Source organism: Solanum verrucosum, unplaced genomic scaffold, assembly GCF_900185275.1.
Source record: "Solanum verrucosum unplaced genomic scaffold, falcon-dt-bn FXZP01000228.1, whole genome shotgun sequence".
In the NCBI taxonomy this organism is placed as follows: domain Eukaryota; kingdom Viridiplantae; phylum Streptophyta; class Magnoliopsida; order Solanales; family Solanaceae; genus Solanum; species Solanum verrucosum.
Genome location: NW_026020210.1, coordinates 1969773 through 2258130, shown reverse-complemented (window position 1 = coordinate 2258130; position 288358 = coordinate 1969773). Strand labels below are relative to the sequence as shown.

The 288358-nt window shown below is 34.3% G+C and overlaps 13 protein-coding genes and 2 pseudogenes across 16 annotated transcripts; 9 read left to right on the top strand and 6 right to left on the bottom strand.

The window, feature by feature from the left end:
* The window catches only part of LOC125830389 (probable LRR receptor-like serine/threonine-protein kinase At1g53440), a 9438-nt pseudogene extending 5408 nt beyond the window's left edge, over positions 1–4030 (top strand).
* A 27972-nt stretch (positions 4031–32002) lies between these two features.
* Positions 32003–34972, bottom strand: LOC125830359 (uncharacterized). Its single transcript, XM_049509547.1, has 2 exons — positions 33150–34972; positions 32003–33047 (listed from the first exon to the last, which is right to left on the bottom strand). The coding sequence occupies exons 1-2, from the start codon at positions 34970–34972 to the stop codon at positions 32003–32005; spliced, it is 2868 nt and encodes a 955-aa protein (XP_049365504.1).
* A 989-nt stretch (positions 34973–35961) lies between these two features.
* On the bottom strand, positions 35962–39708 carry LOC125830396 (plastidic ATP/ADP-transporter). Its single transcript, XM_049509588.1, has 5 exons — positions 38653–39708; positions 37837–38091; positions 37380–37523; positions 36923–37270; positions 35962–36629 (listed from the first exon to the last, which is right to left on the bottom strand). The coding sequence occupies exons 1-5, from the start codon at positions 39433–39435 to the stop codon at positions 36264–36266; spliced, it is 1896 nt and encodes a 631-aa protein (XP_049365545.1). The 5' UTR covers positions 39436–39708; the 3' UTR covers positions 35962–36263.
* A 73272-nt stretch (positions 39709–112980) lies between these two features.
* Positions 112981–113739, top strand: LOC125830358 (agamous-like MADS-box protein AGL80). The gene has a single exon (XM_049509545.1). It carries the CDS (start codon positions 112981–112983, stop codon positions 113737–113739), a length of 759 nt encoding a protein of 252 aa, XP_049365502.1.
* An 11981-nt stretch (positions 113740–125720) lies between these two features.
* On the top strand, positions 125721–128813 carry LOC125830419 (uncharacterized). Its single transcript, XM_049509611.1, has 3 exons — positions 125721–125808; positions 126917–127435; positions 128267–128813. The coding sequence occupies exons 1-3, from the start codon at positions 125721–125723 to the stop codon at positions 128800–128802; spliced, it is 1143 nt and encodes a 380-aa protein (XP_049365568.1). The 3' UTR covers positions 128803–128813.
* Positions 128814–129460: 647 nt separating this feature from the next.
* Positions 129461–262561, bottom strand: LOC125830424 (cytochrome c1-2, heme protein, mitochondrial-like). Of its 3 annotated transcripts, none has more exons than XM_049509619.1 (9): positions 262557–262561; positions 136309–136341; positions 136095–136192; positions 131042–131229; positions 130608–130887; positions 130468–130539; positions 130117–130233; positions 129971–130036; positions 129461–129811 (listed from the first exon to the last, which is right to left on the bottom strand). In XM_049509619.1, the coding sequence occupies exons 1-9, from the start codon at positions 262558–262560 to the stop codon at positions 129695–129697; spliced, it is 975 nt and encodes a 324-aa protein (XP_049365576.1). In that variant the 5' UTR covers position 262561; the 3' UTR covers positions 129461–129694. The 3 variants fall into 3 exon arrangements, with proteins under 3 accessions (XP_049365576.1, XP_049365577.1, XP_049365575.1); XM_049509620.1 differs by lacking the exon at positions 262557–262561 and adding an exon at positions 196125–196128; XM_049509618.1 differs by lacking the exon at positions 262557–262561 and adding an exon at positions 136470–136558.
* Positions 141306–147211, top strand: LOC125830405 ((6-4)DNA photolyase). Of its 2 annotated transcripts, XM_049509597.1 has the most exons (14): positions 141306–141781; positions 143002–143073; positions 143249–143329; positions 143499–143678; positions 143745–143816; positions 143952–144038; positions 144121–144219; positions 144296–144379; positions 145119–145205; positions 145322–145393; positions 145477–145590; positions 145833–145920; positions 146003–146098; positions 146599–147211. In XM_049509597.1, exons 1-14 carry the CDS (start codon positions 141479–141481, stop codon positions 146781–146783), a joined length of 1620 nt encoding a protein of 539 aa, XP_049365554.1. In that variant the 5' UTR covers positions 141306–141478; the 3' UTR covers positions 146784–147211. The 2 variants fall into 2 exon arrangements, with proteins under 2 accessions (XP_049365554.1, XP_049365555.1); XM_049509598.1 differs by lacking the exon at positions 143002–143073 and having other exon boundaries at positions 141311–141781; positions 146599–147064.
* Positions 147800–156905, top strand: LOC125830441 (putative cytochrome c oxidase subunit 5b-like). The gene is made up of 6 exons (XM_049509637.1): positions 147800–148158; positions 148341–148420; positions 148548–148598; positions 154479–154545; positions 154672–154751; positions 156638–156905. Exons 1-6 carry the CDS (start codon positions 147987–147989, stop codon positions 156701–156703), a joined length of 516 nt encoding a protein of 171 aa, XP_049365594.1. The 5' UTR covers positions 147800–147986; the 3' UTR covers positions 156704–156905.
* Positions 174091–177051, top strand: LOC125830431 (uncharacterized). The gene is made up of 9 exons (XM_049509626.1): positions 174091–174323; positions 174643–174757; positions 175122–175158; positions 175250–175319; positions 175395–175499; positions 175788–175938; positions 176025–176107; positions 176488–176581; positions 176668–177051. Exons 1-9 carry the CDS (start codon positions 174293–174295, stop codon positions 176753–176755), a joined length of 774 nt encoding a protein of 257 aa, XP_049365583.1. The 5' UTR covers positions 174091–174292; the 3' UTR covers positions 176756–177051.
* LOC125830426 (uncharacterized) lies at positions 177769–179077 on the bottom strand. Its single transcript, XM_049509621.1, has one exon. It carries the CDS (start codon positions 179018–179020, stop codon positions 178061–178063), a length of 960 nt encoding a protein of 319 aa, XP_049365578.1. The 5' UTR covers positions 179021–179077; the 3' UTR covers positions 177769–178060.
* Positions 223156–255160, bottom strand: LOC125830499 (uncharacterized; annotated as a pseudogene).
* Positions 228972–230628, top strand: LOC125830449 (predicted GPI-anchored protein 23). The gene is made up of 4 exons (XM_049509646.1): positions 228972–229060; positions 229380–229433; positions 230230–230413; positions 230468–230628. Exons 1-4 carry the CDS (start codon positions 229010–229012, stop codon positions 230626–230628), a joined length of 450 nt encoding a protein of 149 aa, XP_049365603.1. The 5' UTR covers positions 228972–229009.
* On the bottom strand, positions 233158–235225 carry LOC125830444 (glyoxylase I 4-like). Its single transcript, XM_049509641.1, has 3 exons — positions 235077–235225; positions 234195–234300; positions 233158–233412 (listed from the first exon to the last, which is right to left on the bottom strand). Exons 1-3 carry the CDS (start codon positions 235223–235225, stop codon positions 233158–233160), a joined length of 510 nt encoding a protein of 169 aa, XP_049365598.1.
* LOC125830434 (26.5 kDa heat shock protein, mitochondrial) lies at positions 240014–241160 on the top strand. The gene is made up of 2 exons (XM_049509629.1): positions 240014–240329; positions 240745–241160. Exons 1-2 carry the CDS (start codon positions 240014–240016, stop codon positions 241158–241160), a joined length of 732 nt encoding a protein of 243 aa, XP_049365586.1.
* A 6554-nt stretch (positions 262562–269115) lies between the features above and the next one.
* On the top strand, positions 269116–270120 carry LOC125830357 (uncharacterized). The gene has a single exon (XM_049509544.1). The coding sequence runs from the start codon at positions 269116–269118 to the stop codon at positions 270118–270120; it is 1005 nt and encodes a 334-aa protein (XP_049365501.1).
* Positions 270121–288358: the final 18238 nt, after the last annotated feature.

Here is a 288358-nt window from a genome sequence, read left to right as displayed (position 1 = left end):
GATGGAGCAAAGATTTTCACTAATTGTTTGGATACCACAGTGGTTTGCTTTGATGTCTGGTTTGATGCTAATCCTGCCTGCTTCTGATAAGAGTTATTTACTTGCAGGGACCTGAGTAACAATATGTTGAATGATACAATCCCAGATACATTTGAGCAGTTGAATTTTGATAACATGTAGGTACCTTGCAAGTGAAACTTTTACAAGTTGAAGCATAAATCTTGTACATGTTTGTTTTTTTTCTTTTCTCTCGAAGTTTTCATTCGGTTATAACAAGCAAAAGTTTTATCTGCAATGTAGGTTGCTTGGTAACAACACGTTAAGCGGAGCAATTCCCAGCTGGATGTTTAGTAAAAAAGAGAACATGTTGGTATTTGCTCAACTTGTTCCGTTTTCCTCATCTTAGTAGTAAACTTTGGTTATTATTATAGTTAGCCACACTTCAAAGTTAACAGTTTTTTTTCCCATAGCTTTTTGTTTACTGCAAGGACACATTTACAAGAATTTGATGGCGTTGACAACTATAATTTTTTGCAGTGATTTATCATACAACAATTTCACCCATACAACTACTCCAGGATGCCAGTCTTCTACCATGTGAGCATTCATATATTATTGCTTTTTTTATTAGTGAGAGTTTCGGTCCTTTAACTACATAACTTACTAACATTCTTTCTTTAATAGAAACTTAGCCGCCAGCTATTCAGATACAATGAACATGTTGAAAAAACACGTAAGTCCTCCTAAATGTTGTCTTATCCATCAGGTGCTAGTTTGTTTGATGCCTTGTATCTATTGTCGGCTTAATCTATTCGAAATTGTAGGGATGCCTGGTGTTCCATGAAACCCCTCATTTGTCCCACAGAAGCGAAATGTAAGAGTTACATCCTATTAACCTTTTTTTTTTATATACCTGAAAATTAATAAATGAAGTAGCAGTTTGTCAAAGGACCTCAGGGGTTATATCTGGATCATTTACCACTGAATCGACTCTTGGAGTGGCAGACTGTGGAGTTTGAAGTACAAAAGCATAGCCTTGGAGTTGAGAGATAATTTCACAACCCTTCCTCATGTTATGGTCTTTATGTCAATTGCAGATACTTCGCTATTCATAAACTGTGGAGGAAGAGGTAGAACTACATTTGAAGGAAATGATTATGAGGAGGACAGGATAGGGTCGGGTCCATCATTTTTTTTTTCGTCCAATGATAAATGGGCATTCAGCAGTTCAGGAGTGTACGTGGGTCGAGAAAATGCTAGCAATATTGCAACAAATACATTTTCACTGGATGTGTCCGGTCCTGACTTTTACAACACAGCACGCCTTGCCCCGAATTCTCTCAAATATTATGGGCTTTGTCTACAAGGAGGTAGCTACAGAGTGCGCCTTCACTTTGCTGAAATAATGTTTTCTAATGACTCAACATATAGCAGCCTTGGAAGGCGGATATTTGATGTAGCAATACAAGTAAGTTTGAGGCCTAACTTCTTTTGTAAATAATAAATATGTAATCTAAAATGTTGATTTATTCAGTTCTGATATGATTTGGTCACTCGATGTAGATATACTGAGTTCTGATATGATTGGCAACTTTCTGATTTAATATTGAATGTTGGAGATAATTTTGATTTCTTACACAGGGGAGAGTAGTTTTGAAGGATTTCAACATCATGGAGAAAGCTAATGGTGTTGGAAAAGGTCATACCGAGGACTTTGATGATATTACTGTTAGTAGCACTCTGGAGATTCACTTGTATTGGACCGGGAAGGGGACTAACGCCATTCCAGACAGAGGTGTATATGGACCTCTGATTTCAGCTATCACAGTGACACCAAGTCCGTTTATCTCTCTCTGCCTATAGACTTTACACTTTTCTTACCTCCCACAATCTTATCCCATTTTCTTCTTGCAGACTTTAACACAGGCAATGGGTTACCTGTCGGAGCTGTTATTGGCATTGTACTCGCTTCAATTGTGGTGGTTCTGATAGTGTTATTTGCTCTGTGGAAGAAGGGCATTTTTGGAGGGAAAAATAATGAAGAAGAATTAGGTAAACACACCTCAAAGAATTTAATCTCTCTATATTTGATATGGTGATACTTTTGTTGTGATAATCAGAATTATTTACGAGATTTCTAGCTGCGACATACAAATAATTATCTGCCTGTAATTGACCAGCATTGAGATGATTGTTCTGTTGGTGGATCGACATCATGACATATCAGCACACAACTAAATGCTCATGACTGCTTAAACTATATATCTTCGTCATACAGATTTTCATTGTTGTTCATCATACAGATGTTTTAGAAGATCTATATAAACTGACGTTTGCAATATTCTTCTCGTTTACAGAACTCAGAGCCCTTGATTTACAAACAGGTCATTTTAGACTTAAACAAATTAAAGCTGCTACAAATAACTTTGATCCTGCCAACAAAATTGGTGAAGGAGGGTTTGGACCAGTTTACAAGGTATCAAATCTCTATCTATCTCTACCCATACTGATTTTGCGTAAGGACAGCTTGTGGTTTTGTGGTGATATTTCCTACTGTGCGTAATGTTTATAGGAAAATAGCTGATATAATCCATATCCTACGTTCTTCCTTCCGTGTGTGATATGATCGTTGTGAATTAATCTTGCTATCTGTAGGGTGTACTCGCGGATGGTGCAGTGATAGCTGTTAAGCAGCTGTCTTCCAAGTCGAAGCAAGGAAATCGTGAATTTGTCAATGAGATAGGCATGATTTCAGCTCTACAACACCCAAACCTTGTCAAGCTTTACGGTTGTTGTATAGAAGGGAACCAGTTATTAGTGATATACGAATACATGGAAAATAACTGTCTTGCTCGAGCTCTCTTTGGTAATGCTTTGCAATAACATTTTGAAAATTATTAATCATGTAATGATAATTTTATGCTTATTACTCCTCGTATTCTCCTTTCTTAGGCCGTGACGACCAGAGGTTGAACCTAGACTGGGCAACCAGAAAAAGGATATGCTCAGGAATAGCAAAAGGGTTAGCTTACCTTCATGAAGAATCAAGGTTGAAAATCGTACACCGAGATATCAAGTGTACCAATGTGCTTCTTGATAAGGATCTTAACGCTAAGATTTCCGATTTTGGATTAGCTAAATTAGATGAAGAAGAGAACACTCATATTAGCACCCGAATTGCTGGAACAGTGTGAGCCTTCTTATCATAACGACTATCTCTGTACTATCATTTGAATTTGTTCATCATGGTCAGTTTAATTTGAAGTATCTTACGTTTCTTTTTCCGTTTTTGAAGAGGTTATATGGCTCCGGAGTATGCAACGAGAGGCTACTTGACAGATAAAGCTGATGTTTATAGCTTTGGAGTCGTTGCATTGGAGATTGTCAGTGGGAAAAGCAACACAAACTACAGGCCAAAAGAGGAATTTGTTTACCTTCTTGATTGGGTAAACTATCTTTCTACCAATATCTGCAACATTATATCTTTAGTTTAAGATCACAAGATGCAAATGTCTTTGTTACTTTCTTAAACTCTGTACGTGACAAACAAAGAGGGATCTTTGCATATTTAGTTTTTCTTTTCTCTAGCTAATTTCATGTTTGCTATGTATGTGAATGTTTGTTTTAGGCTTACGACCTACAAGAACAGGGAAATCTGTTAGAACTAGTGGATCCACATCTCGGTTCCAATTACTCCAAAAAAGAGGCAATTCAGATGATAAATCTTTCTCTTTTGTGCACAAATCTCTCTCCTACTCTCCGACCATCCATGTCTTCTGTGGTGAGTATGCTCGAAGGGAAACTCCCCGTGCAAGCACCAATAATCAAGCTGACTACATCAACCAACGAAATGAGATTTAAATCGTTTGAAAAAGTTTCACATGACAGCCAAACAACACTCTCTCAGGAGTCTCAAGGACAAGCACCTTGGAATGATTCGTCAGGGTCAGGGTCTCTGCCTGCTAAAGATGAAAAGTTTAGTTCCTCGAGTAGACTTCTTCCAGATCTTTATGATATAAACATAGATTGATTTTGATTTTCACAATGGATCAAATATTTATTTTCTTGTGTTGTAAATTCACTTTAATTTGCATCTCATATTGTACTTGACAATAAAACTTTGTAAACTTGCATGAAAATCTCTATTTAAAATGTAAGTAAATCATATCATATATATATATTATAAGTGGGAAGCTCCTAACCTCAAAGTTGGATTATCATTTTGTCCTTATCTTACCTCTAAAATAAATTAAATATTAAGTAATAGTTATAGTTAAATTCATGCATCAAACAAGATCTTAAGGCAATTATATATTCATGTACTAAGGGGTCGTTTGGTACAAAAATTAATAGCGCAGGGATTAGTAATGCAGGAATTAACAATACAGATAGTAATGCAGGGATTAACAATGCAGGGATTAATTTTTATCCCGTGTTTGGTTCATTGCTTCCTATCTAATCTAGTGTTTGTTTTAAAACTCTACAAAAAGCTTTTTTCCAATTATATCCTTGAATTATTATGAGATTTTCTATTTCATGTAATTGGTCAAGGTACATAACTACCGACCAATATTATTTTTTTGTGGCCTTCGAACTACCTAGGATAAGCACAATTTTGTCTCCATGTTTTCTATTTTCTCACTTGAATTATTTGAAGATAAATAATTATCATCTTAATAAATTTATCTCACAAAACATCAATTTCCAATTTTTTTAAAAATAAATAATTGTAAAACCGAATAAACCGTCTACATTTACAAAATAAAATTACAAATTATAATTTTAATATGTATAAAGTTTTATAAATTATTTAAAATACAAAGTCAATTTCAATAAAAAAAAAATTTGAATAGTTGTATCTTTATACCTTTAATATTCTTTGACACACATATATATATATATATAATAACAACATATGCTAAAGAATATATGTTGTTCTGCCATCCTATAAACATATACACACTCTTATCTATTCATACGTTGCTATGGTAGGTCTCAAATATAGCTTCTATATATCTAGTAGATTATGAAAGAAAATGTAGAAATGGTCGATGCATACATTTACGGTCTTTTAAGTGAGTTAATACAAATATCATACGGTGATATATTTATATTTTCAATTAGTAAATATTAAACAATTCGTATTTCAAATATTGTATGGACTTGTATTGGATTTTTTTTATTTATTTGTATTAGATTTATTTAGCAACAAACAACTCTCTCTAAATAATAAAATTTGTAAGCTAATTTATTTAAATAAATTTACTAGTACAAATATAAAATATAAAATATAAAATATAAAATATAAAATATAAAATCAAAAAAATAATTAAAATGATGAAAAGGATTTGAGGGATATTTTTGTCTTTATATAGACTAATCCCATGGTATTAAATCCTATGCATTACTAATACCATCAAATGGAAGGTATTAGTTATGTATCCTATAATACCATGTAGGGTGTATAACTAATCCATGGATTAGTTATACATAGGCCCAAAATTCCTACCAAACATAGTACTAAATAATATCATACCTAATACATGGACTATTTCCCCTAATACTCCCTACCAAACGACTCCTAAATGTGGGTAATGAAAAGTCTAATAACCTTCAAATTTAATTGGTAAGATAAGTGGGGTAATGAAGAGTCTATCAAAGACACTAACACAACATTACTTAAATTCCTCTTTCATCCAAATTTGTGATCATCTTGCATTCTACATTAGGTTATTCTACATCATTTGTAAAATTTTCATTACCAATTGTAATTGTAAGAATTCTTACTGATTCATTTATCTGTATTCTTTAAAATTTCATTCATATTCATCTTCTTTGTTGATAAATATGTAAATTATCATAATTACAAGATGAATATTCTCCAATATGAAGTTGTAAGTGAATTTTTATTTTTGCATATCTCCATCTTTTTGAGTTTTTAAATATAACTTCGTAATTGATTACTATATTTTTGTATTCTTCATTTCTTCCATCTTTAGGATATAAATATAATTGAGCTAATCCCAATTTGGGTACGCTAGCAATAGTTGAAATGGCCCGAAAAAGGACCTTTGTTTGTACAGAGAAGTCGACCTCAAAAACATATTTTTTTTTATTCATAATAAGAACATTTTGTAGAGAAATTCACAAAATGGTGAAGTATATTTGACGGTAGATTTAAAATAGTCTCTTAAGAATTAATTGAGTAATTTTAATATTTTAAGTTTATTGATCGTGAAAAATTTTAAATTATCAAATTTTAGTTGAAACTATGAATTTTTTTTAAAAAAAACTTTAAACACACACAAAAAAAACACCAAAAATTCGAAATTTAAAATGGTATACCAAACATAAAAAATAGACAAAAAATCTATCTCAAAAAGTTACCTTGAAATAGATTGAAAATAATACCATAAACTATTTCCAAAATGAGTTTTCCTTAATACTGTTGTTGTTTCAATTAAACTAATTAACAATATAACATATCTAGTGTGATTTCATAAGGAGAATATGAAAATGACAGGTCTCCAATCTCGCTCGGCTCAGGGCGATCACTTGTGTACTCAACCTTACGTTGTGCAAGATAAAAAAGTTATTTCCAATATGATTTGATAAAATCAAAATTCAAAATATTCACTTTTAAACTTGAATATTAATTAAGGAACTATTTTGAAATTACTATAAAAATAAGGGATCATTTTTGTAATAATTTTCTCCCTAAAAACTCATTCCTAACTCTCGAAATATGCCCCTAAACTATTCGAAAAAAGGAACTAATAATTTTTCCTATTTTTTATTAATCAATTACTCATTTTCGGGATTTATCGAAAAAAATAAAAATTTAAACAAAATTGTTGAAAATGGGTCGGGCAGTTTATTTAAAAGGGGGTTGATTTATGGGTCGGATTAGGTGTTTATGGGTTCGAATTTTTTAGGGGTATAATTGACCCCTTTCCATTTTCATATAAATGTCTTATGATAAAATCAAAATGACATGACAATTCCATGTGGCATTTAAAGAAATGAAAAATGAGCTGGATATGTCCAGCAGACCAACTAACACCCATAAGGGCATATTTAGACGAAAAGTTGGACGGCGAGGGCATGAGTGAACCAAAATTTAAACGGAGGATATATCTAGACCTTTTTGAATAGTTTAGAAACATATTTGACCCTTTACCTTTATTTTATTATTATATCCAACTATTATCTCCTCCGTTCTTCTCCATTCCCGCCTTTCATTTCAAGTGCTTCAACAACTTAACTCATTCTTCATGGTTAGTAATTTCTACCCTCTTTCATATCTTGTTTTTCATTTTCCTGTTTTATAAATTAACTAACAATATTGTTCGTCCTTTTTGTTTAGACAGCATTCGGGATTAACAACCTGTAATTGAATTTCTTCGTCTGAGCAACAATGGATACTACTTGTATCAGATTTTGTGCTTTATTTCTCTTTCTATATTTGCTTTCTACATTGAGATCTGTTGACGCTCAACTTTTGCCGGAAGATGAAGATAGTTACCATTTCCTGATCTTCTTTTACAGTTTCTACTAATTAGTGATTTTTTTCTCTCTTCCTCTTTTGATTTCATCCCCAGGTACCATTCGAATTCAATTTTCTTCAAATAAATAATAATAACTATTAGTTGAGTGATCCATAAATTAATTCCGTATTGATCTGCAATTTTATTTGTGAAGTCTGATTTTCTTCTTCTTCCTGTTCCTGGGTTTGCATAGTGTGTTTCGTTTTTTCTGATTTTGGCTTTACTTTTTGGGATCTGAAAGGTAAAACGGTTCTTCATATTTTTCTGTTGCAATGGACATCCATGAAAAACTTCAGCAAAAATCACGTCGTAATTTCGAATCACCAAAAATTTATGGATTATATCACACGAAAATTGATAAAATCGAGGGTTTACCTGCTTTGGGATCATTTGACCTTAAAAATGGGTCGGTTTGGCCGTGGAGACCGATTGACTCCATTGCTAAGGTCTTAACGGACGACCATTAAAAGTTTCAACAAAAATCACGTCAAAATTTCAGATCACCAAAATATCAATGGACTATAACACACGAAAATCGGTAAAATGTGGGGTTTACCTGCTCTGGAACTCGTTTGACCTTGAAAATTGGTCGGTTTGGCCGGGGGGACCAACTGACTCCATTGATAAGGTCTTAACGGACGTCAATGAAAATTTTTGACAAAAATCACGTCGAAATTCCGGATCACCAAAAATCAATGGACTATAGCACACGAAAATTGGCAAAATGGGGTGTTTACCTGCTTTGGAGCTCGTTTGCCTTGAAAATAGGACGATTTGGCCGTGGGGATCAACTCGCTCCATTGTTAAGGTCTTAACAGACGTCCATGAAAAATTTCGGCAAAAATCTCGTCGAAATTCTGGATCACCAAAAATTCATGGACTTTAACACACAAAAATCGACAAAATTAGGGGTTTACCTGCTTTGGGGCTCGTTTGACCTTGAAAATAGGTCAATTTAGCTGTGGGGACCAACTGACTCCATTGTTAAGGTCTTAACAAACGTTCATGAAAATTTTTGGCAAAAATCACATCAGAATTTTGGATCACCAAAAAATTCATGGACTATAGCACACGAAAATTGGTAAAATGGGGGGTTTACCTGCTCTTGGGATCGTTTGACCTTGAAATAGGCCGGTTTGCCCATGGGGACCAACTGGCTCCATTACTAAGGTCATAACGGACGTCCATAAAAAAATTCGGTAAAAATAATATCGAAATTTCGTATCACCAAAATATCCATGGATTATAGCACACGAAAATCAGCAAAATGGGGGGTTTACTTGCTCTGGGGCTTGTTTGACCTTGAAAATGAGCCGATTTGCCTGTGGGGACCAACTTGCTCCATTGTTAAGGTCTTAATAGACGTCCATGAAAAATTTCAGCAAAAATCACGTTGAGATTCCGGATCACCAAAAATTCATGGACTATAGCATACGAAAATCGGGAAATGGGGGGTTTACCTGCTCTAGAGATCGTTTGACCTTGATAATGAGTCGATTTACCCGTGGGGGCCGACTGGCTCCATTACTAAGGTCTTAACGAACGTCCATGAAAAATTTTGGCAAAAATCACGTCGAAAATTCGGATCACCAAAAAATCCATGGACTATAGCACACGAAAATTGACAAAATACTCTAGGGCTCGTTTGGCCTTGAAAATGGATCGGTTTGATCGTGGGGACCAACTAGCTCCATTGTAAGGTCTCAACAGACGTCTATGAAAAATATCTACAACAATTACGTCGGAATTCTGGATCACCAAAAATTCATGGACTATAGCAGATGAAAATCGGCAAAATGGGGGGTTTACCTACTCTGGGCTCGTTTGACCTTGAGAATGGGGTGGTTTGGTCGTGGGGACCAACTGGCTCCATTGCTAAGGTCTTAACGGACGTCCATGAAAAATTTTGGCAAAAATTACGTCGAAATTCCGGATTACCAAAAAATCTTTGGACTATAGCACACAAAAATTGATAAAATAGGGAGTTCACCTGCTCTGGGCTCGTTTTACCTTGAAAATGGGACGGTTTACCCATGAGGACCAACTGGCTCCATTGCTAAGGTCATAACGGACGTCCATGAAAAATTTTGGGAAAAATCACATCGAAATTCTGGATCACCAAAAATTCCATGGACTATAGCACACGAAAAGCGGCAAAATTGGGGGTTTACCTGCTCTGGGCTCGTTTGACCTTAAAAATGGGCCGATTTGCCCGTGGGGACCACTAGCTCCATTGGTAAGGTCTTAACAGACGTCCATGAAAAAGTTAGGCAAAAATCACATCGAAATTCTAGATCACCGAAAATTCCATGGACTAGCACACGAAAATTAGCAAAATGTGAGGTTTACCTGCTTTGGGGCTCGTTTGACCTTGAAAATAGGCCGGTTTGCCCGTGGAGACCAACTGGCTCCGTTACTAAGTTTGTAAAGGACGTCCATGAAAAATTTCGACAAAAATCACGTTGGAATTCGGATCACCAAAAAATTCATGGACTATAGAACACGAAAATCGGCAAAATAAGGGGTTTACCTGTTGTGGGGATCGTTTTACCTTGAAAATGGGTCGGTTTGACCATGGGGAACAACTGGCTCCATTGTTAAGGTCTTACCGGACGTACATGAAAAATTTCGGCAAAAATCACGTCGGAATTTTGATTCATAAAAAATCCATGGACTATAGCACACGAAAATTGACAAAATGGGGGATTTACCTGCTCTGGGGCTCATTTAACGTTGAAAAGGGGACGGTTTGTCTTTGGGGACCAACTAACTCCATTGCTAATGTCTTAATGGACATCCATGAAAAATGTTGGTAAAAATCACATCGGGATTCTGGATCACCCAAAAATCCATGGACTATAGCATACGAAAATTGGTAAAATGGGGGGTTTAGCTGCTCTAGGTCTCGTTTGACCTTGAAAATGGGCCGGTTTTCCCATGGGGATCAACTAGCTTCATTGCTAAGTTCTTAACGGACATCCATGAAAATTTTTGGCAAAAATCACGTCGGAATTTTGGATCACCAAAATATCCATAGATTATAGCGATGAAAATCGGCAAAATGGGGGTCTTACCTGCTCTGGCGCTTGTTTGACCTTGAAAATGGGCCTGTTTGTCAGTGGGGACCAACTGGCTCCATTGTTAAGGTCTTAACGGACGTCCATGAAAAGTTTCAGTAAAAATCAAATCGGAATTCCGAATCACCAAAAATCAATGGCCTATATAGAACACAAAAATTGACAAAATGGGGGGTTTACCTGCTCTGGGACTCGTTTGACCTTGAAAATCTGTAACACCCCGAAAACTAGTAGGTTAGACTAGAGCTTGACGTTAGGGTTAGAGCCTTGAATGTACCTCTTCGTACCTTAAAATAAATATTTTCGTGTTAGGAACGTCAAGGTTCAAACCCCAAGGACCAACCATAGGTCCTTGAGGAAGACCATTAGAGGTTGCATGGACAGTGTCCCACGAAGGGCACCCACGCCTCGTGGGTGAGGGGCGTAGGTCAAGACCCTGAGAGGCTAGTCTCTGAACCTAGACCATGCCTCAACAGAATGGGTCGTGGGTCCAACCATTGTCCGTTAGTGAGGGGTCGTGGGTCGAGCCTGCAAAATAGGCCCTAGAACCCCAGTTCACGGATGGACAGCACGCCACGTGAGTCCACCCACGGACCGTGATCGTGTGTCGTGGCTGAGGCCTGTAAATGCCAAAAGGCAGTTTTAGTTAGGGGCATTATAGGGTTTTCTTTTTAAAGTTAACTAGGTATATAACTCGTGCTTCGCACGGGGTTGAACTATTTTATTAAGCTTGCATATGATTATTTAGTAATATTCGTATTTTCGACACATATCAAGAACATTTATCTCAAGGCAAAGCGTTCCTCTGAAATCTTAAAGTTCTATATATTTCTAATTTTCATTTTTGTTGCACAAAAATTATGAGTTATGGAAAGATTTTAAGTATAAGAAAGAAGTCTAAGAAAATATCCATGGAAATAGTTGGTTAGATGTAATGGAAATTTATAAATTCTAGGAAGTTATAAAGAACAACATCAGACGTTAAAGAAGAGACCAAAAAGCCTAGAAAAACAATCAACATCAAACATTAAAGAAGAGACCAAAAAGCCTCGAACAACAACACTCCCCAATAAAGTAGAATATCACGTCCATACAAGAACCAAATTAACTAAATTCAAATAGAGGACCTTTGACTCCTTTCTTATGAACCTCCATCAATCTTTTTTTTATTATAGTATGTCGCATCATGCATATGTCAAAAATGACTCTAAAGTTGTTAACATCATAAAGGTTTTTCCTTATTGTCTCAGAACATTTATTACTATTGCTTAGGTTTCATATCACTGGTCCTAACTTATTTGGAATTGAACTATAATTATTGTTATGGTTATAATATGTAGTTACAAGGAATTAATGCAACGATCAACCAAATAATAGGAGACATCTGAATGGAACTGTTTACAACTAAATATTCTAAACAAAATGTTGATACATAACATATTAAAATCTCACAATATAATGTTGGTGAGCACTTGAACTCACAAGTATCCACTAATAATAATGAAGACGATCTTACTTTCCTAACAATCAAGAAGAAAAAGACATGTTGCTTAACATATTTTTCAAAAAGATAGTTTGTCGAGCTGTATGCAAGTTTACAATTCACAAATTTAATTGAAAGAAGCCAAAAAAAGAGTTATCACTACACCAAAAATGATCTTTAACGACAATTAATAACTTAATTGTCACTAAATATGTATTTTCATAGGCAATTAACACTCTCTATAATGGCCTTGAAACCTATAGCTACATTGAATCTAGTTAATGACAGTTAATTGATGTTGGTAAAGGCTCTAGAATTTTTTATTTAATGTGCATTGCCGATATAAATTGTTTTTGTTATAGTGTAGTTTGGGCATATGTTAGTTTCAAGAAAACTTGATCTCTAATTATGCCCAAAAAGATGAGAGAAAGAAATATGACAAGTTAGTTAACTTGTGATAAAAAAAAAAGTGGCCTAATTGTCTCTATACTAATATTCTAGGAAGAGTGCAATGGCCTACAAAATGTTTGTACCTAAAATAAAACAATCAGAATAATATACTAACTGTGGCAAGCAAGAGAGCAATCTGTTTGATTTTGTTTACAAACTTCACCATTGGTTCCGTGTTAGTTATAACATATTTGTTGTTGTGTGCTATCAAATATAACAAAACCAACAAGCAATTTTCTAAAAAATTATATGAAGAAACCTGTAGAAAGGGACAAAAGAGAAGATCAATTTTCAATCATCCTTTTGGACTTCCAGAAGACAAACCAAATGTGTCATTTTTTTACGAAGATGACCTTGTAGACAATAAAATTCGCATCGAGAAAATAATAATCAAGAACGAAAAAATTATCGCAACAATCATTTTTATTATTTCAAAGTGTGAGTGTTAAATCTCTATGATTCCTCGGAATTCGCCTTTTCAAATATAAATTCAAGGGCTCTTGAGCTTAATCTTGAATTTGTCTTGAACTTGATCTTGGATTTAAGGGATTTAAGGCTTGTTTTTGAATCTTTGATGAACTTGAACTTTATCTTGATCTTAACTTTTACTTGAATTTAAGGGCTTCGAGCTTGTTCTTGAATCTGATGGTCTTGATCTTGATCGTTCTTGAACTTGAATGCTTGAATTCTTAAACTTTTAGCTTATAGAGAATTTTATGGCGTTTGTACCACAAACTTTCTCTAGCTTCTTGTTTAGAATTTTCAATCCCTTTTCCGAATTATGAGACCCCTATTTATAGTTTTAGAATAGAGGAGTTGTGATTGGAATTGGATTCCCTTCGGCCAATTAGATTTAAGTGACATGACATATGAGCTTTATGAAGCGGGCTTGTCATTTTTTACACATGTCATGATCCTATTGGCATTTTTGTTTGACTTGGCATGCCACGTCATTTGCCACGTGGCACGAAAATGGGCCTCTAGGATAAGATGAGATTTAGCAAATTGGGCTCATTTATTGTAGCCCAAATCAATTAATTTGGAATTTAAACAACTTCATATTTATTGGACTTAAATAATTAACCCAATTATATTAATTCATAATATTTATTTAGATTAATATATTTATGAATTTAATATAATCTGAATCATTTTATAAATTTATATTTAATAAATTTTAAATGATTACGGACCCAACATAGGTATTTGAGGTGATTTTGCATTAACTAACCTGGTATAACTCCACCTCTCAGTTCTCACTAGTAATCAAATAGTATTAAAGGAGTTCGAAAGTTTTTTTAATTTCAAGAGGTTTAAGTGTATTACTTTATAAAATAACTAAACTAACGTATTGTAAACATTTTAAAAGAAGTTCGAAAGTTTTTTTTTTATAAAAAAAATTGATATTAAGTAAAAAAATTCATGTAAGGAAATTTTAATGAAAAAAATAATTAAATAGATAAAGTAATTTTATAAATAAAACATTTATAATTGAGTGATTTTTGAAATAAAAATCAAAGTTGAGTGACTTTGAAAATAAAATATTTATAGTTGAGTGACTTTTGAAGTAAGAATTAAAGTTGAATGAATTTATGTCATAAAACTCCTTAGTTGTGGAGTAATAACATCCCTAATTAACTTATTGTCTTTCTTTGTTTAAACTAGTATACATATCCGCGCGTTGTGCGGATATTTTAAAATATAATAATTTTTAAACTTCAAAATAATTAAGATGAATTATTATTATTGAGTAACAAAAGTGCAGGTATAATATTAGGATATAGTTTTAAAAATTTTAAGTTGATTTGATATAAATAATTAATATATTTTTTTATAATATTAATTAGAAAAATTTTAGACATTATAAACGCCACCAACATGCTATTATGAATATAACGTTAAAACATATATGGTAATTCAATTATTATCTTTAAATTGAAATACATGTGGAGAGATTTTATATGATAGAATGAAAATTTTGAAATGATAAAATAAAGTTGATCAAAATGAAAATCTAAAAATTATACTTTGCAAGTTATCATCCATTATATTGAAATCTTCCGAGCATGTTAAATTGCTAAAGAAATAATAATTACACCACAAATTAAGCTTGACTATATAAGTTCTCACTAATCTAAATCCTAACTTTCATCAACGTGAATCTCATCCATTTATTCTATTTTCAAATGTAATTTCTAGTATAGTAAGATAAGCCATTTATTTATAAAATTGTTCAAATGTCTTCTGCGTTAGCTTTAATTATTATTATTTTTATTTATAACTGATAAAAAACTATAATAATATGATTTTACATAATGAAAATTTAGTTTACACGATCATTAAAAAATATAAAGGTAATACTTCTTATTCTAAGTTAGCATATATATTAAAATTTAAAATATAATCGGGTGTTTCTTATCCTAAGTTTGCAGTTAAATTGAAATTAAAAAATATAATATGGGATGCTTCTTATCCTAAATTTGCATATATGTATTAAATATATAGTTTTGGAATATACGCATAAAGAGTATTTTGAATTTATTCTTTTTTTTAAAATGATAACTCGAATATATTTGATGACATTTTAAAAAATATAATACAAGTTTGAAATATCTAAATTTATTTTTTAAAATTCAAATTTTGATTTTTGTATGTGATGTTAAATATGGTACTTTTGTTTTTCCTATTATGTAGATAAATTATTAAATTGAGTTTTGAGAGATTAGAGCAGGTAGGTAAGTGGATAAGGAATTTTAGGTTTAGTTTCATTTTCTTCTGATTTTTATCTGCTTTATTTTTAAAAAAATTACCTACGTGTTTTTAACCATCCTTGTTAATGTTTTCTTCTTCTTCTTTTTTCGTTAATTGTTTTATTTTTTGTTATAATATTTTTAAATTTAATTTATTGTCATTGTTATCATCAATTCCAACATCCAAAATTCAAGCACTACTAAAAAATCTCATAATATGATTAGGAAAAACAACAACTAACAAATTAAAAATATTACACTAATAATATGAGATCTTTAGATATTGTGACTTTCGTTGTGAATGAAGATTTTATGAGTAACAAAATAATTATCCATAATGAAAAAGAAAAAGAGAAAAGTGGAATAGTGATAATTTTAAAGTCTTCTTCTATCAGTTTTTTTTTTTTTTTTTTGAAAATGTTGACAAAATTTACTACTTATTAAATTACGTAAACAAAGAATCAAACTGAAAATTTGAGAATTATTTTGATGATGAAATGAGATATTATTAAATAAAATCAATAATTTAATATTATTAAAAAATATATTAAAAAAGGCACATATCATTAACTAATAAAATAATACTTAACATCAATTTTAAAAATCTATATGTACATGGGAACTAAAAAATTATTTGAATAAATCAATATGAAGTACAGATGACATATTTTTAGAAAGGGTTAGGTTATATTTTATTTTCTGATCTTTATCTACTTTTAATTTAAAAAGTCTAACCTAATTTAATTGTTTTTTAAATTAAACAAAATCGTAAATGCACCCACACAAGCCATACTATATGTGTATGTGTATGTGTATTTATTTAAAAGAGAAGAGAATATTGTGCAAGTAAATCAAATGTTAAATGATCATAATAAAATGATTTAATAAAAGAATAATCAATTGTCAAATGATCATAATAATAACCAAAATGATCACGCTAAGGAATACTACTCTGCATATAAATTAACAAAAATGTAATTTGTGAACGAAGAATATGATAATTACGATGATATATATTCATCATCATCCTCATAATATTTATATTGATTTTATTGTTACAAAATGAAACACTTATTGAAATCGTTAAAAGAATATGAAAACAACATAAGTAAGAAATGTCAACCAAATTTAATTAGTGACTGACATACATGGTCCATTGATATGAAATTCTTTAGAATTCCTCCATTTATCTATCGTCAGTTTCTTCTTCTTCTTCTTCTTCTTCTTTGTTGCATTGGAGAGTATGGTGGTCCTTCTCCTTCAATTATAACAACATAATTTCAGATTAAACAATTAAGAAAAATGACATATATACACACAATACACTACTATACTTTTCCTCATTTTCTTTTATGATCTCACTTGAATGTAATACGTTTTGTGTTTGAATGTAATTTTGTTTTAAAGATGTTTGGATTTGTTTATGAAGAGTTTGATTTAAAAAGATGTGAATGATGTCATTAAGAATAATAATCTTTTTCAAAGATGTGGGTTAGGAAGTTGAGATTCTTTTTAGGGATAAGGTTAGTTATTATTTGAAATTTAAATTTTAAATTAATTATTTAGGTATTTTTTGTGGCTAATTTTGAGATTTCTTTTTTTAAAAGACGTGATATCCTTTTTCTTTTCTTTTTTTTGAATTGGAAGTCTTTTCTTTCTATTATTAGAAATAAGACATGTTATATGGATCGAATTTATAAAAAAAAAAAATTACAAAGAAAGGAAAAAAAAAACTACCCATCTCAACTAATACACCGTTTAACTTCTTTCTTTTTTTTTTTCAATAAGTTTTTTAATTTTTTTTAATGGTAATTTTTGTTTACTACAATCAGTTTTTAAATTTATTTTTTTAATAATATTTTTTTTGTGGTGCTGACATGTGGCACTTTTTACTTCTCCTATTATATATAGATAGATATTAAATGACGTCGTTTTGTATTAATTTAGACTAACTATATAATGTTTTAAAACCCCTAAATCTATTCATCTCCCTCATAATTTCCAAATTCCCAAATCAAAACCAATTTCCCCCAAAATCTTCTCTCTAGAACTCCAAGGAAGAAGAAGAAGAAGAAAATCAAGTTAGGGTTTGAAGAAGGAGGCTTTTTCACTCAATTTTGTGGGAGAATCATAACTAAGGTATGGTAGTCCTTCATCCATGGAGCCCTTAAACTCTCAATTTCAAAGTTAGAAGTTCCCTAAATGCTAGGGTTTTGACTCCAAGTCATGGATTCTTTCTAAAAATGACAAGGCATGGATTCTTTCTAAAAATGATTTTCATGATTTAATTACCTTATATTATGATTGAATTGTTGATTATTGTGGTTTTCATGATAAAATCTCCCATGAATCCATGATAATCCCCATATTCCCAATTTATGGTCTTGTGATGTGGGTGAATTGATGAAAGATGACTCTTATGAGATTATGCTTGTAGAAGTTTAGTTATTTGAATCATGTTATTATCCTTATCTAATGTAGTAATTCTATATGTGGTTGATTGAATGTGATCCTTGATCCAAGAGGAGTAAAACATGAGAATTATGCATAATTATGGGAGTGTTGTATATGCTTTATGAACATGATTATGATCTAATTGTTGTGTTGTTGAAAGGTTATTCTCATATACACATTATGCGTGAACATGAGACAATGTGAAAGGTTTTCTTACAATATGATGATTCTAAGGTTGAAAGGCTATTCTCACCTATTGAATCTATGAGTTATCTTATGAATTGTGTTGGATTGAGTGTCAAGGCATTCTTCCATGAATATAAACTTAAGTCAAGACTTAATATGTACTCCGTGGTAATTATGCTTAGCACCGAGTGGATATTGAATATGAGATGGAAGCTCCTCTGTCAGAAAGGGCGAGTTTCTAGAAGCAATCTCATGATATTGAAGCTCTTCCGTCAGAAAGGGCGAGTTTCTAGAAGCAATCTCATGATATTGAAGCTCTTCCGTCAGAAAGGGTGGGTTTCTAGTAGCAATCTCCTTGTCCCATAAACTATGTTCCCCCATAGGTCTTTAGCTAATGGATCCACCTAAACCCTAATAAGTCATGGTCTTACCTTAGGCAAGTAGGACAACTCTTTTCGGTGTGGGCAACACCGGATTCCATGTTAAGCTCACATGGTCTATGTCGTTTAAGGCTTATTCCCACCATGACAAGGATATGAACAAGAACATGAGTTATATATGAATGATGGTTACTCAATAAGCTCTACTTAGCTTGGGTAGGATTATAGGATCTTATTCATGCATTGCACAAGTAGACTTTGAGGGGGTACTTATGATATGTTTCTCATATGATGTGATGATTCATGAAATGAATATGTTTATGACTTATGCTTTCCCTTTTCCTTCAAAATTATGTTTTAACTTAATAAATTGCATGCATTCAACTAAAATGTCCTTTTTGTATGTTTTCAAGGATTTGATGCATGACTATCATAGTTAGTGCATTTTTGTACTAACCTATATTTCTCTACATTTTCCCAAGTGTAGGGTCTGGTTCTTGAGGTGGTTATCATTTGGTTGAAGCTTGGATTCGACTATTCTCCTTGCTTGCGGTGAGTCCTCATGATTCGAGGACGGGAGATTCACTTTGAGTTTCATTTCTAGTATTTCATTTTCGAACGATGTTGTATGGGTTATGCCCCTTTTTCATTGGAACTATTGTTATAGCTGGCTAATTGAGACAAATCTAGATTTCCGCTTTGCTTTTATGAAAACTTCTTAAGACTTGAAATGTGTTTTACTCTTATTGTTCTAATGCTTTATCTTATGATATACTAAGTGGCTTGCATGGTGCCTTTAGGGGTATTATGTGCCTTGTTACGTGTAGGGAGTACCCTTGGGTCGTGATAAACTTGGTAATCAGAGCACAAGGTTTAGAATGATTCTAGGATGATGGCTTATAAGCCACGTCTAGCAGAGTCTTGTTCATGAGTGTGAAGCGCGCCACATTTATGAGTGAGAGGCTATAAGATGTTTAGGAAATTTCACTTATTTCATTACTCTTAAGTCGTGCCTTAGAGTTTAACTTTATAAAAGTCCCTCTCTTAATCCTTCTTTTGTGTCTTCAGGAAGGGCTAACACTAGAAAGGTGGAAGAGGAGAATATGAATGAAGGATCTCCTCCTCAAGGTAATCAAGCTCTGATTGATCCCGTGGTTGAGAATGTGACCTAGACAGAGTTTAGGTCTTCTATCCAAATGTTGACCCAAGCCATAACCGCTCAAGCTCAAGCTGTGACAACTCAAGCCCACGCCATGACGACTCAGGCCAATAGAGATGTTGGGACTCATGCAAACCCTAATATGAATTCGGCCGCTTCAAGGGTCAGGAATTTTGCTAGAATGAACCCTCTCAAATTTCATGGCTCCAAAGTGGAAGAGGATCTCCAAAGGTTTATCGATGAGGTTTGCAAAGTGCTTGATGTTATGGGGGTGTCTTCGGAGGAGAAGGCGGAACTAGCCACCTATCAACTAAAAGATGTGGCTCAAGTTTGGTATGATCAGTGGAAGGGTGAGAGACCCGTAAGAGCGGGCTCGGTAGAATGGGAATCATTTAAATGGATGTTTCTTGATAGATTCTTTCCCCTAGAGTTAAGGGAACTATAGATGCAAGAGTTCATAAAACTTTATCAAGGAGGTATGAGTGTGAAAAAGTATGCTCTAAAGTTCACCCAACTATCCAAGTATGCTCCAACCAATAGTGGCGAATTTGAGGGTTAGGATGAATAAATTTGTGATGGGAGTGTCCGACTTGGTAGTCAATGAATGTCGTTCGGCAATGCTTATCCCAAGTATGAATATTTCACGTCTCATGGTGCATGCCGAAGAAATTAAGGAGTCAAAACTCAAGAAAATAAATAGGGAGGTGAAAAGAGCTAGAACTGGTGATGGGAACTTCTCCAATGCTAGGTCCAATGGACAAAGGCGACAAAGGTTTAAGCAAATGTTTTCCAACCAAGGTTCCTCTAGTGTTTCCCCAATGGTCAACAAGGATAGGGTGTCTAACCCTAAACCTCAAAGAGGCAATATAGTGGTGGATCTTCTATGACTAGGCCTACTTGTGTTAACTGCGGTAAGAAACAGGATGACAAGTGTCTAGCGGGTTTGGATTTGTGTTATGGTTATGGAAAGAGTGGTCATCAATTGAGGAATTGTCCAACACTTTTGGGTAAGAGAAAAAAGGACAAACAAGCTCCTCCAAACGGTCGAAATTCCAAAACCCAAAAGCAAAATTGTTTTTATGCTCTTCGATCCCGAGATGACCAAGAGAGCTCCCCGAATGTGGTGACCGGTATGTTAAAAGTCTTTTCTATTGATGTATATGCCTTGTTAGACCCCAGTGCTACTTTGTCCTTTGTGACACCTTTTGTGGCCATGAAGTTTGAAATACTCCCCGAAGTGTTAGTAGAACTTTTTTCAGCCTCTACCCCGGTTGGTGACTCGATGGTGGCTAGGAAAGTTTATAGAAGTTGTCTTATTTCCTTGTCCCATAAAGTTACTTTGGTGGATTTGGTAGAGTTAGACATGTTAGACTTTGATGTGATTTTGGGTATGGATTGGTTGCATGCATGCTATGTCTCTATCGATTATACAACTCGGGTTGTTAGATTCCAATTTCCAAATGAACCTATCTTAGAGTGGAAGGGGGCAAACTCAATACTTAGAGGTCAATTTGTTTCTTGCCTTGAAGCTGGGAAAATGATCTCCAAAGGGTGTATTTACCATCTTGTTAGGGTGAGCGATGTTGAATCTGAAACCCTTTCTCTAGAGTCGGTTTCGGTAGTGAATGAGTTCCCAGAAGTTTTCCTCAATGATTTGCCCGGTGTTCCTCCCGAGCGAGAAATAGATTTTGGTATTAACCTTTTACCAGATACACAACCTATCTATATTCCTCCTTATAGAATGGCTCCGGCCGAGTTGAAAGAGCAACTAAATGACTTATTAGATAAGGGATTCATCCGACTGAGTATCTCTCTTTGGGGGTGCTCCAGTGTTGTTTCTTAGGAAGAAGGATGGGTCTCTAAGAATGTGCATCGACTATCACCAATTGAACAAAGTGACCATTAAGAATAAATATCCCCTTCCGAGAATCGATAACTTGTTTGATTAACTTCAATGGGCCAGATATTTCTCCAAAATTGACCTTCGTTCGGGGTATCACCAATTAAGGGTGAGAGGGGATGATATACCCAAGACGGCTTTTCGAACTAGGTATAGGCTTATGAATTCTTTGTGATGTCTTTTGGCTTAACTAATGCCTCGGCGGCATTTATGAACCTAATGAATAGGGTGTTTAGACAATACCTTGATATGTTTGTGATTATGTTTATCGATGATATTTTCATCTATTCAAGGAGTGAAAATGATCATATGGACCATTTGAGAATTGTATTGCAAGTTCTTAATGACCAACAACTTTTTGCAAAATTTAGCAAGTGTGAATTTTGGTTGAGGTCTGTAGCTTTCCTTGGTCATATTGTGTCAAGCAAGGGTATTGAGGTAGATCCTAAGAAAATGGATATGGTCAAGAGTTTGCCTAGACCTCTAACTCCTTCCAACATTAGAAGTTTTTTGGGTTTGGCAGGTTACTGTAGGAGGTTTGTTAAGGGTTTTCCTCCATTGCTTCTCCATTGACGGCTTTGACTCAAAAGAAAGCTAAGTTTGAGTGGTCGGAGGCTTGTGAGAAAAGCTTCAAAGAGTTGAAAGATAAACTTACATTCGCTCCGGTGTTGACCTTACCGGAAGGTACGGATGGCTTTGTGGTATATTGTGACGCCTCTAAAGTGGGGTTGGGATGTGTCCTCGTGCAAAATGGTAAAATGATTGCCTATGCTTCAAGGCAACTTAAAGTTCATGAGAAGAATTATCTGACCCACGATCTTAAATTAGCGGCGGTAGTATTTGCCTTGAAAATATGGAGACATTACTTGTATGGAGTCCATATGGATGTTTTCACCGATCACAAGAGTCTTCAATATGTGTTTAGTCAAAAAGACTTGAATCTTCGACAAAGAAGGTGGTTAGAACTCTTAAAGGACTATGATATGAGTGTCCTTTACCACCCCGACAAAGCTAATGTTGTAGAGAATGCACTTAGTAGATTGTCCATGGGTAGTGTGGTTCATGTAGAGGAAGAAAATAAAGAATTGGTTCCTGAGATTCATAAGTTGGCCTGACTAGGTGTCCAACTAGTGGATTCCGTCAAGGGTGGTGTCATGGTCCATAATGGTTTTGAATCGTCCTTTGTGATGGATGTGAAGTCTAAACAAGGCCTTGATCCTTTATTAGTTGAGTTAAAAGAGTCGGTACTCAAGAAGTTCGTTGAGGCTTTCTCCCAAGGGGGAGATGGGGTACTTAGGTAGCAAGGTCGATTATGTGTTCCGGATGTTGATGGTTTGACAGAGCAAATTTTAGAGGAAGCTCATAGTTCTCGATATTCTATTCATCCGGGATCCACCAAACTGTACTGTGATTTATGGGAAGTCTGTTGGTGGAATAGTATGAAGAGAGATATTGCGGGATTTGTAGCCAAATGTCCTAGTTGTCAACAAGTTAAGGTTGAGCACCAAAGGTCGGGGGGCTCGTCACAAAATATTCTTATTCATACTTGGAAGTGGGAAGATGTGAACATGGATTTTGTTGTGGGTTTGCCTCGCACTCGAAGGAAACATGATTCTATTTGGGTCATTATAAATAGGATGACGAAATTAGCCCACTTTATTCCCGTCAAGGTGTCTCATTCGGCGGAAGACTATGCCAAGTTGTATATAAATGAGATAGTGAAGTTACATGGGGTTCCTTTATCTATAATTTTGGATCGGGGTACACAATTTACTTCACATTTTTGGAAGTCATTCCAAAAAGGGCTTGGTACTAAGGTGAAACTTAGCATCGCTTTCCAATCCCAAACGGATGGTCAAGCGGAATGCACCATTCAGATCTTAGAGGACATGTTGATAGCATGCGTGATAGATTTTAAAGGTAATTGGGATGACCATTTGCCATTGATAGAGTTTGCCTACAATAACAGTTATCACTCTAGTATCGGTATAGCACCTTTTGAAGCCTTGTATGGTAGGAGATGTAGGTCTCCTGTTGGTTGGTTTGAGGTAGGTGAAATTTCTCTTATTGGTCCTGAATTAGTTTATGAAGCCATTGTGAAAGTTCTGCTCATTAGAGAGAGGTTGAAAATGGCTCAAAGTAGACAAAAATCGTATGCCGATGTGAGAAGAAGGAATTAAGAAAATGAAGTTAATAATTGGGTCTATTTGAAAATCTCACTCATAAAGGGTGTCATGAGATTTGGAAAGAAAAGAAAACTTAGTCCCCAGTATGTAGGCACATATCAAATCTTGCAACGTATTGGGAAGGTGGCATATGAGTTGGATTTGCCAAATGAGTTGGCTCCAATTCATCCGATATTTCATGTTTCTATGCTTAATGAGTGTATTGGAGATCTGACATCCATTATTCCCTTAGAAGGGTTGGGAGTTGATGAAAACGTTTCCTAGGAAGAGGTTCAGGTAGAGATCCTAGATCGACAAGTCAAGAGATTGAGAAACAAGAAGATAACTTCCGTGAAGGTTTTATGGAGAAATCATTTAGTTGAGGGTGCTACTTGGAAGGCTGAGGCCGATATGAAGTACAGATATCCTCATCTCTTTCCTTCTACTCCTATTCAAGATTGAGGTAATTAGCTCCTCTTGAGTTTCTTTTTAGTGTTTTGGGAGTCATGTGAGTGGTATGCGCATTTTCATGATTTCTTTATGTTATGCATGTTCTTGATGAAATTCATGTTTAGTAAGAAAATGAGTTTTTATGATTGACTTTCCTCATGTTGTTGTGCATTTAGTATGAGTTGCCTATTTGACTTCATGAGATGAGTTGATGAACATGTTTTAGTATACTTTTGAGAGAAATTGCATATTGGCTCCATGATATTGTGGTGAGATTGATTTTAGTTTGAGAAGGTAGTTCCTTCTATGAATATGAGAAATAGTGATTTTTCATGCATATTAGGTTGTTAGAGGTAGTTCCTACTTCCTTGTATTGCATTGATTATGTTTTGAGATGGAGTTGATGTTTCCTCCTTTGAATTGTGCATTATTTTGATGTTTCATGCATGATGGGTTGCTAGTCATGAGTCTTTACTTCCGTAAGGTGTTTAGATCATCATTCAAGGATGAATGTTCCCAATATTATCACTGCGAATTGACGATTCATCATCTTATTAAAATGAAATTTCCTTGGATGAAAAGCATTCCACAACACTGGCAAGGGATGTTTGACATGTTGAAGGGGTACATATCTAAGCTTTACTATTCACTGGTAAAATGGAATTATCTTGAGGATGGCTAGGTTAAATGCAACATAGATAGTGCAAGTAAAGGAAACCCAGGGTTAAGTTCCTATAGTTTCTGCATAACAGACTATAGGGGTGACTTAATTTATGCAGAAGCACAGACTATTGGAATAGTTACAAACATGAGGGTGGAAGCTATGGCAATTTGGAAAGCGCTGAAGTATTGTCAAAATCATGATATATCTAATAATAAGTTGGAAACACATTAATTAAGTTTAAAACTTATTATTATAAGGGATTGGAAAATCCCTTGAGATATAGTAGAGAAGATTGAGAAGATTGTTGAATTAATGGAGCAGCTAAACGTTCAAATTCAACACATTTTAAGAGAGGCAAATCAACTAGCTGACTACATCGCTAGCACAACTACAAACCAAGAAAGCATACAACAATTTCACAATTTCAGTCAATTAGAAAGCATGGGAAGGAAGATATTAAACATGGATAAAAGAGGAGTACCTAACATCAGAATAAAGACAAGAAAGATATTAATAGGTAATGCAGGCATGGAGGATAAACACAGATAAGCCATAGAATCTCACAACTATTACATGTACAAAGCAAGTTGTGGCCAATTTGAAAGCAAAATAGTTGTGAGAATACTAACTAGCCTAGGCTATGTCAGCACACAAAAACGGACACCAGCAAAAAGCGAAGGTTGTGGAACCAGATCGGCAACATTGAATGAGTACACAACTGAGGAGTTAAGAATAAGAGGCCTAAGAGCATCCTGGTCATCTCCAATATCAACTAAGTTGAACATCAAGATAGGATCAGTGATAGAGAGAAAGGAGGAACTAAAATGGGGAATAAGAACACAATTACATAGATTCTCGAAGCTGAAATACAAGGTCACAACCCTCTTTCGAGCTTCAACCAAGCTCAGCGACCTCCATCGGGATTCACACCTGAAAAGAACAAAGAGTGATGCTAGGAAAGTAAGGAGAGACAGAGGGACAAGGAACTTACTTCTGCTGAGCAGGAGACAACACACCACAAGAAGATGAAGGTAGTTAGACACCCACAACGACAAGAGGCGAAAACTCAAGCTTGGAGAGAACTCAATGAACATGCTCTGTGGCGGAAACTAGGAGAGTGGAAGAGAGAAAGTGATAAGGGGAGGATTAGAAAACCCTAAATTTTAGGGATTTGTTTTGTTTTTTTATCAAATAGCCGATCATTTTGGGTTGGCTTATACGTTGTAATCCCTAATTGATTTGGGCTTATCTCTATTATTAATAAATGGACCTTGAGTGCAAAAGTTAATTTTTTCTTTAAAAAATAAAGTGGTGTATAAAAGTGGAGTTTAATGAGGGTATTTTTGTTATTTTACCTACCTAATCCCAAGATAAGTTGTACTGAAATTATTATTCCAACCCCAGGGAGGGATAACTTATCCTAGGACTAATTGTTAATCCTGGGATAAGTTATTCCACCCTTAGCAACCAAACAACATATTAAAGACCACTTAAAAATTATCCCTGGATTAAATCTTCTTGTTTATCACACCAAACGACCCCTAAGAGTCAAAGTGATTTAGGACCATTTTATCCAATCCAATCCATAATTTACCCATACTTATATAGGTGGATTGTGATCCAATTCATTTTAGCTCAATTAATTTTCAATCCATCTAAATTCGATTCAATCCGCTCATTTGTCACCACTAGTGGAGGCATTAAAATAAAGGCATAATACATATATTAGATCCTAAACTTGGCTTCAAATTTTAACTTTGACCTCCAACTTTCATAGTGCACAAACAGGCACTTTAACTATCCAACCTTTAAATAAATAAACACGCAATTTTTGGAGCCAAAGAGCGTGGAATGCAAATGCTCCCACGTGTATTAATGAGCCACTCAATGGCTGCCAGCTAATTAAATTTTTTACACATCGATTTTAGAACTAAAAAAATTAAAATTAATTTCAATTAATATACAAGGGTAAAGGGTAAAAACATTTTCATTTCACCCGATTGTGAATCAAAATCATCTCAAAGGTCAAAACCCTAGGTTATCTGGTGAATTAAAATCTGGGAATCAAAGGGAAAAATCGTTCAAGATTTCTGTTGAAGCTGATGTTCATCTTCCTTGATTTAGTTCAGGTGTGCCTCAATTTCACTCTTTTGAAAGCTTGTCTTTGATACAAGGTAGAATCTTTTTGTCACCATGAGTGTAAAATCGTTATTTTCTTACAGTTTATACATATTATAGCTATTTTCACCATGGAGGTCGCTTTTATAAAGGTTAATGTGTCAAAATTGGAAAGCATTGTATTTAGCATAGATAAGGATGACTTCTCTTTGACTGAACTGAAATCGTATGCAAAATACATTAGGTATGATGAAGTTGATGTTTTTTACAGAAGACCCTATTACCCATAATTTTGTCAAGTTAGAAAGTGACAGTCAACTATATAACTTTGTTAAAGATTTGTGGAGTGGGTTATCTTTTAAGTTGTTTTTAAAGCATGTGACTGTTAAAGAAGGGGGGTCCACTGCTACAATTACTTTGGGACCATTTTCTGTTGAAAATTATAATCAAGAACTGAGAAATTGCTCTAGGGTTTCACACATTGAGCATGGTATAAATGGGGTTGGTGAAGTTGAACAGCCATTAGAGGAAGAAAATGGTAATTCTCTTGACTTTGAAGAGGATGACTTAGATGATGTTCCAGATCAAGATGTTAATGAAGTTGATGAAGAACTGAGAGCTTTTAGAGAAAAACTTAAGGAAGAAAAAATATGAAGCTGCAAAGCAAAAAAAAAGAACTAAAAGACCCTCAAAGGATCAAGATGTTGAGCTTGGAGAAGCTGGCATAGATAAGAGATTTGAGAATATATTCACCAATAAGGCAGCCAAATATAATGAGAAATTAAGAGGTGATGAAGTGTTTATTGATTCATCAGATGAACCAAGTGAAGATAGTGATGAGGAGCTAGATGTTTTAGCACAACCAGCTGTTGATTTACCTTCAAGAAGAAAAAACAACAAACTGAGGTATGATTCTTCTTCTTCCATTTCTTTCTTTGAGTTGGATATGATATTTGAGAGTGCAACTCAATTTAGAAAAGATGTTGCTGATTATGTTGTTTAACATATGGTTTAGTTAAGGATTAAACCCAATGAACCTCATAGAGTTAGGGTAAAATGTGAAGGAAAGTGTAAATGGGAAATCTTTGCAAGCTTGGATTAAGATTCTGGAATTTTTTTTGTAAAGAAATATTATCCTGCTTATAGATGTATTTCAAAGAATAGGAATAGGTTGTGCTCAACTAAATATGTGGAAATAAAGATGAGTGGAATAATATCTCAGCCTAACATGAGAGTTCATAAGTTTCAAGAGACACTAAGAAAATAATGGGGATTAAAAGTGTGAAGATCAATATGTTACAGGACAAAAATGAATGTCATTGCCAAGTTCTTGGGTGATTGGAAGCTTGAGTTTTCAAGGTTGTTAGACTATGCTGATATGATTAAGAGTACAAATCCTGGGAGTTCTTGTTGGGTGAGAACTGCTAATGAAACAATCCCTGGCTTACACTTGTTTAAATATTTCTATGTTTGCTTTGCTACATTGAAAAATGGATGGATGAAAGGTTGTAGGAAGATTATAAGATTGGATGGATGCTTTCTAAAGGGTGCTTGTAGAGGAGAATTATTAGTGGTTGTTGGAAAAAATGGAAACAATCAAATGTACCCAATAGCTTAGGCAGTGGTTGATCAAGAAACTAAACACTCTTGGAGTTGGTTCTTAAGCTATCTCATTGAAAATTTTCAACTTGGTTATGGAAGTGGCATAACAGTCATGTTTGACATGCAAAAGGTATTTATTTTGCCTTTGTTTATTTATGTTAGTTACTGCCTTGTGTTACTGTCTTTTGGGTATTTACTGTCTTTGTTTATTAATGTTAGTTACTGCCTTATGTGGGAAATTTGTGCATGTTGTTAGTGTGTGAAGTAAGTTAAGTTGTTGAAGACTGTCAAGTTTCCTTTATACTTATGTTAAAGATGCCTTTATTTATTTATGTTAGTTACTGTCACTACCTGTGGATGTTATGTTAGTGTGTGAAGTAAGTGATGTTGTTAGTGTGTGAAGTAAGTGAAGGGTGCTAATAGATGCCTTAAAATTGTTTGTTTTTGTTAGTTGCTGCCATTGTCTATGGATGTTGTTAGTGTGTGAAGTAAGTGAAATGTGCTAATAGATGCCTAAAAATTGTTTGTGCTAATAGATATCGTAAAGATGTCTTAAAGTTATTGATTAAATATTTCTTAAGGTCTTGAGATAGCAGTTGAAGAAGACTTACTTCCTAATGCTGAAAGAAAATTGTGTGCAAGACATATTTGGGCAAACTGGCAAAAAACATGAAGGGGTGAGGAAAGGAGAAAAGCATGTTGGAGGTGTTCCAAAGCTAGTTTTGAGGTTAAATTGAGAGATGAATTGGACTATATAGCCAAATTGGGTGATAGAATATGTGAGTCAGTGCTTGGATATAACAAAGAATACTGGTGTAGAGCTTTATTTAGTGAAAGATCAAAGTGTGATGTGGTGAAACATAATATGTGTGAAAATTCAATTCATGAATTGTTGGTCCTAGACATAAATTTGTGATTAGTATGCTTGAAGATATTAGACATAAAATGATGGATAGGCATGGAGATATGATTAAGTTTGCAGATACTTGGATCAGTGACATTTCACATATGGCAAGACTGATTTTAGAAGAAAACAAAGTGATTGGCAGGACACTAAGGGTGAATTGGAATCATGACATTGGATTTGCCAAGAAAGAGAGTATAGACACATAATTGACATGACTAAAAAGGCATGTAGTTGTAGGTTGAGGCAGTTGAGGGGCATGCCTTGCCAACATGTAGTTTGTGCCTTATATCACATTGGGCAAAAACCAGAAGATTATGTGGAACATTAGTACAAAAAAGATACATTCCTAAGTGCTTATACGTACTTTTTACAACTCATCTCCAATATGGTAATGTGGTCCGACACCAATAACCCAGCAGTTGAGCCTCTTGAAGTGAAGTCAATGCATGAAAGACCAGGTAGATGTAGAAGAAAAGATAAAGATGATCCAAGAAAAAAGAAGTGGGGAAAAACATCAAAGAATGGAGTGAGGATGTCATGTTTCAAATGCCATCAAGTTGGGCATAACAAAAGAACTTGTAAATCAGTGGTAAGAATTTTTTTCTTTCTTTTAAGTTTTAATCAGTTTTATACTTCTAATTTTGTGTCTTTACAACCCTTTCAACACCCCACACAACAGCCTGCAAGGCCCTTTCAACAACCACTAGTGAGGCAACCTTCAAAACCACCAGTGAGGCAGCCTAGCACTGGACATGCCTCTTCTTTATGTGCAGATTCTTAAAAGGTTATAGGAAGGAAAAAGCAACAGTCAACTGCAAGGGCAACATCTTCTTCAACTGCAAGGGCAACATCTTCTTCAACTGTAAGACCAAAATACTCTTCAGTTGGAAGGCCACCAACTTCTTTAGTTGAAAGAAAAAGAACAAGAGATGTGGGATTTGGTGTTTACACAGATATACAATCTGAAAGACAATTGATTAACGTGTGTATATTGCCTTCTTTAATTGATTTTCTTACATATTTATTTAGGTATACTAAATAATTCCCTATGAATTATGAAGCCAGGAAGATCAAGTGAAAGAGTTATCTCAAGTGGGTCTGGGGTAGCATTTAAAGATGCATCACGAACAAATATTGATCTTGGATTCAAGCCACCTGGTTTGAAATGGAAAGGAAAAGATGCAATGACCGGAAACCAACTTCAACAATTGTCAAAGGAAAATAAGCAAATCCAAGGGCAAGTGAGTTCCATAAGAGTTTAAAGTGTCAGTGATGTGGACAAATATTGATTTAGGAGGTCTTTGTTTTTGTTTATTTTGATAACTGTTTTGTAAAGGCATACTCCAATTACTTATCATTTTGATGTATTTTGGGTTATTTTGATGCATGTTTGCATAGACAAATCTTTGGATGTTATTTATGAAGCTAGTTGCCCTAGTTTAATGGATGTTAAGTTATTTTTTGTGAAGTCTTTTGGTGTTTGTTATGATTGATGTTAGACTGCTTGATGTTAGGTGCAAAGCATGTATGAATTAGTGCATTTTCTGTGTGTGAATCATGCTAGTATATTGAAGTAATTTCCTTGTAAGTTGTAAAGTGATGACTATTGAAACTAATATTGAAAGACAAACTCTTGCCAACTCTAAAATAGTGCATTTCAATGAATTACTTTGATTGCTTACAATAGATATGGGCAGCCACTAACCCATAAAGAAAACTACATTACAAACAAAATGATTCCGACATAACTTTTTCAATCAATCTACATAACATCTACTACATAAAGAACTCTCTATAAATCCAAGATAGTATCACAATGATCAACAAAACTCGATATTTCCTCCTAATCTTTTCCTTTTCTTCATCATGTTTTTTTATCCTCTTTTGTAATCCCGAAATTGCAATTCTAGCGTGTTCAGTATAATCAAGTTCATACCACCTAAAAAACTTGCATCCAACCTATTTAAGAAGAACAAATTCACTATCAAAATTGAATCTTCAGAATTAAAATTTAAACAAAAAAAAAAGATGTCTTAAATTGAATCATACCCAACCATCTTCACATCCAAGAAACCAACGACCTGGATTGTTTGCAGACCAAGAAAAACTTCATTATAGCTCTTTTTCCACAATGACAAAAAAAATAAAAATTAGAAGCCATTTGCACTAAATATGAGCAAAAATCGTTCTAAAGAAAGGAAAAAAATCTTGGTTTGAAAGAGGAGGAACAAAAAAATGAGATTTTGATTTGGAAATATAAAGATATATATAAAAGGGATTCATTAAGGGTAGAGTTGTCATTTCAACCTTTTTTTACCGTTGTGGGCCTCGAAAATTACTCCTAACTCGCACAGAATAAGTGCACATCACGCATTTTGCCAGGTAAGACTCGCGTGTTTATTTATTTGAAGGTTGGATAGTTAAATTGTCTGTTTGTGCACTATGAAAGTTGGAGGTCAAAGTTAAAATTTGATGCCAAGCTTAGGGTCCAATATATGTATTATGCCTAAAATAAACTATGTTAAGCATGACTAAAACCTCTTAGGATAGAGACTATAAGATAGTACAGAAAAGGCTGAGTTTGACAAAACAAAATTGATACATAGGCATCTATTCAACATTCTTGAAACAACTTGGAATTGACAGTATGACCCAACATCACTGCAGAAAAACAATATTTGTTTCATTATCAAGAGCAAACAGTCAGCATTTAACTGCTAGTCTTGAAGTTCTGCTGTTGGATGTGATATATTATTGCAAGAAATGACAAGATCATCATCATCCCCACATTCTCAAATTTTGACAAAAACTGGGAACTTACAGCTCTGTCTTCAGTGTGAAAGTAGACACTGAAAACCGGATCTCTAAAGTAGTCGTAGCCACGAAGAACAAACCTAACAACTGTGAACCCAATGTAGTAAACTTTACTCAGAGGCTTAGTTTTGAACTTACATTCCATGAGACCAATTATTTGAGGAAGCAAAAAGCAATCTTGAATCATACCCCAATACTTGTTTAGTTGAGTAAGTAACTCTGTTTCCCCTGCCAACATACTATGACACACATTAAACAGTGCAAAACCGGTCACATGGATCATCGAGGCAAACAGGAGAACCTTTTTATCATTTGGCCTATGATTCAAAGATAAGGACTTTGGAGTGATCTTTCGTGAATCCCATACCTTCTGAAAGAGTTTTAGAGTAAGCACAAAAATGATCAAGAGCAGAAGTTTCATCATGAATTGGAACTGTTTATTAGTCGATCCAGTATGCAATAATCGACTCTGTGGATAAAGATATTCCTTCCATGCAAAAAGAATGGGGGTATCCATGACCAAAGGGACACCATAACCAAGAAGTTGAATACCTAACATAACAGCAGAAATGAGAGGAGTGGCATCTATGTTTCGCTCAACGTAATAGAGTTGACTCAACAAACAAGCTGCAGAAGTTAAAAGAACAAATATACGGAAACAAGCCTCGAAGTTCGGGCGAAACTTGACCTCCTTGGAGTTGTCTCTATATGGAATCAGTACTGTTTTTAAGTTGATTGGACTGAAATAAAACTGATCTTCTGGATTCCGCAGACTAGTAATGGATACACTGGCAGTAGGATTTATCAACCACCTAGTAGTCTTGGAGGAATACTGCACCTTAACTTCGATCAAGCAATCCATAAACTTTTGGCTATGAATTTCCCTGCAGCCTACTGATGCATCACCCCCCTGGATGCATCGTAAAGTCCCTCGAGGAAGACTTTTGCAACGTGACTAAAGTACTTCTCAGTAACAGTCAGTTGTGCTGAGACATTTAAAAGTATATTTTGATCATCATAAGCAAGGAAAGATGGAACTTTACCCTCTTCTTGGTAAGTATGCTCCCTTAGAAATGGCCAATGACGTCCGAACAAATGACCTAATGAGAGGACCTCGAGTGAAAGAAATGTTTTGGAGATAAGTCTTGTTCCGTATGGCATGTGGAAGAGCTTTAACCTGGAAAGAAAGCTCATCGGATAAAGAAGAAAGGAGTGTTAAGTTTCTATCGTCTTCAATGCCTGGAAATCTGTGGATTATTTTCGTAATCAGCATCCCCAAATTGTAACTGTTGTCTTTCTGCATAAAGGCCCTTAACATCTCAATTCTTGTAAACCTGTAGGATAAGTAGGATTTACTGTAATCATGATACGTGTTCCAGATGTCGAGAGGACGGAGTTCCTTTTTAAACCGTAAAGGAACGTAAGTCTCTTTTATGCTAGAGATGGTTCCAGAAAGAACATTTCGCTGAGTGATAGAAAATGTGCCTGGTAAGTACAAGCATATTCGTGAATCACATCCATCAGCATCATTCTCTAGGCCAATGCAACCAACCATGCAGAGGTTACCAGTGGAAGAATTCCATGTTCCTTCCGCAGATATTGTCATTCCAGAAAGACTGGTTCTTGATCCTGAATAGAAGCGATCTTCTGAAGGAGAGAGCGCTCTGAAGACAGCAGAAACTTTTGCAGTCTTAGGGGAATTGGTTTCTGGTAAGCAATGCAAATTTGTAATTAAGAGCTGAAACTTGTTGGACATAGCATTCTTGCCTTCAGTGATCTCCCAGTCATGCACAAATGGTCCTAGATTCTTGCAATGCTTCATGTCATGGCACTCTGAAGCCACATCAGTGTCAAATGTTTCATAACCAAATTTTTGAAGAACTTTGCAAAACTGTGACGCTTTGTGGACTCGAATTCTGTTATCAGGAAGTTCATGACATGAATATGGATTGCAAGCTCTAGATACAAGTTGCTCAGATACAAAATGATATTTCGAGTCATAGCTCAGCTGTGATGAAATTTGGACCTTGTCGAAATATTTAGGATCTGACTTCTTATTTAGACTTCTCAACTCACCAAGAATTGCTCTACTAGTCAAAGTGAAGATCTGAGGGTATCGAAGAATAAGCATTATCCTATCATCCTTCACGAATGAATACTGAAAATTTTTCTTGCAATTGTATTTTGAGGACCATTCATAAGGGTCTACAGAACTTTTGGAAAAAGGGGACACTGAAGTCCCTAATAAACACATCAGGCGGTCTCCTCCATTGGCTTCCTCAACATAGAGTCCTTCAAAGATGATTGTCAAATCAGAGTAGCCAGGGCTTGTATGGAACCAAGGAGACCATCTTTGTGGCATGTCTGAAAGAGTCCTGTTCCGCGTAATTGCGATGGATAAGATGCCACAGATACCCAATACATCATCTGCTTGCCGGTCAAAATTCATGCCCATTAACCAGAAAGAAGCTAGTTTCAGAGTGGAACCAATGTCAGAAAAGTTCTTTGGCATATCACTCTCATCAAATGGCATCAACGGTGCACTGCCAGCCTCTTGTACCCAGTCTCCATTCTGAAAAGAGAGATCTTTAGCAATACCATATATTTTATCATTTCTAAGCTTCATCTTAGATGACACTGATAAAACAGGTTTGCACTCTCTTTCAACTTCTGCGAGGCGTTTAAATTTGCAAATGTTTTTGACCTCTGAAGGTTCAAAATCTGAAAATGATTGAGCAGAAATCAGCAAAACCATTAAGACAGCCAGAACTAGGAGGAAGCGGAATGAAAGAAGAATCGCCATGTTCAAGAAGGAAATGTTTTTCTTCAGGTGGAAAACAAAAGGATCACAGAAACCATCAATCATTTCTAATTGCCATTTGAATAACTAGTGCTTTGTCTGCAACCATATAAAGTTGAGACTTGGAATCTGTCTTCATAATTACATTTATTTATGTAGTTTTCCTTTGATAATGACATATGAGAACTTTGTGTAGAACCAAGTAAACAATTATTACAAAGTTCCACAGCCTGCAGAGTAAAGAAAAGACAATACCTAAAGCCAAATGAATCAACATCAAGAAAGCAGGCTGTTTTTCAATGTCTTTTGACTCAAGGTTAACAATTCAGAATTCTGGGTGCAAATAAGTAGTATTTTCCAATGAACTTGCCTCGATTTCAACGGCAAAACATAGCAGAATATCACACAAATACAGTGCATTGGACCTTGTTAATGACGAGGCGGCACAAACCAACACCACAGTTCACGCAAGATTCTTCTTTTATATTCACATCACTTGATGTCATTGCCAATTCTGTACCAGCAAGCAACCCCGAGTATTCCACTAGAAAGGGATTCAACATCCTCACAAACAAGTTAGAGAAAAACCACTGACTCACACCACTCCTCCCACCAAACTTTTCGACAAGTTCAGAAATTTCGAACCAGTCAAATAGATGCTTTTGTTTGTGCAAAGCCAAACTTCATGAGAATGTGTAGTTATTCACAGAACCAAACAATTTTTCTTTAACCTGAACTTTTTTCACCTTTTCTTTAATATTTTGAATTATTAACTATTACTATGTTCCGGAAACAGCCTCTCTACCTCCACGAGGTAGTAGTATGGTATGTGTACACTCTACCCTCTCCAGACCCCACTTTGTGGGATTTCACTGGATATGTTGTTGAATTAACTTTGATTTTCAGATTAGAATGAAGATGCAAGAGCCAGCGAATATTTTACTCAAGTTTGAACCAAAAAAAATAAAAATTCACTAATCTTATGCACAACCTCCTTGACAAAAGTGTCATGAAACATTCTTGAGTCGGATAAAAGCATTACCAAGAGAACATAGTTTCTGGAGAAACAACACATGCTTACATTGCCAAAAGAAAGTTGTTCAACGAGAATTCGGAGCGCTACAAAACTGAGAAAAAAATGTAACTACCAGGAAATAAAATAAATATTGGGATGGCAAATTTGGTGACATGCCTCTCTTGTATCTAAATTTATTTCTCTCGATTAAAAACAAATTCCTATAACCAACAAAGATTTGACAACATCAGTTCATAGTCGGAATGCAACCAAGATACCACCTGACGCATCTTCTGTTCGCTTTTTATTCCTCTTGTTCTGCAAGTGATCTTAATAATGATATTACAGGCTCCTTGGGGAGGAGGGTTCCGATGAAGCGTTGGTAGAGTCACCTCCAGCGGGATTTAGTGATGACTCACTTGAGAGAGATCCATTTCCATTTTCATTTTGAGACACGACAGGGATCTTCAACGATGCTCTCTCCATTTCCTTCTCAAGATCTTCTTCTTGGCGTAATTGAGTGAACTGTCCATCCAAAGACTTGGCTGCTCCCAACCATGCAAGAACAATTACTAAGAGCACACCGCCAAGGTAGGGTGTCGAGCTGGCAAGTGAACCAAAAGTCAAAATCATGAACTGTTGTATCAAAGCTCCTCCAGACTTTCCCAGTGGATTGCAGACAACATCGATTGCTGCCTTCCCTTTAACCTGATACAGGAAATTACTCCATATTAATTTTCAGAGAAAACAGGTGACTTGTTAAGTGATACTATGACTTTTCTGGTCATACATAACTAAACAGATATTGTCATCAGTGACATACATCACCAAGCATGTATATGTATCGCTAACATAAAGGCTTCAGCTACACATGTTTGAAATTTCATTTCTTACATGAAGGCATGATTGCACTGATGCGAATATAATTAGCACTCCCAAGAGCTCTTTGTAGAGCACTGATACCATAAAGTTAAAAGTATATATCAAGTATATCATCATACCTTGGTGTCCTCATCCAAAGGAATGTAGGCCATTTCTTTGCAGGGGTCAAACAAACTATACTTTGCACTCTTACTGAAAATGTTCTGCATTGCACCAACATAGACAGCTGCTAGAAGAGGAGTCATTCCAAACTTCGCAAGAGTAGGTGCTAGAGGGGCACCAAACAAAAGCAGGGAGAAGAAACCAACTCCGGTTAGGAGCAAGACTGTAGGTGTTATCTTGGCTGCTGCTCCCCACCCATACTTGTCAAAAATCCACTGACTTAACAACATCATTGTGAAAGTTGCTATTCCAGTAGCAGTTGAGAAGTCACCCATGAATGAGGAGTATTCATTGGGGCTTGGGAACTGCGCATTAGTGATACAGAGAGAGAACGTATGAGATAGCATGTCAAAATGAGAAACAATCTGAATTCCAAACTTATAATTAAAAAAATAGCAGTCAGTAATAATTCACCTGAGCTTTGAGCTTTGATTTCCATGTAACTTCAACAAGGTTGATACTAATGCCATATGCTACAACCAATGTGGCAAGATCCCTGATATATTTTGAAGAGACCAAGAACTTCAAGCTCTCCATTGTGGTCATGTTAGGTTTTACCTGACAAAAGACATCAGTCAGATAATGCAGATATGTAAACATGATTCTTTAATTTAAAACTCTAGGTATAAAATCTGAAGCGAACAATTGATAAATAATTTGAAAAGATTTAACCAGAAACAAATCTTCGTTTTAGTAAAAGTGATAGACGAGGGACAAAGAGGTGCAATCTGCTTCTCAGAAACAAATTAATGTCAGACAGTGCTTTATAAGAAAAACTAAAAGATAAGTAGTTTATTCTACCATCAACTAGTTGATTTGGAAGTAACTGTTGCCTATTGCAAAGCAATGACATATGGTTTAGCGAATTTACCTTCTTCTTCTTGCTACGAGTTGGGAGAGCAACATTTCTATTCACCCACCAGTAAAAGAAACAGATTGCCCCACCCATCATCACAACAATGCTCATCATTCCTTTCAGGGAGATAGCCCAACCATCAACTCCAGGACCTAAAGAGCTTCTCAAGCTAGAAAAGTACTTCACTGTGCGACCAGAGAAAATAAGAGCAACATTCGCTCCAAGTCCAAACAAAGGATAGAATCTCTTAGCCTCATCGACAGTCGTGATCTGCAAAAAATCATCCAAAACAATCACTGGTACGTTCACTAAAAGTTACCCCCGGCCAAAGCTCAAGGGTAGTGATTACAGACATATAGATATGTTGATGATCATATTATAACTAGCCAGAACATTTGCTAGAATGGTAATAACAGCAGGGGAACAGAATGAAAGGTTTACATATTAGTATGACCAACTGCAACTAAGAAAACAGCAGACCAAAATGATGCTGCCAATATTTCAAGACTCAGTGAGCACAACTGTACCACAAACAGAACTCTTCGCTAAGTCATCCACCATTATAGCTTATATTAGAGAATTTCACCCTTATGCTATAAAAGAACACCAAGAAGGCAGGCTCTGGTACCACATGAATATCAGACTGGTCCTGCTATAAAGAGATCGTTTTTACCTCGCTAAATTGCAGCAGCAACCATCCAGAAACAAAGAGGTAATGTGCAAATACTAGATAATATCAGAATCTAACTAAACATATTATCCACACAACAAGACTATGCATCCAAAAAATGGTTATTAATGTACAAAATATATTCATGGACACAAATTTACCTGATTAGCAAATCCCCAAAAGAGTACTGAAACCACCACACTTCCCCAAAGCTCAGCCATGACATAGAACAAGCAGAAACTCCAGATCCTCAGAATAGCAATTGGTCCAAGAAATCTTGGACCAAGGGTATTGAGAAGCTTATCAGCAAAAGCTGTAGGGTGAAAGTAATTGCTAAGAGGATACAAAACAAAACCAAACGCCCCAAAGAATGCAATAAAAGGAAGTATAACAGTATAAAAAAGAGCCTCCTTTGACAACACATTAGCCAACTTTGTGTACAAAAGCATGAATCCAATAGCCATAGGCAAATTCACCCAAGTTTTCAAGAAAGGGATAATCTCAGCACTGGACCCTTTAGCTGTTACAACCAACACATCCTTAGTATCCCTAAGGATTGTATAATTAAACAGAATACAAAAGAACATCGCCCCAAGTGGTATAATTTTCTTAAGGGTCACAAGTTCAATCCCCATAAACTTAGGTTGCTCCTTTTCAACAAAAAGTGGCTGTCCATCAGCTGCACCAGCAGCAGCAGCAGCCTCAGCTTTGCATATTGGAAAACACCTCTTCTTTTGGCCAAACAACTGAGGCTTTGTGTCAAAGCCTTGAACTTTTTGAAACCCATTTGAAGATAAAGAAACCCCATTAAGAGGATTAGGCTTTAAACTACTTAAAGAATTGAATCTGTTCCTTAGACCCCCTTGAGGCAATGGGTAAAAAGCCTTGATTTTGGGTTTAAAAGGCAAAGAAAGAAGCCCTCTTGTTTGTAAAACACCTTCCATTTAGACCTCTCTCTGTATCTCTCTCTCCCTCTTTCTCTGTAAAGTCCAAGAAAATTCAAAAGATTGGAACTTTAACAGATGAACATAAGAGAAAGAGATTAGAGGGATAAGGTATGGGGAAGAAGAATGATTTTTGTGAGAGAGCTACCAAAAAAATCTGTTCTTTTCTATATATATGAATCAAGAACCAAAAACCCTGAAAAGGGTCAGAAAAGGACAAACAAAGACACTAATATAGAATTTACTAAGCTTAATCTGTTTAGCTAATCACTTAAGCCATTGTTTAAGAAAACTAATCTGAAAATCAAGAAAAGTGAAAATCTTTGTGTCAGATTTGCAGTAAGAAGGATGATAAATACCCTAATTTAACACAAGCAAATAGTGTTAAATTATAATAATATAATACTAAGCCGCCCTAAAAGGAACGGATTAGGAGTAAAGAAAGAAGGATCGTAGAAGTATACTACTAAATTTACGAGAGATCTCATCATACGAATAAATCTTCAAGGTTTTTTTCTTAAAAGAAATTAATTTCACATAACATTCAAAAGAGAAAAATATATGATTTTAAGTGTATAATAAGTTTTGTGTTTAGATATTCTATGATAGATAAAAAAAATTATTAATTGTATTGTTAAAATTTAAGAATAATAATTTATGTTTTCTCTAAAATTAACATTTGATATTTTTCTTAATATTTAGAAATTAGAACCTAGAATATTCTTGCCCGTGATCTACCCACAAAGTAATTTTTTCAGTATTTAAGATTGCTATTAGTTAGTAGTAATATAAGGGAAAACCTTATTTGATATTAAAATCATGTGAATCGGAAAAAATAATTAATTTAATTTGATCTTTAAAAAAGCAAATATTATAGCTAATTTGTCTTTTAATTAATTAAAATATTTAATCGAGATATAGTCGGAATAAACATTGACTCTGTAATAACAATTTAGATGCAAACATAATTATTAGACATATTTTAGTAGGATGAGAACTTCGTTTATATATATATATATGAAAATAGATGCTAATAAGTAATATGAACATAGATGCTAATAAGTAATATCAATTTAGATACAAACACTATTAGACATATTATGAAAACTTCTTCTATGAAAAAATAGATGCTAATATTTGTTCTAATTTATCGAAACATTTTTAAATCTTTACATATAAACACTAATTCCGCGATATTATTTTAGGTGCACATATATTAGACATATTTAGATAGTATAATCAATTCGTGTATGATACTTTTTCCCCTTACTTTTAATTGTCATGATTTTCTTTGTTAGAGCCAAATAAAAACTTTGATTAATATTTTATGATATATTATTTCATCATATTGATATGCAAAAAATTGCAGTCTATAATACTTTTCGTATATTTTTTGAATATCTAAATTCTTTGTTTAAAATATCAAATTAGTGTAATCTAATTTAACTTTGAAAATTAATTAAATTGATTTTTGAAAAACGCAACATGATAATTAAAAATAGACGGAAGGAGTAATAAATTTTGATATAAATATTGACATTATGATACTGATTAGATGCAAAAGTATCATATTGCAACTTTCAGGTTGTGCTTTTCCATAATTCTTTCTTTTATTGTTAAACTAGTGAAAGTATTCACGCTTCGCAGTTATATAAAATATTTATAAGATAATAATATGTAATATTTATATTTAGGTTAGTATCGAATATATAAATAATATTAATATTTCTCTTCATCTGTGATATCATACGTTTTTTTCATTTTTTTTAAACATATAAAATATAATGTATTTTTTTGTATATGTATATAGTAGAACAAAATATTCATCGTGGTGAAGTAAATGAAATAAGAGGTAATATGTTGAAATAACAATATATTTTATTACGTTGTAAATATTTTATATGTTTTAACTTTCTCTATCTTTTGTAGGAGTACTAATTTTCTATACAAACTCTGATTTCATAAAAACAAAATTGAAATTTTTATTATGTCTTTATTATTACATTTGTTTATTATAATATTTTAAACATTAATTAAATATTATTAAGAATTATGAAAAATGAAAAATACAATAGTTATGAATAATATTTAATATTAGAAGTTACAAGTAAGATGAAGAGACATGAGTTATAAATAATTTAAATGTATAATTTTATTAGACATTAAATGTATTACTAATTACGCATTGATTTTATTTGTAAAATAAATAAATAAAAATAAGGGGTGAAAATACAAAAAATGAACAAAGAAAATATAATAAGCGGTGACTGTATAAAAATTATAAATACATTTCAAACCAAAAAGGATGATGACGAAAATAGATTGTTACATACGCAAAAAAAATGGCATCATGAAACTAATATTTTATTTTTCAATTACTTTTTTTGCAAGTATAATAAAAATAAAATTCCTAATCATCAAAGTTTTTTGTTGCTGAAATGTGATAATTATATTAAATTTGCTTCATAACAAAGAAAAAGTAGAATAGTAAAGGATCAAATGATTAGCGTTGACAATACATTTAGCTAAATTATTTATACAAACCAAAATTTAAAAAATTCTATCAAAAGTAACTAAGTTACTAATACAAGTCAAAGTGAAAAAAAAAATCTAGCAAAATAATCTCTAATTATGCTTCATTTTTTTTTCTCCTTCTACCATCTTCCTTTGCAAGTAAATCCGCCACCATATTTTGCTCCATATGTCAAACTCTTCATTATATGCGACCAACTGAATAAAAAAATATCATATGCCAATTAAAAATAATTATATCAAAAAAAAGAAAGAAATTTAAACTATATGTAATATATTTGTATATTTTTTTTAAATAGTACTAACAATACTAAATAATAATCATTTCTTGAAATCTAACAAATATTATAATCAAGCTATATTATATCCGAAAAATTAACTATTAGAAAGAGCAATTGCTCAGCTTTCCCTTTCTATTGGACCAGGTCAAGGCTGCTGTAAGCAGTTCTGATCTCAAGCACCTATCACGGTTTTCGAGTAGCTCTGATCCACCGGAGCAGTTACAATTGCTTCAGCTAGAGCTACGACAATTGCTTTAGCGGGCGACAAGCGTAGCTGTTCTGAAGTTATAGTTAGAAAGAGGGGTTGGTAATCTAATCCCTCTTAGTGGTCTTATAGTAGAGTGAGTGATCCTCGGGTAGTCATCTATGAGTTGAAGAAGTTCAGAATCAACAAGGGTTCATAGAACGAAGGGAGTGTATAACTGGGATTTTATTCCACTTTTTTGTTTGTAACGAGGGAGAGGATTAATTCATAATCTTCGTTTGATCGTTTCCAAGAAATGGCACACATAGGAACATCACATTGTTAAGAATTATAGAGGCATTTTTTTTAATCATACTTGCTTGATGAATGATAATACAAACATAAATAAAATAAAATATTAAGAAAGCATGTCTAAGTACATAAAAATAAAGAGAAAGACTTGAGAATAAAATATATCTTACCTTCATGTACTTCTTTTTTGTTACTTGTTAGTTAATTCACAAACAAATGTGATGAAGAAGAGAAATTATAATTTTGTATGTGAATCTTCATGAAAAAAAATATGAATTTATATATACAAAATAGAGGAAATGAAAAAAATAAAGATTTGCAATGAAAATATTTCTTACCTTCATGTACTTATATTTTGTTACAAACCAAACAAATATCATGAAGAAGAGAAAAGATAATTTTGAATGTGAATCTTCATGAAACTAATATGAATTTATAGGCAAAATGGAGGAATACCATGAGACATCATAAACTTACAAATTTAAGTTTGGAGGTTATGGACATAAAAGTTATGGGAGTTATATTAAGAGTAAAAATTAAAGAGGGGCAAGTCATGGGTAATAACTCCTTGTGAATAAATTTAAAAAAATAAAGAGAAAAATACTTTTAAAAAAATATAAAAAAATATTATCATTTCATGATTAGAAGTGAGACAAACAAATAGAAAAAAGAATGTGGATAGTTTTTTTTATGTTAATGTTCCTACATTAATAAAAAATATTTATTTATAATAAATTAAGTAATTTACTTTTACAATACAATAATTAATATATATATATATATATATATATATATATATATATATATATTATAATTTAATAATAATAATTATTAATTTATTATTATTAACTCATGAGATATAATAAGATGCAATATATATATATATATATATATATATATATATAAATTTATATGGTTGTTATAAAATTTAATGAAACTTAATAAATAGGATAGAATGTGATTAGTTCTTTGATTAAAAAATAAGAAAAAATAGAGAAAAATGTCAAAAAAATGAGAAAAAAGATAAATAGCAATGGTGGCCTTAGAGAGGTGCCACATCATCCTTGCCTACATTTGGCTTTATATATATATATATATATATATATATATATATATATATATATTGTTATAAGTAGTTGTGAGAGATTATTATGCTCATATATAATGTAGCTTTATTGTTTAGAAGAAGATGTGTTTTTTTAATTTTTATCTTAAAATAATATGTTATTTATATATATATATATATATTAATTAACTGGATACATGTATGCAAATCGTGTACAATTGACTAGTGTTTATATCACTTTAAACTCATTAAGATAAATGTTGATTGAACTTTTTATCTTTTATTAAAATATTTTATAATATAATAAATTATTATTTACTATTTTCCTTAAATTATTATTTTATTATATTTATAATATTTATAATAAGGAATCCCAAAATATATGATAAAAATTATATTTAAAAAATTAAAGAGTCCTAACATATATACTAAGAGGAAAATATATTTTAAATAAGATATATCACAAAGGATAAAAGCAAAATAAAATCAAGTTATGAAAAATTAAGAATTTTGCCATCATCACTTGGCCTAAAATTTGGCATAAAAAGCCCACATTTTAGTAACTATAGCTTAATAGACTTTTTTAGGAATTTTGTGACTGCACTATAACGTGGTAAATAAAATAAATAAATAAAAGAACTAAAAATATTAAAGAAAAAGATTCACATTTCTTACATAATTTTTTAACCTTCATATGAAATTCTTTTCCTATCATTTAAATAGATGACATTTATTTTAAACCAATTGCTATTTTTTAATTATTTTGTTCTTTGTATACTTCCTCCGTCCTATATTAGATTAATATAAGTATCAACTTGAATTATTTTTATATTAAAACCAAAAACAAACTAAATATGGTCTATTTTAAAATTTTAAACCAAATCCAAGAAAATAAATTTTAATTTAATTTTTTATTTAAATTAATTTTTAATCAAATTATAATAGTGTCCACCTACCCCTACGCACTCCTGCATTAAAATGAATATCTTGACCGAATAGTTAATAGTGGAAGAGCTCTAACAGTAGGCCACATTGGACTATAAGTACTAAGGAAAATGTTTCTCTTATAAGAAGTTTTATCATTTATACTTTTTTTATTATCACAGATTCACAGATATCAGCTGAACTCAAGTTAATATATATATATATATATATATATATATATATATATATATACCTTTTTAATATTATGAATTAAACATCTATTAAGAAATAAGTATACATTAAATAACATACAAGATTTATTAGTTTTTATATAAAAAAAATAGTGTAAATAATCTCTGAGTTAACTTATCTTCCACCCAAACCACCCCAAAATAAAATCATTTTTCGTCCAAATAAACTAATTTAAGTTGGTGAGACACATCACTTTCGACCACTATAGATTCTTATGAAGTGAAGGAAAAGAAAAAGATAAAAGGTCATGTGAACAAACAAACAATATATATATATATATATATATATATATATATATATATATATATATATACACAATTTTAAAATATCATAATATCTAGAATTCTCTGCCATTTAAAAAAGTTACAAGAATTTCCTCTTGAATGCATCTCTATTTCCTCTAGGATACATCATTATCCCTTCGGATACATCATTATCCCTTCGGATACATCCCTATCTCATCTCGGATACATCCTCTCATTAACTAATGTATCATTTGCAATTTATGTGACAACCAAAAAATATATCCAAAAGCAATGCATGAAAATTTCGAGATTTTTGTAATCACAAAAACTTCTGAGATAAGATGTAATTAGCCTTTAAATATATGGAATTTCTATACTTTATGTCAAAAATTTAAATTCTAAAGTCATAGTTAATTATCAAAATTCCCCTCCCAGTAGATATTTAATTAAATATCAAAATGCCCTTCTTGAGTAGATATTTTTTCTATAGTGACTTGTTCATTTGGACACTAGTTTTGGCATATGAATAGGCGGCATACCGCATACTATAGGGTAAACATGGAACACGAAGCAACACTTTCCGCCTTTAAATGAAGATAAAATTATTTTGTTTTTTAAAACTTGTGTGAACCTTTTCTATTTTTTCAAAAAAAAAAAAAAAAAACTATTTTCTTTAATATCATGACATATTTTATGAATCTAGTAGATCGTGATATTTTGTGGATAACATGTGGAAAGCTAATAAGTTTTGTTGGATTATTCATCTTGAATATAAATGGATTAAAATTTTAGACAATGTGAGGTTTGAGACAAAAAAAAAAGAAGTAAATTTTGTATATATATTATTATTTTTCTCACATTCATATATATGGGATTTGATCCAAAAGGTTGAGTTACCATTAATGATTAATTGGCAGTAATTGTTGTAAAACAAGAATTGAAGAAGTTGAATAGGAGAAAGAAGGAAGAATCAGAGATTGAGTATGAGAGAATAGAATGTCAGAAAATCATACTCCCTCTGTTTCACAAAGAATGATCTAGTTTGACTTGACACGGAATTTAAGAAAATAAAGAAGACTTTTGAATCTTGTGGTCCTAAATTAAAGTTTGTCAAATGTACAAAATTGACCTTTAATCTTGTGACCTTAAACATGTCACGTGGAAAGTTGAAATTAAAATGTTACTAAAAAAAGAAAGAGGTCATTCTTTTTTAAACGGAGGGAGTATATTTATATAAAAGAGAACCCTAGGCCCGCCTACATGGCGCCGCCACAAACCAGGATTCCTTTTTAATTTATTTTATTTCCAAAACTAGCCTTCCTCTTTCATGAAAAATTGTGACTTTTATGAACAGTTGTGACTTTTATGAAAAATTATGACTTTTATGAAAAATTGTGACTTTTATGAAAAGTTGCGACTTTTATGAAAGGTTATAACCTTTCCAAAGGGTTGTAACTTTTCCAAAGAGTTGTGACATTTTCGATAAGGCACAATAAACATTTGTTCACACTACCCTTTGTTTTCTATAAATAGAGAAATTTCCTCTCATTTTAAAACAACGAAAATTCTGAACATCTTCTTCTTCTTCTGGACAACTAAATATTTGTTGTACTTTGCTCCTAAAATAAAAAGTTGTGACTTTTATGAAAAGTTGCGACTTTAATGAAGAGTTTTGACTTTTATGAAAAGATGTGACTTTTACGAAAGATTGAGACATTTTCGAAGGGTTGCAACTTTTTCAAATAGTTGTAACCTTTCCGATAAGACACAATAAACATTTGTTCACACAACCCTTTGTTTTCTATAATGTCACGCCCCAAACTAGAAAAGGCGTGACTGGCACTCGACACCTTAAGCAATCGAGTTAGCCACATAAACATACCAACTGACTCAATTGAGGGTTTAGAAGGTCAGGCAACATAACATCTAAAATACTATGACTGGACCCTTAAGATCATAACCTAAATATCGATAAGTCATAAAGACGAAGGTAGACAAGCCAAAGATAATAAGGCACTAGCTAGCCGACAAGGCTACAATGAAGATATACACACATACATACATATCTATACATGCCAAGCCTATGTGGTTGGAAACTGGAAGCTGCAGAGAGAAACCCAGAATACTGTGTCCACAATAGCCTCTATGAGTGACATAAGCACTAGTCGGGACAAGGCCCCGATTATATCCAAACTATACAATAAAAGTAACATCCTATGAAAGCTCCAGGAAGAAGTGGAGTTTACCAACTCACAGCTGAACCCCGAATCCTAGCAGAGGGGTTAATCAGAATCCCTACCTGGACCTGCACGCACAAAACAAAAATGCGTCCCAGGCAATGGGACGTTAGTACAAATAAAAATGTATTGGTCTGTAAGGCAGAAAATAGAATAATAAATAGTTACTGTAAAAGGGAAATAAAGATACCACCTGAAACAAAACCTCTGGTAGCCGCCATGGCTGACATCAAACCTTATATTAGATTAAATATGCATGGTATGCTCGCATAATCGTATGTTGTGAATATATATATATATATAGATGCAAATGCATGTCATACCCAACCAAGTGCTAGCAATGGTGGTGCCTTCCGGTAGCGAACCGGGATCATATTCGCCAATTTGTGGCCATCTGTGTCTCATACGTATAAATATAGGCAATAAGCCTCATACCTTCCGATTATAGCTCAGAAGTAGAATGCATAACATGTAATGTCATGGATCCGTAATGCATTTGTTACCTAAATCATGTTGCCAATCTTGGCTCATTGGTTCTTGTCCTCATAATCTCGTAATCACTTTCGTATCACATGTAAATATCTCGTGAAACTTATATACTTGTAGATTAAACTGGAACACTTAACTTGGATTTAGAAAGGCAACTTAATCCTTGAGGATGGTCATAAAGAGCTTAAAGTTCCTCACTTAGTATCTATATATGTTTCCTTTGTGGTTTGTAAAAGAAAGTATTTCAGAAAAATCCGTACTTTAGTAGTTTGACTCTACCATTTATGTTTAAGAGTTTTGGAGATCGACGTTTTATTTTAAAGTTTTCAAAAATATAAATTAGCGAGGAAGGAGGACTGATTTCAAATTCATATTGTTCATCTCTGATCTTTTTAAGTTACTACACCTAAAGAAGAATAAGAATTTGTACACATGGACCTATAGTCAAGAGAATCAACAAAATGACATAAACACGACAAATACCTTATCTAACCGAACGAGTAAAATAACAACATAATGGAGTCACAAAAATACACCAGCTGCAATATCAATGCCTTTCACCAAAGGTCTTTCGAGTAATAGAGTAGTAAAACAATATTTGACGATTTAGGATTCCAAAATTCGTGCTCAAAGGAAGTACAGTGCTTAGCCTTAACATACCTCGATTTTGGGTCTTGTTGTATCAATATGGATTGTACCCCTTCCTTACAGTATGTAATCTACATAAAATCATGTCACACAACCATTACAGGCAGAATATTAACACGGCAGGGTCAAAGTAGCAATTTATATCCTACTAGCAGAGTAATTAGCTCGCCAAACCCTTTTTAAATACATGCTTCATTACCTTTTTTTCTCCAAATTACAACCCCAAATTAATGACGTAACATACATTTTTGCAGTAGCTATTAACAAGTTGAGGCCTACACAATAGTCAACAACAACCAAATAGAGTATGCATTCACAACAATTAAAACTCGGCGTATCGCCACATCCCTCTTTTCCAACCCAAAATAACCATAACCAAATCCTAACCACGAGTCATTAAACCATTAAAGACAAAAAAAAATATATATAATACAGTCCAATAATTGTTCAATATAACCATAATAACTTGAACTCGCCGCTTCCAATCATCATCCTGTACGTTCGTCCAATAATTACATTTGGAGTTATGTCTTTCTCTTCATGTGCAATAAGAGCTTAAAAGGACAAAACCTAAACTTAAACTTGATGGAGCTTGTAGTACATTAACATGTCTTGTCAATAACAAACAGTCTCCTTAAACACAAGACGTTAAACCAAGAAGAAACAATTTGAAAATTGCAATGCAATAATAGAACCAACGTTACACTAATTTATGTTACAATTAAATATCCATCTTTACTTCTTCTTCTTCTCTTCCAGACTCATATCAACAAGAACCACACACATACAAAGCATTTCCAAAAATATTCCAGCAACAAAAATATCAGAAAATACTTCAAAACAGCCCAACATTACATAACTATCAAAATACGATTTTCCAGTTGTCTATTCGTGTTATTGCTTATATAGCATAGCTATAACTTGGAATCACTCAATAAAATGAAGGGTGATAATTATTACCACCAAACAACAGCAACACCACCTTAAAACGAGACTCCTTCACCACGAAGAATCCTTCAAATCACAACCAACGAGGAGGAAAGAAGTAACATAATCTCTATGAACATTTCGAGGGTGAAACCACATTGAAATCTTGTAGATATTTGCTTGGATGATAGGGGAACCTTTAGAGAGGATTTAGTACTGCTTCCTTCTATTTTTTGATCGAAAAAAATGAGTTAGAACGAAGGGAAACCAAATCTTATAGAGCTAAACCGACATAGGGGCGAGGGACCTACCTTCACGTGCCTACTTATGCAGTCTCACTAAAATCTGAATATCTCTCAATTCTAAAGTCGTATGGACAGATAATTTAGTGCGTTGGAAAGTAGACTCGTAGAACTTCGATTTCATATATTGGGGTTCTTCTAAAGCTTTGTAGATTGGGAGAAACGCTCCGAGACATTTAACCCAATTTTCAGAAAATTTATCAAAGAAACTTACTCTAACTTTTGCCAACTTTTTATTTCCTAACTTGCTTGACTTCAAAACTTAACTTACGATCATTGGGCGACTATATCACCTTATAAAACATCCCTATTAGCATATAAGGCACACATTGTCTTATCCCCAAAGGTACCGGTTAACTTAAGCGTTTTGAATAGGCGGGGTGTTAGAATAGACATTCTTTAACTTGAACTTGTTTAAGGGCATCCTTGACCCATAACGTTAGTCTAACTCTTTGATTTTTTTTTACCTTCCCTTTGCAATCTTATTCTCCTGAAATGATACACCAAGTCATATAAAACTCATACACTCATGCAATGATATGCATACTATGCGAAAAAACCACGGGGTCTCACATTCTCTCCTCCTTAAGAACATTCGTCCTCGAATGGATTCGACCAATCTCTTGATTGTATTTCGTGCTGCTATTGTGCTGTTTGCAAGGCTATATTTGGTACGTTCGCAAATCTTAAATTCAGTTATGAAAATCCACTTACAAGGCTTCGTATATCTAACTTGCGACAATCCATATAAACTACATTTTTTGGTATTTAAAATCCAATTAAGTTTGTGTACACGAATAATTGTCAATTATTGAAAAATAGCTCAGCTTAAGTCATCAATAGTTGGAGGTAATTCTTCCCTATTTCCTCCTCGGCTTCTCAAGTTATTTCCTCAACGTTGTTATTCCACCATAACACTTTCATAGAAACCACATCTTCAGTCCAAATCTTTCTTACCTGCCAAACCAAAATAGCCACTAACACCTTAGCATAAAACAAGTTTGTATCCTCAACGGGAATAATTCGAAGAATTTTCGATGCACTTCTATAAACTAGATACATGGAACACCGGATGAACTGCTTTAAATTCTTAAGGGAAATCAAGCTCGTAAGCCACCCTGCCAATCTTCCAAATAATATTATATGGCCCTACATTCCTTGGACTCAGCTTTCCTTTCTTGACTAATCGCATGATACCCTTCATAGGCCATACTTTGAAGAAAAACCAATCTTCTACATTAAAATCTAAGTCTCGTTGTCAAACATCTGCATAAGACTTCTGACTACTCTATGATATCTACAACCGATCTCTAATAAGCTTTACCTTCTCCATAACTTGTTAGATTAGATCATGACCTAGAAACTCTACTTCCTTGATCTTGAGCCAATAAATTGGTGACCTGCACTTCTTCTGTATAGTGCTTCATAAAGAGCTATTTGAATACTTGCTTGGAAGTTGTTATTATAAGAAAACTCAACCAGTAACACTTGATCACACCAGTTTCCATGAAATCTAGCACACATACCCATAACATGTCCTTGAGCATTTAGATTATACGTTCGACTTGGCCATCAATCTGAAGATGAAAATCCGTACTAAGATTAACTTGAGTCCCCAAACCCTTCAACAAGGATCTCTGTGTTGTGCTATAAAATGTGTCCATCTATTTGAAGTAATCTATACTGAGACATAATTGAGTATAAATAACTCTCTAATGTACATCCCAACATATTCCACCAGAAGGTAGTCCTGACTAGACAAAAATGGGCTGATTTCGTCAACTTGTGAATAATCACCCAAATAGAATTTGATCTTCCCTTGCGAATGCGGAAAACATGTGACAAAATTCACATTTATCACCTTCCACTTCCACAATGGAATAACTATATCCTGAGTTAGCAAACTAAGCTTTTGATGCTCTACCTCTCCCTATTGACAATATATCTCCTTAATACCATGACACATTTTCATGGTTCCTATGTGAACAGAGAAGCGAAAATAGTTCGCATGTCCCATATTTTTCAATAGAAGCCATGTGGCATTCAGAACATATAGCTGATCTCTGAATCTGAAGATTGTCTCTCCTGCTCTATCAAAGGTGAATTTTTTTTTTGCTGCTAAGCCTTGCCTCTGAACTGATCTAAGCTAGGATCTTCACTTTGTCACGCCTTCACCTCCACAAATAAAGATGATATTACCCAGTCCTAAATTGTGACTCTAGTGTCATTGGAGTTTTATAATATAACCCCAAACCAGCTAGCTGATGGAGCTCTTAGGCCATCTCCTGGTTCTCAGCTCCCAAAGGTGATAAATTACCCATAGAATTACGACTGAGGGCATCCGCTACTATATTTTACTTTCCTTGGATGATATAAGATATCCACATCAATAACTTTCAGCAATTCATCCCATCGGCGCTATTGTAGAATTACCTTTTTTAGTCTAAAAATATACCGGGGGCTCTTAGGATCTGTATAAATATCAACATTAAAAACATTCAAGTAATGCCTCAAAATCCTCAAGGAATGAATAATTGCAGTCAACTCTAAATCGTAGGTCGAGTAGTTCTTTTCATTCTTCATTAACTATCATGAAGCATAAGCAATTACCTTTCTTTAATGTTTCAGAACATAAACCAGCCTAATTCTTGAAGCATAATAATACATTACATTGACCTCTTGACCGTCTTGTAGGGTCGAAACTGGTGTTGAAGTCATTTTATATCTCAGCTCTTGGAATCTCCCCTCATAGGTTATTGTCCACTAAAACTTAACTTTTTTTAAGTCAACTTTGTTAGGGGTGTTGAAAGTGGACAAAAGAAAAAAAAGTCCTTCCAAAAAACTTATATAATACTCCGCTAACCTTCAGAAAGATTCAAACTTCGACCAGGTTCATAGGTCTAGGCCAAGTCTTCACGACCACAGTCTTCTGTAAGTATACCTGAATACCAGCATCTAATACAATATGGCCCCGACAAAAAAAACCATTAAATACAACCAGAACTCATACTTTGAGAATTTAGCTTACAACCTCTAACCTTGGGGTAACTGAAGCACTACTTAGTGATGATCTTTATGATTTGTCTCTGAATAAAATGTACCAGAATATCATTAACTAATACAATAATGAACAAGTATAGAATGACATGGATATACTATTCATCAGGTTCATAAATATTGTTGGGTCATTTGCCAATCTGAAAGACATTACAAGAAACTCAAAATGGCCATATCTAGTCCTGAAAGTTGTCTTTGAAACATTACTCTCTCAAACAAGTACCTAGTGGTACCCTAAATGTAAATCAATCTTTGGGAAGCATCCGACATCATATAGTTGGTCGAAAAAACCCATCAATCCTTTGTAGTGGATATTTGTTCTTTATAGTCACCTTATTCAGTTTTTTTGTGGTCTATACACTTCTACAATGATTCATCTTTCTTCCGAACAAATAACATTGGTGCACCGCTTGGTGATGCACTAGTCCTGTTAAGGCTCTTATCTAATATATCATTCAATTTTGCTGGTGCAATTCTAAATAGGGAAATTGATATCGGCAGAGCATCTCGTAATGTATCAGTAGAAAAAATTGTCGCTTGTACCAGGGAAATAGCAAGAAGCTCACCTGGAAATACACCTAGAAACTCATTTCCCACTATAATAACTGAAGAGTCGAGGTCTCAACATCAACATCTTAAACTCACTTGGAAAATATGATAAGTAGAGCCATTGGCAAACATTTCCTTGCCTAAAGATTGCAAATAAACTTGCCTTTTGGCATTGCACCATTTGCCTTCCATTCTCATCATACTTCCCCTGGGAACTGAAATCTAACAGTCTTCTCTTGGTAGTCGACATCGACATATTAAGGTTTCCACCAATCTATGCCCATATCAATAACAAAGTCAAGCATCTCTAGCCCTATCACGTATAAAAAAAATTGATAACAAACAATCTCTACTATAGAACCTCGATAAATCCTCTTGAGCGTATGAGAAACACAAAGCACGATTCAGATTTCATACGTATTTATAACTCAGCTCTATAGCACGATCTATAAATTGAAAGAAATATAACCAGTCCTAAATGCCCTATAGCTTCTTGATTAGAAGTGTGGTGCACAACACACCCATAAACAAGAATCTACAAGACACGACTTGTGGACTCTCTAAGACACGACATGCTCTGATACCAAGTTTGTCACGCCCCAAACTAGAAAAGGCGTGACTGACACTCGACACCTTAAACAATCGAGTTAGACACATAAACATACCAACGGACTCAACTGAAGGATTATAAGGTCAGGCATCATAACATCTAAAATACTATGACTGGACCCTTAAGGTCATAACCTGAATAACGATATGTCATAAAGACGAAGGTAGACAAGCCAAAGATAATAAGGTACTAGTTAGCCGACAAGGCTACAATGAAGATATACACACATACATACATATCTATACATGCCAAGCCTATGTGGCTGGAAACTGGAAGCTGCAGAGAGAAACCCAGAATACTGTGTCCACAATAGCCTCTATAAGTGACATAAGAACTAGTCGGGACAAGGCCCCGATTATACCCAAACTATACAATAAAAGTAACATCCTATGAAAGCTCCAAGAAGAAGTGGAGTTTACCAACTCACAACTGAACCCTGAATCCTAGCAGAGGGGCTAATCATAATCCCTACCTGGACCTGCACGCACAAAACAAAAATGCGTCGCAAGCAACGGGACGTCAGTACGATTAAAAATGTACTGGTATGTAAAGCAAAAAATAGAATAATAAATAGTTACTGTAAAAAGGGGAATAAAGATACCACCTGAAACGAAAACTCTGGTAGCCACCATGCCTGACATCAAACCTTATATAGATTAAATATGCATGGTATGCTCACATAATCGTATGTCGTGAATATATATATATATATATATATATATATATATGCAAATGCATGTCATACCCAACCAAGTGCTAGCAATGGTGGTGCCTTTCGATAGAGAACCGGGATCATATTCGCCAACTTGTGGCCATCTATGTCTTATACGTATAAATATAGGCAATAGGCCCCATACCTTCCGATTATAGCTCAGAAGTAGAATGCATAGCATGTAATGTCATGGATCTGTAATGCATTTGTTACCTAAATCATGTTGCCAATCTTGGCTCATTGGTACTCTTGTCCTCATAATCTCGTAATCTCTTTCGTATCACATGTAAATATCTCGTGAAACTTATATAGTTGTAGATTAAACTGGAACACTTAACTTGGGTTTAGAAAGGCAACTTAATCCGTGAGGATGGTCATAAAGAGCTTAAAGTTCCTCACTTAGTATCTATATATGTTTCCTTTGTGGTTTGTAAAAGAAAGTATTTCAGAAAAATCCGTACTTTAGTAGTTTAAACCTACGAGTTATGTTTAAGAGTTTTGGAAATCGACGTTTTATTTTAAAGTTTTCAAAAATATAAATTAGCGAGGAAGGAGGACTGATTTCAAATTCATATTGTTCATCTCTGATCTTTTTAAGTTACTACACCTAAAGAAGAATAAGAATTTGTACACATGGACCTATAGTCAAGAGAATCAACAAAATGACATAAACACGACAAATACCCTATCTAACCGAAAGAGTGGAATAACAACATAATGGAGTCACAAAAATACACCAGCTGCAATATCAATGCCTTTCACCAAAGGTCTTTCTAGTAATAGAGTAGTAAAACAATAGTTGATGATTTAGGATTCCAAAATTCGTGCTCAAAGGAAGTACAGTGCTTAGTCTTAACATACCTCGATTTTGGGTCTTGTTGTATCAATATGAATTGTACCCCTTCTTTACAGTATGTAATCTACAGAAAATCATGTCACACAACCATTACAGTCATAATATTAACACGACAGGGTCAAAGTAGCAATTTATATCCTACTAGCCGAGTAATTAGCTCGCTAGACCCTTTTTAAATACATGTTTCATTACTTTTTCTTCTCCAAATTACAAACCCAAATTAATGACGCAAAATACATTTTTGCAGCAGCTATTAACAAGTTGAGGCCTACACAATAGTCAACAACAACCAAATAGAGTATGCCTGCACAACAATTAAAACTCGACGTTTCGCCACACCCCTCTTTTCCAAACCAAAACAACCATAACCAAATCCTAACCACGAGTCTTCAAGCCATTAAAGCCATAAAAAAATGTATAATACAGTCCAATAATTGTTCAATATAACCATAATAACTTGAACTCGCCGCTTCCAATCATCATTCTTTACGTTCGTCCAATAATTACATTTGGAATTATGTCTTTCTCTTCATATGCAGTAAGAGCTTAAAAGGACAAAACCTAAAGTTAAACTTGATGGAGCTTGCAGTACATTAACATGTCTTGTCAATAACAAACAGTCTCCTTAAACACAAGACGTTGAACCAAGAAGAAACAATTTGAAAAATGCAATGCAATAATAGAACCAACGTTACACTAATTTATGTTACAATTAAATATCCATCTATACTTCTTCTTCTCTTCTAGACTCATATCAACAAAATCCACACACATACAAAGGTTTTAAGTATTATTTTAAAATTTTCATGACATTAAATTCCCGCGTGAGCCGTTGGTAATTTTACTAGTTATTTATATTTTCTCTTGTGTCCTTGATGTGTACAATGTACTGTCATTTATATAGAAGATAATAAAATATAGTTGCCAACTAATTAACTAACTTATTGAACATTAACAAGTTAATCATTGTTTTAACTAATCTAACAAAATAGAGTAAGTTCATTGATATTATTTTGTTTGTGATAGGGATGAACAAGCTAAGGAAGAACAACATTATTGAAATGAATGAATTTTTGACATGTTAGCCTGTCTAGATGGATTGCCATGTGAGCTCCAATGGCAAAGACAATGTTTCAAGGGCATTGGTGGTCCAAAACATAGACGACAAGGGTAATTTTGATCCCAAAAATAAATAAAGGATACATATGAGTTATTTCGAATAGTTCAAAGATAATTTTGATCCTTTTCCAAAAAAAAATGCTCTAAACTTTCTAAGAGTCACAGCTTAATTGTAACTGGATATTATGATTCAAATTAATTAAGGTATCAACAAAGCACTTTATATCATATTGTTCCACTGGCTTTACAGAATGAGTCCGGAATCAAAAGGGCAACAAATTTTTTCGAAAATTCCAAAAGGCCAACTCAATTAATTAGAAAACCAAAAGGGCAACAATTTGTAACGACGTCTAAATCAGGGTTTCAAAAATGAGGCGCAAAAACCATGAGCCTTACAAGGCTCAGCAACTTTTAGCCTTGTAAGGCTCAGCTGCCATGAGCCTTGTAAGGCTCAAGGCTGTCAGCGCCTTGCAGGCGATTTTTTTTAAAAAAAAAAAAATTCATTTTATTTTCTTGAGATGATATTAATTTATTTTTCCCTAGTTATTTTCATTCCCTTGCAAGCATAAGTGTAAAAATATTTAATGTAAGTTGTGGTCTACTTTTTAGAATTTTGTACACTAATTATATGATATGTTAGAAACTTCTTGCTAGATACATGAGAACAAACGAGAGAATTAACAAGAAAAATAAAAATAAAAAGAATGATAAAAAAATAGTTAATAAAAAGTAGACCACAACTTACATTAAATATTTTTCCACTTATGCTTGCAAGGGAATGAAAATAACTAGGGACAAATAAATTAATAACAACTCAAGAAAATAAAACGATTTTAAAAAAAAAATCGCCTGCAAGGCTCTGAAAGCCTTGAGCCTGTTATCTCCTATATTCAGATTAGCAAACTAGAAATAATAAAAGATGAAAAGAAAAATACAAAGAACTATCTGAGTCCACAGAACCCACGGTGTGTCCTTAAGAAATTTAATCCCCTCAAGTACCCGAGGTTGCAGATTAATTCCTCCCAAGATAAAACTGTCACGCCCCGAGCCTACACCCTGGGCGGGACTGGCACTCGAAGATCATTACTAGCCCCAAGCGAACGCTTGGTCTGGCTTACTTAACTCAATAGAAGACAATATTCATATCTATAACGATAAATGAACTTAACTGAAATAAAATAACTGAGAATGTTTTAAAGATTAATCATTCAACTTGGCCAAAAGTGGCAACCCAAGTCTTAACAATAAGATCTGCTAATGAAAAAACTCAAAGGATTAACATCTGACTATCTATGAAGCCTCGAAAACAACTGAGATGGATGTTGGGACAATCCTCATAACATCCTAACGAACTAACTAGAAAGCAATAAAAAGAGTCCTCTGGAATGCAAAGAGGATCACCGACTGACTCTGAACTGCTCACTGGATCAACGATGCGCTGGAATGCCGATCCTAGTTACCTGTGTCTGCATTATAATAAGATGCAGGCCAACTGGCATCAGTACATTGAATGTACGAGTATGCGAGTTGGAATGCTAAAACAATATAGGCTGGAAAGAAAATCTAAAAGAAACACTTACCTTGACTCTTCTCAACTCATGAATACTTAACTGAACTCCTTTCAATATAAAACAGTTTAAACAAGTGCACTATAAAGAAAAGTTATTTAAAAACATGATGTCAACTCTGTGTATGTACAAGGATACAACATAACTCTGAAATGTATATAAAAATACAATAACTTCTATGGGAGTTTCTCTAACCAACAACCATCACATAAGAGCTATAGTGATGATATAACGATCTACCTCACGCTGCCAACGCAACCTATACCCAGCCAAAGGTATAGAACCTGAACTGCCTAATGGATCCACTAGTCTATTGTGAAAAGGATTCATCTAAAAAGTATGACCCTTTTCTACCCATGATGGTTACATGGTTCTATGGTGACGTGATTTATCTAAACTCATGCTCGTCCCCAATTCGGTGCTCAATACTACTCCCAAAATATATTGGGTCTTATGTTTTAAAAACATACTTCTTCTGTGATTTGAGATTAGTGCTCAAAAACTTAGCTCAAAGGCTACCTTGGAAATCAAAGTATCCCCTCTTGCTTCATTTAGAAAGTGATTACCTTTTTCTGAAAACTAGCTCGAAGGCTCTTTGGAAATCTCAGTTTTCGTTCTTATTTAAATGTGCAAATATTTTATATCTCTTTGGAAATACTTAGTCCCCACATACTTTTGAAGAAATGAACTTCAAGCTTTACTCTTTACTCTTTACTCAACTTGAACTTTAAGTCTTAAAACCAAGTTAAAATATTTGGAAAAGACTTTTGAGAAACTCTAATAACTTATCTTGACTTGACTCTTACTTCTCTTGACTTTGATCTTAACTTTCCTTGAATTGGATTATGGATTCAAGGTTCATGATCTCATGTTTATGAATGATTTCATGATGTTTAGATGTACCTTAAAGTGTTGGAATCGACTAGGAAACATAGGTACATCACTTAGGAACAAGTACGAGAAGGTGGGGAAAGAATGGGGAGAACTGCGTCCCTGGCGCTCTGAGAGGCGCGAGGCGCCAGCCCTTAAACTTCAGAGAAGTTTCTGTGGCATACTAGCTGGCTTGACGCGCTAGAGGCCAAAGTTCAGAGGAACTTTTCTGGCGCTCTGGCAGGTGCGGCGCCCCAAGCCTTGCCCAGAAAACCTCCGACTTTTCTCTCTCGTTTTTCATCTCTAAAACTCTCTAAACTCCCATGGTTCCTTCCCTAAACACTTAGTATCAGTTGTACCCTCAATATACAACCAATATAACTCGAAAAATAACCGGGAAATCTGAATCAAATCAACCCCCAAGCATCAACAACTCAACCAACAAGAATTTTTGACAATTGTTCTTCAAGAACTTCACTTCTTAACATGTAAACAACTCCAAATCGCTGAATTGAAACAAGTTGATGTGTGGGTGAACTAACCCAACATGAAAAATCTCACATACCTTAATAGGGATCACCCTCGATGAATTCCACTCCAAACGTTTGACGTTCTTGGCGAAATCTTGGCTTTTCTCCCTTTCTTTCTTCTTTTCTCTTTTCTCCAAGCCCTAAGTGTGAATTTAATTTAACTAATCTGACCAAAAATAAGTTTTTACCCCAATAAATCCCTAAAAATGAATTAGGAAATCAATTAGAGAAAAGACTACTTTGCCCTTCCCTAACTCCAGATTGGGACTTTCCTCAATCCAATAGCCCAACTTCCGAAAGACATATCTCACTTATATGATGTCGAAATCGCACAAACTTGATGGAGTTGGAAAGATCTCTCTAAGGGATTTCCAACCATATCAAGAGTTGCTCCTAACTCATCCTGAGCTAGGAGTTATGGCCGTTTGAAAATGGCCAAAACTCACATTCTTAACTTAGACAAAATTTCCAAATTTCCTTATTCTTTCCAAAAATCAATATTTTCATATTTTACTCTTTATAGTCGTTTCTAGGTGCGAGATGTTACAAAAACGGATTAACCATTAAAGAAGTAGTGGTACCTCAAACTTCGATAATTTCAACGAACTTAAAATGACAACAACGAATCACACACAAAGACACGATCGATTGATATTATTTTGTAAGAAATGTATGCAAAAGAAGGGAAAAATTCAATGTAGAAAAATTAGAGAAAACCTCTCTATTTATAGCTAACAAAGGGTAAAGGTCACAACCCTTTGGAAAGAAGACAACCTTTCAGAAAGGTCACAACACTTTGGAAAAGGCACAACCTTTCAAACGGTCACAACCCTTTAGAAAGTACACAACCTTTCATAAAGGTCCCAACCCTTCGGCATAGTCACAACCCTTCATTTTCTGTTCACACCTTTAAAACCCAACAATCCCCTACATGAATAGGGAATGACTATTGTTAAAACATATGCATGAAAAACTGTGTGATTCGTAATTAAGGATTGATTGCCTCTGGATAAGTGGGTTTCCCTTTGAACTTTCCATAGTGAACATATATCGGATATACTCGGTCAATTGGTAGATTTGATATCTTTGAACCGTCGAGCTTTGGTGTATACCTAGACAACATAAGTCACAAAATCAACCCTTGAACTGTTTTTGGTTCTCATTGTTTTGTTCGTTTTAGCCATGAACACGTCTTGGTTTATAAGTACGTAGAGAACTGGCCTTATCGGATTCTCCTTGAAGCGGCTTACACTTCACACTTACATACATGATTTCTAAATGTGTTATCCCGTAGATACACCATTTGATATACCATGTATCAAACTTAGAAATCCTTAAAAAGTCCTAATGCCTTTATCCTTGTTACTGAACATTGTCTTATCATGAGAATGGACCATAAAAAATATTTTGACAATGTTGAACCGTCATCAATGACTTTGTTTGATCTCCTTGAACCTAGATCTTGGGATCTCCAGTCTTCTAGGTAGAGTTACCGTCACAATGACTTGTTCTCGGCCATAGTCCCATTCCCTTTGATAATCTATCAACTCCCTCTCTAGTCAAGCCTTTTATAAGTGGATCCGACACATTATCCTTTGACTTTACATAGTCAATTATGATAATTCCACTAGAGAGTAGTTCTCTAACGATATTATGTCTACGTCATATATGACAAGACTGTCCATTATACATCATGCTCCATGCCCTACCTATTGAAAATTAACTCTCACAGTGTATGCATACTGGAGCTAAAAGGTTTGGGCCAAAAATCTTTCAAGAAATTTTGGAGTCATTCAACTTCTTTATCGACCTTATCTAGAGTGATAAACTCAAATTTCATAGTAGAACGAGTGATACATTTCTGTTTGGAAGATTTCCAAGAGGCTGCTCCTCCACCAAGAGTAAATACATATCCACTCGTGGATTTTACTTCATTTGACCCGGTGATTCAATTTGCATCACTATATTCTTCCAATACTGTTGAATATTAGTTATAATGCAAAACAATAGTTTTTAAGTATGTTTTAAATACTCCAAAACTTTTTTCATTGTCATCCAATGAGTTTGGTTGAGATTACTTGTGAACCGACTCAGTTTACTAATAGCACATGCTATAATTGATCGCGTACATTTCATGATATATATCATATTTCTCAATACTCTAGCAATAATCCAATTGTGAGTCACATTTACCTTCATCTTTTGAAGTACAAAGCTCACATTTATTGGAGTCTTGACAATATTGAAATTCAAATACTTGAACTTGTCAAGTACATTTTCAATCACATCAGTAACTTCAATGTCTTTCATATCGAAGTTACTTTCTAGCATATGCTTAGTAGCATTTATGTCAGAAATGTCTCTTTTGATGATCAACATATCATCAACATAAAAACAAACAATGACCTTGTGATTTGGAGTGTCTTTAATGTAAAAACATTTATCACATTCATTAATCTTGAATTCATTTACCAACATAGTTTGGTCAAACTTCGCATGTCATTATTTGGGCGCTTGTTTTTAGTCCACAGAGTGACTTAACAAGTTTACAAACTTTATTTTCTTTACCAGAATCACAAAGCCTTTGGGTTGTTCCATGTAAATTTCTTCCTCCAATTTTCCATTTAAAAAAATCTTTTCACATCTATTTTGACGAATTTGAAGGCCATATTTTGCAACTAGCGCAATTACATCTGAATTGAAGTAATCCTAATTAGTGCTATTATCTATCAAACAATGCATTCTTATTGTCTAAAGTCTATGACAACAAGTCTGTCTTTGTATTTGTCAATAGTTTCATCAACTTTCTTTTCTTTTTGTAGATCCACATTGAACCCAAAAGTTTATTTCCTGGATTGAATCTATCTTACTATTCACAACCTTTTCTCAAAGAGAATGAGTCCACAAATAACATAACTTTTAGAATATATGAGACTCATTTTCAAAAAGAAATGTTACAAAATCAAACTCGTAGGAAGTAATTTGTCCATTGACATTTACTACGCCTCCGAATCTCTTTATTAAGTACATTCTCCTTTGGTTCTTTCCAAGGTCGTTTAGACTTTTCACTTGACTATCCTACGGTTCAGACTTATGAACCATAAATCTACATGCTTTACTATTTGTAGCATATCCAATGAACATACAATCCAAAGTCTTATGTCCTATTTTGATTCGTTTGGGAATAGTTCCCTCATTTCCATTTCTCATATGAAATAGACTGTATTGGAAATTGTTTGATCACTCTCTTGCAAAAGTTATTGCTTGTATAAACTTTAAGGGACGACAAACAATTCTCTATCATGATACAACAAAGCCTGAACAAACACAACTTTATGTTGCTCCCTTTCTTAACAAACAAAAGTTTGTTTTTTTAATTTGTTACTCCCTTTACTAACAAACAAAACTTTGTGTTTCTCTCTTTCTGAACAGACAAATTTTTTGTTGTTCTCTTTTGCTATAATGATAGCACCCCTCACAAATTTTGTGGTAAACCTGAACTTATAAATTGGACATTCAACATTTCCTTCAAAGTTCGGTTTTTTCCTGTCAAAAATTTCATTAGATAGAGGTGAGAATGTGCAGTAATTTGATGGATGATTCCATTTTCCAAATATATTTCTGCAAAAGAAGATTCATATTCTCCTCATCTACCACTTCTAATCATGACAATCTTTTTATCCAATTGATTTTCAACTTCAGTTTTATATTGCCAATATGTTTCTATTGCTTTCATCCTTACCATTCAGCAAATAAACATAACAATATCTAGTGCAATTGTCAATAAAATTATGAAACACTTTTTCCCACCACGAGATGGTGTTGACTTCATATCACAAATGTCAGTGTAAATCAATTATAAGGTATTAAACTTCCTTTCAACAACACATACTTGACATTTTGATTTATTGCACTAGAAGTTAGGCAAAACTTCTAAGTTGATCAGTTTTTGTAAGGTTTTGTAATTGACATGTCACAAGCATTTATGTCACAAACCATTTGATTCAAGCAAGTAAGAACAAACAGAAAGACTAAGTTTGAAAAGACCTTTTGTGAGGTAACCTTTTCTCACAAATATTTTGTTCTTTACTTTTTATAACTTTCTCAAATACAGACATTGTTTTAGAGTCGATACCTTGCCTTATGTCCTTTTCAGAAGGACCTTTCCATAGCATTCAATTTGTTATAGAATTACCCATGATCATAGTCTCATCGGTCCAATAAGGGCAATATGACCCAAATATTTGTTTTACAACACAAACATAACATATCACTTTTCACCAATGTTCATGTCTATACAATTTTTATTTTATTTTAATAGACATATCTTTTCATAAAAAATCACAATATTTTAAGTGAAACTTTTTCATCAAAGAATACAATTCTTTTGAACGAGTAATATAATTTTGTAGTTTTATACTAGTCATATCATATACTAGTATTGAGAGACTCAATGTCTACAATATCAAATATACTCCAAGAATTTTGTGGGTCTATTATAATACAAGAATGTCATTAAATTTCATATCTTGTACTTTCAAATTTAAATTAGATAGTAAGTCTAATTTTGTCTTTATCACAAGTAAAGAATCCCCCACATTTTAAATATGTTCTCAAAAGTATTTTTCAAGTATTTGAAATTATTTTCCACATATTTTTTCTCATGCTTACACATTGGCAACACAAAGCCTTCTTTTGGAGATTTAATCCATATAAACACCCATTGCAGGCACAAAAATCACTAATTTTATGTCACTATTGTTTATTTTTTCCCATTTTGTCACAACTAGACAAACCACTTAGTATTTAAAATACTAACAATAAAGATTCAATCTTTATATAACTTGTTTCTAGTTTAACGATGAAGTTTTTATATTCTTCTAATCGTTAACCAAATGAACCTTGAATTCTGATGAAGTTTTGATATTCTTCGAATCAGTTTCACATTCAGACAGATTAGTAAACCAAAAAGGTATTAATCTCCAGAAACCTCAAATACAACACTGTTTCGAGATAACGATGAAGATTTTATCTTTTTCAATCATTTAGCCTTAATATTTCTGACGAAGATTTTGTACTCTTCAAGTCAGAATATTCATTCAAACAAAGTATTTAACAAATTGGTGAAGTTTCTATATTCTTCAAACCAATGCACAATCTGATTTGTTCGTGAAGTTCTTATATTCTTCAAACCAAAGGAGAAAACAAAAATCTCCAAAAGTCAAACACAATCAAATTTCACATGGAGTAGAAAACTACAAAAGTTTTATTTTTCCTCCTCTAAACAAAATACATATTAATAATAATAAAGACATATTCTGAGATCATCACATAATGACCATCTATCCTAACATTTATGAAATAAATTTCATAACTTATAAAGGATAGAAAAAGAAAATAATAATCAAGGGAAATAAAGATAGAACCTGATTTTTACTCTCATTGAATCATATTCTATCTGTCAGCAATAATTCCATGCAAATATTTTTTTTCCTTTACTCAGTTTCCATCATATTCCTATTTTCCTCAAGAAGACATTTAATTTCAACAAGAAACTAAACTCATGTTCAAATATTGTTAGGAGACAACATTTGTTCATTTACTTCTTCTCATAGTTATATAAAACCAAGAATATAGGGAAAAAATTAAAGTGCTCATCTTAGCCTTTATGCACAAAATAACTTTTCTCATTGAAAAGAAAACTGAAGGGGTGCAATGCTTGAATGCACTTGGGAAGAAAATAAAAATAATCTTACCCATCTAAGGAAAACTTACTACAAAAAATATACTCGAACATATTAAAGTAGTACTAATTCATCCCAAATCTCTTTTATCATATGATAAAATAATTCTCTTTTTCTTCTTTTTCATTCCCCAATAAAAAGAACATAGACAATTGAAGTAATTTCCTTACCACAGAAAATACCAACATTAAATTTCTTAAGCTTGTTATCTCCTGTATTCAGATTAGCAAACTAGAAATAATAAAAGATGAAAAGAAAAACACAAAGAACTATCCGAGTCCACAGAACCCACTATGTGTCCTTAAGAAATTTAATCCCCTCAAGTACCCGAGGTTGCAAATTAATTCCTCCCAAGATAAAACGGATTAACCATTAAAGAAGTAGTGGTACCTCAAACTTCGATAATTTCAACGAACTCAAAATGACAGCAACGAATCACACACACAGACAGGATTGATCGATTTTGTTTTGTAAGAAATGTATGCAAAAGAAGGGAAGAATTCGATGCAGAAAAATGAGAGAAAACCTCTCTATTTATAGCCAACAAAGGGTAAAGGTCACAACCCTTTGGAAAGAAGACAACCTTTCAGAAAGTTCACAATACTTTGGAAAAGGCACAACCTTTCAAACGGTCACAACCCTTCATTTCCTGTTCACACCTTTAAAATCCAACAGAGCTTTGTAAGGCTCATGGCGGCTGAGCCTTACAAGGCTAAAAGTTGTTGAGCCTTGTAAGGCTCATGGGTTTTTGTGCCTCGTTTTTTAAACCCTGATTTAGACGCCGTTACAAATTGTTGCCCTTTTGGTTTCATAATTAATTGAGTTGCCCTTTTGGAATTTTTGAAAATTTTTGTTGGCCTTTTGGTTCCGGACTCTTACAGAATAAGGTTGTTTTCTTTCTGTACAAAAATATAATCGCTTTTTTAATTCTTTTCCTAATTAAGATTATTTTATCTCTATAAATTAGCTCTGATCTTGAGCAAATGAATAATAATATTGACAAAAAAATCCTTTTTAAGTGAAAATGATTCTATTCATTGAAGAGTATTGATAATAAAAAACACTAGTCTATTATATTTCATTATTACCTATTGAGAAAATGCTTAAACATGTCATCAATTTTTGAGAAAAAGTCTCATCTATATCATTCGTTAAAAGTTTGACTCATTTATGTCATTCTTCTTTGAGAAAAAGCATCATCTATGCCATTATTTGTTAACTAAAATGACATAGATGAGCCAATTTTTTAACAAATAACATAGAAAAGCCTTTTCTCAATGTTTGATGGCATATTTGAGTCTTTTCTCTTCAAAATGATAATTTAATTTATAAGGTGGTTGAACCATAATTGACCATGTGTAAGAAATGATTTTGCACAATTGAAACTATTTTCAGTTAACAGATAATGACATGAATAAATATTTTCTCACACAAAAATAATATAAATGAGCCAAACATTTAACGAATAATATAAACGAGGATTTTAAAAAAAATATTATATACCAAAAAGAAGAGACCTCCAATGGTGAGAACCATTTGCATTTCCAATCCGTGTATCTTGCATGTTTCATGATTTGGTAAAATTGATTGGTGATTTGAAGTGGTGGGTCTTTTGTTTGGTTTTTTGTTTTTGGAAAGAGGTAGTGACAAGTGGGGTGTTAAAATCACCTTATAAAATCATAATCTGTCTAATAATTCATTTAATTTATTAGTTGGACTCATTTTGATCCAATTATTCTATATCATTTTAAAATTGGATTGATAGACGGTCTAGATTGACCCATGAGAATTTCGTTTAAATATTTTTAATAGTTATTTTTTTATTTGATGCATTTTTTTTATAGTCGTATACAATAAAATCTCAATAAATTAATTTTGGTGGGATCATGAAATATTATTAGTTTATAGAGGTATTTAATTGATAAATTAATATTAATTAATTAAAAGAGTGTTTTGAGATTCATGTTCAAAGGTCCAGATTTAAGAGTAAATTATAGATATCATTTGAAAAAACAATGTTGATGATAAAGTTGAAAATAATACAATACCTTTGAAATCAGTTACGCGTAAAGGAACACTTATCACATCTCGAACTCTTTGCAATTTTATGGTGCTCAGTTCGAAAAGAAAACACCAAAACTTTAGGATGCAATAAGAAAGTTAGGGATAAGCTTCAATGAGATTTAGATTTTAACAAAAACACAAAAACGAAAACAATAGAATCATATTTCACTAAATTGTCTTAGATATATTTGTAATTTTAAAGAATTATTAATTTATGATATTAATGAGACCATATATTTAGATAGGGGTCTTCTGAAAATATATTATCTTATTATCTTATCGAAATGAGTAATTTTTTCCATTGGCCCAAGTTCAGACGGGAAGAAAATATTATCTTAGAGATTATTAATTTACTAAATATTAATTTAGTAAGTTTTACTGTATAAGGGGGGAGTTTTATTAGGTATTCAAACAAATTAATAAGAGTTAAACTGATTGGATTATGATCCAACCTTTAGCTCATTTAGCTCAAATACCATTTAACCGAGACAATAATTTACCTATTTATTAGTTTAATCTATTTTCATATTCTCAAATTTAATTCAACCCACATACTTAAGTAATGACCAAACATGAATAAAAGAAATAGACATGCTTATTACTGATTCCATCCCAAATTCAGTAGGTTGAACTTATTTCAAAATATTTAATGTTTCAAATAAACAAAAAATATACTAATTTAGCGAAACGTTTAAGATAGATTAATATGATTAGAATTATTGAATATCTTTCTTAAAAGGGTCCATCTATGAACGGTATGTAATAAATTACTATGTTTTGAATAAGCAATTGATTTGTCTCAATTTTGTTTTATTACTAGCATAATTGTGTGTAAGAGTTCACATGCATAGACTAGACACTACAATAATGCATATTATAAGTTGACGGTCCTTATGGCTCAACATATTTCGAGGGTTCTACATATTTTTGTTAGTTTATGTATTATTATTTTTTTGATTTTTTGTTGGTATTTGATATTCGTATTGAAATCTGATTAAAATTAAATTTGCGCAGAAAAGTTTCACATTGAGAGTAAAGCGCTCTATAACAAAGGCGACTCTATACCAGGGGGACTTGAACCCAAAACCTTTGATTAATGATGGAGAAGTATTCACGACTCTACCACAACCCTTATTGGTGTTTTCACTTGATATCTGATACTCGTTTAAAGACGATTTCGAAATTTAATCGAACTCCCATACGAAAGATAAGCTAGCTAAAATTAACTGGATTTCTTCAGTCTAGTAGGATCAAGTAATTGCTTATTATTGATATCCTAATGTGAATATAGAATGGATCTAGAATGGATGCGCATTTTTCGAAATCTAATAACTTTTCCGCATATTTTGTATTAATATTTAATAATAAATAATAAATAAAAATAATGAAATCTTATTATTATTATTTATTTATTTTTAAATATTTATACATGTGAAAAGGTTACTAATTAAATTTTCAAAAATCCGCATCTATTCTAGATCCGTTCTCTACTCACATTAGGATTTCAATTAATTAGTGCCACATAAGACCATCTAAAGGAGAAGCGCTCGCTTTGTAAAAGATTTGTTTTTATTTTTAGATTTTAAAATTGAGAGGTCTGAGTAAGAAAACTTTATTCTAATTGTATCTATAAAATTTCTTAGTATACTTAAAATATTGTATTTAATTTGCCGACAAATATTTGTCGCATCCATAAGTACTTTTCAATTAAAATTCCGTCGAAAAATATAAAAGATGAGCTTGTCTTAAATATGATTTTACAACAACAGTATTATGAAAAGAGATTTAGAACGTGTTATAATTTAATTTCATACTTTTTTTTTAACTGAGCAACATCTACTAAAGAATTATGAAGCTCGTCTAATTAGAACTGCTCCATTATCGAAATCAAATATTATAGAAGCACATAATCATTTGAAATAACACAAAATGATAATTGAAGTCACAATAATATGCGTAAACATGATAAAGGATAAGAGACAATATAATAATTCTCATGACAATAATCATCACCATCAAAGGGAGAATGAGAAGTTCTCAAAATAATTGTCATTATTGTGGCATAAAAAAAATATTAAAAAATGAATACCAAACATCTGAGCATTTATCAAGCTTTATTAGAATTAATTCAAAAATAAATAAAAATAAAGGTGATTTCTCTTCTTCTAATACTCGGATGGTGTCATACTTGACTTTTTAAAATTAATGATAAGACATGATGATAATATTCTAGTAAATTTGATTTTAGAAGATGATAATTTTGATGACGTCTATGATATTATTCATTTAGAAGTTAAAAACTTTTAAATAATTTTCATTTTCGCATACTTTCTTAAAATTTTAGAAGTCATCATCTTTATAGATAATAGAAATATTAATTAATATTAATACATATATATTTATTGTAATGTCATTTAATTATGATATATATGATTACAATTGAGCGGAGCAGGGCGGTTGAGCTTAACCCGTAATTATTTTTAATCCACCCCACATAATATAATACATATATATTTGTTTCATCGCATAGACCCCCCCACCCCACCCCCTCCGCACGAACCCGTCTTGCATAATTTTTTTAATATTTTCAATTTTTAGTTAAGTTTGATACTAACAATAAAATTCATAAAAATAAATTCATTTTTTCATTAAGTTTTATTAATTTAATGGATAATGACTTAAAGTTTTATTTTCTAGAGGTCAATTTGGAAGTATGTACTAAATTGCATTAGTTTTGATTGAACCATTTTCATTTGTAATTTCTACACAATCTCACAGTGTTAAGAGCTAATTACATTTTATCCCTATTCTTTTCTAAATTACAAAAATCCCTTAAATTTAGTGAAATTCAGATACATCCCAAAACGGCCCGATACGTCACGTTCTAGTTTCGGATATATACCCTTTAACATCATGATACATCGCGTCTTTATTTTGGATACATCAGCCAACGTCCCGATACATCGCGTAAAGTGATGTATCGGACTGATACATCGTGTAAAGTAACGTCCTGATACATCGCTTACGTTCCAATACATTGTAAAGTGATGTGTCCGACCGATACATCACGTAAAGTGATGTATTCGACAGATACATCGCGTAAATTGATGTATCCGACTGATACATCGCGTAAATTGATGTATCCGACTGATACATCACGTAAAGTAGAGATTTTTGTAATTTTTTCAAATGGTAGGAAATTTTAGAGAATATAGTAAAATAAATTGTGTATTTAGGTAATTTTTCCTTTTCATTTCTATCTTGAATATTTTAGTAACTTTAAAGAAATTATCTTAATAGATAATGCTCTATCACTCCTATAACATGTAAACATTTAAAATTAGATTAGAACTCGCATAAGCCCACTATCCGTCCCTCCCCACCCCACATTAGTTTTTAAAATAACCTCTTCAATCCATTCCACATCCTTCTCCGCCCTGCACCACCTTAAATCCGTCCACTTCACATAGCTTCAAATTTGCCCCGCTCTGCATCTGCTCCGCCCCATTGTTATTCCTAATTACTTGCCCATTTTTCCTTTTATAGTTGTGTCTAATTACTTGTCTATTTTGACAAATCAAGAAATGACAATTTTTTTTACCTATTATACCCTCAATTAAATAACTAATTACTTTGAAAAATGTAGAACTTTTCATCCACTTCATAATCAATAGGGGTAAAATGGTAAACTTACTATGTCATTAATTATTTTTTAATAGATGTGTTAATTCAAAAATAGACAAGTAATTAGGCACCGAAGGGGTATTTAAAACGTTTGAGCCATTTGGAGGAAACTAGCCAATTGGATAGTGGTTTCCAAGAGCCAAGGGGTGAAGTTTAACCACGTGGAAAGAAAAAGGCATGGCCAACTTGCCCAAAATATCAAACAAAGGTATCAACTGGGGAGTGGGGACTACACATTTTTACAACAAACGGCTCAAGATTATTGACGTGGATTGATTAAAAGTATGGGAATGCAAATAGGTCAAATATCAACCATGCTCCTTGAAACTTTCAAAAAGATATTATTAGTATACCAATAATAAATTTACTAGAAAATAATAATAATAAATTTACTAAATTTTATTTAAATAATATATTTGTGTTAATAAGATGAATTAATAAATAAATAGATTGATTATATAATATATCAAATTAAAAACAATGATAATTTCTTTGTAATATAAATTTATAGTCATTTGATATTCATATTTTATTGAGTCAATTAATTTAAATTTCTAAAGGCCTTTCTACTAAAACTTATTTCATTCAAAACGTTTGGACTTAAGACCTTTGGGAGAGTGATCATTCATCTTACCATATGATAAAAGAGTTGTTAGACTTCACGTTATGATCTTAAGATGTGTATAACACGCTTAAAATGCATAAAAACAAATTACAAAAATCTCAATATTTTATTCTTGTACTAGTAGCAGGATTTGGGGTAAATTATTGATAAGTAAATGGATTATTTTGTTATTTCTACTTATATAAACTGCAATTCTTGCCAATTGAATCATTTTACAGTTTAGTTTACATTGAAAATACAAAATGTAAGTGTATCTAGATTGAAATTTATGACAAGATAAAAAGAAATGTGATTTTATAGACAAACAATTGTCCTGTTGAAACACTTTGAGGGTTTGTTTGGTAGAAGGGATAAGGGATAATTAATTTGAGATTAATTTTAGAATGAATATTCTATATTTGGTTGAAATAAAATCATAAGATAATTTACCTCAAAATTAGTTATCCTAAGACTGCAGTCCCCTTTTTTTAAATCCCATATTAAAGATGAGATAGCAATTCTAAAATAATTAATTTTAAGATAATTAATCCAATAATAACTTATTCTCAACCGGACGACGAACCAACTTCAGAATTCGCTTATCCAATTAATTGTGACCGTTCCTTCCCCTCATATGCATTGTTGTTGTCTGTAATACTGACAGTTACATATTACCTAATCCCTTATTTTAAAAATAATTTAATGATTCAGTTTTATTTGTATTATTTTAAAAATATTATTTATTTATTTATTATTTTAACATATTAAGTAAAGATATATATTTTTATTTTATTCTCAATATTAATTACTTATTCTCCAAATTATTTCAAAATTTAAGACTGTACATAATTAATATGACATTATGATATAACATTCAGGGGCGTAGCTACACTAGGACATCCTTCGTTGAAAAATTACATCGTATATATAAGTAAAATGATATTTTAAATGGTTAAATAAGAATTTTAATACCCTTAAAACAACAAACATTTGTAGCCCATTGGATTCTGTCGCTCAAGCAAAGCTGAGGTGAACAACATCTGCGTGAGTTTGATTCCCCAAACCTACATTTTTTATTTAGACATTTTCAAAAGAGCTATTAATTAAAAAATTTCCTATTTTTTCGATAATGCAAAACTAATAATATCAATTAAAATAATCTTAAATTAGACACCTACAACTTTAAATTTTAAGGGAAAAAAAGTTTAGTAGCCAATTAAATTTTTAATGAATTTGACTTTTGATTCTTTTTCTTTTCATTAAATTTTTAAATAAAATTTAAAATTAATTATTTAATTTAAAGTTGATCAGAATTTTATTTTCTTTTTTTTCCTATAAAACTATTAAAAGTGAAAAAGGCTTCATATAAAAAAATTTTAAAACAAATCTCGTTTGATTTACTCTTTATTTTTCGATTTTTCGGTGAAATCTTTAAGTATAAATGTGATTTCATTCTAAGCTGAATTTTTTTTTCTTTTTTCTTTTTTTTTTTATCCGTTCACTTCCTATTAAATAAACATGAACATCCAAGCTAATTATTATGTAGTTTTATTTTTAAAAAATTGGTATATATTTTTTAATTAAAAATAATAATTATTTGTGTTACATAGTTTGATTTACAAAATTTTATAGCACAGATTTGTTAATTTTCTTTTTTTTACCTATACAATTCTTGAACACCCTTCATGAAATTTCTGACTCCACCACTGATAGTACTCATATTAATAAATGATTCTTAAGAATATTGACGGATCATGAATTATCAATTTGTGGGTACTCACATCTTTTAATATAAAATTACAATAAATTCCATAATATAAGTATGCATTTATTTAGATGCGATAATTCAAAATATTGATGCAAAAAATAGGATTAATACTACCATTAAAAAAAAAAAAACTTATTGAGATTTTTTTTACTTAAAGGATTTCTTAACCAAATAGCCAAAATTTCTCAAGAAAAATAAAAAAAAAGTGATTAGACATGATTTTTGTATTCAACATGTCACAAGAAATTCATAAAATGTAAAAATTTTCTTGACTAAAACTTACGTATACTAAGAAAGTAAAAAAAAGAACATAAAAGTCTATATGGGAAAAAAAAGAGGAAAATAGAAAATTTATGAACAATTGTTGTTAGTAAGGATCAAATCCTTGACATCCTCCAACAATCACACGGCCTTCAAACTAGCTTCAAACCAAAGCACCCATTGAACCGTTTACTGGGTGCTGAACGCTTAATATAGTCATGTTTTAAAGAAATTACTCTATATATAAATGTCACGATCCAGATCGTCGTGAGTGGCACCTACACTAATCCTCCGGTGGGAGAACCATTACTACAACCCAAACTAACAACTCAACCAAAATACTAAGGCATTTAAGTTACGGAAGCAAGTTAAATGTTAAGGAAAGAATTAGGGAGTTCCTATAAACTCCAAACAAAAGTCTAACAACTAAAACAAATGCCGAAAATACGCCTAGAACCTGAAAGTCAATGTACCAAAACTCTAACAATGAACCAAAAGTCTAAAGGAAAGGGGGTGCAACCCAACTAAACATAAGAATATCTAATGTACTAGTCTAAGTCTGAATAAGATGGACTAAACAGAAAGAGAACTCATGATAGCCCGGAGAACTGGCTCACTGTTGCTCCCCAATATACACGCAAGTGTACGTGGTCGCGCAAGTAATATAAATTCTTCAAGAAACGAGTTATCGTTCCCAAGGGACTTATAATCAATTTATATCTAACACTTAATTCTACAAATAAAAGCAAAAGTAACTGTTTAAGAGATTGTGATGATTGTTAACTAGTACTAATTATGCACTAACTAAAAGTAACCAATTGTGAACGACTTTAATATGATGTTTCAAGCAAGTAAGAGACAATTCCAGGGCTGCAGCATATACTGAATATCATGTATCATATTATCAGCGTAGAAATAATTTCAGTTGTCAAGTTACTGATTTATAGGGTTAATTATATGAGTCGGGTTATACACCTCTTGACGCCTACTCCAGTTAGCTATCTAACTATATCGTTGAGCGGGGATAAATAGACTAACTGACGAACATTTATATTCATTCTATTTCGTAACCAAGCAAGGTGTTTGTCTGGGTGTCACTCCTGAACACTAATCACCTCAATCTAATGGGTGGACCGAGCTCTTTATATTCTCTAGTCTATCTAACCTCTCATCTCCCGATTTTATGATTAGATAATATATTTATCTTATGGTGATCAAGCATAAAATACTAAAACAGGAATAGATAAACAACTTATAATGACAATCAAGAATTAATTCAAATAGCCTTTAATAATCAACAATCCATTCGTAGCTACAACCCCAGAACAAGGGCGTTTAGCCACTCATGCTATTAGAAAACCACAAAATACAATTGATCATGCGATTTCTGGAAAATAGAAGAGTTAGAAAATCAAAACTTATTACAAACTTGGAATCTTGCTCTTGCACACCCAATAAAAGTCGAACCTCAATTATGGAGCCCTAAGGGTCTATTTATAATGGTAGGAAAATTAGAGCCAAAGTCTATTACAATTAGGAATCCTTTTTTAACACTTTTAAGCTGAAAAAGTCGGGATCCCACTGGCGTGTCGCGCCTAGCATCGCGCTCGAACTTCACCTCTGAGGTTTCCACCCTGGCGCGTCGCGCCTCTCAGAGCGCCTGAGAAAGGCCCCAGAATGTTGGGCCTTGGCGCGTCGTGCCTCTCAGAGCGCCTGAGAGGTATCTCTGAATGTTGGCCCTTGGCGCCTCGCGCCTAGCGCCTAGCAGTGCGCCTGGCCCTGGGGCCTTCAGCCTTATCTTATTTTTAGCATATCCTTGCATCTTTTCTTTCAACTTGACTCCAATCTCCTTGAGAATTTCTGAAACTTCTAATCACATGTTTTAGTGCATAATATCGCAAGTATAACAAAATCAAGCTAATAGACTAAAGATCATTCGTTACTTCAATCAATTCATGGGCAAATATTGACAACTTAGGCATATAAATATGCCTAAGATCACCACCCCACACTTAGACTTTTGTTTGTCCTCAAACAATCTTTAGATTATCAACTCTTTTTCACAACCCTTAGACTTAACAATCCACCTTAAAATCAACCAAACATTTTTAATCATGATCTTGTAGTTCACAATGGAGGCAACATTTCACAACATTTACACCAAGTTACGACACATGCTCAAAGAATGACTATTTTAGTATTTTTCCGGGCTAATGCAAACTCATACAAACACACCAATAATGAACAATCCTATTTAGCTAAAACTAAGAATTAAAAGAACTTCCTAGATTCTACGAATTTAAACTATGCTAAAACAATAAAAATCAAAATTTCAAACACGAACTACCTATCTATTACATATTGTTCACGGGTTGCCTCCCATGTAGCGCTTGATTTAATGTCGCGGCACGACGCAACTTGGATCATTCATCATTTAGCTCAAGAGCCTCCCGATCACGATCTGAATCCTCACCAAAGTAGTGTTTCACCCTTTGCCCATTGACCAAGAACGTAAGGCTAGTCTTACCTTTAAGTTCAGCAGCCCCATGTTGTGTCATTCTGATCACTTCGAAAGGACCACTCCACTTCGACCTTAGTTTTTCGGGGAATAACCTTAGTCTAGAGTTAAAGAGTAGTACATTATCTCTCGGATTGAAAGTACGAGCTATTATGTGCTTGTCATGCGACCTCTTCGTCTTTTCTTTGTAAAACTTGGCATTCTCATAAGCGTGGAGCCTAAACTCCTCAAGTTTATGCAACTGATTCACTCTTTTTTTACCGGCCAGCTCGGGGTCCAAGTCCAACCTCTTAATTTCCCAATAAGCTTGATGTTATAATTCTGCAGGAAGATGACATGCTTTACCAAATACTATGTGATAGGGAGAAGTCCTTAATGGTGTGTTATATGCAGTCCTATATGCCCACAACACATCATCTAATTTCTTAGACTAATCTTTCCTCTGCGCATTCACCGTTTTCTGCAAAATTTTCTTCACCTCTCTATTCGAGACCTCTACTTGACCACTCGTTTGAGGATGGTAAGTTGTAGCAACCTTATGACGAATACCATACTTAGCAAGAAGGTTTTTAACAAGATGGTTAATGAAATGCTTACCTTCATCACTTATGATTGCCCTTGGAGTGCCAAAGCAGGTGAAGATGTGCTTCTTTATGAACTTTATCACCACCCTTGAATCATTCGAAGGAAGAGCGACCGCCTCAACCCATTTACTAACATAATCCACATCCACAAGAATGTATTGGTTTCCAGTAGATGGCGGGAAGGGACCCATGAAGTCAATACCCCACACATAAAAAATTTCCACTTCCAAAATGTTATTTAGCGGTATATCATGTCTTCTTGAAATAGTACCCAACCTTTGGCATTTATCACAACCCTTCACAAAAGCAATAGAATCTTTAAATAACGAGGGCCAAAAGAAACCAGATTGTAGTACCTTATGAGCAGTGCGCTCTCCTCCGTGGTGACCTCCATATGGGCTAGCATGATAACTTTCAAGCACTTTGTGAACCTCATACTCTGGAATGCATCTTCTCACTATTCGGTCCACACCTTGTTTGAACAAGAACGATTCATCCCAGATATAGAACTTAGCATCATGATTAAGCTTTTTCTTTTGTTGGGTGGTTGCACCCAGAGGATACTCTCCACTTACTATAAAAATCACAATGTCTGCATACCATGACACTTGAGAGCTATCTAATGCCATCAATTGTTCATCCGAAAAATCTTCCCGGATTTGCTCACCTTCATTCACATAGGAAAAATCCTCCAACCTAGTCAAGTGATCCACTATCTGATTTTCAGTACCTTTCCTATCTTTGATCTCAAGGTCAAATTCTTGGAGAAACAATATCCATCGAACCAGCCTTGGTTTAGCATCCTTCTTGTTGAATAGGTACCTAATAGCTGCATGGTCAGTAAAAACAATTCCTTTAGTACCTACCAAATACGATCTGAACTTGTTGAAGTCAAACACTAGAGCCAACATCTCCTTCTCAATCACTGTGTAATTAGCTTGTGTAGAGTCAAGGGTCTTGCTTGCATAATAGATCGAGTGGAACACTTTATTCTTTCTTTGTCCCAACACTGCACCTGCTGCTACGTCGCTTGCATCACACATGAGTTCAAATGGTAATTCCCAATCAGGAGCAATTAAGATGGGAGCCTCAATTAAGTTCCTCTTCAACATCTCAAAAGCTTTCAAACACATCTCATCAAAATCAAACTTCACCTCCTTCTCTAAATGACTGCACATAGGTCTTGCAATCTTGGAAAAACCCTTGATGAATCGTCGGTAAAAGCCTGCATGACCAAGAAAACTACGCACCCCTTTTATGGAGATGAAAGGGGGCAATTTTTCAATAACTTCTACCTTGGCCTTGTCAACCTCTAAACCAGCCTTAGACACCTTGTGTCCCAACACTATCCCCTTTTTAACAAAAAAATGACATTTTTCCCAGTTTAGAACTAAGTTAGTGTCCTCACATCTAGAAAATACTTTATCAAGATTCCAGAGACATACCTTAAAAGACTTCCCAAAGACAGAGAAATCATCTATGAACACCTCTATAAAGTCTTCCACCATATCATGAAAAACGACCATCATACACCTTTGAAAAGTCACCGGTGCATTGCAAAGTCCGAATGGCATGTGTTTGAAAGCATAGGTACCATAAGGACAAGTGAACGTGGTCTTTTCCTGATCCTCGGGGTAATTAAGATCTGGTTGTAACTGAAATACCCATCTAAGAAACAATAGTACTATTGCCTTGTTAGTCGGTCAAGCATCTGATCAATGAAGGTAACGGGGTAGTGATCTTTTCGGGTAGCATCATTTAGTTTCCGATAATCCATACAAATTCTCCACTCGGTCACTGTTCTAGAAGGAATCAACTCATTCTTTTCATTCCTTACTACTGTCGTACCTCCCTTTTTAGGAACACATTGTACCAGACTTACCCACTTACTATCAGAGATCAGGTACACAATTCCAGCATCTAGCCACTTTATAACTTTCTTTCTTACTACTTCTTTCATCAAAGGATTTAGCCGACGTTGATGTTGTGCCCTTGGTTTGTGATCCTCTTCTATGTAAATTATGTGCATACATAATGCCGGACTAATCTCATGAATATCAGCCATCTGCCATCCAATTGCTTTCTTCTCCTGCTTTAAGATTCTCAATGCCACATCAACCTATAATTCAAATAACTCTGCAGAAAGTATAACAGGAAAAGTTTCATTAGTACCCAAACAAGCATACCTTAGGTGAGTCGGTAGAGTTTTAGTTCCATCTTGGGAGCTTCTTCTATTGATGGCTTTGGTGGGGGTCCTAACTTAAGATCTAATGACTCCGCTTGAGGCATACGAGTGTCAACTAGTGCTAGATTCAAATATGTTTCTATCTCTTGAGCCTCAGTATCTCCTTCCACCTCATGACCTGTTAACACTCTCTCTAAGGGATCTTCAGGAACAACTACTTGTGATTCTACTATTTGATCAACCACAGTAATAGCAGACAACTCTTCATAGAAAGAAGGCAATTTTAAAGTGCGGTAAACATCGAATACCTCAACCTTATCATGCGCCCTCATAGTTAGTTGACCAGCTACTACATCAATCACTGCCCTACCCGTGGCCAAGAACGGACGTCCCAAAATGAATGGAACTTCAGAATCAGGTTCAAAATCTAAGACCACAAAATCTACAGGAAAAATCAATGAACCTACTTGAACTAACACATCTTCTACCACCCCCTCAGGCCTAACAATGGATCTATTAGCGAGTCGAAGAATAACAGTGGTTCTTTTTGGACTACCCAACCCAAGCTTTAGATACAATGATAAGGGCATCAGATTTATACTTGCCCCTAAATCACACAATCCGCGGGCATAAACACTTTCCCCAATAGTAATCTACACATTAAAACTACCCGAATCTTTTGACTTTTTGGGTAGTCTATTTTGGATCCTAAAGCTGCACTCCTCAGAAAGTGCTACAGATTCATACTCCGTGAGCCTTCTCTTGCTAGTCACAATGTCCTTCACGTATTTAGCATATTTCGGGATACCCTGCAAAATGTCAACCAAAGACAGATTAATGTGAACCTGTTTAAGGAAAGAGAGAAACTTACCGAAACATTCATTTCCATTCTGATTTTTTAACCTTTGTGGAAATGGAGGTGGTAATTTCTTTTGAGGAACGGGTACCTCAACATTGGAGCTTTTTACTACCTCTTCCACTTTCTTTTCTTTGGTGCTTACCTCAATATCTCTCTTCTTTGGAGCTAGTTCCTCTAATTGTAACCCACTTCTAGTACTTACCACATGCAATTGCTTTGGGTTGGGTTCAGTATCACCGGGTAGCCAACCTTGGGGACGCAAGTTCAGAGAATTAGCTACTTGCGCAACTTGTTTCTCTAAACTCATTTGGGACATTTGGATGTTTCTGATGTTCTCATCCTGCTTATCTATTCTAGGATTTAATTTGGTCCCTATTTCATTCAAGAGATTTTGGAGTAGCTCTTCATTGGTCATCCCCCTTTTGGTGCACTAGGATTGCGCCTTGGTTATGATTTTGGTATTGTTGCCCAGCCCCTTGAGAACGATATTGTTTTTGGTTCCCACCACATGAGAAGTTAGGATGTCCTCCGACTAGGGTTGTAAGTGTTACCATAATTTTGCTGAACTCCACCCCTTTGCGCATTCCCCACATAGTTTACAGAATCCGAATTTGCCTCACATTGATCAGTTTCATGAGTTCCACTACCACATACCTCACACCAATTGGCTGCATGTTGTACACCATTTACCGGCGCATGGTTTAGAGCTATTTGTTTAAAATGTAAGGTCATGCTATGCTGCATTGCATCTAATTTGGCATTTATGGCAGTAACTTGATCTACATCTAAGATCCCGCAGCCTTTTGGGTTGTGGTTTTAGGCAATTCCCCCTCATACCCTTGGTTCCCTTCTGAGAGTTTATCGAGTAAGTTGAACAACTCTTCACATGTTTTAGCTAGGGCATGTCCACCTGCTGAACTATTAAAAAGTGAACGAGCATTATAATCAAGACCCTCAAAGAAAGTGTCAGCAAGTCACGCGGGTGACCCGGGTTCGATCCCCGATAGCGGCGCCAAAAGCATGTTGCTCCCCGATATACAAGCAAGTGTACGCGGTCGTGCAAGTAATATAGATTCTTCAAGAAACGAGTTATCATTCCCAAGAAACTTATGATCAATTTATATCTAACACTTAATTCTACAAATAAAAGCAAAAGTAACCGTTTAAGAGATTGTAATGATTGTTAACTAATACTAATTATGCACTAACTAAAAGTATCCAATTATGAACGACTTTAATATGATGTTTCAAGCAAGTAAGAGACAATTCGAAGGCTGCAACATATACTGAATATCATGTATCATATTATCGGCTTAGAAATAATTTCAGTTGTCAAGTTATTGATTTATAGGGTTAATTATATGAGTCGGGCTATACACCTCTTGTCGCCTACTCTAGTTAGCTCTCTAACTACATCGTTGAGCGGGAATAAATAGACTAACTAGCGAGCATTTATATTCATTCTATTTCGTAACCAAGCAAGGTGTTCGTCTGGGTGTCACTCTTGAACATTAATCACCTCAATCTAATGGGTGAACCGAACTCTCTATATTCTCTGGTCTATCTAACCTCTCATCTCCCGATTTTAAGATTAGACAATATATTTATCTTATGGTGATCAAGCATAAAATACTAAAACAAGAATAGAGAAGCAACTTATAATGACAACCAAGAATTAATTCAAATAGTCTTTAATAATCAACAATCCATTTGTAGCTACAACCCAGAACAAGGGCGTTTAGCCACTCATGATATTAGAAAACCACAAAAGACAATTGTTCATGTGATTTCTGGGAAATAGAAGAGTTAGAAAATCAAAACCTATTACCAACTTGGAATCTTGCTCTTGCACACCCAATAAAAGTCGAACCTCAATTATGGAGCCCTAGGGGTCTATTTATAATGGTAGGAAAATTAGAGCCAAAGTCTATTACAATTAAAAATCCTTTTTTAAAACTTTTAAGCTAGAAAAGTCAGGATCCCACTGGCGTGTCGTACCTAGCATCGCGCCTGAACTTCACCTCTAAGGTTTCCACCCTGGCGCGTTGTGCCTCTTAAAGCGCCTGAGAGTCTTCTCTGAATGTTGGCACTTGGCGCCTCGTGCCTAGCAGTGCGCCTAGCCTTGGGGCATTCAACCTTGGCTTTTTTTCAGCATATCCTTGCATCTTTTCTTTCCATTTGACTCCTATATCCTTGAGAGTTCCTCAAACATCTAATCACATGTTTTAGTGCATAATATCGCAAGTATAACGAAATCAAGTTAATAGACTCAAGATAATTCGTTACTTCAATCAATTCATGGGCAAATATTGACAACTTAGGCATATAAATACGCTTAAGATCACTCACCCTTGAATTCGAACTATCATTGATCTTCTAAGCGAGGTCTATCAATAGGCGCCTGAAGATGCCCTGTACTCAACAAAGAAAGAGCAAGTGCAGTATCTGTACACAACCACAGTATACTGGTAGTATCACCCGACTATCCCGTTAAATGCAACATACATAAGTCAATACAATCATAATAATGACATGCATACACCGAACAAATACAATATCAATACCATTACGAATAATGATCAAGTTCACAATTCTCAATTACACAGTTATGTCAAGTCAATGGTTCTCTCATGGAACCCAAACCCAAACTGTTATCATACCGGTACGTGGTATCCGATCCAATGTTTATGCCAGGACGTGGCAACCGATCCCATGTTTATGCCGTAACGTGGAAACCGATCCAAGTTATTGTGTCGGAATGCAACACCGGATCCATTGAACAACCACAATCACAATCACAAAGTAAATTCTCACAATCATACAATCAAGTTATGATTTATGACATTCATCATTCATCTATCCTCATGTACAATTAGTGTGATCAATTGTGCAACATTCGCATACATACACGTATTATAATGAAACAAGAACAAATATATATCACACAATCATGAAATCACAACCATCACCTACCTCGAAACAAGCTAGATTCCCCTAAGAAACTTAATTCTTCCCTTTCCGAATTCGTTCCGCTTGTTATTGGTCTACAAACAATTAATTTAACACTGGAATCAATAAACAATAACTAATTACCCAAATTACTAACAATTCTATCAACCCCAGATCATAACCATGATCCCCATACCCAGATTACGACTTTATTTACCATAATTTCCAGATCGAAACCTTTCCCCATCTATAATTACCTATTAGATTACGTTCTACGGATTGAAAAATGGATTTAGGGGTTAAAATCTTACCTTTAGCCTCAAGAATGGTGAAAAACTGTCAAGAAAACCCCCGGGTTCGTTCCTTAGCTCTCAAGTTTGAAAATTGCATAATAAAACATTTTTGGGGTTTATTTTCGACTTTAAGCCACGTTTGCCCCGCCGTGGTGGAACTTACCCTACTATAGCGTCCCCACCTTGGCAGCAAAAATCCCACCTCAGTTGCTTGCACGAAAACACTGAGCAAAATTAATAATTCCAAGACCCCATTTCACAACACACCTTCAACCAAAGACACTCAAAAACTATCTTTTTACACTAAGATCAATTATGGGAGTTCTACTCGCTCGAATTCAATTTCGTAAAGTCGTACGGGTTCTTTAACGTCTAAGTTATCTACTCATGTGATCAAATTCATAATTAGATCACCCAATTGCTACCAGATTTCCTTATACCTCAGACTATGATTTCGTTTAAATCTGGACTAGGTTGGGAATCTTAAGTTACTACGAAAAAAGTTTTCGGTAAAAAAAATTTCCCTGTTGGCTTTTCTATAATGACAAAAATAGGTCATTACAATAGATACCAATTTACCCATCACTCGTCCCCGAGTGACAAAACTTATGAAAAATAGGCTAAAGAAGGAATGATGTAGTACCTGAATCGACGAATAATTGGGGATACTTGTCTCACATGTCCCTCTCGGTTTCCCAAGTAGCTTCCTCGACTGGACGATGCTTCCATTGAACTTTCACGGGCTTAATCTCCTTGGTCCTCAGTTTACGTATATCACGATAAAAATTACAATCGATTCCTCTTCATATTGGAGGTCTTTGTCTAACACAACTGAGTCCCATTTTATGATATTATCCCCATCACCATGATATCTCTTCAACCTGGACACATGAAAGACCGGATGAACTCCAGATAGATTAGGAGGTAAAGCTAATTTATAAGCCATTGGCCCCACACATTCAAGAACCTCAAAGGGACCAATGTATCGCGGACTTAGCTTGCCCTTTTTGTCAAATCTCATCACTCATTTCATGGGCGATACCTTAAAAAGGACATTCTCACCAATCTGAAATGTCATATCTCTTACCTTACGGTCTGTATACTTCTTCTGTCTACTCTGGGCTTATAAAAGTTAAGCTTGAATACTTCTCACATTATCTTGAGTATCCTTTACTAAATCAACCCCAAAGGTTTCACATCTCCAGCCTCAAACCATCCTATGGGTGATCTACATCCCCTCCCATAAAGTGCCTCAAACGGTGACATATCTATGCTGGAGTAATAACTATTATTATAGGAGAACTCACACAAAAGCAAGAACTTATCCCAATGTCCTCCAAAATCAATCACACATGTCCTCAACATGTCTTCTAACACTTGAATAGTCCTTTCTAACTGTCCGTCTATCTGTGGATGGAAGGTTGTACTAAAAGTGAGTCGTGTGCCTAATTCATCATGTAATTTCCTCCAAAACTTAGAGGTAAATTGCGTACCACGATTTGAGATGATAGAAAGAGGCACCCCATGCAACTTCACTATCTCTTTCACATAAACCCTAACCAATTGTTCAGCATTGTAATCTATTCTTACCGGAATAAAATTGGCTGACTTAATCAATCTATCAACCATTACCCAAATAGAATCAAACTTCCCCAAAGTAATGGGAAGACCAACCACAAAATCCATGGATATTCTCTCCCACTTCCATTTCGAAATTGGCATTCTCTGAAGCAAACTTGCAGGCCTTTGATGTTCATACTTCACTTCTTGGAAATTTTGATACTTAGCCACAAACTCCACTATATCCTTCTTCATGCCCGGCCACCAATAAATTCGCTTCAAATCTCGGTACATCTTGGTCACACCCGGATGAATGGAATATCGCAAACCATGAGATTCCGTCAATAATTTCTCAATCAAGTCATCAAATCGAGTAACACAAATCCTTCCTTCAAAACTGAGCACACCTTCCGCATCAAGAGTGGTCTCTGTGCCTTATCAATCACAGTCTTTTTCTTAAGTTCATTCAAATTTTCATCATCAAACTGTTTGGCCTTGATCTTCTCAATGAACGTGGGCCGTACTTCAATGCTAGATAACACCCCACTTTTTTTTAGATGCCCAACTGTATGAACTTAGACTCCAAGGTCTGAATTTTCTTAGCCAAGGGTCGCTTGAATACACTCAAGCAAGCTAAACTACCCATACTCACCGCTTTTCGACTCAAAGCGTCTGCCACTACAGTAGCCTTACCCGGATGACATTGAATGGTCACATCATAATCCTTGAGTAACTCCATCCACCTTCGTTGTCTCAAATTTTGATCCTTTTGAGTGAACACATGCTACAAACTACGATGATCAGTAAATGATAAGTCCACAATTTGGACTCATTTAGGGCTTTATTTGACTAGATTTAGTGTCCTCAAATGTATATTTTGTACCAATAACTTATGTAAATCCTTGAATTTCATGTATTTGGCTTAAGGAACAAAGCATGGACACTATTGAACAAAAATGAACAAGGCAGATAAAAGAACGAAGAAAAGAAGGTACGAGGATCGCCTAACCCATTGGGCGAGTCGCCAAACGGCCTTGGCCTCGCCTAATGTTCCAGTGTGTGAACCTTTGAAAGAGAAATTCAAGTCGGCGATAGAAAAGAGCAGTCAGCGAGTCACTGAACGGTTCCGCGATGCATTGCCATATCGCCCAAAGTTACATAACTTGAAGATGTTGAAGGCCAAAGCAAAAAGGCGATGAAATTTACTAAAGGGTAGATCACCGAATGGATAAGCAATCCTGACGTACTGCGCCGACTGGACCTTCACAACACACTCTTTGACAACTATAAATACTTGTTTAAATTTTTTGCTTACTATCTGATCTTGTATTGAAACATATTATTTTCAGTTTTTGAAGTTGAGAGCTTAGAACATAATAGAGAGACAATATTTTCTTAGCTTTGAAGACTTTCATTTCTAAGAAATTGTGAGTGGGTGTTGAAGATTCTTCAACTTAGACCTTTGTAAAGACTATATCAATCCTACTTAGTTGATGGAAACACAACTTGGTAACATTTTCTACCTTTTTACTATGTCTAGCTAAAACCCCAATTCTTGGAGTGTGATTTTGTGATTATGGGTTGATGTAACTGCTGGGTATTGTTAATTGATAGTTTTTTTTTTCTCATAAAACCTTTTTTTTCCAACCAGACCCATTGGGTCAGATTTATAAATGAAGCAATTATTTACACAAATGGGCAAGCCAAAAGTACTAAACCCATTTAAAGAAAACAACTTTAAAAAAGCTAATTAAAACAAAATCAAAAAGAGGAAAGACAAAAACAATAGAAAGGGAAAGTGAAGTTGCTTAGCAGCTTTGGAGACGTATACTCTATCCAAGCGCCGACCAAACTCCGGTGAACTATTCATGGATCTCTCTTTGTCTACCACTACAAGCCAACCTGAAGACAACAACTATTGAAGCAACATGGAGCAACTACAGATCAGGTGAACTATTAATTGATAGTTTATTTGCTGTTTAAAAGTGATTTCTTTCAGTAATTGTGGTTGAATTTAATGGGTTGTAGTTGCAAATACAATCTTAACTTCGTGTTTTTGGCTTGCTCGAGAGAGAGGTTTTAAAACTAAAATTACTGAATCGATGGTCTGTGGGTATTGAGTTGTCATGGGTTCAGCTCGAGAAAGTGAACCCTAAATCCTTTTCCACATATTCAGCTTGAGAGAGTGAATGAACTAAAGCGAAAGTTGTGCTTCATTGCTGGTTATTGGTGTTCGAGAGAAACCAATTTGATTTAGGGTAAATTGTTCGAGAGAAAGTTTACTCCCACTAAAGTCTAGCTTATTCACCAATTTATAGTTGTTTACTATTAATTACAATTACCCAGTTGTTTACCTTAGCCCATAATCCTATCATATCCCAAGAATCTCGTCTCCATATTCGTATTTTTGTGTTATTTACTATTTTAGTTGATAGTTCAAACAAACCCCCTTGATATTTGACACTTGTATCACCCCAAACTTGAATTATGTTTTTCTTCGTAAATGTTTCTAGCTATGATTGACTTGAGCATATTTATGCTTTTCTATTGATTCTTGAGTACGAACCAATCCCTACTCACTAGTTGGGTTATATTACTATTGAACGATCGTTGAAGCTTAGTATTGGATGAAGTATCTTTGATAGCATACACAGTTATCAAAATGGCGCCGCTGTCGGAGAGTGGTGATACTTGAGAATTTTTAGTTAAGTTGGAGTTTGTTCTTGTTAGTCGTAGTGATACACACTTAATTTTTAGTTTTGGTTTGTGTGTTGCTGTTTTAAGTAGAGACTCGGAGCATATTTGGTATCAACAGTAACCGAATGGATCACCCTTTTTCGAGATTGATGATGTTCAGGGACAACATCGTAAATTTCAAACAATTGGACGGTGAGTCCATGTATGAGTTGTGGCAAAGGTTTAAATTCCTATTGAAGTAATGCCCAACTCATGAGATCCCAGATAAACTACTTTTGGAATGTTTCTACCGGGGTCTTAGCCCCGAAAATAGAATAATGGTTGACCAACTCTCTTCGGGATGCTTGATGCGACACAACTACGAGACCGGATCCAAACTACTTGATTGTGTGACCAACACCAACAAGGAGATTGAGAAAGACCAGCACTTGGCCACATTGTTAGGCCAGCTGGATGCCTCGACCCAAAAGGTCAAGGACTTAGAGGTAGTAACCAAAAAGAAAGACAGGTACATCCCCCTCACGAGCGTCGAAAGATGAAGAAGCAATAGGGCGGGAAAATTGAAGAGGTCCTCTTACTCATTCTACACAAAGTCGAAGGACTCGACAGAGTGATGGAGGAGATGAGAGAAAATATCTTGATGCTGAACCAAATGGCTACCTTGCATTCCACACTCATTCAGATATTAGATTCCCAAATGGACCAAGTGTTGAATGACCTCTACCAAAACCAAAAAGGGGGTTTCTTTACGAAAATGAGAAAAACGTCACTAATGGAACTTAAGTGTGGAATTGTGTCGTGCCACGATGTTAACTAAGGCGCTGCTTGGGAAGAAACCCAAGACTCATTTATCGCCTTATTTTAGCCTTCAGAAAGAATGGTGTGTTGTTTGTGTAGGTCAAAATGGAAAATTTGTTGAAAAGTGCAGGTTGGCAAGCAAAAGCTCCAGTCGGCGGCATCACTGAAGAGGTCGGCGAGCCCGAATTGGAACGTCATTGGACTCAACACCATTTCAAAGTGGAGTCAGTAAGACTCGGCGAGCCCAGGAAATTATTGGCGAGTCACGGATCAGGTCGGCAATCGCGATCTTGTCCGCCGTTTGAACCCCCAAATCAACTGAAGGACCTGTAAAACTCGGCGAGGTGTGTAGCCGAGTTGGTCGGTGAGCACGACTAATGTCGCCGAATGGGCGAGAACTGGACGATTTTTATAAGGCCAAAGGTTTAAACTTTTAAACTCTTCACTTTCCCTCACTTTCTACCTCCACGAACTCACACCCATTTAGTATTTTCTATATTTCTTGCATATTTATTGTATTTGAGTTGTTGATTAGTGCTCGAAGTTGGATTACTTTGCCTCCTAGCATTTCAATTTTATTTATTCGGCGTAAAAGGTTCGTTTTTCAAACCTCGAGTTTATTTTATCGATTTTGTACTCTTATGCAAATGATCTTATCTTGTTGTCGTGTGCTGGGCCTCTCTAATAGGATTAGAATGTATGAATGCCTATTTTAATTTGATAATCTTGCCCGTATTGTTTTGATTGTTGAAATCCTGTATTCTTGTGCGTTGAAATGATTTAAATTTTGTGGGGTTGTGCTTGAATGTTGTTTAGTTTGGTTGGGTGAAGTCTGAATAGCCCGTATTTGTGCCAAACGACGTAATTTGCCTAATGATAGAGTGGGTGACGTTCTTCTTAAGGGTAAAAGTCGTCACTTGGCCAAATTTGGCAAAATCGAAAGAAGTTTGAGTATCCCGAGGTAATAGGTGTTATGGGTCTTGGTTTAATTTGACCAGTGCATATTTTGATTTTGTTTTTAGGGGTTGCGGAGTTGAATTCGAGATGATGGTTTGAAAGTAGGCACGTTGGGTCGTTTGGCAAGCTAGGTCGAGCTCGCCGAACCACTCGGCGATTCACCGAAGGTCCTCATTTCTCCTTTCATTTCATGTTTAATGTGTTATTGGGATCTGTAACTTTCGGTAAGAAGCCTGAGGTCGCCGAAGGCACTCGTTAACTCACCGAAAGATTTCTTGTTCGCATTTTGTTCGCACCCCTGTAGCTTTGATTGCACTGTAACTTTCGACGGGCAAACCCTTACTCGTCGAAAGCTTTCGGCGATTCGCCAATAGGTCTTTCCCCTCGCTGACTTGCCAAAATTTTAATGCCAATCCTTTTGGCGAGCCCGATCTAGCTCGCCAAATTTTAACTGAATTGTTTCTAACTTTTTCTCGATGTTTTGTAGACATGGCTATATCTAAAGTTGCAGGAATAAACATGCCACCCCAAAGGCAAGCAAAAATGATTGCACTCAATGAGGATGCAGTTGCATCTAGGGGCAAGGCTACAAAATTCCCCACAACTGGTGGGAAAGGCATACGTAAAGGCAAAGCACCTGCGTCACCGGAGGCAAGCTCCGATAGGGACGACATCTATGAAACTTACCTCACCACTTCTGAGAGTGAGGGTGAGCATCAAGAGCCTTAGACTATAGCTTCTGATGATGATGAGCTGGTAGTAGCACATAAGGCAGAGCTACGTTAAAAAAGAATGTATGATCCGTCTAGGATCAGGACTCCTCCACCTACCACTTCTTCTCCTCCAGTTTCAGAGCAGGCTATAGTTCTAGCACCTCATGTATAGGGTTCGTCTCCCAAGTCGAAGAACAGATTAAAGACTGATGGGCTAAGGACTATTATTGAGGAGAAACCTCTATCCACGGATTGGGTCAATGACAGGTACCCAGAGATTATGAGTTGTCTGAAGGCTCATAAATTCCAGATCTTCACCAAGCCCCGTGGCCCGTATATTCCAAATTAGGTCCGGGAGTTCTCTGTCTCTTATAGAACGTTGATACCACAAAGGAAGAAGCATGCAACTGCTTTCAAACCAGTTGACTATGTGGTCATTAGAGGTAAAAGAGTGAAGTGTGATGCTGATGAAATCAATGCGGTTCTGAAGTACTCAAATGACATCGACAACTGTCAGCACATGATTAGAACAAAGACTCTGGAAAACATGAAGAAGTGGTTGGTCCCGCTAATATCAAACGGTGCTCCAAAGTGGCTTGAGGTGGAGCACCTATTGAGAAGAAGGATTTGAACATCGTTGCACGGTTCTGGTTTGGCTTCATTAGCAGTACCATTATGCCATCCCAGAACAAGTCCATACTCTGCCATGCCAAGGCAGCTTGTCTGGGTTGCATCATTGATAGGACAAGACTAAATTTTGGGATGATTGTGGCACAGGAGATGGTCATGAGGGCCAAGCAGCACCAGACCTCACTTCTTTTCCCGGTATTGATCACCTAGTTGTGCAGACTAACCCGAGTTCCTAGAGATGAAAAAAAGGATGTGGAAGTGATTCCCACATCCTCTATTGATATTCAGAGGATTGAGGAAGAATATTTGAAGGATGAGGTGGAAAAGAAGAAGAAGGCAACCCCGGTGGACTCTTTCCCGGGTGTGGACACAGACTCACTACCTGCAGAGGTATCTTTACCTACTCCGGCCCCCTTCAGGTACCCCTATCGCTGTCCCTTCTGATACTCCAGGTTCTTCTGCTACTGCACTACCTCCGAGACCTGCTACTACTGCTATTTCTCGAACCCCGATCACTTAGGCTTCATTACTCCGGATAGGACAACTTTCCCATTCTGCTGATCATCGGGCTGCCAGACTCGAAGCCTCCATTCTGGGCATGATTAAGACTGTCATGTTTGATGTTATGACACCATTGAACGCTGCCATTGATGCCCTTTCGGCAAGGATAACGGTGTGTGAGTGTGGCCCAGGGTCTACCGAAGAGGTGACGGCCTTAAAGGCCGCTATTGTTGTGTTAAGGAGTGACGTGGATCAGCTGAAGTCCATCGATATGTCCATGATCTTCGGGACGGTGGAGATTCCAGATGTGCCAGATATGCCTCTGGCAACCACCGAAGATGAGATTAGAGTTGAGGAAGCAGTTGATCTTGAGTTTGAGGCAGAGACTGATGAGGAGATGGTCAAAGTGGCTAAGAAAGCTTCATATGAGGGCCTTACTGAGACTGAAGAGGCCATGGTAGATGTTGTTGTGCATGCTTCCTTAGCAGATACTCCCTTGGCTACTCCTAGTGCTATTACTGTTCCTTCTGAGGTGATTTCGATACTAATTCCCAAGTCCAGACAGATGCACCGGGAACATTCCCAGACAGATGGAGCGATTGAGTAGACAGGATCCCTTATTTACCTCCCTCTCTATCTAATTTTATTTTAACTTTTGGATATTTTTGTTTGCATTTGAGGACAAATGACTTTATTTGTGGTGGGGTGAGGCCCACATTTCGTGTGATTTTTTGTGAATATTGATGTTTTGTTAATATATTTTTTTAAGCCATAATTATGTTTTTACACTTCTTTTGTGGATGGTTTAGTTTGTGGCTCCTTGTTTTAAATGTAAATAATTTTTTACCCTTCCGAAAATTAAATATGGTTGTTCTTTTGCAAATTTGAGTATCAGTTTTGATCAATACCGATGACTTGAATAGTGCTCATAATCAAACAAAAATGAATGTGCGACTACGATGAGGCCAAATGAAGTTGCATAGACAATATGTGAACTCTTTGCATCTCGTTGTGACTAGCCAAGTATCGAATTAAGTCTCTTGTGATGAACATTGCACACTAGCAAAAGTGTGGAGTCTTGTTTGCCATTGGTGCTAATGCCTTGTGTGATGAGCTTACTGTGAATCATGTGTGATGACACCTAGAATTTGCCCCGTTGGTCCGGTTGACTAAGTGATGTCATCTCTTGATATGATCTTAGACAACTTTAAAGAGTGTCAAACAATTTGACATTATACCTCTTTTGTGGTCTACCTTGTGAGTGTGTGAACTCCTTTTGATCACCCTTTGAGCCTTAACCTTTTCTTGGAAGAAACTTGATGAAAGCATAACCTTTCTTGATCCAATATCCATAATCCTCATGATTTGTGGTTTGTTTGAATAGCCAACTGAGGTCAAAAGCCTAAGTTGAGGGTGTGGTGAAAAGAGAAGGTAAATCAAGGAGTGCAAGAAAGTCCCCTTTTACCCATGTTTTGAGAAAAATGGAACCCTTTCATACAAAAAAAGAGAGAAGAAAAGAATGAAAAGAAAAAGAAAGAAAAAGTTGCGGAATAAAGTTGTGAAAATGCAAAAAGAAATGAGGTTTCCAACAATCCATGGAAAGTGAATAATGGGATGACTTGTGAGCACAAATGAAAAATGATGAAGAAAAGGAAAGGAAGAGTTGTTCACACCACATCTCATGAGGACTATAGCCATTGAGCCTAAATGACCATACCTTTGCAAGCCTTGAAAAAACCTATTTGATCTTGAGTGAGGTGAAACAAATGTTGGTTGGAAAATACGAGCAAACCTTTGGGTGAAATTATACATTGTGTTCATCTTTGTGAGAGTGATCGTTGCATTTGATTCCGAAACTTTAAATTGTTAAACCATTGTGTGTGAATATGGAATCATTCTTTGTGTGAGTGCATTTGAATACCTTTGTTGAGCTTGAACTTGCATTTGAAACAAATATTGTGAGCTTGAGATTCTTTGATATTGGTGAGCCACAACTTGACACTTTGAGTGCACGATTGATCTTTGCATGAGTAAGTTGAGTCTTTTTGTGTGCATTCATGATTGAATCTGTGTAGCAGTATTTGAGACATTCTTTTTGAACTGCTGAACTTGAGTTTTACTTGAGGACAAGCAAAAGTTTAAGTTGGGGGTATTGATGAGTCCACGATTTGGACTCATTTAGGACTTTATTTGAATAGATTTAGTGTCCTCAAATGCATATTTTGTACCAAAACTGATGTAAATCTTTGAATTTCAGGTATTTGGATTAAGGACCAAAGGATGGACACTATTGAGCAAAAAGAAACAAAGCAGCCGAAAGAACGAAGAAAAGAAGGCATGAGGATCGCCTAACCCATTGGGAGAGTCGCCGAACGGCCTTGGCCTCGCCTAATGTTCCAGTGTGCCAAGCCCTGAAGGAGAAAATCAAGTCGACGATAGAAATGAGCAGTCAGCGAGTTGCCGAACGATTCCGCGATGCAGTGCCATATCTCCCAAAGTTACAAAACTTGAAGATATTGAAGGCCAAAACAAAAATGGCGATGGAATTTACCAAAGGGCGGATCGCCGAGTCGATCGGCGATCCCGACTTACTGCTCCGACTGGACCTTCGCATCACACTTTTTGACAACTATAATACTTGCTTAAATTTTTAGCTTAGTATTTGATCTTGTATTGAAACATTTTATATTTCAGTTTTTGAAGTTGAGAGCTTAAAACTGAATAGAGAGACAATATTTCCTTAGATTTGAAGATTTTCATTTCTAAGAAATTGGGAGTGGGTATTGAAGATTCCTTATCTTAGACTTTTATAAAGACTATATCAATCCTACCTAGTTGATAGAAACACAACTTGGTAACGATTTTTACCTTTTTACTATGTCTAGCTAAAACCCCAATTCTTGGGGTGTGATTTTGTGATTATGGGTTGATTTAACTGTTAGGTATTGTTAATTGATAGTTTATTTGTTGTTTAAAAGTGATTTCGTTCAGTAATTGTGGTTGAATTTAATGGGTTGTAGTTGCAAATACAATCTTAACTTCGTGTTTTTGGCTTGCTCGAGAGAGAGGTTTTAAAACTAAAATTACTGAATCGATGGTTTGTGGGTATTGGGTTGTCATGGATTCAGCTCGAGAGAGTGAACCCAAAATCTTTTTCCACACATTCAACTCGAGAGAGTGAATGGACTAAAGTGAAGGTTGTGCTTCATTGTTGGTTATTGGTATTAGAGAGAAACCAATTTGATTCGGGATAAATTGTTCGAGAGAAAGTTTACCCTCACTAAAGTCTAGCTTATTCACCGATTTACAGTTGTTTACTATTAGTTACAATTACCCAGGTGTTTACCTTAGCCTATAATCCTATCACATCCCAAGAATCCCGTCTCCATAGTCATATTTTCGTGTTATTTACTGTTTTAGTTGATAGTTCAAACAAACCCCCTTGATATTTGACACTTCTGTCACCCCAAACTTGAATTATGTTTTTCTTCGTAAATGTTTCTAGCTATGATTGACTTGAGCATATTTATGCTTTTCTATTGATTCTTGAGTACGAACCACTCCCTTGAGACTCAACCCCAACTCACTAGTTGGGTTATATTACTATTGAACGATCGTTGATGCTTAGTATTGGATGAAGTATCTTTGATAGCGTACACAATTATCAATAAACACCTAGTATTTAACACTATAAAGATAATGCCGCCAGATCTTAAGAGCAAACACTACCGCTGCCAACTCCAAATCATGTGTTGGATAATTTCTCTCATGCACCTTCAATTGACCCGATGCTTAAGCTATAACATTCTTATCCTGCATCAACACAACACCCAAACCAGAATGTGAAGCATCACAATAAACAATAAAATCTTTACCCTCAACCGGTAATGCTAGAATAGGTGCGGTGGTCAAAAGAGTCTTGAGTTTTTGGAAGCTCTCCTCACATTTTTCAGTCTATTCAAATGGTATCTCCTTTTCGGTCAAATTTGTCAAGTGAGTGGCAATAGAAACAGAGTTCTTCACAAATCGACGATAGTAGCTAGCGAGCCCCACAAAGCTCCTAACTCTCGTCACAGAGCTAGGCCAAGCCCAATTCTTAACCGCTTCAATCTTTTAAGGATCTACCATTACCCCTTCTTTAGAAACTACATGCACCAAAAATGCAACCGAAATCAACCAAAATTCACACTTAGAGAATTTGGCATATAACCTTTGTTTCTCAAGAACACCCAGAATAATACGAAGATGGTCGGCTTGATCTTCCTCACTTTTCGAATAGACCAAAATGTCATCAATAAAGACTATGACAAATGAATCAAGGAAGGGTTTGAACACCCCGTTCATCAAACTCATGAAAGTTGCAGACACATTAGTCAAACCAAAAGACATAACTAGAAACTCATAGTGTCCATAGCGGGTTCTAAACTCCATCTTGGGCACATCTCCAGGCATAATTTTCAAATGATGGTAGCCAGACCTTAGATCAATCTTTAGAGAAAACTGATGCACCTTGCAATTGGTCAAAAAGATCATATATTCTAGGTAACGGGTACTTGTTTCGAATGGTGACCTTATTCAATTGCCGGCAATTTATACACATCCTCATACTATCATCATTTTTCTTAACAAACAAAACTGGAGCACCCCATGGGGAAACACTAGGACGAATGAATCTTTTATCAAGAAGTTCTTGGATTTGAGTCTTAAGCTCTCTTTATTCTGTCGGAGCCATGCGATATGGAGGAATAGAAATGAGATGAGTACCAGGTTTTAAATCAATGCAGAAATCTATATCTCTATCCGGAGGCATACCAAACAAATCATTATGAAACACTTCTCTAAATTCTAACACCACATGAATAGACTTAATAAATGGAGACTCAACCTCCATATCCCGAATATGAGCCAAGTAAGCCAAACAACCCTGCCCTACCAGTTTCCTAGCCCGAATGAAGGATATGATCTTAGCTTGCTTAGGCTTGTACACCCCTTCCCACTCTAAGTTTTCCCTTCCCAAAATTTCTAGAGTTACAGACTTAGTATTACAATTAAGAAAATCATAATAGGGGGACAACCAAGTCATGCCTAAGATTATATCAAAGTCAGTCATATCCAAAATCACCAAATCAACCCAAGTCTGAAAACCAATAAACAAAATAGGACAAACACGATAGACATGGGTGACTATGATAGAACATGGATGGGGGCGTCAAGTATATCACAAATCACAGCAAATTATGAGGCAAATCGCACGGATACATAAGAACAAGTAGAATCCGGATCAAATAACACATTAGCCATCCGGTCACATATAACAATAGTACATGTGATCGATGCGTCAGAAGCTCTGTCTCGTTCTTGCCCAAAAAGGCATAACACTGAGCCCTGTCATCTTGATGGGCGACTTTCCTTTTTGGCTGCACTGCACCTCTACCTGTATTACTATTCCCCTACCTCCGCGGCCTCGCTGATTTCCTTCTCACCTACCTTGTGGACGCCCTCGACCATTATTACCATTTCCCGCGGGTACCACTACTCTAGTCTGCTGCTGCGTGAAATACAATAAGCGCGGGTGGGGACAATCTCTCCTCATATGCCCATGTTCACCACAGTTGTATCATGTACGATCAAAGACTACATGCTGCCCGCCGAATCAGCGGCTCCCTAGCTATCCTGAATCAAATTATGAGGTGGAGTTCCCGAGTAATGACCTGTAGAGGCGGGCATAACAGACTGAATTGGCATGGCTGCAAGTGTTGGTCTCCCTGACCCCTTGGAGTAAAAACCTTGAAAGTTACCCGAGTTTTTGGCCCTTTTAGCCAATGCCTTAGCTTGACCATCTCGCCTCACCCCTTCCTCTTTCTTCACAAATTATGTTACCTCATTAAAGCTCCTCCCTACAGAGGTCATATGAACAGATAATTCCTGCAACTCAGAACTTAATCCCCAAATAAATAAACGGATCATCTCCTCCTCAGTAGTCACCAATTGAGTAGCAAATCTAGACAAGGCATGGAACTTGGCCTCATAAGCAGCCATAGACATACCACCTTGCTTTAAAGCCATGAACTCATCCTTCTTGCGATCTCTCAAAGTCCTAGGCACATATTTCTCTAAAAACAGAGCATGAAATTGGATCCAAGTAAGTGGAGGTAAAACTGAAGATATGTATTCCACATAAGCTTTACACCACTGCTTAACCTCACCTTGAAGTTGAAAAGTCTCAAACTCAACCCCATGTTGATGGACAATTCCCAACTTATGAAGCCTCTCATAACAATCTAGGATGAACTCATATGCATCCTCACTCTCGGAACCATGGAACACAGGCGATTTCAACTTCAAGAACTTAGTCAACATCTCATGCTCATTACCAGTCATAACAGGATCCAACAAAGGATGAAAAAATGCATCATTACCTACATTTGCACCCACCTTGGGGACAATGATAGCAATAGGAGGATTGATGGGAGCTTGAGTTGCTTGAACAGAGGGAAGGACTCCAGGACCAACTAGCCCTTTCAAGAATGATATGATTTGCTGAGCTAACACTGGGTCTATCGGAGGAATACATGTAGTCTCAGCCTGCACTTCTTCTTCTTGTCCAACATTCTCCTCATCATCAGCTTCTACATTCTCATCTACCTCTTCATGGTGCGCATGAAGGGCCTCATTTATGGGAGCATCTCCAACTGGTGCTCCATCCCTAGTAGGCGACACCCTTCCTCGACCTCTACCCCTAGCTCTTCATCTACCCCTGCCTCGACCGCGGCCTCTCGCTACAGATTCCTCAGTTGGAGCATTGACGGGAGCTACAGTCTTGACACCGTTGAACCTAGTGTTAACTATCTGTGGACAAAAGAGTGAAGGAGGTTAGATACCAATTTGAATCGCTAGATACCAATTAGAATCAAGTTATAGCACGAAAGGAGACAAGAGAAGACAAAGATATTTACTAAAATCCTATAGCCTCTCGAAGAAAATTGCAGACGTCTCATACCGTTCCGCAAGACTCTACTAGACTCATTTTGGTACATCGAGATCAACGAAGCTAGGCTCTGATACTAAATTTGTCACGATCCAGACCGTCGTGAGTGACACCCACACTAACCCTCCGGTGGGAGAATCAATACTACAACCCAAACTAACAACTCAACCAAAATACTAAGGCATTTAAGTTATAGAAGCAAGTTAAATGCTAAGGAAAGAATTAGGGAGTTCCCATAAACTCCAAACAAAAGTCTAACAACTAAAACAAATGCTGAAAATACGCATAGAACCTGAAAGTCAATGTACCAAAACTCTAACAATGAACCAAAAGTCTAAAGGAAAATGGGTGCAACCCAACTAAACATAAGAATATCTAATATACTAGTCTAAGTCCGAATAAGATGGACTAAACAAAAAGAGAACTCATGGCAGCCCGGAAGAACTGGCTCACCCTTAAATTCGAATGATCACTGATCTTCTAAACAAGGTCTATCAATAGCCGCCTGAAGATGTCATGTACTCAACAAAGAAAGAGCAAGTGCAGTATCAGTACACAACCACAGTGTACTAGTAGGACTACGCGGCTATCCCACTAAGTGCAACATACATAAGTCAATACAATCATAATAATAACATGCATACACCGAACATATACAATATCAATACCATTACGAATAACGATCAAGGTCACAATTCTCAATTACATAATTATGTCAAGTCAATGGTCCTTTCATGGAACCCAAACCTAAACTATTAGCATACCAGTACGTGGTATTCGATCCAATGTTTATGCCGAAATGTGGCAATCGATCCCATATTTATGTCGGAACGTGGCAATCGATCCAAGTTAGTGTAATGGAACGCAACACCCGATCCATTCAACAAGCCACAATCACAATCACAATCACAATCACAAAGTGCATTCTCACAATCATACAATCAAGTCATGATTCATGGCATTCATCATTCATCTATCCTCATGTATAATTAATGTGATCAATAGTGCAACATTCGCATACATACACGTATTATAATGAAGCAAGAACAAACATATATCATACAATCATGAAATCATAATCATCACCTACCTTGAAACAAGCTTAAATCCCCTAAGAAACGGATTCGTTCCGCTTGTTCTTGGTCTACAAACAATTAATTTAACACGGGAATCAATAAACAATAACTAATTACCCAAATTACTAACAATTCTATCAACCCTAGATCATAATCATGATCCCCATACTCATATTAGGGCTTTTTTCACCATAATTTCCAGATCGAACCCCTTCTCCATCGATAATTACCCATTAGATTACGTTCTACGGATCGAAAAATGGAATCAGGGAGTTAAAATCTTAACTTTAGCCTCAAGAATGGTGACAAATTGTCAAGAAAACCCCTGAGTTCATTCCTTAGCTCTCAAGTTCAAAAATTGCAGAATAAAACATTTTTGGGGTTTATTTTCTACTTTAAGTCGCATCTGCCCCGCTGTGGCGACACTCACCCCACTACAGTGGCCCCGCCTTGGCGGCAGAAATCCCGCCTCAGCGGCTTGCATGGAAACAGTGAGCAAAATTAATAATTCCAGGACCCCATTTCACAACACACCTTCAACCAACGACATTCAGAAACTACCCGTTTACGCTAAGATCAATTTCAGGAGTTCTACTAGCCCGAATTCAATTTTGGGAGTTCTACTCACCCGAATTCAATTCCGTAAAGTCGTACAGGTTCCTTAACGTCTTAGCTATCTACTCATGTGATCAAATTCATAATTAGATCACCCAATTGCTACCAGATTTCCCTACACCTCACATACTCCAATTTCGTCCAAATCTGGACTAGGTTGAAAAATCTCAAGTTACTACAAAAAAAGTTTTCGGCCCAAAAAATTTCCCCGTTGGCATTTCTATAACGACGGAAACATGTCGTTACAATAAATAAATTTATGTCGAAATTGATGGGTGTTTGAACATCCGGTACATGGTATGTGGGTCTGCCCCTGATTAAAAAGCATACAAAGTCTAACGTGAACAAAGAAAGTATTAGCTAGGATTATGTTATCAATGATAATAAAAACTACACCTCAATTTCAAACAAATCGAAGTTATAGGAACTCACCAATATATCTGAGTTTAATTTTAGTTTGGACCTGCTATGTAGGAAAAGCAACAAAGAAGTAAGCAGAGAATCTAGCTAGTTAAATACAAACTCATGAGAATCTAGCTAGTTAAATACAAATTCATGAGAATCTAGTAATCTTTGTTCATATCTTGTGAATATATACTAAAATATTTAGAAGTATTTAATTGTTAACCCTGTTATTATTATATATTAATTATATATTATTTTAAAAATTCATAAACTTTAAATTTGAATGTGAGAAAAATTAACATATAGGTACAACTCCTACGTATATAGGATTGACATTCTATAATCCAAAAAGTGAAGGAAATATTCTTCTTTTCCCTTATTTCACGTTATTATATCCTTAAAATTAGGAATTAAATTATTTTATGTTATTACTTTTTATTATTTGGAATAAGTATTAGTTAAAAACTTTAATTTATTTTCCTTATTTTCACATTAGATGTTCCTAAAACTAGGGGTTCAACTATCTGATTTCCTTGTTTCAAGTTGAATATCCCTAAAAACTAGAGATCCAATTAATTTGTTTCCCTTAATTCATTTACTGAAAATTTTAAATGATTTAATTTATTTCAATTTTTCCCTTTTTATTTGGAGTAAGTATTAGTTTAGATACTTTATTTTTGCACTAACACTGATTTTGTTTTCATATATATACAATTTGTTAAGTGAATATCTATTAATGTATATCAATACAAATAAATATACACAAATTTGTTAGGTAATTACAGACTAATGTATATCAGTATAAAATTATAAAAATACAATGTAAATAGATATATATTAATTTATTAGGTGAATAAGAGTTAACGTATATCAATACAATTATATACCAATTTATTAGGTAAATACAAATGAATATAAATAAATGAATACCAATGCAACCTAATATTCTTTATTTGCAATCAACACTTCTAAGTTCTATCATATATGGATACTCTTTACATATATACACATAGCTCTATTATATATCAATAACGATCCTTATTTGCATTTGCATCAAATGAATAATACATTGTTCTTAAAATTGAAAAAAAATATTAAACTAAAAGTATATAATTGTGGTATTGTTTTAATTTCTCTAATTTTTTACTAACGAAGTCTAAGTGAAGCAAAATAATCAATTAACTCACTGACTAACAATAAAAACACTGATTAAACCAATGACAATGCCAACCCTATCTTGAAAAATTCCACAAGTAAATGAAGTTGATGAAAGCAGTATTAATTAAGATACAATTAGAATCACTAGATTTAACTCAACAAAAATCTTTACTATACTAAAAATCAACAAAAAGCAACATTGGACTTGCAAGAAAAGAAAAAAAGATTATATTTGACTCGAAAGTAGCACGAGAGAGGTATCATCACGGTATCAAGGTAGGGGACGACAGAGAAAATACTATAGTTGGCTATGATAATAGAGATTCAATCAAAAAAATGAAACGTCTATCAACTTTAACTAGCTAAATGTATCAAAACAAAAAAGAGTTTCACACCCGAATGAATCAAATTCCATCGATCTTAAAACCAACTATTCAATTTCTTGAACACTTTATTCAAGGAGATACGAATATACAAATAACAAAAAATATAAATGAATGTATTCATTTGCTCTTTATCACTTGTATTCACAACACATTTAGGTTGTATCAACAAATAGAGTTTGAGTGTATACAAAGATACAAACAATGTACGTGAGACAATATTCATTCGCTCTTGTATCACTAATATTTATTTGCTCTAATTACATCTATATCATTATCAATTTGTATCACTTAGCTTGTAGTCATTTGATCTAATTATTGTATTAACATATATTTGTTATGAATAGTTAATAATAACACAAGTTTACTATACCACGTTAAAAATAGTGAAAGTTTCATAAATAGCAAATAGATTAAACTGAATAAGCCTCCATAACTATAGTTTTCCTAATTACGTTCCATAGTTATAGTTCCATCTACTATGATCACTTATGTTTGTATATCTCGCTTTATTTTTTACAAATTATATAAATTTGGTTTTTAAAATAAATGACTAAATGGGCAATAATTTCGATTACAAAAAAGAAAAATAATCCCATAAATAACAATAATTGTATTTGAATAGAATTTGTTGCCTAGAATGATTTCTTCAGCAAGAAGTACACCATAATGTGCAAACGAAAAATGGATACGAATTTTATGTATATGTATACTAGAAGGGCATGGCCCATGCTAAGCATGGGCCCAACATAGAAAGTGTGTTATAAACAATCTATTACTTAAGGCAAATATTGTTGGAAATTATTCAACTATATGTGCCACAATTTGCAATGAATCAACTTACTCAAGTGATGTGCAATTTAGTGAAAGGGGTGATCTAGTAAGTTAGAAACAAAGTCTATTAATTTAAGCATACATCATACCAAATCATCATAAAAATGATATCAAAGCTTAACACAACACGGAACAACTTGCACCAAAAAAATAATTCAGAAAGAAAGAAAAAAGAAAAGAAGCATTCTACTGGTGTCACAGTTTTTGGACTATGTAATGTGCCATGGGAAACAACAACTCTTCAACTCCTTGTACATGTCTGTTTTTCAGTACGTGAACATCACTATTTGTTGTTCCTGCAAATTTTTGAAAAGGAACACACCAAAAACAGTTTGGGTAAGTTTCTGTTAAGTATATCAACTACACTATTTGCACATATGGCATATTTATTGATAGAAGAAAGTTAAGCTAGAAGACTTGGGGACAAAAGAAAGTTAAGTAGTTCTCTTAAAAGTCAACTTCCATCTTTACCTATTTGACTTGTTATACATGTTTTTAACTAACCTAAGAATACCTTATAATACACATTTGCCCAAGTCCAAATATTTTAACCAATTCAAAGTAAAAATGGCCTGCTCTCTTAGCAAAATTGTGATAAAAATGAATTTAAAAAATCTTGATTCAAGATAATTCATGAGGAAATGGTATCTCTTTAGCTATTCAAGTTCTTTTAATGATAGGTGGAGTGAAGGAGAATGTGTCTCCCAAATTTTGTTTATACTAAATCAAAATAGGCAAACAAAAAGAGAGGCATAAAAATTAGACGTGTTATCTCCATCACATTGTTTTCCTCTTTGGATACCTTAATAGAAGCAATTTAATTGTCATAATATAAATTTTTCCTTTTCTTTTGTTCTACTACAGATCATATATATTAGTATGTATTTTGTTTAACTAAGTAAAAGGCACAACAATTGTCGTTATCAAAATTACTGCACTCAAAACATTGTAGCTTCAAAATTTAATTAAACGATAATAAGCATTACTTTAAGTGAATTGAAGATGAAACAAAGGGATTGAGTAGATGACTTCTTAGACCCATTTTTGCTATTAGACTTACCTCTAACATTAATTATTTGAGTATTTTTTTGTCAGATAAAAACATGTTGTAGTTGCATTTCTCTCCTTTCATCTAATTTGCTACTCTTGACTTGAGACTTCAAATTCAAAAATAAAAAGCTGAAGAACAACTTCTTTATGTAAAGCCTATACCATATGCATAATCACGTTAATGTGAAAACTTCATCATTGTATAATATTTGTGTCTCAAACAATCCCTTATAATACCTCATTTGAGAATCAAGAGGGAAAAGTTGCATGCTATTACAATTTCAAAGTAGAGTTATTGATTAATTTTTGTTTGAGCTCACAACAAATTTACCCATTAGGTACTCTGATATAACTGAAGATTATGATCTTTCTCAACCATCAACAATCTCCCTATTGTATTATCATCCTCTCAATATTTTAGAACTGTCATTATTAATAATATGACAAAAATAATGATATCAAGTTATATCTTTCCATTACCATACTAGAATTCTTTAATCCAATAATGTCCCATTCAAATACTACAACAATAATAGAAGAAAGCTAAGTCACTTCCAAAATTCAAATCTAGAGGTGAAGTGATTTCTAAGTATTGTGATGCAAAAGGCACTTCAACAGATCGTTTTACTAAAAAGGTAATTTAAACTCGAAACATGAGAAGAGCGAAGAAGAAACAAAAGAAGGATCAAAGAAGTACAACTAAAAAACATAAGATATAAAACTACCAGGACCAGGTTGATGGGATAGATCAGAAGATGCCGAGAGATGTGATGCAACCTGTTATTCCTCTTTATATAAATTCCCACCCAAACGATGTCTACCAATAATGGAACTCCAGCTAGAGAAGCAATTGCTACTACATTTATATTTACCTAATGAACCTGATGAGATACTTGTAAAAAATAATTAATACTCTTAGTTGATACTATACTTTTCATCAACAGATTGATATGGGATAATGAAATCTAAAAAAGAAAAGAGTGTAATTGTTCAATAATCCTACGGCCTTCTATTGATTCTAAGCTTAAATGTGATTAGGTGATAATGACATGTTAATAAAAATCAAGTTGAATTAAGGACATATGTAGACTAATGCTTTAACCCCAAATTTATTTTACAATATTTTGATGGTTGATTTTGTCTTGATTTGTTTTTTTTTTTTTTTTTAAAACTAAGTGCTTCACAATCAATTTCAAGTTTATTAAGGTTCAAGTCTATCAAAAGTTTTTTAAAATGTATTACTGGCTTTTGTGAAATTTTCTTCAATGGGTCAGTGTTTCCTCTGTCAAAAGACTTTTAAAAGGTGACATTGGATTTTGTGAAATTTTCCTCAATGGATGGTGTTCTCCTCTCTCCTTCAACAATAGTTTCATGTTTCACTTTTGAAATTTGTGTTTCCTTTTTGTGTATCCAAGCTGATAAAACCTTGCTAATTTATAGTTGTATTGTTAAGCAAACAAAACTTAGTTACATGAAGTATTAAAACTTAACATGTGTTGCCAAGTATTTTGAGGGATTTCTTTGAGATTAATATCCATATTCAATGCATTATGTTGGACTTGTTCATTATGAATACTGCTAACTTTCGTTCAGTTTCTTATTTGATCATTTTGAGTAAATGGATGACTTGAGTCTGGTTAATATCTTGAGGTTAACGGTAACTTACTTGCACGATAGTTTAAGAGTTTATGTGACTTCCTTTCATAATTGTACTCACTATATATATAATCTAGTTGCTAATTGTGTCTTGTACTTTGAATTTAGATCTTTGGCTAGGTATGTTATCTAAGACATTGGATTCTTTGTTGAATTCTGCTATTAATTTAAAGCTAATCTTGTTATGTTCAAATATATTTTTTTCTTCTCTGCGCTATATTCAATTCTTGTTCCCTCTGTTTAACACTAAAACTTGTTTGTTCTTCACTTAGTTAGCTCTAAATGGGACTTGTTGCAAAACTTAGACTTTTCTAGTTAAGAGTTGGAAGTTATAGAGTTTTATTTTTTCTAAAGTTTTATTTTTCTTAAGTATTAAGACATTAGTTCTGATTTATGTTTTGGCTAATAGTCCCGTTTATTTCATTTCCTTTACAGTTGTAAAACCTTAGAAAGAGGAAGTAAATTCCGACAATGTCAACAGGAATTCTATAGTAACAACACTTTATTTGTGCCTTTTTCTATTTTTAGAAAATCATAAGAGTACAATTAAAATAGCGCATGCATTACCCTATTTTTAGACATATTCATGCATAAAGCAATAACATCTCATTGGTTTAACAGTTCTCATAATAGTCACATAAGTTGCAAAATCTTTACCTGGGTTATCAAGGGACGTGACATGTTCCTTCACCTGACACGACAATGTAGGACCTATTTGCATTTGATGTATCTTGATTCTCTGGAGGTGTGTTGATGTCTGCTCAGTTTTCCACTTCTGACATATAAAGTAGAATTGGAGGATCAATTGGAATGGAGAACAGTAAAGTTAAAGAACTTGGTGCTTGGAAACTAAGTTGATGTTTCAACATTCCCTAATAACATATAAGAATAGAAGAATTATATTACTCTCTAGAATACAGAATCAAGAGTATTTTATTTTGTAAATGTGCCAAAAGAGAAGATAGAAAGACAATTATTAAAACTTTATCGGGTTATTCCAATCAACTGATTAAAAAAGGTTCTATAATGTCTCTAAAATAAAAAAATAAAAAAATTCTAGATTGTTTTCCAAGAAATGAAAAGTTTATTCCTCACCTAGCAATGGAGTCGCCCACAGTACCGTCAAGCAACTTCCATTCTTGGCCTATTTATTCCCATTGAACTTGAAAAAGTGTAGAACTCTTCACTTTCTTCTGAATTCGCATAAGATGTCATCTATAGCCCTCTATCAGAAACTTATCTTTGATCCATATTCATCGGTTTTACCCTCTGTCATGAACGTCACAAGTTTATATGAGATATGTAGAATGTGATTAAATGAAAGGTGGTAATATTAGTTAAGTAATGTCAATTGGACCACATCAACGCGCCACAACCATTACTTTGGCTCCTTTTATGCCTCCACAAAACTTTATCAATTTCATTCCTCACCTAGCAATGGAGTCGCCCACAATACCGTCAAGCAACTTTCATTCCTGGCCTATTTATTCCCATTCAACTTGAAAAAATCCTTGTGTGCATTTGGAGACAATAGTTTTGGTCCATTTCTAAGATGAGATATTGAATGAATTCTCCAAAACTCAATTTTGAACCTTGGGTTAAAACCCCAAATTCCTTTATAAAAATACAAATTAAACATTTATCTGCATGAAAGTACTGCATAGAAGCAAAGTGACATAAAATGGACCAAGAAGAGACAAAAGAGCATAACAAAAATGTCGAAAGAATGAGATGAAAAAAAGGAAAGAATCAGGAAGGAAAACAATATTCTTCAGTTCTTTGAGACATATTATCAAACACCGCCGGTGTGTCAGTCTGAAAATCAAGCACTTAATGACATGCAAATAAAATATCCCACAGAAAACTATAGTTCGAACAAAATATCAGATATTCATATGTCGTGAAATTTTATGAAAAAATCACAATTTTCCTTTGACATAGATGCAATTAGGCAATGTAAAATGCTTTTAGAATCAAATGTAATGGTCAAGATAGCATATTAAACAAAAATCAGAAAATAAATAAATAATTGAAAGCAGGGAAAAGCAATAATACCTGAAGATTTTGGAAACTGATTCTAATCTATCTGTGGAAAATGAAGAGATGATGAACAGAGGTGGCTATACGCGTGTCTCCGATTAGTAGCAAATGAAACACGTGTTATTTGCTGAAGAGGGACACAAAAATACTTGAAATTATACTTGTTTAATGAAGTGGACCCAATTACAGTACAACTACCATTACTTTTAGTACAACTATTTGTTGTTGTGTTCGTCCAAATGTTATTGGCTTATATAATAGGTAATATGTAATATATTCATTTGTATATATGTATAATAGAAAGACTTACATATGTATTATTGGAATAATGAAGCTCAAATAAATGTGTATGTTTAGTGAATAGTAAATATACATTTATGTCAATTTATATATATATAACACAAATTTCAAATATCTTGAACTCTTCGATACATCAAATTTTTATTTCTTTTGCTGACTCGCTTACCAATCTTATCCATTGACCAACAATCTATGATATTTTACCTTATACTCTAAACCAACACTTTTAAGTGAAGCCATTCCTTAGGTCCTTTAACAATCAAAAGTAACAAACTTTACGACCCAAACCATGCATAAGTCCTTCCAAATGCTCAATACCCGATGCAATCGATCATTTCTTACCTTACCAATTCATACCTTGACAAAATATACCACCATTAATGTAGACTTACGATGAAAAGAACTTGAATTTTGAATCCAAATGTATAACCCAATCCCCTTATCTATCAACATTAGCTCATATCTTGAAGATTTTTATGAATTCACGTATCTTAGCTTATCATTGATCGCCTCTCCGCCGACCTTACCGTATCCTTCACTAAAAATTCAACCGTACACGTTACCAAACTCGAAACAACCAAAGAACTTATGACCACACTCAAATCAAACGTCTGTAAACTCCTTTCTCAAATCTTGTCCAACGATTTTTAACCAATATGATGAACCCGAGAAACTATTACCATATGCATAGCAAAACAGATGAAATTGTGCATCTCTGAACCCAATTCTTAACACTACATCTTTGGCGCTTACAATGAGATTAAATATCCTTGCTTTCGCTTCCTTCAGAAGGCTACACTACATCCCACTAATTCTTTTCATTTATAACTCTAGCACAGATTCAAGCGGTGTCTCAACACATCCTATAACTTTTCATACGACCGCGCTACTCACCAAATAGTAACAAACTACAAATTTAGATATCCGCAAGTCATTATTACCATGCCGAATCCATTTAACCGAAAATCCTTCTCATATGGTTGCATCCGAGTCATAATCCATCGCAAACTCTTATTACTGTTATGCCCAGTATCCATTGCCATCATCTATAAGTCAACCCTATCATAGACATAACCTTAAACCCAATTATACCAACCAAACCAAAAGGACTAACCCAATTATATACCACTTTCTTACAAAAATTCTCAATTACCTTCACACAAGTATACTTGTTGGGACTTTCTTTACCCATAAGCTTGTCATTTCGATACCGATCTCAGTTGGAGCTTATTATCCACAATATATGAAAAGGCATTGATTTCCTCTTTTATTGCTTATGAAATAAATGTCTTTTCTTTTATGTTTTCTATAATAATCCTTATTTTCTTCTTTATTCATTCTTCATTCTTCATTCTTCATCTTTTAGCAAAAGAATAGGAGGTATCACCAATTTTTTATTTCATTTCGTCAATAAAACCATATCCATCTATAAAATCAACTAAATTTATCTTTTTGCTCTATCACTTTTGCATTCACTCACAACTTTTGATGTACACAGTTTCTTCCTTAATAAATTGGACATAAAATTTTAGTTCACTACGCGTTTATATATTATCATCTTATAATTCTTATGTAATTTTTTATTTCTTGATTATTCTTTCTTATTTTGATTAATATATTGCTTTGTTTAACCGTTATCATTTTGTATGCATATGATGACATGTATATTTTATTATTTTTAAGTTAATTGAGTTGATATTGCAATTTTTTTCTATACATGAGTTAGGCCTATATAAATATTATATCGTAATAGAGGTCAAACATGCAAAGCATGTTTTCAAAACTGGTTGGGTTAATAAGTAAAACACAAGATGATGAATACAATATAATGTGAATGAAGATATTAAACCTAGTATTAATTAAAAGTCAAAATATTTTTTGATAGCGAAACTTAAATGATTGTTGACAAATAAAAATATGAAAGAGACTACTGCAATGATGTCATTTTTCGTCGTTGCCATGACAGTGCCGCCGATTACAAATAAGAGTAGTGCACTAAAAAAGAAAATACTTCTAAAACATGGTGATAATTTTATTTATAATATAACTATGATTCAAATTATCCTTAATATTTTTAAGTTCTAGTTTCTAACGCTTAACATATCCTAATAATATTTAAAAATATTATTCTATTATCTTTAAAATTATTCGATGGTGTAAAGAAAATCTACAATGATGGTACACCAAACCGTCATAATGATCTATTACACACCTATACTATTCAAAAGTTAATTTTTTTATCCCCTAAAATTGACGTGGCAAAAATAATAAAACAAAATAAAAAATAGGCGCGTCAATTTGAAAATAAAGTTAAAAAAAAAAAAGTTAGAATCTTTTTTTCTACCTCCACACCCACACCTCTTCTTCTTCACACCACACCCATTGTCTTCTTCTTCTTCATTCTTTATTTTTATCACATTTCTTTATTTTTTTTATCACAATCTAAAAACACAATTTTTTTAATTTGCAATTAGGTTAATTTCTATAGATTTGTTAGTGAATAATATCTAGAAAAGTTTCGGTTGATTGTTTCTATCTTTTTCATTTTTTTGACTCTGTTAAAGAAATTTTGGTTGTTAATCAATTTTTGGGTTTGGTGGTGATGGGTGGCAGGTGGCAAAAATTAAAATAGGTAATTGAAGGTGGTGAAGAAGAAAAAATTGATATTGATAATGGTGGTGGTGATATTTGATGTTGGGTGATAAAGAAAAAAAAGAATTGAAGGCGATATAGTGGTGATAAAGAACAAAATCTAGTGAAGGTGGGACCGAATATGATTTTCCGATGAAATGTGAATTGAAAATAGGTGGGATTTAGTGATGAAGAAGATATAATTATTAAAGAATTAAAATAATTAATTAGAGGTAAATAGTTAATAAAAGAAAATTTAATTAATAAAGAAAACAAAATAAAAAATTATAATTTATGACATGGCGCTGATGTGGCAACGAATGTAATACACCGCATAATGTGAGAGTGGTATTACACGTCTCAGGGTGGTAATAAATTCACTTCTAAATAGTAAAGGTGTGTAATATGTCACCATGATAGTTTAAGCGTGTAATTAACTTTTCGGGATAAGTTCAAGGGGGAATCTATGTGTTTGCCCCACTCATAAATTATATATGTGGTCATTGCTCATTCTTCTATTTTTTTCTATACTAATTGACTTTCTTATCATATCATCATATCATATTAAAGTGGTAAAATTTTAAGTTCAAAGTTGGATTATGAACATGTGCTTTTTTTTATTGAAAAATACCTTACTAACTTTTAAAATCAAATAAATAATGACAATTAAACTAAACCAAATAAATGATTAGATGTTACAACTTTTCATTTTTCACTTTTTAATGAGGTTTAATTGTTAGTCCTTTCAACTTTAAAGCCTATAAAATATTGAATAATTCTTTTGTCTTTCAAGAAAATATTGTATCAAGAATATTTAAGTGTAAAATATAAATATATTTTTATAAACAAGATAAATACAAAACAGTAAATACAAACCAATAGAAAATGGGAGTTGTATAGCCACAGAAGATGAAAAGACAAATTATTCTTTTATATTTTTTTATTTTTTTTATTTTTTTTTTAATTGAAATTTTTGGCCATTCTTTTATATTCATTTGAATTGAGTTCCTCTTTTATTTCTTATGAAATAAAATTTTTTTCTTTTATGTTTTCCTATACATTTCTATAATAATTCTTATGTTCTTCCTTATTCACTTTTCATTCTTCATCTTTTAGCAAAAATAGGAGGTAAATTTATCACCAATTTTTTTTATTCCATTTCGTCAACAAAATCATGTCCATCTACAAAATCAGCTAAATTTATTTTTTTTTGCATTCACTCACAACTTTTGATGTACACAATTTCTTTCTTAATAACTGGACATAAAATTTTAGTCCACTACACTTTTGTATTTTATCATCTTATAATTAGAGCTGTCAAAATAGGTTTGGCCCGCTAGGGCCGGCCCAACCCAACCTTTGAATTAAGTGGGGTTGGGCCTAATTTTTTTGGTCCATTTAGGAACGAGGCTTTTTAGCCCAGCCTCATTTGGCCCGCTAGCCTCATAGGCCCAACCCGCAAGCCTCAGAAGCAATCACGTGGGCTATGAATATTTAAAAATAAGTAAAAAACGAGACGATGAACACAATATAATGTGAACGAAGACATTAAACCTAGCATTAACTAAAAGTCAAAATAATTTTTGATAGCAAAACTTAAATGATTGACACTAAAAGTTATTTCGAAAAATAAATTTTCACTAAGTAAGTTTAAATTGTGACCTTTTAACATTAAATTTAATGCGGCAAAACTATAATAAAAACTCAGTCAATTTATTGTTTCTTCTTCTTTTTTGACATTTACAGATATGCATTAGCTAATAAAATTGGATGTAACTTAAATATGAATCCCTAGATTATTATAGTTTGACTTACTTACCGTAATGAAAATGTCTCATCAGAGTAAAATATCTACTTTTATTTAATAAAGATTTAGTATAAGACAATCTGCAACTAACCATTCTTGTTTTGAGTACATTCCTTAAAAGAATAAAAAAAACCTTCTCCACCTTGCGTAAACATATCATTTTGATTAGTTTTTTGTGCAATCAATTTATATTGATTTGCCTCAAAATAATTTAGATTTTTTTTAATATAAGTTGAGTGACTTCTTGATGAGTATCGTACCGAAATAAAAATAAAATTAAGAAATATTTAACTTTTAATATAGTGGAAAGCAATATAAAATTTCTATTAAATATGTATTTTTTTCAAAAAATAGAGAAAACTATAATGTGCTTCTATAATCGCTGCAATAACTATAATCTTACACAAATCACAATGTTAAAATTCAATAAATATTTAAATTTCATTTTGATATAACAATTATTTTTATAGTTTTATGCACATTGAAATATTACTGAAATTGATATTTCAAAATTATCAGTCATTTGAAATGTTTGATTGTTTCAATCTTTAATTGTGTACATATATAAAAAATTAAAATATACTTTTTTCACTTATAACTTAAATGAGTAAGCAAATACATTTTCATTATTCTATAACCATATTTTGTGGACTCTACTTACTCAAAATTTAAGCCACACTAAATTATTCTCCTTTAAAAAGTTTGACTCATAAAGGTTGGTCAAGATAAGACCAGATCTATAAACTACATATATTTTAAAATCATAACATCAAACTTGGTATGCAATACACCCTTATTTAGTTTCAGTCAAAAATAATTACTAGGAATTCTCTAAGTCAAACTATTCAAAGATTTATAGAATCTAAATTTTCCCTATAAAATGGAGTCTGTCTTAGGCAAGGAAACAAACAGCAAAGTTTTTTGATACACATCCAAACAAACATAATTTTTAGCCGATTAGCAATGCCAAGAAGTAAAGGAAAGATTTTATATATTGAAAATGATACTCAAAGGAAAGCCACATATAAGAAGAGACAAAAAGTAGCGTTTAAAAAGGCTCAAGAAATTAGTACTCTGTGTGAGTGTGAAGTAGCTGGCGTCAGATATAGTGAGTACCACACAAAACCTATGGTATATCCAAATTATGAAGATGCAGTAGAAACTTTTAGGAAGTTTGAGGCGCTTCCACCAGCTGATCAATCAAAAAACATGATGACGACAGAAGAGTTTATCAAGAAAATTATAAAAAAGAAGGAGGAACAATTATATAAGCTACAAAAGGAAAATGATATCAAAGAAAAGACAAATATGATGCATGAAGTGGTAAATGGAAAAAAGATTATTTCCATTGACATGAAAACTAATGATCTAATGTATGTCATGAAACAAAATTTGAAATTTTTTCGCAAACTGAAAATTAAAGCTGATGAAGAGGGTTCTACTTTGAATGCCTCTCAACCAATTTCTTCTAGTGGAACCAACTCCGAGGGTCCAACATCTCCTACTTTATTGGTCCCTCAAGTGGATCCACTAATAACAATTCCTTCATCTCCAATGCTCCAAGAATTAATGTATTCTTCTACACCTCAACAAATGGACTCTTCAATGAATAACTATCAGAACTATTCATCGTCAGAGTCAATCGAGTGGGATGATGATAGTATTATGTCTTTTTTTGATGATTCATATCTCAACAACATTAATGTTCAACATCCAAAATAACTTCTAAGGATCTTGGACCAAATATCTATCTGTTTTAATTAGTAGAGATTTGTATGTCTATGTTGTCCCATGGATATATAGTCTATGTCTTTTACTATTTTAAATGCATAAGTTGTCTCATAGGATTCTTCATGTATCTTTACTTTTTCTCCTTATTTTAATATTTGCTTGAGATTATTATATTTGTTTGTCTTTATTACTTTTATTATTGATATTATGGTTATTAAAAATATTTGTATTGTTAGTATGATTTCTAAAAATGATATCGTACACAGTTAAAAATCTAAAAAATCAATGTACACTAATAACTTATCTAAAATTAAAATTAATTAAAGTAATAAGGAAGATTATCGAAAAGACCTATTTAATATCCATTTATTGAAAAAATAAGGTTATATTACAAGATTAATAACTTTTATAGCTTTATTAAGTTAAGAAATATGATATTTATATTTAAGTTAATTCTCTAAAATTATTTGTTCACTCCCAAAATATAAATTTGTCTTAATATATTTATATCCTGCTTTCGTTTCTCCATTTTTTTTTTTGTTATCGTCCTTTGAAAAATTGAGAATTTCATTCAATGTAGAAGGTTTGTTGGATAAATTCGATATATTATTTGTATCTTTATAGGCTTTTGTCCTTTACATAGCATTTGAAAAGGATAAATATTTAGAAAAAAATAAAAAATATGATAATATATTCTTAAGCGAATTTTGAACTATGATAATTAATAACAGTCTAAATTTGAATACAAAATTGAATTTAAATATATACTAATACTAATAAGGCATGTCCATCAAGGCTACAAACAAGTTGAATACATTATTAATGCAGTGCGTGTATGACCCAAATATCTGAGGGTATTACAAATATGTTATTCCTTCAATTTTTTTGGTTTATAAGGATGGGTAACTCTATTTTTGATTTCTCATTTGATGTTCAGTACCCGTATTGGAGTAATACTAATCTTGATTTGTGCCACATAAGGACCTATTCAAGGAGTATTTCTCCCTATCAAGAATGAGTCCTTCTGTGTATATCTCCTTGTAAACTTTAAAAGAGTAAATTGTTTAACATTAATTTTTAATGATTTCAATCGAAGAAAATGCTCTCAAAATTTCTTGTATTTCTTAGGTATAAAATAAAGATTTGTTATGCTAAAATGTTATACCACAAAACTGATTGACCTGATCAAATGACTTCTTTTCTACAATTTTCATTAGTTCCACATCTGTCATTAGGGTGTAATGGATAAAGACAATCAAGAACTTTTTGCCTAGAGACTTGGTTGATTCTCATTCATTTTGAACAAGAAAATGTATACATACTAATAAGTAGTAATTAATAAACCAAAGTAGATTTAATCCAAACAAATGTTGCTTATACTTATGAATAACTAGAAAAAAATGCATATTCCTTTCACTTTGTAGTGAATATAGTGATCAATTATCATCAAATATACTATTTAATTAGTTTTAATAAGGCTTATTTCTTATCAAAGTAAGAAGTCAGCGGCAACACCAACAACATACCTATAAAATTTCACTAAGGGGAGTTTGTGGAAGGTAAAGGTAAGCAAACCTTACCACTAGTATTAATATTATTCTTCCGCAAATAAAATACACCTTGGAACCCTCTCTAGAACAGATCATGTTAACTCGTCCATCACCAAGAAAAATGGTAAAGAGCTGAGAATTAATCCCTGTTGTATTCCCATCTCATATGGAAGTGCTCTGAGTCTCCTCCCACCATTCTTACCCAAGTAAGGGTCTCGACACAAAATCAAAGTATTATGACACCTACCATAAATCCTTAGGAGGCAAGCATAAACTCAAAAGAAAAGCGATAAAAGAAACTAAATATAACTAGTGGAAGCAATAATAATATAAAAAGAGATTCATAGCGTCGATATGTATATAAAGATATAAAATATACAATAAGGACCTGAAAGTGACCAAGAAAAATGAATATATACAAAAATCAAATCTCGAACTTGATATCATCAGTACAAGAGCATCTAAAGCACATCAGTAGAGCTATATAAAACAAGTGTTTCTAATCAAAATACTAAACATCTAAACAATACAAAATAAGGAAACAAGCAAATGTTGCTTATACTTATGAATAGCTGGAAATAAATGCATATTTGTTTTACTTTGTAGTGAATATATTGATCAATTATCATCAAATATACTATTTAATTAGTTTTAGTGAGGCTTATATCTTATCAAAATAAGAAGTCAGAGGAAACACCAACAACATACCTGTAAAATTTCATTGAGGGGAGTTTGTGGAAAGTAGAGGTAAGCAAACCTTACCACTAGTATTAATATTATTCTTCCGTAAATAAAATACACCTTGGAACCTTCTCTAGAACAGATCATGTTAATTAACTCATTCATCACCAAAAAAAGGGGAAAGAGTTGAGAATTAATCCCTACTGTATTCCCATCTCATATGGAAGTGCTCTGAGTCTCCTCCCACCAATCTTACCTAAGTAAGGGTCTCGACACAAAATCAAATTATTATGACACCTACCATAAATCCTAGGAGGCAAGCATAAACTCAAATGAAAAGTGATAAAAGGAACTAAATATAACTAGCGGAAGAAATAATAATATAAAAAGTGGTCCATAGCGTAGATATATATATATAAAGATATAAAATATACAATAAGGACCTGAAAGTGACCAAGAAAAATGAATATGTACAAAAATCAAATCTTGAACTTGATATCATCAATACAAGAGCGTCTAAAGCACATCAGTAGAGCTATATAAAACAAGTACTTCTAATCAAAATACTAAACATCTAAACAATATAAAATACGAAAACAAGCAAGCCTCCAAACGTCAAGAGTTCATCACGATGCAAACAATGACGAACTTAGAAGGTAAGGAATTAACAAGGTGACTTGTACCAGATGTTAGTAGTATGATTATCAAATACAGGGTACTCAGTAGACATCCAATGTTTAGTGGGATTAGAAGGAAACTACATAAATATAAGAGGCACGATAGAACTATATAAGAAACAACAACTAACTAGAATCATTAAAATAAGTACCTATTGTGAAAATAACCATATGATGCAATGCATATGTGACCAATGCATAAAGTAATAAGTCCAAATATTACCTCGTCGGCCGCCCGACAGACTGTTAGGGTTTTGCCCTGATTTTCTTTCCTTGTTTGAAGTTTATTTTTTTCCTTAAAAAAAGTCAAAGCATTACCATAAATGCTTGAACTTTTTCTGAAAGGAAAATATAATATTCTTCCATATTTGGTTTATTCTTTCGTTGAAAAAATTGGAGATCTATATTCTCATAGCATAACACAATAGCATCCAAAATGTAGACATTTAAGAGTTTAGTTTATGGGGAGATTTTCTCTCAACAGTTTTTATATTTTTATTAGTTTTTAATTATGTAGGTCAATTGGTCATATCATATAATAATAATATTATGTATTTTAATATAGTTTTATGTCGTCTAATTTATCCTCATATGATTTGCAAATTATAAGCTTTCGCATGACGCCCTAATCTCCTTCATAACCCAACAAGTGGTATCAGAGCACACGGTTCAAAGATCCGATGGTTCAATGATCTAATGCTCGAATGAGGTTGAAGACAGACTCAATTGGTTTCAAATCAATTTGTAACTAATTTGATGATAAAGAATATTTTTGTCCAACTACATGTGGAGAAAAGATTAAAACCATATTTTCAACATTCCTGTTGTTGCATCTTTAAAAATAAAAATAAAATATTTTAAAACCATTTTTAACCCATATATTTTAAACTTTATTTTTAACAATGGCAAGTAGCAGTGATGAAGACTATGTGAAGAACGAAGTTATCATGCATGTGAAGAAGACGGATCAAGTTTTGTCAAGAAAATTCAGCCAAAAGGGGAGATTTGTTAGGGTTTTACCCTGATTTTTTTTCCTTGTTTGAAGTTTATTTTTTTTCTTAAAGAAAAGTCAAAGTATTACCATAAATGTTTGAACTTTTTCTGAAAGGAAAATATAATTTTCTTCTATATTTGGTTTATTCTTTCCTTAGAGGAAAAGTTTGGAGATCTATAAATTGAAGATTCCTTTTCTCATAGCATAACAGAATAGAATCCACAATGTAGTCGTTTAAGAGTCTTGTTTATGATGAGATTTTCTCCCAAACATCTTTATGTTTTTCAATATTAGTTTTATCATACATAGGTCATTTTACTGAATCATATCAATAATATATCATTAGTTTACTTTTATTTGTCGTCTTATGATTTGAAATTGTAAGCTTCCGCGTGACGCCTAATCACCTTCATAACCCAACACAGACTCCTTCAGAAATTATGCGCACCTGTCAAAGCTCAACTACATATGTATTAAATGAAAAATCAAGAATTTAAACTACGGGCAACCAGAGCTCATTAACATATGCACAAAATGCAGAGAAGTGCAACTAAAAATTATCCCTCGAGCTCATAAGCAAGAGTAAAATAGTTCATCTTCCAAAGAAAACCTTAGATATCAGTAAATTTAGAAACAAATCTCCTTCAGTGTAACAACCCTTCTCATTATTTGTGAATTTTATTGATTTTTTTATTTTAATCTTTTTAGTAATTTTTATTAATAAGTTATGACTTGTGGGAATGAGTGACATGATTTTGATATAAATAAATGATTATTTTATTACTAATAATAATGAAAAAAAGTGACAAAGAAAGTAGAGACAAAATGAATTTTTAAAGTAGAAATGGAAAAAGAAAAAAAGAAAGAAGAAAAAAGGAGCAAGGGGAGGAGAAATTTAAGTTTTTTTTTGTCTCAAAGCGTTAAGGTAATGATTCTAGTCTTTTTCATAGATAGACAGTAATAGTGCATGAGTCTTTTTCATTCCATTATTAAATGTTGAGACTTGAGTTGCCTCTTTTGGCCAATGAATGTTTTATTTCTAAAATGTTCTGAGTATTTGTTTTGAGACATTGAGTTAAAACTCACTTTTGAGTTCATTATTTGATGAGTATGTCTTCCGCTAAAAGTTGAGTCAGGCCAAGGGTTCGCTTGGGGCCAACAATGGTTCTCGAGTGTCAATCGCGTCCAGGGTGTAGGCTCGGGGCGTGATAGTTACGTTAAAAAAATTTATGAAGCTTTCCTTATGATATAAAATTCATTGACCATGTTCGTGATTATGATTCTTCTTAAAAGGTTTTTACTATGTTTAGCTTGGTCATGCATATCTTGTTTTTGATTATGTCCCTGAGTAAAGACATTAAGTGACACCTAAAGTTGTCTCGAATTTTCAAAAAGACACTTTAACTATACGGGTGTCCTATTACCCCACAAAAGTATTGAATATCGTTGTAAAAGGGTCATTTTGACCCATTTTCTCAACTGGTTTGTGAACACGCACAATACGCGCGTGAATGTTTGTTTTTTATGATAAAACCCAATTAAAAAGTGCCACATTTCATTGGTTTTCTTTATTAATTATTTAAGTGCTTTAAATCATCTTCTTCCCCAAAACATTACGTTTCAAACTCAACATTACCATTTTCCAGCTCTTCTTTATAATCATCTCCATTAACAACTTCCTTAAAGTCTCAATTGAGCAATCAATTCTCAAATTCCCTCTATTTTGAAATCCTAATTTGACTGAAAAACTCAAACCCAACAAAAATTGTTCACACCCAAGTGAGAAAATACTAAAACAAATTCAATCCAAAAACAGAGAAAGGCAAAGATCAAAGCAAAACCCAATTACAATACCAAGAAAGAGAAAGATAATTATAAGATGATTTATCGATCTTCAACAAAATTGTACTTCGAAATAACTATGTCCCAATTCAATTCTTGATTAGAGCAATAATGGCGAGTTGAGGTCCAAGCTTCTCCTCAGCAACTTTCTCAGCCTTAACTCTAAGTTTTGCCAACTGCTTTCTCCTCTCGTATGCTACATGCGCTCTCTCCTTCCTCTTGTTCTCGAGTTCCTTGATAGAGAGACAAGAAAATGTGAAGAATTTGGAAAGCTGAGAAATAACAAAGAAAAAAAGACTTTTCTACTTTAGTAAAGAATCGAGTCGGGCTGAACGGGTTGAAAAGCGTGAGCATCACGCGCGACAACCCAGACGAGGGAATGAGTCAAAATGGCTCATTTACAAAGATATCAAAAAGTTCTGTGGGGTGATAGGACACTTCCAAAGTTAAGGTGTCTTTATGAAAATATGAGACAACTTTAGTGGTGACTTTATGTCTTTTCTCTATGTCCCTTATTATCATGTTTTACGTTTTCATGCATAACCCCCATACTTAGTACATTTCATGTACTAATGCATATTTGTGCCTACATTATTTCACTAATGTAGGGCTTGACGACTTATCTACTTCTGTTCATGTCTAGGACAGTGAGCACCCGGAGATTTAACAACTTGGTGAGTCCCCATACTCCAAGGACCATGTCACCTTTATTGATTTCCTTATGTATTTAATGTTTTGGATGTTGTATGTGGTTTACGGCTTACGTTCCAGTCACTACTTTGATGTGATAGATGGTTTGTCAAGACTATGTTAGACTTCTATTCTAAATGACAATCTCTTTTATTGATATGAAATGCTTTACTCTTGTCTATTACTATGAGTATATGTATGTCAAGTGTCTTGTGTAGGTCCTCTCGGGGTCTTATACATCATGTCACATCTAGGTGTACTTTGGATCGTGACACCAAGTAAAACATATCAAATCATGATAAGTTAAAGTCATAAAACATGGACCAAAGTTAATTTATTACAAGAATCGTGGCATACGTATAAAACATAAAGTATGTAGAAAACATATATTTTGTGGGATGTTTACCGTTAACCGTCTGAGACCGTGTGAGCTATAACATGAAATGTGATGTCTTGCTCCCACACCAAAAAGAGATTTTCCTACCTGTCAAGGTAAGGACGTGTTCTAAAGATTAGGTGGATCCACTATCTAGTTTCTTCTAATTGGGACATCCTATAAGGCACGTAGTTCAAGGACTTTGAGAATTGCACAAATTCACTTGGTGCTAAGTAAACTCCCAACATAAATCATTTAGTCATAATATCATATGCATATTCTTTAGTCTTGAAATGGTGAGAATCTAGTAACACCAACTCAATTGTAAGACTCAAAATCATAATAATAACTCCTTTGAAATACCATAATTTCATAAAATAATCGACGTTTAAAAGACACTTAATCTAAAGCATCTAAATTATGATAATCATTTTCATCATAAAATCACACGTCATGAATTGAAGTGGCTAAATCATTGAAATCCTTAATAATGAGAATACTTCAATTAATTAGAAGTAAACCTAAATTCATAAAAGCAGGAGATACTTTATTCAAGAATAACCTAGAATAATAGTCACCACAATTCATTTATGCATGCATAATTTCAAAACTCAATTCATGATCAAAGTAGACAATTAGCATGGGTTCATATGAAAGACATTGAAAACATGAAATTTGAATCCAATCATACATGATAAGATCAAATATAATCAATTAAATCAGAATTAATTAAACACATAAAGAATCATATAGGAACCCTAGAAATTGGGTGAAATCATAAAGGAAAAATTGAGAAATCTTGGGACTCAATGGATAAAAAGGGATCCATTAAAGAAGTTTCCACATATCTTTGGTAATCGAAGCCCTAACAATTGAGTAAGAGACCTTGGAGCTTGAAGAACCCTAAAAATTCTTGAGAACTTTGGGAGAGAATTTGGAGAAGATGATTTGAGGGATTTGAGTGGATGAGAGGGAATGGAGGGATTTTGAAGGGTAAAATCAACGACGTAGTTTAAGAGTTAAAAGGATAGTAAAAGCCCCAAGTAACCCTGAACTTAAAAGTTCCCAACAAACCTACAACTCGACCTACGGTCTGTAGGAACTTCTACAAATCAACCTAGTCACTCGTAGAACCTGTTACTAGGACCAATATTATGGTCAACTTCCACGAAACCCTTCCTACGGGTTGTCACAACTTCTATGGCTCGTAGGCCTCAGTCGTATAACCCAAAATCCCAGAATTACCTTCAAGTCACATCATTTTCCATGAACGCTATTCTACGACTCATCAAATCTTCTACATACCATCTCGCTAGTCAGTAGAAACTTATTAGATACTTGAAATTTTCCAAAATTTTAACACAGACCCCATGATTGCATTTCTACGGACCGTAGTAGGACCTTGTATCGTTCGTAGGGGCAGGGGCGGAGCCACGTAGGCTCCAGGGTGTCCAATTGGACACCCTTCGTCGAAAAATAATATAATATATACACGTAAAATTTTGACTTTATATTGGTATATATAGCATTTGGACACTCTAAAATAACAAAGTAAAGCGTAGTGGAGTTGGCAATACCCGTCGCGAACGAATATTACCTCCACTAACTATTTTAGTTTGGATTTTTTTTCAATTAAAATTGAATTATTTCCTTAAATTTTAATACTTTTTCCTTGTGGTATAAGATTTCCTTAAATTTGATACTTTTTCCTTGTATATTTTTTTCAATTAAAACTGAATTATTTCCTTAAATTTTAATACTTTTTTTCTTGTGGAATAAGATTTTCTTAAATTTTAATACTTTTTCCTTGTGGAATAAGGTATTCTTTCTCTATAAATAGGAGACTCATTCACCCAAATTATATCACAATATTTATTAAGAATAGAATCTCGATAATTCTCTCTCTATTTTTTCTTCTCTTTCTTTTATTTTATAACAACAATAACCAGCTTAATATTTTAGTTTCAAGTTTCAATGGACATGAGGAATTATTATAATAGAGTACCAAAAAAAGTTCGACTTCTCTAAGTCAACCAAATAAAAAAACAACGGTAGATCAATTAGAGATGTTGTCACATTCTTCTCAAAAACAAAGCATTGATTTAAATACTCTAGAAGTTGATCCAGCAAAAAGAACTTTAGTTATAAAACTTTTCAGGATATGAAACCTCGTTGAGTACAGTTGTAATAATATATTTAAATTATGTTTTCAATAGTAGTTTATTTTGTCTTTATGTTAGTTTTGAATTATACAGTTGTAATTCTATTAAAAATATTATTTTATTTAATTAAATATTGCTTAACTTAATTATTTGTTTTGGTAATTTAATTCATCGTTTTTTTAAAAAAATATTACTATTAAAAATTTGGACACCCTTCATGAAATTCCTGGATACGCCACTGCGTAGGGGACTTCCATAAAACATGCACTAATGTCAAAAATGCAACTTTCTTCCATTCTAGCTTACCCAATTTTTGAGGTGTTACAATCTCTCACCCTTGGGAACATTCATCCTCGAATAGGACTTAAGCTAGCATGAATAGAATAGGAAAAGAACAATGGACTCTAGCAATCCATCATGAATGCAAATCATATCAAAATGAATATAAACAAGGAGTAATCGACCCTAACCTAAAGCATAAACTCAAAATCAAGTTTTCATGAACATGCGTCATATGAAAACATGAGAACATCTAAAACGCATGAATCTAAAAGAGTAAACATGAGGAACTAATACCTCAAGCTACAACGGAAACGGAGGGAAAGAGATGAGGAAACTTGACATAAATTGAAACATGGTGTATATATTAACACCAATAACATGAACTTATTCATAGTGAGATAAAGATAAATCTATCTGGTTAAGTAATAAAATGATTAACTAGTCTGATAGTTAGAAAAAAAAATACATTGATAATAAAATTGACAAATATGTTGGTACAAATAAACGTAGCAGCATATACTTTTTTCATTCACTTTACTTATCATATTTTAATTTGTGTATGCTCTTTAAAAAATAAGCAATTCATATGAAAATTTTATCACAATATTCATATTAATTGATAAATGATTTGAGAAATAAACAATTAATTTCAAAGTAAAATATGAAGAAAAAATTGGATTTTCTTAATATATTAAAACTAACAAAAAATGAGAATTTATTTTTGAAATAGTAAATAAATAAAAGTAAGCCGGGAGTATTTATTGATTCAATGTAAATATTTGTATTTTCAAACACAATAATACGCCTCAAATGCATTTTTTTTTTTTAAAAGGAGTGTAAATGACAATATTACCCTTAGGTTGACTGAAGAACATAAAGGAGACATTATAAACGAGGAAAGTATTTATTGATTTGATGTAAATACTTATATAACCGAACTCAATAATTCGCGTCAAATGCCCGAAAAAAGGAGTGTAAATGACAATATTACCCTCAGGTTGACCTAAAGAAAGAACATTAAGGAGACATTATAATTAGTACACATGGCTAGAAGTCAAACAACCTACACCATATAAGACCTTTTATTGACTATCTCTATTTATATTTTAAAAATGGTAGTTAGGAATTAAAAAACACTCAACATTAATACAAGTAATTAATATAACTTTAAAATAATTCCATATTGCTCGGATCATGTTACCCAACAAGGCAATTATAGATGCTTAATACCTAACTAAGAGAGAAACGAACACCGACCAGCACAGAACAATTCAATTTATTTATTACAAACTAATAATAATTTATAGTTCTACTTAATGATAATTTAGGTTTTTTTATGAAGCCGGAGGTTTGATTTAGGTTGATGATAAAGTGAGAATACTGTTAATTCTCTTACGTAGAGTTGGTCTATAAAAATTCAAGGCTTAAGTTAAATATTTTGATCTGCGTGATTTAATTCATCTAAAAATTAAAATTGATATATAGCTAAAATTTATTCATGAAAAATCTTATTCAAAATATTTTTTAAAATAATTTTTTTATTTTTGATAAGTTATATATATTCATAAAAATTATATTAGATACTTATAAAAGTTATTTAAAAAAAAAAAAAAAAGCTTAGTAAGATTCCAATAGGTTAGGTTATGATTCATTTCAATTCAAGTGACTTTTAAGTAGACATTATTAAGTAAGGTCATTTTGATCCAGGTTCAATTTCGAGCTCACCATTTGACACCCATATACTAATAATTAGGGTATAGTATATCGTTTAGTAGAGTGCATTAAAAAATAATTATGTATTATTTTTGTGTAATAACGACATCTTGTTTGATATATATTTTTAATTTATGTATAACTAATGCTAGCAATATTTAGATTGAGGTATGTATAACTAATATATGAAAATCTATTATATTAGAAATGCAAGGGGTTTTAATGTAGGAATTAGCAGGGGCGGAGCTAGCATAGAGTTAGGGGGTTCATCCGAACCCCCTTCGGTGGAAAATATTACTATTTATACATGGCTAACATTGTTTTTATGTATATATAGTAGATGTCGAACCCCCTTCGATTAGTTCGTGATTTACTTCTTCAGTTTTTTAACCCCCTTATTAAAAATCCTAGCTCCGCCAATGGGAATTAGCATGGTCAAAGACACAATTGTCTTCCACTATATTTGTAGAGGATATTTTTATACATAAATATTATATTTTAGAAATTATGCATAAAATACACCAAATCAAACAATGCATAAAATGTAATCACTACTAGAAAAATTGGAATTAGCTACGAAATTTGTCGCTAATCGGTTGTTATTATGCTCGTAGCTAACGTAAACTTGTCCTAATTCATCACTAAATAAAATTAGCAACGAATTTTATTGTTTAGCTACAAAACTAATTTGTCGTTAAATTCTATAATATCAGCATTATTAATATATTTTATTCAATATTATTCTTATACATCCTACCGAACGATTCATCGATACATTTGATTTTTAATGTGTGTTTGTTAAGTAGCTCCTCAACATGAGAATTGCACGTGCAGACTATGTTCCCTTGTAGCTGCTGGGAAAGAGCAAGTTGTGGTAATCACCTGTTATTTCCTTAATCTGTAAGGCCATTTTCAGCAACAGATATTTATAAAAACCCTTAGAGAGTTTGCCAATTTTCATTGTGCACATCTCTCTCATACATATAATTAATTTGGATGATATATATGGAAGAAGCTATGAAAATGAAGAAGGTAGTTTTAGTGTTGATGATACTATGTGCAAGTCTCCAAATTGGTTCATCTCTAATTGATGGTAATTAATCAATCCTTAATTATCCTTTTTATTACCATTTATGCATACTTTGTACATGTTGTTTTTATTAATTCAATGCTATATCTACACTACTAGAAATAAAGGTTTTTTCAATCATGAATTCATTAAAAATTTATGCTACAGAATGTGATTTTCTCATTTATTTTTCACCGAATCAGCTCACTGAGAAAATATATGACGGGAATAGATTCTCATTGAAAAAGTGAAAAAATTCCTCTTTTTTCCGTGTGAAAATATTACTTACTGTACTATTTTTTCTTTTCATATCTTCAAATTCATTTTCATAAAGCTAGCTAGGTCTTTTTCCTCTTTAGTTTGTTTTAAGAAGGATGTGGGAAAACTTTAAATTTAAATTTTTTATTTTACGTGTCTATGTCAAGCTCTTACGATTATAAAAATGTCATGACATATTTAAAAGTATTTATTCTTTTCTTTTGGATATATATAACCTATTGGAGTTGCAAGTGTTTAGAACTTGGGAGTTGTGACAATAAATTAACTTACTCCTTGTTAGAGTACCATTTTGCATGAGTTATTATTAGTTGTCAGCAATCTTTGGCCACCAAGTTCGCAAATGTCATTCAATGCTCCAACTCACAATTAATAGTTTTAGAGTGGGTTAGTCGATTAAAAATAGTTGATAAATATGATAGCTAAAATTAATTTTATAAATAAATAATTACATATTGTTTTTTTATATAGAAATATTGAAATTAATTAAGAAGTTAGTGTTTTCGGTATAAACGTGTTTATAAGCGCTCTTTTATGTAAAAATGACTGAAATGTCCTTGAATCTATTTACCAATAATATAAATTGGAAAGTATTTTCATATAAAAAAGGACAAATAATGAAAATATTCTAAACACTTTTTTTGTTACCAAATGCATACACACAAGAGTGATGATGGATCCTCACTTCGGGGCGGAACTAGTAAGGATGTAGGGTTCATCTGAACCCCTTATATATATAATAAATGTTGAATCTATTTGACTTCTTCGTATGTTCACTTTTTCATATTTTGAACTTCTTAATGAAAATTTTGATTCCGCCACTGCCCTCACTCTATTGTTTTCTAACTTATACCAGGATTATTACCAAATGGCAACTTCGAGCAAGGTCCAAAACCATCACAAATGAAGAACACAAGAGTAATAGACCCTCATGGTATACCTCATTGGGAACTCTCAGGTTATGTAGAGTACATAAAATCAGGACAAATGCAAGGTGACATGTTACTTCCAGTACCACAAGGGGATTATGCTGTTAGGCTAGGTGAAGATGCCTCACTCAAAACCAAAGTCAGAAATGTCACAAAAGAGACATTTTACTCCCTATCTTTTGTGTTTGCTAGGACTTGTGCTCAAGAAGAGAGACTTAATGTGTCAGTGTCACCTAATAGTGAACCAAAAGATTGGGGAATGTTGCCATTACAAACAATGTATAGTAGTGATGGATGGGATACTTATTCATGGGGTTTTTTGGCTGAGGCTAATGAGATTGATATTGTGCTACATAATCCTATTGCTCATGAGAAGGACCCTGCTTGTGGACCACTTATTGATTTTGTTGCTCTCAAGGCTTTGAAAACAACACATAGACCAAAAGGTATAATTAACTCCTCCCATTCATTACATTGTCAATTTTACTATTTATGTGATATTATTCGAGTTGAAAAAATCAAAAAGATTTTTCCTTTAATCATGAATTTTTCATATACCCTATCCGTTTTATTTGGCGTGGAGTTTAAAAAAGAAAGAAAGACTTTTGAAACGTGTGGTTTAAAATAAGTGACATGTGTTTGTGTGGCTATAAATCATTTCATTAATGATAAAATAGACATTTTAAAGTTAAATTATTGTATTTAATATAGAAATGTATCATTCTTTTTGGGACTGACTAAAAAGGAAAGGGAGTCAGTCATATAAACTAGGATAGAAGGTGTACTACTTTTTAATATTTTGAATGTTAATTATTGTAACTTTTAATTATTTTTGTGTAATTCTTAAATATGTAAATTTTATTTAAAAAAACTTATATTATGTACCTAAATTTACGGTCAAAATTAAAAATTTAGACTCACCAAAATATTCAACTTGCTTTAGACACATGTATAGTTCAAGTTCTTTTGAAACTTGTGGTTCTAAATCTGTTATAAAATTTACATCGGTTATAATTAAATATTTTTCATTTATTAAGGATAAATTGAAAGTTTAAATTAAATTATTTTCAAATTTAGAAAGATGCCAGTCTTTATTTGGACGAAAACTAAATAGTACCATGGTATGCACATGCACTTATTATTTAATCTACATTATCTTTCAATACCTATTAAATAAAGTTACCCATATCTACTGCCTTTTAAATGATCAGATTGTGTAAATACTTTCCATACATCAGTGTACAAAATTTAAACTCTAGTTACATAAATGTATGCAGACAACATGTTGAAGAATGGAAACTTTGAGGAGGGTCCATACATCTTCCCTAACACAACTTGGGGAGTCCTAATTCCTCCCAACATAGAAGATGATCATTGTCCATTGCCTGGATGGATAGTTGAATCTCTCAAGGCCGTAAAATACGTCGACGCCGATCACTTCATGGTGCCCGAGGGCAAACGAGCCATCGAGCTAGTCGCGGGACGAGAAAGTGCAATAGCACAACAAGTGATCACCAAAGCTGGAAGAATTTATGATCTCACATTCTCAGTTGGAGATGCTAACAATTCTTGTGAAGGGTCTATGGTTGTTGAGGCATTTGCTGGCAATGTTGCATTACAATTTAAATATGTGTCTAAAGGCAAAGGTGGGTTCAAACGTGCTAAGCTTAGGTTTACAGCAACGTCTCAACGCACTAGGGTTAGGTTCTTGAGCTCGTATTATCATATGAAGAGTGACAACTCTGGCTCTTTGTGTGGTCCTGTGGTCGATGATGTTAGGTTAGTCAGCATTCGCAATCCACGTATCCCATAGGCCAATTAACTACGTTATGTGTGTCTCTTTTTTAATTTGGTTTGTGATCTGTTCATATCGCTCTACGAAATCATGAGCTATATGATATATTAAGTGTAATATTATTATAGTGCAATTGTTACTTTTACATGTTACACACGCAAGAGATTTATATTATTTGGTGTTTCAATGTCACGTCTTATATGTACTTATCAAAATTTCAAGAAATCAAATGAAGTTATGTTAGTCTATTTATCCCACGAAATATTTGTCACCTCCCACCAACAACAGATACCAGGCTATCCACTGTATTAACTAATTAATCTTGTGAAGTGGAGTAAGGATAAGAAATAGAAAAACAGATAGGTGAAAGAATATCTGAGCATATATTAGAATTAGATAGTATAACACTGATGATATGTAAAGAATTTGAGCATCAAATCTAAAACTTAAAGAGAACTAGTGTGGAGAAATTATATTCATGACAAACAGAAACCATCATTTTATAGTTAAAAGTCCTTGTGAAAAAGACTTTTATAATATTCAATAACCTAAAACTTTAGGTCGTTTGGTTGGAAACAAGTTATTCCAGAATAAGTTATTCCACCATCCAAAACAGGCAAAAGTCTATCTCCTGGTGACTTCAGAAAAAGAAGGGGAGGGGGGGGTCGCATTGGAATTCCAATAACAGAGATTTATTATAGACGATACTGTAAATAGTAAAGCGGTTATTCATTTTCCCCTCAAAAGAATAGCTCCAAGTGGCTGATCTATTGTCTAGAGTCTACATTGTATATAACACTGACAATTCAAATCATTGGGCAATAATATCATTATTCCTTGTGCCCCCATCACATACAGTACACAAAAGGAAATGCTCACGATTAGTTCACGTAGTGTGATTTGAATGAAATCAGTTGACAACATCAAGGACCAATTTGCGAGATTTCAGGACAGACCATCTCAGGCGACGGTAGTAAGCTGCTTGGAGAAGTGCAAGTGATAAGACGAATATCCATTTGAAACCCATCTGTAGGAATTATAATACCCAAGAGGTCAGAAAAATCATTTAATGGCACATTCAACTGTCAATGAGGATCCAATATCAGTTCAACATGCAAAATGCTGAGGCTGAGTATAGTAACTAGCATACTGCAGGAGAAGGACCAAATGGAAGATTGCGACTTACCAGCTTTCTCTCTTCCATTTCTGGTTCAGCAGCCCATGACAAGAACGACACAACATCTTTTCCCATCTGCACAGTGAGAGAAAAATTACTTCCATCTCTTTATAATGGATCAACAAATAAAGAAGAAAGAGAGCAAGACATATTACTTGTGCCTCAGTTGCAGGTATACCATCTTCATACTCAACAGCACCATCATTAAGCATTTTAGGCATCGCTATAGCTCCACCAGGGAAGTAAGGGTTATAGTGAAGACCTTCCCTAATCTACAATAAGACTTGAGAAGTTATTATGGTTCGCAGACTTCCAATAGAAAATTGTGATAACAATAAGTTAGTATCGAACAGTTTCATTATTAGGTACACAACCAATTAAAAATGGAGCATATCTCTTCACAATTTCATCTTCAGATGTACACTATTTTTCTGTTGATGCTTCCCCTATTCTAAACAAACAAAAGATGGTCACAAACCAAAAGAAGTCTGAGGGGAAGAAATTACCGAGACACCAGCAGGAGGGTCCCGGTAGCCAGTTAGAAGAGCGAAAACATAGTTTTGACCGTTATGCCGGGCCTGAAAGAAGAAAGAAAATCAGGCAATGCAGATAAAATATAGCTGAAAGAAGAGGACCAAGGCAATACCTTAGTGATAAGACTTAGATCAGGAGGATAAGCCCCACCATTTGCAAACCTTGCAGCTGCTTCATTTGCGTAAGGCTGTGGAAAACGATCACTCAACTTCCCAGGGCGGGTGAACATCTCACCCTCATCATTAGGGCCATCAACCACCTCAATCTCTGCTGCCATGGCCTTAGTTTCTTCTTCAGTGTATGCAACACCAACAAGATCACGGTAGGAAATTAGTGACATTGAGTGGCAGGATGCACACACTTGCTGGTAAACCTGATGACCTCGACGTATCCTGTCAGGCAAATAAAGGTGTTAAACTGAATGGGGTATCCATTTCATTGAAGACTCATGCTCAAATTTAGTTTTGGATAAACAAAAGGTTGAACTGTTATTCTGTAGCCTCCAATGAACTTTAATTATCATGTGGCAGCATAGCATATACTCACGAAGCATGATCATAAGAGCTGAGAATGCCTTCATGAGGCCAAGGATAGCTCGGACACTCTAAGCCATGTTCGGCCTCATCAGAATAAGCAACTCCTGCAAAGCTAAGTAGCCCAGAGACTCCAGCACCAACCACTGCAAATGCTCTGAAAGACTTTAACCCAGCAGATCCAAAACCATCTGAGTCATGCTTTGAAACAAATAACAAAGTAATTTAATCAGCTGTAAATTATTCCATGATCATATAATTTATAGACCATACAATGCTAATGTAAAGGATTCAACAGAACACACTTAGTGATAAAAACTTTAATGGCTCAGAGTCATTAGCATATGTTAATATAACACCAAAAAGAAAGAAAAAAGGCAATTAAAAGGTACATTACAATTGTTTATACCCTGCACCACTAGGATACACATTATTTTACTCGTATTAGAGGTTCACCTGTATGATGGCTCTCCCAATAAGCAATTTTGCTCCTTGTGGGATCAGGGATGAAAACCATAACAAATGGCATGAGAAACTAACTATGCATAGTTTACATCCTCATAGATATATGAATTAGTAGTTATATGAATGACACTCTCAATTATATTCACCAAAGAAATATGGGATCTGAAGAATCAAATCATGTAAACCAAACTGGGCAACAATAAGTCTGCCAAGGGATTCACAAAACTGATAGTGAAATTTTACGATGTCTACTGACACGGTTGAACCATCTACCACTCTGCATTGTTTTTCACTCTTTCTGAAATGGTTAGGATTGTATTCAAAACAGCACTAAGAGTGTGCTGGGAACTTTGCACAATGTGGCAAAGTATAATGATACAAAAGTACATCACATCCTTAAACATGTAGGGATTCCAGTAGCTCTATTAAAACAAAAAGTTGCTAGCCTTTATCTTCTGGATGGAACTGTATTTGTCTTCGAAACATCTCAAGTTCCTCTTCACCACTCTTATTTAATATTTTCTTGTGAAACTAATGATGTCCAGATTGTAAGACAAATAGGTACTAGTCTCTGCCAGGGGTAAATGCAGCGCTGACTTCACGTTTATTCTTATGGCAGAACCACCAACAAGAAAATGGAAATCAAGCTCTTTAGTTTCAGTTTGAGATATTGAAACATGGTCAAGTAGCTCTTCTACCACACATCGAGATCCATCATTGCTTTCTCTAGCTAACTATAGGAATACATGAAATATCTTGTAGTATCAGTAGTGTTAGTTTGGCTGCATATTAAGCACTCAAAGAACCAGGTTCTTTGAACAACTATGCGAGAAGGTAATTTGCAGAAAGTATATTAATACAAGTATTTAACGTGGAAAACTCACTTCCCTTAGGAGTCAAAAACCATGATCCAATTCTCCACTATCGTTTCAGGTTTGCAACTGCCCTTCTAGCCTAAGCTTCTTTTATGATACCAGCAGTATCTAAGTAATATTTGATAGTACAAAATTAATAATCAAGGACACCAGAAGAGCTAACTATTTGTACTACAAATATAAGCATGATGAAATCACATGCCACAATAAACTAGAAGTTTATTAATATGAAATTCATGTCATAGTAAACCTGAAGCTTACTAAAAGAAATAGCACATATAATTGTAAATTTTCACTAGAACCTTTCTTTTACCTGGACATTCAAGGGGGAGTGTTGTAAAATAAGGGTGGATGCCCATGTATGAGACCCACCCATTTATGGCCTATTTTCACTTACCCAATCATTCTCCTTCTTGGTGGCCAAGAAACAAGTTTGTTTCTTTAACTTTGGCTATAAATAGCCTTTTCAAACGAACAAAAGAAACACAAGAACAGATTGTTCTCTTCCTCTCTCAACTTTTTGTTAATTTAGTTTATCACTATCATTTGTTGGTTATAAAATAAATACAGAAGTGATAAACTAAATTAACAAGAAGAGGGAGAGAGGGAGAGAACTATTCTTAACAAAAGGGAGAGAGAGTAAGAAAAAAATTTGGTCTTGTATTTCTTTTGTTCGTTTGAAAAGGCTATTTATAGCCAAAGTGAAACCAAGAAGTAAGCATTAGTGGGTCCCATGAGCATCCATATCTTTTACAACACTCTCCCTTGGATGTTCATGTAAAAGAAAAGTTCTAGTGAAAGGACAAGTATATATAGTTATACTTAATACGCATTGTTTGCTGCCCCACTAAATATCTTACCAAGAAAACCCAAAGGGATAAAAACCTTGGTTAAGAAAATAAGAGTACAACGCGTATTGTACTCCCACGAATAAAGACCACAATACAGATGGTTAAGTCTTCGCATCCCAATCTTGCGTACCATCTTCTCAAAAGTTGAAGTTGGTAAGGATTTGGTGAATAAATCCACTGGATTATTACTTGAACGGAAATGTTGCACATCAACGTCACTGTTCTTCTGGAGATCATGTCTGAAGAATAATTTTGGTGAAATGTGTTTCGTTCTATCTCCTTTTATGAACCCTCATTTTAATTGGGTTATGTCTACAGCATTGTCTTCTAGTAAGATTGTGGACACCTTAATATCATACTCCAGACTACATTTTTCTTTGATAAAATGTATCACTAATCTCAACCATACACATTCGCTGTTTGTTTTATGAATAGCTATTATCTCAGCAAGATTTAGAGAAATGGCAACAATAGACTGCTTCATGGATCACCATGATATAGCAGTTCCCCTATATGTGAACATAAGGTCTAGAAGGTCATCCATTTACAGAATAGCAAATCAAATGCCAGACGTGTTTATTGATTTGAAAAGGATAACTAAGTCACATATTCGAGCAGAGAATTGCCTATCCAAATTGATGTTCCAACAGGACCATCTACTAGTGTCAGAGCTTCTGAATCTTCAACACATCTGAAGCGTGGTACACCATTGGGTTCAAAGGATAAAAATCCTAGAAAAAAAAGCGCGAAAAATGATCATATGACACCATAAAAGAATCTCATTAAGAGATTCAAGATTTGATTAATCTTGATATTCCTAAAGAAATCAATGAACTCGAGACTGAAATGAATAAAGAACTACCAAATTTTACTGGTGATTGGATAAACTGAATCGATTGAAAATTATGGTGGATAAAGTTTTTGCATATAACGTTGCAATAAATAATATGCAAGACATTGAGGATCTTGAACCTCTATCTGTCAAAGAATGTCGGCATAGATGTGATTGGCCAAAATGGCAAGATGCAATTCAATTAGAATTGAACTCACTTGCTAAATGTGAGGTTTTGGGACCAATAGTCCAAACGCCTAATGATTTAAAATCAGTTGGCTATAAATGAGTCCTTGTGCGAAAAAGAAATGAGAAAAATAAAATTGTAAGATACAAGCCATGCCTTGTTGCGCAAGGATTCTTTCAAAGACCCAGTGTCGACTATGAGGAAACATATTCACTGGTTATGGATGCGATAACTTTTTGATATCTCATCAATTTAGTTCTACATGAAAAGCTTGAAATACACCTAATGGATGTGGTTACAGCTTCATAATGAAATTTATATTAAAATCCTAAATAGGATTTAAAATTCCTGAAGCATATAGTTCAAAGTCTCGAGAAATACTCAATCAGATTACAAAAATTATTATACAGTTTAGAACAATCAGGGTGCATGTGGTATAATCACCTCAGTCCGTAATTGATAAAAGAAGGTTATATAAATGATGTCATTTGTCCTTATAATTTTATTAAGAAAAAAACATTAGAATTTGTTATACTTGTTGTTTATGTTGATGACATAAATCTCATTGGAACTCCAAAAGAGGTCCAAAAAGCAATTGAGTATCTAAAGAAAGAATTTGGAGTGTACAATACAGAAGATCAAATGGAAAGTAATTACTACTTTAGGTTTTTGGTGTAAAGAACAGGATATAGAAGAGGAGTTCCAATTAGTGGACTTCATAGGATCTCTGTAAGTATTTCTTTTTAGTCTTTTCCTTTTGTTGTAACAGTCTTTTTTTTTGGAGGTGGCCAGCATAGCCCTTAATGCTGAGGAATATAAAAAGTTACCAATTTCAAAAAAAAAAAAAAGAATTTGATATATCTTGGAAAGAAAAAATGTAGTATTGGTCTGCAAATTGAACATTTAGCAGACGGGGTCTTTATCCATCAATCTGCCTATACTGAGAAAATTTTGAAACGATTTTACATGGACAAGACACATCCATTAAGTACTCCAATTGTTGTCCGTTGTTCGATCACTTTAAGTAAAGATCCGTTTCAACCTCAAGAAGAGAATAAGGAACCTCTTGGTCCTTTAGTACCACATCTTAGTGCAATTGGTGCACTTACGTATCTTGCTAATGCTACAAGACTTGACATAGTGTTAATGTTAATCTATTAACAAGATATAGTTCTTCCCCTACACGGAGACATTGGAACTAAATTATGGGCGGGAGGAGGGTTTGGGAAAGAGGGGGCCTTTGGGAAAGAAGGGAAAGGGACCCACCAATAAGGTGTAAAGTGCAAGGGCCCCAATGCCATATAAGGCGTGTGGGGCCATGCGCCTTCCTGTTGACGTTTATTTCACATCTGTTAAGGGACAAAAGCCAAGGTCTGGGGGGCTGCGCCTTTGCCCCTTTGGTTTCTTCCACAATTTGTTTGCCCTTTTGGCAAAAAATTTTGCCCTTTAGGCTCTAGACTCATCAATCAACTACATCTCAATCACAAACTACTTGGATTGTCTACATGAATCCTCTATATACATTGCACCCTATTCCCAACATTAACAAATGGCTTGACGTATACGGTAAATTCCCCAAATATCCCCTGTATTCATGTACTAGTATACAAGCTTGTAACAAAAAATAACTAGTGTAATCCCACAAGTGGGGTCTGGTGAGGATAGAGTGTATGGAGACCTTACACTACTTCATACCAATAGAGAGGTTGTTCTTGATAAACCCTCAACTTGGATAAAACATTTCTAATGTAAGTACTACAACAACAAATCTTAATCCCACCTAATTCAAATCCCCTAAATGATCCTTTGTTTCCACTGAGTTTTAGCATTCAACTGTGGGACATATATAGAAATACCTTAAAGGTGGAAGTCTTAAGCACATTGCTGGCATTTGAAAGCTTGCTTTCGTCTCTGTGAGCTGCTCTCGTGATGAAACGATTAATTCTTCCAAACCCTGAATTTAGAAACAAATAAAGCAACAAACTTTACAGTTTCAGGGGTAAATGATGAGCAAAATTTGACGAAACTAATAAAATGTAAGGAAATCCATGAATAGTGATGAGTTTATACCATCGAGCCCTATCCTGATCTTCTTTCCGAAACCTGTTTAAAAAAATCATAAGATTTAGCTCATTTTCTACTCAATCAATCAATCAACAAAAATTTAATACCAAACTAGTTGAGATCTCTATGAATAAAATCCAAATCCAGATATGATAAAAAGGACGTACTCATTATTTAACGAGACAGAGAGAGAGGACACTATGCAGAGGGAAATGGTGTAGCGTTGCAATGGCTGCACTGTGTTTAGGAGAAGAAATTGTGGTGTGGGAGGGAGAAGCACGTGTGGCTCAGATCATCTTGAGAATAAAAAAATCAGGAATTTGTCCAGTCATCGTCCTGGGTGGCCTAGCTCCAGTCAAATTCGGGTTTGCTAATTTTAGCTGGATATACTTTTTGACACCAATTTATTTTTTAGATAATGATCTACAAAACTTTATTAGAAAATGTTAGATTATGAGCAAGTTATTATAATGTAAGACAAGAGACTAATATTTTATCTCTAAGGTTAAAAAATATAATGAGCAAATATTTGATTTGAATCTAACGTAATTTATAAAGGTAATTTTTTCATACAACATTAGATAAGATTTTAGTAGAGTTTTAGAAAAGCATACGCAAGGCAGATTTGGAGTGGCTAACTTATCGTTTTAATGTCATCTTTAAGATAACGAAGATGTGTGAAGAACAAAGGTAGAGTAGGATGATTTTGTTGTACAAGAACAATGATGATATTCAAAATTGCAACAACTGTAGGGAAATAAAAATGCTAAGTTATACTATGAAAGTGTGGGGTGGGAGTGGGGGAGATGAGGGTAAGGATAGGTGTGTTAATTCTTGAGAATCAGTTTGGATTCTTATCGAGGTCGATCTACAACGTTAGAAGCCATCCACTTTGCGCGGTGACTCGTAGAGCAATATAAGGAGAGAAAGAGAGATTTGCATATGGTATTCATTAACCTTAGAGAAGGCTTACAATAAAGTTCAGAGAAAGATTCTATGAAGATGCTAGGAGGCTAGAGGTATAGATATGACTTACACGTGGATAGGCTATGACATATATGATTAAGTCAAAACTAGTGATGGGAACAATGGAAAGAGACTCAAAGCACTTCTAGTCATGATGGGGATGCACCATGAATCGACTCATACTCCATTTCTTTTCACAATGATTATAGATAAACTCTGAATTCTTATGTGATAGAAAGGTACTGTAATAAATTAAAAGGTAAGTTCTATATAATGGTGACTAGACTAACTATGTTATATGGGGCATAACATTGACCATTCAAGAACTCTCATGTTCAGAAGATGAAAGTCATGGTTATGAGGATGTTGAGGTAATATGTGGGCATACTATGAGAAATAAGATTAGGAATGAAGATATTCGAGACAAGGTAGGAGTGACCTCCATGGTGGACAAAATGAGGAAATTGAAATTGAGATAGTTTGTGTAACATCCCAAAAATTTCTAAGCTAAAGCCCGAACCATTCTTTAATTGCATGTAAAATCGTATCTTGTGATTCTTAAATCTCTCATATGTGTAAAGTTCAATTCATTAGAGTTCGAATGGATTTGGATATGACTTAAGGTCACAAGAACCCTCTAACACAAAGTTGAGTTGAAAGTTTTATTACCGATTAAGTTTTGACATAAGATTCTACTTAGATCTACTTCAAACAATCATATCTCCTAGCACATAATGAAGTAGGTGGCTGATAGAATAACGCTATCAAAGAAACTTAATCCAGGGAGTATATAACCCAACTAATTGGGTTGGGATCGTTCCCACAGGGAGTGGTTTGAGAATCAAGAGTCAAGCACAAATATGTTCAAGTCAATCATAGGTAAAAACATTTACGAATAAAAGCATATTTCAAATTTAGGGTGACACAAGTGTCAAATAACGGGGGGGTGGGGGGGTTGATTGTAATTATCAACTGCAACAACAAATAACACAAAAATAACAAGTAAAGAGATGGGTTCTTGAGATGTGATCAAATTATTGGGTAATTGCAATTGATAGTAAATAGCTGTAAATCAGTGACTAAGTTAGACTTTAGTGGGGATAAATTTTCTCTCGAACAATTTACCCCGAATCAAATTGGTTTCTCTCGAACACCAATAAGCAGCAATTAAGCACAACCTTCGCTTTAGTCCATTCACTCTCTCGAGCTGAATGTGTGGAAAAGGGTTTAGGGTTCACTCTCTCAAGTTGAACCTATGACAACTCAATACCCACATACCATCAAATCAGTAATCTTGGTTTTAAAACCTCTCTCTCGAGTAAGCCAAAAACACGAAGGTAGAGTTGCATTTGCAACTACAACCCTTCAGATTAAGCCACAATTACTGAATGAAATCACTTTTAAACAACATTTACACTATCAAATAACAATACCCAACAACTAAATCAATCCATAATCACATAATCACACCCCAATAATTGGGGTTTTAGCTATACATCATAACAAGATAGAAATCATTACCAAATTGTGTTTCCATCAACTGGATAGGGTTAATTTCGTCTTTACAAAGGTCTAAGATGAAGAATCTTCAATACCCACTTCCAATTTCTCAGAAATGGAAATCTTCAAAGCTAAGGAAAATATTGTCCCCCAACTCAAAGTTCTAACTCAAAATTACTCTCATAAAAATAAAAGATAGAAACAAGATTGATAGATAAAAATGATGATAATGCTAAACTAAATATCCAATAGTGTATTTATAGTTGCAAAAAATGTGTTGTGAAGGACCATTCGGCGCAATAAGTTAGGATCGCCGATCCACTCGGCGATCCGCCCTTTGGTCAATTTCATCGCCTTTTTACTTTGGCCTTCAGCAACTTCAAGCTCTGTAACTTTGGGAGATATGACACTGCATCGTGGAACCGTTCGGCGACTCGCCGGCAACTCCTTTCTATCGCCGACTTGATTTTCTCCTTCAAGACTTGGCACACTAGAACATTAGGCGAGACCATGGCCATTCGGCGACTCGCCCAATGGTTTAGGCGATCCTCATGCCTTATTTTCTTCGTTCTTTCAGCTGCCTTGTTCTTTTTTGCTCATTAGTGTCCATCATTTGTCCCTCATTCCAAATACCTGAAAATCAAGGATTTACATCAGTTATTGATACAAAATATGCATTTGAAGACATTAAATCTATTAAAATAAAGCACTAAATGTGTCACGACCCGAGTCTACACTCTGGACGTGGGTGGCACTCAAGAACCATTGCTCCAACGAACCCTCATCCTGGCTGACTACAAGCGGAAGACTAACTCAAGCATACAAAGCTAAAAAACTGAATAAACTTCATGAAACTGAAATACAAAGCTTTAACTCAAATGAAAAACTCTCAATAAAATAATATATTCAACTCGCCATAAAATAGGCAACTTAAGTCTTTAAAACATTTAATAAAATAAATGAATAATACAGACTTCTCAACTATACTGATTATCTATATATGACGCCTCTAACTGATAAAGATGAAAGTCGGGACAAGACTCACGACATCCTAACTAAACTGAAAAGTAAATGAAATCCTCCAGAAAAAAGGAGGCTTGCCATAGCTAACTCGAACTCCTGGATGTATCAACGAATCTCCTGTTGATGATCCTGAATACATGTGTCTGCATCATGAGAAGATGCAGGCCAAATGGCTCAGTACGTGGAATGTACGAGCATGCAAGGAGAATTCTAAAACATAAACATAAGCTTGAATCTTGATAAAAAAAAAAGAACATACTTACCTTTTCTCAACTCACTCAACCCAAGAATAAGATACTCAACTAAAAGATTAGATACTCGACTTGAAATACTCAACTCTGGATACTCAACTCATGAATACTTAACTGAACTCATTTCATTATAAATCAGTTTAAAACAAGTGCAATATAAAGAAAAGGAAAACTGTTTAAAACATGATGTCAACTCATAATCATAAATTCATAAAAGGCATACCATGTTCGCTCTCAAAGTCTACTTGTGCAATGCATGAATGAAGTCTCATACCCCCCATCCATACTAAGCAGAACCCCTTGAGGAATCATGTAATTACTGTTGTGGGATTTTCTCTAACCGACAACCATCACTTAAGAACTATAGTGATGATACAACGTTATTAGCCTCACGCTGCCCGAGCCATCCTATACCTTGCCATGGTATATGACCTGAACTACTAAGTGGATCCACTAGTCTATGCGAAAAAGATTCATCTAAAAAGTATGACCCTTTTCTACCCATGATGGCTACATGATTTATGGGAGCTGTGAGTTTTCTGAACTCTCCCCCATATCGGTGCTCAATACTACTCCCAAAATATACTGGCTCTTTATGAACCCTCACCAATAAAGTGAAAGTTCATGTAACCAATCAACTACTAAGATTTCCCATTTTAAATTAGTGTTTATTTAAGAAATCTGCACAAAATTTTAATTTCAAATCACAAATTCTCCAAAAAGTAGAATTTCAATTTTCAAATTGTGATTTCATTTTTTTAAATTATAAAAAGACATCATTTTCTATCTTGAAAATACTCATGCCGGTCGTGAAGAGATCGTCTGTATTATATTGAAGAATTATATTAATGAATAACTAGTTAAAGACTATTGTTGACTACTTGACTAGTGGATCGTTATAAATTTATGTGTATTTGTAATAATATGAAATTACAAACTTTTATTTATATAACGAAAATGAAGATCTACGTCTTATTAATAGGATACCCTAGAAATTCCAATATTTTTTTTATGAATCATAATTACTCATATGGTAAACTCGTATAAGAGTTGAAAAAATATTAATAATTTTTAATAATTTATATTATTCTTATTAAATTTATACATCCTAAAATATAATTGTGGATCCAAATTAATCCACCTCATCAAAAAGCCTCAAATGTTTGAACTACCCACAGAACTACGTGGTGTCTTCACAACCAATCCTTTCCTGCTCTACGTTAACTTACGCTTGCTGCGTTCTGCCCGTAACTTCCTCATGAAAAATGAACAAACTGCTCTCCCTTTCGCTAATGCTAATCACCCGGCTCACGTTAGTGAACGCACCTCATTATACAAGTACCAGAAGTTATAACCCATTTATGGCGGGAAACCCCATAACCGTTTAAATAAAATCTCTTTGTCTTCATTTTTGTCATTTCTCTGTAAAATCATCCATGGCTTCTGGGGCGAACTCTTTGATGTGGTTCAGGAAGGGTTTGAGACTCCATGATAATCCAGCTTTAGAGTATGCAGCTAAAGGGTCGAAGTTTCTGTACCCGGTTTTCGTGATTGATCCACACTATATGGAGCCTGATCCGACTGCGTTTTCTCTGGGTTCCTCAAAAGCCGGGTTGAACCGGATACAATTTTTGCTTGAAAGCCTTGTTGATCTCGATTTGAGTCTTAAGAAGGTTGGTTCACGTTTGTTGGTGCTCAAGGGTGACCCTGGTGAGGTTTTGATTCGCTGCTTGAAGGAGGTAGTAATTGTTATTACTTTGAATTCTACCGGTATTTAACTTTGTTTAACTCTGTTATGTGAAAATTGTATATTGTAGTATTCAAGTAATAACTTAGAAGAGTTGGAGTGTAGAGTTGGATTCAGTATTTAAAATGCATGTAGTATTATCTTTTGTGTTTTAGATAAATGTATATAGTTGAGTATCGGGTTTGTCCATGAAAAAAGTGAACTCGAGTATCGGACATTAAACGCTTTTGTCCATAAAAAGATTCACTTTTTTCCGGAATTGAACTACATGTTTGGCCATAAGAACTTGGAATTCAACTTGAAGTTGAATTTCAGAATTTGAAAAACAATAAAAAGGTGTTTTCACTCCAAATTACTCACATAAAGTCTAAAACAACTCCAGTTCGTATTCATGACGGATTTGCAAATATCATTTTTCACTTTGAAAACAAAAAGTACTTCACAATGAAACATGGGTCCACACTTACTAAGGAACCTATCATGAAATAATTAGTGTAGCTTAGTGTCCAGCAAGTTGTTTTCGGTGTTGGATATGGTCATATGGACATGATTGTGCAGATGAAGCACCTCTGTGACAGTTACAGTTCAATTTAGTTATCAACAAATGGAATATAAGTTGATTAACTTAAGTACAAGAAAAATGATTTCTCGAGTATATGAGCTATCAAAATGTGTTATTGCCATGTGATTCAGGGTTTATGATTGATTTTGCTTGCTGAAAGTGTTGTATGTGGTTTCCATGCTGTTTGCTAATATTGGAGCAATCGTTTAAGGTTCAAATTTGAATATGTTTGTCAATTGAATTTTACATATTATGTTGGGTATGACAGTTTAGATCATGTTATAATTTGTTAAGTTTTTAGTGCAGTTGGCCCTTTAAGCACTCTGGTCCTTATCTTGGGCAATGGCTGAGCTAATAGATCTACTTGAATCCCGTTGTTTAGTTATACAATTAAACGATATTACTTAAGAAAGTTCGGTCATGCATATGCTTTGATGTCTTGGAAAACCATGAGACTTTGAAACTAGAGCCAAGCTATTGATTGATCTGCACTTACATGCTGTGAAAGACGATGGTTCCTTTTACGGTTTTCTTTTCCTCTTTCAAGTTGCATTTTACCAATGTAACTTTGTACAAACAATATTTTCTTATTTCGAGGACCAATTCATTTATTAGCCATTGATTTGCGTAACCCTTGGCACAACTTTCAGTGGAGCATAGGGAAACTCTGCTTTGAGTACGACACAGATCCCTACTATCAAGCTTTAGATGAGAAAGTCAAGGTAAAATTTCATTTCCATCTGAGGAAAAGATTTGAGTACTTAATGGGAGCTTAAGGCAGATCCTGGATGGTGTTTCTTGGTTGGTTAGATAAGTTCTATACTAAGAAGTCTTTTTTTTTTTCACATTCTGAATGATTCAGTGCTTGTCTAAAGAACAATTATATTTGCTCCACAGGGCTATGTTTCTGGAACTGGTGTAGAGATTTTCTCTCCTGTGAGCCATACCCTCTACAATCCTGCCGATATAATACGTAAGGTAAGTTCATTATCATGTGAGTTGAAAACTAGGTTCGAAAATCTCAGAGGATCAGTTTGTTTCTTCTCCAATGAGAAAAAAAAATGTTTAAGGATAATAGGGTAGTCTTCTGTTTTTTTTGTTAAGAAATATTCTATATTGAATAATTTGTATTTGAATGTCTGCAAAGAATGGTGGATCCCCACCTCTGAGTTATCAGTCTTTCCTCAAACTGGCTGGGCAACCATCTTGGGCAACAACTCCTCTTTTAACAACCATATCTTCACTTCCTCCTATTGGAAATACTGGAAGTTTTGCAGTCTCAGAAGTTCCAACTGTCAGAGAACTTGGTTATGAAGATTTAGCAGAGGTATGATATTACTAGATTTCCAATGAAGTCCTTCAGGTGACGTCTTACAAGAAATTTCGGATGCAGGACGAAAGGACTCCTTTTAAAGGTGGAGAATCAGAAGCACTGAAGAGATTGAGAGAATCAATTGCTAACAAGGTGTCTTTTAATGTTTGGCGTACAAGCTTTAGCCCCATCTTATAGAATAACATTAATATTTTCTTTTTTCTGGTACATTGTCTTTGGCTTTTTTTACCAATTTTCTAATAAAATGAACTGCTCGTTTTCTTACAGGAATGGGTTGCAAATTTTGAGAAACCCAAGGGTGATCCATCTGCATTTCTAAAACCAGCAACAACTGTTTTATCACCCTACTTAAAGGTGAGCGGTGTATAGGCCGGATGAATTAGTAGTTATTGTTCTGAAATATTCTGATCTCTTGCCCCTCCAATTCTTTTGGAAGTTTGGATGTCTCTCTTCCAGGTACTTCTACCAGTGCATTCAGGACATTCTGAAATGCTCTAGAAAGCATACTTCTCCACCTGTTTCTCTTCTTGGACAGGTCAGTTTACTTCTTGTTTTAATGTTCAGAGCTCAACAGTCAACACCCAAGTGACTTGCAATTTCAACTACTGCAGTTGTTATGGCGCGACTTTTTCTACACAGCTGCCTTCGGGACTCCTAACTTTGATCAGATGAAGGGTAACAGAATATGCAAACAGGTGATGAGAGCAATCTTCTTCATTGATTTGGATCATGTTCCTCAGTTCCATTTCTTTGTGCTTTTGCTTTTTCCTCTATATAATGCTAGGTTCCTTCTTATCATTGTCTTTATGAGTTCTTGTTGGGTATCATCTCTTGTATGAAGTGTCATAACACTTGCACAAATGGTGGTAGAGTAGAACTTCTGAATTTATCAATAACTCAAGATCATACAGAGGACTTGATAGGAACCTCTATGGTCTTGTTTATCTGATTTGATGATTTAGTTTATCTGAAAATTATGAGTGAACTGAGTCACAACTCACAACTTCTCAGAACTATCTGTAGGATGTTGCCTTCTCCAATTTTTCCTTCTGCTCTTAGTTTGGTTCCTTTGATGTCCTTGATTCTCCCTCTCCAAAAAAATTATTAAGGGTAAACTATCATTAAGACAGCATTTTACATAATGTCATATTGTGCTTTGGAAACTACTCGATGACTGCGCTTATTGTCCTCGATAGCACATGTTTTACCTCTTTTATGGAAAGTGGAAGCTAGATGATTCTATTGATGAAAGTCTTATAATTTTTCTTATATATAAGTATACATATTTTTCTGTTTGCCTAATCTTTTAGTTATTGTCTATATTTATTAAACAACTTCTCATGTTGTAACAACTGACATTTTACTATATATGACTTATCTCATTCGGACCTGAGTTTTTCCTTGTTCATTTATTATCTGTCTTCCTTCCAACAGATACCTTGGAAGAATGATGATGAATTGCTAGCTGCTTGGAGAGATTCCAGGACAGGGTTTCCTTGGATTGACGCCATAATGGTCCAGGTTAGATTGATGGACCTTACCATCAATGTGTATACTTAAGAGATACTTGTTGGTGTTTTTTTTTTGTCTGATTTGAGATTCGTTAGTGTGTCTGATTTCTTTTCTCGATGTTTCAGCTTCGAAAGTGGGGTTGGATCCACCATCTTGCTCGACACAGTGTTGCATGCTTTTTAACTCGTGGGGATCTGGTTAGTCACTTCAAGACTTGGATAATTTTATTTTATTTTTGAATAATTTCTCATTTTTGTAATGGTTATTGGTGTGCGGATAGTTTGTGCATTGGGAGAGAGGACGTCATGTTTTTGAAAGACTGCTTATTGACTCTGATTGGGCAATCAACAATGGAAACTGGTTGTGGCTATCATGCTCTTCATTTTTTTACCAGGTAAAAGTTAATCGTAATTATGTTGTTTAAGAGGAGCTTTATTCCAAAGATCACATTGTATGAAATGAAGCTGTTGAATGAAACATTGCTCTTTTATTTGCTCCGATATAAAACTTCAAAAATAATTAGGTGATACTAAATGCTTCTCCCTAGAAGTGCTCTTAGTTTACATTTTTCCATGTCTCAATCAGTTGTCCTGGATCACCTCCAAAATTCTGATTATTGGGGTTCTCCATTTACAGTATAATCGGATTTATTCACCAACCTCATTTGGAAAAAAGTATGATCCTGCCGGGAACTATATCAGGCATTTTCTTCCTGTTTTAAAAGGTATGCTGATGAACTAATTCTCTAATAGATGCAATGGTTTTCCTTTGTTCTCTTTTATGATCGAATCGAAATTCAATGACAGATATGCCTAAGGAGTACATATATGAGCCTTGGACTGCTCCCATAAGTGTCCAACGTAAAGCAAAATGCATCATCGGCGTAGATTATCCCAAACCAGGTCAGTTGTTTCTGTTTCTTGCTGTAAGGTTCTCTATCTGACACTCACACTTGTTATGTTCTATGCCTTTTAATATTTGTATATATTATATGCATGCATATGCTCTTTCATATGGTACACAATTTTTGTTTCTTCAGAAACATGCATTTTAATTCAACAACATAGATTGGACTCTTTTCTCTTTCATTTTGGTAATTCAAAAATGCCTAAAACAATAGTATAGTCCTAAAGTTCCACATTGTAGTAATTGATTCATTATTAGTTGATACGCTGGAAACTATTGGTGTCGAGATCTTGAATAAAGTTTAATCCAGCTAGTTCGTGTGATAGATTTTGCTCAATCTGTTACTTATCTTTGGTTCCTGCCGCCATGCCATGTGATATTCTCAAGCTATATTTACATTTCCTAATAGATGGATCTATAGCTTTGTTCTCTCTGTATGAACGAATGGTAACATCTGTAAATGTGCATATATTGATTCAGTGTTTCTTTTTACCAGTTGTTTCCCATGATTCTGCAAGCAAAGAATGTAAGATGAGACTTGGTGAAGCATATGCATTGAACAAAAAGCTGAATGGATTGGTCAGTGACGAAGACTTGAACGAGTTAAGAAGAAAAACAGACAATGAATCTACAACTCTGGATTCTGTTTCCAGGAAGAAAAAACAAAAGTTAATTGACTAAGACTACGCCGTTGAAACCGTAGGTGTCTACAAGATCGACAGCAAGGCAACCAGTATTTATAGGAGCTACGAAAGAACATTCTCCTCCAACGACATCTCCTTTAAAATGATGCCACTGGTGATGCCTTAGGTACCTTAACTCAATAGTGTTAAAATGTAGGAATCCTATCCTAGTATCATGTGTGTGCCAGGATTCAGGAGATTAGGTTGACATACTGAGAGAAGGAAAATGAGTGTTTGTGTGTGACAAAATAGAGAAGCACACATCTGGTGTGTTTTGATATTTAAGTGAATGAGATCATTGAGATATTCTAGTCTTCTTTAATAGTGACAACCTGAAAAGAAGAATGTGATGTGTCCCTGTTGTTCTTTGACGATGTCCTACTCACAATACATGATACATTTTAGATCTCTTCTTCCCTTAATTATGTTTTTGATTGTTTTTAGGAAATGAGTCCTTTTTATCGTCTTCCTTATTTTTTGGAAGAAATTGTGATTTATACTCATGAATTTTGGACGATCCTATACAGTAACAAACATCATAAGTAATTCATATTCGAAAAGAATAGATGTTTTCTGCGTATGAAGATTGATGTCGATGAAATTAATGATGTTGCAAAGATAGATTTATAATTGAACTTTTGAATTTTGATCTTTATATTTGCAAGCTGGAGGTGGATGTTCGTCCCCGAGCTTTCACTTTCTGAATTACTCAATCTAAATTTTCTTTGAGAGGGCTATTGCCCAATGGACCTCGAAGTATAGAGCTCAAGTAATATTGTATACTTCCTCCATCCTAATTTACATGATAACTTTTGAATTTCGAGATTCAAACAAATCAATTCATCGTAAATTTTTTATTTATTTTGTAATATTTTAATTTGTCTGATGTATAGTATTTTTTACGTAGTTTACAAATATATAAATTTCATTTAAAAAAATTAAAGCTTCCATTTCAATCAAACTTTAAACTATGTTTTGAATTTTAATATCTATAAAAATTAAAAAATCAGCGTGAGTACACACTTAGCCCGTGAGAGAAATTCGACACGAGTGAGTCAACCTTGGCCGAAGCCTCCGGCCAGTGGCACCCTTATTTGCCATTTCATTTCCACAAAAAAGAGAACATACAGAGCGTTGATAAGAAGAAGTCTCCATCTATATACACACAGGGGCTGACCTGAGATCCAACTGAACACACACCATGTCGAGAAAACTTTCTTCGCATCTCCGAACCCTACACCTACTTCGATCCACTCCCAAAACCAACTCATTTGCCGCCGCCGCCGCCACCACCTCCATATCTACTTCTCCGTCTCCGGCAGCCTTCCGTTCATCGGTCACTTTCTTCCCTCGCCACTTCAGTACCGTATCAGGTATCCTTTCGAACTTCTCTCTCTACTCTCAACCCTAATTTAATCAGATCTTACGAGTTTGAATAGAGTGACTTGATTGATTTATTGTACTTGCGTTATTTGATATTTGTTTCTAGTTAGTTCGTTTTTTGTTCTGAATTGGTTGTGATGAGTATGGATTTTTTTGTTGTTGTGTGGAGTAGAGAATGTTGTTAAGAAAGTGGAGGATGTAATGCCCATTGCAACTGGCCATGAGCGTGAAGAGCTTGAAGCTGAGCTCCAAGTGAGTTATCTACCATGTTTTACTAATTTAGCTTTTCTTTGTTGAGATATTAGGTTTACTAATTCAAATGACATTGATAGATGTTACTTGTGACTAAAAATTACATTTGTTGTTGTGTGCTTTTTAGGGAAGGGATATTCTTGACATTAACTTTCCTGAAGGTCCTTTTGGTACAAAGGTCAGTGTGGAACTGTGGATTTTCAAGTAACTTTGGGTGCTAATATGCATTAGTTAATGCTTGTTGCTTTTGTCACCATTATTGTTGATCACTAAAATTGTTTTATCTTTTATCCAGATTAGTTATTCTCATCTGATGCATAATGATTACTATATCATGTAATTGGTCATTCTCTTATTGACACAGATAATGAATAATGTGCACTCAGTTGGAAATGTTCGGAAGTAGTTGTTGTTTTAGGTGTTCTTTTGAGTGTTAGGTTCTTCTGAGAAAATTCAATTAAAGATGAAAGCAAGTCAGATGAAAATGAGCAGCATAATATTTATTCTCGTAAAGTAACATCTGAGCTGTGAATATGCTTTAGTTTGCAATCTGAGTCTGGGAATATGTTTTGGTTTTCAACTATTACTCCAAAATGATGATTGAGTTCTATTAAGCTTAAGGCAAGACCTAGATCAATCTAAACCAGGGTTATGTTTTTTTTTAAACAGCTGTTCCATTGTTTTCCGAATTTTAAAGCTGTAAACAACAAGTATTTTCATTCCCCGAAATAGGACCTGGATCAACCTTGCTATATCACACTTCTTTACTAGTCATAATTATGTGCTTCCTTCAGGAAAAGGGAGGATTGAGGGGAAGAGAAAGGGGTATGATGGATGGTTGATTTAAATATTGTACTTTTGTCCATGTTGGTTGGCATGAGTGAAAGAGAAGTAAATGAGATTATCTCACTTTCCCTGACTAATTCAAAAGAGATTAAATAGGATTAGCTGGAATTGCAAAGTCCCCTCATTTTCGATTCCTAACCTAACCTCTTCGTGTTTCAACAACTTGTGAAAGTATGTTTTGAATATGCATTAACTTTGCTAGTTTTAAAAAAAATATACAACAACTTTGCCTAAACTCCAAGCGAGTTGGGTTAGTTGTATGAGTGTTTTTATGATTCTTTCCCTTTGCTTGGTTAAGTTAATTCCAATACTCAAATTTGGAAATAATCAAAATTCAGGGGTTAGCTAAACCTAAAAATTTCTAAATTGAAACTTATATTTGCACTTACAATTAAAAAGGCTCTTAATGTCAAAGATAACGTAAGTGCACTAACACGACCAAGTAATCCTTATTATTCTCCTTATCCCAATTTATGTGGCGTACTTTCAATTTTAGTCCGTCCCAAATGGAATAAATTTAACTAAATTTTTTCCATTTTTACCCTTAATGAAATGCTTTATAGCTACACAAATATAGAAGATTTATTTTAGACCACACATTTCAAAAGTATTTCTTTTATTTCTTTAACTTCATGTAAAGTCAAATGGTGCCACATAAATTGGAACTGAGAGAGTAGTTGGTATCACATGCAAATCTTTTGCTTCCACTATGTTCTGCCAATTGTGTTTGGGCATGTGCAATTCTAATTGAGAGATCGCAGACATTTCTAATAACTTCCCCTATGAGATTTTAGGTCTACCACTTTCTCCTTTAATGCATCAAAAATCATAGTGTGGCAACTAGAGGTCGGTGCATATGGAAGTTATACAATCACAGACAACCTTTTTTTAATTTTATCCTCTGTGTGTTATATATAGTTGCTGTGGAATGTAATCATTTCTAAACTTATCTTAATCTTAGTGACTATACATCCATTTTAACATCCTCAAGTTTTACTTTGTCTCAGACTCTCAGTAGTAGCTTGGTATTGAGTCTTCATTAATAAGATACTATACTTGTAAAAGAATTCATTGACAATTACATATAAAAAAAAGAATTCATTGACAATCTTCTTGTGGATATGGTCAGCTCTCTTGTACAACATTTCTGGTTCCATCATCATTTTAAAGAACTTGCCTTTCATTTTGGTGGGTATCTACCTGCACACAGTACTCTCATAACACCGTCATTTCTAGCAATCCTACTTTAGTTTTATAGATAACAACATTCTCATGGAATATTGAACATATATATCTAGATAATATGTATTTCGACACTATAATATTGTCTAATCTTACCTCAATTTTATTCTTTTATTGAGCTAAATTTGTAGTTTGTATTTCTATGCTAAAACCCTAAGGGGTAATTTGGTTTGCGAATAATTTATATGGGGATTGTCTTGTGAAGATTATAATATAAGGATTAAATAATAATGAGGTAGCCTAAGGGTGTGGCTTAGTGGTCAATCAAGTGGATTGAGAAGCATGATGTCTCAGGTTCAACAAAACACACTAGGTAATTTCTTCCCATTTGTTCTAGCCCTAGTGGATAAAGTTATCTAGTACTTGATGTTGTTGGGAGGTGACATGTATCCCGCAAAATTAGTCAAGGTGTGTGAAGTTGGCCCCGAACATCATGGTTATAAAATAAATAAATAATGAGATTATTTAGTGGAGATAATTTTTCCCGTAGATATTTGGTTCATAAGATTAAAAGTGGGATATAATGTAATCTATGTATTTGGTTTTACACGACTAGATAAACTTGGATAAAAGTTCCATTTCCAATTTAAACCTTGGCCGTCTTCTTAAAGGCTTTTGGAAATGAGCTTTTGGTATGTCATTGATTGTTTTATCTCGAAATTAGCTAATTCGGGCATTGCTAGTTCCTCATTGAATGTGGTTAAGAATAATACTAAAATTGTAGTACATATAATCTTGGGTTTTATACTGAAATAGCAAATTTCAATCAAATATATGATATGATATACTCTCGTTTCTCAAAATTATTATTATTCTCGTCTCTAATACCAAACCAACCGAGTCAGTTGGTTGGAGGGACCATAAAAATAATCTCATCACAAAGTGCTGCAAAAGATACTACAACGCTTGATCGGAGGGACTAGAAAAATGATCTCCACATAACTAATGGATTGTTGGTTCTATAAGGAAAAATACATGCATAGATTTATGTCTTGTTGGGTTGCCGGTATTAAATAAAAGATGCACTAAATTATGTGGAAGATCACATGCATCTACAAAATGATAGCAAAAATACTTGCTGAAAGGTTGAAAAAGGTGGTGGATAGGTTAGTGAACAACATCAGATTGCATTCATAAAAGGGAGACAAATAATGGATGTTGCTCTTATTACAAGTGAATTTGTGGACTCCAAATTGAAATGTAATGAACCTAGTGTAATATGCAAGTTGGACATTGTAAAGGCACATGACCATGTAAATTGAAAGTTCCTGCTGAATATTTTAAGACAAATGGGCTTTGCTGATTTGGAGATAGATGGTGTTGGATAAGATTTTGCATCAACACTGTTAGGTTCTCTATATTTGTGAATGGTGAACTAGGATTCTTTTCATCAGAAAGGGGTGTTAGACAGGGTGATCCCTTCTCACGTTTCTTGTTCATCTTGACAGTGGAAGGTTTTGAAAGTTTGACGATGATAACAATCCATGTGAGGGGGATTAAGACTTTAAGATAAGTGGCAATAGTGAAGAAGTAAAAGAAATTTGTCATTTTACTTCATACAGATTGCACTGTCATCTTTTCTGAGCCTCCAGAGAAACAAATAAGCATCAAAACCATTTTACAGTTGTTTGAAGCTACTTGGGCATGCCTTTGGGTAATAAACATAAGGATGTAGAAATATGGGGTGGCATTGTGGAGAAGACAAAAGGAGATTAGCTAGATGGATGGCACAATACTTGTCCTAGGAGGCAGAAACACTGTGATCATTCAGTGTTATATTCACTTCCAACATATGTAATGTTACTTCCCATTACCTTCAAAAGTGTTGAAATTAGACAAACTAAGAAGGGATTTTCTTTTGCATGGCTATAAAGTGATTTAAGGTTATAACCTGGCCAAATGGGAGATAACCTTGTATAGCAAGGATAGGGGAGGTTTGGGCATTAAAGATTTGAGGAAGCAAAAAAATAGTCTACTGATGATGAAGTGGTTGTGGACATATAATGAGGAGGGGCAAGCTCTGTGGAAGAACATGATCAAATGCATATATGGTGAAGATACAACTGGTGCAGTAATGTTAGTATTGGTACTTATGGAGTTGAGGTCTAGAGGACTATTATAAACTTGTGGCCCAAATTAGAGGCTAATTTGTACATAAAGGTGGGAGATGGTAGGTGAGCAAAATTCTGGGGAGATGCCGGGAATAAATAGATACCTTTGAAGGACGATCTGTTCATACTATGCAATAACCTAGAGGCAAAGATCAAGGACTGCTGGACAACACAGGGGCGGAATCTTTCCTTCAGCTGATTCTACTGCATGATTGAGAAGTGGAGAGAGTAGCCAAATTGCTAGTAGAAATAAGGGAATTCCCCTGCACCAACTGTTCCTGATTCAGCGATGGTTACAGTTTACACAATGAAGATGGCGCACTTTCACTATTAACAGGGCCTATAAAATAGAAAACAATCAACATAGCAGCAACCAACAAAGATTGTGGATGTTGAGAAACTTAGCACCAACCAAGGTAAAATGTTTTACATGGCTGGTTGCTAGAAGGGCCTGTCTGACCCATGAAGTCCTGACGAGGATAGGAGCCAGCAACGCTTTTGGAGGAAGGTGTGGAGAAACTTAGCACCAACCAAGTTAAAATGTTTTACATGGCTGGTTGCTAGAAGGGTCTGCTCACACATGAAGTCCTGAAGAAGAAAGGAACGACTCTAGTATCTTGGTGTTCATTATATGGGAAGACAAAAGAGACCAATAACCACTTATTTTTGCATTGCGGTTTCACAACACATGTAACAGGTGTGGGCCATATTTCTCAACCTCACAAACAAAGTGGACTATGCCTGAACACACTGCAGACCTGTTGAGTTGCTGGATTAGAAAAGGGGGCAATTAGGGATAGAAGGCACGGGGAGATTATTCCCACATTGCATATGGTGGACAATTTGGAGAGAGAGGACTAGTAGGAATTTTGAAGATAAATTCAATTCCATTAATAAGGTTAAGTGGAACTGCATTGTTTCTCTCTATTTTTGGTGTAAAGAAATAGGTTGAGAGGAAACAAAACAACTTGTAGAATTCTTAGGATATCTATAAGTATTACTTTCTCTGTTCCAACTTTTGAAGGTCCCCAGCATTAAGGAAGAATACAACATTACCATTTTCAGGAAAAAAGAAAAAGAATGTGTATTATCAATTAAGAGAGAAGTTAAAGTAAAAAATGCCCATAAAGTAGGCAAATCCTACATAACATTCTCTGTATTATTACTCATCACATGAAAGTCTTTACATCGGTCATCGCCGTTCATTATATACCAACCCCTTCATTATTTTTCACCAAACAACCATGCATTTTAATTCCCGTGTGACTAGCGTGTGAAGTGAACAGCCCCTCACTTTCTTAGCATACTTCTCCAAGCTTTTGGTTGGCTTTCCGATAATCCATTGTGAATATGATAGGAGTAAATATCTATGAGGTTCTACTTCTGCCTGTTTATTTGAAGTGGACTGTGTAAATATGGTTTCCAACCTTTTTTTTTATAGGCAAAGTCTTATTATTCTGGTACAGAAGCAAGTACAAAACATAACTACATAACTTCCATCAGTCACACTACATCAGCCAAACCAAGTAATGATCCATCCTATATAAAGTACTACTAGAACACCATATGAATATATTGTTGATGCATTTCTTTAATGCTGATGAATTTAACGCTGATGGCTGCTAAATTAAAACATTGCTAATTTCAATTCTTCAAATAAATCTAATTTGTGTGGCTGATGAATGATTCAGGATTATATGTCAGCACTAACCACATGGTAAGAGATGTTATGTGGAGATCACTTATGTTTGTTTTCAGTTACGTTTCAAGTTTGATGCATATGGATATGATCAACGCTTTGAATGTTACCTTATCAAAAATAAACAAATGATCAACTTTTTGTATATTTTATATTGTAGGAAGCGCCTGCTGTTGTCAAATCCTACTATGATAGAAGAATTGTAGGATGCCCTGGAGATGAAGGAGGTAAGTTTCCATTATTTATTTGACAAGTCTCTCCGTCATACATTTATTCCTTTAGTTAGCTGACTTCAATATTTTTAGTTGGTTTCTATTAATGTCCTCCCTTGTTTTCTATTTGTAATTCAACAGAAGATGAGCATGATGTTGTTTGGTTCTGGCTTGAGAAGGGCAAGCCACATGAATGCCCAGTATGCTCACAGTATTTTGTGGTAAGTACAGACTACAGAATATCAATTAATTCATAGTTCATCCTGTGGTTTGTTATTGATTAAATCTAGGTGAGTTTGTAGGCTGTTGAGGCATTTACTAGACGTGAATATGTACTCCCTGCTTTTCTATATCTAGGTTAATTTGGAGGGTGTTAGGGAATTTTGTAGGTGTGAATTTGTTGTTGCTGTTGTATATGTCAAAAAAGGCGTATCAACATTCATTAATGAAACATTTCCTCAGTTAATAACGAGACTATTTTTTTCTTGGGTTGGCTATTGCTTAGCTGCAAAGTTCTCAATTGTCCAAATGTGGTGCTTGCTCCATAAAGTGATTGCTTAATTCAGATAGAATGCACATAAGAGGTTTAGTTGTATTGACAAAATGATGAAAGATGGGGAGCTGGTAGATGATGAGAAAATTATAAACGAACACATTCAAGACTTTTAGTAAAACTATTTAGGGAGAATGAAGAATGGAGATTAAACTGGAAGGATGAAGATCTGAAAAGGCTTCCTGATGAAGACAAAGAGTGGCTGCAAAAGATCTTTTATTATGGAAGAATTGGACGTTGTTATCAAATCTTTTAGAGGAGATAAGGCTCCATGTCCCGATGGGTTTAATCTACACTTCTTTCTAAGATGTTGGAGCACAATAAAGGATGATGTTTAAAGGACTGGGAATTTTCTATCAGAAGGATTCTTTTGTTAAAAGTTTAAATGCAATTTTATTGCTTTGATACCAAAAAGGAAGGGGGCGGTTGAGGTGAAAGATTTCAGGCCTATCAGCTTACTTGGGAGTGTGTATAAAATTATTGCTAAACTATTGGCTGAAAGGCTCAAACTGGTAGTTGATAAGTTAGTGTCAGAACATCAGAATGCATTTATTGAAGGGAGGCAAATAGTTGATGCAACTTTGGTCGCCAATTTAAGCATTGAGAAACTAATGAAATCAAAGAAGAGAGGAGTTGCTTGCAAGCTTGATCTTGAAAAGGCTTACGACCATGTTAACTGGTCATGTTTATTAAATATTCTGAAACAAATGAATTTTGGTGATAAATGGATTGAATTCTGTATATTGATAACGGGAGTTCACATGGTTTTTTTAAGTCTCAAGAGGCTTGAGGCAAGGGGGTCCACTTTCCCCCTAGCTGTTGTACACTGGTGATGGAAGCTTTTAGTATGATGGAGAAGCAAGCTGAAAAATTGGGTTGGATAAAAGGCATGAGCTTTCGAAGAAATTGTGTTGATAAGGTTACCTTATCGCACATTCTATATGCTGATGACACTCTTCTTTTGTTTGAAGCAGATATGGACAAATACTTTATCTTAGAGAGATTCTGGAAATTTTTGAAGCAGTTATGGTTGAAAGTTAATCTGGCAAAGAGCAGTATTTTCAGCATTAATGCAGATGATCCTCTACCCTTCCATCCCTTGGATAGATAGGGAGGGGCTTTTGGTTTCTTTCATGTTGTCAAGGAACTAGCTGGCATCCTGGGATGTAAGGCGGAAAAGTTTCTCACTGTTTCTTTGGGGCTTCCACTAGGAGCGAAAAGGGGAATGATCAAAGTATCTGGAATAAGGTGGATACCCTGATTTGGCTGGGCTAGTAAAATACAAAAAAAAAATCAGTTAAGAATTGTTATTAACTTATAGTATGTTAATGCAGTCAGTACTCAGGTTAGAATTGTGCTGCATTTTGTTTCTTTTCCTGTACCATCTTGGTACCAATTAATAAAATCCTCTACCTTATCAAAAAGAAGAAGAAGATAGAATGCAATTTCAGTGTGCATGAATTGTGCAAGTTCAATTATGTGTTGATCCAAGCAAAATTTGATGGCTCAAGTGAAATACCTAATTTTCATACTAAATGGTTTCTTCTATTGCAGTTGGAAGTGGTTGGACCTGGAGGACCTCCTGATGGACATGGCAGTGATGATGAGGGTCATCATTGATAGTCCGTCTTGCAATTTTTTGTCGGAATAAATTTGGTTGAGACAATGAGAGATAACTCGTTTTACAAACTGATGATTTAAAGTTGTGTTCTTTCTTTGCCTTTACTGGATTATTGTTCTTATGCTTGCTGTGGTAGCAGTGAAGTTGAATATTTTTGCTTATATATTTTATACAATAGACATGTCGTGGTCTACTTGAAATCAACGGCTACAATTTTTTATGTTTTTTGTGATTGTCCCTTTCGTGTTTAGATGGAGTGCGCACGTTGAAATTCCTCGGACTAGTGCCTTATGGACTATGGTGAAGCGTTTTGATGAAAAATGAAATAGTGGTGTATCTTGGTTTGCTTTCCCCTTGGAAACCAGGGTAATGTGAAAATCATCAAAAACCAAAAATATTAGGAAAAATCATGTTTAGAACTAATTGATGAAGTGAACAAAATGAACTTTCAAATGTACTTTTATAATTTTTGTCTGCGTTGTTTACTGTATATTGAAGATATATATCATCCAAAAGCATTGCTTCTTGTTTGTATTGTTTTAATTGAACAAATATTAAGACGAGTTTAAAACTAAGACGAGATGAGTGAATGAAAAGAGAATTTTTTAAAAGATGATATCAATCTTGATGACATTAATTATTTTTATTCAGGTATGATTTAAGAAAATTGAAAGAAGCCACTGTCGTGTGCCGCTATGGCGACCTGGGCTTGCTATAGCGGCTCCTGACAGCCCACACTCCAGAACCCTCCCGCGTTTTGAAAAATTTATGGGTAAATTATTTATATATACACTTTTTTTTTTCCCATAATTTTCATTGTTCCTTACCAGTTTTGGAATTTTCCAAAATTCTTTATTTTACTCCAAAACCCCCAAATGTTAGATACATAAATCCTAACCTCCAGAACCAACGTTTATCCCTTTCTTATTTCATTCCACACCAACAACAATTCCTTCTTTTTCTCCGATCTATCAATACCTTCAACAATTTCAAAAATAAAATATATTATTTTCTTTTCTTTTCTTTTTCTTCATCATCATCTTCTTTTTCTCATCTTTTTTTCTAATAAATTTTATCCTAACCTCATGTATATATGACTGTTTCTGTACGTGGATGTAAATGTGCCTAGAATTGGAAGACTTCCATTTCGTCCTCTATATTCAATTATATTTACGTGCCATAATATATATTAATGTATCATTCACATTTTTTCTTGATCAAAACAAGTAATTTACATATCTCAATTGTTACACTATTTATATGTACAATATACATAATAATAGCCTGATACATTTATACAAATTTGTAATACACACGCTCGATAATCAAAACGCATCTGATCCATCTCAATTGTTAATCCATTTATTACATGTATCATATACAATATATTATGATGATACATTTTTATACAAATCACATCCAGATACAAAATAATAACCACATCATAATTCATAGATACAAAATTACAATATACGCGCGTCGTTTACCACTAATGTATCATGACTTACATATTCACCTCAACGATGTATCTGATCTCCAAAAATTTTCCTCAACTCATCGATCTCTAATTCAGTTGCAATAACTGATTTGAGATTCACAAATCAATATTTTGACCAACAACAATTTAATAACTTTTGTCGACAAGTTTGATTCAAAGAATTGAGAATTTTTTGGAAGAATGGAAAGAAGAATTTTGGAATCTAAAAACACATTACATAAACATCAAACTAGTAATGTATCAATTTGTAATCAGTAATGTATCACGACTTATATATCAATCCATATACAAAAATGAAAAACATAGGGTATACATAACAAATCCAAACAACTTGAATCAAAATTTAAAAGGATCTTCGATGAACTTGAAGGTTCAAAAGGAAATCATTTGTCCAACGACAATTCCATCACTTTTGTATCCTTCATAACTCACCTCTCTAACCCAAAATTTCGACAAAAGTTTTTGAATCAAATTTGAAAGGTTTCTTCACTGAACAGGGAGGAGCAATTTGAAATTTTGAATTTCTTTGTTTTGGATTTGCCTCTGTATGATTGAGAGTAAGAAGAAACGTAAGAATAATTTATGAGATTTAATTAGATTTTTAGATTTTATTCCCTTTTTAGCGCAACAGAGAAATTCTTCTTGTATTAGAATTAATGTATCCGGCTTCGTGAATTAATGTATCCGGATTGTGACTTATGTATCCGGAAGGTATAAATTTTAAGAGATTATTAGAGATAACATGTAGTTTACTCTTTACACTATGAAATTTATGTAAGTTATAAAAAAAATGTGAAATAAGTTCTGCCATTATGCTAAAATATAGTATCGCCAACAAAAAAAAAAAACCATAAAACAAGTACGTACTATTAATAAGGGATGATGAAAATGAGTTTAATTTGGACTTTATTTGAATTACTAGATGTTTATGAGCTGTAATTCTATAAGGTAAGTTCAAACTTTAAATAATATTTAAAAAATAGGTAGTAGTATAAATTCTTGAACCTCAAAGTGTCCTAACTTTGGCTTCTCGGAGACTCAAAGATCGAATAACGAACATCTACCAAACTCAAAAAGGGCAAAGGAAATAAGAATATCAAAGTATATTGCAATGGGGTGTGAAAAGAGATTTTTCTTTTTCATTTTTTATTCGGTATTCGATATTCATATTGGAGCCCGATTATTTCAGGTTCGCGCTGTGTAAGGCCCCATTCAGGGGAAAACATTGCATACCAAGAATTTTATCATATCCAGGCTCGAATCCGAGATCTCTGATTAAGAGAAGAGCAACACCATCCAGTGCATCACATTTTTGATGGTGGGTGCGAAAAGAGATTGGTAAAACGTTCAAATAAATAAGACGAAAGAAGAGAATAAATGCTTTCTATATGTATATATTGTGCACCAAAAAAAGAAAAGAAAAGAAAGGTATAAATGTCTTTTCTAGTAGTAGAAACACCATATTACTTCCTAAATAGTATGTATTTAAGAACCCTTTTTACTTTTTTGCTGAAGAATAACGAATAAGTAACAATAGAATCTATTATCTATTATTTAATAAATATAAGTATTGTTTGAAGTTGATTAATCATATTTTATGTAATATATGCGTTTGAGTGAATTTGTGTATCGCACCAAGGGTGGTTATAAACAATGACTATTGATTTAATTAGTTTGATTAATTCAAGTGAAATAATTTTAGTTAATCAGGACAAAAAATATCTCCAAAAGACTAACTCGGTAGCTAAGAGGTCACAAATTCGAGTTATATTATTTGTTTACCGAGAAAACATCATTTTGATTAATAGTACAATTTCTAAACAAGATTAGATGCAAGTAGGTTAAAACTGATTAAGTTCATTTTCTTTAAACTTACACACCAAGACGAAGAAGAATAAAAGAAGAATATGATGTTGCTAGGAATTTTGTGATCCTTCCTATTTTCTTTAGAGCCTCCTTTAATAGGTCGAAAAAGATGAGCCGTCGCCTCAATGTGAAAGGACGACACGCTTGATATTAAAAAATGACTACTCTATTTTGTAGTATGAGCCTATGTTATGACGCCTTAAAAATGATTGGACTAGATGTACGTGTAATTCAAGATTACTTATTTAGCTCCTGAGGATCATTATGAACATGTCTAGTTATAAGGTGGTCTTCCTCAAATAAAATCTCTCTTGGATACCAGGCCACATAACTTAAACACATATACATGACTACATTTAGGGGTGTACGAAACCGAATCGAAAATCAAACCAAATTGCAAATTGAGTCAAATCGGAAAAAAAACCCGACTAGTGGTTTGGTTTGACTTGGTTTGATATTGGAAAAAAAAAACCCGACTATATTTGGGTTGGTTTGGTTTTAACTAAAAAAAATCAACCCGAGGCCAAACCAACCCAACATTATATATATAATTTTAAAATATTATTTTATACATAAAAATATTTACTTTGATATAATTTTTAAATATTTCTTATACTTTTTCATAGTTTGAAACTTAGAATTCTGAATGTTCCAATAAAGATTATAGTCCACATATGTTGATAATTATAATAAAGCTTAAATCAAAATCAAATTAATGCTAATGCAAAAAGAAAATCAATTCAACACTAATAATGACAATAATATTGAATATTTGTTCTTTAGTTTTACATTAGTTTAAACAATTAAAATACATAATCTAATTTTAATTTCCTTTAATATTTAGTCTTGTATGTAATACTTGTTGAACTTATTTTAGCATGATTTAGTACTTTTAAATTATGATCATTTTCATTATGAATTGTTAATTTGCAATATTTGTTTTATGCGATTTCATTATTATTATTTTTGTTGGATATTCTAGTGTCATTAATTATATCATATTTCGTGTTATTTTTTTAAGAAACAACTTAGATAGTTATATTTTGGTAGGACTAAAGAAATATTTGAAGTACAAGTAAATTATATGTTTGTATGAATACTTTACCGGAAAAACCCGAAACAACCTGAAAAACCCAAAAAAATCCGAAAAAACCCAAGGTTGAAAAACCCGAGTTTTATTGATTTGGTTTGATTTATAAATTTAAAAATCCGACACAAATAATTTAATTTGATATTTGAAAAACCCGAACCAACCCGACCAATTACACCCCTAACTACATCCCTCGCCCATTCTAATGGTTTTCTGAACACAAGTTGCTTGCATAATATTCTATGTGGACAATTTTTTAAAAAATTTGTTCCACCAAATGTGTCAAAATCAAGACGTTGAGTAAATTGAATACTTGGATTAATTTGACTCGCGAATTAAGTTATTTTAAAATTATAGTTTTGAGATTATAATTCATCTACTTATCTCACTTGAAAGGTGGGATAAGATATTACTCTTACCAAATAACATGGGATAAGTAGAAATATCGAGGATAAATTTATATCTTCAACTAAATAAATTATAAATTTCATCTCAAATTTAATTTTCTATAAAAATATCAAATTTGTTTTAACGTGCTCCAATCCACATATCATCACTTCCAAACACTCATATTCGTGTTTTTAAACTACCAACTTCATCGTGCATCGTTATTTAATCGACGTGAAAGTTAAGATAATAAAACCATTACAGTTTGGTAATTTTATATTATTTAAAAAAGTAAATTTCTCACGGACATTTGTACTGGAATACAATAAAAAATATTGAATTTTTGATGGAAAGTCTGTTACATTGAAAATGATTCTAACGAGCCAACTTCTCTCCGATCGTTTCTTTAATAGTGTAAATTATATATTTGGCTCTTTAATCGTCTCAAAAACTAGATCGAAGGGACGCATGTGATTCATGTTGGTCTACAATACTCACAATTAAGTATTATTCTTAACTAGAAACAAAAAAAATATTGGAAAGAGGAATTGGTTCTTGGAATAGCATTATCCTACCTACTAATTAAACATTTATTCTTTTCTTTGTCTCTTAAGTCTTAATTATCTCACTTAATTAAGCAAGAGATAGTGTTAAAAAATTATTATGAATTCGTACTTGGGAGATGCCACTCTTTTAGTTAACACCGTCCTAAATGGTATAGGGAATAAAGGTCACACTGCAAGAATTGCAACCGTGTATACAAAAAGTAAAAGAGAAAAAGGGGAGTGACCCATCTCATCTAAATATTTAAGCGATTTGAATATTTTATTAAGTCAATTCAAAAATATTTTTAATATAGTGTAATATTATTTGTTTTGGATCAAGTCCGCATGGTTTTTCCAAAAGGCCTCATTACTAATAGTAGACAAATTTCCGATGGACGCTATCATTATATCAAAAATGATCTTTAGCGGTAATTAAACGTCAATAGCTTAATTGCCACTAAATATGTATTTTTAGTGGCAATTAACACTCTTTGTATATGTCCCTAAAGCCTTTAGCGACACTGGATCTAATGACACTTAACTAATGCCGGTAAATAATTTAACACTCTTTATTAATGTGTTATTTATTGCCGCTAAAAGTTATTTTTGTTGTAGAGGCTCTTTCTAAAATTGACTCATTGTTAAAGAATTTTGGAAACGTTTTCAATGACTTCGGTTGGAAATCGCTTGTTTTAGAAGTGTCTTACACCATTAAAGGTATTTCTACACCATATACGTAGCTTATTGATCTAATCAATTATTGATGTGAAATTTTATTCGGACACCCAACAATATATGTTTCCCTTGATTAAGTTTTGTGTGGCCCATCACCACGATTCATGGGATCTCTTCATCGATCTACGTGACCCATTCTCATAATCCACGAGTCATTTTTTAAAATTTACTATGTGTCACTCACATGATCGTGCATTTAATTATGAGACCAAAGGTTTAACTAACTTCTTGATTTGTGTATGTTAAAGCTACCTTTTGTTATGATAAATGTAGTAAATCCTGGTATTGTCATTTCACCATTTTCATACTTGTTTGATCGAATCATTGACACTGATAATTGTTGTTGGGATAAACAATTCATAGATACTCTTAACATAATGTGATATTATTCACGTTGGTTCAAGTCTAATATAATTTTCTCGAAAAGGTCTCACACTATATTAATAAGAGTATTCCTACCACTTATATGTAGCTATTAATCTTTTCATGTGACAATTTTATTGGCACACCCGACATATGAATGAAATGACACTTATATGTATTATATTGTTTTCTTAACACTTAATCTACATATTGAAAAAGAGGAAAAAAAGAGACTAGCATCATTTTAGATGTAGAAAAGGCATTTGCTATTTGAGGCCAATATTTCCTTTTTTCTTTATCAACAACCTTTTTCCCCTAAGTGCATCATTCACAAGTGTTAAACAACTTGATAATTTATAAAGTCATGTCAAAACTAAGAAGCTAGTGCCAACAGAATATCTTGCATTAAGTTTAAAATTATCCCCACCCAAAATTTGAACCTAAATTTCATCACTAGATAGAATAATCAATGTGATAAATATATAATTATTATATACTATGGCATGACAGATTGATTCTTCTTTCTTAGTGGGGTAATAGAGTTGACATTCAAGATTTTTCACTATAATAACCCTAAATCCCCTCCAAAATGGAGACAAAATTAAAGGTCTTGTTTTTTCACTTGAAAAGATTGTCGACCCCCTTCAACAATATTCCACACTTCAATAAAAAAAATAATTCAATTTTAAAGTCAACTAGCTTAATTATTATTTTGTACATGTATTGATCAGAAGTAACATATATTTGATAAAATAGTTAATATGTTCACAACTGACTCAAACATTATTGTTATGTAAGAAGACGAAAAAAGGTTCACTAATTTAATGATGGTGTATGCCTTTTTGTTACTCATATAAATCCATATCTAAATATGTAACATCTCCAAATTTCACAAGTATTATGATTTATGATGAAGTCATTATGATCTCCATATTCACATAAAGATTCTAAGTAACGATATTTGTTAGTGACGATGCAACAACATCAATTGCTTTATAATTTTGTGAAAGTCAAGAGAGATTCTTGTACAAATAATACTCTGAAAAGAGACCTAACAACAATTGTCACTAACTTAGTATTATTGTTGTCATCATTACTTACATTTCTAAGTTCTCTTGTGACACATTTAATTTTGCTTTGTGTGTCAGGAGTACTACTTTCTTTTTTAATTACACTACTAAATGATCATTATTTTTTTCATTGAAATTTTTCACTCAAAAAAATTTAGTGGCTATTACCATATAATTTTAATAAATCTGTGAGAAAAGAAAAAATAGTAATGATATCATATGAAAAAAATCAACAAGCTTCTCAATATTTCACTGAAAAATCTTTTTTTTATGATGTGTTTCCCCAGTGAACTGGTTAGGTGGAAAATGAGTGGACAAATCATGTTTAAAAGCACAAATTTTCTATTGATTTGTGATGGGAAAACCTATGTTTCTAGCAACATCAAAATTTGTATATGGTTTTGGAAAAATTACTTTTAATTTGGAAAACCACCTTATTAAACATACATCCATACCATATATATATATATATATTAATGCTACCTATACTTTCAAATAATTATGTATCTTACCACTAATTAAGAGTTTTCTACCATATATTGAGGAAGATTTGCCTAGATACATGTATTTTTACTACCAGATACACTGAAATAAGGAGAGAGACGAGCGAGAAGGGGAGGAACACGAGCAATATGGGGAGGGAGATAGTCATGTAACTCAGATACATGCGAATCACACAAGATACATATATTTGTATGTATCTAGTGTGATTCACATGTATCTGGGATACGAGATTCATAGGAGAGTGGCAAGCAAGATTGGAGGGAGGCGAGAGAGATTTGTCTATGTATCCCAGATACTACATGTGAATCCACTTGGATACAGTGTATTTAGAACAAATTACACCTAAAGATACACGTATCTCGACGTACCAAAATTTGGTAAGATTCGTAATATTTGCAAATTAGAATATATCTAAGTAATTAGCTTCTACACTAGTAAAATTTTCGGAAGTGTCCCATTTAATTTACACATGTTTTTGTGAGCATTTGAAACATAAGTCATTGTTTTTGGAGTAAAAACAATGATTTACTATGTTACATCTTTTATTTTTGAAAAAAAGAAAAGAAGAAGAAGAAAGTTCTCTCTTTTAATATGTTAACTTTTAAAAAGAAACAGAATACTTCCTACTATTTTTATTTATTTTTTAAAAATGCTTACTCAAGAAAAATAGCATAATTCAGTATTATTCCATGTCCCCATGATGTTTGGGCCCAGGTGAAAAGATTAGACATATAATGGGCCGTGGAATCCATCTTCTATGGGCCCATGCCTTGAGAAATGAGATCTTGACATTTTTAACCATTCCAGTAGGGGTGTACATGATCGGGTTGGTTCGGATTTTTCAAATATCAAATCAAACAATTTGTATCGAATTTTTAAATCTATAAACCAAATCAAACCAAACCAATAAAACTTGGGTTTTTCAACCTCGGATTTTTTCGGATTTTCGGGTTTTTCCGGTAAAGTATTCATACAAACATATAATTTACTTATACTTCAAATATTTCTTTAGTCCTACCAAAATACAACTATCTAAGGTGTTTCTTATGAAAATAACACAAAATCTGATATGAGTAATGACACTAAAATATCCAACAAAAAATAATAAAAATGAAATCGCGTAAAACAAATATTGAAAATTAACAAGTCATAATAAAAATTATCATAATTTAAAAGTACTAAATCATGCTAAAATAAGTTTAATAAGTATTAGTTACATGACTAAATATTAAAGGAAATTAAAATTAGATTATGCATTTGAATTTTCTAAACCAATGTAAAACCAAAGAACAAATATTCAATATTATTGTCATTCTTAGTGTTGAATTGATTTTGTTTTTGCATTAGTATTAATTTGATTTTGATTTAAGCTTTATTATAATTACCAACATCCAGTGGCGGAGGGAGGATTTTCATCAAGGGGGTTCAAAAATAATAATTAATCACATAAATAATATCCACAAATAAATTAAACGGGTCGAATCGGATATAAACGGGTCGGATTAAACTGTTGAATCAAGAAGAAAAGGGTTTTTTAATATTTGACTTTATAATTAGGGATTAAACTAATAAATCCTAAATTCCCAATAAGAAATGCCTCTGCCTGGATTCGAACACGAGACCTCGCGTGCAGTAGAGTGAATTCCTGAACCCCCAACGCCACTGAGCTACGCCTTTGGTGTATGTTCAGGGGGTTCAATACTATATATATACATGTATATTAAAAATTTAATCTAATATATATAGTGTAATTTTTCGACGAAGGGGGTTCGGATGAACCCCCTTCCTCCTACGTAAATCCGCCCCTGCTAACATCTGTGGACTATAATATTTATTGAACCATTCAGAATTCTAAGTTTTAAACTTGAAATAATATATTAAAAGATAAAAACTATGAAAAAGTATAAGAAATATTTAAAAATTATATCAAAGTAAATATTTTTATGTATAAAATAAAATTTTAAAATTATATATATAATGTCAGGTTGGTTTGGTCCCGGGTTGATTTTTTTTAGTTAAAACCAAACCAATCCAAATATAGTTGGGTTTTTTTTTTCAATACAAAACCAAGTCAAACCAACCACTAGTCGGGTTTTTTTTCTCAGTTTGCGATTTGGTTCGATTTTCGATTCAATTTTGTATGCCCCTATATTCCAGTAAATACAAATTGTCTGTATATTTTATATATAATAAATGTATATTCAGCCGGAATAGTTTGGTACAATATATTAGAAAAAATAATGCATGTATTAACCTTGTGTATTACTAGTACCTTGTTTGGTACTCTTTTTCAATCTATGTATAACTAATGCGCTCTATTGTGTATTAAGGTGTGCATTGCTAGTAACATGGATTTCTAGGCCTTAGCAATGCAATGATTTTAATGCATACATTAACATGATAAAAGACCCAATTGCCCCTCTAAACCTTTTTTACATTTTTTCCACCATAAAAGTGGAGGGTATCTTTGTAAATAATTTTTTAATGCAATACATATTATTTTTAATGCATCAAACCAAACAATGCATTAAAATAATGTATGTATAATTAATGCAAGCATAACCAACACATGCATTGCTAATGCAAACATTACTAATACACTCTATTTAACATTATTCTTATACATTCTACCAAATGACCACAATCAATGTATACAGAGATGTCGCTAATGTTTGGAAAAATATTCACTTGGCACCCCTTTTAAGGATTGGAATTTATTTTTTGTCCCATTTTAAAAAAGTTGTACACAAATAAACCCAGTTGACATAACAGTCATGAATAGAATGCGAGGAAGAGAGATAAGCAGTTGACATGGACTATCCTTTATCATCCATACTAGATAGATCTACTTCCTACTTCCTCCCTCTTCCCTTTCCTTTTTTATTTTGAACCATTTTTTTTTATGAATTTATTATCATTGTTCGAAACCTGCAATATTTTACAACATACATAAAGTAATTGTGGGTGATTCTAATTAGTGATACACATAATAAAAATGCCATTAATAGAAGTACAAGGAATAGGACAAGGGCGCAATAGCATTGGTAGAATTTATCTTCATTGTTCATTCAATTTGTCCTAAGGGAGTGCAAACATTAAGATACCAGTATGAACATGCATATATGTTGATTTAAATAGGAACCTAAAATAATTTAATTCATTTATGAAAATTGAATAACACATGCAAGTCATGTTCATGTGGTAGGACTTGTGACAATTTAACAAGATTATAAGTATAGTGAAGACACTATCAAGTCTTGTTAGTCAGCATAACAATTGAACAACACATACTAATCTTATCAATCAACTTCAATATGGTTTGTGAACAAGTTAAAAGATACATAGAATAAAGTTTATACTTAAAGTTATAGATAGCCTGATACAATCTATAAATAAGATAAGTTTATCAATTCGATATGACTTGTGAACCATTGAAAAATAAATAAAACAAAAATTGTACTTAAACTCGTAATCTACTCAACATGACCTGTAAAAGTGTAATTTTGTGAGAAATTCATTCAATTGTGGATGTTTTATTTAACTAACTCTCTAACGTATATTTAATGTATTTCATAAAATTTGTACTAACGTATTCCTCAGAGGTTGTTAACAGATGATTTGTATCTCCTGTAAAAGGGTAGTCTTCACCCTTGTGAAAGACACACTTGAAGAAAATAAAATAAAATTCTCTATAATCTACTCTCAATATCATTTTATCTTCATTTCCTGTTTAGTATTCTTATATTTTCCTCTCATTTTACAACACGTTATCAACATGAGTCTCTAACCAACTAAGATTTGCTTAAATCGGAATTATCTTTTATCTTAAAAGTTAATCAATTTTCTTTATGATTTAAATAAATAAATTTTCTCAATCTTAGTTGGATCCGAGATGAGTAATGGAGATATGTGACTTCTGGATAGTGACACAACTCCTACGATACTAAGGGTAAATAATTTTTTTCTCTCATTTAGTTATGAAAAAGGCTTATGTTAATACAATATTTGGTAGTACAAAATCGACTGAGAGGTCTGGGAAAGCGACCTTATTACTACATGGAGGAACAATACTGGTAATTGATAATGCATTATATTATAGTAAGTCTCAAAAAAACTTATTATGTTTTAAGGTTATTTGCCAAAATGACTATCATGTTAAGACTGTGAATGAAGGAAATGATGAACACCTTTATATTACTACAATAAATGCGGAGAAGAAAATTGTGTATGAAAAATTATCTGCACATTCTTCTGGATTGTACCATACAAATATTGATATAGTTGAATCACATATCATAGTAAACAAAAGATTTATTGGTTCTAATGATTTTATCATTTGACATGACTGGTTGGACCATCTCAGTTATAATATGATTCGCATAATAATCAAGAATTTACATGGACATACTTTGAAGAACTAAAATGTTCTTCCATTAAAGAAATTCTCTTTCTATTAAACCATCAACTACATAACTAAGATTGGAATAGATCTCCTGCATTTATTAAGTGGATACAAGGTGATATGTGGGTCTATTTACCCTGCATATGGACCATTTAAATATTATATGATCTAGATAGATGCATCTATAAAATGGTCGCGTGTGTGTTTATTATCACCTCGCAATATGACTTTTGCGAGGTTGTTAGCTCAAATAATAAGGTTCAAAGCACAATTTTCAGATTATGCAATGTAGACAATTTGTCTTGATAATGTTGGTGACTTTACATATCAAACATTTAATGATTATTGTTTGCCCACTGAATAACAGTTGAATATCATATTACTCATGTTCATACTCAAAATGGTCTAACAAAGTCATTGATCAAATGTTTCCAATTGATAGCTAGGTCATTATTGATGAGGTCAAAGTTGTCTGTTTCAATATAGAGGCATGTTATTTTGTATGCAACAATACTTGTGCGTATAAGACTAACCAATTATTATGACATTTTCCCATTGCACTTGGTTTTTGATAAGGAGACAAATATTTCTCATCTTAGATTCTCTGATTGTGCGGTATGTGTTCCAATTGCTCCACCACAACGCACAAGTATGGATTTCCAAAGAAGGTTGAGAATATATGTTGGGTATAAATCTCGTTCTATTACAAAATATTTAAAACCTAGAACTAGAGATTTACTTACGACAAGATTTACTAATTGTCATTTTAATGAATCAATATACCCAACATTAGGGGTGAATATAAATAATTGAGAAATGAGATAGATTGAAATTCATTATCACTATCTCATTCAGATTCTCGAACATATTAATATGAGAAAGAAGTTTAAAAGATAATTTATTTCCAGAATATTGCAAATCAACTGCCAATACATTTACTCGCCTTCCGCGGGTTACTAAATCACATCCAGTTTTTAATGTTCAAGTTTGAGTTGATATCCTAGTAGAATAAATTGTTAAGATAAATGAGTCTAGCCCACGTTTAAAACGTGGTAGACCAATCGATTTCAATGATATAATCCTCAAAAAAAAAAAAAAAAACAAATGATCATAATATGGAGACAATTACTCAAGAAGATCCCCAAGATATAACAAAGAGAAAATGGCCAAAAGCCCCTTTAATCTATTGTCAGATTCTCAACTACACACTCGTACTTTACGGGGGTTCTATCACTCCCTTGAACTATTTAAAAATGAAATTATTATCTCTCTAATCGCTTATCTGGCAAAATGAGTGTATTTCACTCTCCTTGAGAGAGTGCGCAGCAAAAATAAATATTACTAAAAGATTATTTTTAATTATTTTCATGAACATATGTATTTTTAATTATTTTCTTATTTATTTTCTTTCTTCCCCAAAACAATATAGACCTCCACCATTCACCAACCTTAAGCAGCCATCGTCGCAATCAGATTCACCACTGTTAATTTCAAGCTCTCATGAAAAATACTTGCAAAATCAATTAAATTCACTAAAAATAAAATGTCAACCATCTTCAATAACCCCAAAAGACTTCAAACCGAATTTGAGAAAAATCAATTTGGATTCACATCAAATGTAATTGAACCCCCAAAAAGTTATTATCAATTTCAAATCTCTTGATTATGAAAAAAAGAAGAAGCACAACACAGATTTGCAAGACGTTGCACTGAGCTATGAATGTGGCAAAACCATTCCAAGTCTAATTAAAGAAAAAGAAAGTCCTTTGCGGTTGTGGGTGTCAAAATGTAGGTGAATTGAACCAGGAAAATGAAAGATTATGTTTATTTGGTTTACAGTATTTGTAAAAAACTCCCAAGCACACCATCCACAATCATTAACCCGAGCATCTTCTCCCAATTAAGTTTTTTTTTTTCTTTGGTGGTGGATTCAAATTGATTTGTGATGGTTTTGATGGTGGCTTGAATATTTCTTTTTCGAAGCTTTACTCTTAGGAGAGATGGTAAAAAGCTTTTGAACAAGTGAAGAAGGTAAAACGGTGAAGGCGGGGGAGATTATAAAGACAGAGGTGGAGGTGTTGGGTGGAGGAGGTGGGGGGAAGACCCCAATGCATTCACCAATGTTTTCCCCAAATCAATCTTTGTAAAAAATTAGGGTTGAAAAAATGGTTAAAGAAGATGAAGGAGAAAAAAAACTGAAAAAATAATAATTAACTAGTTAAATACACGTGTCAAGTGAGTGTGTTTCATTACAAGACACATATCTGGTTATGACGTTTTAAGGGGTTATATATTTCACTTTTAAAATGTTTAGGGGGGTAATAGGACCTCCGTAAAGTATGAGTGTGTAGCGGAGAATCCAACAATAGATTAGGGAGGCTTTTGGCCATTTTCTCTATAACAAATGATGATACCACTGAGGAGGTCCAAGTACCTAAAAATAATGACAATGAAGAAATCTCAATAAAATATGTTTTTATAAGAAAAAAGTGAAATCGAAATAATATTGTGGTTGACATATTTTTGCCTATAATGCTGCTATTGAAATAATTCAAACAAGATGAGGATTCAGAAACAAAATCTTTCAATGAATGTAAATAGAAAAATGACTTGTTAAAATGGAAGGAAGCAATTCAAACAAAATTGACTTCACTTGAATAACGTAAATTTTTTGGATCAAATGGGTTTTTGTGCGAAAAATGCAATGAAAATGGTTAAGTTGTAAGATATAAAATATGACTTGTGGCATAAGAATTTTCGCAAATGCCTGACATTGATTATGAGAAGACATATTCTCCTTTGGTAGATGCAATTACCTTCAGGTATCTGATAAATTTGACGGTATATAAAAAACTTGAAATACATCTAACAGCGTTGTCACAACCTATTTGTATGGCTCATTGGACCACAATATTTCTATGAAAATTCTTGAAGCACTCAAAGTGCCTAAAGTATGTAAAAGTTCAAAAGAAACTTGTTTGATAAAGCTTCAGAAATCTTTACATGGATTGAAACAATAAGGACAAATGTGATATAAGCGCCTTGGCGAATAGTACCAGCCAATGTATGAGTCCTACTTTCAAAGTACGAGCCGTACTAACGAGTCGTAAGGTGCACTTCAAAGGGTGAGAAATCTAGGTGCAGGAACCACGACTCACACTACGAGCCAGTCATAGTCACTGAGTACGGGTCGTAGAATGAGGCATAGTTACTGGAGGACTTCAGAGTGGATTTTGGTGACTACGAGTGGTACATCTGCTGATCACAAGCCGTACCGACATACCCCGGATCGTATGTTGTTGATAGGTCTACTTTCCTAGCTTGTTTAGGATAAATATTTGAAATAGAATACTTTTGGGTTGTTGCATGTAAACTTACTCTTGTTGGTTTCCAAGCAATGATTCTTGATTATTGACTATGTTTTGATGATTCACTATTCTGAATTTCAATTATTCAATTTTAAGTTTATAATTATGTTTTCAACCGTAAATACTGATTGTTTCTTGCAGACATGAGTAGTTAAATTCATATTAAGATTGTGGGAGTAAAAAGTGATTCTTGAATGGTGTGCATGCATGTATTGTTCTCTTTTCGTATTGATTGCTTTGTAATGGTTGCAAATGTTAAAACTCGCCTTAATTCTTAACTTGTTTGATAAAAGAGGTATATATTATGAAAAGGGAGTAACAATAGATATTTGAGATTACCAACCCTTATCTAATACTTGGGCTATAAAAGGTAAAGTTAATATAAAATTAAGGTAAGGGTTAAAATTCAAATATTCAAAGGTATTTAAAGTGACATTCATCTAAGTAATGTCAAAAGACTTTAAGTGTACCAAACTTATCATTTTGCATACTAAGCACCGAAATTGTGTACTGATACAGTACACTTGAAGAGTTATGAAATCATGCAGAACACATTCCTAATCCATTCTGATAATTATTTTTGATAGACATTTGATAAACGATTACTTGTTATTACAAACCTCCTTTGAAAATACCTTACTAAAAAAAATGAATAATCACATTGACCTGATTTCTAAACATATTGTATGTATAATTTAAATGTATGACTGACCCCAGCAAAAGGGAATCTTTAGAATACAGAGCAATCAAGAGAGAGGTGAAGTAACAATTTTTAGCCTTTACCCAACTTCAAACCTATTGTATAGTGGGACTCAAATAAAATCATCTGCTGCATCATGACAGACAGATAGGTGAATTGCTCTTCTGTTGTGGAGTCAGCTATCAATAGAAACAAACAAAAAAACTTATGATGACTTTGAGACTTTGTGTAACCACATGAAAGTGACTTTGAGGGACTAAAATACCCAAATAGGTGGCAAATCAAGAAAGTAATAGAGAGATGGTATAAAGTTCACTTGCTTTCTTAGATGTCTTGTCCTTTCCACCTAAACAATTCTTAGTTGGTAAGCCCTATATGCCTCACTTTGTTCAAATTCTTGATCATTTCTGCGTTTCTTGAATGCATAACAATGTGGCAATCATGATATATTGGACTTCACTCTTTTTATTAAGAAAAAAAAGGGAAAAAGTCAGTTACACGCTTAAACTATTATGATGACCCGTTACAGACTTTTAAGAAGTTAATAGGTATCCATCAAATCATCATCAAAATACATAAACAAATGATTGAAAGAAAGATATTTCTTTTCCTTTTTTTATACCAAGTTGGTATTATTCCTTGTAGTTGGGAAATTTTCCTTTTTTTTCTCTTCTATGGCATAGATTCTTTCTTTCATGCTGTAATTTCTTAAGGGGAATGAACGGATGAATTGTGTTCTTTCTTGTTTTTCTTTCTTTTGATTCTCTTATTTACGCGGTTGAAAAGATTGCACTCTTTTTTTCCTCTGTTTTACACTTCTTTTTCATTGATTCTTTCTATTTCTTTATGAGTTTTTAGGCACAATTTGCAGCTGTTACACACATACTTAGTTGTTGTTGTATATTTACGTGTTTTATTATTCCATTTTGGACCTACTACTTTGTTTATAAATAGAGACTAAAACATTGTGTTTTCTTCAACTTAGCATCATTTCTTAGTTTATTTTGTTGTAAAGAGAGGTGGCCTTTCAAAACTATATTGAAGGTTGCATTTCATAGATATGAGTTACATAAATCCTTCCATGGGCTCTGGTTAGTTTGCAACTTACAAGCTTTTATTTTACTTAGGTTCTTCGCGCACGGACTTTGCATTGTGTCATCCCTTAGAAGGGTTATAATTAATATTTAAGGCCTTTTTGGCTTTACTATCATCATGCACTGAGATTCAGATCTTTGTTGCTTCGATTAGAAACATAAAAGTTTAAGGCCTTTTGGCTTTAAATTCTAAAAAGCAACTTGACATTGTGGTAGTTATCAATGAGAGTAGCATTTTCGTTAGCCTTTTTTCTTGCATTTGTAGTCTCTTTTTATATCCTTGTCAAAGTAATTAACTTGGTTAACAATATTACAGGAAGTAGGACGGCGAGGAGGACGATGGAGTTTGGAAGGACATATGTGGTGAGGCCAAAAGGAAAACACCAGGCTACAATGGTTTGGCTACATGGCCTCGGAGATAATGGCTCTAGGTAGGTTCTTTTTTGCTTTTAAGACGAACATTTTATGGTTATTTTTTAAAAAAGAATGTCACATTTATATAGTCTTGTACTTCCTCCAGCCAAACTTTTATCTACAACAAAGTCATGATGGACAATATTATATAAATAACCAGAACAACTTATTTGCTATTTCTTCCTTTTATCACTTTTCGAAATGTAAAAGCAACTATAAAAATAATCACATCACTCACAAGCCAGATATTCTGTTTCTTAGTGGAGTTTACTGTACCAATTGTTAGAATAAAGTTTGTAAAGAAGTGTGAGTTCATTGACAAAACAAGAGAAGAAAAGTTGATTTGTTGTATCGGCTAATTTGCTTGTTTCTTTTTTGTAGTTCTTCTCAACTCTTGGAAAGCCTAGCCCTTCCTAATGTAAGTGGTGTAACTCAGATAACATTTTTGCTTTATGTGGTTAGATGGTACTTGTCAGTAGACAATGATTCTTGCCTATATGATCTTGCAGATCAAATGGATATGCCCAACTGCCCCAACTCGTCCCGTGGCTATACTTGGTGGATTTCCTTGCACTGCATGTAAGAATGAACCTGACAACTATGACATAGTTACCTTTATGACTTCCATTTATAAGGATCTTCATGTTATTCCAGGGTTTGATGCGGGAGAACTTTCTGATGACACTACTAATGATCTTGAAGGCTTAGAGGCGTCCGTTGCACATATTGCAAACTTATTGTCAACTGAACCTGCTGATGGTAAGTTTCTTTACCATGCATAATTATAGACTGTTAAAACTACAAAGACTACTTGTATGAAAATCAATTCACTAAGTTGATGACTACTGATGTGAATGCTAAATCGACCAAATACTTCGTATAGGCTCATTGTGTTGTGCATATATATATATATATATCCTCCTCTCTTACCTTCCCTTTTTCATACTAGGGTATAGATGAAACCTAACAAATTCAGTCCTTTTACTTGAAATTGTTCGGTCAGACTGTTTTATTTGTCTGATTAGCAGATTACTATGTCTTATACAGTTAAACTTGGTATCGGAGGCTTCAGCATGGGTGCAGCCACTGCACTCTACTCAGCGACTTGCTTTGCCCACGGGAAATATGGAAATGGAAATCCTTACCCTGTCAACTTGAGAGCTGTCATAGGCCTCAGTGGTTGGCTTCCAGGTTCCAGGTGTGCAAATCATTTTTCAAACTATAGCTCTTTTGATTCTCTCTTCCTAAGTTTTCTCTTATATTCTGACAACTGACATTCTGCAGGAATGTGAGGAACAAGATTGAAGGATCACATGAGGCTGCAAGATGTGCTGCATCTTTACCTATTCTACTATGTCATGGAAAATGTATGTACTTTCACTTGCAAATATAGTTATAAAACCTTGACGTTTGTTTCCGTTTCAGAGTTTGTGTCTTTTAGAGTCCTTAAGGACCTAAACATTTGATCTGATGTACAGAGTGTCCTGAGTCTACCTTGATCTTTTTATCATTCCACGATACCAAGAAGAATAAAGTTGCTAGTTAGTTAAGGAATGTGAATTAGTGTCCCATGTACGAACTACTTAAAATGCTACTTTATGCAAGTATTTAGCTGTCTAGAAGGATGCAACAACATTCTATGAAGTGTCTTGTTGTTACTAACTTGTAGTGCAAATTGAGTAATGTGATTCATATGAAGTATGTACAATCTGCATATCCATCTTACACAGTTATCTGAACTTGTTAGGCGATGAAGTTGTTCCTTATCGATATGGAGAGAGGGCTTCCTATGTCTTGAGCTCAGCTGGATTCAGGAATCTTCAATTCAAAGCCTATGATGGGTAACCCCTTTTTCCTTTTCTTGGAGAAAAATAGTCGTTCTCGCGGTCTATAAAAGATTAACATGAATTACCAACTTCTTCTGCAGGCTTGGTCATTACACAGTGCCAAGGGAAATGGATGAGGTTTGTAATTGGTTAAATGCAAGGCTTGTTCTTGAAGGTTCACGACGATAAACTCCACTACAAATATTTCATTTTCAACATAGCTGACGAAGAAAGAAAGAGCTCTGTCATTATACAGTGCCAGGAAAAATGTATGAGGTGTGTAACAGGAAGGAGTACATAGAGTTTTCATGTAGTTAATAATGTATGCTTTATGGTAAATGCTAAGACTTGGTCTTCCAGTTTTGCCTTGAGATCTTCTGTATAATAAAATTTTGGATGTGTGCTATTGCTTATTTTCATTCACTTGTAGACACAAATAATTTGACATTTGGTACTCTTCAATTATAGTTTTCACTTTCAAAATATGTTTATTTAGAATTCTGATGTGTTTGAGTAACTTTAATATGTTACCATGCAAGAAGAATGGGAGGGAGGTTGAGTGTGTTTTTGATGTACACACAAAAAGTGCATGTTTGAAACTATTTAGCGGTGAGTAGTCTTAAACTTTTGATCCTGAACAAACTTTAGTTTAACAAGTTTTGACTTTTAACCGTGAAAGTTTGTCCATGAAACAAGGGAAGTTAAAAATTCAAAATATCCATTTTCAAAGCCTGCTTGTAATTTCCTAAAATTATTCCTATCAAAGAAGAGGTCATGTATCAATAAAAATTCCACTTCTTAACTAAAAGTCTAATAGAAGTTCACAATTCTAACTTCTTAAGACATTTTTAGTTAAAATATAAAATTAGTAGATACTACCCATTTCCCATTTTACTGTATGGGATATCACTCCATTCATTCAAATTTACATAACACCATTTCATTTTTATAACACCTTGACTAGTTTCAAGAATCAAATTCATATAATTATATAGGTTTTACACTTCCATGTGATATATCTCCAATCAAACTGATATTATACCCATTATTCTAATATTTTCTCTTCTGCTATAAGTAATAGGATTTGCAAGTCAAATGAACATTTAACCCAAAAGTGCAGGAAAAATTGTCATGCAACAAAAGTGTCACTTGGACAGTTCCCATGTCTGCAATTAGAATTGCAGACTGGAAAAGCAGGAAGATACCAAGTAAAACTCGTTTTATGCTCTAATAAGTTTCATACAAGACAGAACTTTTTAACATGTGTAGAAAAAAGATGGGAATTTATAACAGAGTTGGAATTCAGATTTTAAGAAGAAAAGAATGGAAGACATGGACCAAGACTATAACGGTCAGTAATAAAAGAGCGAGAGATAACATGAATAACATAATGTCAAGACCTAAACTATACCCTTACACTAAAAGCATGACCAATTTCAGTGCCCTGGCAACAGATTTGTGTTTCTTGAACTTGTTGGCCTTTGTTCATTGTTATCAGAAATCTGATGCCGGTCTTCTAGATCTCCTGTTTTGTGGTCTAGCACCACTCTCTGATCGATTGGTGCTCCTCCCACCAGCATAGCTTGGAGACCAATCCCATACCAAAGGCACCAATGGTGACTCACTCAGGAAAGAGAAAAAGAACTCAAGTTCGACATCCAGTGACATATCGATCATTTCATCCAATCCCGCCTCAGTCTCTGGGTAGTGACTATCTAGAAGGTCAAATAGACCAGTGCCAAGAGGCAGGTCTGCTAGGAAGTCATCTACAGAGTGTGTTTGATATGCATTGGCATCTTCAAAGTGTGTTTGATATGCATTAGCATCTTCAAACTCCCTTTGAAGCCCCAATCTTGTCCAATTAGACTGCCGCATAGGGTCAACCTCAGATGGCCTTTCCAAGGGATGTTCCTGCCTTGCATGATTTCTTAGTTCAGCATAGTTACCAGAGAAATTGCATGCCTCCAGGGCACAACTCCTTGTATTGGAGTTCATAAAATTACGAGCAGCCTTTACAACAATCCATCCTTCGACATGTCCCCGGCAAAGAGGGCAGGTAAGGTCAGGTTGCTTCTGCACATGAGACCTTGAAGCTCCTGATAATGCTTGTCCCCAACTTTCCCCACGGAACACAGCTCCTGATACATTACCTTCGCCTTGTTGAGCTCCTACAGCAGATGATTTACGAAATTGATCAAAGCAATTAGAATGTCGATGACTTGTGTCACACATATAAGGCTGACAACCCTTGTCTCGTGAAGAACAAAGTAAAAGGACAGCATTGTGTGGATGCTCCAGACATATTGGACACTTAGCTTCTTCCCACTCTCTTTCATTCACAACTGATGGTAGAGATTTCTTGGAGTCGAGGTCAGAATTCTCTGAGCTGCAAGAATAAGGAGATGCCCTTGACTGGTTAACGGAAAAGGAATTCACACTTGTGTCTTTTGGCATGTTGAGATGATGCTCTGCTGGACTGGCTTCTATTTTAATGCACTGATGCAATTCTGGAATGAGAAGAGCAAGAGAATAAATAATTGGCTACAGCTAACAATAGCACAAATTCAGGAACACCATCACAGCACATAGTGAAATGACTGATAGTTCATTTTAATCTGAGGTTCCGTCATATTTGAAAACTGTCTTTATCTTTTGTTCGGAGAGGGGGAGGGGTGTAAAGGACGTCAAAAAAGGAAACAGGTTCAACAATGTACTCATTTGAATATCCCATGACCAAAAGAATCTGCAATGACTTTTCCCTCTTTTTCTTGTGAACCAATTACATCCGTGGATTCAAAAGCTAAATTGAAAAACAAGAATTAAACTATAAAACCTAGAAAACAGGATATCAACATTGACAACAAAAAATAACATTAATATCCACATTTGTCAATTTACAACTAAAGGTTTCTTCTCTTGAGAGCGCTCTTAGTCCCCAACACTTTTTCCCCTTGAGGCTTACTCAAGTTAACTCAACCTATTACTAATGTGACTTCTTACACTTAGGGACTATTCCTAAAATGGTCCAGTCTGACTATTCATGTGTGTACACACCAAATTCTTGTACACATTCTTGCAACAAGTACAACTATGTCTTTAGTTCGAAGCTAGTTTGGCATCGGCTTTACATATCCTCTATATCCATTCTACTCCCCGAAACTTAATATTTTCTCCTAAGATATGTCTAGTGATAGAGAGCAGAAGTTATACCACATAACTTTCGCATCCTCGCATCTCCCCTATGCCCCCATCGCCAACAGTTTCTCCCCCATCTCCTGGGCATTGGTCATGGTCAAATTGCCCCATTTGATCACCATGCTGTCTTCCCAACGACCTCTATCACCCCTCCAAATGAGGGGATAATCTATCTAAGCCCTCGCCACCACACTACAGAAGTTTACCAAATGCTCCTCCTTCAGAAAACATGAATTGGCTACCAAAACCACAAAAGCTCTCACGAAACCCAACAGTGTAACTCCTCTCACATTCCTATCACCTAAAACAAAACCTTCATGCACATCATCATAACCCTTCATGTGTCCGTTAAAATCTCCTACAAAAAGCTTCCCCATGTATGGTACACCTCTCACAAAACAATGTCTGTATAGTATAAATCATTCAGCATCCACCAATCATGCATCAATTAGTTAGGTTTAAGGCTTAATTATTGTTTAAAATCTACCACTAGGTTCTACGATTGTCAATAGAACTTTTTGTTCAGCAAGTAATTTTTACCCTAATTTGTCAAAGTACTAGGTATTAGAATCAGATAAACCTAATAGAACGAAACAGATCTAATTTGGTACTGAAGAGCGATTACTGATTATTAGCCTTAGAATTAACAAATCACAAACCCTAGACCCAACATTTCAAACCTATAAAACAGATAGCGCAATTTGCTTAGATATGAGAAAGCATATAACTTATAAGTAGAGAAAAACGATGAAAACACAAATATACAAATAACGTAAAACTCCATAGAAGTCGACGAACCTGAAATCGGAGCTTCATCCAAAAAAAAATTCAGAGAGAGAGAGAATGATGACAACAATGGTAATTTATAATTCCAATGGGAGTCTCAGTTTTGTTAGCTTGAAATTTGACGGAGTCGGCGCTGGGGCCTACAACCTAGAAAAAAACGAAGTGGGCCCAGCTGCGAACAGGGGCGTTTGATTTATTTATTTTTTTAAAAAGTATGTTGAGGTAATATTAAAGATTCAAAAATTAAATTAAAGATTTTTTATGAATATTTTGTACCATTATTCAATAAATACTTCCTATCGAAAAAATTGAGGTTGCTAGAAATAAAAAAAAATTCTACCTAATTTTGTCAACATTAAAGAGTTTTTCATTTTTGATGTCGGATTAAAATATGTATTTTATAAAAATTAAGAAAGTTTTGCAAAATTTCTAGCTTAACAATTTGAAGCAAAACGCAATCTTTAGGTATCGTTTGGTTGATATATTAGGAGGGGGAATTATATAACTAAACTAATATATATAGTAATAATTAATTATGTTTCATAACTATAATTTAACTTAATTTTAAAAAATTGGTTTTAATTAAAGAAATTAGATATACAACGGTTTCACTATTTTTTTTTATTATTCATCTTTTATATAAATTAAAACACACTCTCTCTCTTATCACACCTACTAACTAAAATTTCTCACTTTCCCTCAAAATAACTTAACTAAACTAAAATTAAAATTTTGAAAATTTCATTCATCCAATTTTGAAAATTCAAAATTTGAAAATTATTGTTATGTTTTATTTGTATATATTTCATAATTGTAAGACACATACAAGTATGCTTTATATACTTCAAATACAAATACAAATATGATATACGTAACAACTTGTTTGATTTATAAAACTCAGTTTATACAAAACTTATAATATACAATTTGTTCAATATTATATATATATTACTCTTATATTAGAAAAGTCTTGTTTCAACATTCATGTCTACACAGTTCTATTTTGTTTCCACGTGTCTCTATGGTCACCCCTTTTTTTATACGTGGCTTCCATGCCTGAGCTTTATCCCTATATGCTTTCATGGAGATCTCTATGTCTCTACAAATTTCCTTTTTTTCTGTTCCTTTGCCAAAACATTTCTCATCTTCAACTTTCTCCGTGTTGTTGCAGCATTAAGGTATTTTTTTCCCCTCCATTGTTTTTTCCTATTCGTCCTCAATTTTTTCATTGAATTGTGTTTGTGCATACAGATGAGAGTTCCTATTTACATATCTGCCAACTCTAATTTTTGGGTTCATGAAATTTTGATTTTTATGTAGGTTAAAATTTGAAGAGAATTTGAATTAGGGCAAACATTGAGATAAAAATTACCCTGTTATTTCTCCAGAAGTATAGTCATTTGACTCACTATTCACTTATCAGCATCGTAACCGAATCTGAAAATTGTGTTTCTCAATCAAATTTGATTTTAATGTTCCTATAATTTTGTTTTGAATTTGAGTTTTGTTATTTATTACCTCTTCGTGAAACTAGAGGTTTTCCCAGATAAAAACATTTGTACTACATTTTAATCAATTTTCAATTAAAAGTGTATATAAGTTAAGCCGCTTAAAAAATTAACCCAACTAAGTATTAATTATTCTGAATGTTTTCTTGTAGGTTTCCGTCTGTGTTATTGTGACTAACTTAGTGGTAAGTATCGATCTTTTTTTTGCTTTGATCATCATTGTTTAGCTTCTTCAATTTTTCTCTCTTTGATTGTTTGTTACCTTGGATTCATATGTTTGCCTAAATATTTTATGACTCTGCTGTGGTAATCATCTACTTCTCATTCAAACTATTTATCCCAAATCTAGACCATGTCTCTATTGTCCTTCACTAAATGCTTTCAAAACTAACTCAGCTTCAATTAAATGTGAAAAGTGAGCTTTTATTTTTCTCTGTTTTTTGAATTTATTATGAAAAAACAAGCTACTAAAATTTTATAAGCATTTTAATTGTGATGAGGCACAGTTCTTTATTTTTATGCTTTAGTCTTTACTATTAAAATGTTGATTTATAAACATGGCATCTAACTATGTATTTCTATAAATTTTCAAGTTGTTTTTTTTAAAATTTGCGATGAACAAAGTTTGTAGACAGTGAAGTTTTATTGATAAATTCATACTAAATTTGGATTAAATCTTAAATTCATGATATGTTGACCAAATTACTGGTTAATAAAGTCGGATTAATATTTATGTCAGAATTATATGACTTAAATCAAGTCCAAATAACATTTGGGCCAGTCCATTAAATTGACAAGTTGAGCCCAACTCATGTTCTTCAGGCCCAGGGGTTAAAATTGCTTGGACCAAAATACCCCTGAAGTCCTAGCTCAAGCCTATATAAAGAGGTCTTCAGAAGACCAAAAGAGATTTACACATACATCCACATAAAAATACATAATTGCTCTTCAGTGGTGATCTGCAAGTCTTTCGCATACAAAGAAGTCTTCGCTCCAAGTATTGAGCCGCAAGTATTCCGCCAAATCAAGAACATCTGTGGAGAGAAGAATCAGGGGATTACATATCTTTTTAAGAGATTTTATAAAGATTGTAACCTTCACATTTATTCAAATACAAATATTATTGTTTGCTTGCTATTTTTCTTTTCCTTCATACTATATTTCAGGATTGAAACTTTAGACGCTTACAATGTCGTGGGAAAATGTACTTGTAAATATATGGTAACAAAATGTTATTAAAGATGTTTGAAGTTGAAATGAAGTTAACTAATGCCGATATTTTCGTACCTCGGAGGATTCATGTCATTCGCACAACATATCTGTTTTTTTATCAACATATATGAAAGTAATGATATTTTAGAGTTTCTGCGTCTTATTGATGGGCTATGCAAGTCGGGCATACCAAAACAACAGTTAATTTACTAAGAAGTATGGAAAGAGAAAGTTGTGAACCTAACGTTCTGTCTTATAGCACCATAATTGTCATTTTATATAAAGATCAAATGGTAGTAAAGCCCCACAAACTTTTCACCGAAATGATTGACAAAGGCATTCCTCCTGATGTTGTTTCATGCACTATAATTATTCAAGATTTTTGTAATTTTGAGAGATGAAAATAGGTTAAGAAGCTACCAAAGATGAAGCATCATGGAGTGTCTCCAGATGTCTATACTCAATTTCAAAGGTCTCATTAATTAGCAGAGAATTTTCATTGCTCAACAGTAAAGACAAACATGGGAAGAAGAGTAGTAGACTACCCAGATGGTGCCCACCACACTGGATGATGAGACTCTCACATCTGGTCAGTGTTTATTTATTTATGCAAAGAAGTTGAATACACTAATCCACAAACAACCATTACTAATTCACCGTAATATTTCCTCCGTCAGGAGGTCACGACGGTGAGGTCCTGAGAGAGAGAAAATCGTCTTTCTGACATATGCGGCCCCCCCGTCTTGGAGCACATACTTGTTCAGTTGGAATTAGGATAAATATACAAAGTTATAGCTAGAAACTAAATGTAGTTTCATGATATATAATAATATATACTTGAGACACCACGAAGCTATGCCACATAGTATAGATGTGTCTACTTGTTTCAACTTTATACAAGTTTACTTGCTTACTTCTGGCAAACTGCTTGACCTTGGGTAAGGTTGCCTCCTGGTCGTCCCACTTCCTCTTCTCATTCATGGAAGGGCACTAAGTAGAACTGAGAAAGGAGTAGAGTTGAAGCTCTTAATTAAGGACACATTCATGTATTATGCCTATATAATATTATGCAGGGATTGACAAAACCCAAGATCACTTGGGTAAGCAAATGTGTTTGTTATATACAACTGCCCTAATTATTTAAAGTTACATCATACTTCGTCCATAAATTGTTTCTACCTAACTGCATAGGCTGCTTGTTGTCAGTCTTTTTCTTTTACATACAAGGAATGGAAAATAGAGTACTTATTGATTTATGGACGAAGTATGATGTAACTTTATTCATTGTGATGCTTTCAATTAGACCTCACTTCTTTATAATACTATTCGTAAGCAATATTTTAGCAGAGACGGAACAAATTAAGCTTCTTTATATGTTGCCCTCAGTTTTCTCTCTGCTTTGTGGAGGATCTTTCTTTTAATGATTCTTTTCCAAAATTCCACAGTGTGAAGGTACTTTTGCTGGAATTAGCACCATTTGACTTTTCAAGTCAAAAGTTGCTAAACTTCTAAGGGTATCTCCATACCTTCAAAAGTTCACAATCAAGGTAGGGTACCTATTAAAGACAACATTTATATGATGTTGGAGAATTAGTAGTGCAACTATATATACATAATTATCCCTTTTTACTTTTTCAGATTAATAGGTATATTACGAGGTTCTCTAAGCATAAAGGGGGGGAAGTGTTAACCGGACATATGTGAAACGTCCCCATGAACATATGAAAGGCGTTAAGATGCCAAATATATCATTGTTGAAAATATTGATTCAGGAAGACACTGATCCCGTCGTAGTCATATACAACCTATTGATAAATGGGTGGTGTTTGCAAGGAAGTATGCATGAAGCAAAAGAAATGTTGTTTCCATGATCAAAGGAAGAAAGTAACCCTATGTAGTTCTGAGTTGCACAAGTACTTTTCAATGTAAGATGAAGCTACTTCCTAGCTCAGTGCAGATCATGTATGAGCTTGCTACAACAAGGAGCAAAGTATAGAGATGAAACAACTGTGGTTGTGAATTTTTTGTTGGTGAGGCATAGTCTGTATTTTGCAGGTATCTGGAAGAAATAGCCATATAGTGCCCTTTTGTACGAAAAACACTTTCCATTATAATTTATTTAATTCAATATGTGACTTAATTTGTGTTATGCAGAATTGTGTCTGTTGAAACCTAATACGCTACAATGAGAAATGTTGGGGCAATGCTTGCACGGGATATATATATGGATGGAACATTTTAGTCTTGAAAAAGTATAATTTTCTGTTTTTTTATTTTTTAAGAAGTAGAAATTTTTAGTTTCTTTCTCAATCGCGGAAACACTGCTTTAGCTTCTATTTAAAAGTATTTTTACAGATTTGTCAAATACCTTTTTTTTCAAAAAAAATATTTTATTTCTCAAATGCGTTTAGGCTTCTAACAACAATACCAAACAAGTTTTAAGTCATATTAGATAAAGAATTCTACTTAGATATAATAACCATGAATTAAGGGATAATTTTTTAAAACAAAATGGAAATTGCAGTGATTAACTTATGTGAAGAAAAAAATGTCCTTTCAAATGTGATCTCCTCATTATTATATATAGGGAGAATGCATAAGTATCCCAACCTATGTCCACACATCTAACGTAAAGGTCTTATTATCCCTCGAATTTATTTTATATATAATCTTCTACTCCTTTTCGGCCTACATGGCACTATCTTGTGGGCCCAGCGCGTGTTGACAATTTTTTCAAGGATAGTGTCACGTAGACCGAAAAGGGGTAGAAAATTAATTAAAAAATAAGTTTGGGGGTAATATGATCTTAGTAAAGGTTAGGTGTGTCTCAGAAATTTTGGGCATAGGCTGGATGGTATTTATGCATTTTCCCTTATATATAAAACATATAATCTACGGATTATTATTCACTCGTGATAATTTCTACATTATAATTCATGTATACATATAACTAGTACGTGACCGAATTGACCCCTCAGTGAATAAACACTATGTCATTCTCATTTTATTCATACATCTATTTAAATTTATTTAGGTAAGAGAATATATATCATAAATTACACTTGAAAATAAAATAAAGGGAAAATGCATAAATTCATTCTTGAACTTGTCTGGAAAAGTCAGTTACACGCTTAAACTATCTTGACGATCTATTACACACCTTTACTATTTAAAAATGAATTTCTTTACCCCCTATAACTGACGTGGCAAAAAAAAATAAAAGCGCGTTTGAACAGTAAAAAAATAAATTAAAATCTTCTTTTTACTATCACCCTACCCCCCTCCACCCCCCCACCCAATGCCTCTTCTTCTCCTTCTTCACAGAAAACCTTCTTCTTCTTCTTCTTCTTCTTTATTTTTTTTCATCATTTTTTCATACCCAATTTCTATCCACCCCACTATACCTCCATCAAAATCCTCTCACCCCAATCCTCATCATATCCTATTTTAATGCTTATTGGATTTCACCATTTTCATTATATTTGATTTTTCTCTTCGACTTCGCTGGTGGTTGATAAAATTGATGATTCAGTTTAAAAAATAAAATATAATGATGGATTTGTTGGCATGGGGTGATAAAGAAGCGGGAATTGAAGGTGGTGGAGAAGAAAACATTGATATTGACAATGATGGTAGTGATATTTGGTGGTGGGTTTGTACCTTTTGATGGTGATGAGTTTGTTTATGGGTGTCAAATTTTATTGTGGATCTTTCTAATTATTGTGGGGATAATGGTGCTAGTATGATTTCGATGGTGGATTTGATCGTAGGTGGTGAAATTTATGGTGGCTATTTTCATTTTCATGGTGAAATATATAGATTTGGTAGTAATATGGTGGCAATGGTAGTGGTTTCATGGCGTTGTTCATTGAAGAAGAAACAAATGAATAATATGGAGAATTTTAGTCAAAATTTGACATGTCATCTAATGTGGTAGTGACATGGCATTGATGTGGCGCAAGTATGATACACCTCCCATTGTGAGAGTGGTGCTACACGTCTTAGGGGGTAAAAAAATTCAAAATTTAGTAGCAGAGGTGTGTAATAGGTCACTATATTAATTCAAGTGTGTACCTGACTTTCCGAGATAAGTTTGGGGGTGAATTTATGTCTTTTCCCTAAAATAAATAAAAACAAATAAATAACTATTAGGTTGAGATGCGGATACATATATTGTTCTTTTTAAGGAGATTCAAGCCTATATATTGTGGTATAATATCCATCGCTTTAGTAGTATATCTCTTGATTTGTCTCCTAAAGGATACAACAATCCAACAATGTCGTACAACTCAAACAATTCTGAGTTCGTTGAAGATTTCAAAACTCCACCAAAATAATCTTTCCTTCAATGTATCTCTTTTATACTGTGAATAAGTTGGAGACTTGTGTTTTTGATATGGAGGAAAACATGATTTTCTAATTTTTTTTTTTTTTTCATTTTTCCATGTTTGATTGGATAAAAGTTTTGGAAAACATATTTTAGGAAGTCAAGTTCCTTCCAAATGAGGAAAATGACTTCCTTAATCAAAGTAGGGAAAACAAATTCTACAAGTCATATTCTATGTTTATTGTATTTTTCTCACCCATTCAACGCTTCCAACCTCTACCCCTTGACCATCCACCTCTGCCTCCCTCGAGGCCCCACTCTACAACACCTCAAATAATTTAAGCGGTATACTCATACTCAATGGCGGAGCTAGGATTTTTGTGGAGGGGGGGGGGTTTCAACATATAAAAACTAGATCGAAAAATGGAGCAAAACGAATTGGGGAAGAAAAATATCTTTAATTCGCTAAATTGAACATGCCTTGTCATACCACATTTAGCATTTCTTCCTACTTTTACGCCACTTTAGTGATTCTTCTTTAAAAAATTGTGAATTTTTTTTTTCCTTTTATATTGTATTGTTCTACTTTATTTGAATTTTTAAAATAAATTAAATTATTGTTCATTCAATCATATGTTACTTCGAAAATTGTTTAATACTCTTTAAAATGTGTAGGGATAGATTTACTACTATTATAATGAATATTAAAATGATAAATAAATGGCATCGCCGATTTTTAGTTTATTTATTCAATTATGAGGTTTTCCATTCGTAAAAAAAAAAATGAATACATCAAATAAATTTAGTTTACATACTAGAATAAAATTGAAAAAAATACGAAAGAAATATCATGAATATTCATGTCTTTCAAATTTCTTCGTTCGATTAAATTTAGTTTACCTTATCTTTAAAATATTTTATCTCTATCTCAATTTCAAGTTTAAGAATAATTTATAACTTTGAAAGAGTTCCTTTAAATTAGCATATAAAAAGAGAGTTACGTAAAAATAAAACGAATAGTAGAGATAAAAAATAATACAAAAATAAAAATAGTGCGCTAATAAATTTGGACAATTGAAATTGAAAAGGAGAAAGAGCATAAAAAATAGGAAAAAAATAATGAAAAAAAATAATTATGCTCCAGCCCAAAATAATAAAGTTATTCATGCACTGGACTGAGATTTTGAGTCCAAATGTTGAGCCCATCTCAGCTTTGCTATTTGATATTCCAAAGAAAAAAAAAGTAAATGGTGTTGTATAGAATCGGACCCCAGATGTTGAGCCAAGTTCCTGAACCCCCTTAATCGCTGATCTAGCCTCTTTACTTGTGTTTAGAGGGTTCATTTTAATATATATACTTGTCAAAATAAAAATTGACATTTTTCGACTAAGGGGGTTTAGGTGAACCCCCTGACCTCTACGTAAATCTGCCCCTGCTCTGTGACGATCAGGTTCCGTCGTTATAGAAAAACCAACGGAAATTTTTTTGGGTCGAAATACTTTTTCATAATAACTTGAAATTTCTCAACCTAGTCCAGATTTGAACGAAATCGGAGTCTTTGAGTTGTGGAGAAATCTGGTAACAATCGGGTGGCTTATTTATGATTTTGATTACATGAGTAGTTATGTAAGTCGTTAAGGAATCCATACGACTTTACGAAATTGAATTCGGGCGAGCAAAACTCCCGGAATCGATCTTAGCATGAAGGGGATTTTCTGAGTGTCGTTGGTTAGAGGTGTGTTGTGAAATGAGGGTTTTGGAATTATTAAAATAGCTCATTGTTTCGTGCAAGCCGCTTTGGCGCTGGGTTTTGTCGCTCTAAAAGGGCCGCTATAGTGGGGTGATGGTCGTTGTGGCGGGCCAGACACGATTTAGAGTCGTAAATAAACTCCTAAACGACTTTATTATGTACTTTTCGATTTTTAGAGCTAAGGAACGAACCCAAACGACTCTTGATAGTTTTCCACTATTCTTGAGGCTAAAGGTAAGCTTTTCACTCTCCGAATTCATTTTTCGATCTGTAGAAAGTATTAGAATAGGTAATTATCGATGGGGGAGGGTTTTGATCTAGATTTTATGGTGGAAGCAACCCTATTTTGGATACTTGGGATCATGGGTATGATCTAGGATTCATAGAATTGTTAGCAATTTAGGTAATTAGTGATTGTTTATTGATTCCCATATTATAGTGATTGTTTGTAGACCAAGAACAAGTGGAACGAATTCGGAAAGGGAAGGATCATGTTTCTTAGGGTTTCAAGCTTATTTCGAGGTAGGTGATAGTTCTGATTCTATGATTGTGTGATGTATGTCTGTTCTTGCTTCATTATGATACATGTATGTATGTGAATGTTGTGGTATTGATCACACTTGTTGTAGATGAGATAGATGAATGATGAATGCCATGAATCATGACTTATTTGTATGAACTTAAGAAGATACTTGTGATTGTGATTGTGGTGTGTTGAATGGATCGGTTGCCACGTTCCGGCATAACTAATTGGGATCGGTTGCCACGTTCCAGCATAACTAATTGGGATCGGTTGCCATGTTCCGGCATAATTATGGGATTGGTTGCCCCGTTTCGGCATAATCATTAGTTCGAGTTGTATCCCTTCTTGTTTAGACTTGTTAAACTTTAGATGTTTCATGTTCTAGGCGTATTTTCTGCATTTTTTTAGTTGTTAGACTATTGGGTTGGAATTGCTGGGAACTCCCTATTTTTTTCCTTAGTATTTAACTTGTTTCGTATCCTTAATGCTTTAGTTTCTGTTTTAGTTGCTTGGTTTGGATTGTAGTAGTGGTTCTCCTATCGGAGGGTTAGTGTGGGTGCCAGTCACGATGGTCTTGATCGTGATAAAGTTGGTATCAAAGCTTAGGTTCTTTGATCTCGATGTACCAAAACGAGTCTAGTAGAGTCTTATGGAGTGGTACGGGGACGCTTTTACTTTTCTTCGAGAGGCTATAAGACTTTAGGAAATCTCTTTGTTTTCTCTTGTCTCCTTTCGTGCTACGACTTGATTCCAATTGGTATCTGGCGATTCAAATTGGTATCTAACCTCCTTCACTCTTCTGTCCGCAGATGGTTAACACTAGATTCAATGGTGTCAAGCCCGTAGCTCCCATCAATGCTCCAACTGAGGAATCTACAGCGAGAGGTCGAGGTCGAGGCAGGGGTAGAGGAAGAGCTAGGGGTAGAGGCCATGGAAGAGTAGCACCTGTTAGGAATGGAGCTCCTGTTGAGAATGCTCATGTGAATGAGAACCCTCATGCGCATCATGAAGAGATAGAGGAGAATGTTGATGTTGAGAATGTTGAGGATGTGGGACAAGAGGAAGAAGTGCATGCTAAGACTACCGATGTTCCTCCCATAGACCCAGTGTTAGCTCGACATATCATGTCATTCTTGAAAAGGTTGGTTGGTCCTGGAGTGCTTCCTTCTGTTCAAGCAACTCAAGCTCCCGCTAATCCCCCTGTTGCTAGCACTGCACCCAAGACGGGTGGAAAGGGAGGTAACGATGCTTTATTTTGTCCTTTGTTGGGTTCTATTATGACTGGTAATGAGCATAAAATGTTGACTAAGTTTTTGAAACTAAAGCCTCATATGTTTCTTGGTTCTGAGAATGAGGATGCTTATGAATTCATCTTAGATTGCTATGAGAGGCTTCATAAGTTGGGAATTGTCCATCAGCATGGGGTTGAGTTTGTGTCCTTTCAACTTCAAGGTGAGGCTAAACAGTGGTAGGAGCTTATATGGAATGTAGATCTTCAACTTCACCTCCACTTACTTAGACTTAGTTTCATGTTCTATTTTTGGAGAAATATGTGCTTAGGACTTTGAGAAATCGCAAGAAGGATGAGTTCATGGCTTTGGAACAAAGTGTGGCTGCTTAGGAGGCCAAGTTTCATGCTTTGTTTAGATATGCTACTCAATTGGTGACTACTAAGGAAGAGAGAATCCAGTTATTTATTAGGGACTAAATTCTGAGTTGCAAGTATTATCTATTCATATGACTTCTGCAGTAAGGAGCTTCAATGAGGTAACATACTATGTTAAGAAAGTAGAGGGGGTGAAGCGAGACAGTCAAGCTAAGTCATTGTCAAAAAGGGCTAAGAACTCGAGTAACTTTCAAGGTTCTTACTCCAGGAGGTCTAGAAGGCCAACGCTTACAGCCAAGCCAATTCAGTCCGCTATGCCCGCCTCCACAAGTAACTACTCAGGAACTCCATCTCATAATTTGATTCAGGATAGCCAGAGAGTCGCACCTTTAGCGGGCAACAAACCATTTTTTAATCGTACATGTTACAACTATGGAGAGCCTGGGCATATGAGGAGAGATTGTCCCTACCCATGTGTGTTAGACTCCGCGCAGCAGCACCCGCGGGAAATGGTAACAATGGTCAAGGGCATCCACAAGGTGGGCGAAGAGGTAATCAGCGAGGACGTGAAGGTAGAGGAAATGGTAATGCAGGCAGGGGTAACGTGCAAACCAGGCAGAGAAGTGGCTTGTCAAGATGATAGGGCCCAGTGTTATGCCTTTTCGGGCAAAAATGAGGCAGAGGCGTCTGACATGGTGATCACAGGTACTATTCTTGTCTGTGACCGGATGACTAATGTGTTATTTGATTCGGGTTCTACTTATTCCTATGTATATGTGCGATTTGCCTCAGAATTTAATATGATTTGTGATATGTTTGATGCGCCATCCATGTTTCTACCCCAGTTGGAGAGTCAGTCATAGTCACCCATGTCTATCGTGCTTGTCCTATTTTGTTTATGGGTTTTCAGACTTGGGCTGATTTGGTGATTTTGGATATGACTAATTTTGATATAATCTTAGGCATGAGTTAGTTGTCCCCCTATTATGTTGTGTTAAATTGTAAGACTGAGTCTGTAACTCTAGAAATTCCGAGAAGGAAAATATTAGAGTAAGAAGGGGTGTACAAGCCTAAGCAAGCTAAGATCATATCCTTCATTCGGGCTAGAAAATTGGTAGAGCAGAGTTGTTTGGCTTATTTGGTTCATGTTAGGGATGTTGAGGTTAAGACTCCATCTATTGAGTCTATTCTTGTGGTGTCAGAATTTAGAGAAGTGTTTCCTAATGACTTGCCGGGTATGCCTCCGAATAGAGATATCAATTTCTGCATTGATTTAGGGCCTGGTACGGGCCCCATTTCTATCCCTCCATATCGCATGGCTCCAGTAGAATTGAGAGAGCTTAAGGCTCAAATCCAAGAGCTTCTTGATAAGGGATTTATTCCTCCTAGTGCTTCCTCATGGGGTGCCCCAGTTTTGTTTGTTAACAAAAATAATGGTAGTATGAGAATGTGTATAGATTATCAGCAATTGAATAGGGTTACTATTCAAAACAAGTACCATTTGCCTCGAATATATGATTTTTTTGACCAATTGCAAGGTGCATCGATTTTCTCTAAGATTGATCTAAAATTTGGCTACCATCAGTTGAAAATTAAGCCCGAGGATGTGCCCAAGATGGGGTTTAGAACCTGTTATGGGCACTATGGGTTTTTGGTTATGTCTTTTGGTTTAACTAATGCGCCTGCAACTTTTATGAGTTTAATAAATGTGGTGTTCAAGCCATTTCTTGATTCTTTCGTCATAGTCTTTATTGATGATATTTTTTGGTCTATTCGAAAAGTGAGGAAGAGCATGCCAACCATCTTCGTATTGTTTTGGGTGTCCTTAGGAAGCAAAAGTTATATGCGAAATTTTCCAAGTGTGAACTTGGTTGACTTCTGTGGCATTTTTGGGACATGTTTCAAAATAAGAGGTAATGGTAGATCCTCAAGATTGAGGCGGTTAAGAATTGGGTTCAACCAAGTTCTGTGACTGAAGTTAGGAGTTTTGTGGGGCTCGCTAGCTATTACTGTCGATTTGTGAAGAACTTTGCTTCTATTGCCACTCACTTGAATAATTTGACCGAAAACTAGATACCATTTTAATGGACTGAAAAATGTGAAGAGAGCTTCCAAAAGCTCAAGACTCTTCTGACCATCGCATCTATCCTAGCATTATTGGTAGAGGGTAAAGATTTTATCGTTTATTGTAATGCTTCACATTCTGGTTTGGGTGTTGTGTTGATGCAGGATAAGAATGTTATAGCTTATGCATCGCGTCAATTGAAGGTGCATGGGAGAAATTTCCCAACACATGATTTGGAGTTGGCAGCGGTAGAGTTTGCTCTTAAGATCTGGCGGCATTACCTTTATGGTGTTAAGTGTGAGGTATTTACTGATCATCACAGTTTGCAGCATGTGTTCACTCAAAAAGATCTGAATTTGAGACAATGAAGGTGGATGGTATTACTTAAGGATTATGTCGAATGTGGTGGCAGACTCTTTGAGTCGAAGAACGGTGAGTATGGGTAGTGTAGCTTGCTTGAGTGTAACCAAGCGACCTTTGGCTAAGGAAATTCAGAACTTAGAGTCTAAATTTATGTAATTGGGCATCTCAGAAAGAAGTAGGGTGTTGGCTAGTATTGAAGTAAGGGTCACGTTCATTGAAGAGATCAAGGCCAAATAATTTGAAGATGAGAATTTGGAGGAGCTTAGAAAAAAGACTGTGATTGGTAAGGCACAAAAGACCACTCTTGATGCGGAAGGCTGTCACGACCCGAGAGTACCCCCTAGTCGTAACATGGCGTATTCGACCCCGAAGGGGTCTTATACGAGCCACACAGTCATTCATTGCATTCAATAATGAAAATAGTGCGGAATAAAAAAAAACTTATTTACATCCACACATTTAAACTTCATTAAAACAACTTTAAAAACACACAGCGGAAGTCTAAGTCTCACATGGCCATCTTAGACACAGTCACAAAACATAAGTAGGGACACGACCCCTTTACAATCAAAATAAGTCTATTAAGTCTATTACATGAACAAAAGAACTTAAAAGTCTTATCCTCGAATCCATGAGGACATACCAAGTCTTGGAGGAAAGCAATCCAACACTTCAAACTAGCTAGGAGGGATCACTTGCCGGAACCTACACTTATAGTAAAAATATGAAGAATATGGGTTAGTACACAAAATGTACTAAGTATGATGACCATGCAAAACATGCTTTAAAAGGGACATTTTGGTTAGAAACCATGCATTATGCCACTTTTTGAAGTACCATGAATAGTTGCATAAAAGACATACAATACAAGCATAAACATCAAGTAAGTCATAATATTACCTTTAAACAATTTCAACATGAAAACCTTTACCTTGGACCTTCACCTCAAGAAACCCTTATGCTATACCTCGTGCAATGTATGGATGGCGTCCCATACCACCATCCATACTAAGGCACCACATTAAGGTCACTTAAGGTAACTTATCATTCCTTTCTTTCACCTTTGCACCATATTCATACATAAGAGGTATATCATTAATTAAGACATGACAAGGGAAAATAACTCGTAATATAACCCAAGTATAGCATGCATCTCATATTAAGCATTTGAGAGCCAACATTCTTTAATAACCTCATTTAGGCCACAATTGTATCACATACATTAGGATTTAGAGAAACTCACTATGACCCTCTCCAAGCCTACTCGTGCAATGTATAGGTAGCATCCCATACTACTACCTACACTTTGTAGAACCTATCAAGAAACCATAATGAAATCTCGCATGATGGGAAGTAAGCGTTTAACCGACATAGACCATGAGAGCTTGTCATGGAATCCGGTGTCATAAGTCCCCACACCGTAAAGAGGTGGTCTACTTGCCTAAGGAAGACCGGTATATAGCTTAATGGATCCACTAGCTACCTATGCGGGCACATAGTTTATGGGATAAGGTAGACGATCATTGAAACTCATGCCTAACTATTGGGGGAGTTTCCATCTAACCAAATCCACTCGGTGCTTAGCCAACATTCCCATAGAATAGTTTGTTACATTGACATTATCACATATGAGAGGTGCCATTGGCCTACCAACTCCAAATTACATTTATTAACACGTGAAAGGGTGCTTTAAGCCTACCGTTTCAAGGTTCATTTAGGAAAGCTCATTAACTCCTCTTGAAAGGGTGCCATGGGCCTACCGGTTCAAGTCTCATCATTAACCTTCATGGAAAGGTGCCATAGGCCTACTGATTCCAAGGTTCATTATAAGCTCGTGTGGAAGGGTGCCACTAGCCTACCGATCTGAGGATTCAACAATCAACAATATAATCATTTATACAAGAAAATGATGCATAAGCCCTACCAATTCAAGGTATACTTTATATTGAAGAATCCTTCATATTCTATCATCAACATTCATGAGTGTCAAATTGAGAAATAATCTTTCAATAGCAACACATTTACGTTCATAACATGATCACATTATCTTCATTGAATTCTCATTCATATAATGTCATGATAACACTCCAATTTCTCATACTATGCCTTTAAGGCCCTAAGCCTCACATACCCATACACCAACAATACACTATAAAATAAGCATGGGTAATGACATACTTCAACAATCTAAAGACCTTTAAACAAGTTTGATTCATATACATTCATTATCTAGCAACCCACTTCATAAAGGCATAAACTAGGAATAAAGAGAAATCATGGGTTCATGGAGTACTTTCATCTTAAATCGTCAATACAACAACAATATAACCATAAAGTGCCATTAGAAACCTTTTAAAACCATTTGGTGGAAGAACCCATGAGATTGAGTGAAAACCTAGATTTTTCATACTTTGAAATAACTTTGGATTTGGCTCCTTGAATGGAAATTTAGACAAGGATCAAGACCACCATACCTTTGCTATGATCTCCCACGAAATTTGATGAAGAAAGCCTTGAATCCAAAGCCCTAGCTCCCACTTCTTCTTCTTCTTAATGGAGGATTGTAGAGAGGGAAATGTTTTAGGGATGGGAATTGAACTAATGGTATCTAGGAAATAATATATGTCCTTTGGAAGAATGGTCCAACACTTAGAAAAAAAAATGAGGCGGGTGAACAATAACCACGCCTACTGGAAATTGCCTTTTCCTGCCGAACAGATTTTATGAAAATGGGCATAACTTCTTCGTCCGAACTCCGAATGAGATGAAACGAAGTGCGTTAGGTAGCTAACTCAAAGGGATTTCCATGGATATATTATTGGTCACCCAAATAATTTGTGTGCTAGGAGATATGACCCCCCAAAGTAGACCCTCGAAAAAGGCTTCACTTGGAAATTTCGGATTTTGACCCCCTAAACAAGAATATGAAGTCAGATTTTCGAAAAACGAAACGAATCTTTTTATATACAGCTAAACAAGTTTCCGGTAACTTCCGAAGCACATTTTTAAGAACTTTTTGGGTCAAATTCAAATATAATCATTTCATTAAGTTCTCAACTCCAAACTCACATGTGAGGTTCTAGTTTCACTCTATCATTTTCCACTCGTTACAAAGGCGTACTTAGTTTCAAAGGAAGAATTTGTGTTCCCCGAGTTGATGATTTGATTTAAAAGTTGTTGATAGAGTCTCATGGATCGCGATGTTCTATTCATCCGGGTGTGACCAAGATGTATCGAGATTTGAAGTGAATTTATTGGTGGCTGGGCATGAAGAAGGATATAACGGAGTTTGTGGCTACGTGTCAAAATTGCCAAAAAGTGAAGTATGAACACCAAAGACCTGCAGGTTTACTTCAAAGAATGCCAATTCCGAAATGGATGTGGGAAATGATAGCAATGGATTTTGTGGTAGGTCTTCCCAAGACTTTGGGGAAGTTTGATTCTATTTGGGTAGTGGTTGATAGATTGACTAAGTCAGCCCATTTTATTCCGATAAGAATATATTATAATGCTGAGCAATTGGCCAAAAGAGATATTGAAGTTGCATGGGGTGCCCCTTTCTATCATCTCAGACCGTGGTACCCAATTCACATCCAAGTTTTGGAGGAAGTTACATGATGAATTGGGCACACAACTCACTTTTAATACAACCTTCCATCCACAGACAGACGGGCAGTCAAAGAGGACTATTCAAGTGTTAGAAGACATGTTGAGGGAATGTGTGATTGATTTTAGAGGGCATTGGGATAAGCTCTTACCTTTGTGTGAATTCTCTTATAGTAATAGTTATAACTTCAGCATAGATATGACACCATTTGAGGCACTTTATGAGAGAGGATATAGATCACCCATAGGTTGGTTCGAGGCTAGAGATGTTAAACCTTTGGGGGTTGATTTAGTGAAGGATGCTCAAGATAAGGTGATGAGTATTCAAGCTAAGCTTTTAGCAGCCCAGAGTAGACAAAAAAAGTATGCGGACCATAAGGTAAGAGACATGGCATTTCAAACCGGTGAGAATGTTCCTCTTAAGGTATCACCCATGAAAGGGGTGATGAGATTTGGTAAGAAAGGTAAGTTAAGTCTGCGATACATTGGTCCCTTTGAGGTTCTTGAATGTGTAAGACCAGTGGCGTATAGATTGACTTTACCTCCTAATTTATCGGGTGTTCATCCGGTATTTCATGTGTCCATGTTGAAGAGATATCATGGTGACGGGGAATATATCATTATGTGAGACTCAATTGTGTTAGACAAAGACCTCCAATATGAGGAGGAACCGATTGCGATTCTTGATCGTGATGTGCGCAAGTTGAGGACCAAAGAGATTAAGTCTGTGAAGGTTCAATGGAAGCATTGTTGACACCCATTGACCCTCCCCGATAGTAATTGATTTTCGAGCTTCTTAATTTTTCAAACGATTTAGAATAATTAGCTTTATATAATTCAAAATAGTTTCAAGGTTATTTTAAATAATTTCAGTCGATTTTATAGTACTTTGAATGATAAATATATTTCATGTAATTTTATATACAATTAGTATATTTTATGGATACTCGAAAATCGTCTCACAAAAAAAAAGATGTTATTTTAAATATTTTACAAAATTAGTTTAGTTCAAGTTATGGTTATAATTTTAAATCATTGGTTTGCAATTAAATTAATTATTCTATTTCGTTAAAATTAAGAAGCTCGTTAATTAATTAATATTAATCTATTTCACTTAGGATTTAGCCGAATTTGTTAATTTAACTCAATTTGGCTATTTGTTAAACTCCAAGATCTAACCCATCTTTAACCTCCCCTTAAAACTATTTTAAGACCAAAATTTTGGGCCTTTTCTTCAACTTTTCCAGCAAACCGACACAGCCCACCAAGAACCCATTTTTCCACTCCTAATTGTCAGCCCAATACAACATACAATACATACAATCATTCCTAGCCCACGGACATACAACATACAATTATAACAACTTACAACCAACAACACTAAACCGACAATCCAGCCCACCTTTAATACTCCCGACCTAGCCCAATTCTATTCTAAAAAGAAACCCAGCAACGTGGGCAAACAGAGGAAGCAATCAGCGTGCTGGCAGCAACATCATTGCAACGTCAAAATACACGGCAATTTCAAACGGCACCAACAATTTCTCTCCGCTAACGTTCACAAGGAGATGGAAACTACATGGTTTGAGAGCAAAGACGTGTATTCGTTGTCGCCTTCTTCTTTTCCCTCTCCAGTACGGTTTCAGCAGCAAAAGCATCTATAATTTCGTCCTTATAGCCTTGGATCGAGCCACGTAGCTCCTCAAGGACGATAAGTTGACCATGTCCGTCTGTCTCCTTTTCCTCTTCCGGAATGGGGTTGAAGTTTTAGAAAAAGATTGTTCCCCTAAAATGGTGAAAGAAATGGGAGTTTTGAATTCAAAAAATGGGCCTCGAATTCGGATTCACCCGTTTTTCCCCCTCAATTTGTCAACCCTAATCTCCTTCTATATATTCCTTTTTCGTTTCAGTATTGGAGAGAGGTTAGAAATTTTTTAGAGCCAAGATACAGAGAATAGCTTAAACACATATTAGCTAAAAAATATATAGTAATATACTCAAGGCAGAGGATATTTTAGTCTCAATTGAAGTACCACATTTCTATTCCGTTTCTCCTTTGGTTTCTTCAAGTTTCGTTCGGGATTTGAGATTTCGCCCTGGTTTCTTTCACATTCGAAGTTTTGTGGTTGGAGGATCGTGGTTCTGCTCGCACTGTCCCCATTTCGCTGCACCGAAAAAGTTAACACCTTTCGATCCTCTCGTCTTTTATATTTTCTAAAAATGGTGTTTCTCTTTGGTATTCCAAAAGGTTGGTGTTGTTGTTGATGGTTATTGAGTTCTTGACATATCTATACGCCTTACTTGTGCTACTTTGGTTATTTCATTGCCTACTAATGAGTATCGTCTCCGATGTCGCTTATTCGCGCCTAGGTTCATTGCTTCACTGTTGTTTATCTTAAGGGTACTTTATTATCTCCTCTTGAGTTCTATTAGCTCGAATGTCATGAGTCGGCATGCCTTTGTTCTCCCTTATTTTGTTAAAATTAGTATCTAGTCTTCTTTCTAAGGAAAAGCAAATTTTGGAAATTAGCTAATATGAAGCAGTATGTTGCATTAGTTACTGTCTGTAGAATGCATTAGCTGGTTGCTCTATTTTATTTTTAGCTCGTGGTTATCCTATTGTCCAGCATGTGTCGTTTGAATCAAGTTTACGTTTCCATAGTGTGCAAATTCTAGTCGAAAATGCTTATGTTGGCAAGTTGAGTCGATATACAAATCTGAGTTTTTCTCTTTGTTTTCCAGATTTGAATTTTAGTCGTTAAGGAAGGTTATTTAGAGCGTGATCTCTTTCGGTGTTAATCTTTCATTGTGTGACATGAGGATTCTTTAATTCCAATATTTATTCCCCGTGGCTTTGTTGGTTCATATTGTGTGAACATTCTTAACAGTTCACTTGATTACATGTCAATCTAATAATATACTTGAAAACTGGAAATTGACAGAGGCTAAAAGAGGAATTTGTTCATAATTTGTATGACATTTATGCTTACAGTTTTGGTTTGCATTTTAGTTTTGATTTCCTCGATTAATTAATGCATATAGTATAATTTTGCTTTTTTAGAAGAGTTAATGGTATGTGTAAATGTGCATTTAAACAATGTCCGTTATTTCCCGTCACTGCGGCTAATAAGGAGAAATTGTTAAAATCATTTGGGTTGATTAATTAGTTCCATAATCTATTGGATAAGTGATATGTTGTGCTGATTTGTCAATCATCTTACCTTTTTTTTTATATAGAAATGTGAGAATATTTTATCCTATGTTAATATAATTCTCTTTCTTCTTTTTTTTTATGTAAAATTTGCTCGAGTTCGCCAAGAGCTCACTCCTTCCTTTGCATTTCGAGAGAGCCGTAAAGGCTCTATTTTCTTTATCGAGTCAGTTAGCCATCAAAAACGATGAACAGGTTCCGAAGTTGGAAGAATGCGAAACTGGAGGAGAATTGAAAAGATTGGGCCACAGGCCCACTCTTTATATAAAAAATGATTGTATTTTGTTATTATTGGGCCTAAGCCCATTTAGTCGTTATTCTTATTATTGTTAGAAGTCTAGGACAGGTGAAATAATTGGGCCTAAGGCCCAAAGATAAAATATATTTCTTTTTTATGTTAGTCTAGGTTAGGTACATGTGATTCAAATGGGTCAAAGGCCCAAAACGAAAGTGGGCCTAAATGTTGGTCTAGGCGGACAGAAACCAGATTCAAGCCCAACATTTTTTCCCTCTTTACTTTACCGTGGCTGTTTTACTTGTTAGTATTTGTCGTTAATCTTAGGGTCGAAAAGTTCAAATCCCCGGGAGACGCTCATTTCGTTTTAACAATTTAACTAAATCGATCATCTTTTCAAAAGACTTAAAAGAATAAATTTTGAGAATTATCTCACTTAGATCGTAGGTCAATATTTCCCTTTTCCCCTTTTAAACCGTCTCAACTATAAAATAGTTCAATCATGTTATTCAAATTAAGTTAAAGTATTTTTAGCCAAATAATTAATCGTCGGTTAACCGCATTAGCGGGTGTTCTAGGTGCTTTCAAACCCTTCCTAGAACACTAATATGAACCCTCGAACCCCTTTACAAGTTTTCACTAGATTCCTGTTTTAGTCTTGTGGAAATGAATAGTTTTCTTAATTTCCCTTTAAAAATTAAGTGACGACTCTTAAACCAACCTAAATATATTTTCTTAATAAAACAAGCATCGTTCAATTGATGAAGCTACTTGGGAAACCGAGAGGGACATGCGAGACAAGTATCCCCAATTGTTCGTCAATTCATGTACTACGTCATTCCTTCCTTAGCCTATTTTTCCTAAGTATGTCACTCGGGGACGAGTGATGGGTAAATTGGTATCTATTGTAATGACCGGGTTTCGTCGTTATAGAAAAGCCAACGGGGGAAATTTTTGGGTCGAAAAACTTTTTCGTAGTAACTTGAATTTTCTCAATCTAGTCCAGATATGGACGAAACCAGAGTCTTTGAGGTGTGGGGAAATATGGTAACAATCGGGTGACTTATTTATGATTTTGATTACATGAGTAGTTAGATAAGTTGTTAAGGAATTCGTACGACTTTACAGAATTGAATTCGGGCGAGTAAAACTTTTGGAATCGATCTTAGCGTGAAGGGGATTTTCTGAGTGTCTTTGGTTAGAAGTTTGTTCTGAAATGGGGGTCTTGGAATTATTAAAATAGCTCATTGTTTCGTGCAAGCCGGTTAGGCGCTGTGGTTTGTCGCTCTGGTGGGGCCGCTATAGTGGGGTGATGGCCGCTGTGGCGGGCCAGACGCGACTTAAAGTCGTAAATAAACCCCTAAATGACTTTATTCTGCACTTTTCAATTTTTAGAGCTAAGGAACGAACCCCAAGCAACTCTTGACAGTTTTCCACCATCTTTTAAGCTAAAGGTAAGCTTTTCACTCCCCAAATCCATTTTTTGATCCTTAGAACGTATTAGAATGGGTAATTAATTATCGATGGTGGAGGGTTTTGATCTAGATTCTATGGTGGAAACAATCCTATTTTGTATATTTAGGATCATGGGTATGATCTAGGGTTCATAGAATTGTTAGCAATTTGGGTAATTAGTGATTGTTTATTGATTCCCGTATTATATTAATTGTTTGTAGACCAAGAACAAGCGAAACGAATTCGGAAAGGGAATGATCAATTTTTTTTGGGTTTCAAGCTTGTTTCGAGGTAGGTGATGGTTCTGATTCTATAATTGTGTGATGTATGTTTGTTCTTGCTTCATTATGATACATGTATGTATGTGAATGTTGCGGTATTGATCACACTTGTTGTAGATGAGATAGATGAATGATGAATGCCATGAATTATGACTTATTTGTATGAACTTGAAAAGATACTTGTGATTGTGATTGTGGTGTGTTGAATGGATCGGTTGCCACGTTTCGGCATAACTAATTGGGATTAGTTGTCACGTTCCGGCATAATTATAGGATCGGTTGCCCCGTTCCGGCATAATCATTAGTTTGGGGTTGTATCCCTTCTTGTTTAGACTTGTTGAACTTTAGATATTTTAGTACATTGACTTTCAGGTTCTAGGCGTATTTTCCACATTTGTTTAGTTGCTAGACTGTTGGGTAGGAGTTTATGGGAACTCCCTATTTCTTTCCTTAGTATTTAACTTGTTTCGTATCCTTAATGCTTTAGTTTCTGTTTTAGTTTCTTGGTTTGAGTTGTAGTAGTGGTTCTCCCACCAGAGGGTTAGTGTGAGTGTCAATCACGATGGTTTGGATCGTGACATGCTCATACTTTGGACAAGAGTGCATAATACCATAAGAAGGATATGTTATGAGGTGTTCAAATCACAATGATCGAATGATAAGATGTGAAATCGCAAGTTAGTAAAATAAAATTCTTGAAAAATTATCGTAAGTTATTTTGATAAGCTTTCAGAAATTTGGGTCAAAGTCTTGGATCTCTTCTCCCTATATGTATAGAGAGAGAGAGTTGGAGGGACCAAAAATTATCAAATTACAACTTCAAAATAGAGAGATATTCACATTTTTGTGAGACTACAGAAGAACATCGTGTGGGTTGTTATGTATGTATTGTTTTCCTTCATATAACATTAGGTAAAGATTTCTAAGCCCTCTTCTATCGTAAATTTTGAAGTTATACGCTTTTATCGACGCAAGAATCTTTTTTCTGTTTGTATGTACGTTATGAACTGTTTAAGGTGGCGGTTGAGTTTAGGGGTCGTTTGGTGTGATGGATAGGGAGTGTTAATCTTCGGATAAATTTTAAGTACTCTTTATTTCCTTATTTGGTTGGAAAGCTTGGGATAACTTATCCCAGGATTAGGAATTAGTACCGGGATAAGTTATCCCTCCCATTTGGTGGTATAGTAATCCCGGGATAATTTATCCCGGGATAGAATAGGAAAATGACAACTATATCCCTTTAAACCCTTTGTATACATCATTTTTCACATTTATGTATATTTACATAATTTTTAATATCATGTATACTAATATTCATTACTTCTTATTTTTATGATAATTATTTATATTTTTCTATTAAAAAATTACACTATATAAATATAATTTTTATTTATGAATTTATTTGACTAATTCTTATGTTTATTTATATTTTGTTTTCCCATAAATCTTCATTCACTTTAATAAAACTTAAAGAGGAAAATTATATTTTTAAGCTAAATAAGAAAAAAGTTTTATTTTTAAATACATATGGTACTTACCATGAGAATGCATAAACAAAAATATTTAAGCTAAATTAAATAAAGGTTTATTTTTAAAAAATAAATAATTAAAGTTTGCAAAGAAAATATTAAAAACTAAATAAAAGGAAGGGTAATTTTGTAAACAAACAACTTGTTCTTAAAATTTATGCAATATATATTGTTTTAATACAACAAATCAAACACTCAATAAGAAATAATCTTAACACAACTTATCCTATCATAACTAATCCCAACATTACTTATCCCAACATAACTTATCTCATCATAACTTATATTCTATTTATACCTCACTTTTCACATTTATGTATAACTATTTTTGAAAGTCTTCAACCTCCTTAATCTTAGATAATTCTTTTTTTTTAAAAAAAGAACTCATTACTAAAAAAAATATATTATGTAATGCAAAATCATAGTACATATCTTATTATAAATTTGTTTTTTCACTAAACAAAAATATTAGCATATGTCCTCCCGATCCCCTCCCCCTCCCCCCCCCCTCCAATATTATTTTTAATATCATGTATAATAATATTCACTACTCCTTATATTTATGATAATTTTTCATATGTTTCTATTAAAAATTACACTATATAAATAATAGTTTTTATTTATGAGTATATTTGACTAATTCTTAGGTTTATTTATATTTTTTGATTTCTCACAAATCCTCTTTTACTTTAACAAACTTAAGATGGAAATTCTATTTTTTAAGCTAAATAAGAAAAAAAATTATTTTTCAATACATAAAGTGCCATAGTGGGAATGCACACACAAAAATATTTAAACTAAATAAGATGCAAGTTTTATTTTTAAAAAAAATGAATAATTAAAGCTTGCAAAGAAACTACAAAAAACTAAATAAAGTGAAGGGTAATTTTGTAACAAACAACTTGTTCTTAAAATTTATGCAATACATATTATTTTGAATACAACAAACCAAACACTCAATAAAAAATAACCTCATCATAACTTATCCCATCATAACTAATCCCATCATAACTTATTTTCAAATCAAACGACCCCTTAGTGTATTGTTCTTATTCTGCTTAAGTATCATATTGGATTGCTTACAAGGTATGTTAAGGATAAACCTTCTCTACAAGTTTTCTTCAGCATCGTATAGTTGATACGACTTATTCTTTATCACCATAGTACTCACCGCAACCATAATGATTGTTGATGAAGTTGGCTACTGAGTTATATATATGTATACATGTGATCTTCCCTTATCGGGATTAGAGGGTATTTGGATTGGCTTAAAAGTTGGTCAAACATACTTTTTAAAGTCAGATTTTAATTTCTGGAAGTGTTTGACAAATATAAAAATAACTTAAAATAAGTTAGGAAGTGTTTGGCAAGGTTAAAAATAACTTAAAACAAGTTTAAAACGACTTAAAATAAGTTAAAAATCAAAAGTAGGTCTTCCCCTACTTTTTATTTTTTGACTTAAAAGTTATTTAAGTTTGACTTTTAGTTTTTTACTTAAAAATTACTTTTTTAAGCCTGTCCAAACGGGCTCTTAGTCTTGTTTAGTTGTTGCCACATGTTAAAAGTGACGTAAGAATCTTCTTGTAATTATCTATTGATAGTTCATTGTCTTACCAATGCCTTAAGGAATTTGTAATTAGTTGCTTAGAATTTCATATTGATATTGACAACACAACAATTGGTTTGGCGTATATGATTGCAATGCTTATAAACTACATAACTCGCTTATAGGCCTTTGGCGTATCTTGACACCGGTAGAACTAAAGAATTAGAGTAGCAATTTTATCTTCGGATAAACAGCAGCGTGGCTGCCTATTGAGTTGTGGTGGTGACATGTTAAGTGTTTTACCTATTTGTTAGCGACCTTATACTTTGATACGACATATAAATTGATGTGCAGGTCACTTAGAAAATCACCTTACTTGTTGATAAGTTAGATGATTGTTTGATGCATATAGTGGTTATCTCATCATCTATTAGTATGTAGGATTAAATCTTTGAGCCATATACATATAGATTTCTCTTTACTTGTTGCCTAGAAAGTTTATTGACAAGCGTACCTTGACTATGTGCCTATATTTTGCTTAAAGAGCTATAAATTGTCCAAAGAGACCATCTTGAAGCATGTAGAGTCATATTGATGTCTACTTACTCATGGACTTGCTTAACGCCTAATTTGACATTAGAGGCCCTTAGTAGAGCCTTGTTTGCTCGAGGTTCCGTTTTAGGAGACCAAAAAGTCTCAAATACAAATATATAAGCCCAAAAGGTTCAAAATATGGATACAAGAGCCAAGTGTACTACTCAAGATACAATAAAACTTAGGAAAGGTATGACTAGTTGCTATAATCAAATCACTCGTAGCCTTATTTGATTGTTAGCTATTGGGATAGATATAGATATTCCTCGTTGGGATCTATAGTCTATTATTAGTGACCACATATTTAGATAGAGTGTAATGATTTAGTCATATATATAAGTCACTTAAAGCCACATTGCATGCTTTGGGGTTATTTGATTATTGTTTGTTGTTGCCCTCTAGGCTAGGGATTTGACTTAGTGCCTTCAGGGCTATGTACAGATTTCCCAAGGGGCATTCGGGGCTATATGCATATTGCCTTAGGTCTATATACAGATTGTCTTTGGGGATATATATAAATTGCCTAAGGAGATATATAAAGATTACCTAAAGGGCTATTGAGGTATAATGATTGTCGTCGTTGGGGGTATACAATAGTAGAGAAAACAAATTTTATACATGATATTTCACGTTAATTATCACGGACATTTCACATTAATTGTCTACTGTCACACCCATTTTTGCGCATAGCGGCGGAAGAGTTTTTCCAATTTAAGTGACGGTATTGATTTAGGGATTATTTTATTTTCATTTCAGAGTCGCCACTTGGAATTGAGTTATGGTGTTCCAAGTCACCTTTTGTTTAATCCCTAATCAAAAGGAAATGACTCTTTATATGGTATGCGAACTAGAAATTCGGGTAAGAAATTCTGTTGATCGAGGGGAAGATATTAGGCATCCCTCGAGTCCCGTGGTTCTAGCACGGTCGCCTTTATTGACTTTTACCTACTTTAAATCATTTGTGGATATATTATTTTCAGGTCATGACTTGTTTGCATTTTTATTGTTGAACTTTTATTTGGTCTCAAATCGGATGCATAACTGCATTCTCGACTTTTGACATATAAATAGCTTATGAACATAATTGTTTTCTTCTCTCGAGTGCATCACCTAATTTTATCTATAAGTAATCTTATTTTAAATTAATGAAAGTTATTATATTTTTAAACAAGGTGCATCACCGCATCCTTGAGGTTTTTTTTTCAATGTCTCAAAAAAAGATGCGCAACCGCATTCTTAATTTTTTACAAATATTTTTAACGTGCATAAAACTCATCTAGTATTAAAAGTACTTACTCTTATTTTTCTGAATTCTAGACAACTAATCTTCTCATTTCATTATTATATTTATTGATGATACTTTTAATTAAATTAACCCACATGTTAAAATATATATTAGAATAATTTTATCAAGGTGTGTCACCACATCTTTGAATTTCTGTCACGCCCCGAGCCTACACCCTGGGCGGGACCGGCACCCGGAGACCATTTCTAGCCCCAAGCGAACCCTTGGCCTGGCTTTCTTAACTCAGCGGAAACCTCAACAGAATAACTCAATGCAATGCAATATTACAAAACAACTTAACTTATAAAATATGGCCATAAAGGCAACTCGAATCTCAAAATAGAATATTTACATATATATAGATGAGAGACTCAAAACTAACTGACTGACTGTCTGTCTATGAAGCCTCTAAAATACTGAGATGGATGTTGGGACAGACCCCGCAACATCCTAATAAAACAAAAACTAAGAACACAAAATAATTGAGTCCTCCGGAATGCAAGGAGGCTCACCACTGACTCTGGAGTGCTCAGCTGGATCAACGACGTGCAGGATGCTGATCCGGGGTACCTGAATCTGCATCATCAAACGATGCAGGCCAACTGGCATCAGTACATGGAATGTACGAGTATGCAAGCTGGAAAACTAAGCAACAAAGGCTAGAAGGAAAACTGGAAGAAACTGAATAGCTTACCTGGCTCAACTTAACTCAACCTGACTGACTTCTTTCAATATAAGGCAATTTAAAACAAGTGCGATATAAAGAAAGATTGCTTAAAACATGCTATGAACTCTGTGTGTATACAAGGATACAATAAGCCTGAAATGTGTATAAAAATACAATGAACTGATGTATATAAAAAATACAATAATCTCTGTGTATGAAAAATACAATAACTGATGTGGGAGTTTCTCTAACCGACAACCATCACATAAGAGCTATAGTGATGATACAGCGATCGACCTCACGCTGCCAGAGCATCTTATACCCGGCCAAAGGTATAAGACCTGAACTGCCTAATGGATCCACTAGTCTAATCTGAAAAGGATTCATCTAAAAAGTATGATCTTTTTCTACCCATGGTGGCTAACATGGTTCTATGGGGGCTGTGGGTTCTTTGAACGCTCCCCCAATTCGGTGCTCGATACTACTCCCAAAAATGTACTGGCTCTTATGTTTTTAAAACATATTTCTTCCTGCTGATATGAGATAATTACTCAAAAACTAGCCCGAAGGCTTTTTGGAAATCTCAGTTTCCAACCTTGTTTAAATGTAAAAACATTTCTTTAAAACTTCTTTGGGAATACATAGTTCCCTAATAACTTTGAGAAAAGAACTCAACTTTAAACTCTTTACTTTACTTGAACTCTTGGCTTGATGTGAAACTCTTAACTTAACATGAAACTCTTAACTTTTGACTTGACTTGAAACTCAATACTTAACTTGGAACTTGAGCCTTAGAATGAAGTTAAAACGCTCAATGAAGACTCTTGGAAAACCTTAAAGACTTGCTTTGACTTACTTACTTCTAAGCTTGACTTCACTTGACTTGGAAACTAACTTCACTTGACTTGGAAACTAACTTCACTTGACTTGTAGTTTTACTTGACTTTTGGAAGTACCTTGGAGTGTTGGAAACAACTAGGAAACATAGGTATAATACCTAGGAACATGTATAAAAAAAGAAATGGTGAATGAAAGGGAAGGATTGGTGTCCTTGGCACTAGGAGAGGTGCAACAGCCCAGCCCCTTTTTCCCCAAAAATCCGACTTTTTCCCCTTGTTTCTTTCCAATTCTAAACCCTCTCAACCTCAAGGTTTCAGCAGCAACACTTAGAATCATAAAGACCCTTATTATACAATAGATTCAACTCAAAAATCACAGCCAGAAATCTGTACTAAATCAGCAAGAACTTCAACACAACACCACTACAACTTCAACAACCAATAAATCTTCTCTTGGAATTAAAAACGAGTTGGTGTGTGGGGGTATGAACCAACCAACACTAAGGATCATAAAATCCCTCAATATACAATAGGTCACAACTCAAATACACAGCCCAATCCTGTCCCACAACCAACAATAACTTCAACAACACAACTAACAACATCAACAACAACTAACAACTTCAACAACTTCAACAACAAATCCAATCTCTTCTCAAATCATAAAAACGAGCTTGGTATGTGGGGGGAAAGGATAAACCCACACTAAAGACTCACATACCTTGATAGGGATCACCCCCGACGAAAATCCACAATGATCTTGACAAATCTTGTTGATCTCCTCTTTCTTCTCTTCTTCTTCTCCTTCTTCTCTTCTTCTTCTCTTGAACCCTAACTCTTTCTCTTTCAAAATGGGACAAAATGATCCAAATATCAGCCTAATACAACAATATAAGCTCAAAAGAAATTATTTGTGAAAAGACCAAAATGCCCTTAAATTTCCGGAACGGAATCCCTGCCAACTGCCCAACTTTCAAAGATCATAACTCGCTCATACGAACTCGGAATCGAGCAAACTCAGTGGCGTTGGAAAGATCGTTCCACAAGCTTCGAAACCATAACTGGAACTACTCCTAACTCATCCTGAGCTAGGAGTTATGACTGCTCAAAGTTGGCCAAAAACTCACTGATTTCCACACTTAGCCAAATTTTCCAGATTTTAAATTTTTCCAAAAATGACTATTTCCAAATTTCAAGCTTCTTCATATTCATTTTTAAATTGTCGGATGTTACAATATCTCCCCCTTGGGAACATTCGTCCTCGAATGAGGTAACTCTTACAAAGCTAAGGGTGTAACATCAACTCAACACCCAACAAACAACCATGCAAACACAACAACAATAACGACATGCTCATTATAATTTATAGAGCACTAAGAAGGAAATTAATACCTTAATCTGCGGATTCAAAGAGATATGAATATCTCTTCTTCATGTCTTCTTCGGCTTCCCAAGTTGCTTCCTCAACAAATTGGTTCCTCCATAGGACCTTAACTGAGGCTACATCTTTCGTTCTCAACCTACGAACTTGACGATCCAAAATTTGAACAGGAATCTCCTCATAAGATAAGTTATCCTTGATCTTGATACTTTCAGTCGGTAGGATCAATGAAGGATCGCCTATGCACTTCTTCAACATGGAGATGTGAAATACCGGATGAACCGCTGCTAGTTCCTGTGGTAACTCCAACTCATAAGCAACATTGCCAATCCTCTTGGCTATGCGGTAAGGTCCAATATACCGGGGACTAAGTTTCCCCTTCTTACCAAACCTCATAACGCCTTTCATGGGTGAAACCTTCAAATATACCCAATCGTCTATTTCAAATTCTAACGCCCTTCTCCTAACATCGGTGTAGGATTTCTGACGACTCTGTGCCGTTTTCAACCTCTCTTGAATCACTTTCACCTTCTCCATAGCTTGGTGAACTAAATCTGGTCCTATCAACTGTGCTTCACCAACTTCAAACCATCCAATAGGAGATCTACATCTTCTCCCATAAAGAGCTTCATATGGAGCCATCTGGATGCTAGAGTGATAACTGTTGTTGTAGGCAAACTCAATGAGAGGTAGGTGATCATCCCAACTCCCTTTGAAATCGATCACACAAGCCCTCAACATATCCTCTAAGGTCTGAATAGTGCGCTCTGCTTGCCCATCCGTCTGAGGGTGAAAGGCAGTACTTAAGTTCACCTTTGAACCCAAGCCCTTCTGAAAAGATTTCCAGAACTGTGCAGTAAACTGTGCACCTCTATCTGAAATAATGGAGATTGGGACTCCATGAAGTCTCACTATCTCTTGAACATACAACTTGGCATAATCTTCTGCTGTATTGGTAGTCTTTACCGGTAGAAAATGAGCTGACTTTGTCATTCTGTCGACAATCACCCAAATAGAATCATGTTGTCTGCGAGACCTTGGCAACCCTGTGATGAAATCCATATTGATCATCTCCCACTTCCACTCTGGAAGTTCTATCCTCTGAGCCAAACCACCGGGCCTTTGGTGTTCAACTTTCACTTGTTGGCAATTTGGACACTTAGCAACAAACTCAGCAATGCCCTTCTTCATGCCATTCCACCAATAAACTTCACGCAAATCACGATACATCTTGGTGGAACCCGGATGAATAGAATATCTGGAGCTGTGAGCTTCATCCATAATCTTCTCTTGGAGTCCATCTACCATAGGTACGCACAATCTACCTTGAAATCTCAAAACACCATCTCCCCCTTGTTCAAAAGCTAATACTCTTTGCTTTTGAACATTTTCCTTCAACTCGAGCAAAATGGGATCTTGATCTTGCTTCTCTTTCACTTCTGACATTAATGATGACTCGGCCCTGCTCGTCACCGCTATTCCTCCTTCTATGGAATCTGTAAATCTGACTCCCAGGCATGCCAGTCTGTGCACATCTTTTGCTAACTCTTTCCTTCCTTCTTCAATATGGGCGGTGCTACCCATAGACAACCTGCTCAAAGAATCAGCAACAACATTAGCCTTACCTGGGTGGTAAAGAATACTCAGGTCATAATCCTTGAGTAACTCTAACCACCTCCTCTGTCTGAGATTAAGCTCTTTCTGAGTAAGCACATATTGAAGGCTCTTGTGATCAGTGAATATGTCGACATGCACACCATACAAGTAATGACGCCATATCTTCAAAGCAAATACTACAGCAGCTAGCTCTAAGTCATGGGTTGGGTAGTTCTTCTCATGAACCTTTAACTGTCTGGAGGCATAAGCTATAACCTTGCCATTCTGCATTAAGACACAACCCAAACCAACTCTAGATGCATCACAATACACCACAAAACCTTGAGTACCTTCTGGTAGCGTCAAAACTGGAGCTGTAGTCAATCTCTTTTTCAATTCTTGAAAGCTTTTCTCACAAGCTTCAGACCATTGAAATTTCACTGTCTTCTGAGTCAACTTTGTCAAAGGAGATGCAATAGTCGAGAACCCTTCAACAAACCTTCTATAATAGCCAGCTAATCCCAAGAAACTCCTAATTTCAGTTGGAGATGTGGGTCTAGGCCAATTCTGCACTGCCTCAATTTTCCGAGTATCAACTTTAATTCCATCACCGGACACAATGTGGCCTAGGAATGCCACAGACTTAAGCCAAAACTCACACTTAGAGAACTTAGCATACAACTCCTTGTCTTTCAAAGTCTGAAGAACTGTTCTGAGATGACTAGCATGATCTTCTTCATTCCTTGAATAGACTAGTATATCATCAATAAAGACAATAACAAACATATCTAAATAAGGTTTGAAGACTCTATTCATCAAATCCATGAAAGCTGCAGGCGCATTAGTCAAACCAAAGGACATGACCAAAAACTCATAATGACCATACCTGGTTCTGAAAGCTGTCTTTGGGATATCACTTTCCTTTACCCTTAACTGATGATAGCCGGATCGGAGGTCAATCTTTGAAAAACAAGTGGCACCCTGAAGCTGATCGAAAAGATCATCAATCCTCGGAAGAGGGTACTTGTTCTTGATGGTAACCTTGTTCAACTGGCGGTAATCTATACACATTCTAAGGGAACCATCTTTCTTCTTCACAAACAAAACCGGAGCACCCCAAGGTGAGACACTCGGTCGAATGAAACCCTTTTCTAGGAGATCTTTCAACTGCTCTTTCAACTCTTTCAACTCTGCTGGTGCCATTCTATATGGCGGAATAGAGATAGGACGAGTATCTGGAATGAGATCTATGCCGAAATCTATCTCTCTCTCAGGAGGAATTCCGGGTAGATCATCAGGAAACACTTCTGGAAACTCTCTTACTATAGGAACTGACTGGAAATGAGGTATCTCAACACTAGAATCATGAACTCGGACTAAGTGATAGATACAACCCTTCGAAACTAACTTTCTTGCCTTAAGGTACGAAATAAAACGACCCTTAGGCACTGCTGAACTGCTACTCCACTCTATGACTGGCTCATTCGGAAACTGAAACTTGACTGCTCGAGTTCTACAATCTATCGATGCATAACAAGCATGAAGCCAATCCATACCTAGAATGACATCAAAATCTACCATGTCTAACTCAACCAAATCAACCATGGTGCTCTTGTGATTGATAGAAACAGGACAATCACGATAAACTCTTTCCGCTAGAATAGACTCCCCAATAGGTGTAGAAACACAAAAGGGTTCACAAAGTCTTTCAGGAAGAACCTCAAACTGATTTGCAACATAAGGAGTTACAAAAGATAAACTCGCTCCTGGGTCTAGCAAAGCATACACATCAAAAGCAAAGACTTTGATCATACCAGTGACAACATTCGGAGAATTCTCTTGCTCATGGCGACTGGTGATAGCATAAAGGCGGTTTGCTCCTCCACCTACACTAGAAGTAGCTCCTCTAGGTGCCGTCCTGTCTGGTGGAACAACTGAAGAAGACTGTGCTTTATTGCTTCCATTACCCTGCCTATTCTTTGGACACTCTCGCATGAAATGTCCATTCTGACCACACCTGAAACAACCAATGGAGCCATCTCGACAAATACCTGAGTGGTTCCTACCACATTTGGCGCAAACAGGAGGCTTACTACTCCCTTGCGCCACACTACCCGAAGATTGTGCTGGTCTAGCCCTGAAGTCCTTCGAATTCTGAACATTAAATTCACCTCTGTATCTGGGTGCAGGTGCTCTAGCAAATGATGGAGCAGGTCCCTTTTGCCTTTGCTGAAAGGAGGAACGGTTTGAATTACCTCTCTGCTGCCCGGACTCGTTCCCGATCTTAGCTCTCTTATTTCTGAACTCTTCTCTGTCCCTCAGCTTCTCTTCCTCAACCTGCTGCACATAAACCATCAACCTTGATATGTCCATGTCCCCGATAAGCATTGCAGCCCTACCTTCCTTGCTCGACAACCGAGACAACCCAGCAACAAACAAGCTCATTCTATTCCTCATGTCCGCAACCATCTCCGGAGCATAGCGGGATAATTGTGTGAACTTCAAACTGTACTCATGAACACTCAAGGACTCCTGCTTAAGTGTGAGGAACTCACGTACCTTGGCCTCTCTCAATTCTCGAGGAAAGAAATGCCCCAAGAAAGCTTCCTCAAAATCGGCCCAACTTGTAGGTGGTGCATTCTCAGCTCTGCCCCCTTTCCACTGGTCGAACCAAGTTCTAGCAACATCCTTCAATTGATAAGCAGCTAGTTCAACCCGCTCAATATCTGCCACATGCATCACATCAAAAATCTTCTTCAACTCCTCAATGAAATCCTCTGGATCCTCAGTAGTGCTCAAACCCATGAAACTCGGAGGATTCATCCCCAAGAACTCACGAATCCTTGAAGTGTCAGCTCCTTCATGTCGAGCTCCTCTTTGCTGACCAATCTGATTTGCTACAGCTTGACTCAACATTCTAATTGCCTCTCTGAACTCGGCATTAGAAACTTCCCCTTGATCTTGCACTCCCGGTGCATAGGGTAACTCTTGCTCATCAACATAACGTCTAGGAAGACGCCCTCTACCAACTCTTCGTGGAGGCATGACTATCTGAAACACGCGCAAGCATGGATTAGAAAGAAACTTTTTAGAGATCAACTCTAACGCATGAAATGAGTGTGAAAGAAATGAGAAATCTTCCTAAATGTTGCAGCCTCCCAATTATAGATGTGGCGCGCTTCACACCGATAACTAGGACTCTACAGACACGGCTTCATAGACTCCCTAGGACTCCTGAACTCTGTGCTCTGATACCAAGTTTGTCACGCCCCGAGCCTACACCCTGGGCGGGACCGGCACCCGGAGACCATTTCTAGCCCCAAGCGAACCCTTGGCCTGGCTTTCTTAACTCAGCGGAAACCTCAACAGAATAACTCAATGCAATGCAATATTACAAAACAACTTAACTTATAAAATATGGCCATAAAGGCAACTCGAATCTCAAAATAGAATATTTACATATATATAGATGAGAGACTCAAAACTAACTGACTGACTGTCTGTCTATGAAGCCTCTAAAATACTGAGATGGATGTTGGGACAGACCCCGCAACATCCTAATAAAACAAAAACTAAGAACACAAAATAATTGAGTCCTCCGGAATGCAAGGAGGCTCACCACTGACTCTGGAGTGCTCAGCTGGATCAACGACGTGCAGGATGCTGATCCGGGGTACCTGAATCTGCATCATCAAACGATGCAGGCCAACTGGCATCAGTACATGGAATATACGAGTATGCAAGCTGGAAAACTAAGCAACAAAGGCTAGAAGGAAAACTGGAAGAAACTGAATAGCTTACCTGGCTCAACTTAACTCAACCTGACTGACTTCTTTCAATATAAGGCAATTTAAAACAAGTGCGATATAAAGAAAGATTGCTTAAAACATGCTATGAACTCTGTGTGTATACAAGGATACAATAAGCCTGAAATGTGTATAAAAATACAATGAACTGATGTATATAAAAAATACAATAATCTCTGTGTATGAAAAATACAATAACTGATGTGGGAGTTTCTCTAACCGACAACCATCACATAAGAGCTATAGTGATGATACAGCGATCGACCTCACGCTGCCAGAGCATCTTATACCCGGCCAAAGGTATAAGACCTGAACTGCCTAATGGATCCACTAGTCTAATCTGAAAAGGATTCATCTAAAAAGTATGATCTTTTCTACCCATGGTGGCTAACATGGTTCTATGGGGGCTGTGGGTTCTTTGAACGCTCCCCCAATTCGGTGCTCGATACTACTCCCAAAAATGTACTGGCTCTTATGTTTTTAAAACATATTTCTTCCTGCTGATATGAGATAATTACTCAAAAACTAGCCCGAAGGCTTTTTGGAAATCTCAGTTTCCAACCTTGTTTAAATGTAAAAACATTTCTTTAAAACTTCTTTGGGAATACATAGTTCCCTAATAACTTTGAGAAAAGAACTCAACTTTAAACTCTTTACTTTACTTGAACTCTTGGCTTGATGTGAAACTCTTAACTTAACATGAAACTCTTAACTTTTGACTTGACTTGAAACTCAATACTTAACTTGGAACTTGAGCCTTAGAATGAAGTTAAAACGCTCAATGAAGACTCTTGGAAAACCTTAAAGACTTGCTTTGACTTACTTACTTCTAAGCTTGACTTCACTTGACTTGGAAACTAACTTCACTTGACTTGGAAACTAACTTCACTTGACTTGTAGTTTTACTTGACTTTTGGAAGTACCTTGGAGTGTTGGAAACAACTAGGAAACATAGGTATAATACCTAGGAACATGTATAAAAAAAGAAATGGTGAATGAAAGGGAAGGATTGGTGTCCTTGGCACTAGGAGAGGTGCAACAGCCCAGCCCCTTTTTCCCCAAAAATCCGACTTTTTCCCCTTGTTTCTTTCCAATTCTAAACCCTCTCAACCTCAAGGTTTCCGCAGCAACACTTAGAATCATAAAGACCCTTATTATACAATAGATTCAACTCAAAAATCACAGCCAGAAATCTGTACTAAATCAGCAAGAACTTCAACACAACACCACTACAACTTCAACAACCAATAAATCTTCTCTTGGAATTAAAAACGAGTTGGTGTGTGGGGGTATGAACCAACCAACACTAAGGATCATAAAATCCCTCAATATACAATAGGTCACAACTCAAATACACAGCCCAATCCTGTCCCACAACCAACAATAACTTCAACAACACAACTAACAACATCAACAACAACTAACAACTTCAACAACTTCAACAACAAATCCAATCTCTTCTCAAATCATAAAAACGAGCTTGGTATGTGGGGGGAAAGGATAAACCCACACTAAAGACTCACATACCTTGATAGGGATCACCCCCGACGAAAATCCACAATGATCTTGACAAATCTTGTTGATCTCCTCTTTCTTCTCTTCTTCTTCTCCTTCTTCTCTTCTTCTTCTCTTGAACCCTAACTCTTTCTCTTTCAAAATGGGACAAAATGATCCAAATATCAGCCTAATACAACAATATAAGCTCAAAAGAAATTATTTGTGAAAAGACCAAAATGCCCTTAAATTTCCGGAACGGAATCCCTGCCAACTGCCCAACTTTCAAAGATCATAACTCGCTCATACGAACTCGGAATTGAGCAAACTCAGTGGCGTTGGAAAGATCGTTCCACAAGCTTCGAAACCATAACTGGAACTACTCCTAACTCATCCTGAGCTAGGAGTTATGACTGCTCAAAGTTGGCCAAAAACTCACTGATTTCCACACTTAGCCAAATTTTCCAGATTTTAAATTTTTCCAAAAATGACTATTTCCAAATTTCAAGCTTCTTCATATTCATTTTTAAATTGTCGGATGTTACAATTTCTTTTAAGTGTTTCAAAAAAGATGTGTAACCACATTCTTAATTGAAACAAATACTATTTTTTGTTTACATGCGTAAAACCCGTCTAATGTTATAAGAAAATATTAAATAAAATCAAATAAAATAAAACAAATCTAAACTTCTAGGATACAATATAAATTTTGGATTATCTTATATTCTTTTATTTTTATTCACCCTTAAAGTTAATGTTAAAATTAGGCCTACGCATCTTATATTTTTATTTTTATTTTTTTTTAGTCTTGAAGTTAATGGCGAAATTAGGCATACTCATATTGTACTTTTTATTAATCCAACAAAACAATGACGAATTGCTAAAATAAATCTCATTCTTTATTTAATAAATAAAACAACAATAATTTTGTGAACCCAATAATTCCTACTTTATCATTATTAGCATCGAAATCAAGAAAAGAACAACATCATGACCCATTCATTTTAAGACATCACAACTAGTGAACAAAAATAGATAAATAAAAATAATCACCAATAAAGTTACTTTCATTCATTAAAGAGATATAACACTTGACACATTCTTCATTTTAATCAAATTATGAATAAAATAAAAGTGTAAGAAAACTTATCATAATAATTACATCAAATTCCATGAATAAATGAAATAAGAAGATAAAGTAAAGTTGAATACCGCAAAATCTTAACCGAAGCTCGATTAGAACACCCATAACTTTTGTAGGTTATTTGTGATGGTATATGTGTTTGTGTTGATATGAAAAAAAATGGGTAAGGAAGAAAAGATGTGAATGTGTTGGTGAATTTTTCAAAAGGATAATCAAATAAAATGGGAAGACTTTTCTTCTTCTTTTTTTCTCGTGTAATGTGTTGTTGTTTTTTTGTTTCTGTCCGTTCTCTTTATCTTTTTTGTGTGTGTATGTTGGTATATGTAGTAGTAGTTGTAGTGTATCGTGTGAGTATGTGTGTGTATAGTGGGGGGATTAGTGGGGTAGTGGAGGAGTATGTGGGGTGAGGGTAGGTGTAGTGGGGTAGTGAGGTAGTGTGGGTAGTTTAGGTTATTATATTTATTAAATTAAATATATATATATATATATATACCATAATAATAAAAATATTAATTAATTATTTTGAATTTATAAAATATGAGAAAAGTCAAATAGCTAGTCTAAAAATATAATTAAAAAACACTAGCTTATTTATTAAATCTAAATGAAAACATATATTTTTTGTAGTTTTTCAGTCTTTTAAAATAAACTTACTAAAATACGATGAAAAATAAAATATTTAATTTATATATAAAAGCAATATTTATGTACTAAAAATGGTGTAATACCTTAAATTCGGTAAAAAATTACGTGTCTACAGTTTGCCCCTCTTTGACTGGAAACACGAAGAGTTTTTAGACAAAGAAGTAGACAACGTGACAAGTTTTGAACGGACTCTTATTCGAAAAGAAAAATATGCGACCGAGTCCTAGTTTTGGACATCCTACATATCCCGGATTATAGGGGAATCAGGTCACATGTAGTTCAAAGAGATGAGGTGATGAGTTTGAAGTTAAGTGAGGTTTTATCGAGGCTCCAAGTTGCGGTTCCTATCCTTACATAAAAATAATGAAAGCTAATAGTCAAATGGAAAATAAAAGTACAAGCTCCTATCTATACAGTTTCTCTTGAGTCTTCACTTGTGTCTTTACTTTCAGATATCACCTTGATTTTTGGGTGAGTATCTTGATCTTGAATTGGATTGAGGCTTAACTTGCTACTTAGAGTGAGTTTTTGGCACTCTTCAAAATGACAATTTGAATATGTTCTTGAATGACTGCATGTTTTCTTGATCAGAAGCTGAATAAAAATAGATGTCAGGAAGTCAGGCTGTTATATGCATTGAAGAAGTTGATTCTGACTATCATGAAATTGATCATTCTGAAAAAGAGTTGAAACTTTGTTCTTGAATTTCCAATCCATGTTTCGCTTGAAGAACCCTGAAAACCATCACAAACAAAAGAAATAAACAAAATTTTTGCCCCAGTTTTCACTGGAAAAATTTTGTGAGTTATTAGCAAATGTAAATTTTCAAAAATAAACTCAGACTAGGAAGCGTTTATCCTAGGAGAAAAAAATAATAAAATAAAAAAAATGTCTCCGAATAAGAAGTGTTTACCTAGGAGAAAATAACTAAATCCCATTATGTAGGAGGGTCCTGCTAATCCCATTATGTAGGAGGGTCCGGCTAATCTAAAATCTCATTATGTAGGAGGGTCCTGCTAATCTAAATCTCATTATGTAGGAGGGTCCTGCTAATCTAAATCCCATTATGTAGGAGGGTCCTGCTAATCCTTATTAAGGTCCCATTATGTAGGGGCTAATCCATTATGTAGGAGTCCTGCTAATCTAAATCCCATTATGTAGGAGGGTCCTGCTAATCTCATTACGTATGAGGGTCCTATTAATCCCATTATGTAGAAGGGTTCTGCTAATCTAAATCTCATTATGTAGGAGGGTCCTGTTAATCCCACTATGTAGGAGGGTTCTGCTAATCCAATTATGTAGGAGGGTCCTGCTAATTTAAATCTCATTATGTACGAGGGTCCTGCTAATCTAAATCTCATTATGTATGAGGGTCCTGCTAATCTAAATCACATTATGTAGAAGGGTCCTGCTAATCCCATTATGTAGGAGGGTCCTGCTAATCTAAATCACATTATGTAGGAGAGTCCTGCTAATCTAAATCTCATTATGTAGGAGGGTCCTGCTAATCTAAATCCCATTATGTATGAGGGTCCTGCTAATCGAAATCCCATTATGTATGAGGGTCCTGCTAAACTAAATCTCAGTACTTTGGAAGATCTCAACTAACAGAATCATCAAATAAAATCACCACAATATTTTATCCCTTTTTTTTTTAGTTTTTAAATGTCTTATATTAGGAAATGTTTATCCTAGTAAAAAAAAATGAAAATAATTGTCTCACACTAGAAAATATTTATAATAGGAGAAACAATGCAATAATTTTTATTTTTTTTCTTTTTCTTGCAATAATATTAACAAATTTGAGTCTTCAAGATATCTTTTACGTAAGGAATATTTCCCTGTTTTAGAAAAGAAACTAAAGAAAGTTTATGTTTTTTTTTTTAATGGTGGTCAATTTGTGGTATTGGCTTTGAGGATAGTTGCTCTTGTTGTTGCCATGCTTGAAGCTAATTTTAGCTTGAGATTGACTGCTTTCATTTACTAGTCAACTCACCTTGATAATCTTGAAAACATCTCTAGTTGTTCAGAACTTCCAACTTTAAATTTGTTATATTGTTTCCACCCTCCAACAATAATTGAACCTTGTATTCAAAAATTATCAATTGCTGACAAGTTACTATGCATATCACTATTTCTTGAATCATGTCACGATTGATGGGCTAATCAAGCCTTGTTTTGTGCAATTGAAGAGATGGTAGCAATTTTGAAATCATTTTATGTCTGCTTAATGAAGATTATCTCAAGATTGAATTGAGCGAGACGCAAAATAAGAAGAAATAATATTTGATCCTTTTAAGAAAAAATAAAAAAAATAAAAAGAATAAATGGATTTCATTGATAGTGGTGGTCAATTCTAATGATCATGACATGCTTTTTCGATTAAATGATCTGGTCTGTCCAATCAATCTAAACTTTATCTTTGTCAAACTTTCAACTTTGAAGTCAGACTTCTATAATCCAACTTTTGCACTAGATTTATGACTAATACTTGACTGGTAGTGCCTCGAAAGGTTTTCACTAACATGTCTGTTTTTTTTTCTTATCTCTCACTCACTATCGTCTTACGGTGCCCTGAGGGTTTTCACCAATAAGACTATCTCATTTTTTTACTTTCTCTCGACTCAAATGATCTCCTTTAGGGATTTTGAGGATTTTCATCGATAAAATTCCCTCATTTTTCACTCCTTATGCGAGTGGCATAACATTTTTCCTTATATAATCAACACTGAAAGTTTGCTTGACTTGTCATTGTTAAAAATTGATCAAAAGGTCTTTATTTGGATTGTAACGTGGCTTTTGGACAGGGTTAAAATGAAAGGATTGGCATAAAAGCTCAAAGATAGTGCGTAACAGGGTTAAGACTTACAACTTTTGAAATCGACTCTTTTTACAAAAATACAATAAAATAATAATAATAATAATTATTATTATTATTATTATTATTATTATTTTTGCCCCAGTTTTTGTAATGAGGACTTTCTAGATTATTTTTTTTTGGACCAAACCTCAAAATAAGGTTGCCTACGTATCTTGTCAAAGCAAGAATCAGGTCGAACGTAGTTCAGGAAGTTTGTTTTTTGTTGTTATTGGATTTTTATTTTTATTTTTCACTCCAACTTTTCTTTTCTTTTTTTTTTTTTTTTCTTTTTTTTTCACTTTTCTCTTTTCTTGACCTTTTTTTTTTTTTTAAACTGTTTTTTGATTCCAAAAGAGGGGTATGAAAGAAAATAAAATTAAGGCTCAAAAGGGATAGAAAAGGATTACACGATGTTTGGATAATATAATGAAATGTCTTCGTCATAACAATTATTAAAAATGTCAAATACAAGCAATTCCCTTTAAGATGTGAAGTGAAAATCATACAATATTTCTTTGCAACATATGTATTGATGAATATGTATATCATTTTGTTGCATGTTTGTCAGCTGAGAATCTCCATTTGAGTAATATCTTCTTGACAACAAATGACATGTCAAGTTAGATGATTTTTTTTTTATACTAAAGGAAGTATCAACGTGTCTTAGTCCTTTATTCATTTCCTCAAAACAATTTTTTTTATGTATTCATTTCATGATTAGATATAATCTTAAGATCTGACCAAATCCTTTTGCATATCATGTCACAAAGCTGAACTGAAAAGAGATGTATATATGGAATGTCAAATAGAACGGATCAAATGACACAGAATGAAGATTATATTAAAGATTTTTTTAAAAAAAACTTGGTGACAAGACAACAAACTAAATTTAGGTCACAACTCTATAATAACTCAAACTACGACGAGACTCAACAAACAAACGCATAAGAGAAATGATAGAAGGATTTGACTTACTAAAAATAAAAATGATTGCATAGCAGAAATGATGACAAAATAAATTATCTATACACTCTTTTTAGAGAAAAGAAGAGTGTCTCTCAATCACCAAGTTGAACTTCTTAGCCATTGCTTTGCACGTTAGCCTTCGTAAAAGCTCTACCAATTTCAATTGTCTTTTCTTCATAATTGTCATATTCTTTGTCATCACATATCATCTCGATAAAGTGTACATCACTATGCGCCGGTAGAGGATTCTTAGTAACATTTGGGGGGTCATCATTTTGAACCACAATCATCTTTGTTTGAATCATCTCTTCCACCTTTTTTTTAAAATTACGACAATCTTCAATACTGTGCCCTGGAGCATCAGAATGGTATGCACATCGTGCTGTAGGATTGAAACCCTTTGCATGTGGATCCACATAATTTTGAGGAATCGACTCTATTATCTTCAAATGTTTCAACTTGTTAAACAAACTTGTGTAAGACTCTCCAATTGCTGTGAAATTGTTTCTAGGCCTTTGACCTCCTTCAAATCTCTGTCTCGGACAAAGATTATAAGGTGCTCGAAAATTTTGAGAAGAAGGGTGAACATTTTGATATGTTGACGCTCGCCATTGAGGATAGTTTGGTGGGTATGCATATTTTTGTGCATTGTAAACTGCATATTGAGGTGGAACAACAGAATATTGTGTGTCTTGCATAGGGAGATAGTGATGGTATTGAGGTGGTGCAGATTGATAAGGTGGACCCCTTGGACCTTTTTGTGTGCCTGACACAACATTTGCTACATCCTCCTTCATTTTCTTTCCCCCAAAATTTCCTGATCCATTTTTAATCACTTGTGTTGTAGCTTTCAAGGCAACTTGACTTACAATTTTTCCAGACTTGATGCCATTTTTCACCATTTCACCAATCTTAATAACTTCAGCAAATGTTTTTCCAACAACGGAAAGTAAATAATGAAAGTAATTTGGTTCTTGCGCTTGAAGGAAAACATCGATCATTTCAGACTCTTTCATTGGCGGCTTAACCCTAGCAGCTTGCTCCCTCCACCTAATAGCATATTCACGAAAATTTTCAGTGGTCTTCTTCCTCATGTTGACAAGTGAAGTGCGATCTGGAACTATGTCAATGTTATATTGAAATTGTTGAATAAAGCATCGAGCCAAATCATCTCATGTATGCCAGTTAGAAGTATCTTGGTCTATGAACCATTCTGAGGCAATTCCTATCAAACTTTTCCCAAAATAAGCCATGAGCAATTCTTCTTTGCTTCCAGCCACTCTCAATTGATTACAATATCTCTTTAAATGAGCTACAAGATCTCTATGTCCATTATATTTCTCGAACTTTGGAGTTTTAAAACCGATGGGCAGATGAACGTGGGGAAACATGCATAAATCATTGAACGAGACACTTTTGTGACCTCTCAATCCTTGCATATCTCTTACACTCTGTTCCAAACCTTTCATTTTTCTAGCCATTTCTTCATGTTCTTCGTTCTTAACAATTTTTTCAGCTTCAACATGGGAACTATACTGATGAGTGTGAGGGTAAGAGCTTGAAATTTTAAAAGTCAATTCAGGAGTATAATCTTGATCATAATGAACTTTGGGTAGAGGATCGTTGTTGAATTTTGGCTCCATTATAGGTTGTTGAATGACATTAATTGGCGCAATTGGAATGAATAGTGGATTACTTGTCATAGGCGTATTCAAAGGGTTCACCGTAGAAGTTACAGCTACATTGGATGTGGGTTCGAATCCAGGTGGATAAATTGGATCACTTATCGATATTTGGACAGGGGATGACATATTTGTATTTAGATAGTCACGGATTGAAGGCGATTGAGTTTGTCCACTCATCCAAGCTTCGTACATCTCCGTCATTTGTTGTCTTAGTATCCTTATCTCTTCGACTGACACTGTTTCTTGTGACATCATCTGGTTCTAAACCTCATCATTGTCTGACTCATTTCTATCTTTGCGAGTCATTTTCTTTTGCCCTTTTGACCTTGTATTATAGGGATGAGATACCAGCTTAACCACAAATCAACCACCTTAATTTAACTGTGCATAGATAATAATGTTTGTTAGGGTTAGACCTTCTTCAGTTATAATTTTTTTTTTTTTAAAGAAATAATTCATTGATCAAATCCGTTTGAGATTGCATACGTAACACGCTTGCGAAGATTTTTGCATATTTTTTCAAAAACTCAATAACTAAGCTTTTCTTTTTTAGAGCTTTGAGATAAAATTCTTTAGTTTTTTTTATTATTAGAATTATTAAAAGAAAATTAATAAAAACTTATTTTTGATAAATATTAAAGCTTCTTGTTTTCCATTTTTTTTTGAACTTTTGAAAAACGATTTTTTATTTTTCATTTTTGAATAAAGATCACCGAACCCAAAGATGGTATCTCATTGAGGTGAGAATCAGGTGTGCGTAGTTCGTTCAGATTGGACAGTAAAAAAAAATTTAAGATATTAATATTTTTTTTACAAATGTAACTTTTCAAAGTATTATGAAAGTAAAATATTTTGAATTTTCTTTTTACAAACTTTATGAAAAAAAATCTAAATAAAAATATTATTATTCTTTTCATTAAGTAATGCAAATTTTTTATTTTATTTTAAGAAATGTATAATAACTTCTAAAACAAGAAATATTTTCGTGTTTTTTTTTTCTTTTTTTAAATAAGATCAAAAGATTAAAAAAATAAAAATTCATTGCATTAGTCATACTAAAATGAGTCAACTTATAGAAACTTTCAAATAAATGCATTTTCATGTAGCACATAAAATGAGCTAAGTGATTAAGTAAGAGATGGATACTTGTCTTGGACGGATCCAACTCTTGTTTTGAGGCTCACTAAGTCACATGAATCGAAGTCTTCTAGGGATAACCGTGTCTATGTTCTAGTTTTACTAGGTTCAAACCGAAATAAGATAAGTATCTAGACTGGCTTACCCGAGTAGACAACTCGAGTCAAGGAGGGGCAACTTATCGGTAGCAGCGCTATTCCGACTTCATTGCTGGTGCAACCTTGCCTAACATTTGTGACTAAAATCCTTCACTGGGTGCCCAGACACTCCAGTTTTATCTCAAAAGAAATTTGGATGCATAACTGCATTCCCTACTACCTTATCTTTAGAGACTCAGATGGTGTACGAGAAGATAAATTATATATAATTCAACAATATCAAAATGATAAATGAGCAACAAGTAGCACATTAGGTCATCAAAACAATATATCCAATGAAATAATATAATAAAATAAAGTAAAAGTAAAAGTCAAATATACAAAACTCGAATTCTAGTTATTCCCCAGCAGAGTCGCCAGAGATGTCACACCCCTTTTAGCGCATAGCGGCGGAAGGGTTTTTCCAATTTAAGTGACGGTATTGATTTAGGGATTATTTTATTTTCATTTCAGAGTCGCCACTTGGAATTGAGTTATGGTGTTCCAAGTCACCTTTTGTTTAATCCCTAATCAAAAGAAAATGACTCTTTATATGGTATGCGAACTAGAAATTCGGGTAAGAAATTCTGTTGACCGAGGGGAAGATATTAGGCATCCCTCGAGTCCCGTGGTTCTAGCACGGTCGCCTTTATTGACTTTTACCTACTTTAAATCATTTGTGGATATATTATTTTCAGGTCATGACTTGTTTGCATTTTTATTGTTGAACTTTTATTTGGTCTCAAATCGGATGCATAACTGCATTCTCGACTTTTGACATATAAATAGCTTATGAACATAATTGTTTTCTTCTCTCGAGTGCATCACCTAATTTTATCTATAAGTAATCTTATTTTAAATTAATGAAAGTTATTATATTTTTAAACAAGGTGCATCACCGCATCCTTGAGGTTTTTTTTTCAATGTCTCAAAAAAAGATGCGCAACCGCATTCTTAATTTTTTACAAATATTTTTAACGTGCATAAAACTCATCTAGTATTAAAAGTACTTACTCTTATTTTTCTGAATTCTAGACAACTAATCTTCTCATTTCATTATTATATTTATTGATGATACTTTTAATTAAATTAACCCACATGTTAAAATATATATTAGAATAATTTTATCAAGGTGTGTCACCACATCTTTGAATTTCTTTTAAGTGTTTCAAAAAAGATGTGTAACCACATTCTTAATTGAAACAAATACTATTTTTTGTTTACATGCGTAAAACCCGTCTAATGTTATAAGAAAATATTAAATAAAATCAAATAAAATAAAACAAATCTAAACTTCTAGGATACAATATAAATTTTGGATTATCTTATATTCTTTTATTTTTATTCACCCTTAAAGTTAATGTTAAAATTAGGCCTACGCATCTTATATTTTTTTTATTTTATTTTTTTAGTCTTGAAGTTAATGGCGAAATTAGGCATACTCATATTGTACTTTTTATTAATCCAACAAAACAATGACGAATTGCTAAAATAAATCTCATTCTTTATTTAATAAATAAAACAACAATAATTTTGTGAACCCAATAATTCCTACTTTATCATTATTAGCATCGAAATCAAGAAAAGAACAACATCATGACCCATTCATTTTAAGACATCACAACTAGTGAACAAAAATAGATAAATAAAAATAATCACCAATAAAGTTACTTTCATTCATTAAAGAGATATAACACTTGACACATTCTTCATTTTAATCAAATTATGAATAAAATAAAAGTGTAAGAAAACTTATCATAATAATTACATCAAATTCCATGAATAAATGAAATAAGAAGATAAAGTAAAGTTGAATACCGCAAAATCTTAACCGAAGCTCGATTAGAACACCCATAACTTTTGTAGGTTATTTGTGATGGTATATGTGTTTGTGTTGATATGAAAAAAAATGGGTAAGGAAGAAAAGATGTGAATGTGTTGGTGAATTTTTCAAAAGGATAATCAAATAAAATGGGAAGACTTTTCTTCTTCTTTTTTTCTCGTGTAATGTGTTGTTGTTTTTTTTGTTTCTGTCCGTTCTCTTTATCTTTTTTGTGTGTGTATGTTGGTATATGTAGTAGTAGTAGTAGTGTATCGTGTGAGTATGTGTGTGTATAGTGGGGGGATTAGTGGGGTAGTGGAGGAGTATGTGGGGTGAGGGTAGGGGTAGTGGGGTAGTGAGGTAGTGTGGGTAGTTTAGGTTATTATATTTATTAAATTAAATATATATATATATATATATACCATAATAATAAAAATATTAATTATTTATTTTGAATTTATAAAATATGAGAAAAGTCAAATAGCTAGTCTAAAAATATAATTAAGAAACACTAGCTTATTTATTAAATCTAAATGAAAACATATATTTTTTGTAGTTTTTCAATCTTTTAAAATAAACTTACTAAAATACGATGAAAAATAAAATATTTAATTTATATATAAAAGCAATATTTATGTACTAAAAATAGTGTAATACCTTAAATTCGGTAAAAAATTACGTGTCTACATCTACTCCCCACCTTTCAAGTTCCAACACACTCCACTTTCAGCCCACCTACATACCCTCCCCCCCCCCCCAACTCCTACCCTCCACCCCGCTTATATAACATTTTCCTAAATTATATATAAAATACTTTTAAGAAAATATTTTTGTTAATTACTTATCAAACACTAAAAAATAAATAAAACTTATTTGTCTTTTAGGAAAATATTTTACAAGAAAATATGTTTTAGCAATTTCTTTTCTATTTTATCCCCAAAAAAACGGATCAAGAATTCCTTTTGATATGTTGTTAACCAATCCAAAGCCATAGTTCATGCTAGTACCAATCAAGTTGTTGAATTTTGTCCTCCATAAGTTAGAAAATGTATCCATTTAGCTCACCTTTGAACACATAAATCCACCTATATATATATTTTCCCACATATCAAATCATTTCATCATAATTTGCATTCAATTACTACCTTACTTCATAACACAAACATAAATCTCAAAATTAATTAACATGGCTAGCAAAGACTTCTATAGCAGTGGTAAAGTTCCCGGCCAAGCTCAGGTATACTCGATTTATATACTATTATGCTCACTTTACCTTTAGCGAAGCAATCAATTTCATGTCTCATTACATTTACTTTTTACATGAGATCTGTAAAATATAACATAAGAAATTGATGAATAAGACATAGAAGATATTTCAAAATTTATTTAACTGTAACTGATTATAAAAGATCATTTTTTCTTTCTGGAATTTGCACAAGTGACATTATAATTTTTTATCATAATTCGATACATTTAATTAAATTCTTGCAAAGTAGTTTTAGATGACACAATTCTATATAGTAATAGTAAAGTAACTTTTTTCCCATCAATTGCAGATAAGAAGGGATGAATCGACAGACCAAGGCCAAGTAACCAATTTGATTCAAGAGGTAGTAACATAACTCTACCATATGTTAGTGTATGGGTGGCAAAATGAGCCATTGAAAATATTACTTTATCTAATTTGATGTTTATGATTTATCTATTTATTAATTCAGCCTATTTTAATCAGTTCAATTTTCACCAATTTAAAAGTAGTAATTGATTTGTGTTAAGTATGTAGTCTAACTGTATCAAAATATTTAAATAAAGATAGGAGAATTTTTTATTAATTTTATTTGGTTATTAAATAAAATATAGAAGAAAATAAACAATAAATTTAAATTCAACGAGTGTTAGGAAGGTTGGATTATTCTTGACCGAATTCAGTTCAACCTAAGTAACTTTTCAACGGGTGCTGAAATCATCCATATATTGATTCAACCATATTTAAGCCAACATATTCAATCTGAACCACTCATTTACAAACCCTCATGTTAGTACGATATTTTGTTAATTTTAGTAATAAATTAAAGGGAAAAGGTCTGAAATATATTCGAACTTTGACCGAAATTGTTGTAATAATATCGAACTTTGGAAACGACCTTTCACCCCCTGCACTATTTAATAGTGTATTTTAAAGGTATATATGTACCCACGTGGACATCATAAATATTGCATCATTATAAATAGTAACGTGTCCATGTGGGCCCATATATACCTTTAAAATATACTATTAAATAGTGAAGAGGTAAAAGGTCATCCATAAAATTTGGTATCGTAACAGCAATTTCGGCCAAAGTTAAAATATTTTTCAGACTTTTTTCCCTAAATTAAATATGTCTGATAAGTGGTTGATGATTGAAGACCGGAACACAAGTGAAGAACATGGCTCAAGGAACAGCACAAGGAGCGGCTAATGTGGCTCATGGAGCTGCAAATATGGCTCAAGGAGCAGCACATGGTGCTGTTAATGTGGCTCATGGAGCAGCACAAGGTGTAGCTAATGTGGCTCATGGAGCTGCAAACATGGCTCAAGGAGCAGCACATGGTGCAGTTAATGTGGTTCATGGAGCTGCAAATATGGCTCAAGGAGCAGCACAAGGTGCAACACAAGGTGTATCTAATGTGGCTCATGGAGCTGCAAACATGGCTCAAAACACTGCTGAAGTTGTAAAGAACACTCTGGGAATCAATCACCCTAGCAACACCACTACAGGCACTGCTTCTGCTGACAATATTATCGAAGGCGGATCTAGGATTTAAAGTTTGATGCTGAGTGGAACATTTTTCCTAATGCTAAAATATTTTTTTTAATTTCGTCTTTATTTTTGTTATTACTATTATTTTAAACTGTAAGCTGTAGCAACTATGGTTTGTTGCTAGCTAGCATGCACACTACAACAATATTTATCTAGTTGTACTATTTCCAGCTTTCCTAGAAAATTATATAACTTTTAGCTATTATTGGAATTAAGTTAGCCAAGATTTTGCGTTTGGCACGAGTAACCTAAAATATTTTGCATCTAGTAGTTAAAAATTCCAAAACTAATTATAAGTCATTATTCCATCTTTTGTCAAATCATCTTGTTTCATGCGTTTTTGATTGAACATTCGAGTCTTAATTTGGTGAATAGTTGTAGAAAATTTTGAAGAACCACCATTGAAGGTTTAAATCGAGATTGATTTTTTTTTCATTCCCGATTATTATTGAACTCAGTCACTATGGTGTAGAAGATATTCAAGAATAAGGAAGAAGAATGAAGAAGAGAGAAGATTTCTTATTGATTCAATGGAGAGTTTAGAGAAAAAGTCTTAACTTTATTAAGAGTGCATTTGGGATCTTTATAACTAACTAATTCTAACTATCTAATTATATAGGCTTATCAGTTTATTGGGCCACAATTTACATCATTCTGTCCAATATCCCCCTCAAGCTAAGAGTGGTAAACAAATTATTTGGACATGAGAACTTCATGTTGTGGTCTGCTTAGGCCTTTTGTAAGAATATCAATTGGCTGGGATCTTTAGTTGATATGTATTCTGTTCTAACCAATCATTTCTGAAATTCTTCTCGACAATCAATTTCAATATGTTTGGTTCTTTCATGAAATACTGGATTGACAGCCATTTGAATTGCTAACTTATTATCACTGTAAATGTATACCGATAGTTATAGCTGTACACCAAGATCCTTCATTAATCCAATCAACCAAATTAGTTCAGACATTGTGGTTGTCATGCTTAATTCTATATATATTCAGCCTCTGTTGAACTTCTTGAAATACTAGTATTTTGCTTGTTTGACTTCCATGAGATGAGTGAATCACCTAGTTGTACAATAAAACCTATAACTGACCTTCTTGTGTGAAAGAGCATAATGCCTAGTCAGCATCACAAAATGCTGAAATTATCTCTTTCTTGTTGCTAGACATGAGAATTCCTAAGCCTACAGGTTGTTGTTTGATATTTTTGACTATTCTGAGAGCTACTTCCATATGCGATCTTTACGGTTGCTGCAGAAACTGACTAAGTGTTTATAAACTATATATTATATCAGGTCTTGTTACAGTTAGGTATAACAATTTTTCAATCAGCCTTTGATAACTTGCATGATCCTCTTATCAATAAAAAATAGATATATAATATATCGAGGGGATAAAAAATAAAAAAATCATTTATTTTTAATGGGTCATATATAACACAATCTATATTATTTGGCATCTAGTAGCTAACAATTCCTAAACTAATTATAAGAGTCGTTAGTCCACCTTTGGTCTAATCATCTTGTTTTATGCCTCTTTGATTGAACATTCGAGTCTTTATTTGGTGAATAGTTGTAGAAAATTTTAAAGAATCACCATTGAAGGTTTAAATCAAGCTTGAATTTTTTTCATCCCTGATCGTCATATTTTGATGGAAAATAATATATGTTTTGTTAAGGGGTCAAATCTGTTGGTGTAGATTTTATATGTTAATCCAATACCACTTCCATTTATTATTCATTCTAAGGAAAGTTTCTTAATAACAAACTAAGAATGGTCTTATAGTTCCTTGTGCTCCAGTGAAAAAGTCCCTTACTTCGACATCTATATAAAAGTGTATTTGTGTGTTGCACGTAGAGTTTATGAGAAAGATAAACTAATAAGGTAAATGACTACTTATCATCCGTTAAGAGTGGAACCAATTCAATAATATATTTCCACGAGAAACTTCAATATGTCAATAAAGTGGTGAAAAGAGAATCACATATAATGATCTTCTTGATCGTTTTGTAATTTTGCGAATTTTCCATGTTTTACCTTTTTTCATAGCTTATGTTTGGCGTTGCGGCCTGTACAGATGTGTGACACAATTTACGAGGTGATTGAATGGGTATTGGGTGATTTTTTAGTTTTGAAGGTCTGAAAATTGAGAAGTTTTGATCCAAGTCAATATTTCAGATAAAGTACGGAATCATAATGAAATTTCATCAACTTCGTTAGATCCAAAATATGACTTTTGAATTAGTTGCATAATTAATTCGGTCCCGAGGTATTCATGAGTGATTCAAGTTGTTTGTTGAAAATTTAAAATTCAAAATACTTGAATTGACTTTAGTCAACATTCTATCTCCGATATAAATTAAGTACTTATTCAACATTTATGTACCTAAATCCAGGTCACATTTCAAATCAATAAAGCTACCAAAACTATCATCCATTTGAACATTTCAACATATAATCGCCAAATTAATATATTATAACAACAATTCTGAATAAGTGTTAAACCAAGAAGCAGTAATTAACTTCTAGTTTAAGGAATATAATTGAGTGGGACATATTCCATTTGTGATGTTGTGTGAAGATTATGTGTGGAGCAAGACCTAGCCATCTCCCCAACAAGTGGAATGATAGGAAGTTTATCACAATTGCAAATTTCAACCATAAATCCATCTGGATCATGGAAAAAGAGTTGATCCACATATATCCCTCCTTCTTCAACTAGCTGTTTAACGTACTCAATCCCCATTTCTGTAAGCTTCTTCTCCACTCCATCTATGCTCTCACACTGCATGCATGCGTGCAAAGTTTAATTAGAAACAAACATTAGTCTAAATAATTATATGCACTAATATATTGTAAAACCTAAGGTAATTTTGTTTAGTACGTAAGACAGAATTACTACGAGGAGGATCTAGAATTTGAACATGTGTTATTGATTCAAGATCAATTAAAATGCTACTACGACTCATTTGAATTCGATCGAAGTCATAAATCTTTCATTACACCCAACTACAATATGATGCGCTATAACAAGTTAAATTATGAAACTATATGGAGTATATAAGTTTTTCTCTTATATATATATATATATATGTTGTCGTCTTTTTATGATCTCAATTTATATTTTTACGTTTTCCCAAACGATAGTTCTGTTCTTCACGAAAACTAAATAACATTATATATATAAAATAACATGATCATGCATGAACATATTATGCAGAGCTAAGTGGGGTTCATGAGTTCAGACGAACCCAATAACTTTTTCGTAAATCTTGTATTTGTATTAGAAAACTAAATAAATATATAAATTAACTTGTGAACCTCCTAAGTAAATTGACTTGTGGCTTAGTAATAAGAAAAGGGCCATGAAATGCTCTCCCACGATAGAGTTGTGAGTTTGAACTCCATTATCATCAAAAGTTTTTTTTTTGAAATGAAGCATGTTTTGCGATGCTTTCTTTTCTTTAGAACCCAGACTCCTAAGTCCTTATCCCGGCTCTAACTCAAATTATTACTAGTATAGAAATACACAAGTAAACAACAAAATGGAAAAAAAAAAACAAGAACCTGGAAAGATATATGATTGTCTTTGGGATTAATTTCAGTTTTCTTTGGCAATTTTTCTGAATCTTCCAACTGAAGTAAATGAATCCCTATCCCATGACCAAATAACCTATTCGTAAAACAAGAATCCCAGGTCAAAAGTTTGACAAAAAATTGATTATTCAAAATCGAAATATATAGGTCATGTCATATCAATTATATTACTACCTCTGTTTTAATTTATTTGATATATTTTGACTTGATATAAAGTTTAAAAATATTAAAAATAATTTTAAATGTTATGGCTTTAAATTTCATATATGTCAAATATATCAAAATGTAATTTAATCTTATGATCTTAATGATACTACAAAAAGTTGAAATTAAAAAATTATTTTTTAAAAAAAAGAATCATTCTTTTTTAAATGAGCTAAAAAAAAAGGTCAAACAATTTTATTTTTATTTGATCGGAGGTCAAACAAATTGAAATGAAAAGAGGACAAATTAGTTTCTTTTATACTTTATTTTTTTTCCCTTTAATTTGATTAGTATCTGTATATGTATTTGACATTCTTCTACTTTATTTTCTCCCTTTAATTTGATTAGTATCTGTATATATATATTTGACATTCTTCCTTTCCCATAATTAATACTCTCTGCATACCATTTGACGTGGGATGGTTTAACTTGACATAATATTTAAGATTTTTTTAAAAAAATTGTGCCCTATAACAATTAATTAGATATTAATGTGACAATAAGTTAGAAAATTTTAAAATTATATTATTTCTAATTTTAAAAAGCTGATATTCTAAAAGACTAAAAAAAAATAGTGCTACATAAAATGAGACGGATGAAATAATAACGATACGAAAGAAAAGAATGTAAATCGTGAAATTACCAAGCCCATTGAAATTGAAAGATGTAGGTCTTCTTATAGGGATAAATCCAAGAACATTTTTGTAAAAATCAATAGATTCTTCAAGTGATGTACAAACACGGGATATATGATTTAAGGATGTCAAAGCTAGTGGATTTCCATTATTTCCCTTCATCCCTTTTTTTTCTTATAAATCAAATAATTCGGTTTACCAGGGATATAACAATCAAATTAAAGGACAAATTTATTTAGAAGAAAAAAAAAACAAGTTAGAGGGATATATATGGATATTAATGGATGTATTTGAATGTGTAAAGAGGGGAAAATGAGTTTATGTAAATATATAGAAGCCATGTTTGCCACTTGGAATTTGTAAAATCCACGTGTCAAATAAAATAATAACATGACACGTAGATCGTACGTTGGTTGATGAGTTGGACCGTTGCTGTAAGCTAGCAAATTGGACATGTAAAATGTAAGCTATGATATTATTGCTGTAAGCGAGTATATTGGATATGTAAAACGTAAGTTATATTATTCAATGATTTGAATCCTTCTCTACGTAAACCAGTAGAAAATTCTTGAAACATTCCACAAATTTAAGGAAAAACCTATGTTATAAGATATATATTTATATCATATATATTAAGTTTATCTATATTTTTAAATAATTACGTATTTTATCGTTAATTAAGAATTTCTTATCTTATATTAAGGAAGAAACACTTAGATACATGTATTTTTGCAACCAGATACATTGAAATAGGGAGGGAGGCAAGCGAGATAGATATGTATTCCAGACACATGTGAATCACATTAGATACATGTTAATTCGGGGGCAGAGCCACCTTGTCTCTGAACCCCCTTCGACGAATAATTATACAATTTATATATGGTTAAAGTAATTTTACTTTTCTATGTATATATAGTAGATGTCGAACCTCCTTTGGCTAGTTCGTGTGTCTATTTCTTTAGATTTTGAACCCCCTTAGTCAAAATCTTGGTTCCGCCACTACATGTATCGGTGTGATTCACATATATCTAGGATATCAAATACATAAGAGAGTGACGAGCGAGATTTGTTATGAATCTCAGATACATAAAAATTCATTTGGATACAGTGTATCTATAACGTAGCTGGACATATTTGGATACATCAAAATCTAATAAGCTTCGTTATATTACAAACTAGAGCGCGTGTCTCTAAGTAAGTGACTCCTAAACTAGTGGAATTTCAATAAGTTTTCCAATATTTGACCCATAAGTTTCATGTTTTTTTTTTATAAAAAAACTCGCGTGAGGAGAGAAAAAAAAAAAAAGGATTCGATGTACATAGTATTTTTTATTATTACTTACACGTATAACAATTCAAAAAGTGAACGGTAAATTCGATGTTTATTTATGTATGTAAAAGATCCCGAAGTCTTTGTCAACCGTCAACGTTCAATCAGTAGATTGTAAGTAATCCATGTACATAGTATTTATTATTATAATTAATAATAATAATAATAATAATAATAATAATATAGTTATGATTATTAATACTATGATTATGAGAAACTTAAATCAATTTTTGTGAGTATATTTTTTCGTTTGCATTTTATACAATGTTCAATACATTCTCAAAGTTATTAAAATTTTAGTATACTTTGTTTCATCTTATTTTTAAAATAGTTTTTTTAATATAACATTTGTGGGGTATTTATTATATTTTATATTAAGCAAGTATAGAGGGTTCTTGTAGTATACGGAACGAATAATTAAGAGTATACTCATCCAGACACTAACTTCTGAATTTTTAAGTATTCATCATTGCTTCAAATTAAAACTTCTAAAGGGGGTCTCTCAACAAATGGTATTTTTTTGGAGACATTTGTTTATGACAAGACAAAAAGAAATATTGAAGTTAAAAGTGAAAAATAGAAATATATAGCTCTATCATATAAAATTTTGAAGAAAAATACTTTCTAAATCGATTGAGAGTAAATTTTACAAGTCAATCAAATTGTCTGCTATTTCGTTTTCACCATAAAAATAAGAAAAAAATTGTAACTTATAACTTTTTCACATAATTTTAATTTTAAAAACATTAAATTAATTAATATAATTTAATACTAAAAATTAATTAATTGACTTTCAGAAAATAGATAAAACAAGTATTTTGAGATAGAAAAAATAATACTCTCTCTAATCCATATCAAGTGAATTGTAACAATTCGACACATTTCATAAGAAAATTATTTAAGGACATAAATTAAAAATTATTTTTTACTATTATTCAAAAGGGGGCATCTCCAAACCTACCCTCTATTTTACTCTCCAAATATAGAGTTCTCTATTTTTTCAGACAACCAACTCCAACCCAATTTTCTATTATACTCTCTAAAAAAGAATTTTTTTCTCTTTCCTCAATATTATATTATTATTTCTATTTCATTCTTATTTTCTTATTTCATAATATATATCATTTCTTTTTCTTTTTTCCAAAATAATCATTTTATATAATTGTCATGTGATATAATATTTTATTTTTCAAATTATTTATTTAATATAAATTTACATTTTATTTTAAAAATTTTAATAACATAAATTGCAAGCAAGTATTCTATAATATACAAATTAATGGACAATTCAAATAAAAGAAACCATTAATGAAATATAATTACATAAATAATCAACTTTCAAGATTATGACGTTGCTCTCATATAATGCATTACGGAGTTAAAAATGAGCATTTTTTTCCTTAATTTTTTCATGTTTAGCTAAAAATTGTTCAAATAATAGATTTTCAAATTATATTAGTGATATAATTTTTTTTAAAATAGTATTAATTCGAGATGAAAATAGTATATATTAAATAATATATTTTTTAAAATATTATATTATATTTAAATAGAATTACAAATATTAGATATTTAATTTATATCATTATATGTAAAATAAATGTTCATTACAAAATAATAATAAAAAATATTAAAATAATGAAAATGTGAAATAGAGAATACAGATTAATATGGAGGTGGGTTGGAATGTTCATTCTCTATTTTACTCTCCAATTAAGAGAATGGAGAGTAAAATAGAGGTGGGTTGGAGATGGTCATCATTGAACTTTGAAAAAGACATTTATGTCATTCGTTAAAAATTTAGCTCATCTATGTCATTTTCGTTTGAGGAAAAAGCTCATCCATATCATTATTTGTAGATGAGCCAAACTTTTAACGAATGACATAGATAAACCTTTTTTCAAAGTTGGCAGACATATTTGAGTTTTTTTTTCTTTTAGAAAATAATTTAATTAATGACGTAATTGAAACATAATTGACCACATGAAAAAAAAAAATTTGTAAAATTTAAAGTGTTTTTAGTCAACAGATAATGACATAAATGAGTCTTTTTTCAAACGAAAATAACATATATGAGCCAAAATTTTAACGAATGGCATAAATAGACTTTTTTCAATGTTCGGTGACATATTTGTGTCTTTTTCCTTTTGATTATGCCTAATTATTCTACTAGAAAATGTAAAAAGTAATTAAGAAACTTATTCTGTTTGGCCATGCGATATGGTATCATGATATGGAATTATGATATGATATCATAATATGGAATTATGAGATGAAATTGAAGTTTTGTTTGGACATGTGATATGAAAATTTTGTGTTGTACATTTTCTCACAAACATAAGAATCACATAAGTTGTAAAATTATTAAAATAGCTCCAATTATGTATTCAATCTTATCAAATAAACAAAAATTTATAAAATCACATAATAAATTATTACAAAGATATTTGTTCTCCACTTAAGTAACTGTCTCATCTAACTTTAATTAATCAAACTTTAATTCAATAAAAAAAATTGAACATAAATTATAGAGTACTAGTCTTTAATATAATCCTCCCCAATAGTACAGACAAATTCCTCACGTTGAACTTGCATTTCTCGATCATGTGACCGAGAAGACGAACCAACATTGTTACTTTGAGTTGCAATAAATACAAAACGGTAGAAGTAATAAATTAAGTGTTGAAGTCAATGAAGAGAACAAATTTATTACTCAACAATCGATTGGTGTGAGTTAAAGTGACTATATGTTGGAAAGAATAATAAATTTTATGTCGGTGAGAATAATAAATTTTAAAAAGTAATGATGTGATTATAAATTTTACTTACATATGAAATAAATGGTTAGGTAGATATAAATGTGGGTTTGTGTTAACAAATTATAAACTTGTGGATCAATTTTTGTATTAAAATATCTCATATCATGATATGAAATTCTCATATCATGATTTTTGGAGAATATGGAATCACATCTCATGATATGGAATCAGCGTAAAATCGCATGTTTAAACGCTGATTTCATCTCACGATTCTATATCGTGATATGATATCGCATGGCCAAACGCCTACTAAATGAAAGATATATATTTAAAAAAAAGGAAGCTAAGTTGCGCAGATACTTCACTTTCAATACTACACTCATATAAATTTTTTTTAAAATACACTACTTTTAAAGAATCTCATGCATTAACATTTGAAAAATCCAAAAAATATATTAAAAATCCTGATAATTTTCTTGAACTTCGAATAATTCACATATTTTAAATTAAGAAATACTATTTTTTGGAGAATTAAAAAAAGTAAAAAGCAATTATGCTCAAAGACTTAATAAATTAAAAAAATCCTCATATTAATAACCCTTCAACAAATTTAGAAAGTAGTTTTGAGGCCAAAAGTGTCTGGAACCGTCTTATTCACTAAACGGCGTCACTTTTACCGAATGAAGTAGCAAGAAACTTCTCAAAGCTTTGATACTATACTACACACATCATCATTCATCAAGCACCTCCTAGAAACTACTTAATTGAAAAAAAACGGTTATAAAAACGCCTTAATTTTCTCAATTGCTAGAACCCAACAAGCCCATCAGAGTGTTTCTTCTTATTAAATTTAGTATATCAATGTCTTTGGCACGCTTAGCTTTGAAATCAAATCCAAGTGTGAGGCATCTGAATAATAATATACAGAAACAGAGATGGTGCTCTGAACTTGTACGGCGTTTTTCTACAGAATCGGATAAACAACAAGTAGCTGATTTAGCTGCGAATGGAAAATCGGAGAAACAACAAGTAGCTGATTTAGCTGGGAATGGAAAATTGGAGAAACAACAAGTAGCTGTTTCCGATAGTGCCAAAAAATCAAAGCTATTTCCAAGAAGACGCCGCCGGGGTAATCTTTGGAGACGCAGTGAACCGGACTTTGCACCTGCTCTTTTCGGTATGAAAAGAAATCCCCCTCCCCCCGCCATTTTTGACATGAATCTTATTTTTTATTGTTAATGAAATAATTTATAGTCACATAATTTTTTATTATTTATTTTAGATCTCAAAGTTTTTCTTAAATTCTGTGTTAAAGTTAAGTGGGACGGAGGGAGCATTATCTTTTGCAATTCTAAAATTTCCAACTTATCTCTTCTAGTGACATCGTTAAAATCAAAATATTTGAGTATTTATATATTTTTATTTTTTAACACCATAAGACTTGTATATACTTTTAGTTAAATATTTTAAGATAGATTTTTTTTTAAAAAAAATTCGGATGATATTTGTAGCACCATAAGATTTATATATATATGCTGCCCCCTCTCTATTTACCGACTCTAAATTCTGATTTTTGTTTTTTTTTGGGACAGAAAACTTACCAACAGGACTTGGAAATGCATTATTGCAAGCCACAGAGAATATCAACAAGATATTTGATAACCTTAACCTGAATCCCTCTCAATTACTGGGAAGGTATAAGGAGGATGATAAGAATTACAAAATTCGTTACGATGTGCCAGGACTAGGCAAGAACGACGTGAAGATTATGGTTGAGGATGGAATTTTAACAATAAAGGGTGAACACAAAGAAGAGAAGGAAGAAGAAGGATCAGATGATGAGTCTTGGTCATCAAGAAGTTATGGATACTACAATAATAGTATTGTGTTGCCTGAAGATGCAAAGGTTGATGAGATTAAAGCTGAGATGAAAGATGGTGTTTTGACAATTACTATTCCTAAAAGTGAGAAACCAAAGAAAGATGTTAAGGAAATTGAAGTTATGTGAGGTTTTCTTTGGTTCAAAAGTGTTTTTTGAGTATTATCTTTCACATGTTATGGGTGTTTTTATAATAATTGAAGTTTTCTTGAGTTATTTTTATTTCTATAATATGTATGTATTAATTTTTAAGTATTTTGAGTTGACTATTTATATTTGAAAATTTATTTTATATGTAGTTTAAATTTGTTTAGATACAATAATTAATAAAATAAAGATCATAGCTCATATTAATAATAAGAAAATATAAATAATGAATTAATAATTCACAAATTGTCAAATCGGTGACTCTTTTGAGTTGTTGTTAATTAAGTCGTCACTTAATTATTTACAATTTCTCTCATGGATCCCTATTAAATAGGGTCGATACTTATGAACTATATGATTTTTATAATATTTTGATACTTATCATCTCTAAAGTGTTTTGAGAATATCATCTCTAAAGTGTTTTGAGTTTTGATTGTTGTTATTAACATAGTTTTAGATTATATTTTAAAATATTCAAATAAATAGCTTAAATTTATTTAAACATAATAATCAAATAAAATTATATACTTAGACCTCATATATTTATATTAATAATAAATATGATTAATGATCCGTATGTTATCAAGTTGGCGTAATATAGAGCCGATACCAGATTTCAACACGTTAACACTATGAGATTCTCAGTAATATGCAATATACTTGGTAATTGAAGTAAATATGAATTCTGAAAATGATTAATGAATCGTTCATACATCGTGTGTGTTTTTCTTTTTAAAAAATAATAATATAATTTTGAGACTTAGATATTTTAAATAAATATTATTGATAATGTACCTTTTGTAGTGATGTCTTGAATTAAGAATGTCATTTCTTATAATATAGATGTCTTAAAGTAAAAACTAATACACTGTAATTAATCATAGCATATTAACATTCATATCCTTTTTATATAATTTCATCAAAACTAGTTTTCTTCAAATTTTAATTATTCTTTTATTTTGATCATTTAGTTTTTTCTTTATAAGCTGATTTTAATACTCATATAATAAAAAACAACTTGAAAGTTGTCAAATCGATCATTATCATATTTTAAAGTTAAAAATTATAAATAAAAAAAGAATAAAATTGAAATATAATTTTGATAGCCAATTTGTATCATAACCCATAAGTGTTATTTCTAATAATAACTAGAAAGCAATCACTGGACCAATATTATTAAGTATTATTTTATTTTTTTTGTCAAGTTTGTTTTTATGTGAAATTGGAGAAAAGAAATTTGATGGATCTAATGTGGTGTTCGTTATGTAAAATGTTAATTTTTCTATATTTGATCAGTTAAAATCTTTGCAATATATTTTCTCTAGAAAATAATTTTTTATCCTTTTAAAATGAGGAAATGATTTTTATAATAGACATATGAAAAAAAAGTTACACATGATATTCTACATTGATAATGTCTTCCTCCGTTTTCAACCACACCTCATCTTTACCCCATAATATGGAGCTCCCCCCATCTTCATCTCCACCACCACACACATCCCTACCCTCTACCTTCACCTCTTATAGTATTTGTCTAAATTATATAAAAATGCTTTTAGGATAATAATTTTTGTCAACCTATCAAAAACAAGAAAATAAATAAGAAACATATTTATTTTCCTAGAAATCATTTCTAAAACAATATTTTTAATCTTAACAAACACATCCTAAGTAATTGTTAATCATATACTCATAGTATTGCATACTAAAAATTGAATACGCTCTCGATCCATGAATAGATGTTGACTGTCAAATAATAAATTATTATACTCATAGAAACATTATACCATTAGATACTTAAAGCGACACTTTATACACATATATAGTATTACTATTTTATATATTAGCGAAATATGATACATTTTTCTCAATAGTCATCAAGGTTCTTATTTTAAATTCTTTTACCAAAAACATATTACGGAATAATTATATTAATTATATTTTAAAATTTATTATTGATATATCATTGTTAAGATAACAATTAGGATAAAAATAAAGAAAATGTGCATACTCTACTAATTAATTTCATTTTAGACTCTCAATTATCTTGGAGTTTAACTTGACTATTAGTATTTTATAGAATTACTTAACGATAATGATAAAGTCAGGCAAAAATAATTAATTTTCATAATTTATTAAAATAAACAAGTAAAATATTATTTTATTATTATAAGAGTCAAATTAATAAATTTTTCATTAAAATAACAATTAGGATAAAAATAAAGAAAATGTGCATACTCTACTAATTAATTTAATTTTAGTCTCTCAATTATATAGGAGTTTAACTTGACTATTAGTATTTTATAGAATCACTTAATGATAATGATAAAGTCAGGCAAAAATAATTAATTTTCTTAATTTATTAAAATAAACAAGTAAAATATTATTTTATTATTATAAGAGTCAAATTAAAGATAACATTTACTATTTACTTTATTAATTATAATTAGTGGATATGAATTGATTTTCGAGAAAACTCTCAGCCAATAAGAGGATAACATTTTCCTTGATTCCTATAATTGATTCTTCTCATTATTTATCCTTTCTACCATCTTTTCTCATTATATGTTATGTCAACTCATTTTTACTTGTCATATTTGAAATTATATATTCATTAAAAAATAATTTATAGGTTAACTAATTAATACTAAAAAAATAATATAATTTTTTTTAAAAAATTATTCTTAATATATGAAAATTGACAATAAAAATAAAAAAATTCCTTTTTAAATAATGGATAATGTTTTATTTAAAAATATATGTAAAAGGAAAATGACTGAGTTTTTGAAATATCAATTAAACTTATGGTTTAAGAGAAATCGAATATTCAAAAGAACAGAGTCGCCACTTAATTTTTAATAAAAATCAAGAAAAAATTAAAGGGTTTTCAAAAGATTTAAACAGATAAAATCCATTGAAAATAAAAGGGTTCGAAGTTCAATGTACATTCCAAGAAGGTGTTAGGCCCTCGGAATGCCCGCTAACTCGCGGTTGACCGGCGATTCCAAAATGATTTTGACTAATTTTGAAATTTTAACTTAAGTAAAAGAATTCGTTTATTTTAACTAATTATTTTTAGAATTTAACCAAGTAAAGATTCACGACTTTGACTAATTTTGAAAGTTTAACAAAGTAAAAGAAACTCATTTATTTTAACTAATATTTTATTTAAATTTAAATTAAGTAAAAAGAGCTCATTTATTTTAACTTATTTTTTATTACTATTATTATTTTTATCACTTTATTTACCTTAAGAGGGAATGAACTAAAGGGGAATTTTCTAAAGGGGAATAATTCATATAATGTCTATAATGTCAATAAGACTACTATTAAAAAAGAAAAAAAAACTAAGTAATAAAAATATATATACTTTAATTCAAAAATAAAATGAAATGACCATTCTCAGAAATTTAATTAAATTAAACCATAAGATAAATAAAATGTTAGTCAAATACTAAGATAAATAAGTAACAAAGAAAGGATATGTCAAATTTTGGGCTTTTGGCCCATTTTTTTTTGCTATTGGGCCTGCTGCAACTTCCTGTACTTTTGGCCCTTCTTATTTTCAAAATTCTGTATATACGCGTCCCGTATACCATTGTATACGGGCCGCATTTTGGGCTTATTTTCCTGTATTACCCCTGCATATCAGCTTTAATTTGTGTTTTTGCCTTCGGACATGTATCCCTGGAATTTATGACTTGTATATCAATGTACGCCACTGTATATCGGCGTATACATGTTGTATCTCAGCCAATTTTTGGCCTTTCAGAAACTGTAATTTCAGTTTCCAGCCTTTGTTTGTAGCTTTCAACCTATCCTCCGACTTTTCCATGAACGGACTGACTCAAGATGAGAGTTGAGTTTTGAACCAACTCGAGATGCAAGGAATTAGAGGGAATCGAATAGACTCAAATCGAGGGGTTCATGCAAGAAAGAGAAAATAAAAAAAATAAAAAATGAGAAAAATTAGGATTCTAATCATAGAAAAAAATACTTGGGACAAACCACATGATTTCCATAAAAGCTATGGGAATTTTAACAATAATGAGATATCTCAAATACATAGTGAGATGAATAAGCCCCAAACCGAACACATGTTAATTCCTAATAATCATTATCTAAGTGAATGCCAAAGAGTAAGTAACGATCACTTATGATCCCAAACGTATGAAAGAAACAACCTCACTTTGTCAAGCTTTAAATATACAAACTAGTACTAGAAAACCTTTAAATGGAAATCACCAGAGACTTAAAATTAAACTTTACCAAAGCTAAATTCAATATATGACCTGCATTCTTCATTTTAAGAGACACAAAACCAGATTAAGGAGTGCTAGAGCTTTACATTGAAAACCTTGTAAACACAAAGACAGAGGATTCATCCCGTATTTTCATCTTTAAAGACATATGATGACTTCACGCACATATTGGAATGGAGATCTAACGACTCGACAAAACAAAAGAATCCAACTCTTACTGGAAACAAAAGGAATGAACAAACAAACAAAACCCAACCATACTAGGAGTGACTGATTTAGATTTAAACGAGCAAAAGAAAGTATAGAATCTACCATCTACACCAAACAGTGAACTACAAATTTAATAGGCGAGGAGGCTGATAAAAAAAAGGAAGAAGTATACCTTTCCCGAAGCAGCGGACTGAGACCAAACGAGCAGAGTGACTTCACCACCCAGCGACTTCGAAAAAGTTTGAGACTTTCGATAAATTTCCAGCAGCCCCCGAAGAAACGACAAACCAAAATATATTTATTGTGTATTTCTTGTGTATCCTCTGTAACTCAATAACCCTATTTTTTAAATCTCAATCCCTCCTCCCCTACCCCTTGGACAGAAAAGATCTTATATAAGGAGAAATTAGGGTAGATTTTTGGGGGAAAATCGGATAAAAAATTGGATTCAAAGGCCCACAAATTTGAATTCCAAAAAAAAACTTTCACAAATCAGGAGAGGCATCCTTTTCCTGAAAATTTCGCCCATTTCGAAAGAGGAAAGGGAAATAGACACCTTGGATCGATCCCAACGTCCTTGGCGAGCTACGTGGCGTGATCCCACGACTGGAAGGACGATCCTTTGGTTGGAAAAGGACCTGGAACAGCTGGGTTTCGAATTTTGTCGCGTTTGGAATAGGGAAAGACGCAGGGTACCGTTTGAGTATTGTTGTACGTGTTTGTTGCCGTTGATTGTATTGTTGTTGGGTCTTCTGATGGGTATTATATTGTTGGTCTTTTGGTGGGTTATAGAATTGTTAGGAATTGGGCTGGGAATTGGGAATGGGTCTCGGCTGAATTGGAAAACAAAAAGGGATGGGTTTTGGTATAAAATTGGGCCAACTTGGTCTCAAATTTGAGTTAGGGTGAGGGAATAAATGGCTAGAATTGCAATAAAGGGTTAGGTAGATGAATTAACAATCTAGCCAAATTGAATTATTTTAGTTAATTCGGCTAGTAATTAAATAAGACGAATTAATATAATTAATTAACGAGCTTCTTAATCTTAACGGAATAAAATAATTAACTTAATAAAAATAACTAATTCAACAATATAGCTATAATTCAAACTAAATTATATTAATAAAGTGTTTAACGTTAAAATAATAATAATAATAATAATAATAATAATAATGAAATCTTTTTATTTTAAGATAGTTTTCAAGTATTTATAAAATATATTAGTTACATACGTAGCAATATAAAACATATTTATTATTTAAAATATTATAAAAGGTGAATAAAATTCTTAAACTATCTTGAAACATATTTTAAATTTTTGTAAAATTAGTTATTTCAAATCGTTTGGAATTAAGGAAGCTCGCAAATTAATTCTTACCGTGGAGGGTCAAAATTAGGTGTCAACAACTGTCCCTCATTTTACTTGGATTAATGCAAGAAATTCGAGGAAAATGAAATTGACAAATCCAATTTTGATCGACCGCATCTTCATCCTTTAGGAGATGGATTTGGTACGGATTTTAGGAATTACGGCCGAACCCCGAAAATTGGTTTCCTACATATCTCAGGTTATATGAGAATTCAAGTCACTTGTAGTTCGATACGCTTGATTTGACGCACGATTTTGAAAGAATTCAAGGTCATCCCGATTTCGGATTACGAAGAGACCGGAATGCTCGGGAATAAGATTTGAGAGTGAATGTTGGAATACAACCGAGTTTTCAACATTGATCCCGCCTACATATTCCTCAACCTAGGAAATCAGGCTGCTTGTAGTTCGACTCAATCGGTTGAAAAGGAGATCTATTATGCAAGATAACCTTTGTTCAGGAGGAGTGAAAAATGAGTCGAGTATGAAAAGGAGGCTTGTAACCTCTTAGTCATGAATGTGGTGCACTTCACACCCATAATTAAGAACTTACACGGACATAATTTCCAAAGCTCTCGGCGCATTGTCACTCAGATTGGAAGGATGCCTCCGGTAGAGACCAAAAAATTTCTGGATGCGAAACTGAAACCGACAATCCCAAAGATATACCCACATGCCTTCTGATAGGGGTGTGGTTTGATTGTGGTGGAAGTCGCTCCTCTGCTCGCGTCCTAAGAGTTTGGCACTCCTCTTTGGGCTATGTCCCAGTTCGTTGCTAAGAAAAAGTTTCACGTTGTGCTGCATTCTTTTTGATGTCGTCTGCACCTGTGGTTTGTTTTGAGAATTCATCCTCTCGGATGCTCTCGATAGAGACTGAGATGAAACTCATTAGCATAAAAATGCAATTCAAATGGAGAGATGGTGTCTTTTACCGTGTTGACACTTAATTTCTCTCTTTGAACATTGACGTCAACTTCATCGGGTTTGACGTAAAGCAAATAAAGCATGTATATTATATTTGCACTATAATCTTCAATGTACTCTTTCTTTGATGTCAAGTAGTAAAATAGGCAATGTAATGTGTTGACAATTCTCTTGATGTCGTTGTTGATGATTCTCTTTTGCAAAGAAAAATGATGTAGTTGATGTTGATTTTCTTGTGATGAATAAATCTTCTTCTTGCGATGCATAAATTCCTTTCCCGCGATGCATGCATCTTTTCCCCACGATGCATGAATCTTCTCTTGCAATGCATAATTTCCTTCTCTTGCAATGCATGATTTCCTTCTCGATGCATGACTTCTTTCTCTTGCAATGCATGACTCATTTTTTGGGATGCGTAAATCTCTGTCCCGCGATGCATGAGTCTTCTCTTGCGATGCATGACTTTTTCTCTTGCTATTCATGGTTTCTTCTTCTTGCTATGCATAATTCCCTTTTTCGCGATGTATGAATCTCTTTCCTGCGATGCATGACTTTCTCCTGCGATACATGACTCTCTCTTGCGACACATGACTTTTTTCTTTTGCAATGCATGGGTCTCTTTTCCCCGATGCATGACTTTTTCTCTTGCCATGCGTGGTTTCTTCTTCTTGCTATGCATTAATCTCTTTCCCACGATGCATGACTTCTTTTCCGCGATACATGAATCATTCTCTTGCTATGCACGAATCCTTCTCTTGCAATGCATGAATCTTTTCCCGCGATGCATGATTCTTTTGATGATGCCTCCCTGATACTGAACGAAGATGATGCTTTACCCAACAACATAGGTGATCTTCTGGGTATCTCTTGGACGGCGGTATCGTCTCAATTGACAATATAAATAGAAATGACCCTCGGAGTAGTGGTATCATCTCTTTTGACAATACGATATAAATGACTCTCTGGGTAGTAGTATCGTCTCATTAGACAATATAAATAAAAATGACCTTCAGGGTAAAAAATATTATCATATCTGATAATATAATGCAGATAATATCCTCCCAGTTTATTTAGCTGATGGAAAACAATAAAGTGACGTTCCTCAGGGTTCTCATTTGTTCCATTTCCGAACATAATGGCATGTTCATTATGGACCTCTCCTTGTTTTCATCGAATGAAATAATGTTACCCATATTCCCAAATCTTTGATATAAGAAACATAAAATATTTCCTGCATCCACAGAAAAATTGTCAATTATGGGGAGCTCTTCGCCCCTTTGACTTCTCCATATTCATTGTGCTGATTTTGAGGTAAACTTATAGACCTGCGTCCACAGAAAAATTGTTAGTTTTTTTTTAAATGAACTGATCTGTGTCGATCTCTTCGGTTGTCCGCTCCCTGTCTTGCTATCTCCGGTTGATTTCTTCTATCTCCCGTTTCTTGATAGATAAGACAACATTTCTATGCAAAAAAAATTTAAACATGAAAAAAAGTTTTAAGAAAAAATAGATTTTCAAGAAAATAATATTTGGAAAAGGTCACTGCCAAGTGTCATGTCACGTCGAGCTCTAGCGAACATTTTTGACGTTGGTGCCTCGAGTCTATCTGAGTACTTGTTGGGGAGTATCACAAGTTGTTCTAAACTGCCAATAAACTCAGTTGAAATTTTTGAGGTCATTCTCAAGATTTATGTCCCAGTTAACTGTCTCGGTGTATCTTTAACCATTGGTGATCAAGTCATGGAATTTTGAGATCCCCTCAAAAATTCTGTCCCAGTTGCGAATGTCAAAGCAACTTCAGTCTCGACTTTGTTGGAGAGATCTTCTTGTTGAGAATTTTTGAGTTCCTCTAAAAAATTATGTCCTAGTTTCTATTATAAAGAGAAATAAAAACCTTACGGGAGATATGACCGAACCCTTGTGGCGCCTACGTATCCCGTTGAGGCAGGAATCAGGTCGAACGTAGTTCCCCTTCAAGAATTAACAAAAATAAGAAGATTACACATAAACCGACCGAGGCCGACATAGGCCGCCTACGTATCTCATTCTTGAGAATTCAGGTCGAACGTAGTTCAAATACAAGGAAAAATATTAAAAAGGGATAAAGGGGTGACCGAGGCCGACATAGGCCGCCTATGTATCTCATTCTTGAGAATCCTGGTCAGACGTAGTTCATTACATAAGGGTAGATTCTAAACAAAGCAATTACAAGCAAATAGGACGATTACAAGGAAATGACAGAAATACAAACTGAAATCTTCACACATAGTATCTCTTGACAACATCTGAATTGATTGGTTTCGGCCATTCGGTGCCATCCATCTCCGATAGGAGCAAGGTACCTCCAGATAACACTTTGCGAACCATGTAGGGTCCTTGCCAATTTGGTGCAAATTTCCCTTTGCACTCATCCTGATGAGGGAAAATGCATTTGAGGACTAACTGACCAACCTCAAACATTCTGGCTCTTACCTTCTTGTAGAAAGCACGAATCATTCTCTGTCGATATAGTTGTCCATGACAAACAACAACCATTCTCTTCTCATCAATCAATGTTAACTGATCGATCCGCTTGCGAACCCATTCGGCATCACTCAACTCAGCTTCTTGGATGATTCTTAATGAAGGTATATCAACTTCTGCAGGTATAATTGCTTCTGTTCCATATACTAGCAAATATGGAGTAGCTCCGACTGATGTTCTAACAGTCGTTCGGTAACCCAACAAAGCATATGGCAACATCTCGTGCCAACCTCTGTGATTATCAATCATTTTCCTCAAAATCTTCTTTATGTTCTTGTTGGCAGCTTCTACGGCTCCATTCATTTGAGGACGATAGGCGGTTGAGTTTCGGTGAGTAATTTTAAATTGTTCACATATCTCTCTCATCAAGTGACTGTTGAGATTCGCTCCATTATCAGTAATGATGGATTCTGGTACTCCAAACCTACATATCAAATTGTTGCGAACAAAATTAGCTACAACCTTCTTGGTTACCGACTTATACGAAGCTGCTTCCACCCACTTGGTGAAGTAGTCAATGGCAACCAAAATGAATCTGTGTCCGTTAGAAGCGGCTGGCTCTATTGGACCAATGACATCCATGCCCCAAGCTACAAACGGCCAAGGAGAACTCATAGCATTTAGTTCGTGAGGCGGGACTCGAATCAAATCACCATGCACTTGACATTTGTGATATTTCTGCACAAACTTGCAACAATCATGTTCCATAGTCATCCAAAAATAGCCGGCTCGAAGGTTCTTTCTCGACAAAGTGAGTCCATTCATATGAGTACCACAAAGTCCGGCATGTATCTGTTCAAGAAGCTTATCAGCTTCACTAGCATCCACGCATCTGAGAAAACCTAAATCTGGAGTTCTCCTATAAAAGATTCCTCACTTGCAAAGAAATTGAGGGCCATACGGCGTATCGACTTCTTCTGATTGGACGTTGCATTCTCAGGATAAGTCCCGTCCTCTAAATACTTCTTGAGGTCAAAATACCAAGGTAAACCATCTGGTTCCGCTTCGATGTGTGAACAATGAGCAGGCTGTTCTATTACCTCTATATCCACTGGATCAATATAACTTGTATCCGGAAGCTTAATCATTGATGCGATGGTGTCAAGAGCATTGGCCAACTCATTCTGTGTCCTGGGAGTATGCCTGAACTCAATCTTGCGAAATCTCTTGCACAACTTCTGTATATACTGCACGCACGGTGTGATCTTTGGATTCTTCACCGTCCATTCTCCTTGAACCTGATGAATCAGTAAGTCTGAGTCTCCAATAACCAGAAGCTCATGAACATTCATGTCAATGGCCATTTTCAAACCGAAGGATACAAGCTTCATATTCAGCCTTGTTGTTCGTGCATTCAAATTGGAGTTTAGCTGCCATAAGATAGTGCTGACCGGTTTCTGACACTAAGACCGTTCCGATTCCTTTTCCTTGATGATTTGCCGATCCATCAAAGAATACTCTCCAACCAGGGTATGCCTCAGAAATATCTTCACCCACAAATGTTATTTCTTCATCAGGAAAATAAGTCTTGAGCGATTCATACTCTTCATCAACTGGATTCTCTGCAAGATGATCGGCTAAGGCTTGTGCTTTTATCGCTTTCTGGGTCACATACACAATATCAAACTCACTCAAAAGCATTTGCCATTTTGCCAACTTTCCGGTCGGCATTGCTTTCTGGAAAATGTACTTCAACGGGTCCGTCCTGGAAATAAGGTATGTGGTATAAAAAGACAAATAATGTCTCAACTTTTGAGCTATCAAGTTAAAGCACAACACGTTCTCTCCAAAAGAGTGTAACGAGCCTCATATGGAGTGAACCTTTTGATCAAGTAATAAATGACTCGCTCTTTCTTCCCAGTTTCGTCATGTTGACCAAGCACGCATCCCAATGCATTATCTGAGACAAGCAAATATAGCAATAACAGACTCCCATCTCGTGGAGGGACTAACACTGGTGGATTGGACAAATAGTTCTTGATGGTATCAAAAGCAGTTTGACATTCTCCGATCCACTTGGTCGAGGCATCTTTTTTCAACAACTTGAAGATGGGCTCACACACCACGGTGGATTGAGCTATGAACCGGCTGATATAGTTCAACCTTTCTAAAAAACTCATCACCTCTTTCTTGGTGTTCAGAGGAGGTAATTCCTGGATCGCCTTGATCTTGGAAGGGTCAAGCTCAATGCCCCTCTTCCTGACTATAAATCCCAACAACTTGCCAACTAGCACTCCTAAATCACACTTGGCGAGATTTAACTTCAAATTGTATCGGCGTAAATGATCAAAAAATTTCCTCAAGTGAGTCAAGTGATCCGAACTCTCACGGGACTTGATTATGACATCATCTACATACACTTCGATCTCTTTGTGAATCATATCGTGAAAGATGGTTGTCATTGCCCTCATATAAGTAGCACCGACATTATTGAGACCAAAAGGCATTACCCGATAATGATATACACCCCAAGACGTGATGAAAGCTGTCTTTTCTGCATCATCTTCGTCCATCAGGATCTGGTGGTAACCCGCATAACAATCCACGAATGACTGCATCTCATGCTTAGCACAATTATCAATAAGAATGTGAATATTTGGTAATAGAAAATTATCTTTCGGGCTAGCTTTGTTGAGATCTCTGTAGTCAACACAAATTCTTATTTTTCTGTCTTTCTTGGCAACCGGAACAACATTAGCTAACCAAGTCGGATACTGCGTCACTTCCATTACTTGGTAATCGATCTGCTTTGTAATCTCCTCTTTGATCTTCAAACTCAACTCAGGCTTGAATTTCTGAGTTTTTTTGTTTTACAGGACTGACATCTGGACTGATCAGCAACTTGTAGGACACCATATTCGTGCTCAGCCCTGGCATGTCTTTATAAGACCAGACAAATACATCAATGTACTCCCTGAGCAAACGAACCAGGTCTCTTCTTTAGGCTTCAATCAGATGGACACTGATTCCGACTTCTTTGTCACATTCCTCATCTCTGAGATTCACAGTTTCGGTTTCTTCAAGATTTGGCTTGTGTTGATTCTCGAATTGTAGAAAATCCTCAGCAATATGTTCGGGTACCTCATTTTCTCCTTCATATTCCTCATACTCATCATCACCTGCCTCATTTTGTTCACTCGGTTCTTGACATGACATGACATTGGCAGGTTTTAAATTAATATTACTGAAATCATAAACAAACAAAGTTAAGAAAGTAAAATATAAACATATAAGTAAACAAACAAATTTCGATAGAAAAGGCTTTTTCATTTAAATTGAAAGAGAAACATAAACTTTGGCCATGGCTGAGGGTCATTTTGCCTTTTTAATTATCACAAAGGAATTTAAAAGCTTCAAACAAATAACAATTGCATAAAGGGTGGGTCTCGGGCCTCTTCCGGGCTACCACCGATTTTAAAACAAACAAAGACACATGTCTTTTCTACCCAGATGAGAGGGAAATCAGGAGTGTTGTGGAGGTCCAGTTCTGCAATCGCTCCTCAGGCTTTGCATCACGGATGCCTGATGTTCCAGCCTCTTCCTCGATGACCGCATCAATCTCCTCAAAAAGGCCCCAGATTCTTTCCCCGAGACCAACATCGTTGACATTTTCTCGTACCAAAAATGGATGGTACAGATGAGGAATTGCCTGGCCAATGCCTGATCAATACTCTTGTTCTTCATCTCTGCTTCGTCAGCATGTGTGGGGACATACCCCAAACCAAACTTTGTTCCTTTGGAGGGAATTTGGATAGGTTCGACGATTCCTTGAAGTGCTTCCCCAATCCGAAACCTGGTTCAAAACCATTCTGGAGCATGACAGTAGCAATCATTTTGTACACGGTGGGCATAGGAGGTTGTGAAGCCAAGTCATCACCGGTGGCATTTACCAGCTCCACCTTGTAGAAATCACAACCTCGAGAGACATCATCAACGATCGGTGCATACCCATTGGAATGACTCCCTTCACCATAAATGACCAATTCCTGGTCTTTCCAAACAAACTTCATTAGTTGGTGCAGGGTAGAAGACACAACCCCAGCCATATGAATAAACGGTCTTCCAGAAGCAAGTTGTAACTGGTGTTGATATCCAACACCTGGAACTCCACATTAAAATCCACAGGACCCACCTAAATATCCTAGTTTACCGCACCCAATGTGTCTCTTTGCACTCCCTCAAAGGCCCTCACATTGACTTGGTTCTGGTAAAGCTTTCCTAAATCAAATTTTAGCTGCCTAAGAGTCGAAAGTGGGCAAATATTGAGACCGAATCCGTCATTTACCAAGACACGATTTATTATCTTGTCTCGACACATGTGGTGACGTGCAGAACTTTGTTGTGCATCCTGCCTTCAAAGGGTAACTCTTCGTCACAAAAACTAATTCGGTGTCCTCAGATGACCTGGTTTATCATGGCTGCTAGATTGTCACTGTTGGTACCCATAGGCACATAAGTATCATCCAGAGCCTTCATCAACGCTTGCCTATGCAGTTGTGAACTCATCAACAAAGCCCATACAAAAATCTGAGCTGGTATCTTTCCAAATACTTCAAAATTGAATAATCTTTCGGTTGCATTTTCCTCCAGAACTCTTCGGTTTCAACTTCTCTAATCGGCCTTTTAGTCTGATCATTTTTCTGTCCCCCTTGGGCCAATTCTTCCGGTGTGTAGCACCTGCCAGATCTGGTCATTCCTTGAGTAACAGCCGTTTCAATCACAAAATTTTGGTTGGGTAAGAGTTTCTCATGGCACCAAGGCAACAACCTTCTCGGGTGTCAGAATCACTAACTCTTTCTTCTCTCTAATGCTCAACGAAGCTACGGCCTTTTCCAGTTCATCAGGAGCAATCGGAATTATTGCCTTTGTCACACACTAATCATCATCTGTCTCTATTATATTGATAGTGGTGCCTCCATGATTTGGCAAATGATTACTATTGACACTGGGCGCAACTGTCTGAAGAGAGACCACATTCTGGTCAATTAGGTCTTGAATCTTATGTTTCAGGTTGATACAATCTTCAGTATCATGTCCAACACTGTTAGAGTGATACGCGCACCTCTGATCTGGCCTGTAAAACTTTGAGCTAGTGTCAACTGACTTGGGACCCACTGGATGAATATATCCTGTCGCAGTTAATCGCTCGAACAACTTTGTTCGGCTTTCAATAAGCGGAGTGAAAATTTTAACAGGCTTCTTCTCAAATCTAGGACGGGAGGGATCGTAATTGCCTTCTTGAGGGGAGGCATTTGGCGATAATTTGGAGCATTCGGATGGAGGGCTTGATATCTAGGATATGAGTTGGTTTGGTAGTTTGGTTGTGGAACTTGGTAGTTTGAGGGGGTATTTTGGTAAAGTGGAGCTGGGGTTTGGTACATTGGGGGAGACATTTGGTAATTCGTCTGAACGTTGGCACAGTTGGGGGCAGTATTTCGGTAGTGATGAGATGGAGTCTGGTAAACTGGAGGGGGAGTTTGGTAGATAGTAGAGGGAGTTTGGTAGCTAGGAGGAAGAGTATTTTGATAACTGGGAAGAAGGGTATTTTGATAACTGGGGGGAGGGATACTTTGTTAATCAGCTTGTGCATAACAAGCTGGGTATGAACTCTGTGAAGGTCGAGAACGACCTTGGTATGATGAGAATTTCCTTGGGGTCTTCTTCCCCTCATAAGAGATAGAGGACACATCCTCTCTTTTCTTCTTCAACAAGCCCGAAGATCCGGGCAGGGCAGCAACACGGGCAATCTTTCCGGTTCTCAATCCATCTTCGATAGTCTCACCTACCTTGACTATATCAGCAAAATTTGCTCCAACGAGCAACATAATTCTGTCATAATATTCGGGCTCATGCACCCGCACAAACACTTCGACAATTTCCTTTTCTGACATAGGAGGTCTGACTCTAGCTGCCTCTTTTCGCCATCTATATGCGAATTCTCTATAACTTTCGGTCGGCTTCTGCTTCATCTTCTCCAAGGAGTAACGATCAGGAACGATCTCCACATTGTAGGCAAATCATTTGATGAAATCATTAGCCATAGCGTTCCAGTTAGGTTATTGTTTCGTTTCATGAGACGTAAACCATTCTAGAGCCTCTCCGCTGAGACTTCGGCTAAAGATCCATATTAACAAAGCTCCGTCTCTCCCAACTCCCACGAGTTGGTCGCAGTAGGCCCTCAGGTGTGCTAAGGGGTTCCCCGTTCCTCCAAAGATGTCAAATTTTGTCACCTTGAACCCTTCCGGGAGGTCTAAATTCGGATGAATGCATAGATCTTCGTAACTCAACCCGACAACCTTAGGAATGCAGTTCAACTCCTTCATGGCTTTTCTAATTTCCTCATTCATATCTGTTTTGGCAGTCTCCTCCTTTGACCTCCATTCACTCTCACTCTGAACCATGGGCATCATGCTCGTTGGGCACTGGTATTTGGAAAGCGGCTTTTTGCGGTAGTGGTGGAGAAATAGAGGGACTTTGGCCATTTAAAAAGGCGTGATAGTTTTGGGGAAAAGTTTGGGGGTTGGTGTACTTGTTTTGGTGAAGGAGGGAAGTGCGTGGGTTATTGGAGGTTGGTATTTTGAGGAGGGGGTGGTGTTTAATAAGAGGCTGAGGCGTAATGAGGGTTTTGGGTGGTAAGGTCAATGATGGTGGGATTACGAGCATGAGTTGAAGGAAGGTTTTGAGCTTGTTCCACGTTAGGAGGGGGAATTTGAGCTGGGGGTCTTCCGTCTGGTTGAGCATTGACAACAAAAATTGGAGGAGGCAAATCTTGTTTTCTCTGCTTCTCGACCCTCATCTCAGCAATTTATTGCATCAACTGTAGGATCAGTTCATTCTGATCAGCAAGGGCAGGCTGAGCCACCATGACATTAGTAAGGCGGGTTTCTTCGTTGTTATCACTCATTGCTGCTTTTCCCTTTTGTGAACTTTGACTAGGGAAGGAATCTGTATGACCTTTAGATCTAGTGAAATAAGGATGATCGGCCAGTGTATCAACACAGATCAGTTCCAACTACCTGTAGAGAAAAACAACTCAAAGGCAAATTTGTCAGTATTAGTTCTAGATGAATAATGCAAGATATCACATAGAAAACAGATAAACACATAAAAGTTGCTCTGTTTGAGGACACGTTAACCCACGAGTAATGGAGACTGATTTTTTGAACAAGCAGGAATTTGCTAGTTTTATTTCGGGGCTAGTGACTCAGAAAGGCTAAATTGCGTTGAGCTAAGGTCTTCTTGTTGCATCTTCTGGCATCTGTTGATCCGAACTCAATGTTCCCTTGTAGAATGAAAAATGGGGGAAAGAAAATTTGAAAATGATAGGGGCCAGGCCTTGAAAGGCTGCCTACGTACTCCCAAGGAGAATTCAGGCCCTACGTAGTTCGAATACAAAGGAAAATTTCATTTTCTTTCCTTCATTTCTGGTGATTACAAGGAAAGTGAAAAACAGATAATAAAGCTCCTAAAGGATAGATGGTGCCTTCACCGAAGTTCCTTCCTCTGACTGCCGTATTAGTCATGGGGGACAAACTCAACTTGGATCTTTCCTATGTTAACGAGGGTTTCCACGTCATAGCGAAACCTGAGGCACCTTCCAATGTTGTGATCTATGACATCATAATAAGGGCAGGGTTTCCATATCTCAATTCCAACGGGATCGATTGCTTCGTCATCCTTTCTGATAGAGGCCAAGACTCATTTTTGAACTAACAGACTGTAGATATCCAGCAACGTTTTCTTGAAAGGCGTGAAGTAGTGACAATAAAACAAATTGTGCTCAGTGACCGGCATATTAGGCTCTTGTTGGTCACAGGTAAGGACGGTGTTCCTACCCCACATATACGGGATCTCCCCAATGTTGATCAGGTTGCGGATTGCTGCCTTAAGCTCCACACATTCCTCTATAATGTGTTCTTTTTTGTTCGGGTGGTAGGCATATGTTTTTTGAGAGCTTTCACGCCCAAACCCGAAAGTGGTTCCCTCGAGAGGCTTCAGCATACCTGACGCCTTAAGGTGCTCGTAAATGAGAGCACACGACACGACTCTTGCCCCCATGCTATGTGTCCGCTCATAAGCCGGGAGAGTGATCTTTTGGTCTCCTCCTTTCAAACGTCCCAGGAAGGGAGACATATAGATGATTTCCTCATCGACATCTTCTTCAGTAGCTCCAGGGTGAGTGTCTTCGGGACCACTATTTGCTTCTTTATTGAAGAAAGAGCATTTCCCGCGTATCTTCTGAAGTCTCATAGTTATGTCATTCTTGAAGACGTCATGTTCCTTCCGAGCAACAATTGTCATTTTACTTATAACATCGCATTTCATCCTTTTTGCTGCCAATTCCGCGTCTAGTGTCGCATTTGCTGCTTGTGCAACCGCGGTGACAAACTCCACTTCTATTCTCCTTTCCCTGGTTTCTTGGATCTCTTGCCTGAGCAGCTGTAATTTCATCCGCAAATCCTCCTCGGTTAGCTCTATGTCGATACCCTTGCCTTTCTCTATCTTAGCAACAATTTCACCTTTCCTGAGATGATAGAGTAATATTTTAGGATTTGGTATTGAGGATTTTATTTCTGGCTGAGAAACTCAAGACTCATGGAATTTTGGTCGGACATGGTAGTGACTTGTATTTAATATTGTAGGAATTTTTTGGAATTTTTTTGAAAAGGAGTGGGCTAAAGGTGTCCTCATTCAAAGCAACGTACCAGATAAACAATTAAAGCACACAAGTAAATAGACAAATATCGCGTCCTAAACATGTATGTAACCTTTTTATGCCAAGGGTAGGCCTAGCGAATTGAATGATGTATATGTCTTTTTAAGCCAATTCATTATCCCCAAAATACTTCATTAATAGCATTCAAAAATGTTTGACAAACATAAAATTGGGGAAAAGAGTTCAAAAAATAAATTACAAGACAAAGTACAAATAAAGCAATCCCACACAGGGGATGATAACAAACTCCAAGCTCATCCTGATCTTTCACCCAGTCTACTCCTCTTGGCTATGCTGACCTCTTCCCACATAGCATATATGTTCGCCCATAGGTGATCTCTTGCCAACCGAGCCCCTTCTTGATGTCTGAACCTCCCAACCGACTGAATTTGCTGCTCCATGCTGTCATCTAATTCTGACATACATTGCCTGGATTTTTGTAACTCTTGCTTCAACTGAGCTATGACTTTGGCGTCTTCTGAGTATCGACATTGATGCTCTAACTCATTCCTATCAAACTTCTCTTGGAGTTGATGAAGTCGAATTTGATGCTTGACTCCAACATCTGCAATAATATGGGGAACCTTTGGACCAGGTTCGATAGTTCCGGCGAGACTCTTCTTTAACCATTCTCTATAATCCTTAGAACATTCCAGACGAAACCTATTTGGCACCGGCTCACCCAATACCCTTCGAGTCTTCCATAATTGAAGCATCTTTTTAGTAAAAACGACTTCACCATTTTCATGATCCGTCGCAAATCTTGTCATGTCTTCGATCTGAGGAAGCTCTTGTTTCCCTCCTAGCTGTCTAAGTACTCAAGAAAGAGCATATGGCCGTGTTCCTCTTAACCCAACAAATATCAAGTAGGGGGCTTTTCCACTTCGGATCACAATTTGTTTTGTTACTACCAAGCATTGAATCGACCACTGCACATTTTTCTCTCTCAAACCCTGGAGTCTCGGGTACCAAAACTCTTGGCCTCCAGTCTTGTTGAAATGATTACGTTGCACCCACCAATCGTGACTTTCGAGTCTGTTTGGTCTTTCCAGGGGATCTGGTTCTGTTGGATCATGAAATTTGATCAAGTGTCTCATCATCCACCATTGAAGCATCAGGTTGCACCCTTGAAAGAAACGTGTGCCGCTTTTACATCTATCCAACGCCCTGTAAATGTCAGCAAGGTTCATAGGAGCCAAGTTATAGTACTTTCTTGCAGACCCGTAGCCTACTCCGTAAAAAATAGCATGAGTAACCATTACTACACTTGGATGGATGGGGTAGTTTGGTCCTTGGGGAAACACCATTGTCCCAAGTAGACATATCGTAAAAGCGAGGGGGCGTGTTTCCTTCCATTTTTCTTCAGAAACAAACTCTTCTTTGAATTTCTCGTAAGCTCTTGCGCGTCCAAATCGATAATACAACTTCCGAAGTGGAATATTTGACCCAGGCAGCCTGTCCATCCATTCAGCTTTGACGAGTGACAATTTTTTCTTTGATTTCAGCAAAATCCCATACTTTTGGAAAGAGAAGATCAGTATCGGGTTGGCGTTTCCTTTTGTTGCACATTCCAACACTCTCGTAACTTGCAAGAACTTCATCTATAGTCGGGGTCAACTCTATTTCCCCAAACCGAAATACCAAGTTGTCGCTGTCCCAAAACTTCACCATCGTTCCAATCAAGTCGGTGTAAGCCACCATTTCCATTAATGACGGGAGATGACCTATGTGTCTTTGAACTTTCTTCTTATCTTCCTTGTTCATGAATTTCCACCAAACTTGGAGGTAAGGATCAGGTATAGTCACCATTCGGGTTCTCAACGGCTCAAATGTCGAATTCATCCTATAAGAAAAACAAACAAAGGTAAGTTAACCCTCACCCCCACTTGATAATTGATTTGTTTAAAAATGACACATACATCATTCAATTAAAACACATAAATATGATTGTCTTTTTATTGGCAAATGGGCCAAGTATACACAATGTGGGCTTCTAATGGGCCCAACACGCCTTGGGTGTTGGGTCAGCCTAGTTCAAAATGCGCTAAAAATTGGGATTTGGTTTCGCTCTATGCTAGTTGACTAAGAGTGGCTTTGAAAGAACAGGAACCCAAGTGGACAACTTAGGTTGGAATTCACGACAACCATTGGACGCATGACGTACCAATAAATCGCCGATCCTTTCGAAAAAGGGTCGAGTATAAAAATTCCAGCTGCGATTATGCAGAAACCGTCCTTAATATACTATACATATAATAGGAAGATGCCATGAATGCAATGACAGTTATAACAAATTAAACACGTTGAGAGCAGATAAACAATTTAGCAATTAATACAATTAGTCAAACAAGTCAAATCTTAGCGGTTGACCGGCGATTTACCCAAAATGATTTTGACTAATTTTGAAATTTTAACTTAAGTAAAAGAATTCGTTTATTTTAACTAATTATTTTTAGAATTTAACCAAGTAAAGAACTCACGACTTTGACTAATTTTGAAAGTTTAACAAAGTAAAAGAAACTCATTTATTTTAACTAATATTTTATTTAAATTTAAATTAGGTAAAAAGAGCTCATTTATTTTAACTTATTTTTTATTACTATTATTATTTTTATCACTTTATTCACCTTAAGAGGGAATGAACTAAAAGGGAATAATTCATATGATGTCAATAAGACTAATAATAAAATTAAAAAAAAACCAAGTAATAAAAATATATATACTTTAATTCAAAAATAAAATGAAATGACCATTCTCAGAAATTTAATTAAATTAAACCATAAGATAAATAAAATGTTAGTCAAATACTAAGATAAATAAGTAACAAAGAAAGGATATGTCAAATTTTGGGCTGTTGGCCCATTTTTTTTTTTGCTATTAGGCCTGCTGCAACTTCCTGTACTTTTGGCCCTTTGTATTTTCAAAAATCTGTATATACGCGTCCCATATACCATTGTATACGGGCCGCATTTTGGGCCTATTTTCCTGTATTACCCCTGCATATCAGCTTTAATTTGTGTTTTTGCCTTTGGACATGTATCCCTACAATTTATGACTTGTATATCAACGTACGCCACTGTATATCGGCGTATACATGCTGTATCTCAACCTATTTTTGGCCTAGTTTTGAACCAACTCGAGATGCAAGGAATAAGAGGGAATCGAATGGACTCAAACCGAGGGGTTCATGCAAGAAAGAGAAAATAAAAAAAATAAAAAATGAGAAAAATTAGGATTCTAATCATAGAAAAAAATACTTGGGACAAACCACATGATTTCCATAAAAGCTATGGGAATTTTAACAATAATGAGATATCTCAAATACATAGTGAGATGAATAAGCCCCAAATCGAACACATGTTAATTCCTAATAATCATTATCTAAGTGACTGCCAAAGAGTAAGTAATGATCACTTATGATCCCAAACGTATGAAAGAAACAACCTCACTTTGTCAAGCTTTAAATATACAAACTAGTACTAGAAAACCTTTAAATGGAAATCACCAGAGACTTAAAATTAAACTTTACCAAAGCTAAATTCAATATATGACCTGCATTCTTCATTTTAAGAGACACAAAACCAGATTAATGAGTGCTAGAGCTTTACATTGAAAACCTTGTAAACACAAAGACAGAGGATTCATCCCGTATTTTCATCTTTAAAGACATATGATGACTTCACGCACATATTGGAATGGAGATCTAACGACTCGACAAAACAAAAGAATCCAACTCTTACTGGAAACCAAAAGGAATGAACAAACAAACAAAACCCAACCATACTAGGAGTGACTGATTTAGATTTAAACGAGCAAAAGAAAGTATATAATCTACCATCTACACCAAACAGTGAACTACAAATTTAATAGGCAAGGAGACCGATAAAAAAAAGGAAGAAGTATACCTTTCCCGAAGCAGCGGATTGAGACCAAACGAGCAGAGTGACTTCACCACCCAGCGACTTCGGAAAAGTTCGAGACTTTTGATGAATTTCCAGCAGCCCCCGAAGAAACGACAAACCAAAATATATTTATTGTGTATTTCTTGTGTATCCTCTGTAACTCAATATTCCTATTTTTTAAATCTCAATCCCTCCTCCCCTACCCCTTGGACAGAAAAGATCTTATATAAGGAGAAATTAGGGTAGATTTTTGGGGGGAAATCGGGTAAAAAATCGGATTCAAAGGCCCACAAATTTGAATTCCAAATTTTTTTTCACAAATCAGGAGAGGCATCCTTTTCCTGAAAATTTCGCCCATTCCGGAAGAGGAAAGGGAAATAGACACATTGGATTGATCCCAACGTCCTTGGCGAGCTATGTGGCGTGATCCCACGGCTGGAAAAGGACCTGGAACAGCTGGGTTTCGAATTTTGTCGCGTCTGGAATAGGGAAAGACGCAGGGTACCGTTTGAGTATTGTTGTACGTGTTTGTTGCCGTTGACTGTATTGTTGTTGGGTCTTCTGATGGGTATTATATTGTTGGTCTTTTGTCTTTTGGTGGGTTATAAAATTGTTAGGAATTGGCCTGGGAATTGGGAATGGGTCTCGACTGAATTGGAAAACAAAAGGGGATGGGTTTTGGTATAGAATTGGTCCAACTTGGTCTCAAATTTGAGTTAGGGTGAGGGAATAATGGCTAGAATTGCAATAAAGGGTTAGGTAGATGAATTAACAATCTAGCCATATTGAATTATTTTAGTTAATTCGGCTAGTGATTAAATAAGATGAATTAATATAATTAATTAACGAGCTTCTTAATCTTAACGGAATAAAATAATTAACTTAATAAAAATAACTAATTCAACAACATAGCTATAATTCAAACTAAATTATATTAATAAAGTGTTTAACGTTAAAATAATAATAATAATAATAATGAAATCTTTTTTTTTAAGATAGTTTTCAAGTATTTATAAAATATATTAGTTACATACGTAGCAATATAAAACATATTTATTATTTAAAATATTATAAAAGGTGAATAAAATTCTTAAAATATCTTGAAACATATTTTGAACTTTTGTAAAATTAGTTATTCAAATTATTTGGAATTAAGGAAGCTCGCAAATTAATTCTTACCGTGGAGGGTCAAAATTAGGTGTTAACAGATAAATAAAAGACAGATGAAGTATGTATTCCCTCCGACCCTTTTAACTTGTTAAATTTTGACTTGACACACCTTTTAAGAAAATAATGATTGATATAATGAGTTTATCATTTTACTCTTATTAATTGATAAAATTTTAAACATATTTACTCACTACTTTTTAAAAAAATATTAATTTAATGTCAATAAATTGAAGGTATAATAAGAGAATTTTTTTTTCTTGATTTGTTAAATATATTTGATAGATAAATAGAAACGGAGAAAAAATATCTATGAAATTTATGCCAAATGGAAGAGGAAAAAAACGGAAGTGGACCAAAGCCCATGTCTTATGATACTTATGGCAAATAGAAAAGTGAGGTTCATCATATTCTTCAATGACATGACAAAATTTGTAATTAAATAAAAAAGTTGGACTTTTCTTAAAGCTCTTGCCGAGGTACAAAATACAAAGCAAGACATACAACTTTTTGAAACAAGTTTATCTTGCAAAATCTTTTGTAAGACTTTAATAATATTTATGGCAAATAGAAAGTGGGACCCATCATATTCACCATGGGCATGGCATAGTTTGTAATTAAATAGAAAAAGGAGGATCTTTTTAAGATCTCTTACTTAGGTTCACATAACAATGCAAAAGTTACAATATTTTTAAGCAAACTTATCTTGCAATTTTTTTTAAAAGACTTTAATACCTTCAAACTTTAATTTAAGGACTTGAAATTGTCCTTTCTAATATATAGAAATTAGAGGTACTGACCCATGCCAGCACGAATCATATATTATAAAAGTTATTATAAAATTAAATGCATTAAAAAAGAGATCAGACAATGCAATAAATAATTATGCACTTAATGACAATTGGTATTGTGTACGCCGTATGGTCAATTATATAAGAACTAAAGAATCAATGAGATTATTTAATTTTATAAAAAATGGCAGATAACCAGAGGTATATCCATGATTTGTTCAGTTATTCATCCTTTCAGTTTATGACCATAAATGAATCCAACAAAAAGAAAACTATGATAACTTGTACAAAGAATATTTTTTCCCAATAATGTTAGTATAATACAAAATAAATAAATATATCACATTTATAATTGCACTCGACAAGTTTTCTTATTCTAAAAAGACTTACTGATGATATAATTATTTATATTTATAAATACTTCACGTTCTAGGTAACAAACTAAATATAAAGAGGTCAAAGAATTTCACATACATAATTTCAATAACAGAGACAAAGTATTGGCTCACATCAATTGACAATCAAAAAAGGCCAAACAAAAATCAAATGTGATTTCAGTATGATTTCTATGTTACCATTTATTATAACATGTATTTTATTTATAAATTAAAACCTAAAGATTTAAATTATGATAATCCAAATTATTTTTCCATATGCATCCAAATAATTTAAATAATAAAACAAAGAGTAAGAGAAACTCATTATCGAGTTTATGAAATTTGGACGAAAGAGAGGAGCTAGAAAGAATTAGTTGAAAGAAGGAAAATACTACTCCCCCGTCCTAACCTTCGAAATTTATTGTCTAAAATAAATTTTAAATATTTGTGTGACTATAAATTATTTCATTAAGGTAAAAACAATAATTTAAAGCTAATTTATTTTTAATAATAAAAAGATAACATTTTTGGGAATAGACTAAAAAGAAAGTGTCACATAAATTTTAAACAAACGAAGTACGTAATATTTTATTCTTAAAATAGAAAAGGAAGGAAAAAATCACAACAAAAAAATGTTAGCAAAGTTCAATTTTATTACTTTTACAACTTGATACCAGTTGATATCAGATGGCCTAATAATACTGCTTTGTGGGTTCGAATCTTTGCTCAAGCCTTTTTGGCAAAAGGAACGGAAAAATGCAGTTTTACATAAAACTGTGCAATTCTAGGATCGAATTCGCAAAAATGAAGCCAAAAACTTGCCCTCTCACCACGGGCACCATGTATGTACTTGTTATTGGGGTGGCAAATTTAATATATGTTGTACATATTATATATATACACATATACATACGAAATTTCAACCGAGTTCATTGGGTGTCGTGGCACCTCGCTTACACATAGGTCTGCCCCTGCAGATAACTTACAAGCTCAACGTTACAGGTGTAAATTCCTTGATACTATTAAGGTGACAAATTTGGAATAAACATGATCTCATATAAAGAGAAATTATTTCTTACAATTTCCTTGGTTCTTCTTCTTTAGAATCTTTGAAATTTATTGACGTGTTTCTTTTTTTATGACACAAGCTATAAGTTACTTTCTTTTCTTTCCAAAAACTTAGAGGGTGTTTAGATTGATTTAAAAGTTGGCCAAACTTATTTTTAACTCAGTTTTTGACTTCGTGTTTGACAAATATAAAAATTAACTTAAAATAACTCAAAAATGACTTAAAATAAATTAGGAAGTGTTTGTCAATGTAAAAAATGACTTGAAATAAGTTTAAAATGACAATGTCAAAAATCAAAAGTATCTACTTTTTATTTTTTGACTTAAAAGACATTTCATTTTGATTTTTTATTTTGACTTAAAATCTACTTTTTAAAGCCAATTCAAACAGACTGTTACTTTGATACCACATTCTCCGTTTTAAATTGAGTGACCTATTTTAATTTAATACAAAATTTAAGATAGTAAATAAAACTTTTAAATCTGATGATCAAATATATCAAAATATCGTTTAATCTTTATGGTCTTGAATATCTCAGGTGCAAAGCTGAAACTAAAAAATTGCTAAAGAAGAAAAACATATATATATATTTAAAACAGACCTCAGTAAGCATTATATATATATTTTTAATCATGTTAATGAAATGTACACACTTATGTTGTAAGTTTGGCTCCTTAGAGAATATCATCAAACAAATGTAAAAAGTTTTTCTTCTCAATCTAAGTATATTTACGTTATGTACTTTATGATACGTGTTCACTATTCAACTTTTACTCGCTATTAAATTTTAATAAAGTGTCTTTGATACGTCTTCACAATCCAACTTTTACTCGTTATTAAATGTACTTAAATTTTGAATGATATCATTGCTCTTTTTGTGTAACAATGAAGATATATAGTAACAATGAATTGACACTCCAATAGAGTTTTGCAAAGACCTTTCGGGGAATAAGACAAGAAACGATGTGAACACATTGAACTAATATATATATACATATACATGCATATACAAAAAAAAATTGAATTTGTGGTAGGTGTGGACATGATTTTTGCTATTACAGTGGAATGGATCAGAATTTTTAACATATTTGTCCTTCAACTTAACTAAAACTCCATTATGATTGCTCAAGTTTTCTTTCATGCATTCATATTGTTGTGCTTTTGATGATCGATTTCAAAGCTTCACATATTGAAATTAGTTTAGAATCTTATTATTCCTTTTAAAGTTCATTTGCTTCTTAGAAGTTTGTATTTTTTTTCTTAAATTAATATGCTTTCTTGGGTGATCATTACTAAGTTTCCTTTTCTTATAAATCTGCAGCAGAAGTCATTTTTTGTTCATTTCATTGTTTTCCTTTATATATATATATTCCATCAAATTTTCTAACAAGGCATATGGTAGTTGTAATTCTGTTTTACCTTTCCCTTTTCAGTTGGGAATGTTCCTTTCTCAAGTCAACGAAGTTACTTAAAATAAAAATACGAGAGTAAAATAGTTTTTATACTTGACAAAAAAAGAATGAGCGGTAGAAAATAAAGTTCACGTCAAGTAAATAGTAAGAATGATAAATATTATAATAATCATGATATTATATTTAAGAATAATTGGTGTTAAAGACTCTAGTAGTCCTCTTATATATTTCTTGGAATATATAAATTTAAGGATTTTTGTGTTTAGTTTCCAATTTGTGTTGAATTTGAACTATATTCACAAAAAACACTTTGATGGACAAAAATATGTGAATTTGTTCTTTTAAAACCTTGATATTATATTTGACCTTCATTAGATTTGTTTTGAATACCAAGGTATTTAGTTTGCCCTCATCCTTGATCTTCATAGAGAACTTATAGCATTTAATCGTCGAGATCCTCTAGCCTGTTAAATTAGGAAAATCCTTATTATAGTTGTAGGTTAGAAGAATTGTGACAAGCACAAACTCTTTTCAATCATATTGAAGTTGACCTGATGATTTTGATTGGCTCAAGCATGTCCTTGTGTCAAGATGGAAGAGATGACAAACTCTTCTTGACCAATCAAATTAAAACTCTCATGACAATATTTGATTAGCTAGAACATGCAACTTCTGCTAGGGTGAAACCTATATGGTCAGGACAACTTTTTTTTTTTACCATATTTTGGTTGCTATAATGATATTTGATTAAATGAACATGTCACTTGTGCTGGGACAGAACAATTGTGTTGAGGGAAAAAAAATTTCTGATCGATTAGGCTGAAGTTGACATGATGATATTTGATTATTTTGAACATGTTAGTCTTGTTAAGCGGAAAGAATTGTGAGTAGGATGATTTTTTTTACCAATCAAATTTTAGTTTATGTTGTTTAATGGTTGAAACACGTCAGTTGTACACGAGGCGTGTTTTCATAAGTGTTTGATTTGACTTGACATGTTGTATCACTTTTAACACGTGGCATGATCTTATTGACCGTTTCACTTGGCTAACACGTCATACCAAATCACGCATATTGTATTAATATATTGTGAATTTGATATAATCCAAATTAATTCTAAACCCTAAAAAGTAAAATAAATACAAGAACCTGAAAAATAGTATATATATATATGCATATAATGGGAACAAAATTTAGGGTTCCACTGACGGCAGAATGAAGCGCCCTATCATATCCAAATTCTTGCAGCCGAAGACAAAGATCGAGAACAAAGGTTGTTCATCATCAAGATGGTCGAAGAATTTCCGAAGACTCCATAGAAGACACAAAATTCAGAGATCTGCCGGAGCCAACGATGTCGAAATGGAATCAACAAATTTGCAAATCGTGAATTTCAATCAAGTTGAAATGGAAACAACAAATTTGCAAATCATAAATTCCAATCAAGTTGAAATGGAATCAACATATTTGCAAATCTTAAACTCCAACGAAGTCGAAGTTGATCCTACCTCACTGAATTCTGATGTCATCGCTATCACTGAAAATAACAATGGCTACAAGAGCGGAGATGATGATATCGAGTTGCAAAATATTCTCTTTTACTCAGCTCAGTTTCATTCTGGTAAGAACTTGGAATCAAGCTCTAATCATGGTGTTGATAAAAAACCTATGAAAATTGAGTATTTTGTTATTCCAGATTCACTTAACCTAAAGAATAGTATTACTCAAAAGGGGGAATCTTCATGTACATTCTGTGAAATCTGTGAAGATGCATTTCCGCTGTCAAACACAATGATGTGGGGCACCAATTGCAATCATCGTTACTGTGAAGAATGCATTCATAATTATATAGGTAAAAAAATCAACGAGGTTATCCATGAGGTTGCTATAAGGTGTCCTGCTTCTGATTGCAAGGAAATTTTGGATGTCGATTTAATAATGCCGGTTGATTTTCTTATTCGAGTAAGAGATGCCAGTCGACTAATAAAAGTTTTGGCTTTGCCACTAGTTATTGATTGCCCTTATATGGATTGTATGGGTAAACTGATCGATGATCAACAAGGATATCCAATTAGGGCATGTCCTGAGTGTTGGAAACTTTTTTGTGTCAATTGTAAATCCTTACATTTTCGAATGACATGTGAGATTTATCAGTTTAGTAGGCAATTGAATTTGTTGTACTGGCAGCAGCAGCAAGAAGAAGAAGAAGAAACTCCATGATCAAAAACTTTGATGAATATGAAAAAGAGGTCAAGTTTTGTTCTTTGGAGATACAATAGCCATTTGAATCCTTATTTACTTTATATGCAGAGTCTATTATTGGTTGAAAAACAGTATGCAAAGTCTTTTATTTGATTTCAATTAGTTGTTAAGTTGGTGAAAAAACTATATGCAGGGTCTTTATGTTTGAACTAGTTGTTGAGTTTGTGTTGGATGGGGTTCTAATGGTTGAGGCCTATTGTCCAATGTAAGTGTAGCTCAAAATGTGCAAAATCTTCTATTTTACAGACAAATTGTTCTATTTTATATAGAGCCTAGGTTCGTATGACCAACTATCAAGCCCATATTTCTTTTATTTTGAATCACTTGTTCAAATTAATTTTTACTACATCATTTAAAAGAATAAAGTATTCAAAGAATAAAAAAATGATTTAATTTGCTATCGGAAATTAGGAAAGAGGTTGTATGTGTTACCCCAAACATAGGATAAGAAGTATCACATCGTCAGAACACAAGATGGATGTTAAGTATATAAGTAAGGTGATCTTATACTTTAATAATGTGTTTTGAAGTTGTGTGATTCTAGGCTCAAATAGAACAATACCACTAGTGGATTAGATTGTTATAGATGGTATTAGAGTCATTTATGTGTCAACAGTGTCGATGCGAGCTGAAGTTCAATTGAGTTTACATGAATCCTGATAAGGTGGAGCAAACATCTTTGCTAGATTTAGGTAAATCTCATGTGATGGGCAATTCTTAGGCAAATTTTATATGGTTGGACAAACCTCAGCGAGTACGTTGAATCCATAAAAGAGGGTGTTTGTGTGGATAAGAAGTCCACACCGGCAAAGTCGTGCGGGTTTAGGCTCAAAGCAGACAATATCATTTGCGGGTTAGGTCATTATTTGGTGGGAAAAAGACAATGTAGAATTATATACATATCTTTTATATGAGGGAGTTTATAAGTAACCAGACCTGACATTCTAGTGACGTATTTTAAAGCCTTGCGAGTCTACGCCTAGATCAAATAATATCACTAGCCAATTTTATGGTGAAAAAAAGGCGGTGCAGATAATAATTTGAGGGATAGAAGAATTATATTGGGGGATTTAATGGAATCAATTTGGGGGCATGATTTAGTTGTTTGCTCTTCTAGTTTTCATTTAATTTTCTTCTCTGTTAGTGAAAATTCAATTTGAAAGGAAAAAGTACATTACGACAAGTGAAGTTGACAGATGCTTATTTGCTTTTCTATTCCATACCTTGTCTTTTGATTTTATTTTCATGATTAATAACTGAACAATCAAATCAAAACCTATAACCAACCCCTGAACACTCTTATCTACAACTGTATTTATGAGCTCTTTTTGTGCACTTCAGTTGTTTTATTCAAACTCCTACCTCAGTTTGTATTTGTGCTATCAGTACTTCTATTTGTTCATGAATCTCCTTGAATATATTCCAATTCATGTGTGGTATAGCTGTGATTCTTAGATTTTTGTTGTCAACTCCTTTCTAAACACTTCTAGTATATGTCTGCTTGCAAGTCAGTGTAGTGTCTGTTGTGAGATACCCTTTTGAAGTTTCTGGTGATTAATTATGTGCCATTTGAAGTCAAAGAGTAACTTAACTCTTCAATAGTTCAATTGATATACCATTTCATCATCTTTTATCTTTGTAGAATTTCATTTTCTTCAATACCAACTACAATTATTTGGGAGTCTAATGGTCCCAAATGTATGTGTTTACCTTCATATAAACTCCATTTATCAATTTCATCCAAAACACACATTTTTTCTCAACAAATTGTCACACACTAATTTTCCCACAAATTGCAACAGTTCACTTTCTACCACATCAAACTTTAAAATCACCAAATTCTTTAGCAATTAGATTTTCTCCCAAGAGACCAAAGTCACTTCTCTCTGTTGGTCAGTGTTACCCCAAATTATGTTGCATCACCAAATGTGTTGAGTTTCACTTTAATGAGGATTATGCAAGACAATATAGTCATCTATTTTTTTTCCGATCTTGATTAGAGTATACTTAATTCAATTCTTTTCTCACTCGATGTTGAGCTCCTATATTATTTTATACACATTTTAATTGTCAGACCTACACATACTGAGACGTTAACAGTATACATCAGTAGGTAGGTGACATGACAATTTATATCATTATGTATATGATTTGGAAATCTTTGACTTTCAAGCTAGTTTTTTATGTTAAATTATACGTATGATATCCTTTTCTTATCGGTGTCATCCACCATATATCCACTTTGTTTGAGCAAAATATGCATAAATATGAAAGAAACTTCCCCACAAAACCCAAAAGTTGAACCTCTACATTATTGAGCTCTTTAATTTTGATAGAATTAGTGAGTAAAGTCAGGGTAGTTAAAAGTAGTTAGAATTAGGAAGTTGGTTAAGTTTGTTAGAAATGTCAAGACTATTTTTAATTAGCTAATTTCCTTTTGTGTATATATACACAACAATGTAATGCGTATTGATTCAGTTAGTAAAATGCAATACTCAGCTTCCAGTTCTTCCTTCTAGAAGTTTCTTCTACTTCTTTTTCTCTCTGAGTTCGAGCTCCATTAATGGAGAACTCAAGCTTATTCCAGCACTCTTGTTTCCAATTTTGTCATGGTATCAACGCATAGGGATTGGCAATTTCATTTCACATTTGATTTTGGATTGTGAGTATTGTATCGATCTCAGTTTTTTTGGTAATCACAAAATTGAGATATTGTGGATTTTCTCTGTTTTCTTCATTTAGATTTGATTCAGTTCATTTTGAGTTACTGTTGCCTTGTTTTCAACATTTTGAATCTCCATTCACTTTGTGCGATCAATCATTATCACATTTTTTCTTCTTCAATTGATTTCATTTGTATTGAAAATTATTCAAATATGACAAATGTTTAACCTGATAACAGCACAACCACTATCAGAATGGACACTACTAGTCCATTTTACCTACATCCATCAGAGAATGCATGTTCAACATTGTTACGTACTATTTTTTTTTATGGAAATAGGTACATATTTGGAGACGAGCAGTTCTTAGAGCTTGTCAGTGAAAAGCAAAATGGTTTTATTAACGGGAAGATTGTGAAGCCATACTCAGCTGATTCAAGTTTTGCACATTGGGAGAGATGTGATGACATGGTGGGAGAGATGTGATGACATGGTGACCTCTTGGATTCTAAATTAACTTTCACCTAACTGAAGAGATAGACTCCAACATGTGAGCAATCCTAGGGAACTTTAGGAGGAGTTAGAGGATCGATACGACCAGACCAATGGTTGCAAATTGTACCAACTTCAAAAGGAAATAAATGATCTGGTGCAAGGAACTCTAGATATCACTGGATATTACACAAAAATGAAGAACTTCTGGGAGGAGATGAACACAATCGACATTACTTCTCAATGCACTTGTGTATGTACGTGTGATGGAATAATAAAGATGTGCAAGACTGAACAAGATAGGAGGCTCATACACTTCCTAATGGGATTGAATGAGATGTACACTATGAGGGGAAATATATCGATGATGACAATTTTTCCGAGTATGGCACAAGCTTTTGCTATCCTATCCCAAGAGGTGAGGCAACCAGAAGTGAGGGCCCATAACTAGGTTGCTTTGGAGTCCACCTCCCTGAGTGCATTTGCATCACCCCACACCAATAGAGATTTCGAGACAAACTACAGTTCATACAGAGGAGGTCCAGATAATAGTGGAAATTCCAACAACAATTACTTCAGAGGTAGTTCTAGTACTGGTAATTCCAATGCACAAAACAAGTCACACTTGTTTTGTGACTATTGAAAAAGATCTGGACACACCAAAGACATATGTTATAAACTTCATGTCTACACATCCAACTCCAGATTTCTCAAAGGAAAGGGTTCAGCCTCTGCAGCAAATGCTTACACTGAAGAAGGAAACAGTCAGTGTGGTGAGGAAAATCTTGAGCTGAGGAGACAAATGCCACTGAATCTATCTAAAGGTCTGTATGAGCAGCTTTTCAACCTCTTGGGGACCCTGCAGGCTGGAAACAAAGACAATGGCAATTCAGGCATGTCTAGTGGAGCTGTGAACCTGACACGTATACTTGCTTGTTATTCTTTAACGACTGAGATAGGTAACTTGTCATGTATTGACTGCTGGATCTTAGACCATAGACTCAAGTAGTATCACACCATATGACCTATGATAAAATTGTCCTAAAAACACTAGACCACTGCCATATCCTTTTCTAATCACCTTACCAAATGGATACAAGGTTAAAGTAAATGAAATTGGAGATGTCTGTTTGAATCCAGTCTTGACTTTACATGAAGTGTTACTTGTACCTAGTTTCAAATTCAATTTAATATATGTCCATTGTTTAACATTACAACTCAAAGGAATAGTCAACAGTTGGTAAAGGTACTCTCACATAAATCAGAACCTTCTTGTTATGAGGAAGCAAAATCTTGCCTGGCAAATGGCAATGACACAAGAGTTCGAAGCACTACATGCAAATGATACATGGGAGCTGGTTCCTCTACCAACATGCAAAAATGTTGTTGTATGCAAATAGGTGTACAAAATCAAACATAAGGCAGATGGAAGTGTGGAAAGGTTCAAATCTAAGTTGGTAGGCAAAGGATTCACACAGCTAGCTGGAGTTTATTACACTTCTAACATTGTCAATTTTAGATAGAGTACGGTAACCCACAATCCCTTTGAAGAGTGAAAATCTCATCATAAAGTATTGTAGTTGTACACTCATAGTACAATAGGGATGGGTGAGTTTATAACAATCCGTTTTCCACTAAACACAGTGTAATACGTAAGAGGAAAGACGGCTAAGAAACTATGCTACATTGGCACCTCAGACTAAAAGACTAAAAAAGTTTCCAACTCATTTCATACCCTTCTAATTTAATCCAAATATTATACTATAATTTCAATAATAGCTGGATTTCAACGGATCCGGCTAACTTATATTAATGGTGTGGTAAGTGGTGGTAGATGTTGTATTTTGAAATAGAGAAATGTACAACAACATTCACTTCAATTCTCACTATCCCTTCCCATATTACACTTTTCAACAAAAACCAATATAATTTTCGTACTAAATCCCCCAAGGTTCTTGCAACTAATACTATTAGCAGTTCAAACAGTGATAATGCAATCGAGAGTGGCATGTCGGAGGGCTTGAAGTGAGAATTAATTTATGTATTTTACTTTTCGTTTTAGTCCATTTAAAATGGATGTCACTTTCTATATTTAGTAACTCTTTCGTTCTAATATCCCATCATAATGGGGAATTGAGGAGTCTAATTTTATTACTTTAATATCACTTTGAATTAAAGTGTGATTTTTTGCTTATCCATGTTGGTAGGAGAAATCTTTTTGTCTTTTCATAATTGGTGTTTCATGCATTAAAACAAAGAGTCAGTTGCTTAAGGTATTTTTAGATTTGATTTTATTGGATAAATAACTATTTTCCTCATAAGACATGAAGCAATTGTGGATGCGAACGACAAGAAGAATGCATGATGTTTGAACAAATTTTACGTCAGCCCAAAACATCTTTCACACTTAGGGTGTGTCTGCTATGAAAATGTTTTCCAATTTTCTCATGTTTGGTTGTGTTAAATGTTTTCTAAATCATCTCATTTTCCTCAAATTAAAGGAAAATGACTTCCCTTCAAAACTCTCTTCCAACTTCAAATTACAATTTTTATTGTTAAAAAATAAATTTATTTTGTGCCTACCCACAAACCCCACCCCCCCCCAAATAAAAATAAAATTTAAAATTTTGTTTTTAAAAAATATTTTTAACTTCAATTTTTTATTTTTTTACCCCACCCTCACCCCTACCACCCCCCCCCCCCAAAAAAAACTAAATATTGTTTTAAAAGACATTTCAAATTTCAACTTTGTAATTTTTTACCGCACCCCACCCTGTACCCTCGAACCCTCCTCCCCCATTAGGCCCCTTACCATCCCCCCACCCCCCTCCAAAAAAAAAATTTAAGTCGACCTCCCCCCTCCCCCGTCAAAAAAAATATTTTATGTTTGTTTTTAAAAAATATTTTCAACTTCAATTTTTTTTCACCCCTACCCCCGACTCCTCCCCCCCAAAAAAATTAAGAAAAAATAATTTTTTTCAACCCCACCCTCACCCCTAAAACAAAATTTTAAGTTTTTTTTTAAAAAATATTTTCAATTTCAAATGCTTATTCCCCCCACCCCCCTTCGACCAAAAAAAAGAATTTTTAAGTTTGTTTGTAAAAGATATTTTCAACTTCAAAATTTTAGTTTTTCACCCTTACCCTCGACCAGCCCCCGGCTAGCCCCCCTATCAGCCACCCCCCCTACCAAAAGAAAAATCAAGTTTAATTTAAAAAATATTTTTTACTCTCTAGTAAAAATAAAAGATATTTTTTCAAAAATATTTTCATTCATAAATCAAACACTAAGAAATCTTTTCCAAAAAATATTTTCTACTCACCAACCATACAAGAGAAAATAAGTAAAAAATCTACTTGTTTTCCAGGAAAGTATTTTCCATGGAAAATATTTTCCTTCTTACCAAACACAGCCAAAGAGTTTCTATATTCCGTTTAAGCTAGTATGGTTTGCACCCAACTACTGCTACATATTGTAAATGTTGTGTTTTGCACCTTGTAATGACCCTTTTTGCCATTATGGGGTAGTTAATCATAAAAGGAATTAGGTGAGAGAACTTTTAGGTTACGGAGTTGAAAATTTCAAGCTAGGCTAGGTTCAGATTAAATCTGAGCATGGTGAAGTATAAGGCAATCCGAGAAACGATTCAGTAAAAAGTGTCTAAGCTTGAGCTTGTTTTCTTTTAGCTAAGACGCTAAGGAGTCCGTAGGACTATTTGGAAGTGAATTCGGGTGAGTAGAACTTCCGATATTGAACTTGACGTGAAGGGGTTGGTCTGAACGTCAAGGTTTAAAGGTATATTGCGAAATTGACAAAACTGTGAAAATTCCCAAGTTTTTATCCCATAGAAATTTCTATTACAGGTGATACACCGCAACAACGACTACCACTATAGAAGTGAAATTTCCTCTATAACAAAATACAAGAACGGTCAACCCTACTATAGTTGGCGGCACCGCTAGATCTGGATTAGGCTTCTATAGAGGGATAACTCCATGTAAATGTAGGAACTTCTCTATAAATGTTCATTCTTTCTCAAGGATGTTTTGGACAAGTGCAGAGGCGATTTGGGTGAATTTCCATCAGTTTTCCTTCAATATTTTTCGTAAAGGTAAGTAGTTCATTCCCCTAATCTAGTACTTCAATTCATATACCTTAGAATCGATAGTTATGGCCTTATAGGAGGCTTTGGCTTAACTTAAGATGGAAAATTTGGTGTCACAAGGATTGTTGGTTGTAGAAATCTTGAGTTTTGTTAAAAAAATATTCATTCATAATTATATCACCATAGCTAACTAGTGTAACCATAAATTTGATAGTTCTAAGTAAATTATAAGTGGAAAAGCCCTGAGTTGGGTGGAACGATCATGAGATTGGCCTGGGATGTGGGATTAATATATATTTCGGGGATATATAGGTTATTTGGGGTAGATTTTATATATGTGTTATTGTTTTTAGACCTAGATCAAGCTAAAGCTCCACAAAAGGGTAAGACTCAAGTCCAATAGAGCATTGATGAGTCCGAGATTTGGACTCATTTAGGGCTTAGTTTATATAGATTTAGTGTCCTCAAATGCTTATTTTGTGCCAATACTGATGTTAAATCCTTGATTTTCAGGAATATGGATTCAGGAACAAAGCAAGGACGCTACCAGGCAAAAAAAAATAAAACAGGCTGAAGAAATGACAATGGGCGATCCTGAGGATCGCAAAAAGCACTCGGTGTGTCATCACATCTGACCGCCTAAAGTTATAGTGTGCCAAGCCTAGACGGAATAAATCAAGTCGGCGGATCGCCAAGTAGTTTCGCGATGCAGTGTTAGATCGCCCAAAGTTACAGACCTTGAGGATGCTGAATGCCAAGGCAGAAGGGCGATGTAAGTGATCAAAGGGGGGCTCGCTGAGTGGTTCGACGAGCCCGACTTACTTCGCCAAGTGACTCTTCGCAGCACATTTTTGGCGACTATAAATACATTTTTGAACATTTAGTTTGGAATCAATTATCTATCTATTATTCAATCTTTTTGGAAATACTCTAAAGAACAATCTGAGAGAGAGTTTTCTCTAGTTTTGCCTTAGCTTTGAAGCATTGAAGAAATTCGCTTTTGAGAAATTTGAAGTGGGTCTTTGTGATTCTTCAAGTTGGAGCATAGTAAGGACGAAATCAGTTTTACATAGTTGATGGATAATCAATTTGGTAACGATTTTTACCTTTTTATGATGTCTAGCTAAAATCCCAATTCATGGGGGTGTGATTATGGGCTGATTCAGCTTATGGGTATTACTAATTGTTAGTTTAAATTCTATTTAGAAGTGAGTTTAATAATTAATTATGGTTTAATTTAAAAATTGTAGTTGCAAATGCAGTATTATGTTTGTGTTCTTGGCTTACTCGAGAGAGGATTAAGAACTAAAATTATTAATTAATGGTTTATGGGTATTGGGTTGACCTAGGTTCAGCTCGAGAGAGTGAACCCTAAACCCAATCCCACACATTCAACTCGAGAGAGTGAATGGATTAAGGTGTGGGCTGCTCTTATTTTGCATGTTTGTTAATGTTCGAGAGAAATCACTTGATTCGGGGTAAATTGTTCGAGAGAAAATTTACCTCCACTTTAGCCTAGCCTACTCACTAATATCTAGTTATTTTCTAATAGTTTCAATTACCCATTTGTCAATATTAGCCTATAATCGATCACATCCAAAGAACCCATCTCATTATTGTTAATTCGTATTGTTGTGATTACTGTTTGTAGCTGTTAACCAAAACCAAAAACCCCCCATTTGACATTCGCGTCACCCCTTAATTTGAATGATGTTTTTATTCGAAAAGTTTTATTCCTAAGACTGATTTGATCATGTTCATACTTTTGAATCAAATTTGAAACACGTACCGCTCACTGTGGGATTCGACCCCAACTCATTTAGTTAGGTTATATACTAATAACAATCTTTGACGTTTATAATTGGATGAAGTGTCTTTGAGACATTATTAATCAAAATGACGTCGTTGCCGGGGAGTGGTGTTGTTTGAAATTCTTTTGGTGAAGTTGATTTTTTTTAGTCATAGTTGAATCTACTTATTTTTAGTTTTGGTTTGTGTGTTGTTGTAAAAACAGAGGAAATTAGTGTCAATGGTAGCCAAGTGGGCCACCAAGATGACATCGAAAATCTCAATGATGTCAACGAACCAAATGTCAATGACCCAAGTCTAGTGGGTGGAGTTGGTGCCATTCATTTACCTCCAGCTAAAGAGAATGATGTGTTCCACATTACAAGCACCATGTTGCAACTCTTACAATTTAAAGGGTTGTTTGGTGGGTTGGCTCATGAGGATCCCCATGAGTATATATAAGGAACTTTGTTGATGTGTGCAGACCATTCTCCTTTAAGAACATATCCCAAGAGTCGGTCCGGATGAGGTTGTTCCCATTTTCTCTAATGGGAGAAGTGTATAAGTGGTTGGTTGAGTTGCTAAGAGATTCTATCACTTCGTGGGAAGATCTCATTACCGCATTTCAAGTGCGACTCTTTCCCTCTTCGAAGATGATGACTTTTCAGGACAACATCCAAAGCTTCAAGCGTTTGGAGGGTGAGCCAATCCATGAGACTTGGCTAAGATTTAAAAAGTTGGTGCTGCAATGCCCAACTCATGGATTGCCCGACAAAGTTTTGTTGTAGTACTTTTACAGAAGCCTTGATTCGGTGAACTAGGGAGTGGTTGATCAACTTTCTTCGGGAGGTTTAATGCAATAACCATATGTGATAGCAGCCCAACTACTTGATGGTATGGCCACGATTAACCGGGCATGGTACACCCATGAAGATCAGGGCTCCCCTCTCACTTTTAAATTGACAAAGCAACATATTGAGAAAGATCAAGAGAGGGATCAAAATATGGCAAAGATGATGACCGAGCTGGACATCTTGGCCAAGAATGTCATGGGTGCTGGTATGAGAATTGTTAATGTTGTTGGTCTTGGTGGTGTAAACCCCGAAGAGGCCAAATTTGAAGCGATGTATAACAACGAAGTCAACTTCCTAGCAAACCAATGAGGTGGTGGACACCAAGGTTGGAACAGGGATGAGGGCTGGAGAAACCATGATAGAGAGTGGTGGGATCATAACCCCACTTGGAACGAAAGGAATGGGGAGAAGGACAGGTATGTTCCTCCCTACGAGCGTCAAAAGCCCAAAGATTCTGAGGGTGGCCAGACTGAGGATATGCTCTCGCGTATTCTCACCAAGGTTGAAGGGTCCGATAAAGTCTTGAAGGAAATGAAGGAAGACGTATCGACTCTCAACCAGACAATGACTTCTCATTACGTCTCTATCAAGCAATTGGAGACCCAAATGGGTCAGATCTCTTCGCATCTTTACCCCAGAAAACAAGGGGGTTGCCTAGTGATAATATGGCTAAACCCAAGAATAAAGTTTGAGTTGGTACTTACGTCGTGCCACGACGTTAACTAAGGTGCTTCTTGGAAGGCAACCCAAGTGTTTATTGCTTTGTTTGAGTTTTTGAAATAACGTGTGTTGATTGTGCAGGTTGAAGTGTGGAATGTGTTGAAAATTGCAGGTTGGTGAGAGAAGAGTACAGTCGGCAACTCGCAGAAGAGGTCGGCAAGACCGACTTGGACCGCCGTTAGACTCACGAAATAATAAGGATGGAGTCTGTAAAACTCGGTGGGCCCATGGACAAATCGACGACTCACCAAATTGGTCAGCAAGCCCGACTTTGTCCGCCGTTTGGACCCCCAAATTAACTGGAGGTCCTGTAAAACTCGGCGATATAAGTAACCACTTGGCGTGTCACCGAGTGGTTCGGCGAGGAAAAATAATATCACCAAAGGGCCGCGAACTGAGCGGTTTTTAAAGGCTAAAGGTTTAAACTTTCAAACTCTTTCACATTCCCTCACTTTTAACTTCACACAATCATACCCGCACTTTATTTCTTCAATATCCTTGCATTTTCTCGCATTTTTGCTTGTTGATCTTCTTTTCGGAGTTGAAATTCTTTGCCGCCTAGCATTACAAATCCCTAATTCGGCATAAAGGTTGGTTTTTCGAACCCCAAACTCTTAATTAGCGGTTAAATTCAATTCCATTGTTATAAATTGTGTTGATGTGTACTGGGCCTCTCTGGACTCGTAATTGTGTGCTAGTTTGTCTTTTGTATTCTTGAAATTGTGCTAAAATTACCTAAATTTTTGATTTTTTGTGCTTTAATATTAATCATAAATTGTTGGGTTGTGTTATTCTGTTGTTGGGTCTAGTCAAGTGAAGTATGAGTAACCCAAATTGTGCTAACTGACGTACTTTGATCAATAATGGAGCGTTTGACGTCATTCGTAAGGGCTAAAGTCGTCAAATGTCCAATTTTGGCAAAATCGGGGGAAGTCTGAGTACCCCGGTGGCATGGATCGTATGGGTCTGGGCTTAATTGAGTTTGTATGTGGTTTGATTTTGTTTTTCTGGGGCTGCAGGTTAAATTTTGGGAGTCAGGGTTGAAAAATGGCACATTGGGTAGTTTGGCTAGCTGGGTCGGGCTCGTCGAACCACTCGACGGTTTGCCAAAGTCACCTTAGATCGGCTTTAATTTTATGATTTGGTTGAGTGTGATTCTTTAACTTTTGGCGAGAAGCCTGAGCTCACCGAGTTCACTCAGCGACTCACCGAAACTCCCATTTGATCCCCCTTTTCTGCTCCCCCAACCCCTAAAACATACTGTCACTTTTGGCGAGCTAGTCTGAGCTCACTGAATGGTGTTGGTGATTTGACGAAAGGCCTTGAGCATCACTGAACTGTCATTTTTCTGGGAAAATTTCAAACCAATCCTTTTGGCGAGCCCGATCTAGTTCGACTAAGTGATTCGGTGACTCACCGATCGATTCGGCGAGTCTTTTTGCAACCTATTTTTTGCCTTTTTCTTGAATTGTTCTAACTCATTTTGGTGTATTTTGCAGATATGGCTAAAACCAACCTGGACAATAATGGTGTGCCACCTCGAAAAAGAGCACAGGGAATGGTTATTAATGAGGGGGCAGCTACCCATTCTAAAAAGGGGAAGAAGGCACCTCCCAAGGAAGGCAAAGGCAAGGGCAAAGCGCCCGCATATGAGATACCGGAGCACAGCTTTAGCAGTGAGGCAGAGTCCTTTGACTCCCATGCTGCATTATCTGAGCTTGAGGATGACCAACCTCTGCAATCCTGGAGAGATAAGATTCATTCCAGAGCTCGCCAAGATCCATCTAGGATCCCAGAGGCCACCTCTTACGCTGTTAATATAGTGCCAACTCCAGCACATACCGTGGTTCCAGCGCCACCAGTTCAGGGTCCTCCTCTCAGGCTACTCAACAAGCTTAAGGCCGATGGATTGAGGACGATTATTGAAGAAAGGTTGTTGTCCATAGAGGGCCTAGAGGGCAGTACCCTAATTTGTGGGACACTCTCTGGTTCCACAGGTTTGAGCAGTTCACCAGTCCCCGGGCCCCTATATTCCTACATGGGTCTGGGAATTTTACACAACATAAGGTGACATGGTACCCAAGGGGAAGAAGGCGGCCAGTGCCTTCAGACCGGTGAAATCCGTCATGGCCCAGGGTGTTGAAGTGAGATGCAACAGTGATTATATCAACGTTGTTGTATCTCACTTCAACCTGAGCTTGGCTACCACTGAGACACCTCTAGATTATCTAAAGGGATGGCTTGCTCCCCTTATTTCTGACACCACCCCAAGGTGGATTGAGGCCGGAGCTCCGATTGAGAAAAACTACTTGAACGTAGTTGTGCGGTACTGGTTTGGATTCATTAGAAACTCCATTATTTCCTCACAGAACGAGTTCATCCTCCGAAAGACAATCATAGCCCGAAGGAGCATCGACTTGGGACTCATTGTTGAGCAGGATATGGCCTTGAGGGCCAAGCAGTATCAGACATCCCTTCCCTTCCCGGTCTTGATTAAAGAGCTATGCTGGCGTGTTGGAGTTCCTCGTGATGAGAAGAGAGACATCGAGGTCACTCCCACATCTTCCACAGACATCCAATGCATAGACACCAAGTACACTCGGGAGGAGGCAGATAGGAGGAGAGCGGCTCTGGTGGATGCATCCCCGGAGGTTGATGTTCATTCTATACCTGGAGAGGCATCTTTGCCTACTCCAGCCTTTGGGCCTTCAGGTACACCCGCTTCCACTTACTCCCAGGCTCCTGGTTCCTCTACTGCTTCCCAGCCCACTAGGATTACTCAGGTCATGATCCTGAAGATGGGGTACTTAGCCCATTCTGCCGATATGCGGGCTACTCGGCTAGAGTATGAAGTGCCTTGGATAATTGAGCGCGCTATTATAGCTGCGTTAACACCCCTCCGGACATCTATTGACACTCTCACAGCGAGAGTAGAGACTTGTGAGAGTCGACAGAGGGCTACTTCAGAGATGAAGACTTTGAAAGCCGAGGTTGCAGATTTGAGAAAGGATGTGAACTACTTGAATTCCACAAACTTCACTTCTCTCTTGGAGGCATCTAATCCCGACTAGTTCTGAGATGCCTTCGGCCACCACCAGAGATGTGCTTATGGATGATGTGGTAGCTGATGAGTCGGAGGCATAGATAGATGAGTAGCAGCTCGAGGTGCAAGATGAGACCATCAATAGAGACCTGCCGGATTTAGTGGAGCTGATTGTACAGTTGGTCATTCAAATATCCCTGACAGAGACGTCCATGGCAAACTCTAGTGGAGCCAGTGTTGATGTCACACTAGGCATTGATGCTCAGGATCAGAGTGTTACACAGGGAATTGATGCCCCGACAGATGGAGTGATTGTGTAGATAGGACCTTTCTCTACCTCTCTCTTTGTCATTTTTATTGATTGTTGATTACTTTTGTTGCATTTGAGGACAACTACATTTTTATTTGTGGTGGGGTGAGGTATTTCCATACCTACCTCTTATGACTATCTTTTGTATATATTATTGGATTTTTGGTGTTTTGAATTGTGTGTTGATATTGTCTTGTGGTTGTTAGAGCTTATGGCTCCTTGTTATGAATAAAAATGGTTTTTGACCTATCTGAAAATTTTTGCCACTCTTGTTGTGTGTGAATGTGACTGTTCTTGTACAAATTTAAGTATCGGTTAAGATCAATATCGATGACTTGAATAGTGCTCTTAATCGAACAAAAATGAATGTGCGGCTACGATGAGGCCAAATGAAGTTGCATAGACAATATGTGGACTTTTTGCATCTCGTCGTGACTAGCCAATTATCGAATGAGTCTCTTGTGATGAACATTGCACACTAGCGAAAGTGTGGAGTCTCGTTTGATATTGGTGTCAATGTCTTGTGTGATGAGCTTACCGTGAACTTTGTGTGATGACACCTAGAATTTGCCTCGTTGGTCCAGTTGACTAAGAGATGCAAGCTCTTGAAATGATCTCAAGCAACAATTTTGAAAAGTGAAACAATTTGACAATATACCTCTTTTGTGGCCAACCTTGTGAGATGTGTGAACTTTGCTTGAACCCCCTTTAAGCCTTATCCTTTTCTTGGAAGAAATTTGAGCAATTGAGACCCCTCTTTATCCATTCACCCATAATCCTCATGAAGTGTGGTTTGTTTGAATAGCCAACTTAGGACTAAGTTGGGGGTGTGGTGAAAAGAGAAGGTAAATCAAGAAATGTGAAGAATTCCCCATTTAGCCATGGTTCTGAAAAATATGGAACCCCTCCGTACAAAAAAAAAAGAGAAAAGAAGAAAGAAAAATAATGAAAAAGTTGTGAAAGTTGCAAAAGAAATGGGGTGTCCGGTATTCCATTGGAAGTGAATAATGGGGTAAATTTTGAGCATGAGTGAAAATGCTGAAGAAAAGGAAGGAAAGTGATATTCATACCACAGTTCATGAGGATAGCAGCCACTAAGCCTAAATGATCATACCTTTACACTCAACCCCGTTACAAGCCTTGAAAAGACCTGTTTGATCTTGAGTGAGCTGAAACGAATGTTGATTGGAAAATAAGGGCAAACCTATGGGTGAGTCATGTATGTTTTCATCTTTGTGAGTGTGAGAGTTGTATGTGATTCTAGAGCTATAAATTGTTGAAGAATTGGGTGTGAATATGGAATCATCCTTGTTGTAAGGGCATTTGAGTACTTTTGTTCAGCTTGAACTTGCATTTGAAGCAAGTATTGTGAACTTGAGAATCTTTGATAATGGTGAGTGACAACTTGAATCTTGGAGTGCACAATTGATCTTTACATGAGTAAGTTGAGTCTTGTTATGTGCATTCATGATTGAGTCTTTTGTAGCACTGTTTGAGACATCCCATTTGAAATGTTGAACTTGAGGATAAACAAAAGTTTAAGTTGGGAGTGTTGATGAGTCCGAGATTTGGACTCATTTAGGGCTTGGTTTATATAGATTTAGTGTCTATAAATGCTTATTTTGTGCTAATAACTAATGCTAAATTCTTGATTTTTAGGAATATGGATTGAGGAATAAAGTTAGGACGTTAACAGGCAAAAAGGAACAAAACAAGCTGAAGAAATGACAATGGGCAAGCCTAAGGATCGCCAAGAGCACTCGGCGTGTCACCGAGTGGCACATCTGATGGCCTAAAGTTATAGTATGCCAAACCCTAAGGGAAGAAACCAAGTCAGCGAGAGAAAGAAGCAGTCGGCAGATCGCCGAGTAGTTCCGCGATATACTGCTAGATCGCCCAAAGTTACAGACCTTGGGGATTTTGAATGCCAAGGAAGAAGGGCAATGGAAGTGATCAAAGGGTGGCTCATCAAGTGGTTTAGCGAGCCTGACTTACTTCACCGAGTGACTCTTCACAACACATTTTTGGCTACTATAAATACATTTTTGAACACTTAGTTTAGAATCAATTATCTATCTATTATTCAACCTTTTTGGAATTACTCTGAAGAACAATCTAAGAGAGAGTTTCTCTAGTTTTTCCTTAGCTTTGAAGGATTGAATAAATTCACTTTTGAGAAATTCGAAGTGGGTCTTTGAGATTCTTCAAGTTGGAGCATTGTAAGGTCGAAATCATTTTTACCCGGTTGATGGATAATCAATTTGGTAATGGTTTTTACCTTTTTATGATGTCTAGCTAAAACCCTAATTCTTGGGGTGTGATTATGTGATTATGGGCTGATTTAGCTTATGGATATTATTAATTGTTAGTTTAAATGCTATTTAGAAGTTAGTTTAATCATTAATTGTGGTTTAATTTAAGAATTGTAGTAGCAAATGCGGTTCTATGTTTGTGTTCTTGGCTTGCTCGAGAGAGTGGTTTTAGAACTAAAATTATTGATTGATGGTTTGTGGGTATTGGGTTGACCTGGGTTCAGCTCGAGAGAGTGAACCCTAAACCCAATCCCACACATTCAACTCGAGAGAGTGAATGGATTAAGGTGTGGGTTGCTCTTATTTTGCATGCTTGTTGATGTTCGAGATAAATCACTTGATTCGGGGTAAATTGTTAGAGCAAAAATTTACCTCTACTATAGTCTAGCCTACTCACTAATATCTAGCTATTTACTAATAGTTGCAATTACCCATTTGTCTATATTAGCCTACAATCGATCACATCCAAAGAACCCATCTCATTATTGTTAATTCATATTGTTGTGATTACTATTTGTAGCTGTTAACCAACCCCCCCCCCCCTTTGACATTCGTTTCACCTCTTAATTTGAATGATGTCTTTATTCAAAAACTTTTATTCCTATGACTGATTTGATCATGTTCATACTTCCCAATCGAATTTGAAACACGTACCGCTTCCTGTGGGATTCGACCTTAACTCATTTAGTTGGGTTATATACTGATTAACGATCGTTGACGCTTAGAATTGGATGAAGTGTCTTTGAAACGTTATTAATCAAGCATTCAGGCTTAATTCAAGGTGGGTGATGGTTGAATTATTTCTCAAGTTACGTTATGTGTGCATCTTAACTGTTTCGTTAGATTTGCCTATATATTCGTGTTTTAGGGTATAAGGGAATGAATGTTAAGGATATCTGATTATCAATCTCATGCAATGAACTGGCTTAAATACTTGTTGGTTTTACAAGTGAGAGTTATTTTTCATTGTGATTGTTGTGATGTTTGTGACTTTCAGGTTGCTCGGGTAACAAGGCTGGTACATAATATATATCGGTTGGATCAATAACCATGCCTGATATATGTTCTACTATGGTTGGATCAAGTACCACACTTGGTACATGTTTCGTTGTGCTTCTGTGTGTTGGTTCCATAAGTGAACCAAGTATTATTTCTTGTGATGTAATTATACATATTGATCTATGAGTAATTGAATTATTGTGTTTAAGTGATAGAATGGTTCTTGTGTTGATCCAAATTGCATGTCAAACACCGTAAATAATGTCTTAGAGATCCTTAGGTGGTCTGGGTTACTTGCAAGGTATGTGGATTCACATATATGGTTGTTGTTGTAATGTTGAACATGTCTCATGTAATTATTAAGTTAGGTTAATGACCAGAAGTCTTGTTTATGTTCACTAACATGGGTTATGCATGTTTGATCATGTTTAACAATGTTATAGTTATATGTTCATATGTCGTATATTTAGAGTTGAACGATGATCCTCCTAGTATACTATTGTTTTTGTGTACCTGCACTTAATCTTTTTTTTAGTATAGGGCATATTCTGACAGCAGTTGCGTGACCTTAGTTGTGATACAAGCGTTCCCTGAATCTAACGGTGAGCTTCATCTTCCAGGCTTCCATGGGTTTATCTATTCTCTATGATCCATGAAGTGACATTTTTTTTCAAATTTAGGACCAGGTTCATTTCCTCACACCTTTTTATCACACTACCCAAATAGGCTAAGCATTCTTTGAATGAGTCTTTAAATACGGAGAAATCATCCATAAATACTTTAATAGTGGCCTCCACCATGTTGGAGAATATAAATATTATGCATCTTTAAAAGGTCATTGGTGCAACCTAATAATGTATGTTGGTGGGTGGGAGTTTAATGTTCCACGTCTGTCGTAATATTAGCTTA

What these genes read in the sequence shown, in the direction of transcription:
- LOC125830419 (XM_049509611.1), top strand. Translation starts at nt 125,721, where the DNA reads ATGGAAGAAGCTATGAAAATGAAGAAGGTAGTTTTAGTGTTGATGATA. An exon ending in TGGTTCATCTCTAATTGATG is followed by an intron (nt 125,809 to 126,916) that starts GTAATTAATCAA and finishes AACTTATACCAG; the next exon opens with GATTATTACCAAATGGCAAC. An exon ending in AACAACACATAGACCAAAAG is followed by an intron (nt 127,436 to 128,266) that starts GTATAATTAACT and finishes AAATGTATGCAG; the next exon opens with ACAACATGTTGAAGAATGGA.
- LOC125830441 (XM_049509637.1), top strand. Translation starts at nt 147,987, where the DNA reads ATGTCGAGAAAACTTTCTTCGCATCTCCGAACCCTACACCTACTTCGA. An exon ending in CCACTTCAGTACCGTATCAG is followed by an intron (nt 148,159 to 148,340) that starts GTATCCTTTCGA and finishes TGTGTGGAGTAG; the next exon opens with AGAATGTTGTTAAGAAAGTG. An exon ending in ATGCCCTGGAGATGAAGGAG is followed by an intron (nt 154,546 to 154,671) that starts GTAAGTTTCCAT and finishes GTAATTCAACAG; the next exon opens with AAGATGAGCATGATGTTGTT.
- LOC125830426 (XM_049509621.1), bottom strand. Translation starts at nt 179,020, where the DNA reads ATGCCAAAAGACACAAGTGTGAATTCCTTTTCCGTTAACCAGTCAAGG.
- LOC125830357 (XM_049509544.1), top strand. Translation starts at nt 269,116, where the DNA reads ATGAAGCGCCCTATCATATCCAAATTCTTGCAGCCGAAGACAAAGATC.
- LOC125830359 (XM_049509547.1), bottom strand. Translation starts at nt 34,972, where the DNA reads ATGATTGATGGTTTCTGTGATCCTTTTGTTTTCCACCTGAAGAAAAAC. An exon ending in GCATACTTACCAAGAAGAGG is followed by an intron (nt 33,048 to 33,149) that starts GTAAAGTTCCAT and finishes ACGTTGCAAAAG; the next exon opens with TCTTCCTCGAGGGACTTTAC.
- LOC125830434 (XM_049509629.1), top strand. Translation starts at nt 240,014, where the DNA reads ATGTCTTTGGCACGCTTAGCTTTGAAATCAAATCCAAGTGTGAGGCAT. An exon ending in CTTTGCACCTGCTCTTTTCG is followed by an intron (nt 240,330 to 240,744) that starts GTATGAAAAGAA and finishes TTTTTGGGACAG; the next exon opens with AAAACTTACCAACAGGACTT.
- LOC125830431 (XM_049509626.1), top strand. Translation starts at nt 174,293, where the DNA reads ATGAGTTACATAAATCCTTCCATGGGCTCTG. An exon ending in AAAGCCTAGCCCTTCCTAAT is followed by an intron (nt 175,159 to 175,249) that starts GTAAGTGGTGTA and finishes ATGATCTTGCAG; the next exon opens with ATCAAATGGATATGCCCAAC. An exon ending in TGGATTTCCTTGCACTGCAT is followed by an intron (nt 175,320 to 175,394) that starts GTAAGAATGAAC and finishes ATGTTATTCCAG; the next exon opens with GGTTTGATGCGGGAGAACTT.
- LOC125830449 (XM_049509646.1), top strand. Translation starts at nt 229,010, where the DNA reads ATGGCTAGCAAAGACTTCTATAGCAGTGGTAAAGTTCCCGGCCAAGCT. An exon ending in TAACCAATTTGATTCAAGAG is followed by an intron (nt 229,434 to 230,229) that starts GTAGTAACATAA and finishes TGATGATTGAAG; the next exon opens with ACCGGAACACAAGTGAAGAA. An exon ending in GGCTCAAGGAGCAGCACATG is followed by an intron (nt 230,414 to 230,467) that starts GTGCAGTTAATG and finishes GAGCAGCACAAG; the next exon opens with GTGCAACACAAGGTGTATCT.
- LOC125830396 (XM_049509588.1), bottom strand. Translation starts at nt 39,435, where the DNA reads ATGGAAGGTGTTTTACAAACAAGAGGGCTTCTTTCTTTGCCTTTTAAA. An exon ending in TTTGGGGATTTGCTAATCAG is followed by an intron (nt 38,092 to 38,652) that starts GTAAATTTGTGT and finishes GATTTTTTGCAG; the next exon opens with ATCACGACTGTCGATGAGGC. An exon ending in AATCAAAGCTCAAAGCTCAG is followed by an intron (nt 37,271 to 37,379) that starts GTGAATTATTAC and finishes ACTAATGCGCAG; the next exon opens with TTCCCAAGCCCCAATGAATA.
- LOC125830358 (XM_049509545.1), top strand. Translation starts at nt 112,981, where the DNA reads ATGCCAAGAAGTAAAGGAAAGATTTTATATATTGAAAATGATACTCAA.
- LOC125830405 (XM_049509597.1), top strand. Translation starts at nt 141,479, where the DNA reads ATGGCTTCTGGGGCGAACTCTTTGATGTGGTTCAGGAAGGGTTTGAGA. An exon ending in GCTCTTCATTTTTTTACCAG is followed by an intron (nt 145,591 to 145,832) that starts GTAAAAGTTAAT and finishes CTCCATTTACAG; the next exon opens with TATAATCGGATTTATTCACC. An exon ending in TTTTCTTCCTGTTTTAAAAG is followed by an intron (nt 145,921 to 146,002) that starts GTATGCTGATGA and finishes ATTCAATGACAG; the next exon opens with ATATGCCTAAGGAGTACATA.
- LOC125830444 (XM_049509641.1), bottom strand. Translation starts at nt 235,225, where the DNA reads ATGAAGGGAAATAATGGAAATCCACTAGCTTTGACATCCTTAAATCAT. An exon ending in ACATCTTTCAATTTCAATGG is followed by an intron (nt 234,301 to 235,076) that starts GCTTGGTAATTT and finishes TTTTACGAATAG; the next exon opens with GTTATTTGGTCATGGGATAG. An exon ending in ACAATCATATATCTTTCCAG is followed by an intron (nt 233,413 to 234,194) that starts GTTCTTGTTTTT and finishes GCATGCATGCAG; the next exon opens with TGTGAGAGCATAGATGGAGT.
- LOC125830424 (XM_049509619.1), bottom strand. An exon ending in GATCAGGATAGGGCTCGATG is followed by an intron (nt 136,193 to 136,308) that starts GTATAAACTCAT and finishes TTCTAAATTCAG; the next exon opens with GGTTTGGAAGAATTAATCGT. An exon ending in AAATGGAAGAGAGAAAGCTG is followed by an intron (nt 129,812 to 129,970) that starts GTAAGTCGCAAT and finishes TAATTCCTACAG; the next exon opens with ATGGGTTTCAAATGGATATT.